At 41.8% G+C, this 288,358-nt stretch overlaps 1 long non-coding RNA gene across 3 annotated transcripts; it reads left to right on the plus strand.

Annotated features, from left to right (window-relative positions):
- Positions 1 to 14,465: 14,465 nt before the first annotated feature.
- On the plus strand, positions 14,466 to 170,931 carry LOC138852957 (uncharacterized). 3 transcript variants are annotated; one of them, XR_011392210.1, is made up of 4 exons: positions 14,466 to 14,726; positions 18,549 to 18,712; positions 137,051 to 137,144; positions 170,254 to 170,931. It is a non-coding gene; the product is annotated as an uncharacterized lncRNA (long non-coding RNA). The 3 variants fall into 3 exon arrangements; XR_011392211.1 differs by lacking the exon at positions 137,051 to 137,144 and adding an exon at positions 164,047 to 164,100; XR_011392212.1 differs by lacking the exon at positions 137,051 to 137,144.
- Positions 170,932 to 288,358: the final 117,427 nt, after the last annotated feature.

Genomic DNA, 288,358 nt, shown 5'->3' on the forward strand with positions numbered 1-288,358 from the left:
ATGAACCTTCCCACGCCACTTGATATCAGGCATGGCACTGGCAAACTACCACTTACAGAAGATCTTCATGGAACTTTATTTTTCAAACTGATGTAGGACTGTCCGTCGTTAACACCTCAGGGTATCCAACCTCAACGTGCTATTGTTATACTTCCTTCCTGTTAGGCATTCTTTGATCCATTGTAATGCCTTTTACATTATTCCTGCCTACTCTTCTAGCTTTTGTTCTAATCTCTTGCATGTTACCCTGTCAATAACCCATCCCTCTCCTGCCACACTCCTATTACCTGCTCGTAGAGCTTTACAAGCACGTTTGAGAGACAGGATTTACCATCTTTACAACTCTGTCTGTTGTTGTTTATGAACCCCACTCCTTTCTAGACGCTCCTTCACTCTTCTGATAATCTTCTCCATAATTTTGCGTACTGTACGATACACGCCAGTAACATATAAATTAATGCTACCTGTCTGTCCCCTTTCTTAAATATTCAGGCTACGTTTGCTGTCTCCCAGACCTCTGGCAGTTTTCCTGTGTGACTGACTGTTGAAGTTTGTGGCTAGTGAAAACTGTGGCTAGTGGCTTACAGAATGATTCTGCTTCGAGGTACCTAGTTCGCACAATAATTTCCTCACCTCTTTTCCTGTCGTTGTTTTATATGTGTATTTGTAATAGATTGGAGAAAAGAGGGAAGCGATTAAGAGAAACAGATAGTAGTGATTAAGACAGAGAGAGGAAGAGAATAATGAGAGAAGGGTGGCTTGGCAACAAAAGATAACGGATAAGAGCTACCTAGACAAAATGGGTAACAAGACACAGGTGAGGAATGAAGAAAGGGTGAAGAAAACGAGCAATAAACATCAGAGAATGAAGAGAAGACGAGATTTATAAACGTAGAAAGGGGTGAAAGAGAGGGGAAGAAGATTAGCGCAAGAATATATAAAGGGAAATTGTGTTAACATGGAGCTAAGAGGTAAGGGACATCACAGCTTCACCTGAGTCACTCCCTCGAGGATTTGCAGAATCCTTTACAGTTATGTGAATTATCCAATATTATTGAAGCTCGACCCTTCCAAAGCTAATCAGCCGGCCAAGGCGGCGTCTACAATAGCCAACATACCAATTTGTGTTATCGCTTGACCGATTTCGGATTTAATTGAAACCGTACCTATCTACTGACACGCACAGGAATATGCACACGCTCGCGCGCGAGCGCACACACACACACACACACACACACACACACACACACACACACACACGCAGTCTAGGGGGCCAGAGACTACAAAGCTCACTCAAGTAAAAAGATCTTGGGGTGAGTATAACACCAGGCACATCTGAAGCACACATCAACCAAATAACTGCTGCAGCATATGGGCGCCTAGCAAACCTCAGAACAGCATTCCAACATCTTAATAAGGAATCGTTCAGGACCCTGTACACCGTGTACGTTAGGCCCATATTGGAGTATGCCGCACCAGTTTGGAACCCACACCTAGCCAAGCACGTAAAGAAACTAGAGAAAGTGCAAGGTTTGCAACAAGACTAGTCCCAGAGCTAAGGGGTATGTCCTACGAGGAGAGGTTAAGGGAAATCAACCTGACGACACTTGAGGACAGGAGAGATAGGCGGGACATGATAACGACATACAAAATACTGAGAGGAATTGACAAAGAGGACAAAGACAGGATGTTCCAGAGATGGGAGACAGCAACAAGGGGACACAGTTGGAAGTTGAAGACACAGATGAATCACAGGGATGTTAGGAAGTATTTCTTCAGCCACAGAGTAGTCAGAAAGTGGAATAGTTTGGGAAGCGATGTAGTGGAGGCAGGATCCATACATAGCTTTAAGCAGAGGTATGATAAAGCTCACGGTTCAGGGAGAGTGACCTAGTAGCGATCAGTGAAGAAGCGGGGCCAGGAGCTAGGACTCGACCCCTGCAACCTCAACTACGTAAGTACAACTAGATGAGTATGCACCACACACACATACATTTACACACCGGGGCCAGGAGCTATGAATTGACCCCTGGAACCACAATTAGGTGAGTATACACACACATACAGAAACGGTCCATTCAGAAAGTGTTTGCCTGAACATCATATAAGGCTATAATCAAGTGTACCTGAATCGGGACAGCACAGTGATGTAGAGGGAACAAACGAAGGAGTTATGTGATAACCCATCATGCATGGGAAGAGGAGCAGGTGAGAGGCCAGGAGAAGGAGGGAGCAACCAAATTCAAGGAAATCTTCCAATCAATCCATTTCCCCGTGGGCCAAACTCCCACCTCCCCAGCTCCAAAACTAACGCTAATCCTCTACCCTTCACTATTTTCACCACACCTTCCTCTTCCCTGCCTTTAACCTCATCCACTTCCCCTCCTCCAGTAGTGGCACACAGTCTAACCCAAGTCCTTCCTCCCCTTCTCCAGTCGGAAAAGCAACATGTAGAAACAGGAGACAACACAGTTCACTTGAGTAGGAGAAACTAAGCTCATTGTGCGGTACACAGATGCAGATGCGTTATCGAAGAGTGATGAGTTGGAAGAACGAATAATTGAGTTATGTCCAAACATTATAGCTATCACAGAGACAAAGCTGAATGAAATATCGGATGTCATATTCCCAACAGGATAATAAGTAATGATAAAGAAAGATGGAATAAAAAAGGGCGGAGAAGAGGCTCTGTTAGTCAGGAATCCATTGGTTTTTGAAGAGATGAAAGAGAAAAAAACAGAGGGGCATGACTTCATTAAGGGCTCAAGGCTGCATATTGAGGGGGTGAGGCCAGCAGCTAGGACTCGACCCTGAAGCTATCTATCTGTATATATGTAGTGCTGAATAGGTAAAATTTGCGATTTTGTCTTAAATAACAACGCTCTTCTTACCGGATAAGGCAAGCGAAAATGTGTATGCAATAATTTCTCAAAAATCATTCTGAACTTAACGGAAAAATAAAAGAACATAAGAACATAAGAAAGAAGGAACACTGCAACAGGCCTACTGACCCATGCGGAGCAGGTTCATGTCAACCCCCGGCTTAGACTAATGACCCACCTAGTCAGATCTTCCATATAAGGAAGGTGCGCGGCATTAGACCTAGCAGCACAAGCTAGTCAGGTCTAACTCACGCCCACCCACACCCACTCATGTATTTATCTAACCTGTTTATAACTACACAACGTTTTCGCTTCTATAACGGTACTCGGGAATTAGTTCCACTCATCTACAACTCTATTACCTGAATCTAAATTTTTCCGACTTAAAAGAACATAAGAAAGAAGGAACACTGCAGCAGGCCTACTGGCCCATGCAAGGCAGGTCCAAGTCTCCTACCGGCTTAAGCCAGTGCCCTAACCTAGTTAGGTCAGGTCGCATTCACTTAAGGAAGGATCACGGCATCTGACCTAGCAGCACAAGCTAGCCAGGTCCAATTCACACTCACCCGCACCCACTCGTGTATTTATTCAACCTATTTTTAAAAACTACTCAACCTTTTAGCTTCTATAACTGTACTGGGGAGTTTGCTTCACTCATCCACAACTCTATGATCAATCTAATGCTTTCCTATATCCTTCCTGAATCTGAATTTTTCCAATTTAAAACCATTACTGCGAGTCCTGTCCTGGCTAGATATTTTCAGTACGCTATTTTCATATATATATATATATATATATATATATTATATATATATATATATATGTGTGAGTACACACTATCCCTCCCCGTACACACACAAAAGCATACCCCCTGAGGCGAACATGAATTAAATAACTCCACAGCAAATGCTAGACTGTCAAATCTTAAGTTAGCCTTCAGGAACCTCAACAAGGAGTTATTCACGACACTAAATATGGAGTATGCTGCTGCAGTATGGAACACACATCTGATAATACTGGCCAAGAAGATGGAAAAATTGCAAAGGTTTGTAACTAGACAAGGGATATGATGTACAAGAGGCTAAATGAGCTAAAACCTGATAATATAAGAGGATAGAAAGACAAGGGATGACATGATAATGATGTATATTATGCTGAGAGGAAATGACAGGATGGGATTTTCGACGTTTCAGAGTAGTTGCAGGCATTTTCTGACATACTTCAATTTTTAGCTAAAATGTGTTATTACACTTTTAATCGAAACCGATGATAAATTACTATTGTTCTGATTATTTCCTGTTTACCACCAGAGGTAGGAAATAAGTACAGTACACGAGGGCACAGCTGGCAGTTTAAAATACAGACGAGTCAGAAATGTTGAGAAATACTTCCTGATCACTTTAAAGCTTAGAAGGTGGAATGACCTGGATAGCGAAGTGGCAGAAGCAGATCTGAACATCGTTATAAGACCAGGTATAGTAGCGCTCAAACAAACAAACACGCACGCACACACACACACACACACACACACACACACACACACACACACACACACACACACACACACACACACACACACACACACACACCGACATCTTAATAAGGAATCGTTCAGGACCCTGTACACCGTGTACGTTAGGCCCATATTGGAGTATGCGGCACCAGTTTGGAACCCACACCTAGCCAAGCACGTAAAGAAACTAGAGAAAGTGCAAAGGTTTGCAACAAGACTAGTCCCAGAGCTAAGAGGTATGTCCTACGAGGAGAGGTTAAGGGAAATCAACCTGACGACACTGGAGGACAGGAGAGATAGGGGGGACATGATAACGACATACAAAATACTGAGAGGAATTGACAAGGTGGACAAAGACAGGATGTTCCAGAGATTGGACACAGTAACAAGGGGACACAGTTGGAAGCTGAAGACACAGATGAATCACAGGGATGTTAGGAAGTATTTCTTCAGCCACAGAGTAGTCAGTAAGTGGAATAGTTTGGGAAGCGATGTAGTGGAGGCAGGATCCATACATAGCTTTAAGCAGAGGTATGATAAAGCTCACGGCTCAGGGAGAGTGACCTAGTAGCGATCAGTGAAGAGGCGGGGCCAGGAGCTCGGACTCGACCCCCGCAACCTCAACTAGGTGAGTACAACTAGGTGAATACACACACACACACACACACACACACGCACGCACGCGCGACCCTCACGGGATAAAGAGCATCAATTAACCACTACAAGTACAACTAGGCGAGCATAAGTACAACTCAGAAAAGGTGACACATGTCTTCTGCTCCGCTTCACTAACAAACTGTGATCAAAAAAGATGGGAATAAAGTTCAAGGCATAAGGAACGTAAACAGGCTGACAGTTAAGTAAACAAATGAACATGTTTGACAGGTTGCAAGGAAAAACAATAAAACTAAACACAGACAAGCAGGCAGGCACATAGATAAACTGGCCTTGAGGAAAGTACATAGTCACGGATGTGCTTGCTAACATGTAGGTAGCCAACAATTAGGTATACATGCATTTTTGTGGGTTGGTCGGTAGGCAGTCAGATTAGCTGCCAAGCTTATTTATATCGCTAAAAGAGACCTACGGGTGACCCTATGCCCGGCCTAGGGCCTAGTACCGCGCGTGGGGCTCTGGTTGTGAAGCAGAGGCAAGAAAACTGTTAGGAAGAAAGGCACCAAGAGAATGTAGGCTGGCAGCCCTGTGAAAAAAAATCCTTTCTTTCCTCCACCCTCATCCCCAATTCTTCTTTTAATCGGCTTTTCTGGGAGAGGCTAAGGCAAAATTCGTCAGGAATCTTCTTCGTTAAAATCACATTCATTAAAGTTCCCTCTTTAGTTTCTCATTCTAAAAGATCATTTCTTTTAGGTTCCTTGAGTTTTTTTTTCATTTACAGCTTTATTTCTCATTTATTGAAGTTACATTCTTATCGTCAATTAAGTTTGCGTTTAAGCCAGCGTTTATTAAGTTCCTGTTATTGTCCCCGATGGTGTACTTTTTGTGCGGGACATATTTTTTCCCTTCAGGTTTTAACTTGTAACTTGAGAACTTCTCAAAAAATCGGCTTGAAATTTAGAGCTCTGCTTTACTGTAAACTGGGTAAGGTTTATGTATATATTTACATGTGCAGATGGCCTCTGGTCAGTGTTATTTACATCTTTCTTGGTTTTTGGAAATGAAGCGATAACTTAAGAAAGGGTTAGGTAATTTCTTTCTGTCAACACGCTTTTATTTTAGAGGAAAGCTGGAATTGTTATTGGAATAAGTGGAAAATTTGCCAGTTTTACACAAATAACCGGCACATATGAGAGAGAAGCTTATGACGACGTTTCGGTCCGACCTGGACCATCTACAAGTCACATATCAATGGTCCAAGTCGGCCCGAAACGTCGTTATAAGCCCCTCTCTCCTGTGTGTGGGTTATTTTTCCCCTCACAGTGTTGTGCCTTTTTGTTCTTCTCGCCAGTTTTATTTTTAAAAATAGTGTGTGATATTTTCCCGTCGAGTAACTTGTGTTCCTCATGGAAAGGTTGGCTAATGCATCTTCTTGATCGGATGACATTATTAGTTTTGGTCGGCTAGATACAAATGCAGATTTCTTAACATAGTTATTAAACTTCGGATTGTTAGATTATGAGCAACAACTGAGACGGTGGACTCAGCTCAAAGGAATTTTTGCATTGATATTGCGCTGTGTAGGTTATAATTTCCACATGGTATTTAAGAAATTGGTTTCAATGCAAAAGCTAGAGAATGCTTCTTCTGATCGGCTTCAAACCCGAAATGCTGGTATATCTTAATTTTGCGAAACTTTTGGATTAATCTTGGGCTGTGTAGGTGCCAATTTGAAAATTTTATTGAAAAAAAATTGATAATTTATATATTGGTTGTCATGCCATAATTTGTGAATGCCTCATTCACTTAGCTTCAAATATCAGCGGTGATGTAACTTAAAGAAAACCTTCGATTGATAATGGACTGTGTAGGTACCAGTTTTGCATAATTATTTAAACCCACTAGTCCTTATATGGAGGGTATACCAGTTCCAATTTCTTAAAGAAAAAAAAAACTGTTGAGAAATTGTTGAGAAATTAAAGTGGAATATAATTTGATAAAAAAAACTTGGGAAATTTTAAAATTCACGTTTTTATATATATTTTGTCAATTTCATAAGTTTAGTGAGGCTTTAAATATCGTAGTTTTGTACAGAATTGTTAGAGTTGATCGTATATTCAGGTATAGTTTTTCTTTCTTCAAGGCTTTCGTTTATTAACTGAGTAGCCTCATACAGACAGCTTCAGTTTTTAAGCCTGGTGAGCTACAACTAATGGAAGGTTCATGGAACTACGTGTTTGCATAGGCAGGTGACCTGTAACCAGTTTTATAAATCAGTTCCTGATTTTGGTTTCCGTTCTTTAATATAATGAAATGTTTAGTGATCAGCTTCAACGTTTCAGTATTTGTATATCCTACTTAGAAGAAGGATGGAATCGTTATTGGAGTGTAAAACCAATTTGCAACTTATATTTTAGAAAGTGGAGTACAGTTTTCTGTGAAATATCTTGCCTCTTCAGAATGACTTCAATCTTTAATTGCTGATGTGTCTTACGAAAACGATAATGTCGTTTATTTTTATGATAAAAGAGCGCATATTTGAAAATTTACTAATATAGATAAACTTGGAACTGCTGGATTTCGTGTGATGACTGAAGAGAGCTTCATGTGGTCAGTTTCAAACTTATAGAGACAGTGTCTGTTTCAAGGACAGCTCTGGTTGATTTTGGAATGTGTAAGTTTTAATAGGCTAATTTTATTAAGCAAGTTTTCCGTGAAGTAATTGGAGAATGCCTCTTGCGATAGACTTCAAACCTTAAACTCTTGTGTATCATAACTGAATGAAGATTTAGATTAAGTTTATGCTGTGTAGGTACAATTTGGCAATTTTGCTGAAGAAATTAAGATACTGGTCATCATGCTATTAATCTGGAAATGCTTCATTCAATCGGCTTCTAAACTTCAATGCCGATAACTTGCAACTGGAACTTTTGAGCAGCTTCCGACTTGGTGTTGGTTTATTTTGGGATATTGACCTCTGTGCCTAAAGTGACCCCGGAGATGACCTTGGCTCATGTCTTGAAGTATGGTTGTTTTAGTGTTTCAGTGATAAAGGTTTTTACTAAAGTGTCAGAGAGAGAGGGCCAGTGTTGGTTTTACTCTAATTACTGGTGAGAACTCGTGCTGACCAAAGTTTTGAGAAGAGTCCTCTATATTCACTATGAAGGTCCACATAATCCTCACTCCTCTCTCTCCCTGATACCTCTCTTAGTTGGATCTATGGTCAGTATTTACTCAGACTACCAATGTGCTCTATTTGACCTGGCCTTGTGTGCTTCAGTCCACCTTGTGGTCCAAAAGATCCACTAGTAACAAACTTGTCTTCAGGTGCCTGAGCTAAGTTGGTGTCCCGCAAAATGAATAGGTATGTGTAGACCAAGTGAAGCATGTAAGTTAACAATAAACGTAATGAACTTTTCACTCCATTTATTGATTTAGAAAAGGCATAAGTTAGGGTGCATAGCTGAGCAATGCGGCAGATGTTGTAAATGTACTGAATAGGTTGTTGATTACTTAAAGTAGTGAAGAGTTTTTGTGGATAGTGGTGTTCATGTAAGGGTATGATGGAGAGAGGGAGATCATTTTCCAGTAAAAGTAGGCTTTGGACAGAGAAGTGTGATGTAACCATGGTTGCTTAACATATCTGTAGACGAGGCTGTAAAAGAAAAGTACGCTAGGGTGTTGCAGAGGTGTGGGATTAAAAGATGATGAATCGAACACAAAGTGGAATTTATCACAGTTGCTTTTTGCCGATGGTACTGTTCTTTAGGGCAATTCTGAAGAGAAGCTGCAAAGGTTGTTTGACGGAATGGGAAGGTATGGAAAAGTAGGAAATTAAGAGTGAACATAGAAAAGAGCAATGTGATGAGAATATTAAAAAGTCTAAGGAATGAGAGATTGGATATCAGATTGGATGGATGGATTATGGAGGAAGTAAATGCGATCAGATATCTGGGAGCAGACTTGTCGGCGGATAGTTCTATGAAAGACGAGGTGAACCATGGAATTGATCTAGGGAAAAAAGGTGGGTGGTGCATAAAGGCATTTGTGGAAACAAAGAACTCTATTCTTTGAGGCAAAAAAGGGGAATGTATCTGAGAATAGTGTGACAACACTGGTGTGAAGAATTGATTTTAAGCGTTGAAGTGAGGAAGAGGCTGGAGGCAATGAAGATGCTGTGATTTGACCATTATGCAGAGTATTCGGAGTTTTGAGATTATAAGGAGGCATGAGGATACCAAAAGTGTTATTTAGAGGGCTGAAGAAGGGATGTTGAGGTGATTTAGCCATTTATTAAGGATGTAGAAAATATGATGACTTGGAGGCTATATAAATGTGGAGTGGAGGAGTAGACGGATTGGGGTAGGAGGTGATAATGGAGGATTTAAGTGCTAGGGACATGGATATCTAACAGGCTTACATGAGTGTGTTAGACAGAAATGAGTGAAGAAAAGTAGTTTTTGTAATTTTAAGTGCAGTTGGAGTATGAGGAAGGTGACATTTATTAAGGAATTCAGAGAAACTGGGTTAGCTGGACTTGAGTCCTGGAGGTGAAACGTACAGTGCCTGCGGGAGGGTAGGGGTGGAGATGATGTGGTTTTTGAGGATTATCTGAACTGTGATATCAAGGCGCTTCTGGTGAAACAGCAAATAAAGGACTTAGTCTTTCCTCTTCGGGTCCTTTTCGGGTCACTATCCCGGCTGGAGACGGCCAGTGTGTTAAAAAAAGTAATAAACTGTTAGTGTTTGGGCAGTATCTGAAAAATGACCTTTCACTCTAGCTAAAAAAAATGTGCATCATGTTATATAGTGCACAATTTAAACTTTATTGCCCTTCATAGTCGTTGTAAAGAGCAATACATTTTTATTGAGGGGTGTTTGGGGTTAAGGACCACGTACGGCTCCTTCATTGTCTTGATGAGATCTATCAAGATCAAATTACAACTGCGCTTGTCTTTCTGGGCTGTATAACTGTCAGTGTCATTCAGTGTTATTACGCTTAGTGCTATGAATATTTTTGTCCATTTCGTTATTGTTGAAATTTGACCTTGAATGACTTACCTAACTTCCTAGCCTTATTTCCCTCTCCTCTTTACCGCTGTTAATTAGGTATCCTGAAGGAGGACCTTCAAAAGGTTACCTGATTTTTTCTTTTCTTTTTTCTTCCCCCCAAGTTTCCAGTTTTTTGTTCATAAATGAAGACTCAATCGGCTTCAAAATTTAAATATCTGTGCACTGTCACTGGAGCTAGATTACTGTACAATTGAGATTCTTAAACAATTGACCAAAGTCGTTGGACCCCATTCCCAGCATCCTGGAATGACTCGGATTACTTCCAAAACCCTCAGTGGCGGAGCTTCAAACACTCTAAAAAGTGCCTCCTAATCTGACGATGGCGGAGAGTGAAAGTGGTGCATAGGTCCAGATCTGATCATTTTATGAGTGAGATAAACTAGAAAAAAATCACTTTTAATAACTTTATATAAATTTCAGTTTCTCTCTTAGAACGGCTTCAACGTTTAATGGTTGATCATCTACTGGTCAGGATAGTAACCCGTTACGTTTTGTCTGTGTGCAGGAATGTTTGTTCATGTACTAAAATAATTTAAAAACTTGGAATCGTTGGATTCCGCGCCATGGCTGGTGAATGACACATCTGATCGGTTTCAAATTTTTACCACTGGTGTGGTGTTGAACTCAAGATTCACGCTGTTATTGGGTCCCATAAGTCCCAATCTGCCGATATAATCGAATAGTCTCATTCACTGAATAATGCTGCTTCCGATCATTTTCAAAATATTATTCTCTAAGAAAGAGGATGCCCCATAGTTCTCTGACCAGATGCAAATTTGAAATTTTATTTAAATTGTTCATAAACTTGGAATTGATGGAATCAGATCAATTACTGAAGAATGCCTCCTCAATTTTATTAAATAAATTTCTACACGCATGTATGTCTTAGAGGAGGACTGATATTTCTATTTTAGTGTGCACATGTCATTTTATCATTTTTAATCCTAAAATTGTATATTATTTTTCTTTCTTGAGACTGGTAAGGGGCTTTTGATCCAAGAAACCAGAATTATCTTGCTTTAATTGTACCTCAATACATCAGATTCGACAGGCGCTGTTTGACCCCTACTGGTTTAACTCTTTTTTTTTTCTGACAAAAATAAAACAATTGTGAAAAGCCTCAGTTTTTAATGACTGATTTATCTTATGAAATGGATGAAAAAATTCTTGGCTTCAGGCTGTGTAGGCTCATAGTTTGTTGGATTCTGTACAGCCACTCGAGAATGTTTCTTCTGCTCGGCCTTAAACTGTTAATGCTGATGTGTTTTCCTCAACTATAACTTTGCCTTGACATTATGTTGTGTAAGTTTTAATATGCCAGTTTTATTAATCAAATTGGTTTCTGTGAAGTAAGTGGAGAATATCTGATCTGATAAGTAATAAATCACAGTTTATAACTTGTGAATACTAAATCTGATTTCCTTACAAACTTACGTCACATTCTTCACTAATCTTTTGGTGTGCACCGATGTACCATGGCCTGGAGTATTGCAGGACCGGGATGCCTGTCGCAGATCGCGCAACGACCGAAGTGCATCTATTTCTCCATACGTCGTCTCTCGGCCATGCTTCATCCCCTTGATAACCCCACAGCTACTGCTGCTGCAGCATCTCTACTGAAGGACCCCAATTCCAGCACTCCCAAACCCACTATCCTATCAGCTTCGTCTTGTCAGTTAAGATGTATATACTGGGTATAGTGTGTATATACCAAGACTGCTCTTAATTGCTGACCTGTTTTTCCTGCCCACCACCGGATCACCACCACCTGGTTACCACCTGGTCACCACCACGTGGTTATCACCAACTGGTCGTCACCACTTGGTTGCCATCACCTGGTCACTACCATCACCTGCTTACCACCTGGTCACCACCACGTGGTTATTACCTGGTCACCATCACCTGGTTACCATTACCTGGTCACCATCATCTGGTCACCACCACGTGGTTATCATTACCTGGTCACTATCACCTGGTCACCACTACCTGGTCACTATCACCTGGTCACCATCACCTAATCACCATCACCTGGCCACTACTTGGTCACCATCACCTGGTCACCATCTACCGGGTCAATACCATATAGCCACCATTACCACCTGCTTACACACAGCTACCATCTGGTCACCACCACAACCAGCTACACGTAACTACCACCTTGCCAGCTACACACAGCTACCAACCGGCCACCCCTACCATCTACATATAGTTACGAACCACCCGTAATGACACCAGATGCACATAAGTACCACCTGGATACCATGAGCAGCAGTACCAGCAGCACAGAAGCAGCAGCAGCAGCACAGCAGCATCAGCGGCAGCAGCTACACCAGCAGCAGCAGCAGCTACACCAGCAGCAGCAGCAGCAGCAGCAGCAGCAGCAGCAGCAGCAGCAGCAGCAGCAGCTACACCAGCAGCAGAAGCAACAACAACAGCAACAGCAGGAGTGATGGGCCTCAGGCAGACACGCCGTCATGCAGTAACATGGTGCACGTGTTGATTGTCATAAAGATATGTAGTGTGGTTTACGAGGCCACCTTAACCACCCTAATTGACGTCCCTTGCTCGTTCACCGCTGAGATAAGAAAGGTTGTCAGACTCTCTCTCTCTCTCTCTCTCAGCAGCGCTGTATAGCCCTTGTGGCTTAGCGCTTTTTTTGATTATAATAATAATAATCTCTCTCTCTCTCTCTCTCTCTCTCTCTCTCTCTCTCTCTCTCTCTCTCTCTCTCTCTCTCTCTCTCTTTTACACAGGGTTTGACAAGGTTAAGGATCCCTAGCTTTATTGACAAGCTATTTACAGGTTAAGGATTCCTAACTTTATTGGCAAGCTAAGAGCTGTTACCTACATCAACTCATTTTAAAGCATTTTTATTGTTATGAGACATACAAGTAGGGAACAGGGTGAAGTTGGAGCCATCTGTGGGCCAGCATTTTCATTTGATCAACTGACTTTATCTCGTTGACATCATTATGCTGTACGAATGTGTTCCATACTCGAGTCATCCTGGGTATATAGGATCTCAGATGGAGTGATGTTCTGGAGAAGGGTACAGCCAGTGTGAAGTTGCTGCTTTCTGCCCGTCTTGTGGCATAAAAGCTTGTTTCACGCTGTCCTCGAAGTGGATCCAAGTGTGGTACTTTGACAATATTGGCCTTGTACATAACAGTAAGGCCACCCACATCCCTCCTATGTTGAAGGCTCTGAAATGACAGATCTCTCTCTCTCTCTCTCTCTCTCTCTCTCTCTCTCTCTCTCTCTCTCTCTCTCTCTCTCTCTCTCTCTCTCTCTCTCTCTCTCTCTCTCTCTCTGCGCGCACACACAGGCCTAGTGTCTAATCGACATGTGCCTAGGACAAAATAGTAACTAAGTAACTAACACACAATTTTATCATAGACATTCTATCACCCTTTTACTCTCAAAGTGGGCGAGCACACAGCATCAGTGGAAGCAAATTTATATGAAAGGATTTTCCTTCAAATAAAGCCATTTTTCTATTAAAAAAAAACTTTTCTCTGCATGCTCTAATACCCTTTTCCTTGCTATTTTCCCCAGAACTTTTTTTTGAGAATCTGCGTGTTTAAGTGCTTCCTGTCTGTCCTGAAGTATTCAGGACCTTGGGTAGGTTCCCACTGTGGTCGGAGACTTGGAGAATGGACTTCAGTGCTAATATACGTAAATAAAAATATTTTAGGTATCTTTTGATGAGAGGAATAACACCAACAAGTTGATGAATGAAACCCGTGTGCAACAGCTAGGTATCTTTTTAGAAATAAAAACACATGAAGATAAAGTTTCGTAACTTTATGGTCTTAGAACAGGGTTCCCCAATGTGGTCAGTATCGACCCCAAGGGTCGATGGGGCTATCGAAGGGGTCGATAAACGGCTGGGGGTTAAAACGGGGTCAGTACATGGTTAAAGCTGGTTTTAGCCATGCAAATGTATTTCTAACTAAGCAGAGGAACTGACCGAGCATGGAAGAGCGTGTTGACTAACCACTAAAACTCACCAGTTACCAACCAAATATCAGTGTCCTTGTTGACGCTCATCAGATGCATCCTTCACATTAATGATATCAACTGTTTCAGTAAAATAGGGTATGTTAAATCCTATAATTTTCATAATTTAAATATTTCTGTTATTATTATTACTATTATTATTATTATTATTATTATTATTATTATTATTGTTCGTAATGCTGTTAAAGTAATATTTATTAAATTATTTTCATATAATAAATGTTTGGGGGTCAATGAACAATCTGAAACTTCATGTAGGGATCGATAAGTTGAAGGGTTTGGGGACCTCTGTCTTAGAATACAGATCTGAAGCAAAACCTCGTCACAAATAACAAATAAACAGCCGTTGTGAGCAGGTGACATGCAGCCCTGATGACCCTTGTATAGTCGACAGGCTATGAACCCCGTCAAACAGAGGGCAGCAGCACCCTTCAGTTTAGGAAGGTCACACCTACAGTTGCTAGCACGGGAGCAGCAGCAGCATACGCGAAGTTCACTTGTTAGTTCAAGACGGACATAAGATTAGGAATTAGCATACACGAGTTAATGAAGAACAACAGCATACGAGTGGATTATACACGAGTTAATGAAGAACAACACACGAGTGGATTAACACACGCCAGGTAAGTGGTACCCGGCGCTGGGTAACAGCTGTATAAAGGCAGTTAAAACAATTTTGTTAGGCTTGAGTCTTGTTTTGTTTGTGTCAGGCACAAAACTGAAGCGCAATTTTCACTCCGTGGAAATGTAACATAGCGTGAAGCGTTTACTGGTGCGAACTGGTGGTTGTTGACGCTAATCTTGGTGACATAACTGGTTGTAGCAGTGTTGGGTGCAGTTGCAGTGAGTTGCCGACACGAATGAAAACCCAGACACTAGTTGCAAAATATAGTTGCTACAACCTTACTACACAGACCGAAACGTTGTCCCAATAAAAAAGTTTTTTTTAGAACTTTTCTATCTTCACGAGGCCTGGTCGCAGGCCGGGCCGAGGGGGGCGTTGACCCCCCGAAACCCACCCTCTTGGTATACTCCAGGTATGTGGCAGTGTTGTCACTCTGGCTGTGACATCAGTTATAATTATGTGCTGGTGCACTCTATGTGCATACAAGATTATCAGTTTCATTAGATATGAAAGTATGTAAATGTTAGCCTAGCTGAAATATTTAACGTTGCTTAATTTCCAAAGTGATCAAATATTTTTTTGTATGCTAAGAGAAAATTTAACAATAATGAAAAAGTCTCTGGAAAGTCTATTTAGTGACTTTAAATGTGGGTTACGAAGAGAGATTTACTATGTATGACTGCGTGATGTATGTATTTATGACTCGTATGCTATTGTGTGATCAACAACGTGACTGGTCAGAAAACTGACGAGGATGGAGCCTACACAACTTCATATGCTCAATGATCCACACGGGTTTGGTGCTTCACGAAGTACAATAAACAGCTACTAGTAATACGTTATAGTGTTCAGCAATTAATATTTCAGAAACTATATAAAATACATAAAGTAGGTGTACTGAAGACCACACTAGGTTCCAATCCTTTCAGCTAAGAACAGGAAACTGAGGCTACGGTGGGCACAAGCTCACTAAAACTGGACAGTCGATTGGAAAAGCGTCGCCTGGTCTGACTAAGTCACGATTTGTACTACGACATGCAGATGGTAGTGACTGAATTTGGAGCAAATCTTTGGGATGTGGTGGAACGGTAGACTCGCAGCGTAATGTGCAGCAGAAAAATATGCAGCAACTGCGTGATGCTATAATGTCAACATGGACCAGGACCTCTGAGGTGTGTTTCCAGAACTTTGTTGATTCCCTGCCATGAAGAATTCATTCTGCTCTTGGGGCAAAGGGGAGCTAACCCTACTCATACTAGGAGGGTGTACCTAATAAATTTTCATCTGTGTAAATAACTGTCGACCAAGGTATATCGCTTAAATTACAGCTATTTCAAATGATGCAGCTCAAGCACTTCAACATTTATTCTTACAGGATACTTGAGTGTATTCTGTATAATGCGAGTGTTTCACTTATATAATATACAGTTTTGGGGTATTGTATCATACTGTATTACGATTGCGCGTGGAATATGCGGTTTGAGGATGTATTTTTTGAACTGATAACCATATATCATTGCATATATTGTTCATGCATTCGTATTATCTACAGTTTGGAGGTTCTCATTATGCTAATAACGAGAACGAGCTATAAATTCTGACAGTATGTGCAGAGCAATAATTTATTGAAGGAGGGGTGTTAATGTCGCAGTTTTACAACTGTAGTGTAAGCGAGCCTTAGGCAAGACAGTGCGGAGTGAATGATGGCGTAGTTTTTCTTTTTCGGGCCACCCTACCTTGGTGGGAAACGGCCAGTGTTGATAAAAAAAAGACCATTGTGGGTTTAGCACTTAGTATAGACTGTAATAATATTGCTTCTTGTAGATTATTATTATTATTATTATTATTATTATTATTATTATTATTATTATAATCATGGGAGAACGCTAAACCCAGAGGATTATACTGCGCATGTGGGTGGGATGGAAGGCATTCAGGCTTTATCAATTCAGGGAATTAGAGTACAGATCCAATTCCTTAGATCAAGAGCCCCTCACCAGCATCAAGGAACATCTCTTGAGGAGTGCTCCTTATAGAGCTTCGTCAGTTTGTGGCATGACAACACTACACAGAGGGAAACATTGTCAAAATAATAGGTTGTTCTGTGTATTTCTTGACACCCAGACCGATCGGCACAATGCCTCTCAGCCCGACTATAACTGCCGTCATATTGTTACGTTGTAGGGCATTGATAGAGAGGTGATGCTGCACTATTGCTTTGAAACTGTTTATATTCACATATGTCACCTTCCACGTAAACTTGAAATGAACTTTGAATGTATGTTTTAATTTTCCGTACAAAACTTGCCTCCAACTTGGTATTTATGAAATGATTTTTTCGGAATATATGTTCGAATTGTTTATTTTTTTCCGAGGCGAAATCTTGAGTAATTTTCATGAGTTATGGGATAACTTGCTGGAAGAAGTGTTAACTAACTGGCTGCCTTGGGTTGCTGTCTCCATTTAGGGGTCTAATGTTTATAAACACTACTATAATTTTTAAAAGGGTAGACGTGGTGAAGGTGACGTATTTTCTTTTAAGAAAGTTAGTATGTAATCAGTGATACTAGCCCATTACAATAATTTCGTAGCGAAAACAAAAGATAACTACGTATCTGCCTGGAGTCTACCTGGTGGGTATTCGGGAGATTAACGCCCCCGCGGCCCGGTCCACGACCAGGCCTCCCGGTGGATCAGGGCCTGATCAACCACGCTGTTACTGCTGGCCGCACGTAGTCCAACGTACGAACCACAGCCCGGTTGATCCGGCACTAAGTATATGTGCAGCTCCTTTTTGAAGGCAGCCAGGGGCCTATTGGTAATTTCCCTTATAGCTGGTTGGAGACTGTTGAGCAGTCTTGGGTCCCGGACACTTATTGTGTTTTCTCTTAGTGTACAATGGTGCCCCTAATTTTCATTTAGGGTATTTTGCACCGCCTGCCCAGTCTTTTCGTAGTGGGTGATCTGTGTGTGCAGATTTGGGACCAGTCCTTCTAGGATTATCCAAGTGTAGATTATGATGCATATCTCTCGCCTGCGCTCCAGCGAGTACAAGTGCTTCCAAGCGTTCTCAGTAGTTGATGTGTTTGATGGAACTTATATGGGCAGTAAAGGTTCTCTGTACATTCTCTAGATCTGCAATTTCACCTGATTTGAATGGAGATGTTAATGTACAGCAATATTCCAGCCTAGAGAGAACAAGTGATTTATGAAGGATCATCATTAGCTTGACATCTCTTGTTTTGAACATTCTCATTATCCATCCTATCATTTTCTTCGCAGTTGGGATCGTGGCACTGTTGTGAGAGCCTCAGACATTACCACTCCTAGGTCCCTCACATTATTTTTTTCACTCTGTTGTATAACTAGAGTTTGTAGTATACTCAGTTCTAGTTATTATTTCCTCCAGTTGGAATTTGTCTTTATTAAACAACATAGTTTTCCTTTGCACACTGGTAAACTTGGTTTGTTTTCTTGGAGGTTAACCGTGTCCTGAATAGATGATAGTCCCATGCGGTTCTTAGGATCGTCAGCAAAGGATGACACGATGCTGTGGATTACATCTTTGATATGATGAGGAACAGGATGGGGGCGAGTACTGTGCCTGGTGGAACAGAGCTTTTACTATGGCAGCTTCCGATTTAACTGTGTTTACCACTACTAATTGTGTTCGATTGGTTAGACAATTGAAGATTCATCTGCCCACTTTGCCGATTATCCCTTTAGCACGCATTTTGTGTGCTGTTACACCATGATAGCATTTGTCAAACGCTTTTGCAAAGTCTGTGTATATTACATCTGCATTTTGTTTTTCTTCCAGAGCATCCAAGACCATATCACAGTGATCCAGTAGTTGAGAGGCACGAGCGACCCGTTCTGAACCCATGTTGCCCTGGATTGTACAGTTTTTGCTAATGCTTTGCTGCCACCTCTATCACCTTCATCACCTGTGTATCACGGTCATGCTCCGTTAAGCAAAATGAGGTTAGTACACAGTGAAATGTCAGTCAGAGCTGAGGGCATTCGACAAGGCTATAAGGATATCGTCAAGCATTAAACCTTAATTATTTATTTTAGAACAAGCTTTTATACAACAGCAGTGTGCGGCTGCCCTATTCTATATGGCTGTTACAGTGATGTAAAAAAAAAATGCTGGATATACTTCCCGGTTATATCCCAGCACACAGGATGGGTTACATAGATTTCTGCTGCACGGACACCTGGTTAGTTTTCTTACTATGTGACTCAGCCGAACAACTGAAAACTGTTGTATTAAAATCTGTGTTTGCCAGAGGTTCAGCAGACTTTTGTTTACATTTTTACCCACCAAACGAACCCCCGAGTTTTATTTACATCTGTGCGTGGTAGACAGCTGATTACTCTTGCGTGTCTTCTAGATGAGCAACAGCTGATCGTTGTTACTACATTATTCCCGCTGACTGCTTGATATTTATGGGTGGGTCCGGCCGGCCGTAACTTTGCCAGCGCTGACGGTGCCCCAGTATAAAGAACTCTGCGATAACCTGGTGATATAACTTGATGGTGCGATGCTGTACCCGCGAGGGACATTCTCTCCACACTCGGAAAATTAGTTGGACGTGTTGTGCGCACAGACGCAACCTTCATCCCCATGTGTGTCCTCACCTATTTGTAGTTGCTGGGGGGTCGATCACGATTGCCAATCTCTGCCATAGGACCGTTACACTTCTTACCTCACAGGCTCTGTTACACCGAGCCTTAAACATGCGTTTGGTGTAGATAGCAACAGTGCATATATATGTAGCTTTGGTACAAGTAGCAGTAGCAACAGTTGTGATTTAATATACGATTTTTAGCACTTCTTTTATAATGTCATTATTTCATTTAAAACTGTGATTTCAAACAAAAGTTACTTGAACTGTTTATATCTAAATAGTGTTAAGTACTGTAGTGTGGTCAGGTCAGAGCTGCAAAGACAACATGCGAACCATTGGATGAGGCGCCATGTGAGCATCATTTGGCCTGGGGACGTGTCTAGTCGCTGCTCTCTGGTAGGTTTAGGCGTAAGGGACCTAGAACCTGGGTGATTATAAAAGACAGTGCAGATACACATTCAGAAAACAGACAAAATTCAGAACCCTCAGCTCATGCGGCGGCTATCTCATTAGCCGGACTGACTCGCTTCGCGTCATTATCAGAGTATGGACGAAAAGTAGCCCCCTTGTGCTGTGTGTTCTCTAGTGTCTGGCCCTAAATAATGTCCCTCTTTCTGTGTGTTTTAGCCAAGTGTGTGTGTGTGTCTCTCTCTCTATTTGGTGATTTATTCTTAAAATAATATGACACCAAAGTCTGTTCATTTCCTTCCTCCTCGTGTATATCATCATAGGTAAATAATGAGGACGTAACTCTATTGTATCAGATAACTTTAACATGTGTATACATAAGGTATGATTTACCTCATATTTCATAGATCCATATGCCGACATATCCATTCTCAGATATATATACACATTTAATTCCTCCATGCTCCCTCCCTCCGATCTGATGTCCAATATTTCATTGCCTCTGTGAGATGTGTGTCTTCCAGGATACAAACAATGTGAGTGTTGGCAACCTTAGCTGGTAAGGGAAGAGACATAATGGTTATTTACATACTATGTTGGTGCATGGTAAAAAATAACTAAGGAAACCCTAGTTAGTTACGGAAGTGACGGAAGTACATAAAATTACTCTGTAAAATAATAATTTAGTCATTACGGGTATCGGTTGCAACAGAATATTTACTGGTAATAATAGGCACGTAAAAATAGCAACCGTACAGATATAGGTAGCAACAAAACAGGTATTGGTAGCAGCAGTTCAGGTATAGGTACCACAGAACAGGTATAGGTACCAACAGAACAGGTATAGGTACCAACAGAACAGGTATAGGCACCAACAGAACAGGTATAGGTACCAACAGAACATGTATAGGTATCAACAGAACAGGTATAGGTATCAACAGAGCAGGTACAGGTATCAGAGCAGGTATAGCTATCAACAGTACAGGTAAAGATAGCAACAGTGCAGGTAGCAACAATACACGTACGGGTAGTAACAGTACGGATTGTAGCAGTATGGGTAGCAACAGTACAGGAAGCAACAGTTCAGATAACAGTTCGGATAGCAACATTACAGATAGCAACGTTACAGATAGCAACGTTACAGATAGCAACGTTACAGATAGCAACGTTACAGATAGCAACGTTACAGATAGCAACGTTACAGATAGCAACGTTACAGATAGCAACATTACAGATAGCAACATTACAGATAGCAACATTACAGATAGCAACATTACAGATAGCAACGTTACAGATAGCAACGTTACAGATAGCAACGTTACAGATAGCAACGTTACAGATAGCAACATTACAGATAGCAGCAACATTACAGATAGCAACATTACAGATAGCAGCAACATTACAGATAGCAGCAACATTACAGATAGCAGCAACATTACAGATAGCAGCAACATTACAGATAGCAGCAACATTACAGATAGCAGCAACATTACAGATAGCAGCAACATTACAGATAGCAACATTACAGATAGCAACATTACAGATAGCAGCAACATTACAGGTAGCAGCAACATTACAGATAGCAGCAACATTACAGATAGCAGCAACATTACAGATAGCAACATTACAGATAGCAACATTACAGATAGCAACATTACAGATAGCAACATTACAGATAGCAACATTACAGATAGCAGCAACATTACAGATAGCAGCAACATTACAGATAGCAGCAACATTACAGATAGCAACATTACAGATAGCAGCAACATTACAGGTAGCAGCAACATTACAGATAGCAGCAACATTACAGATAGCAACATTACAGATAGCAACAACATTACAGATAGCAGCAACATTACAGATAGCAACATTACAGATAGCAACATTACAGATAGCAGCAACATTACAGGTAGCAACAACATTACAGGTAGCAACAACATTACAGATAGCAGCAACATTACAGATAGCAACATTACAGATAGCAACATTACAGATAGCAACATTACAGATAGCAGCAACATTACAGATAGCAACAACATTACAGATAGCAGCAACATTACAGGTAGCAACAACATTACAGATAGCAACATTACAGATAGCAACATTACAGATAGCAGCAACATTACAGATAGCAGCAACATTACAGATAGCAGCAACATTACAGATAGCAGCAACATTACAGATAGCAGCAACATTACAGATAGCAGCAACATTACAGATAGCAGCAACATTACAGATAGCAGCAACATTACAGATAGCAGCAACATTACAGATAGCAGCAACATTACAGATAGCAGCAACATTACAGATAGCAACATTACAGATAGCAACATTACAGATAGCAACATTACAGATAGCAACAACATTACAGATAGCAACAACATTACAGATAGCAACAACATTACAGATAGCAACAACATTACAGATAGCAACAACATTACAGATAGCAACAACATTACAGATAGCAACAACATTACAGATAGCAGCAACATTACAGATAGCAGCAACATTACAGATAGCAGCAACATTACAGATAGCAGCAACATTACAGATAGCAACATTACAGATAGCAACATTACAGATACGAGTCTTTATAAACATCAGGAAACACTTGTGCAAGTAAGAAAACAAGTGCAGCTAGAGACTGCAACAAGGAAACCACAACTACATATAAGTTGGTAGCAGAAATACATTCAGTTACGGAGTACAAATAAGGTAACATTAAACCTAAACAAATGGAACTGAAAATATTGCTTAAGTTTAATGGAGCGAAATGAGAAAGAGGAGGATGAGAAAGAGGAGAGGAAAAGATGAAGAGGAGGAGGAGAAAAGAGCAGGTGGTGGTAGCCAGAAAGTGGAAATAGGTAAATGATTCTCTAATTACGATGCCAGATGGTCCTTTTTGGTGATTTATTGCAGTCCTCAAATATTTTGCCAAGAAAGAGCTCGGCTTAATTGTGTGTGTTTGTGTGTGTTTGTGTGTGTTTGTGTGTGTTTGTGTGTGTTTGTGTGTGTTTGTGTGTGTTTGTGTGTGTTTGTGTGTGTTTGTGTGTGTTTGTGTGTGTGTGTTTGTGTGTGTATGTTTGTGTGTGTATGTTTGTGTGTGTTTTGTGTGTGTTTTGTGTGTGTTTGTGTGCGTACTCACCCAGTTGTACTCTCACAGTTGAGGTTGCAGGGGTCGAGTCCAAGCTCCTGGCCCCGCCTCTTCACTGATCGCTACTAGGTCACTCTCCCTGAACCATGAGCTTTATCATACCTCTGCTTAAAGCTATGTATGGATCCTGCCTCCACTACATCGCTTCCCAAACTATTCCACTTCCTGACTACTCTGTGGCTGAAGAAATACTTCCTAACATCCCTGTGATTCATCTGTGTCTTCAACTTCCAGCTGTGTCCCCTTGTTGCTGTGTCCCATCTCTGGAACATCCTGTCTTTGTTCACCTTGTCAATTCTTCTCAGTATTTTGTATGTCGTTATCATGTCCCCCCTATCTCTCCTGTCCTCCCTTGTCAGGTTGATTTCCCTTAATCTCTCCTCGTAGGACATACCTCTTAGCTCTGGAACTAGTCTTGTTGCAAACCTTTACGTGCTTGGTTAGGTGTGGGTTCCAAACTGGTGCTGCATACTCCAATATGGGCCTAACGTACACGGTGTACAGGGTCCTGAACGATTCCTTATTAAGATGTCGGAATGCTGTTCTGAGGTTTGCTAGGGGCCCATATGCTGCAGCAGTTATTTGGTTGATGTGCGCTTCAGGAGATGTGCCTGGTGTTATACTCACCCCAAGATCTTTTTCCTTGAGCGAGGTTTGTAGTCTCTGGCCCCCTAGACTGTACTCCATCTGCGGTCTTCTTTGCCCTTCCCCAATCTTCATGACGTTGCACTTGGTGGGGTTGAATTCCAGAAGCCAATTGCTGGACCAGGTCTGCAGCCTGTCCAGATCCCTTTGTAGTTCTGCCTGGTCTTCGATCGAATGAATTCTTCTCATCAGCTTCACGTCATCTGCAAACAGGGACACCTCAGAGTCTATTCCTTCCGTCATGTCGTTCACAAATACCAGAAACTGCACTGGTCCTAGGACTGACCGCTGTGGGACCCCGCTGGTCAAAGGTGCCCACTCTGACACCTCGCCACGTACCATGACTCGCTGCTGTCTTCCTGACAAGTATTCCCTGATCCATTGCAGTGCCTTCCCTGTTATCCCTGCTTGGTCCTCCAGTTTTTGCACTAATCTCTTGTGTGGAACTGTGTCAAACGCCTTCTTGCAGTCCAAGAAAATGCAATCCACCCACCCCTCTCTCTCTTGTCTTACTGCTGTCACCATGTCATAGAACTCCAGTAGGTTTGTGACACAGGATTTCCCGTCCCTGAAACCATGTTGGCTGCTGTTGATGAGATCGTTCCTTTCTAGGTGTTCCACCACTCTTCTCCTGATAATCTTCTCCATGACTTTGCATACTATACATGTCAGTGACACTGGTCTGTAGTTTAGTGTTTCATATCTGTCTCCTTTTTTAAAGATTGGGACTACATTTGCTGTCTTCCATGCCTCAGGCAATCTCCTTGTTTCGATAGATGTATTGAATATTGTTGTTAGGGGTACACATAGCGCCTCTGCTCCCTCTCTCAGAACCCATGGAGAGATGTTATCCGGCCCCATCGCCTTTGAGGTATCTAGCTCACTCAGAAGCCTCTTCACTTCTTCCTTGGTTGTATGTACTGTGTCCAGCACTTGGTGTGCCCCACCTCTCCGTCTTTCTGGAGCCCCTTCTGTCTCCTCTATGAACACTAATTTAAATCTCTTGTTGAGTGTGTGTGTGTGTGTGTGTGTGTGTGTGTGTGTGTGTGTGATTACCTTTTAGTAAATACTTTTAATTAATCATTTATAATTATTTGATTTTCTCTGTCATTTGCCACTGTATTTGTTTACAAAAAATGCTCGAACATTTCGTTTACATTGCATGTCATGTAGCTTGACGTTAGAGTTTGTTGTATCTCTGTTACCGACCTCAAGTTTCTATATCTAATTCTTCAGATTCTCCCATTTCCAGTGCCTTTACTCTTTCTTGTTAGTCATAAGTCTCGGCTCCTGGACCAATTTTGTCCCATGACATATACAACCTTTTCCCACTTGTAACTTCTGGGTTTAAGTTGCTGGACATCACGCTACAGTATATTCAGATTTTTATTTAATGCTTATATTAAAAAAATAATTTTTTGCTATATATAATTGAAAAATGTTTTAAATTAGCTATTATGATGGCTGAATTATTTACTTCTATATTATAAGCTATATTGTAACTTGTGTATATAATCAATTAGTGTTTATTCATTGTTTTTAATTTTAAATGGCAAACTGTAATCATTATGGTGGTTTATTAGTACATAAACCTGTTTTCTCAACATTGGATCTCTTAACCCGTGTTGGTTAATGTGAATGATATCACTTGTCTTCAGGTGCTCTATTTTCTTCCTCTGATCATCATCTTTACTTGTCTAGTATTCATATCAGTGATTCTGGTCTATAATTCAAAGCTTCTTGTCTTTATTTGTTGTGATTGTAGTCGTTGTCTTCCATATGTCAGGCAAGTGTCCGCTTCCATTCATTGTACATTTGAGATAATGATTCAGATAGTGCTTTTGCTCGCTCTCACAGAATTTATGGTAACATTTAATTAGATCCCATTGTTTGATGTATCTAACCCAACTCAAAAATGTTTGATCTCCTTCCCTGTTGTGTGGATGTTGTCCAATACCTGGTGGTGTGCCGCCTTCATCCTTTAACAGGTGTTCTCCACCAGAAACACATCTTAAAATCGTTTGTTCTATTCCTCAGACTTGCGTGTCGTTTCTCCTGAGCTGCTCTTCAGTCATGATTCAGACTAATCTTTTGCTTTTATGTCATTCTTACATTGTCGTTCAGCTTCTCTTCTGGCTTTGTTTGCCTTTTCTTCTGCCCTTGGCTTTCTAAGGCTTTAGAACCCCTTTGGACTTTGTTTCCTCCTTATCTGTATCTTTGGTTAAACCACAAACTTTTCTGGATATAAAGGTTTCCTCAGCCTCCCGGCACTTTCCCACTAAGTACTCTATCGTGTGTGTGTGTGTGTGTGTGTGTGTGTGTGTGTGTGTGTGTGTATGTATGTATGTATGTATGTATGTATGTATGTTTTGAAGAATGTGTATATATTGCTTTTAGATTGGTTGTGCTGCAATAAAAGAAGTCGTTTGGGAGTTCATTGTGATTACTTCCTCTGCGCTGGGAAAGTGTGCGGTTTAAGGATACGGTTTGTAGAAGAGCAGACTGTGAGGTTCGCCACGGAAAAGCAGACTGTGAGGTTCGCCACGGAAGAGCAGACTGTCAGGTTCGCCAGGTTTGACTGGTTTGTTAGGTCTGAGACCCATTGCCCGCACACCTTCAGTCAAGATCACTCTAATCTGAATAAATACTCGGCAAATTCTTGCTATATATATATATCCTAAGAGATAAACAACTCTGCCAGTATACCCTGTGCATGCCAAGTGTTCTCGACACCTGCATGCTTACTAAGAGAATCATGATCATTTGAGGCCAGGGTTGGTAATGCGTTTTAAATCTTATCGACTGCACGAGGGTCATTAAAGGCTGCTTGTAACCTGTTCACCACCAATCAAGTCTACGGTAATCTCTGAAGTGGGGAGTAATTCACTAGGAATATATACATTGACAAACATACACCTCAGGGTGCACAAGTCCTGTGTTGGTGCAAGCATGAGGCATGGTTGGAAAGGTGCGCTGCCCACAGTGATGAAGAAAACACACAGGTGCAAAGGGTTTCCTTGTTACAGAATCCTGCTATGCATCTGTCTCTGCTCTTCGTGCAAGCCCAAGATTTGATCTTGGAAGACAATCCAATCGTAAAATCGATTTTTTTTTTGTGAGCCATACCAGTTTCAGGCTTTAATATAGTGCCCAGTATCAGGCTGCATGGGTAGTACCCGGTGTTAGGCTGCAGGGTAGTGCCCGGTGTCAGGCTACATTGCAGTGTCCGGTGTCAGGATACCTTGCCAGGCTGCAAATAATTGTTAGGTGTCTGCAGATAAGTGCCTTGTGTCAAGCTGCCGCCCATTGTCAGGCTGCAGGAAAGTGCCAGGTGTCAGGCTGCAGGGAAGTGCTCGGGGTCAGGTTGCAGAGCAGCAAAAACTGCGAACGAAAACCATGTCATTGTGATTGTATATTAGCCTCTAAATATAACTTTCCAACGGTTCAAGGAACAGCTATTGAAAACTGAACACACTCTGAAAAACATCTTCTAACCACAGCCCAAACATCTTTTTGCTTGGTGATGATAACTTAAGATATTTAAAATGGAAGAATTTAGCAAATAATAGCAGAGATAATACCACATTCTCACATAAATGAGCTGGTGAGCCTATGTAATAAATTCTCCTTAAGCCAGCAAATAGTGGAACCAACGTGACTGAAAATGTACTTGACCTTATTTTCACAAATAATGATCTAATACTAGACAGAGCAGTATGGAAGACCGTTAATTCAGATCACAACCTAAACGAAGCTCTGAGCAGCATGCACATGGAACCCGGCCAGCAAAATGGAAATAACTGCGAGGGTCTTTTCAGCAAGTTAAACTTTAACAAGTACCTCAACTGGCATCAAATTATGCCCTTAACGAAACATGCTGCGAAGATATCTGAAATAACATGGATCCGAATCAGTGTCTAGAAAGGCGCAACTCTGTGGCAGTTGAAGTATACTTAAGGCTCATTACACCAAGAAAGAAGAGAAAATATAAACTAGAGAGAGCGAGACGTTCCCTCTACAGGTGAAGGAAAAGAATCACAGAGCTCCTCTAGGGTACTAAACTGTCTGAAATTTTGAATGAAGCACTGGCCACGAAATATACAACAATGAAGGCAAGTCGAATGAATCATAGCGTCCAGCAGAGACAAAGGGATCTAAAAGCAATGAATGAAATTGAAAGAAATTCAAAACATTTCTTCTCATACGCCAAATCCAGGGCAAAAACCACATGCAGTATCAGGCCCTTGCTCAAACAGGATGGAAGTTTCACTGATGACAGCAAAGAAATGAGTGAAATATCGAAGTGTCTGTATAACTCTGTGCTCAGTAAACCATTAATCAGACTACAGGTGGCCAATCTGCACGACTTCTTTATAAAAGACTCAAAACCCTTGCCAGTATCTCCAAAAGTTCAGACATAACCCTTAGACCCCTGGACTTAGAAAAAGCCATTAACACCATGTTCGATCATTCTGCCTCAGGCTCTAACTCTTGAAACTCCATAATAACGAACTGATAGGGGTTATCATGTGCTCAAGTATTCTATGAAGAGGAAGCCTAAACATGATGGTCCTTCCACAGTGGTTAAAACAACAGATATGACCCCCAGTCCACATAGATGACAGCACCAATGTTCCACATTATACAATTTTTTGATAAGGTTCTCCGAAGAAAGATGCCAATCACATGGATTCTCAATAATTGCATAACCTAGGGCAGCATAGGTTTAAAGCAGGTTGTTCCTACCTCACACAACTGGACCACTGTGACATAATCGTGAATGCACTGGAGGTCAAACGGATTGCAGATATGATATACCCATACTTTACGAAAGCCTTCAACAGCTGCGATTTTAATGTAACACTGAACAAAATTTATGCAAAAGAAATAACTGCAAAAGTGAGGACATGGATTTTTAACTTTATAACCAATAGACCTGAAAGAGAAATAGTTAACAAAGTTAAGTCAGAGGCTGTCACAGTGAAAAGCTCCTGTTCCCCAAGGCACAGTACTCTCCCCCCATTCTTTTATATTCTCATATCTGACATAGAGGAGTAAATCATAGCACTCTTTCATCATTAGCACCCTGTCATCCATTGAGGATACTGTAAGTTTACAAGAGTATATAAATCAAGTCTTTCAGTGGGCCACAAAAAACAATATGATGATCAGTGAAGAAAAATTCAGTTACTCCTTTATAGAAAACTTAAGGAATTAAGAGCAAGAACGGAGGTTAAGACAAATTCTAACCACACAGTAGAGCAAAAAAAAAAAAAAAGTCATAGGCTTCACCTTCAAGAACCACAAGTGTCATTATCACAACTGTGAGGAAAATGATAAGACGTCACAACAAATTCTAACCACACAATAGACCGTAAAAACTAATGTTAAGGACTTCAGGGAGATAATGACAGGCTCGCACCTTCAAGGATCACAACAATGTCATTATCACATTCACAAGGAAAATGATAGGATGAATCATAAGAACCTTCAAAACAAGGGATGCCATGCCAGTGATGATCCTCTTTAAGTTACTTGTTATATTTGGGCTAGAATACTACTGCATATTAACAGCCCTTTCAATGCAGGTGAAAGTGCAGATCTGGAGAATGTACAGAGGAACTATGCTGCACGTATAAGTTCAATAAAGCACCAGCCGGACTGTGGCTCATATGTTCGACTGATTACGGCCAGCAGTAACAGCCTGGTTGATAAGACCATAAGTTACCCAGAGGCCTGGTCTTGGATTGGGCCGCGAGGATGTTGACCCTCGGAACACTCCAAGTAGAATCAAGTGTAGAGTCCCAGTGTCAGGCTGTAGGGGAGTGCCGGGTGTCAGCCTGCAGGAGAGTTCACAGCACCGTCCTTAGGAAAGCGCACAGTAGCGTTCCCAGGAGAACGCGCACTTTCATTATCAGTGCACAATGCAATGCTCAGGAGAATGCGCAGTAAAGTAGGAGAGATCTCATTGTACCGTTCCCATGAGAGTACAGTACCGTTCTCAGTAGTACGCACTCTGCCATTCTCAGAAAACTGCACAACATCATTCTCGGGAGAGTGCACAGTACCAGGCACAGTTGTGCACCCTGGCGGACGCTTCCCCAGGGCAGGAACTGAAAAGACCGGAAATGCTTAAGAGAAAAGTTGGTGGTCCATGCAACTTGCTGGGTCATCCTTGCCTTCCCTTTGTCGGGTAGTTCCTTAACTCAGGAAGATCAGCAGTGCAGACGAGGCTGTGTGTGTACTCGCTTAGTTGTGGTTGCAGGGGTCGATCCACAGCTCCTGGCCCCGCCTCTTCACTGGTCGCTGCTAGGTCATTCTTCCTGCTCCATGAGCTTTACCATACCTCTTCTTAAAGCTATGTATGGATCCTGCCTCCACTGCATCACTTCCCAGACTATTCCACTTCCTGACAACTCTGTGACTGAAGAAATAATTCCTAACATCCCTGTGATACAGCTGAGTCTTCAACTTCCAACAGTGACTCCTTGTTGCTGTGTCACATCTCTGGAACATCCCGTCTCTGTCCACCTTGTCAGTTCCTCTCATTATTTTATATGTTATATTCCCCCTATCTCTCCTGTCCTCCAGTGTCGTCAGGTCGATTTTCCTTAACCTCTTCGTAGGACATGCCCCTTAATTCAGGGACTAGTCTTGTTGCAAAATTTTGCACTTTCTCCAATATCCTTACATGCTTGGTTAGGTGCGAGTTCGAAACTGGTGTTGCATACTTCAATATAGGCCAGACATACATGGTGTACAGGGTCCTGAACGATTCCTTGTTGAGGTGTCGGAATGATATTCTTAGGTTTGCTAGGCGATTCAGATGTGACCGGTGTTATACTCACCCCAAGATCCTTTTCCGTGAGTGAGGTTTGTAGTCTCTGGCCTCCTAGACTGTACTCCGTCTGCGGTCTTCTTTGCCCTTCCCTAATCCTCATGACTTTGCACTTGGTGGGGTTGAACTCCAGGAGCCAGTTTCTGGACTAGGTCTGCAGCCTGTCCAGATCTCATTATAGTTCTGCCTGGTCCTCGTCCGATTGACTTCTCATCAACTTCACATCTGCAAACAGAGACGAATCTATTTCTTCAGTCATGTCACTCACATATACCAGAAACAGCACTGGTCCTAGGACTGACCCGTGTGGAACCCGACTCGTCACAGGCGCCCACTCTGATACCACGTCACGAACCATGTCTCGCTGATGTTTTCCCGACAAGTATTCCCTGATCCATTGCAGTGCCTTCCTGTTATACCTGCCTGAGTCTAGCTTATGCACTAATCTCCCCACCACTCTCATTCTCTCTTGTCTTACAGTAGGTTTGTGACACAGGATTTCTCATCCCTGAAACCGTGCTGGTTGTCGTTGATTATCTAATTCCTTTCTAGGTGCTCCAACACTCTTCTGATAATCTTCTCCATGACTTTGCATACATGTCAGTGACACTGGTCTGTAGTTTAACACTGTGTCTCTGCTTTTTTTAAAAATTGGGACTACATTTGCTATCTTCCATACCTCAGGTAGATGCCCTGTTTCGATAGATGTGTTGAAGATTGTTGTTAGGGGTACACATAGTGCTTCTGCTCCCTCTATCAGGACCTATGGAGAGATGTTATTCGGCCCCCATCGCCTTTGAGGTATCTAGCTCGCTTAGCAGCCTCTTCACTTCTTCCTTGGTTGTATGTATTATGTCCAGCACTTGGTGTACCCCACCTCTCAATTTTTCCGGAGTTCCTTCTGTCTAATCACGTAGTTCGCAGTCGTTTCTTGTGTTCTTCCCTCCATCCTTCCTCAGCCTAATTACCTTGTCCTTGACTGTTATTTTCCTCCTGGTGTGGCTGTACAACAGTTTCGGATCAAATTTGGCTTTCGCTACGTAATTTTCGTATTGTCACTGGGCCTCCCTTCTTACCTGTGCATATTCATTTCTGGCTTTACAACTTCTTTCTTAATTCTTCTGGGGTCCTTTGCCTTATATTCTTCTTCCATTCCCTAACACATTTGGTTTTGGCCTCCACCTTCGAGTGAACCATAGGCTCATCCTGGCCTCATTATTTCTGTTACCCTTTGGGTACAAACCTTTCCTCGGCTTTTTTGCATATTGTTATCACATTCCATCATCTCATTTACTGACTTCCCTGCCAGTGCTTCGTCCCACTGAGCCTCGTGCAGGAAATTCTTCATGCCTCTGTAGTCCCCTCTCTTGTAGTTTGGCTTCGTTCGTTCTGCCTTTCCTGCTTCCCTCTCCACTTGTAACTCTATGTATTTGAAGCTCAGAACCACGTGGTCACTGGCCCCGAGGGTGTCTTTCAGTCTTGCTGGTTCATCCTCTCCTCTCTTTCTGGTATTGTCCCTTACGTTTTGGTACACGAGATTTCCAGTACCACCTCCATCATCCTAGCCCTCCACGTTTCTGGGCCTCCATGTGGCTCCAAGTTCTCCCAGTCAATTTCTTTGTGATTGAAGTCAATCTGTAGCTTTGCCCTGCTCGCTTGAGACCTTCTGGCTACGTCAGCCAGTGTGTCAACCATTGCTCTGTTACTCTCATCATACGTTTGCCTTGGCCTCCTGCTGTTCTGTGGGGGGTTATACATCACTGCAATTACCACTTGTGTGTGTGTGTGTACTCACCTAGTTGAGGTGTGTGTGTGTGTGTGTTGCCTTCGTTCTGTATACTATCTGTGCTGCTTCTACCAGGATCCATATAGCTATTATTTTTTCTCATTCTTGTCTTGGTCGTCTTGTGTTCTGTGGAGGTCAATTTCTACTGTTATTACCTTGCCGCCTCTAAACTTTTCCATTGTTCCTTCTGCAAAAGTCTCTTCAATCCTTACTGTCAGAGATCATTTGTCCTCCAAAAACTCCACATATCCTTGATCAGTAATGCCACTCCTATTCCCATCTTCACTCTAGCCTGGCTATGCTTTAGCTGCTAATTAGGTTTTGCTTCTATTATTAACATCATTTCACAGCCTTTATCTGCAGTGCCATCAGATGTCCGTGTCATACTTTTAATCTGTTCTCTTGTAGGGGGAAGAGGGATGCTGAATTCGTTCGTCTAGGACTCTAGGTGTTGGGATCTCATGGGTATGGTTGGGGATGTCATGACTTCTTCCCTAGCGCCTTCTCATTACACTTCGCTAGCCTTCCTAGCCTCATGAAATTCATTAATTCATCTTAGGTGTTTCAGAAGACTGATTTTCACCAAAGCATTTAGCGTATTATCTATATTTTTTGACTGGTAGAATTCATTCAGAACACTAATAAAATTTATTTTCAATGACATATGTCAATTTTTAAAGCAAACACGATGAAAATACTCTACAATATAGTTAAAGGTGTCTAGTCAGCTCTTCTCTGAAACATTCCCACAGATGGTCCTTGAAACCACTTTAGTGATTGTGGGGAAAAAAACGGGTGTTGTCAAGAAGTAACTGTTAGTGAAAGTGTGTGTGTGTGTGTGTGTGTGTGTGTGTGTGTGTGTGTGTGTGTGTGTGTGTGTGTGTGTGTGTGTGTGTGTGTGTGTGTGTGTGTAAGTTTTTACGAGCGATGCAAAAATATACTCCATATGCAAGGAATGTGCCATTCTGACCTAGGTGACCTGAGCCACATGGGATGGAATCCCATCCTGGCGCGCCGCACACACTCCCCAGACACGCGTGAACCTCGTAATCTTGTTTACACAGCCTGGTAACCTATGACCCAGCCCTGCAGCACTTTTTCTCCCAGACCGCTACGAGCAAACCAATTAGTCAGCTGGTGTTGATGTGGGGTTCCTCAATGTAAGAGGGTCCGGTGTTGATTACGAAATTGCAGTTGGCTCGTGGCCTTTGACCTTATTCTGAGGATGAAAAGCGCTGTCAGCTAGAATGGTAGGTAACTAATTAACACTTTTAATTACTGGTATCATTTTACTCTTTCATACAGTGGTAGATTAGGTTAGGTAAGGTTTGTCAGGAAACAGACAAGAGTTTCCTGACAAACGCTGGTCTTAGTCATTTCATGGCCCGCAGCTGGAGCTTTTGGTTATATATCTTTATTTTTTCAACAAACCGGCCGTATCCTACCGAGGCAGGGTGGCCCAAAAAGAAAAACGAAAGTTTCTCTTTTCAAATTTAGTAATTTATACAGAAGGGGTTACTAGCCCCCTTGCTCTCGGCATTTTAGTCGCCTCTTACAACACGCATGGCTTACGAAGGAAGAATTCTATTCCACTTTCCCATGGAGATAAGAGGAAATAAGCAAGAACTAGAAGAAAATCCAGAGGGGTGTGTATATATATGCTTGTACATGCATGTGTAGTGTGACCTAAGTAGAAGTAGCAAGACGTACCTGAAATCTTGCATGTTTGAGACAGAAAAATGGACACCAGCAATCCTACCATTATGTAAAACAATTACAGGCTTTCGTTTTACAGTCACTTGGCAGGACGGTAGTACCTCCCTGGACGGTGCTGTCTACCAACTTACTACCTACACACACACACACACACACGCTATACATATATATATATACACACACACATACATAATGTGTGTAACAACACTGCAACTAGCTGAGGGCTCAAACCTGTGTTGTTTTGGCCCGCCTCATGGTGAGCGAAAAATCACACGACGCTCTAACCTACAAGACCACCCAATCCTACAAAGATTACGCACCCAGCAGAGCTAGGTGTTGTACCGTGATCCGAGGACACACGATGGTATGGGTGCCTCTGAGCTAATTTCATTCTACTCGTTTGGTGTACTAGTCGCAGTGTTATTGATTAAACACCACTCGTTCGTGGTTACAATACGATATATACTGCTTGTAAAGGCTAGTACACCAAACGAGGAGTAGAATGAAATTAGCTTTGAGGCACCCACACCATCGTATGTCCTCGGATCACGGTACAACACCTTGCTCTGCTGGGTGCGTGATCTTTGCAGGATTGGGTGATCCTGTGGGTTAGAGCGTTGTGTGATTTTAGCTCACCGTGAGGCGAGCCAAAACGTGGGTTCGAGCCCTATGCTAGTCGATCCTAGACTTCACCTTACGAAAGCAGACAAAGCAAATGCGATACTAATTATGGACAAGGTAGATTATAGGGAAAAAATAAACATGATATTAAGAAACAGGGAAACTCGCGCGCTTCTTATTTGTGAATCAATAATTTAGTAAATATTGGCAGTTTTCACCTCCCTTGTTACCAAAGCTCATCCGCCACCCATTTCATCAGTCATAACCATAACATCACCTTCCACTGACCGCATTAACACTATTACCTATCGCAGCTTCTACTGCCTGCCCATTGTCAGTCATTACCCACCGCTTTACCGCTCACTACCCACTTAAAAACAAATTGCTGTGTTGGCCTAGAATAAAATGTATTATTTTTATTATATTCCCTTACGGGTGGCAACGTTATAACAAATGATATATTGGTTAAATTCATCAAGTCGTGGTGATCGTCGTCCCAGCGGTCCCGTGTCAGACTAGTGTTAGGACTTGACACTGCGTAACTTGAATAAAAAGTCCCGACTCCTAAAGGCTACTCCACCTGCTGTCTAGGGGTATGTCTAATATTTAACATTAAAAAAAAAAACCTCTAGGTCCAGCATGTACCTTCACATTAAATGTGGAATGTTAATTAGTCAATATAAATTATTATTATAAGGAAGGACACAAAAACTCACCTATACCAAAATATAATATAAATTAATCGTAAAGTATATACATCCTACAATCTACTCGACTACAACCATCACCACCACACACCAGTTAACCTTTAGCTCACTAGCACACTGCTACTAGTGAGTAAAAGAAAATATATAAACATGAACAGAGAGGCTCCATGACACCCCCCTTTTCTACCGGTCTGTCTACCAGCAGGCAAAAACACCATACGAGTACTCTCCTAAAACTTAAACAGGCCTCTGCACACTAGGGCCTTACAGGCAAACATTAGAGCACTTAAACACACAAAATAACCTATTTTTTAAACTTGCAAAAAAAAAAAAAAAAAAAAAAAACCCTACTTACACCAAACCATGACGACTTCTCCCAGCTGCCGCTATTCTTGTGCTGCCCCACAAGCACCTCACCTGCTGCTCTCTCCTGGCCACTCTTCCTGGCCAGGAATAATATGCGTCCGGTTTCATGACATATCCCGGAAAATGACATATATGGAGCATTTTTTATACAAAAAATTTTAATACACTACACCCTAATACCAGACATCCAAAAATGGAAGGGAAATATTGTAGAATGAGAATTGATGAGACACACACAGGTATGTAAATGTATACATAATATAAATGAAGGTTTATATTTGCATGTCATCTTACATGTTTCAGAAAAAAAGACTAGCATCTCTGTGAAGTGCAAAATTTTTAACAGGCTTTCGTTTCATATTCACATGATAGGATAGTAGGATGTCCCTGGACGGCTGCAGCCTACACACCTACTGTCCAAATTTTAAAGAAATCCAACAAAAATATTTCTTAAATTCAGTTTGCATTGGGTTAGGAAATTAGATAAATTTGTATTGAAATGCCCTGAGACTAGGTGAGGTTAGGTTGAAAATAATTTTTGAAGGAGTCGAGAAAGGTATTAATTATATAAGTATATTTGTAAAAAAAAAAAAAGAAAGAAAAAAAGTTAAATTTTCTTCTTTTTCGGATCACACTGCCACAGTGGGAGACTGCCATTATAAAAAAAATGTGAAACAATTAAGTATATACGTTTATTTGCAAAATAAAATACAATGTAACTAGATGTTTTTAAAGCACTGTATATTAAAAAGCAATTGAAAAGCATAGAGGAAATATTTTCATTGTTTAAAATGTCTGTTTATAAAACAAACCTAAAATGGGATGCGGGAAAAGAAATGAGCGAGGCAGCCCTGCATTTATATAAACAAAATATTGTAATAAAAAAAATATTTTTATTTTTTCAGAAAATATATTGTATAATAGCACAGGAATGGAAAACTTGGGGCAGAGGCTGAGCAGCTACACAAATGATCCAAAATAATCAACGTCTGATGGAAATTTTTACACAGTACAGCCCTGGGTAAACCGGTGTGGATCAAAGTACTTCATATTTTTCCCCCACCCTGTTAACACTAATTACTTGTCTCATCACTCATTGAATAGTATCCCCCCCTCCACCCACCCGGCATCACCACCCACATCACCGCTCCGTTCCTACATCACCACCCCCTGCAACAACATCCACCCGTCACCACCCACCAGCCCACCACAGGAGGCAGGCACGACATCCCCTGCAGCAGTAGAGCTATCACTATTACTGTGTCCTCCCAGCAGGTGATACTGGGTGTAATGAGTGCTTTGTGAGCCATGTTAATGTTGGGGTGAATGTGCATACCTCCTGCAGTCTGCAGCTCTACTTATTGATCACTTTTTTTTTTGTCGCACTAGCGTGTACTCGCCGAATTCTGCTTGCATTCTTCGAGTCATAGCTCCTGGGTCCGTCTCTTAACAGAACAGTCGATTGTTATGGCTGTTTCCTACCCTATTTTCTCCTGAAATATTATAAAGCATTTTTTATATATTAGCTAGGAGGTCTGGTCTGGAACCAGGCCGCGAAGGTGGTGAACCCAGAAATAATTTCTAGGTAACGGTTAGGCAAGTGTCAAAATAATTAATCGTCTTCTTTACGTTCACTAGGAACAGAAGCAGTAGTTCCTCGTATTCTTGTTTCTCAACTTTCATCTATGCCGCCTTATCCCTCTCTTGTTAAACAGTCTATCATTAGCTATGCTTTCACTGCCTCTTAAGTATCTTTTGTCGTTATCATATATACCTGGATTTTCTTCTTTCACAGCCAGTAGTAGTAGTTTCTTTATTCTTTTGTACGTATTTAAGTATAGGCTCTGTATAACTCCAATACATTTAGAGTTTTCTCAGAATTATAATATAATAAAAGTAATCGTGGGTACAAAAACAGTTTTAATCTCAAAAATGATAAAGAATTATTTAAATTTATGGAATTATTTTGCCTTGATGCTGACGAGGTGCTCTTGATTCAAGGAAGTAGACTTACCTTCCCCTTGTTTAGACTAAGTTTGAACGCCTCCCTTTCCGTAGGCGCTATATGACCTCTGTTTAAAATATAACAATGGTAAACAGCATCAATCGTCAGTTGCTGATGCATCTTTTGAAATAAATGGAACGTTTCATGGGTTTAAACTGTGTCGGCAGAAATTTTGTTGTTTTCTTTGCAACAGCTGGAAAATGCATCTTATGGTCAACTTTAAACTTTATGGACTAATGTCAGGTTGTGTGAGTTATCTGTGAAATAATTTAAGAATATCTCTTCTGATCAGAAATAAATCACAGTATTTGACTTTGTGGTTACCTTACATTAACTTAATGTTCTTAAATGTGATTATAACATGTGTGTACCCTCTAGACCATTATTGAAATATCGGATGTTATGTAAAGTAACCTTATATAAAACTTGCTGTACTTTTTAAATACTAGTCGGTCTTAGGAAAGGTTATGGGTTGATCTTGGTCTGTGTCGGTCCAGTTTGCTGTTATGGAAGAAACTGGAAAATTTTAAATATTGATTTCCTTGAGAAAGTTTGTGTTGCATCTGATTAGCGTCAACTCCTCCATGTTGATAACTTGATAATGCAAGTTCTGAGCCGCTTCAGACTTAATGTACTTGTGTATTTTAGGATGTTGGTCTCTTTAGTTTCTTTGAAAGGTTTGAATTAGATATTGCCTTATTAGTTTTCCTGTGATGATTTGTGAATACCTCATTTGACTCGCTTCAGTTGTTCATTGATAATATTGAACTGAATTAACAATTTAAGAAGCATTCTGCATTATTCCAATCGTATACATTGAGACGCAGGAAACTGGAGTCTAGTTTCAATAGCACTGAATAACAATGTTTCTACACACCCGCATACCAACTTGTTTAAACGCTAGTCTCCCACCCATACGTCAGTCCATCCACACGCCCACCCACAATCCCACCTCAGCCTACACACCAAACATACCACGGGTGGGGATAGAACCCGCGATCCGAGTCTCTCAAAACTCCAGCCCGTCGAGTTAGCCACTGGACCAGCTAGCCACAATAAGATTCGTCCAACTAGGTATATTTCTACACCATAGGAAGGTTAGCATAGGCACCACTGTGACCACAAATGCAAGTTTTTACAGACGAATCTCCAGCTAGCGTGGCCGTGACGAACTCTAGCTCAAGTCCCCTAAAAGCCGTTAACATGGTCACAGTGGTGCCTATGCTAACCTTCCTATGGTGTAGAAATATACCTTATTGGACGAATTTTATTGTGGCTAGCTGGTCCAGTGGCTAACGCGACGGTCTGAAGTTTTGAGACGCTCGGATAGCGGGTTCTACCCACGTCCGTGGTATGGTTTGTTTGCAATCGTGTCATTAAGATTTCGTGAGTCATGTTAACAGCCTACACACGTTACCCACCCACTAACACTCCAGCTCTAACACCCAGGCGCCCACCCACACATCAGCAAGCCCACCCACCCACACCCACGCGTGCATAGGTAGTGGGCGACAGAGCGAGAGGAAACAAGCGTCACCCCTCCACGATTGTGTTTCATCAACAAAAAACACGAAGATGATTTTTTGCTTGTGTGGTCCCCTTGAACACGAGTATTTTTGTTTGTTTTTATCTGTTGTGTTTGTGTTGGGGGTAGTGATGGAAGGATGAAGGTGATGGGCATTTGAAATAGATAATTATTTTCAGTTAAGGAGTTAACTCTAGACTTTTATTTGTGTTTGTTTCTTTGCTCTCCTTTCATACATTCATTTATTCATGAATGTACCAAATTACTTTTTCTATTTTTAATTCCTATCACTCACTACGCCACCATTACCCTCACTATACCATTATTTACTACACCATCACTCTCACTACACCCTTACTACATTATTCACTACACTATCACCATCACTGTACTATCGCCCACACTACACCAGCTTTACTCATTATACTATCCTCACAACACCACCACTCACTACAACACTCTCATTATACCACCGTCACTCCTGGAGTCTACCTGGATTTTGTTCCGGGGATCAACGCCCCCGTGGCCCGGTACTCGACAAAGCCTCCAGGTGGATCAGGGCCTTATCAATCAGGCTGTTATTGCTGGCCGCACGCACTCCAACATACGAATCAGTTTGGCAAATCGGGTACTAACTTTAGGTATCTGTCTGGCCACTTCCCTCCTGAAGACAGCCAGGGGTCTATTGGCAATTCCCCTTATGTATGATGGGAGGCTGCTGAACAGTTTTGGGCCCAGGACACTTAGTGTTTTCTCTTAGTGCACTCGCCTGCTTTACATTAAAGTTATGTTGCTTTGTCTGCTTAGTCTTTTGCTTTTGTAGGGAATGATTTATTGGTACAGATTTGCGACCAGTCCCTCTAGGATTTTCCAGGTGTGTATTATGTATCTTTCTTACCTGCGTTCCAGGGAGTACAAATCAAGTGATGTCTAACATTCCCAGTAATTAAGGTTCTTGACTGAACTAATACACGCAGTGAAGATTCTGTATACATGCTTGGTAACAAGTACTTCTGGCAGTTTGGCAGACACAGATGATCAAACCAAATGCAAAGCATGTGGCCAACTCTATTGTCACTATCTTGAACACCACGTGCTTCAGTGTCCGCTTGTTGAGGAATATAGAGATCATAACATATCACATATGTTATTATACTATATCTTATTAATGAAAATAAGATACGAAATATATCCAAGAAAATTTCCTAAATTTGCTTGCAACAAATTAGTGAACTGTAGATTTAAATACACACTCCTGTAAACCCTTTTGGGGTCTAGTTCCTAGGTCCTTTGTGTATCCATATGTTCTTGGCTACCGTCTACAGGATGGATATGGGGTGCAAAATAAACTAGCCACTTCGGCGACAAAATCAAATCAATTAATCTGTACATTATTTAGACCTGCAATTTCACCTGCCTTGAATGAGGCTGTTAGTGTGCAGCAGTATTGCAGCCTAGAGAGAACAAATGACTGGCATGGCATCCTTTGTTTTGAAAGTTCTCATTATCTATCTTATATTTTTCTCGCAGGCGTGATAGTTAATCTGGTGTTATCCTTGAAGGTGAGATCCTCTGACGTTACTACTCCCAAGTCCTTCACATTAATTTTTTTTAGCTCTGTGATTAGAATTTGTTGTATACTCAGTTCTAGCTATTATTTCAAGTTTTCCATAACGGAGTAACTAAAATTTGCCCTCATCGAACGTCATATCGTTTTCTGTGGCCCATTGGAAAACTTGGTTTATATCCGCTTGGAGATGTGTAGTGTCTTAATTGCAGATTCTAGTATTATCTACAAAAGACGAAACAGTGATATAGTTTACATCTCGGTTTATGTTTGCTATGGGGATGAGGAAAAGGATGTGGGTGAGTACCTTGTGTGGCAGCCTCCGACTGCGGCAGCCTCCGACTTGACCCTGTTTACCATTACTCTTTGTGTGCTGTTGGTTAGTAAGTTAAAGATCATCTGCTCACTTTTCAAATTATTCCTTTAGCACGCATTGTGTGCTCTAATACATCATGATCACACTTGCCGAAGGATTTTGTAAGTCTGTGTATAATTCATCTGCATTCTGTCCTTAAGTGCATCCAAGACCATGTCCAAGACCATGTAGTTAAGAGAAGCAGGAACGACCTGCTCTAATTCCTTGCTGCCATGGGTTGTGAAACTGTTGGGAATCCAAGTGGTTGGCGATCATGCTTCTTAGAATTCTTTCAGATGTTTTTATAATATAAGACGTTAGAGCTATAGGTCTATAATTTATTGCTATTGGTTTGCTGCCACCTTTATGGAGTGGGGCTATACCTATTGTTTTTAGCAACTGCGGAATGACACCCATGCCCTTGTTCCTTCTCCATAGCATACTTAAAGCACACAAAAGTGGTTGCTTGCAATTCTTGATGAACACGGAGTTACACTAGTCTCCACCACGGTCAGAGTGCAATGGCATGTTGTTAATGGTTTTATCGAAGTCCATTGAAGAAAGAGTTACGTCAGAAATCTGGTATATATTGACAACATTTTGAGACTCGTTCAAGAAAATTTATTCAATTGTTGATCTTAAATCTGAGTAATGGATCATTATATGTACAGTCATACTGAGACTTAATATCTCACTCATGTCTTTGCTGTCATCTGTATAAGCCCCACTGTCACTCTCACCACCTATCCATCACTCACTACACACCCATCACTCTCATTACACTACAATCACTCACTAACCACCATCACTTTCACTATACCACAGGTAAGGCCAAAATTCTCAACAGAGTTTTTCCTGAGCTCATGTATTTGTGCTTTCATCTGTCCGAAAGCCATGCGATAATTGCTAGGCAGATGTGGTGGATTTAATTTCCATGGTAACCTAACCCAATACTGTCCATCTTTATATTTGACAGTGTCCAAATATTGGTTATAAGTCTGAGACTCTTGTGGGCTTGGTTTATTTACATCAATACCTATCGCATCTAAATCCCACAACTTATCAACTGGTTCATTCATTTCTTCCAGTAATGATAATTTGCTGTGGTACATGATCAGCGGTTATTCCCGTAACTAGTACATTTTCCACTGAATCAATATCAGCTTCTTTCCCACTTTGAGAGGGAATGGGACCACATATCATGTGGCCTCCTGCTGTTTTCAGCAAGTGAACATCATGTTTACTTACTATATTTTGCACAAAACAGTGATAATAATCACTTCCAATGATTAAATCAATTGGACTAATTGTGTCCGTCTGTATGTCAGGACAGGCTAACTTGACCTTAGCTGCTTTCAGTGCTGCAACTGTTTCTTTTAATCCCTGGATCTGCACAGACTTAGGCAAATCATCTACTACCACAGCTTCTACTGTCTTTTTCCTGTTTCCTAGACCAACAGTGATTTTGGCTAGGTCATATGTCTGTTTACCAGAATTGTGGAAAAAACCAGCTATATCTAACTGTATTTTGGCATAGGGTTGTTTATTCAGTTTCTGCAACACTGATCTTCTTATGAAGGACCTTTGTGAGCCTTGATCAAATAGTGTTAGCACATTGGTTTTGTGTGATTTATTAGATAACTCAACTCGAGCTATCGGGAGAGCAGTTGCTTTAAACTTATCTCTCACATTTAATGCTGTTGCTTGTTGACTTCCTGATTCTGTGGAAGTCTGCTGCTGTTCAGCAAAAGTATTTGGGCATAATGCTGTATGATGCATACCCTTGCATTTAAAACACTTCTTCAGTGAGCATTTTCCTCCCTTGTGTTCACCTAAACACTTGATGCACCTTTTCAGCTGATGAACACGTTGTTTACGTGCCTCCATTGATGTGTATTGACTACAATACTGTGCCCAATGTGTTCCATCACAAAGTACACATTTTGGAGTACGTTTATGTATGACAGTCTGTTTACTGTCTATTGTATTCACAGCTTGATAAATGCCTATATGGGATTTCCCATTATGTGGTTTAGTGGGAGTAGGTATACTCTTTTTATACTGAGTTGAAGGTTTATTATCCACTGGATTTGTGGATTTTTCATCTTGTCTCGTTGCTTGCATGCATGAAACTATTGTTTGTAAACCATTGCTAATTTCTTCACAAGTGAAATAGCGTTTATTGAACATAATATTTAATCGTTCAATAGTTTGTGGTGACAGCTTATCCTGTACAATACCACTGATAAACCAATCACATTGTCTTAGGTCATATTTAGCACCTAGAGATATGAGACTATTGTCTAATGTAATTCTAAATGCCTGCAAGTCTGAAAAACAATGTTTGGGTGGCTTCAAGCTTGATATTAAGACTGCATGTCTAACTCTAGCCTTGTCAGCATCAAAGTAATTGTCTGCTAAGACACGTAAGGCTAGTTGATAATTGCCTTTGACCACCGGAAATGACTTAATTAGTTCATAGGGTTCTCCCTTCACAAGACATTTAAGGTAATTGAACTTAGCAATCTCATCTATGTCAGTTCGTGAATTTACTATGGATTGAAAACCACTAATGAATTCTTCATAATTATGACCTTGGAAATTAGGTAATGACAATGTAGGTAAGCTTGGTAATGGGACACTTGTTGTTGTTACAGGTGTAACAGGTGGTTGCCCACTAGTTATAGTAGGTCTCTGTGACAGAGTTTTGCGGCAGATAGCCTGTACTCCTGTCCACCTTAATTGTTGATCACTAAAAGTATCCAAAACATTTTTAATTTCATCCTCAGATGGATCTGATTCAAGAAATTTATTTTCATAATGTGTATAGTCTGAATTAATTATTTCCAGACGTTGTGTAAATAATCCAAACTTGACCTCAAGATCATCAAAATCTATGTTTGTATCTTGAGTTAATCCTAGACAGACTGAAATTAGATTTTCTAATTGTGTAACCTTAGTCTGTAAAGACTGAAACTGAGTTTTCAAACAAGCCATTTTAATGGTATACTGAAAATTCTAGCACCACACTTAGAGTGTTTATAAAACACTGTACTGCTATAGACAGCTGAGTTTTTGTTATGCTTAAGTCAGCAATAATCGAGTCAGACACTACTGACCCACTAAGCTTAACCTCAGGGTCAATGACCATGAAGGGTACAGGGTACATGTGTCTGGTGTTTATGGCTTGTTTGCTGTGTCAGCCTGACCATGATGATTAATCGTAAATAACGATGTTATACACTTCATTCACTATACACTATAAATGTCACTGTATAACTGTAAATTTCACTGTTAATATATATTTGAAAGCTTACACTTTATATATAAGTTCCTTTAATATAACAGGTAGATCTATAAGAAACAAACTTTAACACAATCTTGTCTCTTAATTTCTGTCTATAAACATTATAAACACTATGTGTATATATACACTCAGACAAACATCATCACTTGGGTTGTCTTAATCAGCGATTTCTCCAGATTGGAGCAGTGGGTGCAGCATGTGGGTGAGTCACCCAGCTCCCGTTTTCTTTGGGTGTCCGCTGGGTGAGCGCCCGTTTTCCTTTAGGTGAACGCTGGGTGAGCGCCCGTTTTCTTTTGGCTGCCCATTCTCTGTGATTGAGTCTGGAGGGACTCATTTATACTGATTTATATTGTAAAACACTAGTTTTACAGCTTTTTTCGAAGGACCTTGGCTCATAGGTTATTTGTACACTGTAGTACAACATATTTGGACCACAGTGTGGTCTTTATCCGGTTCGAGCACGATCAAAACTCTGTTGAGAATTTTGGCCTTACCTGCTGTGTTTATTATAACTATATATAATGAACACTTAGCTGATAAATGACAGCAAATCGTCTACACAGCCGCCCCTGCAGACGAGGTCTAGAAGCTGTCGAAACCATCACAACAGTGGGCTGTCAAGAGATACAATTTGTAAGTATAAATTACCCCTAGGGGGTGTTATGTCAGCATATTTCATTCGATGATGGCTGACGAAATACTTACTTGTTTGGACTCAAAAGTCCACACCTTACTGCAGATTATAGGTTGATTACAAACTCCTTGTGACTCAAGAATTGCTCAATCCCCCGATCTACAAGAAATTCGTAACATACCTTGCTCTTTGTAACGTGAGCTATGGTGTTCTCAACACCTTCGACAGATATCAGTGACTTGATAGAAGCTGAAGTGTCCTTGGATGTCCACGTCTTCCATTGTCTAGGAAACGCACACTGGTACACTATGTTCCACAAGATTTGTCTTTATTGTTCACAATGTATCACAAGAAAAGCTGATCACACTTCTCTAAAGTGTTTGTGCTAGAGACACTTTGTTCACGCTAACGCACAGATCTCCTGGCGTCAGTGTCACTCTACCTAGAGTCAAAGATAGTCTGGCTCACGCTACAGCACTCCATGCCGTCACTGCCCCCAGCACAAAAAAAAACGCTGACCTAGTACATTGCATCCTTGTCACCTCCTCGATGAAGCAAAGCAGAATGTTTGTTTCTTGCTGTCTTAAGCGTAGACAACAATGTACACTATTTTTACTATGGTAATAAAGTGGGAGCAGGATTTTCCTTAATTGTCCTGCTAAGTAAGAGATGTACTGTCTCTTATAAAAATACACTTTGCAACACTGCTGCAAGGAGCAGAGGTCACTTGATTACGTGGCATAGCATCTGTGATCAATTACTCACTCTAGCAGTAAACAAGATGCTCGCCCCTTCTGAGTGTCCCCTCAGGGCTGAGAGGGCTTGGCCCCTCAGGGCTGAAAGGGCTGAAGGGGGCTGATACCCCCCTCCTGGAGAAAATTTCTCCACAACAATCACTCACTAACCACCATCACTTTCACTATACCACCATCATTCAGTGCACAACCATCACCCTCGCTACACCACTCTCACTACAGCATGACTCTGCACCACCCTCATACCATCACCCTCACATTAGCACCCTCACACCCCCACCCTCCCTACACCCCCACCCTCCCTACACCCCCACCCTCCCTACACCCCCTCCCCCCCTACACCCCCACCTCCACGAAACCACCACCTCTACAATACCACCACCGCACCGCCACCTCCACAGCACTGCCGCCACCACAGCACCACTACCTCCACAGCACCACCACCTCCATAATACTTCTACTTCATCATCACTCCTCCATAACTACTGCCCCACTAACTCCACCAAGGCACCATCAATACACACACCACCACTAAACCACTGCCACTACAGCAAACACCACCACCAGTACCACTACACCAACACAAGCACAACCACCACCACCGCTTCACCATACAGCAGGTTGAGTGGTAGAGCCTCCACTACACCTGCTGGGTGTTGGTGGTGGAGAAGCCGAGACTCGACCTGCTGGGTGTGGGTAGTGGTGAAGCCGCGGCTCAACCTGCTGGGTGTGGGTAGTGGTGAAGCCGCGGCTCAACCTGCTGGGTGTGGATCACTCTTCTTGATATCGGGAAAAATATTATTTCTGTTACTGCTTCAAACGTGGAACTCCAATTAGTGGAGAGAGAGATGGAGAGGGAGAGATGGAGAGAGAGATGGAGAGAGAGAGAGATGGAGAGAGAGATGGAGAGAGAGAGAGATGGAGAGAGAGAGAGATGGAGAGAGAGAGAGATGGAGAGAGAGATGGAGAGAGAGAGAGATGGAGAGAGAGAGAGATGGAGAGAGAGAGAGATGGAGAGAGAGAGAGATGGAGAGAGAGAGAGATGGAGAGAGAGAGAGATGGAGAGAGAGAGAGATGGAGAGAGATGGAGAGAGAGAGAGATGGAGAGAGAGAGAGATGGAGAGAGAGAGAGATGGAGAGAGAGAGAGATGGAGAGAGAGAGAGATGGAGAGAGAGAGAGATGGAGAGAGAGAGAGATGGAGAGAGAGAGAGATGGAGAGAGAGAGAGAGAGAGAGAGAGATGGAGAAATGGAGAGATGGAGAGATGGAGAGAGGGAGAGAGGGAGAGATGGAGAGAGGGAGAGATGGAGAGATGGAGAGAGGGAGAGATGGAGAGAGAGATGGAGAGAGAGAGAGAGAGATGGAGAGAGAGAGAGAGAGATGGAGAGAGAGAGAGCGAGATGGAGATAGAGAGATAGAGATAGAGAGATGGAGAGAGAGAGAGATGGAGAGAGAGAGAGAGATGGAGAGAGAGAGAGAGAGATGGAGAGAGAGAGAGAGATGGAGAGATGGAGAGAGGGAGAGAGAGAGGGAGAATAAAGATAGAGGGAGGGAGAGAGAAAGGGGAAAAAGAAGAAAGGAAAGGAAGAGGTCAAAAGCTAAAAAGAAGAGGGATTAAGAGAGATTAACAGGTGGAGATAGAGAGGGTGGGAGATGAGATGGATTGGGTGAAAAGAGAGGGGGAGAAGGAAAGTGACCGAGAGAGGAAGACGGAGGGGAAGAAAAGGGAGATAGAATGATGTGCATGTATCCTAGTACACAGTCCTGCACACAGTCTTCTGTGAACATTATGTTAAGAAAGTTTTGAGATTTAATGAGTTTGGTGCCAAATATTTTAAGTTCCACGAGCTTCATCTCTTACCTAAGGAAAACAGTGGAATATATTGATGCCAGTTCTGAGACTGGTTATTCATTTTATTTGCGTAGATTTTAGCGGGGTTAGTTTAGGTTATAATGGAGCGTGTGTTAGGCGTCTTAGGTTTTTGTGCTACGGAGTGTCTTGGAGGGTGGTGGAGTGTGTCTTGGAGGGTGGTGGAGTGTGTCTTGGAGGGTGGTGGAGTGTGTCTTGGAGGGTGGTGGAGTGTGTCTTGGAGGGTGGTGGAGTGTGTCTTGGAGGGTGGTGGAGTGTGTCTTGGAGGGTGGTGGAGTGTGTCTTGGAGGGTGGTGGAGTGTGTCTTGGAGGGTGGTGGAGTGTGTCTTGGAGGGTGGTGGAGTGTGTCTTGGAGGGTGGTGGAGTGTGTCTTGGAGGGTGGTGGAGTGTGTCTTGGAGGGTGGTGGAGTGTGTCTTGGAGGGTGGTGGAGTGTCTTGGAGGATGGTGGAGTGTGTCTTGGAAGGTGTTGAAGTGTGCAATATTGGAAAGTGGTGAAATGTGTATTGGAGATTGGAGTGTTTGTGCAGGCTAGGGAAAGCCATGTTGGAGGCAGGATGGTGGAGTGTGCTTTGAGACTAGTGGAGTGTCTTGGAGGAAGGAAGGGTGGAAGAGTGTGTTTTTAAGGAAGTGTGATGGAATGTGTTGAAAAGTGACGAAGTGCATGATAGAAGAGGACAGTGAAGTGTGTTTATTAAGCAAGGTCCTAGTGTGTGTTGGAGGAAAGGAGGGAGGGTAGCAGAATGTGTTGGACGGAGAGAGGGTGGACAGTGAAGCAGCGCGCGTGCGTGTAATGGCACTTGTGATTATTTAACAGATTCTTCTTATTAGGCACGAATTTATCATTAGATTCATTGAGAGAGACTATATCAAGTAGGGGCCAGGAAATGTGAGGGAATTGTGTTTTGATCCAAGAACGGAATGGGTAGCTCCAATTCTTTGGATCAAGAAGGCTTCACTAGTGTGTAGACTCTCGGCTTTTTAATCACCAATAACTTCTACGAGCGCTGTTTTTGTTAATTTTCAAGATTGAATTTTTATTATAGTTCAAGATAGGGATGCTGGAGCCTATCATTTACATTTACACATCAGTTATCTGGTTGCCATCATACCTACAGCTACCTGTGTTATCTTAAAGAAATTTTTTGCATTAAATTTGCTTATCTGGAGTGCAGATTTTTCAACGTTACCGTCTATATATAACCTATCTGCAACTATCCCTTTCTAACCCGCTTGCACCCATCTCTATCTTGGTTATTCTCTACCTCTACCTTCATGCATTCTCACCTTCAAGGAGTTGCAGTGACTCGCTGAAGTGTTCACATGAGCCAGACTTGGACTCTAGTGTTCTGATGTCGCGAAGTTAAATTGAAAGTCTCGGTTCCTTCCTCCTTGTTTGAACGATTTAAAAAATAAAACATCTTAAGTCGGTCTCTGTCTTATACAAGGTAAAGTTGTGAATAAGCATATTTTCCATTAAATAAGTAAGCTATTTCATAATGCCTTTCTCTCTCCCTCTCTTCTACTTCATCCCCTCTCCCCCCCCCCCTCTCTCTCTCTCTTCCTTTCTCTTCTTCCTCTCTCTCCATGCTCCATCATGAAACATACATTTAGTCAATTACGTCAATTACACGCCTTCCTTCTCCCTAGCTGCCCTGACGGTCGCTCACACAAGTCACTAGTTGATTAAATAAATACACGAGCAGTGTCTAGGACGAGAGAGAGGGGACAGCAGGGAGAAGGTAGGAGGAAAGGTAAGGGAGAGGAGATAAAATAAAAGGGTGGAGAAGGGAGAGGAGTAGGAGACGAGAGGATACTGGAATATGAAGCGTATGACTGGAATTCACACTGTAAACAGAGGCAGCAAAACCTGCATTTCGTTATATTGTTCTAATAACACCAGTGGCTCAGTTGACAACGCACTCGCCTCACATGTTGAGTGTCCTTGGTCTTCTCTAATTGTCTTTGTATTGCTCATAAGCGACAGGTATATATGGGGGATCAGTCTTAATATAATTACATACACCCGCAGTGTGGGGATACCTATTCCCTATATACTTAGGGTAACGTTAAGAACTTAAGGGAGTCATACAACGCCTGAGGACTGAGAGGTAATTAAATTTGTTCCAAGGAGTTTGAGGGGTAGCTCCGATTCTTTTGATTAAGAGCCCTCCATGAACCTGCAATGTAAACAGACTAAAATTATAGTAGCCATGCTTTGACATGATTACAAATATTTTGACAGTTTGGAAAGACATAAATATTGAGTCAAAATGCAGAGTTTGCAGTTAGTCTTATGGTCACTTTCTTGAACACTCCGTCCAGAAATGTTCACTTGTTGAGCAATACTGAGATAACCAGTATAATATGAAAAGGTGTTTTATTAATGATCATAAGATGCCAGACATATTAAGCATCTACAGTAAATCTGCTTGCGACATATGATATATAAATTGTAAATATATCTTCATCAGCGAGGTCTGGGGATAAAATCGATGCGGAATATATATATATATATATATATATATATATATATATATATATATATATATATATATATATATATATATATATATATATATATATATTTTTATTTGTTTGTTTGTTTGTTTGTTTGTTTGTTTTTGTTTGTTGTACCGAATAAGTAAAACTTGCATTTTTGGCTTAAATAGCAACGCTGGATAAGGGAAGCGAAAATTTATGTATGCAATAATTTCGCAAAAATCATTCTGAACTCAACCAAAATTATATATTTCATTGTTTATTATTAAATTATTGTAAACTTCTGTAAAATGTATTTAGCTGGATTAGGCTAAATTAAACTCCGCTTGTTATAATAAGGTTAGGTAAGTTTTCTAAGGTTCTTATGGTACAAAATTATTATTTTTTACATTAACATTAATTGACCAGTTTTATCTATTAGGCACGACGTATATATGCAAAATAACCACAGGGGGGGGGGTTGAATAATAGCTTGCAATGTTGTATAAATAGAGCAGGAAATCCAGGAAGGTCCGTTCATGTGATTGGCTTGATAACCTTTCAAGGCTAAGTTCCTGTGTGTGTGTGTGTGTGTGTGTGTGTGTGTGTGTGTGTGTGTGTGTGAATCCATATCTTACATTACTATGCAAAAAATTGATATCTTGTACACTATCAACTAGCCGCTTCTGTCTAAAGGATGGTTATTGACTACTCAGTAAACTAGCCTCTACCGTTCACAGGATGGATATAAGGTACACAATAAACTAACCACTACTGTCCACCCACACGATGGATACGAGGTGCACAATAAAGTAGTCACTATCAGCGGTTAAGTCTAACAACGTAAAGACATCCCATTGAAAGGACTTCTTAAACAATAGTAATGATTTCAGCTGGTGCTGGAGATTCATACACGTGGGTTTAGAGATTTTTTTTTTACCTGGGAGGGAGAGATGAGGGAGGAGGAGTTGCGGAGGGAAAGATGAGGGTAAGGGGTAAAGAAATAAGGGGGAGGAGGTTCTATGGAGGAGGGGATGAGGGAAGTGAGATGAGGGTGATGAGGGGGAGATGATTGTGAGGAGGGAGGGTTAAACGGAAGTGTCTCAGAATACTTCGTATATTGGAGAAAAGTTGAGAATGAGGAGAAAATAAGTGAGGGGATTGGAAGCGAGAAGGGTGAATGCTAGATAAAGAGAGGGTAAAGAAAAACTGGAGAGATGGAGGGGAAGTGAGGAAGGAGGAGCAGAAGGAGAGATTAAGAAACACCTTTGATCTGCTTTCCGTTGATCTGTCTCCTGTCTCGACTTACTCGAGTTGGAACTTCAGCTCGACTCTCCCAGCCAGTATTATTTTTGAGACACAAGAAAGCTTTAATGGGAATTGAGTGAGAGTTAGAAGTAGGAAATAGTGGAAGGAAGTGAGAGGTGGGAGAATGGTGAATAACTTAACTAGAAAGGGAGAAAAGGGATGGAGATGGAAGTGGTAGATGGAAACAGGTAGTAGAAATGGTGTTAAGTGGTGGATACGGTGGGTCAACGCCCCCTTTGCCCGTCCAGGACCAGGCCCCTATTGTATTTTGAAAATTGCAAAGAAAAAAAGAAAAGGAAAGCCAGTAACTATAAATAACCACACTACTGAAAAAGTCATGTAGCTGGAATGGTCATATATCTGGAATGTGTGAACAAATGTTAGGTTCTAGTCCCAGGAATAGAAAAAACCAGGGAACCTATAAAGTGAATAATGTAAATCTTAAACAACGTAACAATAACACAAAAATGACCTAAATTTCTAGTTTGCATAAATCTGAAGTATAAACCTGAAACTTAAATGTAAAACATACATAAAAAGTTCGCATGAAGTTAATGGACTTCTTGGCTTCATATGAAGAATTATAAATTTGAAATCCTAGTGTAATTCTTTAAACTTTATATATCAATTGTAAGTCCTCATTTACATTTAACAGCTAAATTTTGTCTCCATCTTACAAGAAAATAAACTGGACATTAATGTGCTGGAGTCGCATGGGGAAGTTGAAGAATCCTTCCTTCGTCAGTCATACGTCTAGACTAAAATACTGGGAGCGAGAGGCTAGTAACCCCTTTTCCTGTGTAAGTTGCTAAATGTAAAAAGAAGAAAAACTTTGCTTTTCTTTTTCGGGTCAGCCTGCCTCGGTGGGAGACGGCGGCCCTGTTAAAAAAAAAACGTTGCAAAACATGCAGAGATAGATGGCAAAGTTAATTCCATGTGTAAGGAACCTTTCCTAGGAACATAGGCTGAGGGCATAGAATTTGCACTCTTAGGAAAGGCGTTGAAATTGGGGGAATGAAATGTGGAAAAAAGAAAAAAATGAAAGATGTATAAGTAAATAACTGAAAATATCTGACCATGATAGGGTTTGCAATCATTGATTCACGCTGAATAGATTTAGATGTAGAAAGGATATAAGAAGGCAACGGTTTGCCAGGAGTTTTGGATGTGTGGAGAAGATTGTGCATCTTTAAAACTAGAATGGATAGACTATAAGATGTACGTTGATAGTGACAAGTTATGGAGAAACACTTGTGCACGGTAGACACTTTTCGCCACAAGTGGGTTCTTCATCCCTACACAGAGTAAGGTTTAGGTTAGGTAAGGTTCGTCAGGAAACAGGACAAATGTTTCCTGACGCGGGTCTTAGTCAGATGATGACCCGCCTTTGGAGCTTTTGGTCACGTGATCAGTAACGAGGAAGAGGTGAGGCAGGTTGCAGTGAGTGGGTTTCACTCGACTATTGCAACCCACTTACTACTAAAAACTTACTGCAACCCACTTACAATTTACTGCACCCCATTGGCCACTTATTGCAGCCCATTTATTCCAGCCCATTTACTACAATCCACTTAGAACTTACTGTAACCTGCCGCACCCTCCACTACTTCCTCTTGTATCTTGCTTTGTATTAAGACTTAAAAAAATCACTCTTGGAGAAAAATTCCGTTGAATAAATGTCCCGGACTGAACATGGCTTTAACGACAGCTCGTCAGCGTCACCATGCCATTGACGTCTATATTACTTCATGATTATAACAGTGATATATATAATACAAGGCTATCTACTCTATATTTGATTAAAGAAGCCTACTGTGCAGGCGAAACGTTTCGGAATGAAGATATCTAAATGGTGCATGTGTGTCTACTTACACATCTGGAATGGAAATAATGTATGAACCTGACAAAAATGGGAACAGAAATGGAAAATTGATATGGATCTCGAATAAGAGTATAAACTAAGACCAATGAATAACTTGGTATTATATCAGTAGTGAGAACGGAATCGGAATGGGAACAGTATCGGAGTGGGTTTTGTACAAATACAGAAGGGTACAGTATATGCATGGGCGGGAATGGGCACGGACTCTGAATGGAATTGGAATCCCATGTTCAAAGAGAATAGTAATGGGTCTGTGATGAGGATACGTCTGGAATGGCTATGGCAGGACTGAGGGCATGGGAGATAGGTATGGTGACCATGGCAGGACTGAGGGTATGGAGCCTATGGCAGGGCTGAGGGTATGGGAGATAGGTATGGTGACTATTGCAGAACTGAGGGTATAGGAGTTAGGTACAGTGGCAATGGAACTGTGATGAGTATGATATATAGTATGGTTCATGTGGATAATTGGTGTTATGGTATCGGGTTGAATTCTTTATATTATTGAATTCCTTCTGATGCAATGGTGTTGGATTCCTTTCCTTTCATGATCGTGCTCATATCACCTGTTTTTCTTCAGTTCTAGAGAGAATGGAGGGAGGGGGGAGGAGAGCCATACAGGTGCTACATATTCAAGTAGGAATCTCTCGTATTAAGTAAAGAACGATTTGAACGTGTTTTCGTCTACGTTCTGGTTATGTGCTCTTCCGAGGACAAATTTTGAGCAATTCAGAGCAATGGATCTTAAGCAGATGGTACTTTATCTTATCCTAAGTAAAATCTCCCATTTTCATGTCTCCCAAGTTTTTACCCTTACTTTTGCTAGAATTATTCTCCAGTATCCATTTACTCGACAATTCATGAAGCAGACTCAGTTCTTCACTTCGGATAGCTACATTCTGATTATTTTGGAATCACTTGTAAACAAAGATACTTTGGTTTTTATGTTTTAATATACCTCATCTTCTGCTGTCTTCTGTATATACTTCTGCGATGCTAAGGGACTCATTACCTTCTCTTCTACAGTATCTTTCATTTTTTTTTTGTCCCTATTTTGTAATGATAGTCACTTGTTGGCGAAACGTCTACAAAATAAAGATGCCCAGATGTTGCACGTTTATTTAATGCATCACTCCAGGAATAAAATGGGGCGTAACACTGATCCTCGAGTGACTTCTCTAGTTGTTCTTCCATCCAAAATTCCATAGTATTTTTCTGTAGTGTAAGTATTTCTTTATCCATGCATATTATTCTTCTGTTACCCTGGCTTGCTTCACCAGTCTGAGTTCATCCTTACCTTTACTTGGTCTGACCTGTGGTGTGTGTGTGTGTGTGTGTGTGTGTGTGTGTGTGTGTGTGTGTGTGTGTGTGTGTGTGTGTGTGTGTTTGTGCTTGCTTGTGAGTGTGCATGCTCGTTTGGGAATATTTTCAACACGTCAACCCTGCTACTCCAACCAAACCGGTTCACTTGAAGTGCGTCGAGATTGTCATCGGTGTCGCTTTATAAGACTGTTGTGACTGCTGCAAGAAGTAGTTAGGCTCAGTTTCAAAGCTAGAGAACAAATTGCACTAAAGATGAATTTCGAGAAAGAAAATAACCGAGAATGCGAATCACATGTGAGCTGCCACAGGTAAGAAAATATTTGAATGCTGCTGAAGACAAAGCAGAGCGCTGCAAGACAAACATTTCTGCTTTAGGAATTCGCGAAGGAGGAATTAAAAATTGCATTGCGAAAATAGTGGAAAATTATTTTTATTTTTGTATTAAATTTCAGGATTATTTCTCCCTTTCACTGCCCTCTTTCCCTCTCAAGTCCCCATTCACTTTGTCTCTGCATTTCTCTATTTTCGTCTCTCTCTCCCTCCGTATCCCTTCCTCTCCCACGGTCTTTTCTGTCTGTCTGTGTGTCTCTGTCTGTCTCTGTTTCTCTCTCTCTCTCTCTCTCTCTCTCTCTCTCTCTCTCTCTCTCTCTCTCTCTCTCTCTCTCTCTTTTACACAGGGTTTGACAAGGTTAAGGATCCCTAGCTTTATTGACAAGCTATTTACAGGTTAAGGATTCCTAACTTTATTGGCAAGCTAAGAGCTGTTACCTACATCAGCTCATTTGAAAGCATTTTTATTGTTATGAGACATACAAGTAGGGAACAGGGTGAAGCTGGAGCCATATGTGGGCCAGCATTTTCATTTGATCAACTGACTTTATCTCGTTGACATCATTATGCTGTACGAATGTGTTCCATACACGAGTCATCCTGGGTATATATGATCTCAGATGGAGTGATGTTCTGGAGAAGGGTACAGCCAGAGTGAAGTTGCTGCTTTCTGCCCGTCTTGTGGCATAAAAGCTTGTTTCACGCTGTCCTCGAAGTGGATCCAAGTGTGGTACTTTGACAATATTGGCCTTGTACATAACAGTAAGGCCACCCACATCCCTCCTGTGTTGAAGGCTCTGCTGAAATGCCAGATCTATCCAGGATGGGTCCAGGCGAGAGATGAGACGTCTTGCTCTGTTCTCTGCTCTGTCAAGCAGTCGCAGATGAGAGGGGGGGGGGGCAGGCAAACGAAGAAAGTGGAGCATACTCAAGGTGTGAGCGTACTTGTGCCTCGTACAGAATCTTGCAACCCCTACTGTCAAGCAGATGCGAGATGCGGCGAAATGCTGTAAGCTTCCTGGCTGCCTTGTTTGCAAGATTTACAACATGGTTCTTCATGGTTAGTTTAGAGTCAAATTTCGCCCCAAGGATATCAACTTCTCCAGGTGCCAACACCCTCCCATTCATCCTTACTACTGCACCAGCATTACCATCATGGTGCCTAGAGACGATCATCATTTGCGTTTTCTCAGGTGTAAATGTTACTTGCCATCTATTTCCCCACGCTGATATAGCTCTTAGCTGGTGATTGATGTAGCTTAGAGCAGCTGGCATTTCTTCTCTTGGATAAGTGAATGTCAGTGTACAGTCGTCTGCATATGCATGTGATTCTGGGATGAGATGAAGAAGGTCGTTGAAGTAGACATTCCATAACAATGGTCCCAGCACGCTTCCTTACCTGGAGGTTACCTGGAGGTTATTCCGGGGATCAACGCCCCCGCGGCCCGGTCCATGACCAGGCCTCCCGATGGATCAGGGCCTGATCAACTAGGCTGTTACTGCTGGCCGCACGCAGTCCAACGTACGAGCCACAGCCCGGCTGATCCGGCACTGACTTTAGGTATCTGTCCAGCTCTCTTGAAGGCAGCCAGGGGCTTATTGGCAATTCCCCTAATGCTTGATGGGAGGCTGTTGAACAGTTTTGGGCCCCGGACACTTATGGTGTTTTCCCTTAGTGTACCAATGGCTCCCCTACTTTTTATTGGGGGCATTTTGCATCGCCTGCCCAGTCTTTTACTATCGTAGGGAGTGATTTCTGTGTGCAGATTTGGGACCATTTCTTCCAAGATTTTCCAAGTGTAGATTATGATATATCTCTCCCTCCTGCGTTCCAACGAGTACAAGTCAAGTGCTTCCAAGCGTTCCCAGTAGTTAAGGTGCTTGACAGAACTTATACGTGCAGTAAAGGATCTCTGTACACTCTCTAGATCTGCGATTTCACCTGCTTTGAATGGAGATGTTAATGTACAGCAGTATTCCAGCCTAGAGAGAACAAGTGATTTGAAAAAGATCATCATTGGCTTGGCATCTCTCGTTTTGAAAGTTCTCATTATCCATCCTATCATTTTCTTTGCACGTGCAATCGTGGCACTGTTGTGATCCTTGAAAGTGAGATCCTCAGACATTACTACTCCCAGGTCCCTTACATTTTTTTCTGCTCTATTGTATGGCCGGAGTCAGTAGTATACTCTGTTCTAGTTATTATCTCCTCCAGTTTTCCATAACGGAGTAGTTGGAATTTGTCCTCATTGAACATCATATTGTTTACCGTTGCCCACTGGAAAACTTTGTTTATATCTTCTTGGAGGTTAACCGCGTCCTCAGCAGATGACAGCCTCATGCAGATCCTAGTATCATCCGTAAAGGATGATACGGTGCTGTGGTGTATATCTTTGTCCATGTCTGATATGAGGATAAGGAATAAGATGGGGGCGAGTACTGTGCCTTGTGGAACAGAGCTCTTCACTATGGCAGCCTCCGATTTAACTCTGTTGACCACTACTCTTTATGTTCGATTTGTTAGGAAGTTGAAGATCCATCTCCCTACTTTCCCAGTTATTCCTTTAGCACGTATTTTATGGGCTATTACGCCATGATCGCATTTGTCAAATGCTTTTGCAAAGTCTGCGTATATTACATCTGCATTCTGATTTTCTTCCAGTGCATCCAAGGCCATGTCATAGTGATCCAGTAGTTGTGAGAGGCAGGAGCGACCTGCCCTGAACCCATGTTGCCCTGGATTGTGCAGATTTTGGGAATCCAGGTGATTTGCAATCCTGCTTCTTAGCACTCTTTCAAAGATTTTTATGATGTGGGACGTCAGAGCTATTGGTCTATAGTTCTTAGCTAATGCTTTGCTGCCACCTTTATGGAGTGGGGCTATATCCGTTGTTTTAAGTGACTGTGAAATTTCACCCATGTCCAAGCTCCTCCTCCATAGTGTACTTAGGGCACGCGAGAGGGGTTTCTTGCAGTTCTTAATGAAAACAGAGTTCCACGAGTCTGGGCCCGGGGCTGAGTGCATAGGCATGTTGTCAATGGCTTTTTCGAAATCTATCGGAGTTATGGTAATGTCGGAAATCTGGCATACATTTATGGAGTCTTGAGGCTCATTCATGAAGAAATCATTTGGGTCGTCGATCCTCAGACCGATTAGTGGTTCACTAAACACAGAGTTGTACTGGGATTTCAATATTTCACTCATTTCCTTATTGTCATCTGTGTAAGTCCCATCCTGTCTGAGTAAGGGCCCGATACTAGATGTGGTATTTGCCTTGTTTTTGGCATATGAAAAGAAATATTTTGAATTTCTTTCAATTTCACTAATAGCTTTAAGCTCCTCATGCCTCTCCTGGTTCCTGTAAGAGTCATTTAACTTAAGTTCGATAGTTTCCACTTCCCTGGTCAGCGCCTCCATTCGTGTATCAGATATTCTAGCACTCGTGAGGAGCTCATTGACTCTTCGTCGTCTTCTGTAGAGGGAGTGTCTTTCTCTCTCCAGTTTACTCCTGCTCTTCTTCTTTCTTAGGGGAATATGCCTAGAACATGCTTCGGCTGCCAGGAAGTTGATCCTTTCAAGGCACTGGTTTGGATCCATGTCATTTAAGACATTTTCCCAACAAGTTTCCTTTAGGACATGGTTTATCTGGTCCCAGTTGATGTTCTTGTTGTTGAAGTTGAATTTTGTGAAGACACCTTCACAGGTACATGCATTCTGCTGATCAGGACCCCTATGCATGTACGTCTGGACTTCGATTAGGCTGTGATCGGAATTAGTTGTTTTTGATATTTTTATGTCTCTTATCAGGTCCTCATTATTTGTGAAGATAAGGTCAAGTGTGTTTTCTAGTCTTGTTGGCTCCACTATCTGCTGGCTTAAGGTGTGTTTTTCGCAGAGACTTAGTAGCTCATGTGTGTGTGTGACCTTTCATCTGCGCTACCTCCGAGGATTGTTTCAGCTATAACATTATTTGCTACATTCTTCCATTTTGTATGCCTTAGGTTGAAATCACCAAGCAGTAAGATGTTTGGGGATGGAGCTGGAAGGTTTTCCAAACAGTAATCAATTTTCAGTAGCTGTTCCTTGAACTGTTGTGAGGCTGCATCTGGTGGCTTGTATGCAACCACAATCACTAGGTTTTGGTTCTCGATCTTTATTGATAGAACTTCAACTACCTCATTTGTGGTGTTCAGCAACTCCGTGCAGATAAGGGACTCTTTGACATACAGGCCAACCCCCCCCCCCCCTTGTTTCCTGTTTTTTCTGTCGCATCTAAAAAGGTTGTGTAACCACTTATCCATATTTCACTCTCAAAGTGATCTTTTGTGCGAGTTTCTGTGAAGGCTGCAAACATTGCATTAACTCCTCTAGGAGTCCACTGATAAAAGGTATTTTGTTGTTGGTGGATGGCTTAAGGCCCTGTATATTAGCAAATATGAACACTTGCCCCAATAGGATGTCTTGCTGATTCCGTTCCATTGAGAACTACACTTAGAGATCTACCATGAAGGTAATTACTGAGGAGACGTAGAGCCTGCAATTCCCAGTGCTTGAAGTTTTGCTAAGAGGCCCTGGTGCCACACCCGGTCGAAAGCGCCAGCAATGTCCAGTGCTACCACACAGCTGACTTTGGATTCATCCAGTGACGAGTGCCACTTAGTGGAGAGGTTTAACAACAGATCAGCAGCAGAGTAACCTTTCCTGAAGCCATATTGACGATCACAAAGTAGTGAGTGGTAGTCAAAAAACTCTGTCATTTGTCTTGAGATTATTGTCTCAAGGATCTTACCAGTGATTGACAGGAGTGACACTGGTCTGTAGCTGCTGATTTCTGCTCTGCTCTTCTTTTTGTGAACAGGGACTACATTTGCCTCTTTCCATAGAGAGGGCCATTTACACTGTACTAAGCAGTGAAGTGTAAATGGCCCTCTCTATGGAAAAAGGCAAATGTAGTCTGTCTGTCTCTCTCTCTCTCTCTCTCTCTCTCTCTCTCTCTCTCTCTCTCTCTCTCACACATGGTTCTACAAGGTTAGGTTTAGGGTTCCTAACTTCATTTACAAGCGAAGAGCTGTTACCTACATCAGGTCTATTGAAAGCCTTTTCATTGTTATGAGATAAACAGAAAAGGATCAGGATGAAGTTGGAGCCATCTGGGGGCCAGCGATTTCATAATTTTTCCCAAGTCTCCCTCTCTTTCTTTTTTGTTACACAGGGTTTGACAAGGTTAAGGATCCCTAGCTTTATTGACAAGCTATTTACAGGTTAAGGTCTCTCCCTCTCTCCCTCCCCCTCTCTCTCTCTCTCCCTCCCTCTCTCCCTCCCTCCCTCCCTCCCTCCCTCCCTCGTCCTCTCTCTTTCCCTCTCTCTCGCCCACATATCCATAAATGAGGTGAGAGAGACTGGTTCAATAATAAGTTTAGCTTCACTTCTCACGAGTTGGATAACTAATCAGATGGGTTATTGTCTAATTAATCAAAGGTTCTTTTCAGCATATAATATGTCCCTTCAAATTAGATTTCTTTTTATTTCTTCCCGAAAATAACTGAATTTTTGTTCATAGTCTTCATCATGACTTGCAGGAAAACATCGTTATGTGCCGCAGTCGTTACCGCCGCCGCCGCTCTGCTGCTGCTTATTAATATTCTGCTATTGTTAATGTTTTTATTTTTATTTTTATTACTAAAGATTCTCTCTTTCTCTCTTTCTCTCTCTTTTTCTCTCTCTCTCTGTCACACAGAAAACGAGATGTTGGGATATGTGACAACAGTATGCGAGGAAGCTGAGGAGAGGTTTGTACCCAAGAGTAACAGAAATAACGAGAAAGCCAGGATGAGCCTTTGGTTTACCACCCAAAGGTGTAAAGTGGCCAAAACCAAGTGTGCTAGAGACTGGAAAAAATATAGAAGGCAAAGGACCCAGGAGAACAAGGAGTGAAGTCGTAGAGCCAGAAATGAATATGCACAGGTAAGAAGGGAGGCCCAACGACAATGTTAATGACATAGCAGTGAAAGCCAGATCTGACCCGAAGCTGCTGTACAGCCACACCAGGAGGAAAACAACAGTCAAGGACCAGGTAATCAGGCTAAGGAAGGAAGGAAGGAAGGAGGAAAGATCACAAGAACCGACCGCGAAGTGTGTGAAACAGTCTGGAAAGTGATGTAGAAGATGCAGGAACCATACATAGCTTTAAGAAGAGGTATGATAAGGCTCATGGAGCAAGGAGAGAGTGGACCTCGTAGCGACCAGAAGCTAAGACTCAACCTCTGCAACCACAATTGGGTGAGTACGCGCACACACGCGCATACACACACAAGCACACGCAAAACGAGAAGGAACTCTGGGAATTTCTGAACGAACTATTTAAAGAGGTCGACTCTAGGCAGAAAGCCCAGAGGAAAGGGTATCCAACAGGTACTAGACACCATACACGCAGCAAGGAAAGAAGTAAAAAAAAATTAAAAAAAAAAAAAACGTTCGATGGAGCTGGAAACATCAAAGGCAGTGGTAAGTGACAAGGTGACACCATGGATTCTGTGAAAGGGAGCTGAAGCATTGTCCGGACCACTAGTTGAGATGTGCAACAAGTTGTTGTAGTAAAACAGCAATTGTACTCTTTATTTTTAAGAAGACATAAAAAAAGTGGAAAAACAGGCCAGTTTCACTGACATACACGGTAATGAGGACGTTAGTCAGCCATGGCTTCATTAACAATAACCAGCACGGGTTCAGAAATGGAAAATCTTCTCTTACCAGCCAGTTGGAATTCGGTAAGAAATTTACGAGATGGAGTTTAAGAACACAGGAAGACATTTGTTACTGTACACGAAAAGAAAATAGCGCAAAAACTTGAGATGCAGACAGGAATAACTGGGATTGTATTCAAGAGAATCAGAGCACCTTAGGGGAAGGAAGCAAAGATTGAGTGTCCGGGAACAGTTGTCAGAATAAGGATTAGTAACACTCAGGGTACAGGGTCAGTATTAGAACAAGTACTGTTTCCACTTTGTGAATGACATATGATATGGAACGGAGGCAGATATATATCTGTATGATGATGATGCAGAACTAGGAGAATACAAAAGATGAGGATGGGGAAAGGTTTCAGTGGATCTGGACAGACTGCAGACTGGTCAGATAAGTGGTTGTTGAATTCAACTCCAGAAAATGCAAGGTTGTGAAAATTGGGGAAGGGAGGCCAGAAGTTTAGAAACGGAATATAGATTCAGGGAACAGGCTGCATGTGGGAAAAACAGGACTGGCTGATTTTCCGTATGGTTAGGCTTTCTTATGTAGGGGGAAAGGAGGGAGGGACGGAAGAGCAGTGGACCCACATACACCTATGTCCGGGTGCCACATTTCCCTTTCCACTCATAATTTATATATCCATTCTAGTAAAGAAGACTCCACAGTTAATGTATTATACATTACTATTTATGTGTTTAAGCTAAGTTAGAGTTAGACATAGTAATTCAGCTTAGTACTTACAACCTACACAGTTGTGAATGGTGGGCACTTGTTCCAGCCAGCCATGAGTGCCCACTACTTAGGCAGGGTGACTCACTCCTGCCTACACGGCTTCGCTCACAAAAGAAAAAAAAATAGAGAGTAAAGAGGCGAGTGCAAGGAGCTCTGCCGAATAGCCAGTTTATTAACAGCCTAGTTAACTAGGACGACTTATCCTACGACAGGCCTTTGTGCAGTGAAGTACCCTGACATTCGATAACACATTAAAACGTGAATTGGATAGCATTTCATGACAAACTGCTCCCTCGCTGCTAACAGGAAGGTTGCAGACCAGTGATTCAAATAAAAGTATCTCAGGTTACCCGACGGAGGTACCAAAGGCTCCCACACTCCACGAGTAAGCGCCCTGTAATAGTAACATTAAATGTACATTTCTTGTACTTTATTGGACTGAGTTAAGGGTCTTACCACATCCTCCAGCCCACTAGAGATGCAACATATCAGGTCTCCCCTCATTCTTCGTCTAACAAGTGAATGTAACTTAAGAGTCTTCAATCTTTCTTTATAAGGAAGATTTCTAATGCTATGTATTAATTTAGTCATTCTACGCTGAATGTTTTCTAACGAATTTATGTCCATTCTGTAATATGGAGACCAGAACTGAGCTGCATAATCTAGGTGAAGCCTTACTAATGATGTATAAAGCTGCAGTATAATCTCTGGACTTCTGTTGCTTACACTTCTTGATATAAATTCCAATAATCTATTTGCCCTATTACGTACGCTTAGGCACTGCTGTCTTGGTTTAAGGTTACTGCTCACCATAAGCCCCAAGTCCTTTTCACAATCTGTATGGCTAAGTTCTACATTATTTAACTTGTAAGTGTTAGGGTTATGGACACTCCCGAGCTTCAAAACCTTGCATTTATCTACATTGAACTGCATCTGCCACTTTGCTGACCAGGTATTAAGTTTGTTTAAATCCTCCTGAAGTTCCCTGATATCTACGTTTGAATTCCCCTCAAGGAAGGTTCCTTGATGTTGGTGAGGGGCTCTTGATTTAGGGAATTGGATCTGTGCTCCAGTTCCCCGAATTAAGCCTGAATGCCTTCCACATATCCCCCCCCAGGCGCTGTATAATCCTCCGGGTTTAGCGCTTCCCCTTGATTATAATAATAATAATACGTTTGAATTAATTATCCTACCTATCTTTGTGTCATCGGCGAATTTGCTCATTTCACTAGTAATTCCCTCAAGATCATTGATATATATTATAAACAACAACGGGCCCAAGACAGATCCCTGTGGAACGCCACTTGTTACAGATCCCCACTCGGATTTAACCCCATTCATAGACACTCTCTACTTCCTGTCTGTGAGCCATGACTCGATCCACGAGAGCACTTTTCCCCCAATGCCATGAGCTGCCACTTTCTTTAACAGTCTTTGGTGCGGAACTCTATCAAAAGCCTTACTAAAATCTAAGTAAATAATATCAAATTCTTTATCGTGGTCAACAGCCTCAAAAGCTTTACTGAAGAAAGTTAATAAATTAGACAAGAACGGCCTCTCGTGAATCCATGCTGAGTATCATTAATCAAGCTATGCTTATCGAGATGGCTTCTTATCTCAGGTATAATTGACTCTAGTAATTTGCCTACAATTGAGGTCAGGCTTATTGGGCGGTAATTTGACGGTAACGACTTGTCCCCTGCTTTAAAAATAGGAATTACATTAGCCATCTTCAACATATCAGACACTGCACCTGTTTGAAGAGATAAATTAAAAATATTAGTTAATGGTTCGCAGAGTTCCATTTTGTATTCCTTAAGAACCCTTGAAAAAAGCTCATCAGAACCCGGCGACTTATTTTGCTTCAGTCTATCTGCTTCACAACCATTTCACTAGTGACCGTGATGTTACATAATTTATCTTCTTCTAGCCCACTATAAAAATTAACTACTGAAATATTGTTAGTGTCTTCCTTTGTAAAAACCGAGAGAAAATAATTATTTAAAATCGAGCACATTTCATTCTCTTTGTCAGTAAGATGCCCATAGTTATTTGTAAGGGGACCTATCTTATCTCTAACTTTTGTTCTATAGACCTGGAAAAAACTTTTTGGGTTAGTTTTCGAATCCCTAGCAATTTTAATTTCATAGTCCCTTTTAGCTTTTCTTATCCCCTTTTTAATGTCCCTCTTAATGTCAATATACTGATTCTTAAGATGACCCTCACCTCTTTTGATACGCTTATAAATTCCCTTCTTATGCCCTAGTAGATATTTCAGCCTATTATTCATCCATTTTGGGTCATTTTTATTTGATCTAATTTCTTTATATGAGATAAACGTTCTTAGAGCAGCATGTATAGTGTTCAGAAAACTGTCATATTGATAGCTCTCTTCGTTATCCCAGTCAACAGATGATAAGTGTTCTCTAGGCCCATCGTAATCTGCTAAGCGAAAATCTGGGACTGTTACCGAGTTATCCCTTCTATCATACTTCCATTCAATGCTAAATGTAATTGATTTGTGGTCGCTAGCACCCAGTTCCTCTGAAATTTCTAAATTATTAACGAGGGATTCATTGTTTGCCAGAACTAAGTCAAGCAGGTTATTTCCCCTTGTAGGTTCTGTCACAAACTGCTTCAAAAAAAAAAAAACCTGAACTACTTATAAGAAGTCGTATGATTCTAAATTCCCAGTCAAGAAATTCCAATCAGTATGACTAAAGTTAGTCTCCTAAAATTACTACATTATCGCGCCTTGTGGCTTTAACAATTTCCTCCCATAGTAGTCTCCCTTGGTCCCTATCTAAGTTTGGGGGACGGTATATCACACCTAAAATCAATTTTTCATGCCCCTCTGAAAATTCTGTCCAAACAGACTCTGTATGTGTTACTTCAGACTTAATACCCGTTTTTATGCAACAGTTCAAACGATCTCGGACATACAATGCCACCCCACCCCCCTTCCCGATACTTCTATCTACTTGGAACAATTTAAAACCCTGAATGTGACATTCCGCATGCATGTCCCGACTTTTTGAATTAAACCACGTCTTAGTTATGGCAGATACATCAATGTTACCTGCACTAGCAACTAATCTCAACTCGTCCATCTTATTCCTAGCACTACGGCTATTAGCATAATATACATTGAAAGACTCTCCTTTCTCTTTACCCTTCCTGCTCATTTCTGTTTTTCTACTAAACCTATTACTGTCCTTATCACCTAGTGTCACTGGCTTTTCAATATCTACCTCGTTCTGTTTAATACTAGTTCCCCTAGAACTCATGTTAATACACTGGGACTTCACTGTTTTCCTGCCGAAACCCATACCACTAACTATTCCTAGTTTAAAGTCCTAACAGCTCCCTCCACTGCAGTTGTCAGTGCCCCCACCCTATACCTAGATAAGTGAACCCCATCCCTGGCATACATGTCATTTCTGCCATAGAAGAGGTCCCAGTTGTCAATGAATGTTACCACATTTTCCTTACAGTATTTGTCCACCAGCAATTGACACTAATTGTCCTGGACAGCCATTCATTTCCAACTCCTCTCCTTGGCAAAATACCACATATGACAGGGTTCCTGCCCTTCCTCCAAATTATTTCTATTGCTGACTATACCTGCTAATCAGGTCCTCACTCCTACGTCTGCCAACATCATTGCCTCCAGCACTGAGACAGATAATAGGATTGCTCCCATTACCTCTCATGATGTCGTCCTGACGGCTAACAATATCCTCCATCCCAGCTGCAGGAAAGCAAACCCTATGTCTCCTACTCCTGTCCTTCAAGCAGAACGCCCTATCCATGTACCTAACTTGGCTATCCCCAACAACAACATTCTTACCTGCCTTGGTGTCGTTCGTCGTGACGTTCCCAGTAGTCGACTCACATTCGTCGGGTAGCACAGAGAATGCATTTATGTTTCCACAACAGATTCCACAGCAGTCTCTTTCTTCTTCATCGTTTCAACCTTTCCATTCGTCTTCTTGATCGTCAACTTCGTTCCATGCTGTCCAGCCACTGACCAGTTTCCCTTCTTGACCTGAGGACTCAAAACAGGAGGACTACTACGAATCTTCTTGTTTTCCTCAGTCAGTCGCCGAATCTCCATCTTCGCTACCCTCAATTCTTCCTTAAGCTGTTGGTAAAGTTGCTTGATGGAGGGCATCTTGCTTCAGTCCGTAGAGCCCACTCGACACGTCCTCACTGAGCTAAGTACAAGTTTTGTTGAGCTAAATACACACACACACACACACACACACACACACACACACACACACACACACACACACACATGTACGTGTATATAAATCTATAGCTTTTAATAATATTCATATATAAATTTATAACGTTCAGTAAGTGTGGGTAATTACTTTAAAATCTAGTACAAACAAACCGTTTTCTATAAAACATTGTTAACAATAAAAAATTAATTACATTCAGCGCTAAATCTGTATCATTCAGCGTAAGGAGTGGTGGAGGCTCGATTCTCTGTCCGATAACCGGGAAACAGTACGCTACTCTCGCAGCAGAGCTTCCCTAACAACGCTGAGAAAAGAACTTGCAGTAGCCTGGTTGACCAGGCAAGCACCAGACGAGCCTGGCCCATGGCCGGGCTCAGAGAGTAGATTAACTCTCTAAACTCTTCAAAGATGTATCAAAGGTACTGAGTAAAAGTGGTGACCCAGGGCGCTGTGACTTGCTGAGTGGCGACCTCCAAATTCCTTACACTAAGAGTCTGTTAGGAACACTGTCGTTCATTGCGCCTCTACAGAACATAAGAAAGAAGGAACACTGCAGCAGGCCTACTGGCCCATGCGAGGCAGGTCCAGTTCTCCCACCGGCTTAAGCCAATGCCTTGACCTAGTCAGGTCATTCACATTCACTTAAGGGAGGAGCACGGCATCCGACCTAGTAGCACAAGGTAGTCAGGTCCAACTCAAACCCACCCACACCCACTCCTGTATTTATCCAGCCTATTTTTTAAACTGCACAACGTCTTAGCTTCTAATGTCCTCATTAGAATGAATTGGACGGCCTATTTTGGTGTCATCAGCAAATTTGCTTATGTCGCTATTTATTCCATCATCTGTGTCGTATATGTAAATTGTGAACAAGGGGCCCAACACTGACCCCTGTGGAACACCGCTTGTGACGTGCCCCATTCTGATTTCTCCCCATTTATGCAAACTCTCTGCTGCCTATTTGTCAACCACGCTTCTACCCAGGAAAAAAATTCTCATATTTCGTGTGCCTTAAGTTTCCTTAATAGCCTCTGATGTGGAACTCTGTCGAAAGCCTTACTGAAGTCCATATACACAATTTCATATTCAATACCATGATCTACTTCCTCAAATACCTTAGTGAAGAAAGTAAATTCGTAAGACAGGAACGCCCCTTTGTAAAACCGTACTGAGATTCATTAATCAATTTATGCATTTCGAGATGGCTATGAACTGCTTCGGCAATTATTGATTCCATAAATTTACCAACTATGGAGGTAAGGCTTATTGGTCTATAGTTCGAAGCTAAGGACCTGTCACCTGCCTTGTAAATAGGTATTACATTTGCCATTCTCCACTTGTCTGGCACTATGCCAGTTTGTAGTGATATATTGAAAAGATTAGCCAAGGGTATACTAAGTTCCTCTTTACATTCCTTTAACACCCTTGCAAACAGTTCATTAGGGGCTGGGGATTTGTTAGGTTATAATTTCTCTATTTGTCTGAGGATCATGTCACTAGTTACCCTAATCGTCCTGTTGTACATAATTTATTTCTGAAATATCGCTAGTATTGAAAAGTTAACATATTTCCTTATCACTGTCAGTGATCTGCCCAGAATTACTCTTAAGTGGGCCTATCTTGTCCCTAATCTTTCTTCTGTATATCTGAAAGAACCCTTTTTGGTTAGTCTTCGAATCCCTTGCGACTTTAGCCTCATAATCCCTTTTTGCTTTTCTTATTCCTTTTTTTTCTCTATTTAATTGAATATATTGATTTCTTAACTGCCCATCCCCTCTTTTGATACGCCTATATATATGCCTCTCTTTTGACCAGTGCGATGCAGTGGTGCCTTCCCTTGTTTCGACAAGTTGTTATTGGAATTTTCATCATTCTTGCATCCTACTTAGAAGAAGGTTGATAAACTAACCGGGAAGTGTAGGTGCCATTTTGCCACTTTACTCTCGTAAACAGTAACAGTGTGGGATGGCCTCGGTTGTGGCATGTGAAGGTAGATGGCACTTATCAAAGGTGTTTTGTGATGCTTTAAGTCTATCGATCACTCTTTGAGAAAATATTTGCTGTTAATTGATTTATAAATGTTTTAAAAAATATCTGGCAAATCATATTCGTGTGAAGCTTGATGAATCTTCCCCAGTGAACATTGTGAGCTGAAGTATTGTTTAAGAGACGAAAGTTGTGACAAGACTACACCACCCATTACCATCACCATCACCGTTCATAATCATCTCCCATCATCACCCATCATGACCGCCCATCACCACCACCTATCACCGCCACCCATTACCACTATCCATCACCTCCCATCATCCACCACCACTACTACCACCACCACCATCACCCATCTACCACTATAACCACCCACCACCATCACCAACCTACCACTATAACCACCCACCACCATCACCCACCTACCACTACCACCACTACCATCTCCATCAAAACCCTCCTTTTCATCTTTTGCACCCTCCTTATTCAGTCCCACACCTCCGTTCCTCACGCTCCCATACCCCCCCCCATCTCCTCCTCCCCCCTATCACTCCAGCTTGACGATATCCTCGTCGCCTTACTCAAGTCTCCCAGCTCAAGCTGACAGATTTCATTACCTGATATGCAAAATCCATCCTGTGTGATGGAATATGGAAGTGAAACTGCTGGCTTCTGTTCCCGCTACGTAACTCTTGCGTAGTGTATCTGCACACTTCTTGTCTTCCTACAATGTATCTTTGCTAGTCATCCCACAATGTAACTATTACATAGAGCAGTGTAGCAGCACTTGCTTGTGTACCCAGTCTTAAGAAATGAAAATAAAGAGGATCATAGGCAAGAACCAAAAAGATCAGACTTGTTTACCAGCGGGTTACACAAGACCCCGCGTCAGGGGACATTTGTGCTGGATCCTGAGGAATGAACCACCACAACAACATGAGTGACAGACCACTGCCATCTTGTAGGGAACACGAGAAAGAATATTAGGAGGAATTAGTTTTGGGAGACAGAAGAGGAAGGGGGAATTTAGAAAAAAAGATTAAGTAAAATAGGGAATTAGAGAGAGGACTAGTAGGAGGAGCAGTAACAGCAAGGGGAAACAGAAGTGAAAAAATATAAAGAAAACAGGAAATGGAAGAGAATTTATAAAAAAAAAAAAAAGGTCGGCGGCGGCGGGGTTGCCAAGTCGTCATTTAACATGTAAAGCTCCGTCAGGCCTAGGGTATTTGCATCGAATTGACTCAATCTCTTAAAAGGCCTCAGACTCGCGCCGGGATTACACAACTTGCATGGAAAATTACATTCTTGTTGGATCTTGTTGGTCACAGACCAGGCCGCGGGGGCGTTGACCCCCGAAACTCTCTCCAGGTAAACACTTCGCAGAGGGCAGAGAGGGGGGGGGAAGAGTGGCCTGGAAGGAGAGGTAGGGAGGGAGAAGGGGAAAGTGGCAGGAAAGAGAATCAGGGGAGAGAAAGTGACAGGAAAGAAGTAGGAGAGAGGGAGAGAGGAAGAAACAGGAAGGAAAGATGGGGAGAGAGGAGGCAGCAGAAAGGATAGATAGGCAGGAATAGTAGAAACAGCAGAAAGGTATAGAAAGCGAAAGAGGAAGTGGCAGGGGTGAGGCATACAAAGGGAGTGAAGTAGCAAGGAAGAGGGAGGCTGGAACACGGAGTAGAAATGTAGTAAGAAAGGAAAGAGTGAACAGTGACAGAGGCTTGAAAAAGGAAGTAAAAGAGATGGAGAACAGGGAAGGGAAAGACGAAATAGTAAAATCTTTAGGAATGGGAGAAAAGGAGAATAACATCATAACCAAAGAAGAGAAAACAAAATCAATAACTTTAGAAAAAAAGAAAACAGATGTTCGGGCGAGCTTCGTATCACGTATCTTTGTAAGGAAACAAAGCAACGTGAATGCTGATGATATTCAACAGTTAAAAGTTCTCTACATAACATTTTAAAACGATTGGTCCAGCACACACATGCAGAATCACATACAAGTCGGTATAACAGTATAAAACAGTATAACTCCCAGACAGCTGTAAAACTGAAAATGTGATCTCAGTAAGAAATGTAATAAATACTAAAAGAATAGTAAAATACATAAAATACAGTGGATATACAAATTGATACAACCAGCAAGAGTTCAGATCTAGTAAATCTTATCTTGTCAATTTCCTGGAGTTAGTGATGAAAATATAGCAGGCGAGTGGAAGTTGGGTAGACCGTATCTTCCTGGATTGTAATAAACAATTTGATGCAGTACAACATGGGAGGTTGCTCTGCAAACTAGAATAATAAGAAAGAATAGAACGTTAAGTGCTGAAGTGAATTCAAGAATGCTTAGAAAATAGAAGACAGAAGGTAAGAGCGAGAAAGGGCGAGCCGGAGACAGGAAGAGGAGACTAGTGGAGTCTCCAGAGGATCCCTGAGGTTTCTGATGTTTTGATCAGTTGCCGGAAACCGATTTTACGTATTATCAGATGTGAAAATATTGAGAGAGCCACAAATAAAACATGAAGCTACAGGCTGTAAATGTGGTTAGAATATTCGTTATTTTAAGCGTAATAAGAGTAGGAGGGGGCGAGAAGACACGATACGTAATACAGTCTGGGAGTTGCGAGACTACAGACAACGCACGGAAAACCTGTAGAAAATGTAGAAGGGTAGCTTTTTTTTTTTTTTAAGCTGGTAACAAGTGGTTTGGGATAGTGTAATGCTGAACTCGATTCTACTTGTTAAAAGAAAATATTTTCATTCTTCAATTCCTAATATCATCAATTAATATAATACGTCAAAATCAATTAATACGTTATGTGAAAATCGGTTAAGGGACAAAATTTTGCTTAATATTTCTTATCTGAAAATGGAGAGCTAGACTGAGAGACATTATCTCCACCTCATAAATTCCTAATGTACAGTCTTCAGCCAATCCTTTAGTTCTAACAATGATGAGACAGCATTAATAGGATGCCTGCCAATAACTGAAGCAAACTGGACTCCTTCAACACAGTAGTTCAGTGTTGTATGTGAATATCCTTATGACTTGGTCAATGGTACTCGAGTTACCACCGTAGATAAAGCATTCTGTCACAGACTTGGAGCTTCAATTGGTCAGTCCTTGAATACAAAGTGTTATTCCTCGATTGTTTAGACCTTATATCTCCATAAACTTCTTGATAAGTGCGTGAATGAGACCAGTAGAGTCCGGTATGCTGGGGCCCATTTTTCTAAGAAAACCATAATATGAAAATTCTACAACATAGCCATGCGTGCTCATAAAATAACATTCCAAGTTTTATGGCTATAATAGCTGCCTCAATTTCTCCAGTACACCAGTGAATGTGACCTAGAGCTGCTTGCTCAGATCTCATCAGTGTCAAATGGTGGTGATGAGTAGTATGTGAAGCCTTGTCCAGCTAACTGCTTCCAAGGCGTAATGATATTCTGCATGAAAGGAACCCTATGTAACATTGCTAACTTCCAGTACTGGTGAATTACTTGGGAAAGGTCACTAATGTATGCTGTTTACGCACGCACAATGAGGCACTCGTTCACATGCATAGTGCCATTTTTCATGGGAACCCATTTACATTACTGAGGCGCATCAACCTCCACTTCACATTGTTCGTATTTTCCGGTAAGGGATTTTGTTATAAAGCGATCGTCAAGAAAGTTCAACCACGTTGATCATTACCAAGCCCATGAATAGCTGAACAACACTAGAAAGAGAGGCAGTGGTACAATAGGTTCACACGAGCTCCCTCTGCTTTAGCAAAGTAGAGTTTCTTGTTCAGTTTAAGATCTTGGATTTCTTCTGATTAATGAAAAATTATTGAAATTAGCGAAAACAAGTGTAATTCATTGTGAAGAGATTTCATGCTTTTTTTTTTTTCAGCCGTAGACCTTCCACAGCTTTTGCAAACATAGCTACTCTACCCTGGCCATTGAAGATATTTAGGAATCTCTTCTGCAAACTGAATATTTAGAAACGGCTGAGAATTTTGTTGAACAAAGACTAATCTAAGGGTCAAAGGAAAACGAGAACAGTCATTAAAAATCCGGAAAAATAATGCTCCAATATTTAACAATTTATATCTGTTATAACAATAAAAAGCACAGAGGAAAAGAACATGGAATAGCACCTACTTGCTACATAAGCTGCTGGCAGACAAGTTGATCTGTCTGCTGCGCCTTAACATGAGGCAATGCCAAAGTCGATTTCACTTGTTGAGACAAATGGATTCCTTAGAACCTGTTCCAAAACCGTTCTTGCTGAATATCCAGCAACAGTTATTCTGCAGAGCACAGTGTTTCCTTATAGATGGTCAAGCACTTGCAGTTGAGGTGGGTAAACCATGAAAGAGCAGGTAAGGCGTTTTGGTGACTTAACAGATTACTTTGTTGCTGCAATTACACAAGTATGTGCTAAGTATGAGAGGGGTGACCTAATATTCGATAGGTATAGGAATGATTCCATTAAAGCTACAGCGCGCCATAGGAGGACCAAACAACTAAACCAGTTCGCCACATAACTGAAAATCACAACATTTCCCCATAAGATGGACCAACTTTACAACCTTATCAGAGAATAAGGCAGTTCTGGTTGTGTTTTTATTCTAATAAATGATAAACGAGGTTCCTTCTAATGTAACTGTCATTTTTAGTAGTGAATTTACTGACCAGTTTGAAGTTAAAAGTAAGATTATTTCACTGGACTTTGACACGCTGGAAGTTACATACGAAGCAGATACTCGCCTGATCACCTTGCAATACACAGTAATGCCGACACCGTTGGTGTGAGGGCCAGACACACGCATCCTCCTACAGTTTGCTGCACACGCTCAAGATGTAAGCAGGTACGGTACGTACAAGAAACCAATATTCATTCCAGTAAACGAAGTGCATTCTCCGCTTTAGTCTTCATGAACACAATCTCCTTACATTACACGCATAAACCAACCGTGGCATGACGTCGTATACATCTGGTCACGCAAAGAAAACACTGTGGAAAATGTTAGTGAACCACTATAAACTTCCCTTTGGCTTAAGTGAAGACATTCCCATACAGGAAGACATTGCCTCGGCTAAAAAAAAAGAAAATGCATAAGGCAAATAATGTGTCATGTTCTATCGATATAATCAGGCTCGATGTAAATGCCTTAGGATGTTGCAATTTCTGAAATCCCCATCGGGCTACAACGGAAAAGATCCAGGAGTAAGCACACAACAAGCGTAATTAAAGCGACATACACAAAAATGAAAACATGTATTTGCGAGTATTTGTAGGAACCATAATGGAAAATCCTTTAGGGCTTTAACGAACGTAAATTAAACCCATCTTCGAATATGTGGCGCCAGCATGGAGCCCACAACTGAGGATCTCAAAGTTCCTGATAAGACGAAATGAGAGTGATGGACTACGAGAAAAGACTTATCTACTCTGAAGTAAAGAGAAACCAATAATCTGGGAACAAGGATGCGTTTAAGTTGGGAGGAGAAGAAGCCAGGGATAATAGTGGAATAAAAAAAGGAACTATTGGAAGAATTGGTGGAGATGAACTCATTCACAGTTTCAGTAAGAGGTATGATATGATCTTAGAGGTCAGGAAACTGTAACAACTGGGTGACTGTTTAAATATGGATCCAGGAGCTGCGGCTGTTCCCTGCAAATACATTCATACGTATATACATACATATACAGGCACAGGAAGGAGACAGAAACGAGGCACTAAACTATAGACCAGTGTCGCTGACGTGTATAGTATGCAAACTCATGGAGAAGATTATCAGGGGAGTAGTGGAGCACCTGAAACAGAACAAGATTATAAACGACAACCAGCACGAATTCGTGGAAGGCAAATCCTGCGTCACAAACCTACTGGAGTTTTAAGACAAGGTAACAGAAGTAAGACACGAGAGAGAGGGGTGGTTTGATTGCATTTTCTTGGACTGCAAGAAGGCCTTCGACACAGTTCCTCGCAAGAGATTAGTGCAGAAGCTAGAGGATCAGGTACGTATAACAGGAAGGGCACTGCAATGGATCAGAGAATACCTGACAGGGAGGCAACAACGAGTGATGAGGTATCACAGTGGGCTCCTTTGACGAGCGGGGTCCCATAGGGGTCAGTCCTAAGACCAGTGCTATTTTTGGTATATGTGAATGACATGATGGAAAAGAGAGACTCAGAAGTGTCCCAGTTCGCAGATGATGTGAAGTTAATGAGGAGAATTAAATTCGATTAGGATCAGGCAGGACTACAAAGAGACGTGGATAGGCTGGACACGTGGTCCAAAAACTGGCTCCTCGAATTTAACCCTACCAAATGCAAAGTCATAGAGATCGGGGAAGGGCAAAGAAGACTGCAGACAGAATATAGGCTAGGTGGCCAGAGAGTGCAAACCTCACTCAAGGAGAAAGATCTTAGGGTCAGTATACACCGAGCACGTCTCCGGAAGCACACATCAACCAGATAACTGGTGAAGCATATGGGTGCCTGGCAAACCTGAGAATAGCTTATGGATTCGTTCAAGACTCTGTATACAGTGTACATCATGCTTATACTGGAGTATGCAGTAAAAGTTTGGAACCCACACCTAGTCAAGCACGTCAAGAAACTAGAGAAAGTGCAAAGGTTTGCAACAAGGTTAGTTCCAGAGCTAAGGGGAATGTCCTACGAAGAAAGGTTAAGGGAAATCGGCCTGACGACACTGGAGGACAGGAGGGTTAGGGGAGACATGATGACATACAAAATACTGCGAGGAATAGATAAGGTGGACAGAGACAGGATGTTCCAGAGAGGGGGGACAGAAACAAGGGGTCATATTTGAAAGTGGAAGATCCAGATGAGTCAAAGGGATGTTAGGAAGTATTTCTTCAGTCATAGAGGTGTCAGGAAGTGGAATAGTCTGGCAAGTGATGCAGTGAAAGCAGGAACCATACATAGTTTTAAGACGAGATATGATAAAGCTCATGGAGCAGGGAGAGAGGGGACCTAGTAGCGACCAGTGAAGAGGCGGGGCTAGGAGCCGAGTCTCGACCCCTGCAACCACAATTAGGAGAGTACAATTAGTCGAGTACAAGGGGGGACGCGCGCGCACACACACACACACACACACACACACACACACACACACACACACACACACACACACACACACACACACACACACACACACACACACACACACACACGAATAAGCGAGAAGAGTGTCACGAAAGAATCGGAGGCATCACCAGACATCACAGCTCTCACAGAAACCAAGCTTACAGGAATAATAACAGATGCCATCTTTCCAACTGGATATCAGATCCCCAGGAAAGGCAGAGGGAACGGAGGGGGAGGAGTGGCACTGCTCATCAAAAACCAATGGGATTTTGAGGAGCTGGAGAGAGGAGACAGCAGCAAGAGACTTCCTAATAGGAACACTTCAGTCTGGAGGTCCCAAGGTGGTAATTGCAGTGATGTATAACCCACCACAGAAAAGAATATGATGAGAGTAACAGAGCGATGGTTGACACACTGGCTGAAGTGGCCAGAAGGGCTCATGCGAGCAGGGCAAAGCTACTGATTGTGGGTGACTTCAATCACAAAGAAATTGAATGGGAAAACCTGGAGTCACATGGGGGCCCAGAAACGTGGAGGGCTAAGATGGAGGTGGTACTGGAAAACCTCATGTACCAACATGTAAGGGACACTACCAGAGAGAGAGAGAGAGAGAGAGAGAGAGAGAGAGAGAGAGAGAGGAAAGGATGAACCAGCGAGACTGGACCTACCTAATATTCACCTTGAGCAGTGCAGATATTGAGGACATCACATATGAAAAACCCCTCGGGGCTGGTGATCACATGGTTGTGAGCTTCAAATACATAGTTACAAGTGGAGAGGGAAGTAGGAAGGGCAGGACGAATGAAGTCAAACTGCAGGAGAGGGGACTACACAGTCATGAGGAATTTCCTGCATTAGGCTCAGTAAGACAGAGAACTGGCAGGGAGATAAGTATACGAGATGATGGAATATGTGACAATATGCAAGGAAGCAGAGGAGAGGTTTGTACCCAAGGGCAACAGAAAAAACGAAAATCCCAGGACGAGCCCTTGGTTCACCCAAAGGTGTAGAGAGGCCAAAACTAAGTGTGCTAGAGAAGGGAAGAAGTATAGAAGGCAAAGGATCCAAGTGAATAAGGAGAGCAGTCGAAGAGCCAGAAATGAATATGCTCAGGTATGGAGGGAGACCCAACGACAATGCGAAAATGACATAGCAGTGAAAGCCAAGTCCGACCCGAAGCTGTTGTACAGTCACATCAGGAGGAAAGCAGCAGTCAGGGACCAGGTAATCAGGCTGAGGAAGGAAGGAGGGGAGATCACAAGAAACGACCGAAAAGTATGTGAGGTGCTCAATATGAGATTCAAAGAAGTATTCACAGAGGAGACAGAGGTACACTATCAATTTCTGGACATAATACATACAACTGAGAAAGAGGTGAAGAGGCTGCTAAGAAAGCGAGATACCTCAAAGGCGATGAGGCCGGACATCTCTCCATGGGTCCTGAGAGAGGGAGCAGAGGAGCTCTGTGTACCAATAACAACAGTCTTCAACACATCTATCGAAATGGCGACTACATGAGGTATGGAACAAATGTAGTCCCAATTTTTTAAAAAAAGAAGACAGACCACAGCATTAAACTACAGACCAATGTGACTGACATGTATGGTATGCAAAGTCATGTAGAAGATTATCAGAAGTGTTGTGGAGCACCTAGACAGGAATGAGTTCATCAACTACAACCAGCACAGATTTAGAGAGGCGGGAAATCCTGTGTCACAAACCTCTCGGAGTTCTATGTCAAGGTAATAGCAGTGAGACAAGAGAGACGGGTGGATAGACTGCGTTTTCTTGGACTGTAAGAAGGCTTTTGACAGTCCACACAAGAGATAAGCGATAAGCTGGAGGACCAGGCAGGTTTAACAGGAAAGGCACTGCAGTGGATCATTGAATACCTGACTGGATGACATCAGCGAGTCATAGTACGTGACAAGGTGTCAGAGTGGGCACCTGTGACGAGCGGGGTTCCACAGGGGTTAGTTCTAGGACCAGTGCTGTTTCTGGTATATGTGAATGACATGCCGGAAGGGATACTCAGAAGTGTCCATGTTTGGAGACGATATGAAGTTAATGAGAATTCAATCGGAGGAGGACCAGGCAGGATTAGAAAGGGATCTGGACAGGCTGCAGGCCTGGCCCAGCACCTGGCTCCCGGAGTTTAACCTCACCAAGTGCAAAGTCATGAAGATTGGGGAAGGGCAAAGAAGATTGCAGATAGAGTACGGTCTAGGGGGGCCAAAGACTACAAAGCTCTCTCAAGGAAAAAAATCTTGGGGTGACTATAATACTGAGCACATCCCCTGAGGCGCACATCAGTCAAATAACTGCTGCAGCATATGGACGCCTAGCGAACCTAAGAATAGCATTCTGACATCTCGGTAAGGAATCGTTCAGAACCCTTTATACCGTGTACGTCAGGCCCATATTGAGGTATGCAATACCAGTTTGGAACCCACATCTGGCCAAGCACTTCAGAAAATTAGCGTGCAAATGTTTACAACAACGCTAATCCTCTGAGCTAAGGGGCATGTCATACGAGGAGAGGCTAAGGAAAATCGATCTGACGACACTAGAGGACTGTAGAGATAGGGGGGATATAGTAACGACACACAAAATTCTGAGAGGAATCGACAAGGTGGACAGACAGGATGTTCCAGAGATGGGACACAGCAACAAGGGGTCACAATTAGAAGTTGAAGACTGAGATGAATCACAGTGATGTTATGAAGTATTTCTTCAGCCATAGAATTGTCAGGAAGTGGAGTAGTCAGGAAAGTGAAGTAGTTGAGGCAGGTATCATACATAGCTTTAAGAAAAGGTGTGATCAAGTTCATGGAGCAGGGAGAGAGTTGACCTAGTGGTGACCAGTGAAGAGGCGGGGCCAGAAGCTATGAATCGACCCTTGCAACCACATTTAGGTGATTACAATTAGGTGACACGCGCACACACACAAACACACACACACACACACACACACACACACACACACACACACACACACACACACACACACACACACACACACACACATACAAACACACATACACACACACACACACACACACACACACACACACACACACACACACACACACACACACACACACAGCAAGGGCAAGCACACACAAAACTATTCTCAGAACCATACAACCTATCACACCATCCCAACACACACTACAATCCATACCCACAGCCTCCACCCAACACCGAGCTATAAAATCCCACAGTATGCCACCAGGTCTCCCACCCTCACAGGCCCACCAAACCACAGTGTTGGAAAGGAAACTGAAGGTATGGTACACAAATGCTGATGTAATAACAAATAAGTGGGAGGAGTGGCATGAAAGAGTCAAAGAAGCATCACCGGACATCATAGCTCTCACAGAAACCAAGCTTACAGGTATGATAACAGATGCCATCTTTCCAACGGGATACCAAATCCTGAGGAAAGACAGAGGGAACAGGGGGGGGTGGAGGAGTGGCATTGCTGATCAAAAATCGCTGGAATTTTGATGAGCTGGAGAGAGGAGACAGCGGAGAAGAAAGTGATTACATAGCGGGAACGCTTCACTCTGGAGGTCCCAAGGTGGTAATAGCAGTGATGTATAACCCACCACAGAACAGCAGGAGGCCAAGGCAAGAGTACGACGAGAGCAATAGAGCGATGGTTGACACACTGGCTAGAGTGGCCAGAAGAGCTCATGCATGCAGGGCAAAGCTCCTGATCATGGGTGACTTTAACCACAAGGAGATCGATTGGGAGAACTTGGACCCACATGGGGGCCAAGATACATGGAGGGCTAAGATGATGGAGGTGGTACTGGAAAACTTCATGTGCCAACACGTAAGGGACACTACAAGAGAGAGAGGAGAGGATGAACCAGCAAGGCTGGACTTAGTATTCACCTTGAGTAGTGCAGATATCGAGGACATCACATATGAAAGACCCCTTGGGGCCAGTGACCATGTGGTTTTAAGCTTCGAATACACAGTAGAGCTACAAGTGGAGGGAGAAGCAGGAAGGCCAGGACGAATGAAGCCAAACTACAAGAAAGGGGACTACACAGGAATGAGGAACTTCCTGAACGGGGTTCAGTGGGACAGAGAACTGGCAGGGAAGCCAGTTAATGAGATGATGGAATAAGTAGCAACAAAATGCAAGGAGGCTGAGGAGAGGTTTGTACCCAAGGGTAACAGGAATAATGAAAAAGCCAGGATGAGCCCATGGTTTACCCAAAGGTGCAGGGAGGCAAAAACCAAGTGTGCTAGGGAATGGAAGAAATATAGAAGGCAAAGGACCCAGGAGAATAAGGAGAGCAGTCGTAGAGCCAGAAACGAATATGCACAGATAAGAAGGGAGGCCCAAAGACAATATGAAAATGACATAGCAGCGAAAGCCAAATCTGACCCGAAACTGTTGTAGAGCCACATCAGGAGGAAAACAACAGTCAAGGACCAGGTAATCAGGCTAAGGAAGGAAGGAGGAGAGACAACAAGAAATGACCGTGAAGTATGTGAGGAACTCAACAAGAGATTCAAAGAAGTGTTCACAGAGGAGACAGAAGGGGCTCCAGAAAGACGGAGAGGTGGGGCACACCAACATGTGCTGGACACAGTGCACACAACCGAGGAAGAAGTGAAGAGGCTTCTGAGTGAGCTAGATACCTCAAAGGCAATGGGGCCAGATAACATCTCCCCATGGGTATTGAGAGAGGGAGCAGAGGCGCTATGTGTACCCCTAACAACAATATTCAATATATCTATCGAAACAGGGAGATTGCCTGAGGCATGGAAGACAGCAAATGTAGTCCCAATCTTTAAAAAAGGAGACAGACATGAAGCATTAAACTACAGACCACTGTCACTGACATGTATAGTATGCAAAATCATGGAGAAGATTATCAGGAGAAGAGTGGTGGAACACCTAGAAAGGAACGATCTCATCAACAGCAGCCAACATGGTTTCAGGGACGGGAAATCCTGTGTCACAAACCTACTGGAGTTCTATGACATGGTGACAGCAGTAAGACAAGAGAGAGAGGGGTGGGTGGATTGCATTTTCTTGGACTGCAAGAAGGCGTTTGACACAGTTCCACACAAGAGATTGGTGCAAAAACTGGAGGACCAAGCAGGGATAACAGGGATGGCACTACAATGGATCAGGGAATACTTGTCAGGAAGACAGCAGCGAGTCATGGTACGTGGCGAGGTGTCAGAGTGGGCACCTGTGACCAGCGGGGTCCCACAGGGGTCAGTCCTAGGACCAGTGCTGTTTCTGGTATTTGTGAACGACATGACGGAAGGAATAGACTCTGAGGTGTCCCTGTTTGCAGATGACGTGAAGTTGATGAGAAGAATTCACTCGATCGAAGACCAGGCAGAACTACAAAGGGATCTGGACAGGCTGCAGACCTGGTCCAGCAATTGGCTCCTGGAGTTCAATCCCACCAAGTGCAAAGTCATGAAGATTGGGGAAGGGCAAAGAAGACCGCAGACGGAGTACAGTCTAGGGGGCCAGAGACTACAAACCTCACTCAAGGAAAAAGATCTTGGGGTGAGTATAACACCAGGCACATCTCCTGAAGCGCACATCAACCAAATAACTGCTGCAGCATATGGGCGCCTAGCAAACCTCAGAACAGCATTCCGACATCTTAATAAGGAATCATTCAGGACCCTGTACACCGTGTACGTTAGGCCCACATTGGAGTATGCGGCACCAGTTTGGAACCCACACCTAGCCAAGCACGTAAAGAAACTAGAGAAAGTGCAAAGGTTTGCAACAAGACTAGTCCCAGAGCTAAGAGGTATGTCCTACGAGGAGAGGTTAAGGGAAATCAACCTGACGACACTGGAGGACAGGAGAGATAGGGGGGACATGATAACGACATGCAAAATACTGAGAGGAATTGACAAGGTGGACAAAGACAGGATGTTCCAGAGATTGGACACAGTAACAAGGGGACACAGTTGGAAGCTGAAGACACAGATGAATCACAGGGATGTTAGGAAGTATTTCTTCAGCCACAGAGTAGTCAGTAAGTGGAATAGTTTGGGAAGCGATGTAGTGGAGACAGGATCCATACATAGCTTTAAGCAGAGGTATGATAAAGCTCACGGCTCAGGGAGAGTGACCTAGTAGCGATCAGTGAAGAGGCGGGGCCAGGAGCTCGGACTCGACCCCCGCAACCTCAACTAGGTGAGTACACACACACACACACACACACACACACACACACACACACACACACACACACACACACATCACACACACATCACACACACATCACACACACATACACACATACACACACAAACACATACACATAAACACATACACAGTCCCTGCTCTTGGAGCAGGGAGAGAGTGGATCTAGTAGCGACTAGCGAAGAGGCAGGGCCGGGAACTATTACTCGACTTCTGCAACTACTAAAACGTGAGGAAAATAGGTTAGTATACCTATGGACAAGTTCCTTTGACAATCAGTAACTAACAAGACTGGGGTGACTGCATTACATACACAAATAACCTGCACATGGAAGAGAGGAGCTTACGACGACGTTTCGGTAGAATAACGGAAACTGATCCACAAAGTAAAAAAAGGTTGGCAGGATGATTCACTGAGGAGCCAACAGGTAGAAGAGAGTGACGGTTAGGAAAGAAATATGGGTGAAAGTTACAACTGGAAGCCCTAGAAGTGGGAGTCTTGCTTTTCTTAATATTCGTAAATAGCTTGCCAGAAAGCATCACATTCTACTTATCACTGTTTGCTGATCCGAAACTAATTAGAAGATAAAGAAAAATAGGGGATGAAGATTGGCTTCAAGAAGTCTTGGGCATGCTCCCGGAGTGATCAAGGAATTGGCTGCTGGAATTAAATTGGATGCTAGTGTTGAATCCAGACATATACAAGGACATACAAATCGGAAATGATGTAGAATGGCTAAGTACATAACTTGGCTAGGGACAAGTCAAAGAAAGCAAGTAAAGAGATAAGAGTAATAATTACATCAAAAGCAACGCCATAAGTGCATTTAAAATAAACATCATTGCATATCATAGAACTTCCATCAGAAACCTCAGTGGAAAATTCCAAAACACAGTACACGACACATGTCGGAGATGTTTTATAATATGTAGCACCAGTATAGGCAATACCTAAAAGAAAGCATAACTGAAACTTGGGCTGGTTTCAAAACTGAACTTTCAGTGAATGAAATTCCTCAGCCATAGAACAGAGAAGGATTAGGGGAGACAACGACGTACAAAATGTTTCAGTAGAACAGATAAGGACAGAGTGAAATGAGATGCACAGTGGCGAGTGCGTGTAAGTGGAAGATGACACAAATGAGTCAGTCAGTTAAATCCTTTTCGGTCTTAGTGGTTTATAAACAAAAAATTAGCTGTATGAGAAGGTGAACGTAAACTGGTTACACAGTTTCAAGGATAAATAAGATAGGGTCCAAATGACCAGGAACCAGTAACTGCTGGCCAACATTAAGGTTAAGAGTGGACCCCCAAAGAGCAGTCTCTTGATCCCTGAAATACAACTCGCCGAGTACAGCTCTGAATAAACAGAGAAAACAACTTGGGTGGGTTTATGTTAGTGCATAGAAAGCGACAATGGGGAGCGAGCAATGTGCCCACACCACTGATGGAAGAGTTTGATGTGCCACCTGGGCGTGCGGGAGAGGCAAGGGCACCACTGCAATTTTACTTATGAGGACCGCACACAGGCAGCATACATTATCATGGTGTGCTCGCCTCCCCAGGCATGGGAGGGACAGGCAGAATACATTATCAGGATGTGCTATCCACCCTGGCATGGGAAGGAGGCTGAGAGAATAGAGGGAGGGAAAAAGTATGAGTAAGGGGTCCCTTGTCTGCAGTTTACGACAAAACAGAAGTCCAGAGGTCATACTGCAGCTTTATACATCATTAGTAAGGCCTCACCTAGATTATGCAGCTCAATTCTGGTCTCCATATTACAGAATGGCTTGATAAAGCTCCTGGAGAGCGAAACGTTGCCACAATAAATGTCACATTAGTTGCACTTGTGTCCTTTTACTTTACACAATGTTAGAAAACATTCAGCGTAGGATGACTAAATTAATACATAGCATTAGAAATCTTCTTTATGAAGAAAGATTGAAGACTCTTAAGTTACATTCACTTGTTAGACGAAGAATGAGGGGAGACCTGATCGAAGTGTATAAGTGGAAGATAGGTATTAATAAAGGGGATATTAACAAGGTCTTGAGGATATCTCTCCAAGAGAGAACCCGCAGTAATGGATTTAAATTAGATAAGTTTAGATTTAGAAAGGACATAGGAAAGTATTGGTTTGGAAATAGGGTAGTTGATGAGTGGAACAGTCTACCTAGTTGGGTTATTGAGGCTAGGACTTTGGGTAGTTTCAAATTTAGGTTGGATAAATACATGAGTGGGATGGGTTGGATTTGAGTGGGACTTGCACATCAGAGCTTATTTCTTGGGTAGCATTGAAAATTGGGTTGGTCAAATGTTTGTTAGTGGGATGAATTGTAAAGGACCTGCCTAGTATGGGCCAACAGGCCTGCTGCAGTGTTCCTCATTTCTTATGTTCTTATGTTCTTAAAACAAAACAAAACAAAAAAAAAAAAAAATATATATATTTCTCTAAATTGTTTCCTCGGTGAGATGATGCAAATCTAGGAACTACCACATGTGGTTGCAACATAATAGGCCGCTGGCCTTCCCTTCTTCCTCAGCTCTGGTAGATGAAGAACCACAGATACCTAGAGACCTGAGAACACTAGTAAGGCGCTATGATCAATACATACAAGACACACCATACATACACCACCCACACACGCACCATACATACACCACCCCCACACACACACCATACATACACCACCCACACATACACCATACATACACACACACCATACATACACCATACATACACACACACCATACATACACCACCCACACATACACCATACACACACACCATACATACACCCCCCCACACACACACACCACCCACACACACCATACATACACCACCCACCCACACACACCATACACCACACACACACACACACACACACACACACACCATACATACACCACCCACACACCATACATACACCACCCACCCACACACACACCATACATCACCCCCACACACACCCATACACATACACCACACACATACACCATACATACACACACACCACCCACACATACACCACCCACTCACACCACCCACCACAGACTCACACCATACATACACCACCCACACACACCATACATATACCACACACACACACACCATACATATACCACCCACACACACGCGCGCACATACACACTGGCCTATGAATTTTAGAACTCGCCTGTCATGGCTTCAAACCCCTCTCGGTCCGCCATTTATATAGATTATGTGACAAGGCGACTGCCCGAATCGGGTTAGGATATCATTTAAGGCAGATGAATGCAATTACAACAAGTGAACCTCCCATCTCAGCATATTGCAGAAGTAAGAAAAGAGGAGGCAGAAGACTTTTACCATTACGTAATTGAGTGAACAGTTGTCAGTGACAACTGTTCACTCAACTACGTGGAATGGGGTACATTATTTGGAGCTGTGTGTGTGTGTGTATATATATATATATATATATATATATATATATATATATATATATATATATATATATATATATAATATTGTGTATGTGAAGAAATATCAGTCAAAAGAAATCGATCACCCGGAGCTCGGTGTGGTCTTCTGTTGTTATAGCCTATGCACTGTAAGATTCGACGTGTAGTGCATACAGAGATGCTCTTCTGCTTACCACTGATGTAACACATGGTTATTTGAGTTACTGTGGCCTCCCTGTGAGTTTGAACTAGTCTGGCTGTTTTCCTCTGACCTTTCTCATTACAAGGCGTTTTCGCCTACAGTACTGCTGCTCGCTAGATGTTTTATATTTTTCACACCCTTCTCCGTAAACTCTTGAGACTATTGTGTGTGAAAATCCCAGGATATAAGCAGTTTGAGATACTCAGATTACTACGTTTGGCGCCAATAATTATTCATTGAAGCGCATTGGTAAGCAACATTCTTTTGCATTTGTGAATTTTGAAAAGTTATATGATAGGGTGGATAGCAGATCAGTGTGGCAGACGTTGCAAATATGTGGAATATGTTATTAAAAGTAGTACGGAGTTTTTATGCTCATAGTGAAACTAAAGTTAGGATACGTACGAGAGAGGAGGGATTATTTTCCAGTAAAAGTAGGTCGGAGGCATGGATCCATGATTTCACCACGGTTAGTTGAGATATGTATAGTTGTCAAAAATGATAACGAATTGATGTAGAGTGGGAGTTGTCAATGTCGTTTTTTGCTGATGACACGGTGCTTTTGGAAGATACTGACGAGAAGTTACAAAGATTGGTGGAGGAATTTTGGAGGAATTAAAAAAAAAAAAAAGTGATCATAGGAAAAATGTGAGTCAACAAAAATCTAGTCAATGAAACATTGGATAGCAGAATGCAGAGAGGAAGTATGGAGGAAGTAAATGTATTTATAGTTTTTGGATCAGACTTGTCTGATAGATCTGTGAAAGATGAAGGAAAAAACGGTGGGTGATGCAGTGAGGTATCTATGAAGACAAAGAACTTTGCTCAGGGAAGTAAAAACTGGAATTGTACCATTGCATAGTGGTACCAACACTGTTAAGTGGGTATGAAGCATGGTTTTTAAATGTTACAGTGAGAAAGAAGCTGGAGAAAGTGAAGATGCAGTGTTGGAGGGCAATATTTAGTGTGAATATTATACAGATAATTCGAATCTTAATGATAAGAAGTGTGTGTGGAGTTGCAAGAAATATTTCTCACAGGGATAAGGAGAGATTATTTAGACATTTAGAGAGGATGGAGCAAAATAGGATGAATAGGAGGCTGCATAAATCTGGGGTGAAGGGACGGAGGGGTATAGGTTGAGTGGAAGGTAAAGGTGGTTTTCAGTACCAGGGGCTTGGACATCCGACAGGCTTGTGTAAGCATGATAGATAAGTGGACTTTATCTCTTGACTTGCTGTGGGGATGTGGACAAGGCACCATTTATAAAGGGATTCAAGGAAACCAGTTAGACTGCCTCGAGTTCTGGAACAGGTAAATACAGAGCCTATACTCTGAAGGGTGGGTGGGGATCTTGCAGCTCAGAGGGTTATCTGAGCGATAATGACGGCACAGTTCTGGCAAGATAATTACTGAAGGAGTGATGGTGTGTTCTCTTTTTCAGGTCACCTTACCTTGGTAGGATTTCTCTACCGAAACCGTTTAGAAAAAAAAAACTGATTCTTAACGTGTACTAAATTAAGGTTTGAGAATCGCACTGGAAGTAAATTTGAAGGTAAAAATTTAATAAAATAACCAAAGTAATAAAATAGTAAAAATATGAAAATGTGATTTGAGGTATGGAGGAGGAGGAGGAGGAAAATAAACAATGGTGTCTCTGGAGTCAGCCCCGCGACTCCAATTTCCGAGATGAAACTGTTTGGTGTATTATGCGCCAGATACGATACTGCACGAGACATTATCTGAAGTGGTTGGTGGTGACGGTGGTAGTGAAGGCTTTGTGTGTTTGGGGGTGACGGTGGCAGTGAAGGCTGTGTGTGTTTGGGGGTGACGGTGTAGTTGATGAAGGTGAAGATAGTGTGGTTGGTTGTGATGGTGGTGCGGTTAGTAGTGACGGTGGAGTGGTTGGCAGTGACAGTAGTGTGGTTGATGGTGACGGTCGTGAGGTTGGTGTAATTATGGCTATCGTTACGTAAAAGCGCACGAAATACGTGCAAAAGAATAACTAGAAAAGTGTGCAAATAGATTTTTAACTGTCTTAAAAATATAATGCAGAAAGTAACGGTAAACAGTTAAATTAGAGGCTGCCATATTGTAAAGATCTTGTTCGCAAGACAGCACTCCTCCCTTTTCCTCACCCTGGTATCTTACATATACAGACGTAATATGCTTTGCAGACAAAACTAGCTATGCATGAAAACGTCATCATTGAGCTCACTTTAAATTTCCAGTCCTCCAGTGAGCTGCAGAAAACAATATGAAGCTCATGGAGAACAAATTTCAGTTACTCTGTTATGGAAAACTCTTAAATCTCAATTAAGCACCCAGCCACCTAGCTTGACTGGGTGCATGGTTCATGTAGGATTGGGTGGTCTTGTGGGTTAAGGCGTCATGTGGTTCTCGCTCACAATGGCGGGCCAGTACAACATGGGTTCGAATCCTTGGCTAGCGCAGTGTTGTTATTGATCAATACCATTCGTTCGTGGTTACAGTAATGTATATATGCTGCTCGTAGGCTAGTACACCAAACAGGGATGAGAATGAAATTAGCTTGAAAGCTCCCACACCTCCGTATGTCCTCGGACCAAGAGTAATACACCTAGCTAGACTGGGTGCTTGGTTCTTGTAGGATTGGGTGCTCCTGTGGGTTAAGGCGTCATGTGGTTCTTGCTCACAATGACAGGCCAATACAACATGGGTTCGAATCCTTGGCTAGCACAGTCTTATTGATTTTATATATATATATATATATATATATATATATATATATATATATATATATATATATATATATATATATATATATATATATATATATATATATATCAACGCACCGGCTATATCCGACCGAAGCAGGGTGGCCCAAAAAGAAACCCGAAAATTTCTCTTTATAAATTTAGTAATGTATACAGGAGAAGGGGTTACTAGCCCCTTGCTCCTGGCATTTTAGTCACCTCTTATGACATGCATGGCATATGGAGGAAGAATTCTGTTCCACTTGCCCATGGAGATAAGAGGACAAGCAGTATATATAGTATTGTAACCACGAACAAGTGGTATTTAATCAATTAGAACACTGCGACTATCCGAGGGATCGAACCAGTGTTGTTTTAGCCCGCCTAGCTCTGCTGGGTGCGTGATTCTTGTAGGATTGTATGATACAGTGGGTTAGAGTGTCGTGAATTTTCACTCACCATGAGGCGGGCTAAAATAACAAGGGTTCGATTCCCCGGCTAGCCGCAGTGCTATTACACACACACACACACACACACACACACACACACACACACACACACACACACACACACACACACACACACACACACACAGAGGTATGATAAAGCTCACGGCTCAGGGAGAGTGACCTAGTAGCGATCAGTGAAGAGGCGGGGCCAGGAGCTCGGACTCGACCCCCGCAACCTCAACTAGGTGAGTACAACTAGGTGAGTACACACACACACACACACACACATAAAATGTGTGTGTGTGGTAGTAGTATGTGTAGATGTATATACTGTTAGTATACATACGTACATTAACCAAAGAATAACATCTTATTTTTAAAGAGATAGATGGAACTTTTGAAGACTTTTCAATGCTAATGCCTCAAAATAATGAAGTAACGTGACTGCCTCTGACCTCTCAGCACACATCAAGTTTTCATAATTTTTACGGTAATCTTAAATTTGTCTATTTCGAGACAACCTTCACATAGTCTATTTCAAGATAAGCTTTACGTATGATTTAAAGTTGCCTCACTCCGTCCCGTCATGCACCAGCAGCAGTAGCGGCAGCAGCAGCAGCAGCAGCAGCAGCAGCAGCAGTACTACTGCTACTACTACTACTACTACTACATACTAGTGTGAGTGAGATCATAGGTTCTCTTCTTTTACATTATTTAATGAGTGTATCTAGTGTGTGTTTACATTCTCGTCATGTTCAACATCGTCATTTTCTTTCGTTATCATCGTCGTTGTAGTTAGTAATATCATCTTTCACTACTACTACTTTTGCTGCTGCTAAGCTGCCGCGGCCTATATTCCCGCATAAACCTTACTGTTGCATATTTTCCTCTTCCTCCTCTCGATTTTTTCCAACTTCCTCTTTTTTTCTGAGTTCCTACGGTAAAAATAACATTTTCCTCTAAACAGGGATTATTATCTGGAAGTTTCTAATTTAAAATTTTTCGCTGGTTATTACCACATGATATATTCTCCGTGGGAAGCATCTCGCCTTTTTACTGGACAGGGATGTAGCCTCTTTGTTTTGCCAATGTTTCCGCCGTACATCATATTTGAATGAAAAGTCTCACTAACATACGGAAAAAAAAAGGTGTTGACGTTCTTGCTGAAAGCCAAATTTTTTATGGTGCTGCTTAATAGTGGAAATAAAATTTCTATGAATATCAAGGCCAACTTAGCATCAGATGATTCATCATTCAACATGACAGTGAAAACAGCATAGATGAAAATATTTTAGAAGTTCACCTGTTGGGGTCTTTTTATTGATTTGTATTTTGTCATCATTTATGTCAGTGGATACATACTTGTTCTATTTCAGATGCCACAGTTCACTATGACAGATCTGTGTGCAGGTCGCTGCTACCTCATTCTTAATGTAAATTTTTACCATTTTATATATATATATATATATATATATATATATATATATATATATATATATATATATAATATATATATATATATATATAAATATAATGTCCAGGAAGGTGAAATATCAAATAACAACATACATAAAACTACCGTATTTGTAGAGGGAATACGCGTATATAAATAACAACTGAACTATGGTCTACTTAATGATCAAGAAATAGACTAATAGAGGCATTTACAAACAGTCGTGTTACAATCTCCGGTACAAGTTCTTGTTGGGTAACAAAAACCTTTATAGTAACTACATGCTAATAATGATATTAGAGGTAAAAGGACACAAGTGCAACTAATGTGGCATTAGTTGCACTTGTGTCCTTTTACCTAACATACTGTCGTAATTCTACCAACATTAATACAATAATGATATTCTTTAAGGAATTTTTTCCGAGACTGTAATACTGATATATACAAAGAACTGCACGTATCACTTCTACGAAAGTTTTGGATTTTTGAAACAAATGGAACCAACCTCTGATCCCCCCTTCCCCACACACACAAACTCAATGCACTCCCTGAAGCACAGGCTGCTAACCATGTGTCCTGGTCCAAGACCTGACCGCTGGGGGGTGATTATCCCTTGAAACATCAGGTAAATACCAGACAGTAGCACCTTCCTCAGGGCTAGACTCTTGCTATGGCTATATAATAATGGACGTTGTGATGGTTGATCTGTCCAGTCATCTTAACTGAAGATGCCAGAGATATCCAAAACTTTTTACACTTTCGTTTATCTTTAACATGTCAGGGTATTCTAAACATGTGCATTCTAACGTGTGTATTCTAGCCGTGCGCGTTCTAACAGAGTACATTCTAACCGTGTGCATTCTAATTAGGTGTCTTTTATGCATCCTAATGGTGTATGTCCTGTGTATGTTTCCACTCTGTACATCCTTATCGTATGCGTTCTTGCCTTGCGCGTCCTAATTATATGCATCTTAATAGTGTGTATCTAAACTTTTTTTTGTGTTTAGCCCATGATAATCCGGCCTCAAGCCGGCAGCTCCTCTAGAGGGAGTTAAAGGAAACAGACACGGGGTAGGCACACTGCCTTTTATTGTCTGTTGGTATGAAGGTTTTCATTTATATCTAATTACTCAATTACTAGAGAACGCTTTTGCGGGTTTGGCAACTTTTCATTAATTAAATAAGCTTGCAGGGTTGTCAGCCTGAGTGTGTTCACGCACTCTACAGAGTCAAGAGTGACACAAGCACACCAGTGATGTCTAACGAGCTCTATCTAAATCAAGCTGCATTAACACAGCAATTGTTGCAGCCGATGTCAGCAGATGTGCACCTGAGGTCTTGCACTCAGCTGTGCCAGGAAGGTGATATGTTTTTGAGGGACACTGGCTTTCATACTCAACTTCTGGGATTTTTTTTTATTGATTTGTGTTTCTTAGTGGTGAAGCGACACTGACAATGGAAATAAGACAAGGAAGGATAGTTACTTGTCACTCATGGCAGTAGTGAATACTAGGGATAGGGCGATAACGAAATTTTTGCCGATTCCGATGCCCAGTTTTCTGCCGATACCGATATTTTTCCTATATTTTTAAAATGTAAAATTATAATGATAATGTTCATTATATAAGGCATGCTAATTGCCTGACTTACATATTGAACATTATTACATAACAAGGCAAGGTTATATATTAAATAACTTAATTTGTGTGTGTGTGTGACAGAGAGAGAGAGAGAGAGAGAGCGTGAACGATCAACAGTGTTCCAACATAGAGGGTTCAACACAGTTATTATCGGAGCAACACCAGTGCTCTTTCCTCTTTCTGTTAAGCGTACTAATTACCCTTAACAAGAGCTGGGCACAAACTGCAGCGCACTGTGAGTAACAATGAAGTTTTTCAGCGGCTTCATTGTTATCACCAGTCCGCCATAATGACACCAGTAATTGTTATCACCAGCCCGCCATAATGACACCAGTAATTGCATATCTCGTGACAGTTAACAAGGGAAAAAACTACCAAAATGATGTTGCAATTACTGCTGGGTACTAATAGCAGCTAACTACTCTATTGATTACCGGGAAAGGGATGAGGTAACGGATGGGTTGTTAGTTGGAACTGGCTAATATACAAGGTGGTATTTAATGATGAGATTTCTGAATGTTGTTATAGTTCCATCGAAATATGTAAGTAAAAGTAAATTGATGTTTTACACACACACACACACACACACACACACACACACACACACACACACACACACACACACACACACACACACACACACACACACACAAGGTCCCAGGAAAATAAGGAGATTAGCCGAAGACCCAAAAACGAGTTTGCACAGACGAGGGATGCCCAGCGACAATGCGAAAATGACATAGCATCGAAAGTTAAGTCCGATTTGAAGCTGTTGTACAGCCACATTAGGAGGAAAACAGTCAATGACCAGGTGGAGAAAGGATGGTGGGGAGTTCACAAGAAATGACCAAGAAGTATGAGAGGAGCTCAACATGAGATTTAAAGAAGTATTTACAGTGGAGACAGGAAGGACTCCAGGAAGTCAAAACAGGGGGGTACACCAGCAAGGGATACACCAAGAAGTACTGGATGAAATACACACAACCGAGGAGGAGGTGACGAAGTTGATACGTGAACTTGATACCTCAAAGGCGGTGAGACCGGACATCTCTCCATGGGTCCTTGGAGAGGGAGTGTGCCACTAACAGTCTTCAACACATCCATTGAAATTGGGCAACTACCTGAGGTGTGGAAGATGGCAAATATAGTCCCAATTTTTAAGAAAGACAGACACGAGATATTAAAGTACAAATCAGTGTCGCTGACATGTTTTGTATGCAAAGCCATGGAAAAGATCATCACGAGGAGAGTGGTGGAGCACCTAGAAAGGAACAAGCTTATAAATGACAACCAGCACTGTTTCAGGGAAGGAAAATCCTGTCTTACAAACCTACTGGAGTTTTATGACAAGGTAATGGATGTAAGAGAGTGAGTGAGGTGATTGCATTTTTTTGGACTGCAAGAAGACCTTCGACACAGTTCCTCAAAAGAGATTAGTGATATAGCTAGAGGATCAGGCACACAACAGGAGAGACACTGCAGTGGATCAAAGAACATTTGGCAGGGCGGCAACAACGAGTCATGGTACGCAACGAAGTGTCAGAGTGGGCGCCTGTGAAGAGCGGGATTCCACAGGGGTCAGTCCTAGGACCAGTGCTGTTTTATATATATGTGAATGACATGACGGAAGGGATAGACTCAAAAGTGTTTATGTTTGCAGATGTGAAGCTAATGAGGGGAATTAAATCGGATGAGGATCAGGCAGGATTACAAAAAGAGTTGAACAGGCTGCAAGCCTGGTCTAGCAACTGGCTCCTCGATTTTAACCCCGCCAAATGCAAAGTCATGAAGATCGGGAAGGGCAAAGAAGACTGCAGACAGAGTATAGGCTAGGTGGCCAAAGACTGTAAACCTCACTCAAGGAAAAGGATCTTGGGGTGAGTATAATACCGAGCACATCTGAGGCGTACATCAACCAGATAACTGCTGCAGCATATGGACGTCTGCCAGAAATAAGAATAACGTTCCGATACCTCAGTAAGGAATCGTTCCTGACTCTGTACGTTGTGTACGTCAGGCCCATATTGGAGTATGCAACACCAATTTGGAACCCACACCTAGTCATGCTCGTCAAGAAATTAGATAAAGTACGAAGGTTTGCAACAAAACTAGTCCCAGAGCTAAGGTGAATGTCCTACGAAGAAAGATTACGGGAAATCTGCCTCAGGAAACTGGAGGACAGGAGGGTTAGGGGAGACATGATAACAAGGAATTGACTAGGTGGACAGACAGGATGTTCCAGAGATAAGACACAGAAACAATTGGAAGCTGAAGACTCGGGTGAGCCAAAAGGATGTTAGGAAGTATTTCTTCAGTCATAGAGTTGTCAGGAAGTGTAATAGTCTGGAAAGCGACGTAATGGAGGCAGGAACCACACAGTTTTAAGACTAGTGGCTGAAACATGGCTGAGTAGGGACATGAAACACTCTACCAGTGTGGTAGTAACGTGGTAGACTAGCAACATACAGCACTACCAGTGTGGTAGTAACGTGGTAGACTAGCAACATACAGCACTACCAGTGTGGTAGTAACGTGGTAGACTAGCAACATATAGCACTACCAGTGTGGTAGTAACGTGGTAGACTAGCAGCACAAAACACATTTTAGTGAAAAAATGAGCTGGGTGAATGTCTGAACCCCTTTACAGTGTTAGGGTAATTAGCAACTTGTTAGTATTTAATTAAGGTTAAGCAATTAAGCCAGACCAAAAGTTTTAGGACTTATGACTCTTGCGGTCTGGCATCCATTTCGGCGCTGAAAGGGCTTCAAAACTTAAGAAATAGAATTCCCTCTCCTCCTTTTATATTTTTCCCTAGTAAGCGCTTATGTAAGGTGATTTTATAATCTTAAACCCATTCCTCATTAATTTCTCTCTGTATTCTTCCTCTGCCTTTATCTTATTTCTCTCCTTCCTATTCAGCTCTTCTTCTTTTTCATTGGTTCATCGTTTCCTTTTCAACTGTAAATTTGATCTTTCCACCCTCCCGCTGAAGAGGTCGAGGTTAATGCAGTGTTTGGGGAGTAAGCTGCCGCCTCTTCCTTGTTCTCCCTCCCACTCTGTTATCTAACACGTTGTGTGCCCTCCTCACTCACAACACATTGGTATTTTGTGTCCAAACACACCAGCATGATGCCATGGAACCCTTTGGCACTCCTGACGGTGCCAGACGCGGTGCTTCAGTCCTTCATCAGTGAGCGTACCTCTGCCTTGTGTTTCCTTTTATAGGCTGGAGTGGTGCCTTTTCAGTCAATGGTGCTTTGGTTTCATTGTAGTTTTAGTCACTTTGAGTAAGGACATTTTTATATTTTTAAACCATAATGCTTTTCATTTTCTTGCTCGATTTATTTTTTTCACAGGGTTTCCCAGTACGGTTTACAGATACTAAATAAGCGTATAAGAAAAACTACAGTCTCTCATGGTCAAAAAAAAAAATCTTTTCCTATTTCTATTTTAAATGTTTAAAAATGTTTGTATTCATTTATTCAAAGTCTTGCAAATTTGGATGTGAGGCAGTCATAGCGGACTATGAAGGCCTTAAGTCCAAATTTCTACATCTCGGTTCATTAGTGGAAACCTGATGCTAAAATTTCCTTCTTGAAATCGCATCTTCATATATAATTGCTTTGTCCTAGGTTAGTTATTGGTACTGGGATGGTAGACAGCAACCACCCAGGGAGGTATTACCGTCCCGACACACGAGTGTGAAACACAAACTTGTCATTGTTTTACATAATGGTAGGATTGGTGTGTGTGTGTCTCATAAACACGTAAGATGACAAGGATATGTTGTTACTTCTACTTACACCTAATTCATGCTACACATGAAACCGTGTATGCATAGTTTTCCACACGGAATATCATTATACTTTAAAATAAATATTAGGATGTTCTTAATGTTAAATAACAAAAGAATGGATTAACAATGCAGCAGGCCTGATGGCCCAGATAGGTCTTACTCAGATTCAGCCATTCTCACTCACATTTTTGTCTAACCTATTTTTAAAGCTACCATTGTAATAGCGTAAATAATCCTAACAACCTTTTGAGAGACAGAGATATCCGTGAAAAATAATACAAATATCAGTCATATAGCTAACAAGTTATTTTTATATTCTTCGTAAGAATGAATGATCACAAATAACATCATTTCTCCGAGCATTCTTAATACCAGGTCCTCAGCTAAAACATCCTGGTATAACATTTACAAAAATCGACAACTCGTGCATCAGTCATTGCCTCTGTTACAACACTACTTGTGTGGGTACGAGTATTCATTTATAATCAGATACTCTTCACTACTTTCGAGTAATTACCACACGTCTCAATCGGCCCTAATTCGTCTCATCTTCCTTGTGGCCAATCTGCATGTGTATACACACGCATGGGAATTTTATTCTAATCTCTTAATAGTTCTTGTATTTCCTTTAATCTTCTTGGGTAAATTGGTAAGAATTTTCCCTTCCTAAACCATGCGTGTCGAGCAAGAAGCTAGTAACTCCCTTCTCCTGTATAAATTACTTAAAAGATAAAAGACATTTTAAAGGTAGGTTGTTTGCATGTGGGTGGGTGTAGTACAGATGAGAAGAAATTGTGAATGTTATAAATGACAAGAAACTGGATGGCATAGCTCTTAAGTAAAATAAATCTGAAGGAGTTGTGAAAATTTCGGTGGCGAGGAGTGAATGGGATTAGGTAAGGTGTATCCGGGAGAATCTTTGCTAAGGCAGGGATAGAGGTAATATTTATTGATAAATTACGGAAAGAAATGAGTGAATATAAATATATGGATTAAAATAAGGGTGGGATGTGAGAAGTAATAAAAAATGTTTATAGGGAAGAGAGAAGTGTAGAGGAGAAAAGGGAGATTTTGGGATGTGTTGAGTGAGTGTTTAGGGAGTTTTGAACCAAGTGAGAAAATAATTGTTGTGGGGAACCTCAATATTAAAGTGGGAGAAAGCTGTAGATAGCATTTTAGGTAAATTCAGAGCACCAAGAGTAAATGTTGATGGGGGCGTATAACTGAATATGTATAGAAAGAGGTTTGGTAACAGGTAACATATATTTTAAGACAAAACAAATAAAGGAGATAGGGTTACATATAAGCAACTACTGGAGAAACGTGGGTTAAAGAGAATAAAAGTTATGAGAAGGGGATGTTAGTATGGAGCAGACGTTAATCGTTACAGGAGGATGGGGGTGGTAGGGAAGAGGAGCGATTGGTGGAATGACAAGTTAAAGAGGATGTTAAGGGAGAAAAAATGTAATACGAGAGGTTTTACAATGTACAAGTGATATTTGGAGGGCGAGATATATGAAGAGTAAGACAAGGGTTTAAAAAAAAGTAGTGAGGGAGTGCAAAAGGAGAGCTAAAGAGACAGTTTTTTTCGACAAAATTTGTGGATAATAATGATAAAAAAAACTTGAGTGAAATCAATAAATTAAGAAAGCCTAGAGAACAAGTGGATTTAACAGTTAATAAAAAGGGGGAGTCATTAGATGGAAAGATGGAGGGAGTATTTTGAGTTGTTTAATGTTGAACAAGAGAGGGAGGCAATTATTTCTTGCATTGGGCAGGAAGGTATAACATCTTTTAGGATAGAGGAAGAACCAGATGTGAATGTGGGAGAGATGTGTGAGGCAGTAGTTAGAATGAAAGAGGATAAAGCAGCTGGGATTGACTGGATTAAGAAAAAATGTTAAAAGCAGGTGGGTATATAGTTTTGAAGTGGTTTGTGTATATAATTAATATATGCATGCAAGGGGGAGAAGTACCTAGGGATTGGCAGACAGAATGCATTGTTCCCTTGTGTAAGGAAAAAGGGAATTAAAGATATTTTAAGTATTATAGTGGAATGAGCCTGTTGAGTATACCGGGTAAAGTGTATGCTGGATTGATTAATGAAAGAATCAAGTGGAACAAGGAGGTGAATATGTAGCATGTAAGTGAATGCATGTAGCATGTAAGTGAAGCAATGCAGCAGATGTTGCAAATGTATGGAATAGGTGGTACATTACTTTAAAACTGCAGAGTTTGGATGTGGACAGTGAGGTTAGATTATCAAACGTAGGAGAGAGGGTGATTATTTTTCAGTGAACGTAGGCCTTACACTAGGATGTGCGATGTCACCATGGCTCTTTAACATGTTTACAGACAGAGATGTAAAAGGAGTGAATGCTAGGGTGTTGGGAGAGGTGTTGGATAAAAAGATAAAGAATCTAATACATAGTTGGAGTTTTCACAGTTGAGCAGTTCTTTTTTTGCCGATGTAAAAGGAGGAAATTGAAAGTGTTTATAGAAAAGAGCAAGGTGATGAGTGTCAAAAAATCATCTAAGCAATGAAAGTTTGGATGTCGAATTGAATGGAGTATGGACGAATTATATGCTTTCAGATATTTTGGATTGGATTTGGGGGGCAATATAGGTTTCTGAGAAATGAGGTTAACTATAGAAATAACGAAGGGTAGAGAGTACGTGGTGTACTGATGTATTGGTAGAGGCAACGAACGTCATCCATGTATGGAAAAAGAAGCATGGGTTTCTCAACGTTGCAACTAGGAGGAGACTGGCGGTAGTGATGTTTGAGGGGCAACGTGTAGTGTAAATATTATGAAGGGACATTTAACCCGGCTTCTGGGAACCAAGTTAACCTCCCGACGCCTTAGCCCATGGACCACCATGTTACATGTCCCGGGCTAAATGTACCGGGTTCGTTTCTCGGCTGGCCACATTATTGCTCTTTGCTTAAAATTACTTTGTTCTGTGGATGCCCTAATACGTATATTGCTCGTGAGACTGATTTTTCCATATGGGAGAAGAATGAAATTAGTCATGTAATGTCGAAGGCAGATATACATGTTGTGCCTAATAGGTAAAACTTACTATTTTGGCTTAAATAGCAACGCTCTTCTTCCCTAATAGGCAAGTGAAAATTTGTGCATGCAATAATTTCGCAAAAAATCAATCTGAACTTTAAAAAAAAAAAAAGTTTCATTGCGTTTATTAAATTATTGTAAACTTATCTAAAATATATTTAGTTGGATTAGGCTAAATTAAATTGCACTTGTTATAATAGGGTTAGGAAAGTTTCTAAGGTGCTTTTGGTACAAAATTTTTAATTTTTACATTAACATAAATGAAAAAATATATCTTTAAACGTATAAGATAAAATTTTAGAAAGGACTTAATTTTAAATGAGTTCTTGCTAATTGACCAGTTTTACCTATTCGGCATATGTATATATAATGTGCCGATTAGGTAACATTGGTCAATTAGCAAGGAATTTAAAATTAAGCCCTTTCTAAAATTTTCTCGTATACGTTTAAAAATATATTTTTTTTATTATGTTAATGTATAAATTAATATTTTTTTTACCAAAAGAACCTTAGAAAATTTACCTAACCTTATTAGAACAAGCTCAATTTAATTTAGCCTTATCCAACTATATATATTTTAGATAAGTTTAGAATAATTTAATAATAAACAAATGCAATGATACATATTTTTTTTCGTTAGGTTTAGAATGAATTTTGCGAAAATATTGCATACACAAATTTTCGCTTGCCTTCTTCGGCAAGACGAGCATTGCTATTTAAGCCAAAATCGCAAGTTTTACCTATTCGACATGATATAAATAGTTCTTTTTGTTTGTGTATATATATATATATATATATATATATATATATATATATATATATATATATATATATATATATATATATATATATATATATATAAATGTCGTGCCGAATAGGCAGAATTTGCGATCTTGGCTTAAATAGCAACACTCGTCTTGCCATATGGGACAAGTGAAAATTTGTGTATTCAAGAATTTTGCCAAAATCATTCTTGAGCTAACGAAAAAAATATATTTCACTGTTTGTTTAGTATTAAATTATTGTAAACAAATCTAAAATATATTTAGTTGGGTTAGGCTAAAATAAATTGAGCTTGTTATAATAAGGTTAGGTAAGTTTTCTAAGTTCCTTTTGGTGCAAAATTATAAATTTTTACATCAACATTATTGAAAAAAATATATATTTAAACGCATAAGATAAAATTTTAGAAAGGACTTAATTTTAAATGAGTTCTTGCTAATTGACCAGTTTTACGTATTCGGCACGATATATATATAAAATATATATATATATATATATATATATATATATATATATATATATATATATATATATATATATATATATATCGTGCCGAATAAGCAGAACTTGCCATCTTGGCTTAAATAGCAACGCTCATCTTGCCATATAGGACAAGTGAAAAATTGTATATGCAATAATGTCGCCAAAATCATTCTGAACCTAACGAAAAAAATATATTTCACTGTGTATGTTTATTATTAAATTATTGTAAACAAATCTAAAATATATTTAGTTATTAGGCTAAAATAAATTGCTCTTGTTATAATAAGGTTAGGTAAGTTTTCTAAGATTCTTTTGGTGCAAAATTAAAATTTTTTACATTAATATTAATGAAAAAATATATCTTTAAATGTATAAGAAAATTTTTTAGAAAGGACTTAATTTTAAATGAGTTCTTGCTAATTGACCAGGTTTACATATTCGGCACGACATATATATATATATATATATATATATATATATATATATATATATATATATATATATATATATATATATATATATATATATATATATATATATCCTACAAACATGAGCCTAGCGAACTAGTCTTTCTTCATGTTGTGAGTACATACGATGGTGTGGTTGCCTCAGAGCTAATTTCATTCTACTCCCCGTTTGGTGTACTAGCCTGCACAAGCAATACATATATTACTGTAACCACGAAATTTTTAACCACGTAATTTTCTCGTAATACTATCATTGTTTCCAAATCCACTTCCTTTCCCTTCATCAGATTTCCACTTCCTTTTCTCCCTCTTTCTCTGGGCAAGACTGGCGCCGTGATAGATGAAGTTATATGTGTGTGTGTCATGCTGAACACAATAAATTACCTCGCCTGATACTTCCACAAACCCATGATCACTTCTCTGTCTGTCTGTATCTGTATCTCTCTCTCTCTCTCTCTCTCTCTCTCTCTCTCTCATTTTCTTACACTCACACCCTCACTGAGGGATAGGGGGGATTACAGTAGTAATATTAGAATGAATACAATAAAAAGACCACTTATGGCTTGGGTACTCATCCTTCCCTTGACAGCTCAAGACCCCAGAAGCCGCAGCCTGGGCTCTCCCTCGATGTCGGCTATCTTAGTTCCCACTGGGCTGTAATAGAGCGATTATGACCATGGTTAACACTCACCCTGAAGACCTATATTCGTGGGCCAGTCTTACCTGGGTTTAGGCAATTGCTCTCGTGTCACGGCTTTGATGGTTATCCATACTCCCCTAACACCTAACCCTAGACACTGCAGTTACGTTGTTAGGCTGGTGTTGAGAGATACAGTGACTTACCTGGCTTATTGTAGCGGGAGCCCTTGACGTAATTACATTGTTGAAGCTGGTATCGATGGCTTTACTGAATATATGAAGTTGGACATCTTCACTTCTTTCATCACGCTGGCACATTGAACGTCACTTGATGACCCTCACTTTTCCACAAGTTCAACTAGTGAACTATATCAGTGGATAATATCCACATTACAGGGAATCACTAGCGATACCATGCCTAGAAGAGATAACACTGGTTAGTATTTAAACCTTCAACTCTCCTAAATATTCATCCGAACACAAATAAGCGACATGGAGAATAAATTGTTACACTGCGGTTCTTGCTCACTCACTAATATGTCAGTAATTATTCATGGCAGGGAGAGTAGTTCTTCTTGAAGCTTGTTGGGTATGACTCTAGTTTCTAGTTTCATTGTCCTCTTCGCTTTCGGGCTGAGTGGACGCACTGCGCAAACAGCTCCTGCTTTCTCTGGTGCGCAACTTCCTGTTTTCACCAAGATGGCTGCCAGCTACCGCAGGAGGAGCAACACCGTGTGTGTTGACCTTGTTAAAGGGGCAATTTACCCCACGAATGCCTCTGTTTTATTACCAACGATTATACGGGACACGTTTGGCATTGAAGTTGAAGAATTACACGGAATAGCACTTAATGGATCATCACGAATCTTCATAAAGTTCTGCACAGTGGAGGCATATGAAAGGACGGTGACTCAGTACCAGAAGAACATCACCGTATCATCTGGTCTGGAGGTACGCCTGCGGGATGCCTCAAAATACTACACCTGGGTGAGGATCCGCAACTTTCCTTTCGAGGCAGACGATGTAGATATCAGAGAGACATTTCAAAGATATGGTGAGGTGCATGCTATAACTTTAGTTCGATGGACGGAGGGAATCTATGAAGGGTTGCCGGCTGGATCTTACACCATCAAGATGTCTTTAAGAACACCTATTCCATCGTATGTTGTCCTGGAGGATTTTAGGACACAGCTGTACGTGACCTATGCGGGACAACGAAAGACTTGTCGCCTGTGCGGCGCTTTTGACCACATGGCGGCCGGATGTGGTAAAGCAGCAGCGCCGCGGCCTTGGGAACGGCAAGTAGTCACAGAGTCTCAGGCGGAACCTCTGCCGAAGACTTTGAGTGCAGCAGGCAAAGGTAATTGGGCGGACGAAGTGGAGGGCGTGTTAGAGAATTGTGTGACACTACCAGTGGCTTCGGATGCTCCCCCGCAAACGGGCCCGGGAGTTGAGCAGCAGCCTGTGGGGGTGGGAGAGACCGGTGATCCACAGGAGTTATCTACGCCCCTACAGGAGATGATTAAGTCTTTCCTGGACGTGCCTGCGGAGGAGAACCCAGCTACAGACAGGAGAATTCTGATGGTTGAGAAGGACTTGATTGAGCAGATTCCAGAGCCTCTGGGGTCAGAGCCTGGCATGTTGCAGTTGCTACAAGTGGAAGCTGAGGTGCACAAGGGCACTGGAAATACTGATATGGAAATTGAGGGCACATCTAGGAAGAGGGCTGGAGGCTCGTCGGATGAGGAGGTTATAACACCAGCTCAGCGTACAGGGAAGAAGACATGGGCAGGAGTGATTAAGAAGGGGCAGGGTAGTGCACAGGGGGGGGAGGGGGTACAGGCGGGAAAGAGTGCACGGGAAAAGACAGAAGCAGCAAAAAGTGGAACAGACAGGACACAGAGACATAGAGGAAAGCCACCCTTTCTGAATCTTTAAGTGTCTAACGATAAACGTGAATGGCCTTAGAGCTGACGGTAAACGAGTATGGTTGGAGGATGTTTTGAGGCGTTTTAACATAGATGTGTGTTTTATTCAAGAACACAATTTCAAGTATGGCAGAGAGTTGAGGCTGAACGGTTTTAGGATGTATGTTGGTAGTTCAGGGAAATTAAAGGGTGGGGTGGGAGTGGCAGTGGCAGTGAGGGAGTCCAGCCCATTCCACGTGCTCAAGTGGGAAGAGGGAGGGGAGGGGAGGGGAGGGTGGTGAGGGTGGAAGGGATATGGGGTGAGATTAGAGTATGTTTTCTGGGGATATATATGCCGGCAGATAGTAACATACGGGTAAAGGTGAATTTTGTAAGGGAGGTTTTGCTTTTCTACATGCGGGGTTTACCAATGGTTTCTATAATAGATGGGGATTGGAATTGTGTAATCAGAAATAAGGATGTGGAGCCGAGAGGGGCAGGGTGTGTGCTTGGAGTATTGAGGGATTTGTTGAGGGATGCAGGGGTTTATGACATAGGGGCGATGGGTGGAAAGTAGAGCACACGTTTATGCGGAGGGGTTATGCTGCCAGGTTGGATCGTATATATATAACTCGAGATATAACAGTAGAACGTGTAATGACGATAGATTTAGGTTTTTCGGACCATCGTGCCGTTTTGGCAGAGATGGCATGGGAAGGGATGGTTCGTAGGTATGTGGGTTATTGGAAAATGAATGTGAGGCTACTTCAGGGAGAGGGGGAGGGGTTGTTTTTTAGGGAATGGTGGAAGCAACTATGGGAGGCTCGCAACGAAGAGGAGGATGTCTTGGAATGGTGGGAGAAGCACGCTAAATTGCAGATTAGGGAGTATTACCAGCATAGAGGAAGGGATGAGGCGAGGTGGAGGTATGGTTTACAGAAATATTTAGAGGGGCAGCTAAATGATTGTTATGAAGGGGGAGGGGGGGCTAGACATGGAGAAATAGAGGTTTTAAGGGGAAGATTGAGGGATATACAAAATTCTCGTTTTGATGCGATACGTGTGAGGGAAGGTTTAGAGGAGGTTCTATGGGGTAACAAACCGTCAGGATGTGTTTTGAGGAGATTTAGGAATAGGCAACAGATGACCACGATTATGGGATTAGAGGTGTGTAAGGGGTGTGGGGATATAGGGTGGGGCAGGTACTTAGTACCACCGATGGAATGAGCAATTATGCTGATTATTGGTTTAGGGAGAATTTTAAGCAGAGGGAGGGAGGAGAGAGGGAGGGAGAGATTCTGGGAGAAGGAATTCGAGGTATTTTAGGGGAGGAGGAGAGTGTGGTAATAGAGGGTAGGATCAGTGAGGAGGAGGAGGTGGAGGAGGCGATAATGGGCTTGAGTAGGGGAAAAGCGCCGGGCATTGATGGAATTCCTAATGATTTCTATATTACACATTGGGATTGTATGAAGGAATGTCTGGTCCGGTTGTTTAACTGTATGAAGGAAAGGGGAGTGTTGGGGGAATTGCAGGGCACGGGGGTAGTAGTTTTGGTCTATAAGGGAGGGGAGGGGGGAAGACCTTGGGTGCTTTTAGGGCGATCTCCCTCATGTGTGCAGATTATAAAGTTTTTGCGAAGGTTTTAGGTAACCGTATGAAAAAGGTGCTTGACCGAGTCCTACACAGAGGACAGTGTGGGATTCCAGGTCGAAGTATGCGTGAGGGGCATGGAAGAATTAAGGATTTTGTGGAGGGTAGACAACGGGGGGGAGAATCTTGGGGATTGATTGGAAGCAGGCTTATGACAGTGTAGACAGACATATGTTGTGGTGTATTTTAAAAAAACAGGGTTTTGGTGATGAGACTGTGTGCTGGGCGACTACTTTGTATACGCCTGCAACGGTCAGGGTACAGGTTAATGGGAAGTTAGGGTTGCCGGTGCAGATGGGGATGGGTTTGCGACAGGGTTGCCCCTTGTCTCAAATCCTCTTTGCATGCATGCAGGACCCTTTTTATAGGCTTATAGAGGAAGGAGTGTGGGAACAGGGAGAGGTGGGTCCTGGGAGATGTGGTATTGTGGGGTATGTGGATGACACCACAGTTTTGGTAGGAAGGGAAATAAGATTGGGGAATGTGGGACATATAATAGAGATTTTTGGTGGGGCGACAGGGATGAGGGTTAATGGAGCAAAGTCAAAGTTATTAGAAGTAGGCACGTGGGTGGGGGGGGGGTTTGGGGGAACAGTATGGGTGGAACGTAGTGGATAGAATTAAGATATGTGGGGTTGTGTATATGGCGGACGCTGGGGAGGCACAGAGAATAACTTCCAAGGAAGTAGTGAGTAGAGCGATGGGTAGGATGCGTGGGTGGAGGGCTGGGGATGTAACATTGCAGCAGAGGGTGGTGGTAGTAAATACACTTGTGTACAGTAAAGTGTGGGGCGTGGCAGAAATATATCCCCTGAGGTCGTGTGATATTCAGGAACTGGAGAGGGTGGTTTTGAGGTATGTGTGGGGTTATGGGAAGCCATGGCTACGGAAGGAGGTGGTGATGATGGGCGTGCGGCAGGGTGGGCTGGGTCTTATACCTTTGGACACACGAGTGAAGGCAGTGTATGTGAAGCAGCGATACTTGAGGGTGGGAGGGGAGAGGGGTAGAAGGGTGGGAGAGGTCATGAAGAATGTGCGAAAATGGTGGAAGGGAAAGGCACTACTGGAGTGTGAAGATATGGTGCAAAATTTGTTGGCAGTAAGGGAAGCAAAAAAAAGTAAGGGTAAGTAGGCTTGGGAGGACAGGTTGGCAGGGTACAATGATACAGGGAGTAGCTACATACCCAATGTATGATTGGAGGGGCATTTGGGAAGACTTTCGGAAGATCAGATTAAAGCCAAGGGTTCGTGAAGTGGTTTATAGATTCTTTATGGGAATTCTAGCTACAAGGTCAGTGCTATATAGAATGGGTTATGTAGGTGCTGGCACTTGTTTGCATTGTGAGGAAGAGGAGACGGCTTTTCATGCCATATATTTTTGTGAAAACTTGGGTTTTGTAAGGGTATGGTTAGCGAGAGTTCTGGGTATAGAGGGGGGGAGAAACATTTCGACTTTGAGGGCTTTGCATTTTGATGTGGGAGGGGTTTCCGAGGACATTCGGAGGGCAGTGATGTATGTAGTGGCAGATTTTTTGTATGTGTCTTGGTGCATGCGGGAGGTGGGGGGTGAATATAGGGTGCGGGCGCTTGCTGCGAGTGGGTATCGTACAGTATGCAGAAATAGGATACTATATGGGAGGTTGTGGGTAAATAGTTTTCCCTTGGGTTATCGTAATCTGTCGGTAGGTGTAATGTTAGGGTTGGGTGTAGTTTAGAGCTGGATTGGGCTGGTTCTCCCTAAACTGGCATTCTTGTTCTTTTTTTGAGATTAGTGGAGGATGGAAGGTGGAATAAAAGTGTGTGGTAGTGGAGCATATGGGTGTAAAGTAGTTAGGAATGAGGGGGGGGCGTAGGGGGGGGTGAACTGGTGACATTTGGTTAAGAGACAGGGGGTTTTATGACTTTCGACGTCAGGTACGAACTTGAGCATGGAAGGGAACGTGAGTTTGTGTTTTTTTTAATACAGATAGCACGGGGTCAGGGAATGGCAGGGGGTGGCTTTCTGAAGTGTCTTTTGCCAGGTTGGTTTTGTTAATGATTGAGGTAGTACTGCCCGGTACATGTTTTATTAGGAGCCATAAGTTATATTGTGTAACTTAGTGCATGACAGAGTAAGTCTGATATTGCTCTGGAACATTGTTAATAAATATATATATCTTGTTGAACATAATACATAAAAAAATGGGAATATGTATTAGTGAGCGAGTTACAATTTCTAGTGTACTGTTACCATATTAGTTGGTATTCTTCACTTTGTCAAATAATTACTATCTATATATTGTTATAAGTTATTTATGTTAGTTCTTATTTTATACGTTTTAAGTGAACAAATGTAAGGTGTTGTGACGTCTAGTGCAAGTGGCATTTATCTTGCACTGGGGAAAAGGGGAAGTGTAAAGTAAATATGATTGGATCATAACGAAATGTCAATGGATATATGTACACTATATTTAGAAGACGGGAAGGATTGTGAGGATTGTCAATATATGTATTAATTCTTATGTAATTTTCATGGAACTCAGGGTGATAATAATGTACACCTATTAGTCGGATGATAAGTATTGATATTATGCTTATTGTAATATAATTTGATTGATGAAATGTATAATCTGGTTTTTAGCTTTGGAGTAAAGAGATAAAAAGCATAGGTGATGGGGGATATTTTGTAAGCACAAAGATGAATCAGCAGTGTGTATTTAGAAAATGTAACAATTTTATCTTTCTGTGGCGGAGACGATAAGGGGTTCGCATTTTCCTTTGTTATTGTACTTTAATGTATTTTTAAATTCAATGACTGATGGAGGTTATGAGTGGTGACGGCAGACACAGTTACTAGGCATGTGGGGGGGGGGGTGAAGAGTCAGCGGTAGTGTATTAAATCCACCACCGTGCACGATGTTGATTGTTATCATGGGGTATATGAGGGTTAGGGTGTGGATTGGTTTCTTTGGTGGATGTGTGCCATCATGTTCAGACTTTTCTTGTATTATAGTCAGCCTTTTAGAGGGCTGGATTGTGTTTATACATGTTGTCAATGATGTCCTTAATGCTCTAATAAATGTATAAGAGATGTCAATGAGTATACTCAGGTGAAAGCGGTATGTTTTTCAAGGGGGGGGGGGAGAGTGTAAGCATTACTAGGTAATACCACCAGTCCGATAACATTCTTCTTTGCAAATATACAGGGTCTAAAGCCAGCAACAAACAACAAAATACCTTTCATCCGTGGACTGCTTGCAGAGGCAAAGGCAATGTTCGCGGCTTTCACTGAGACCTACATAAAGGATCACTTGGACAACGAAATATGGATCCCAGGTTACAACCTATACAGATGTGACAGTGAACAGGCAAAAGGGGGGGGGGTTGGCCTGTACATTGCAGAGTCACTTGTTTGCACAGAACTGCTAAATGCCTCAAATGATGTAGTGGAAGTTTTAGCAGTAAAGGTCGAGAACCAAAACCTAGTCATTGTGGTAGTCTACAAGCCTCCGGATGCAACATCCCAGCAATTCCAGGAACAGCTGTTAAAAATTGACCACTGTCTGGAAAATCTTCCAGCTCCTGTACCCAACATCTTGCTCCTGGGGGATTTCAACTTAAGGCACCTAAAATGGAGGAATATAGCAAATAATATTGTTGCAGTAATAACACCAGGAGGCAGCTCTGATGAAAACTCACACTCACGCGAGCTTTTAAATCTCTGCACAAAATTCAATTTAAACCAGCAAATAATAGAGCCTACTAGACTGGAGAATACACTAGACCTCATCTTCACTAACAATGATGATCTGATAAGAAATGTCACCATATCAAAAACAATATACTCAGATCACAACATAATTGAGGTTCAGACATGTATGCGGGGAGCCCCAGACCGACAAAATGAGATTAGTCACGAGGGAGCATTCACCAAATTCAACTTCAATAACAAAAACATAAAGTGGGACCAAGTAAACCAAGTCCTAACCGATATAAGCTGGGAAGATATACTAAGCAACACAGACCCCAACTTATGCCTAGAACAGATTAACTCGGTGGCACTCGATGTATGCACAAGGCTTATTCCTCTAAGAAAAAGGAGGAGTAGATGTAAAATAGAGACAGGCGCTCCCTTTACAGGCGACGGAAAAGAATAACAGAGCGGCTAAAAGAGGTCAATATATCTGAAATGCGTAGGGAGACACTGGTCAGAGAAATAGCAAGCATCGAACTCAAGCTAATAGAATCCTTTAGGAGTCAGGAATCGCGGGAAGAACTAAAAGCCATAAATGAAATCGAAAGAAACCCAAAGTATTTCTTCTCCTATGCCAAATCAAAATCGAGAACGTCCAGTATTGGGCCCCTACTTAAACAAGATGGGTCCTACACAGATGACAGCAAGGAAATGAGTGAGCTACTCAAGTCCCAATATGACTCAATTTTTAGCAAGGCGCTAACCAGACTGAGAGTCGAAGATCAAAATGAATTTTTTATGAGAGCCACAAAATTTGATTAACACAAGCCTATCCGATGTTATCCTGACGCCTAATGACTTCGAACAGGTGATAAATGACATGCCCATGCACTCTGCCCCAGGGCCAGACTCATGGAACTCTGTGTTCATCAAGAAGTGCAAGAAGCCCCTATCACGAGCCTTTTCCATCCTATGGAGAGAGAGCATGGACACGGGGGTCGTCCCACAGTTACTAAAAACAACAGACATAGCCCCACTCCACAAAGGGGGCAGTAAAGCAACAGCAAAGAACTACAGACCAATAGCACTAACATCCCATATCATAAAAATCTTTGAAAGGGTCCTAAGAAGCAAGATCACCACCCATCTAGAAACCCATCAGTTACACAACCCAGGGCAACATGGGTTTAGAACAGGTCGCTCCTGTCTGTCTCAACTATTGGATCACTACGACAAGGTCCTAAATGCACTAGAAGACAAAAAGAATGCAGATGTAATATAAACAGACTTTGCAAAAGCCTTCGACAAGTGTGACCATGGTGTAATAGCGCACAAAATGCGTGCTAAAGGAATAACAGGAAAAGTCGGTCGATGGATCTATAATTTCCTCACTAACAGAACACAGAGAGTAGTCGTCAACAGAGTAAAGTCCGAGGCAGCTACGGTGAAAAGCTCTGTTCCACAAGGCACAGTACTCGCTCCCATCTTGTTCCTCATCCTCATATCCGACATAGACAAGGATGTCAGCCACAGCACCGTGTCTTCCTTTGCAGATGACACCCGAATCTGCATGACAGTGTCTTCCATTGCAGACACTGCAAAGCTCCAGGCGGACATCAACCAAATCTTTCAGTGGGCTGCAGAAAACAATTTGAAGTTCAACGATGAGAAATTTCAATTACTCAGATATGGTAAACATGAGGAAATTAAATCTTCATCAGAGTACAAAACAAATTCTGGCCACAAAATAGAGCGAAACACCAACGTCAAAGATCTGGGAGTGATCATGTCGGAGGATCTCACCTTCAAGGACCATAACATTGTATCAATCGCATCTGCTAGAAAAATGACAGGATGGATAATGAGAACCTTCAAAACTAGGGAGGCCAAGCCCATGATGACACTCTTCAGGTCACTTGTTCTATCTAGGCTGGAATATTGCTGCACACTAACAGCACCTTTCAAGGCAGGTGAAATTGCCGACCTAGAAAATGTACAGAGAACTTTCACGGCGCGCATACCGGAGATAAAACACCTCAATTACTGGGAGCGCTTGAGGTTCCTAAACCTGTATTCCCTGGAACGCAGGAGGGAGAGATACATGATTATATACACCTGGAAAATCCTAGAGGGACTAGTACCGAACTTGCACACGAAAATCACTCACTACGAAAGCAAAAGACTTGGCAGACGATGCACCATCCCCCCAATGAAAAGCAGGGGTGTCACTAGCACGTTAAGAGACCGTACAATAAGTGTCAGGGGCCCGAGACTGTTCAACTGCCTCCCAGCACACACAAGGGGGATTACCAACAGACCCCTGGCAGTCTTCAAGCTGGCACTGGACAAGCACCTAAAGTCAGTTCCTGATCAGCCGGGCTGTGGCTCGTACGTTGGTTTGCGTGCAGCCAGCAGCAACAGCCTGGTTGATCAGGCTCTGATCCACCAGGAGGCCTGGTCACAGACCGGGCCGCGGGGGCGTTGACCCCCGGAACTCTCTCCAGGTAAACTCCAGGTAGGACTATCGTTTTTTATTATAAGACCATCTTTTCACGTGAAGCACAGTACATAAAAGTAGTGTTTGATTGGAGTGCAGCAGCCAATTCTGATGTCATTATATAAGTGCTTCTTTGGTATTTGTGTAGTCACTGCAGATTATCGTTTTAATGCCTGTATCTTGTTACATATTGATTATGTACCCATATATTTTTTGTACCTGAGTTTTAAATAAAATATAAAAAAAAAAGTTTCTAGTTTCACGAAGCACACATGGAGTTTTAAGAAGTTTGCATAGATATGGCCACAAATGTTCTCCGTTTAGATGTAGCGTGGCCTCGCTGGAAACACTCATTCACTTGTTACATCCTAACTGGTCGCAACCTGGCTCAAGGAGCCACCAGCACATGTATTTACAGTAGAATTTCTGCTAACATAATGTCTACAGGCATAGGTGCCAGCTTTGATGACTTAACTGAATCAGAGTGTGGATTCCTTGACTCCAGGGTGCAGGTTATTGGATGTAATGGCATTGGCTATATTATCAGGTTAGAGGCATATTAGAATTTTTAATGGTCTTAGGACATACAAGGAACACATGCTACGATGTATGGATGTTCTGATATGGCTTTAATGATGCTTCGTTGTAAGACATAAAATCTTGCTTCATCTCTGCTAATGGAAAGAATAAGAGGTCGTGACCCCCTTAGCCCACACCTGCACTGCCAGTGTGGGAACAAAGAGAAAGGGGGCTTAGCCCTCCTGTGAGGGGTTGCCGCCTAGTGTTCGAGAAAATTTCTCCACACCCACATACCCTACTACACAATTGGTCAAGTGTTTACCAGCAAGTGCGTTTGACAACCAGTAACTAACACACTCATTCACGCAAAGGTCTTTCATCTGCCCCTGATGGATGATCTATTGAGGATCGCTGTCCTCTGCTCCATTTCTTTCCCTTCCGAAGTTATATTAACTCCAGCTCTACAGGAACAAATTCTTCGAGGCTGGAGTAGCTGCTGATAATTTACTTAAATAATTATGATCATTTCCATACTGAAATCTCTGTTCAGGCCGACATATTTTGAATCTTTGACCCATCCTGAGTGACGGAATATGACAGGGAAACACAGCTAGCTTTTTCCTCTAACAGTCATATAGAGTAGGTTGGAAGCTTACTGCGGATGTAAACAGTTTTGCTATATATTTCCCCACCCATGATTCCGTTTTTCTCGATTTATCAAGGATTTGGATTTTGTCCTTCCCATATCCATCCTGTGGATATTCAAAAAGCCTAGGAACTAGGACACCAAAGGTTTAACAGGGGTACATCTGAATTTATATTTACAACTGACTTATCTATTGCAAGCAAATTTAGGATATTTTCTTAATATGTCTGGTGTCTTAATTTCAATTTTAAGATGCCTTAGCATTTCTAATATTGTTTTACTGCTTATTTTTATATCCCTCATATACTTCAATAAGTGGACAGTTAAGCACATAGTGTTCAAGAGTGATTATAAGAATGGCTGCATACTTTGCATTTAGTTTAATCATTATCTGTGTCTGTCAAACTACCAGAAGTACTTGTAGCCAAATCTAAGAATTGCTCCTACAACATCAGTCTGTTCATATTGCAAGTTGCTCCATAAGAGTATTAGAGTATTCATCTACGTTCATGTTATCATGGTGGGTGATAGATCTACCCAGGCATACTTGCATTCCCATGACATTTCGTTATTTACATCTAATATTATTCCTAATGCTAGACAGACACACCAAAGTCATATTCTGTATTTTCCTTCATGGTACTTCAGCTTACCTATCAGCTTTATCACGAAGAAGTAATTCAATGTGTGATGGAATCCATAAAATTTTTACAATAATTCGCTTTTCCTGGATTTTTGAGAAACTGTATCTGGTTTCTCCAATGAGCATGTTAGTCATTATGCAGCATGATTGCAAACAACTCACAGAACGGGTGGGGTTTGAACTAATGGCAATAGAGTCCTAGAAACTCGCAGGCCAGTGCGGTAACCACTCGGCCAGCTGTCTCTAATGAGATTCATCCAGCTAGATATTTCTATACAAATATGCCTAGCTGGATGAACCTTATTAGAAACAGCTGGACGAGTGGTCAACGCACTGGCCTGTGAGTTCTTATTACTCACTTGCCTTGAGTACAAACCCTCACCCGTTCCATGATTACTCAAGCTCAATATCATAAGTCAACTTTAGTTATATTAGGGTGGCAAACAATTGGGTGTGCAGTGTCGACACTCAGTTGTTAATTCTTATGACTGATTAAGAGTAGTTTCTCCCTCTTTCCCTCTCCTTCCTACTATTACGTCGTGTCTCGCGCCATCTGGTTTAATTTGTGTTCATTTTTTACTCCATCTTTCTTGCATACCTCTCCCCTATCTCTCTTCCGCTCACGATACAACCTTCACTTCGGTGTGTTGGCTCAGACATCAACGTCCCTCCTTATTCTCATCTTCATTTCTTCATCAGCTTTACCCTCTAACCACAAACAAGGGGAAACATAGCTTCTCTGTATCCATTAGTTCCAATGGGGTTTCCCCCTTGACTCTTTTTCTTACCTAAGACCTGTCATGGGTAATTGTCATCTGTTGGAGCTCGGAGGGCGTTTGTCACTCTGTGGAGGCTTGTAGTTGGTGGGGCTGATGTTGATGGGCACTGACGGCAGGTGGTGCTGACAGCAAAGGTGTTGGTGGGGAAGGTGGTCAAGGTTGGTGTGAAAGGAGAGAGAGCGAGAGAGCGAGAGAGCGAGAGAGCGAGAGAGCGAGCGAGCGGGAGTGATAGTAGTAGTAGTAGTTACTAGCTGTCAAAGGCACTTGTCGAGAGACCCTTGCTTGTTTTGCGCGCGCGTGTGCAGTTTTGTGTATACTTCCCTGTTTGTAATCACCTATTTGTGGTTGCAGAGGTCGAGTCATAGCTCAAGACCCCCGCCTCTTCGCTGGTCACTACTAGTCCCACTCTCTTCTTGCTCGAAGAACCTTGTCATACATCTTCTTAAACCTATGTAGGGATCCTGCCTCCACTACATCACTTTCCAGACTTTTCCACTTTCTGACAACTCTGTGACTGAAGGAATACTTTCTAACGTCCCTGTGATTCATCTAATTCTTCGACTTAAAATTGTGACCCCTTGTTGCTGTGTCCCATCTCTGGAACATTCTGTCTCTGTCCACCTTACCAATTCCTCTCAATATTTTAAATATAGTTATCATATCCCCCCCCTATCTCTCCTGTCCTCCAGAGTCGTCAGATCGATTTCCCTTAATCTTTCCTCGTAGGACATGCCCCGTAGCTCCAGGACTAGATTTGTTGCAAACCTTTGCACTTTCTCTAATTTCCGTACGTGCTTGGCTAGGTGTGGGCTCCAAACTGGTGCTGCATAATCCAATACAGTCCTGACGTACTCGGTGTACAGGGTCCTGAACGATTCCTTTTTGAGATGTTGGAATGCTATTCTTAGGTTTGCTAGGCGCCCATATGCTGCAGCAGTAATTTGGTTAATGTGTGCCCCAAGTGATGTGCCTGGTGTTATACTCACCCCAAGATCCTTTTCCTTGAGTGAGGTTTGTAGTCTCTGGCCCCCTAGACTATACTCCGTCTGCGGTCTTCTTTCCCTTCCCCGGTCTTCATGACTTTGCACTTTGTGGGGTTGATCTCCAGGAGCCAGTTGCTGGACCAGGCTTGCAGCCTGTCCAAATCCCTTTGTAGTTCTGCCTGGTCCTCGTCTGATTGAATTTTTCTCATCAGATTCACATCATCTGCAAACAGGGACACTTCTAAGTCTATTCCTTCCGTCATGTTGTTCACATATACCAGAAACAGCACCTGTCCTCCAACTGACCCTTGTGGAACCCCGCTTGTTACGTACGCCCACTCTGACACTGCGTCTCATACCATGACTTTGATGTCTTCCCGACAGGTATTCTCTGATCCATTGCAGCGCCTTCCCTGTTGTACCTGCCTGGTCCTCCAGCTTATGCAGTAATCTCTTGTGTGGAACTGTGTCAAAAGCCTTCTTACAGTCCAAGAAAATGCAATCTACCCACCCCTCTCTATCTTGTCTTACTGCTGTCACCATGTCATGGAACTCCAGCAGATTTGTGACACAGGATTTCCCATCCCTGAAACCGTGCTGGTTGTCTTTGATAAGCTCATTCCTTCCTAGGCACTCCACCACTCTTCTAGTAATCTTCTCCGTGACCTTGCATACTATACATGTCAGTGACACTGGTCTGTAGTTTAACGTTTCGTGTCTCTTCTTTTTTAAAAATTGGGACTACATTTGCTGTCTTCCATACCTCAGGCAGTCGCCCTGTTTCGATAGATGTGTTGAATGTTGTGTGTTTGTATGTGTACTTATTTGTGGTTGCAGGAATCGATTCACAGCTCGTAGCCCTTGTGTGTGTGTTAGTTACCAGTTGTCAAAGGCACTTTTCACTAAATACTTGGCCTGTGTGTGTGCGCGCGCGGGCGCGTGTTGGGGAAATGCAGTTGTTTGCTAAGCGTAATTGGGACATTATTCGCAGACTCGAAGTTGGTGTTGTTGTTGGTGTGTGTTGCTTGTGTTCGCTTTGGTGATGGTGTCTGTGTTGCTCTTAGTGTTCCGGTAGCCTGAGTGGCGTTGTGGTAGCCTGAGTGGCGTTGTGGTAGCCTGAGTGGCGTTGTGGTAGCCTGAGTGGCGTTGTGGTAGCCTGAGTGGCGTTGTGGTAGCCTGAGTGGCGTTGTGGTAGCCTGAGTGGCGTTGTGGTAGCCTGAGTGGCGTTGTGGTAGCCTGAGTGGCGTTGTGGTAGCCTGAGTGGCGTTGTGGTAGCCTGAGTGGCGTTGTGGTAGCCTGAGTGGCGTTGTGGTAGCCTGAGTGGCGTTGTGGTAGCCTGAGTGGCGTTGTGGTAGCCTGAGTGGTTTTCTCAACACCCTCCGTCCATGCATAAAGGAGATTACCAGCAAATTCCTAGCTGCCTTCAAGAAAGAGTTCAACAGATTCCTGATTATCCAGGTTGTGGAGCATACGTTGGACTGCGGGCGGCGGCACTAACAGTTTGATCGATCAGGCCAGCGACCAGGAGGCCTGGTCTGGGACCGGGTCGCAGAGGAAACTGTGGGACCTCCGGAAGCGACTCCATGTAAACTACAAGTCAACCATCTGTCTACTCCTCTTTCTACTCAAACACTGCTATTAATTCCATCCTCCTCCTCTGTCTCCTCTTCCTCTTCCTCCTCCTCCTCCTTTTCCTCTTCCTCCTCCTCCTCCTTTTCCTCTTCCTGCACTTCTCCATCTTACATCTGAGAGTAATATTTCGTCGGTGTTGGGGCCAGCAGCTGTCGGGAATTATCCCCAGGCTTGCTGCAGGACGATTCCTGCCTTGGGGAAAATTCCCTGAGAGTTAAATGACGTGTTGGAGGATATATAAGTGTGTGTGTGTGTGTGTGTGTGTGTGTGTGTGTGTGTGTGTGTGTGTGTGTGTAAATATATACTCACCTGTTTGTGGTTGCGGTTGTGGTTGCTCCTCTGTACTCGCGTAGTAGTGATTGCAGAGGTCGAGTCATAGCTCATGGTCCCGCCTCTTCACTTGTCACTACTAGGTCACTCTTCCTGCTCAGTGAGCTTTATCATACCTCCTCTTAAAGCTATGCATGAATCCTGCCTCCACTACATCACTTCCCAGACTATTGCACTTTCTGACAACCCCTTTCTGACATACCCCTTAGCTCCGGAACTAGTCTTGTTGCAAACTTTTGCACTGTCTCTAATTTCCTTACGTGCTTGGCTAGGTGTTGGTTCCAAACTGGTGCTGCATACTCCAACATAGGTCTGACGTACACAGTGCACAGGGTCCTGAACGATTCCTTATTGAGATGTCGGAATGCTGTTCTTAGGTTTGCTAGGCGCCCGTATACTGCAGCAGTTATTTGGTTGATGTGCGCCTCAGGAAATGTGCCTGGTGTTATACTCATCCCAAGATCCTTTTCCTTGAGTGAGATTTGTAGTCTCTGGCCTCTAAACTGTACTCCATCTGCGGTCTTCTTTGCCTTCCCCAATCTTCATGATTTTGCACTTAGTGGGGTTGAACTCCAGGAGCCAGTTTCTGGACCAGGCCTGCAGTCTGCCCAGTGTGTGTGCACTCACCTATTTGTACTCGCCTATTCGTGGTTGCAGGGGTCGGGTTATAACTCCTGGCCCCGCCTCTTCACTGGTCGCTACTAGGTTCTTTCTATCCCTGATCCATGAGCTTTATCATACCTCGTCTTAAAACTGTGTAAGGTTCCTGCCTCCACCACGTCGCTTGCCAGACTATTTTACTTCCTGATAACTCTTATGACTAAAGAAATACTTCCTAACATCCCTTTGACTCGTCCGAGTCTTCAACTTACAATTGTGACCCCTTGTTTTTGTGTCCCATCTCTGGAACATCCTGTCTCTGTCCACCTTGTCAATTCCTCGCAGTATTTTATATGTTGTCTACCCTGACCCTCCTGTCCTCCAATGTCGTCAGGCCGATTTTCCTCCCTGAGCTCCGGGACTAACCTTGTTGCAAACCTTTGTACTTTCTCTAATTTCTTGACGTGCTTGACCAGGTGTGGGTTCCAAACTAGTTCTGCATGCTCCAGTATGGGCCTGACGTACAGTGTATAGTGTCTTGAACGATTCCTTACTAAGGTATCGGAACGCTGTTCTCAGGTTTGCCAGGCGCCCATATGCTGCAGCAGTTATCTGGTTGATGTTTGCTTCCGGAGACGTGCTCGGTGTTATGTTCACCCCAAGATCTTTCTCCTTGATGAGGTTTGCAGTCTTTGTCCACCTAGCCTATACTCTGCGGTCTTCTTTGCCCTTCCCCAGTCAGTTGCTCTACCACGTGTCCAGCCTGTCCAGGTCTCTTTGAAGTCCTCCCTGATCCTCATCTCACTTAATTCTCCTCATTAACTTCACATAATCTGCGAACAAGGACATTTCTTAGTCTATCCCTTCCATCATATCATTCACATATCCTAAAAGTAGCACTGATCCTAGGACTGACCCCTGTGGGACCCCGCTCGTCACAGGCGCCCACTGTGATACCTCATCACGTACCATGACTCGTTGTTGCCTCCCTGTCAGGTATTCTCTGAGCCATTGCAGTGCCCTTCCTTTTATGTGTGCGCGTGTGCGCGAACGTTTGAGTGTATGTATGCGAGTCAAGTCTGAGTGTAAGTTTTCGGCGGGGAATGCAAATGAGGGAAAGGTGTTGGGTTGGAGGACGGGAGGGTCATGACAGTGATGGATGGGCTTACAGGGACAGTGTGTAGGGTCGGTGGAGGAGGGGCGGTATAAGATGTGGCACTGGTGCTAGCACTGGCACCGCGACTGGCACTGGCACCAGGACTGGCACTAGCACTGGGAGGTTTCTACTATCTCACTGGGTCTTCTTTTTTCTTCTTCAACTTGTACGTTACTTAGAGGCTTCCCAATCTTCCCGATGACTGCACAAAGTGTGTAGTATGTTGTCACACTGGCTGTATTATTTCTGTGATGTATGTTGTCACTGTTGTTACTTTTGTTATTATGGTTCCCTGATGTGTGTTGTCACTGTTGGTATCTTGCTGGTAGTATTGTCTCACTGTTTCTCTTGCTTCTGCCCAGATTTTGGTTAGACCTGTTTTTTATAATATTGTCCTTTTTTTTAATTACTTTTAAGAACCAGGTTAATACTTTCATTACATTTTGCTTTATATGGAATTTTATTTTTATTTTTGGCGTTTATAAGAGTAATGACAGGCAGGGAGGGAAGGGGTGTGGGAGGGGGAGAATGGGTAACGATGATATAATAGAAATAGGTTGTGGGTAATTAGTAAGGCTAGGACTAAACAAATGAGTGGTGTGTCCACTCTTGGCAGGATGTAAGAGAAACTTTGTGTCGTTGGTTCAATTGAACAGTTCAGGTCGTGGGATGGATTGTTTACATGAGAACATAAGTGAAAGTATCAGTGAAAATAGGAAACTGAACCCGAGCGCTGTCAATGCACAAAAAAGCGCTTGGGTTTTGTTCCTGTTTTCACTTAGGTATTCTTACATATTTGCAGTCACACGTTTTATTGTGATTTCTTCAATAAGAACATAGAGAAACACTGCAGCAGGCCTACTGGCCCATACTAAGCAAGTCCTTCTCAACCCCAAACCCACTAGCAAAAAATATTTAAGGTCCCTCCTCTCTAGGACAGTAATAGAGCTGTTCAATAGTGGTCCCGTTCTGCAACTCCTGGAAGTTCTCGCGCTCACTGAGCGAAGTTCCTTGGAAAACAATTTTGGGAATCACTGCCCCAGCGGTCTGTTACCAGACCAGGCCTCCCAGTTGCTGGAAGGATCGACCAGGCTGTGTGTTCTAGCCGCATGAAGATCAGCACATGCACCACAGACAGGATGTTAGCAATTAGTCAAGTTCTTTCTTAATAACAGCCAGGAGGTTGTTGGTAATTTCCCTTATTAAGAGGAGATTAAAGGTGATAAGTTTGTGTGTGAAGATGGTTCTCCCACTGGGATGTGTAACACATTGAAAAAGAAAATGCAATATAGTTTCCGGAGTAATGAATGCGGTTTTAGTTTTATCTTTTCTACATCTGAAGATGTGATCTATTAACAAGTATAGACAAGTCGGTAATGTTTTAGTACTGCTGTGTCTTTGTGGTTGGTGCATCTCCACTAGCGGCACAAGGATGTGGAGTTGTGTCAGTGCCTGAGCTACGTTAGTCTCCTGGGAAATGAACAGGTGAAAGGTGAAGCAAAGACTAAGGCAGCGAGCCCACTTAACAGTATTTTTGCTTTACAGTGATTTCGCGAGCCATATCCACAGATACTGTATGTCGTCGAAAAGAGGGTCTGGTGGGCCCTGCAGACTGGAACAAGTTATACAGAGTTCGGCAGGGCGTGGGTGTTCGTCCCTCCTTCAACAGGAATCGTCACTTTGAGACTAATTTCTGTTGAATGAGAATCGGGGGGGCACACAATCTCACCCAAAGTCACTTGCTCGTAGGTGCTTGTGTCACTGTGATGTGCTGCTGACTGTGGCCCATATTTTAACAGCTTGTCCTCGGTTAAGGCCTTTCCACCTCAGTCATTCCTTGCATAATTACCGGTGTGCCTGTAGGAACCCATGATAACTTTTAGGAAAGTCTTTTGATATTGCTAATATAAGGGGAAAGGGGCTTAACGTATGCTGGCTATTTTAACTTGGCGTGATAGAATTTGTGTTCAATGTTTATGTTCGTTGATTTCACTGTTTGTTGTTTTTATCGTTTTTATTGTTGTGCATACTTTTTTGATGCCTGTGAGCGTTGAGTGACCTAGTCAGTCAAAGTGCTTCGTAAACGTTTAGACTGCTACTACCGCTGCTGTAAAAAAAAAAAAATGGCCAGAGCTTGCTACCACCTGCAGCTCACAAGACTGCCATTACCATGAGCCCCTCTGGGCGGGGAAGACGGCAGACCAGAGGCCTAGCTTCTCCATATGAGCCCCATGAGGGGCTTGTACTTCCTATGACCCACACAGGTCTCAGACACTCCCAAGACAGGGAGCCAAGGCCGGGTCACCATCTGGAAAAGACTCAAGACAGGAAAGTACCGGCCAATTTAAAAAAAAAAACTGCTGTGTCTGATGACGATTGTAATATATTCCTCAGGAATATATTACAATCTTTAACAGATAATGACCCGTTTCTGTCTCTTGAAGGAGATTTGGCGATGTTACAGGTAGAGGTAAAGTTAATAAAGCTATGATTTGAGCCTGGTGATAACAGGCCGAGAATGGATGATGGTAATTGTAATGTCATATGCCTTATGGCGGAGACGCAGCAGAGCCTCTTGTGTAGTGTTGCAGTTAGTGGTGTGTAGCTGGTGTTTTCGTGTTTTCATTCTGTGCTTTGTATGGCGCTGGTCTTCTCACAGCACAACAAACTTCTGTCAAGCGCCTGGGTGACTTAGGTCTGATCACTAGCGACACTGGTCCTCTGTGGGATGACACAGGACCAGCGCAGCTTTTTTGAAAATCCATTGTGATGATAAGCATAGTATTTACCATTTTCCAGTGAAATTGTCTGCAGAGTGCCTTTACGTGCTAAATATGAGACAAAGTATTGTTTTTAGTGGTTTATATTACACTGCCTTGGCTAGCTCATCAACAATTTCATTTTGTAGTATTTCACAGTGTGCGAGTACCCATTGTGCGCATATATCAAATCCTATTGAAATGATGTTCGTGTAGAAGATATTCATAGTTTTGGAGTAATGTAATATTATTTTATTACTGGTGAGCATTAAACTCTATGGAATGAGAGTCAATCAAATTTGATCCTATATGAGTAAAAAAGGGCATATAACTGTGACTGGAACAATACATAATCCATAGTTTCATTTTCCCATGTGCGGATTGTGTATTATTCCATATAGGTACGTACTGTGAGCAGCTCTCAGCTATTGTTTACAACTAATTTTTCGACTAACAGTCATCCAAAATATCCAGAACTCACCACATGGAGGTGGTTGCTCTTCCAAGTTCCATAACCTGTATTGCACTTTCGGAGTCCTTGCAAACTGGATAGTCTCCAGCTGGTAATATATTAAAAAAATGTTAGGGCCAGATAAATACCATACAATTCTGTTATAAATACAAAAAGTTCTTTAGGTAGTTTCCGTCCTGACTTAAGTAGACGAGGCATGTAAGTTCCCCCGTCTTCTAACATGATGTTCATTATTCCACTATAATCTACCTTATCCATAATTACTATCGCTTTAGCTTTCTGTTTCGTAAGGTGAAGTCCAGGATCTTTCTTTAATACCATGAATTAAAGATCCTAGACTTTCCCTTACGAAAGAGACAAAGCAAGTGCGAGAGTAATTATGGACAATTGAACATACGGAAAACTGAACATGTTATCAGCAGATGGGGGAACTTACGTGCCCCTTAAGATCGACATATCGGACAATACATTTTTTTTTTATTTTTTAGTAAGGAGACTTTGTGCCTAGTGGCACTGTAATGCCTCATTTGGATGCCCCACTGGAATGCCTCATGGTATTGCTATACATTACTTACAAGCGTCGGCACTATCAGCCCTTCCCAGTACTCTCAGTACTCCACAAGAACAACACCGGCACCATCAGTCATACCCAACACTTACAGTGCCACATGATGGCAGTGAGCAGTATAAGCTTCTCGCAGCACCAACAGTGAAGCAGGAAGAGACATCTGACACTCTTCCTCACCAAGATGCCACATGAAGGGATGTGTTGCATCCTTCACTACCCGGGTGCCATATAAGGGAACCTGGGACACCCTTCTTTACCCAGGTGCCATAAACAGAAACCTATGATAATTTCCCATGAGCAGATTTTACATAAAGGAAGCATTAGCACCCTACCTTACCCCAGAGTGCTGTCCACGGCACTTTCCCTCCAGAGTGCCATATGAAAATCTCCCATGACACCCGCAGAATGCCACACAAAAGCGCTCCATGGAACCTTCACTGTGCTACATGAAAGCCTTCCATGGCACTCTCTCACACTGGTGCCACATGGAAGTGGCCTCTAACCTGGCACCAGAGTGAGGGGCTACCCTCCTAAGAGCTGCCTTAGCCCTCTGTACAACACACAACTCAGTGCTGTGATTCCCAAGTCATGGATTCGGTGAGCGGCAGTGATTGGGTGATTGTTGTGCTTTTGTAGCGGTCTCTCTTTCTCGAAGCATGCACCTTAATTGTATATTTGTGATGGTTTTATATGTATTTGTGATGTACAATACACCGTCGATCCTGAAAATAAAAAGGCTGCGCAGCGACCGAAGTACACTTCGGTAGTTGCGCAGTCCGAGGAAAGTATTCCAATATTGCATAACCCCGGTCCCTTTCATTTCTGTGTATAAGGTTCTAATGCAGCTAAATAATATCATAGAAGATCTGAAGCAAATTAAGTCATTCACAAGGCATCATATGCAAAAACCAGCTTTAAAGCTGAACTGAAGAGGCATTCCCTTGTTATCTCGGAGAGAACAATATCCTAAAATGGAACCAGAATGTTAACTTGAAGTTACATTAAGTAGTTATCAGCGCTGAATAGCGTAAGCTAATTGGATGCTGCACTCGGGAATAATGGCATGGTAACCGCTATATCGAGTTTGACATTTTCTACCATGAAAAGTCAAATTGGGACCTACACAGGCGAAAATCAGTCTTAACTTTACTCAAGTTTAGGTACAAACACACTCTTTGTACATTGATCTTGAGGGCATACTAAAAATACCTTGTTGTAGGAAAACATACGAGTCAACCACTGTGGCTTGCTCCTCAGACGAGACATTCTCTAGTTATGTTATAGAAAACAGTTCTGTTAACAAAATCAGTATAATAAAACCTAACACAAATAAAGACGACGTTTCCTTTAGGGGAAAAACATTAACACATAAGCTTAAGCTGACCATAAGTCGTTCTCCAGTTAATGATCTTAATTCAATATAATTTGTAGGTACTCACGTGAACCCAAAGCCATTTCATATATTTCATTCGATGAATAAGCCAGCGAGAATTACATTCATCAGGGGAAATCGCTAAACCATTAGGGATCATATATATCAGATTCGATCCAAGGAAGTGGAGTATAATTTTAATTCCTAGGATGAAGAGCAACTCATAAACATAAAGGCAAAATATTAGCCACTTCGTGCTTATTTTGTATTATTTTCAAGATCGACTCCACGCTGGGGGACTGATTATCTCACTCTCTCTGCTCTTCATGATCTTTCTTTCAATAGGACTGATGAAGCCACTGTGTGGTGAAACGTTTCCTCACTAAAGATACCCAAGTGTTGCACATGTATCTAATTTATCAACTTGTCGGTTCTCTGAAGCATTTATCTACAAGATGGGCTTTGTACGTGCTAATTTGCTTAAAAAATATATAATTTTGGACTTTTTTTTTCAAAAAAAAAAACATGTTTTTTTCCTTAGAGGATTGTAGAGAACTTCAAAAAGGCTACAAATGAAAAAAGAAAACTGACGTTTTACGGTGTTTCAATTTACGAGTTTAGTGAACCCTTACTAGCTAGTTTTGTTTTTCACTAACGTGCTTCAAGGCATTTGTTTATAAGTTTAGAATTTCTAATCCAATTATTATTACTAGTTATTATTTTAAGTGCTAAACCCAAAAGGGTTTAGCAGGATGTGTATAAGTAGGAATTTGGGAAGGATAGTGTATGAAGGACCGAGGTGTGCGAGGGTTAAAGGAGGGTATGGGCGAGCGCAAGTATAAAACTTGAATCAGGGTGGGTGTAGTACGTTAATTTCCATTAAAAAGTCAATCAGTGAGTTTGCAATGATGATGGGTCTTTCAGCGAGGACGTTGGTTAGTGTGTTGGAGCAGTGAAGACAATAGAAGGGAATCCTGTAAGCCTGCTGATTTACAGAACTATCTGTTAAGATATGGTGGACTCTCGGTATGACCTTACAGTCCATGCCAAGTGGCACCAGGCATTTCTCCACGTGGTATCTGTGAGTTGCGTGTGTCCAATATGTAAGCAGGGAGAGAGATAGTAGTCCCCCAAACACGGCGACACAACCATAGTAGTGATAAATGGTTTGAAAAACCGACAGGTTGAAGATTGAGACACTTATGCAACATATGGGAATATTTATTTTGGAAACGTTTCGCCACATAGTGGCTTCATCAGTCCAATACAAAGTAGAAGGTATAAGGAGAGGAGGAGTTTGAGGTAATCAGTCCCTCAGCCTGGAGTCGATGTGTTCAGTCCATCAATCTTGTAGAATGTACAGCATAGGGCCGTAGACGTGGCTTATATACTGTAGTCAGGTGAGGTGAAGCAGGAGGCGGGGTCATAGTGGTATCATCCACTAGTCGAAGTAGGTCTTCGTCCAAAGGTTGGACAAGTGTTGAAGAATTCTTTGTAACAAGATCCCATGATGCTGCATTGTCTGACAGTTGTGATAAATGGTTTGAAAAACCGGCAAGTTGAAGATTGAGACACATCGACTCCAGGCTGAGGGACTGATTACCTCAAACTCCTCCTCTCCTTACACCTTCTGCTTTGTATTGGACTGATGAAGCCACTGTGTGGCGAAACGTTTCCAGAATAAAGATTCCCATATGTTGTATAAGTGCCTCAATCTTCAACAACCATAGTAGTATGCGAAGGACGATGAGATGAGGCGAGTCTAATTTCTGGAAAGCCTTTGGGAGTTCGAATAACGAGGTGTACATGGATAATACGTGTATGAGAGCAGCGAGAATTTCACTTTCGCTTTGAAAACATTGGCTGATTTAAGTAAATTGCCTTGGATTATTCTTTCATGCCCAATACCAACGAGGGATTTAGAACCATTAGTTCTCGTAACTAGTGGTCAGGTTCCATTATGTTGCTTCAGTTTCACATTGTTCCACACTATGGAGCAGAATTTTTCGTCAGGCTCAGGGAATGACCACCTTAAAATTACGTCTTCGAGGTTGATGGGCAGATTACATTTTTTTACATCTCTATTGCTTTTGCTGCTTCCTCTGTATCCGACTGAAGAAGTCTACTGCGTAGGCTAAACGTTTCGGATTATAGTTATCTAGCTGTTGCACATGTCTTACTTGTCAACCCTCTTAAAAAAAATTCTCTGGGTGTTACTGTGTGAACACTTCTAAGAGTGAAACCTTATACAAATATTTAACTTCTTGATTTTTGCCCTATCTCTCTGTGAAGAGAAGCATGTCCAATTTTGTTGCATTCTCTGCATGCCATTAATTGTAACTGTTTACAAGTTGAGTGATTTCATTCACCTACTAAAATCTCCGCAAAACGTGTATAAAAACTTCATTCGTGTAACTTCAATATTTTCACCTAGGAAGTTCAGCATGATAATGAACAGGTAACCGCCAGTGGCACAGAAGTGTTGCTCTCCTTCGCTGTTCCTGGTTGTGCACGTATCTGCACTAAGGCTGAGCTTATAATTTCGGATAAAGGATCTAATTTCACCCAGCATCTGGCTGCTACCTCTCTAAAATCTTTACTCAGCCATTATTATACGCTGCAAAGACTGCAAAATACGATAACTGCAGCCAGTAATTCCGCGCTTCACTGCATGTATCCAGGAGTGATACCAGGAAGATGTTTCACCTTCCTGATGCTGCTGCTGTCTCTGTTAAAGAGAGAACTGCATCAGTACCAGGTGTGAGGCCTCGATATAACCCAGTATCTTTAATGGTCACTCTCAATGACCCACATAGTCGTAATCGTTAGTGTCTCCTGCTCTTTGATGACCTTAGAAGCGACGGACGTGGCAATTGTAAGGCCCACACCAGATAGTGCAGAAGGAAGTACGGTAATGAGTACCGCACTGGTGACCACGGCAAAGGGAAGTACTGTAATGGTATACCTGGAGAGGGTTTCGGGGGTCAACGCCCTCGCGGCCCGGTCTGTGACCAGACCTCATGGTGTATCAGGGCCTGATCAACCAGGCTGTTACTGTTGGCCACACGCAACCCGACGTCCTGTCCAGTGCCTTCTTGAGGACAGCCAAGGGTCTATTGGTACTCTCTCTCATGTATGCTGAGAGGCAGTTGAAAAGTCTTGGGCCCCTGACACTTAATGTGTTGTCTCTTATCGTGCTAATGGCATCCCTGCTTTTCACTGGGGGATGTTTCATCGTCTGAAGAGTCTTTTGCTCTCATACGGAGTGATTTTCGTGTGTAAATTTGGTACTAATCCTCCTAGGATTTTCCAAGTGTATATAATCATGCATCTCTCCCTCCTGCGTTCTAGGGAGTACAGGTTGAGGAACTTGAAGTGATCCCAGTAATTGAGGTGTGCCGTGAAAGTTCTCTGTACATTTTCCAGATCAGCAATTTCACCTGCCTTGAAATGTGCTGTTAGCGTGCAGCAATATTCCAGCCTAGACAGAACAAGCGACCTGAAGAGTGTCATCATGGGCTTGTCATCCTAGTTTTGAAGGTTTTCATTATCCATAATGTCATTTTTGTAGCAGATGCGATTGATGCAATGTTGTGGTCTTTGAAAGTGAGTTCTTCTGACATTATTACTCACAGGTCTTTTACATTAGTTTTTCTCTCTATTGTGTGGTTGTAATTTTTTATACTCAAATATAGTTTTAATTTCCTTAAGTTTTTCATATCGAAGTAATTGAAATTTCGCATCATTGAACTTCGTATTGTTATCTGCGGCCCATTTAAAGATTTGGTTGATGTCCGCCTGGAGTCTTGCAGTGTCTTCAATGGAGGACACTGTCATGCAAATTCAGGTGTCATCTGCAAAGGAAGATATGTTGCTGTGGCTTACATCCCTGAGATGAGAAACAGGATGGGAGCGAGTACTGTGCCTTGTGGAACACAGCTTTTCACAGTAGCCGCCTTAGAATTTACTCTGTTTACTATTACTGTGTTCTATTTGTTAGGAAATTATAGATCCATCTGTGGTGACCACAGCAGAGGAAAGTACTCTAGAGGTGACCACAACAGAGGGAAATACGACAATTGCTTAACTTTTTGTTATTATTTTTTAGACTTTTGTGTGTACTCAATTTACTGTACTCGCCTTGATGTACCTGCTGTACTTTCGATATGATGTTCTAAATAGACCGGATCGTTGTCCCAATATTTTTTTTTCCGCTAAACGTATATTTTCCTCACCATTGTCGGCAGCACGACATTTAGATTCGCTTCAGCTAGCTGTGGTTGCTAGGATCAAGTTCCAGTTCCTGGTTGCTCTTTTCCCCCCTAACAGTCAACCAATTTTATTAATTCCTATCATCTTTGACTATATCTTACCTATAGTTGAAGCTACTTACTCCTTCAAGGCTTCTCCATTTTCAAGCCACCGTCTTCCAGGACCGTGTAGGTATACCCTGAAAAGAAAGATGAATATCCTGACGTCTCTGTCTCATTCGAGTCATCAGTCTTGACCTACGTTTACTTGTCCCACTTCTTTAAAATTACCTTCCCTTAATCCGCCTTTTCACTTGTATATGTCATGGGGAAACGCTAAACTCTTAGGGATTATTCAGCGCAAGTGGAATGGGTTGCAATTAGAATTTATCCCAGGAAGGGTTAGAATGTATTGTCCATAGACTATGTGCACTGTGATTAGCTCTCAGTTAAGTTTTTAATGATTATCTGTCAACACATCTACCTAAAATGCTACATGGAAGTGGTTGCTCTTCGAGTTACCATGAAAATTATATTGGGGGTAAGGAATGCAGTTCCCAATTTCTCAAAGCAGATACAATTATACTCCACTAAGTAGCTTAAATATTTGTACCTCTGAAACTCGCTTAAGCTACAACCGAGTGTGAAGGAACCTTCATATCCCTTAATAACCGCATAAATTCATATTTTGGGAGCCACACATCTTAGTTTACCCCTTTGAGCAAAACACTTCTTAAGGGATAACTCCAAAAATCAAGACGAAGAGGGACATTTAATTTATTAATGCTAGACTCTTGAATAATTTTGACTAATTGGGCGTTTAGAAACTTGCTTAAATAATAGTATTTTATCACTAAGAAGCGGATATGATGTTATGGGGAAGTAAAACACTAGACAAATAGTAACACAACTTAAAGTTGACAGTGTTCGTCGCCCAGTCTCATGACTCTACCCACTCTCTTTCACCACATCTCTTTAAAATATAACGTGGGTGGGACTTGAACCCGCGGTCAGAGAGTCGTGAAACTCCAGACCAAGGCGTTATACAGTGGATAACGCGTCGGCCCGGAGTTTTACGAGACTGACCGCGGGTTCAAGCCCCACCCGTGGTATGGTTTGTTTGCAATCGCGTCACCACGATTTTGTGAATCACATCTCTCAAGATCCCCACAGAAAAGGGACCTATTTTGTCTTCTATCATGGCCCTCACTAATATCTGATAGGCAGCCCGCTCCAAAAGATAGGAATACCTAAGAAAAAAAAAATAACTTACACGTGAGATTCATGGTATTAGCGTTCAGATTGTTTCTAAATACAGATATTTACTCCTCTCTACTTTATATACCCTCCATTTTCCTATCCTTTCATGTTAAGGTAAAACATCACAAGACCTCACCCTTGACTCACTGATTCCTTCAAATGTCTGAAAGGAGTCATAACCCCCAGATATTTAGCTAAAGAAAATACAAGCCATTTCTCAGTCTCTTCTACGGGTCTCCAGGTGGTGTACCATCTTCTCACAGGTTGCTTTCATAACAACTTAGTACATCTTTCGTACTAAACGGTGGGGATATTTTCCACTTCATCAAAATTTGCTGTGGTAAATAAATGGCTTTGTGATGGTTTTCGTAACATTACATTAAACCTGTGCTGGAAGACTTAAGGACACTATGAAATTAATAATGATAGAAATTTTATATGTTCCAGCGCTGAATAATTTGTTATAGTGCTTTGTTATATATAGAACTGGAAGTAATTACATTGCAATACTAGTTATTAAACAATTATTAAATTTTCAAGTGATCTATGTATATATATATATATTCATTGACACACATTGTTACTACATCCAGAGTGTTTCACCGACTCGCTTCTCGCCGCTCCCCTCGCCTATAAATCGCTCCCAGGCGCTGTATTTAAAAATAAAAAACAAATTTGTTTGGTGTGTGCCCCATATTGATTTGCATTGCAGATTTTACCCTGATGCTGTACTGTTGAAAAACGTCAGGCACGAGGGAAAGGAGGAGGAGGAAGAGAGGGTGGGAATGAAAGGGAAAAGCACAAGTTAGGAAATGGTTGAGGGAGTTAGAGAGGAAAAATTGGAAACCTCTGAGGAATGATGAAAACTTAATGGAAGGTAAATAGTTTAGGACCTGCACCATCAAGCTCTTGAGCTCTCTAATCTCAAGGATATGACACGCCCAAATTATAGTTTCTTCACAATACGAAGTTATTATATAAATGGTTTAGAAAACCTGTCTGACAAGACAAAATCATGAAATCTTAGTCTAGAGCATTACAACTCCGACGCTTGCCTAACCTACTGGCATGACCTACTTTCAACAGCGGTCTCTGCCTACCTGTGACGCCGCCTCCTTCAGCTTCGCCTCGCCTGTTTGCAGTATATAAACTCCTTCCTCGTGCATATTCTATGCTTTTATTGAGGCTGGTCGACTGAACACGTCTCTAGATTGAGGAACTGTTTACATCATATTCCCTCAGCACGCCTGCCTGAGGGTTTTCTATGTGATGGATTGATCCACTGATTTGAGAAAGATTTCCACACTAAAGATACCCAGATGTTACACAAGTAACTCGCTCGTCCACGATACAAAAGTACTTACTGGTTAGCTCATGTCTTCCATGGTACCTGGCAGTCTGAGAAGCACCTCATGGAATCTGCGCCATATCATCCGACTGCCGGAAAATATTCTTTGCGGCAGAGGTTTCCATGTCACGTGGAAAGTCAAGTTCCCAGGGGTAGCATTCTTGCATAAGGCTTCATCTCAGCATGGAGGGGTGGACAAGAGCAGTAAATATTCTTACAGGGAGAGGGGGGGAAAGATAGGGAGGATGGGGAGAATGAAGGTAGGGAAGAAAGGTGTAGAAGGAAAAGAAAGGACAGGGAAATGAAGGAAGGTAAGGTATAGGGGGGAAAGGAAGGAAGAATAAAGGAAGGGAATAAAGGTGTAGGGGGGAAAAGGGAGGGAGGATAGGAAGAATGAAGGAAGAAAAAGGTGTAGGGGGACAAGGAAGGGAGAATAGGAAGAATAAAGGAAGAAAGGTGTAGGAAAGATAGGAAGGGAGGATAGGAACAAGAATGAAGAAAGGGAAGAAAGGTGTAGGGAGGATAGAGAGGGAAGAAAGGTGTAGGAAAAAAAGGGTAGGTGGGAAGAATGAAGGGAAGAAGGGTGCAGGATGGGAAAGGGAGCGAGTAAGAGATATAGGGTGCCAGATTGCAACACAAAATACGTATTTACGATCACTTTCGCAATAGAAATGTTATGTCTCGGTTTGCAATACAATTTCTTTGCAACACTTTCGGTGTTGCTACCTGGCTGGCAGTGTTGTTGGTGAGACAGACATTGGTCTGTGGGAAGTGGTTGGCGTGTGCTGTGCCTATTTGGTTGGCGTTGCACCTGGTTTGTGTGGTGGGTGTGTGATGTGTATGTTGGGCGTGTGATGTGCATGTTAGGCGTGTGATTGTTGTGTATGTTGGGAGTGTGATTGTTGTATATGTTGGGCGTGTGATTGTTATGCATTTGCTGCGCGTAGTTGCTGTTTATTTGTGGCATGCACTTGCTCTGTATCTGGGATGCGTGGTTGGTCTGGAGCACGTGGTTGGTGTGTGTGGGGGTGCGTTGCTGTGGTTAGTGTTAGTTATCATTTTGTCATAGGCACTTGTGGATTTGTGCGTGTACTCACATACATGTACTCTGCTATTTGTGGTTGCAGGGGTCGAGTCATAGCTCCTGGCCCTGCCTCTTCGCTGGTCTCTTCTAGGTCCACTTTCTTTCTCCATGAGGTTTATCGTAACTCTTCTAAAAGCTATGTATGGATTCTGCCTCCATTATATCACTCTCCGGATCGTTCCACTTCCTGACAACTCTATGAATGGAGAAATATTTCCTGATATCCCTGAGACTCATCTGAGTTTTCAACTTTCAGCTGTGTCCCATCTCTGAAACATTGTTCCTATCCACCTTGTCAAGTCCTTTCGCTATTTTATATGTCGTTATCATGTGTCCCTTATCCCTCCTGTCCTCCAGTGTCGTCAGGTTGATTTTCATTAACTTTTCCTCTTAGAGCATATTCCTTAGTTCCGGGACTGGTCTTGTTGTGTAAGAATGGTATACAATACCGACAAGATGAAATTAAGACACATGTGCAACATCTGGGTATCTTTATTGTAGACATTTCGCCATCCAGTGGCTTTATCAATACAAATTCCAGGACATAACTTGAAGACAGTAGAACTATGTACAGAAGATAAGGTAATTAGTCCCTCAACCTAGGAGTAGGTGCGAAGAGCACCGTAGTCGTGGAGATTCTGAAGCAGAAGCAAGGCGCCTGACGCTTATATACTAACGTCAGGGACTGATTACCTTATCTTTTGTACATAGTTCTACTGTCTTCAAGTTATGTCCTGGAATTTGTAATGATAAAGCCACTGGATGGCGAAACGTCTACAATAAAGATACCCAGATGTTGCACATGTGTCTTAATTTCGACTAGTCTTGTTGCAAACCTTTGCACTTTCTCAAATTTCTTGGTGTGTTTGACCTGGTGTGGGTTCCATACTAGTGCTGCATACTCCAATATGAGCCTGACGTACACGGTGTACAGTGTCTTGAATGACTCCTTACATAGATATCGAAACGCTATTCTTGTGCTTGCCAGGCGCCTATATGATGTGCGCCTCAGGAGATGTGCTCGTATGATGCTCAACCCAAGATCCTTTTCCTGGAGTGAGTTTGCAACCTTTGGCATCCTAGGCTGTACTCTATCTGCTGTCTTCTTTGTTCTTCCCAAAACTCCATCACTTTGCACTTGCTAGAGTTTAACTCCAGCCATTTGTCGAACCAGGCTTACAGCGTATCCAGATCTCTTTGGAGACTTATCTGATCCTCGTTCACTTGTATTCTCATTAGCTTCACATCGTCTGGAAACAGGGACACCTCGAATCTATCCCTTCTGTCATGTCATTCACATGTACTAGAAACAGCACCGGACCTAGGACTCACCCTTGAGGAACCCTACTCGACGCATGCACTCTGACATCTCGTCACGCACAACGCTCGTTGTTTCCTTTCTGTTAGGTATTCCCTGATCCATTGCAGTACTTTCCCTGTTATTCCTGCCTGCTCCTCTAGCTTTTCAACCAAAATTTTGTGTGGTACTGTATCAAAAGCCTTATTACAGTCCAAGAAGATGCAGTCTACCCATCCCTCTCTCCTGTCTTACTTGTGTTACATTATCGTAAAACTACAGTACTACTGGTTGTGTGTGTGTGTGTGTGTGTGTGTGTGTGTGTGTGTGCCTGCCTGCGTGTGTGTACTCACCTAATTGTGGTTGCAGGAATCGAGTCACAGCTCCTAGCCCCGCCTTTTCACTGATCGCTACTAGGTCACTCTCTCCCTGCTCCATGAGCTTTATTATACCTCATGAAGCTATGTATGATACCTGCCTCCACTACACTTTCCAGACTATTCCACTTCTTGACAACTATGCCTGAAGAAATACTTCCTAACATCCCTGTGACTCATCTGAGTCTTCAGCTTCCAATTGTTACCCCTTGTTGCTTATTATTATTATTATTATTATTATTATTATTAAAGATTCGCCGGTATTCTCCCGGCCCGGGCCTTTTCCAAGTGGTGGCCCGGCCTTGGCTCCCTCTTTAGGGAGTGTCTGAGACCTAAGTCTCCCATGGGAGGAGGCACAAGTACCTCCTCATCTTTGGGACCAACTGTCCCCAGGCCTAGCCACAAGCTAGGCCTCCCCCTTGTTGCTGTGTCCCTTCTCTGGAACATCTTGTCTCTATCCACCTTGTCGATTCCTCTCAGTACTTTACATGTCGTTATCGTGTCCCCCGTATCCCTCCTGTCCTCCAGTGCGGTCAGGTTGAGTTCTCTTAACTTCTCCTCGTAGGACATGCCCCTTAGCTCCAGGATTATTGTCTTGTTGCAAACCTTTGCACTTTCTATAGTTTCCTGATGTGCTTGGCCAGGTGAGGGTTCCAAACCGGAGTTGCGTACTTCAATATGGGCCTGACGTACACGGTGTACAGGGTCCGGAACGACTCCTTACTGAGATGTCGCCCATATCCTGCAGCAGTTATTTGGCTGATGTGGGCCTCAGGAGACGTGCTTGGTATTATACAAACTCCAAGACCCTTTTCCTTGAGTGAGATTTATAGTCTTTGGCCTCCTAGACTGTACTCTGTCTGCGGTCTACTTTACCCTTTCCCGATCTTCATGACTGTGCACTTGGTTGGGTTGAATTTCAGGAGCCAGTTGCTGGACCAGGTCTGCAACCTGTTCAGATCCCTCATAGTCCTACTTAGTCCTCCTCCTACTGAATTCTCCTCATTAATTTCACATCGTCTGCAAACATGGACACTATTGATTCTATTCCTTCCGTCATATCGTTCACATATACCTTCATATGACTCCTGTGGAATTCCGCGCATCACAGGCACCCATTCTGACACCTCATCACGTACCATGGCTCACTGCTTCCTTCCCATCAGGTATTCTCTGATAGATTGCAGCGCCTTCCCTGTTATACCTTCCCAGTCCTCCATCTTTTGCACAAGTCTCTTCTGTGGAACTGTCAAAAGCCTTCTTACAGTCCAAGAAAACGCAATCTACCCACCCCTCTCTCATGTCTTATTGCTGTCGCCTTGTCATAGAACTCTAGTAGGTTTGAGACACCGGATTTCCCGTCTCTAAGTCCGTGCTGGTTGTCGTTTATAAGCTCATTCCTTTCTAGGTGCTCCACCACTCTTCAGACAATCTTCTCCACGACTTAGCATAATGGTCTGTAGTTCAATGCTACGTTTCTGTCCCATTTTTTAAAAAACTGGGACTACATTTGCTGTCTTCCATTCCTCAGGTAGTCGCCCTGTCTTAATATATGTCCTGAAGACTGTTGTTATTGGTCCATAGAGAGCCTCTGCTCCCTCTCGGGACCCATGGAGAGATGTCAGGCCCCATCGCCTTTGAGATATCTGGTTCGCATAGCATCCTCTTCACCTCCTCCTCGGTTGTATGTATTGTGTCCAGCACTTGTTAGTGTATCTCATCTCTCCGTCTTTCTAGTCCTTTCTGTCTCCTCTGTGAATACTTCTTTCAATCTCATGTTGAGCTCCTCACAAACTTCAAGGCTGTTTCTTGTAAACTCCCCTCCTTCCTTCCTTAGCCGATTGTCTTTGTTTTTTTTCCCTGATGTCACTGTACAACAGCTTCGGGTCAGACTTGGCTTTTTCGTATTGTAGTTGGACCTCCCTCCTTACCTGTGTATATTCATTTCTTGCTCTTCGACTACTCTCCTTGTTCTCCTGGGTTCCTTGCTTTCTATACTACTTCCATTCTCCAGGTAAGTGTCTCATTTATCAATAGTGGCAGCGGTTAGCTACTGTAGAGTTGCGTAACAGGCACCATATTTTCCGGTATATAAGGCCCGCTTCGTCCTCTACCCCCCTCCCCCCACAAAAAGTCTTGGAAAATCACCCTACGCAGGGTCAAGGGTAGGCTTTGAGTTACTCTTTAGCAGTTGTTTACTAACGTTACGTCACAGCTGCTAGAAAACATAGTCTTGCATGCCTCATTTGATTATGCGTCTTATATACCAGAAAGTACGGCATCTAAATTTCTGTGTTCTCAGTGGTATGACTCTCTCCAGGCTCAAAAACTCTTCACTAGATACAGCCTCGACTTGGGGCAGCAGCCTGAGGTGACTGACCACCACCCCTGGCCTGCATACAGTGGTCAAAGGGTAAAGTTTAGTCGAAACTGCTTGTAGACAAGTCGACTTACACCTGCTGCTCAGTCACCTAGTAGTATATAAGTACCTGGGCTATCCTGGTTCTCATACTAAGGAAGGACTCGTTATGTACATAAATCGTGCTATTTTAATTTGTTGAGTTACACTAGGTTAAATATACCGTTTTTTTTTTTCTCTCCAGAAGGCGCTGGTAACGTTCAGCAACACGCATGATCTCTCCCCCCCCCTCCTCGTGCTGCCTGTATACGGGATATTAAACGATCTACTTCGCCTATAACGTGTTGAGAGACTGTCTACATTGTCTCCTCCAGCTTTCTCAAGAATTAATACTTAAAGTCGTACTACTAATACGATGCTCTGAAATTAGAGGCAGACACAATTGTCTTGCCCATAGGTGGAGGCCGTTGGATTTAGGTTAGGTTGAATCTAGGTAATGTTAGTTGTATAAGGATTTGATTGTTAGGTTAGTTAACTCGTAGTTAGGTTAGGTTAGGTTAGGCTGCGTTAAACATAAGGGTTGTATTTAGTTTCTTTATTTGATTACACAGTTTCCTCGCTACCGTGACAATATCGCTGGTGGCGGTACCTCAACACTCGGCTTAGAAAGACACGTGAGGAAATACTAGGACATATTTCTCAGAAAAAGTTTCTGCCCTGTGGCGTTGATCACGTCTAACATACAAAGGTTAAAAAGGCGCACACCCGATTCTCCGCCTATATGTACTGTCTTTTTAACCTCTGTATGTTAGAAGTGCTCAAGATCCCAGGACCGAAAATTTTCTGGTATATCCTAATTTTAGCCCACGAGTCTTTCTAAATGAGTTTGTCGGTTATTACTACTTTGATTTCGTAACTTAAATAAAATGTTCCTGGCTCCTAAAGGCTGCTCACACTGCTGTCCAGGGGTTATAAAATTACTTTGAAAACACAGCGAACCTTGGGCCAGCATGTATTAATACAAATTAAGCACGTGCAAATAATTAACGTTGTATAAGGACAAAAACTCACCTATACAAAAATATATATATAATAACAACTTACAACTTACAATCTACTCCAAAAATCCACCACACTCCAGTTCACATTAACTCACTAGCACACTGCTACCAATTAGTTAAAATAAATGAACATTTATGAACAGGGAGGCTCCATGACACCCCCCTCCCCCCATTTCTGCAACTAAATCTAAAGTGGAAACGTTAATAAAGTCTCCAAAACACAGGCCCCTGCATACCTATAGGGCTTTATAAATAAACATGAGAACACTTAAACACAAACACCTATAAAGTACACTAAGAAACTTAACAAAATTATCTACTCAAACTACCGCCCAAACATGATTACTTCACCCCGTGACCACCCGTCTGGTACTGAACTAAACACACCTCTCATCTGCTCCTGTCCTGGCCACTGCCTGACTGACAGGAATAAATCGCGTTCGCTTACAGGGAATAATACGCGTCCACTTTCCTTATACTACACGGAAAATAGCATTATATATGGATCGTTATTTTATATAAATATTTTTATACAGTACTCTGTAACATCGGTATCTGGTACCAAGGTTTATACCACCTCTTGTAATAGTATTTTAAATCAACATTAGAATTCCTCCTCATCCTTAAAAATTCAAATGTCTCTATATAGCAACATTAAACACACTTTTCATCTCATTTTTATTTTTCAGGAGTGTTTCTACGGTGGCTGTGAGGAAAGTGAAGGGGAAGGGGATTGTAAAATCTAATTATGCCAACTCCAATACAGCTATTAGGGACGAATGCGTAAGTGAGGTGAGGTTATGTTACGCAGTGTATTTCCTCCTTGCCTTGACCGTAGCGTGGGGTGATACTCTTATAGGTACCATGATATAACCCACGACCTCTGTTTTACATACTGCATCTATCCCGTAAAGATAGATATAGTAACTCACGAAATCGTAATGACACGATTGCAAACAAACCATACCACGGGCGGGATTGAACCCGCGGTCAGAGAGTCTCAAAACTCAAGACCGTCGCGTTAGCCACTGGATCAGCTAGCCACAATAAGATTCGTCCAACTAGGTATATTTCTACACCATAGGAAGGTTAGCATAGGCACCACTGTGACTACAAATGCAAGTTTTTACAGACGAATCTCCAGCTAGCGTGGCCGTGACGAACTCTAGCTCAAGTCTCCTCAATGCCGTCAACATGACTCACGAAATCGTAATGACACGATTGCAAACAAACCATACCACGGGCAGGATTGAACCCACGATCAGAGAGTCTCAAAACTCCAGACCGTCCCCTCAATCCCGTTGACGGCATTGAGGGGACTTGAGCTAGAGTTCGTCACGGCCACGCTAGCTGGAGATTCGTCTGTAAAAAACTTGCATTTGTGGTCACAGTGGTGCCTATGCTAATCTCCCTATGGTGTAGAAATATACCTAGTTGGACGAATCTTATTGTGGCTAGCTGGTCCAGTGGCTAACGCGACGGTCTGGAGTTTTGAGACTCTCTGACCGCGGGTTCTATCCCCGCCCGTGGTATGGTTTGCTATAGTAATCAAGTAATCTTGCTGTATGGATAAGACTTGGCTATTTTAATAACGTAATCCTAATTATGGCTTACAGGTCCTGCCATGGACGCCCATGTACCTCATTAAACACCCGAATACTCCCATGCGCTCATGTGTACTCCCTTGTACGGTCAAGTACTTCCCTATACCTCACTGCCAACTCGTGTACTCTCATGTGCGCTTATGTACTCTATACGGCCATGTACATCAATGGTAAAATATACCGACAAGTATGTGAACACACGCTATGCAATTTATAACATTTACTGAGAAGACATTTCATCAACCAGGGAATTGATCAATCTAGGGATTGATAGTTACTGCAGGACGAAACATCTTCATAAATTCCATAAGCATCATAACGTGTCTTATTCACATACTTTCATGTAATCTCGTGTATCTTAGCGCACATCCAAGTATTACGACAAATCCTCTTGTACTCTGAATTAAGCGTGCGCACACGTGGCTCCCTGCAGGAAAACCCTCGTCATTTGATTAAAAATAATGGCTACGACACTTCTCCCACTGAAGCAGTTTATCCAGTTTTACGGCGCCTATCTCAAGTTATCGCACGTTTGTGTAATTACTAATTAGCAAGAAGAGCAGATAACGAGCGTTGAATAGCGAACAGGTAATGAGCTGTTAGTTCCATCATGTGCCACTAGCAGCTTGCATTATGACTCTGGTGTAATCTGTTCGAAGGACAATTGCCACTAATATCAGAGAGGAGAATCACGTTTCCAATCTTATTTCTTTTATTCCTTTTTAATAATCGGAAGATTGCTTCGAGCAGGTGCGCTTGAGAAGGGAACAGGATTGTACTGTATTTCCTGAAATGCTAAAAGCTTGTGGCATAATCACTGTGACATGTTAAGATATATTATTAATAAAAATAAGATATCAAATATATTAAAGAAATTTCCTAAATTTACTTGTAACAGATAAGTGAACTGTATATATAAATCTAGATGTACTCCTGTAAACCCTTTTGGGGCCTAGTTCCTAGGCATTTTGTGTATCCATATGCTCTTGCGCTGCCCTCCACAGGATGGATATGGGGCGCACAATAAACTAGCTACTTCAGTGGCAAAATCTAATCTAAACCCGTGTGGGTCATTCGGTGCAAGGAGTGGCGGAGGTGTCACCTTCCCTCTTCCGATCACTGGCTGGTTTCTTTCCATTCAGGATACTGGTGATCGTCACATGGAATTTTGTCACTGCCGGTAGTTATATGCTTAATCATTGTTTTCAGCTTTTTTCCCCTCTGATATATATAAAGAACTTGTTTGGATTTGAAGATAAGAACATAAAGGAGGAACACTGCAGCAGGTCCACTGGCCCATACTTGACAGGTCTTTGTCAAACCCAAACCTACTAAGAAAAATGTTCGCCCAACCCATTATGATTGTTACCCGAGGTATAAGCTTTGATAACTCTATTAACTGAAGTGCAAATCCAACCCCTCTCACTCGTGTATTTATCTAACCTATATCTGAAGATATGTGAAATTTCTCTTTTAATTCCCGTTTACTGGGGTTTACATTTATCTTTCATTCTTGAACCTCGTGTAGAGGGAAAGCTATACAAAGTATCCAGCTTCGTGGCAAGTAACTGATCAACCAAACTGTTCCGTCACTTCCGTTCTTAGGGACTACCAGTCATGTTTTTGTATTCGTTGCGTTTTCTTATCTTTTGTGATATATTATACCTATTGATATTCAGAATAATTTTTTTCAATTATTTACACCTTTCCTCTACGTCGTTTATATTTAGTAGCTGGATCTGCTTTACGTTGGATCAGAACGACGCACTATCAGTGAAGATACGTTATTTAACAGACTTTAATGAGGTTAAGACGTCTTTCTGTTTAGAACGATATCTTGTGTTTTCACGCCTATTATTATTATTATTCCTATTATTATTCCTATTATTCATATTATTCATATTCCTATTATCATTATTCCTATTATTATTCCTATTATTAATTATATCCATAGATAAGCTTAACTCGATTTCATCTTCAGAGTTTGCTGCTCGGTACTAAGACAGTCGTTATGTTGTTTTAGATCTGGAAGTTTGTGTTTGTACAGAATCGGATAATACTGTGGCAACAGAGTCTCAGTATTTTTTCACACTACTTATGATTGGATAAAGTGGTCAGAGTAAAATGCGGTGCACTGTTACTACGAACTGAGGTCGTGATAATCTCTTAAGTGCTGCGAGTGAATTATACTAACAAATCTGGATACGTTTTTGGCTGACTGAGAGATTATTCATATTAGGGTTATTAAAGCCCAAATACTTCTGTATTTGGATTTATGCCCATTACGAAGGTAACTACGACTTACTTGACTTATTCCCAGAATCTTAACTTCATCTTTCTGCTGCCATGAAGCTACATACATGGCTTCCCTCAAGCAGAGCTCTTGCATTAACTCCAGTACCTAACATGGCTCAGGTTAGGTGTCTTGTTTTGTATGAGAAAGAGAATGAGAGTGGAGCTTTACGACTCTCTCTAGGCTCAAATACCACTTGTTCTGTAGTTTGTTTGCAATCATGTTATTACGATTTCGTGAGTCAGAGAGAAAGAGAGGCTGGAAAGGAAGAAATGCAGAAGAGTTGAAAAAAATAGTGGTGAGAAAATGCAGAAGAGGAAGAAGGGGCTAGCGTCACGATCTCCCTCTCATTATTATCAGTTGTCTTGCGATTTACCGCCGTTTATCGGTAATTTTCCCAATTATCTCTGTTTCGCTTGATTATGCATTTTTATTGACTTTCTTTTATACTTTTTCGTATTAATTTTTCCTTTTTAGAGATATTTTTGTGTTGAGCTGGATGTTGATCACGTACTGTCTTCCCTGGCGCTGGGACACTGAGAGAGGGGAGAAGGAAAGATAAGTAAAGGGCAATAAATGGAGAAGGGAGAGGACTGGAAAAGGGAACCACAAGAAAAGATGGGCGAGGGGAAGAAAGGGAGTGGGAGACATGTGTGTGCGTGTCAGTTTCATGTTTGTCAGAGGTAAGGGGAAAAAAACGCCGTCGAATCCACGATAGGGACTGGGTCGAGACTGGGGGAAATATGTGCAAAAAGACACTTAGGTACAGTAGAGTCCTAATGAAGAAGTCACTCGTGGCGAAACGTTTCCTCTAATAAATGTCCTGAACTGTACATAAGTATCTTTTTCCACATCTTGTGGATATGACCATACCGTACTGTGAAGAATATTTACACGTGTCATGAAACATTATGTGGATGCATTTGATTTATAAGAGTATTTATATGTTGGAATAAATAGGGTATTCTTGATTTTGAATATGTCTCGATTTTTTATACACTAGGATGACCACTTATTTATGTGATAAAAGATTTCAGAAAGATCAGGGAAGATTTTGTGTCATTTTGGTACTTGTGGAATATCTGTAGACAGTAAAATAAATGAAGATAAACATGTTTGACATATTGAGAAGGATAAGATGTTAGTGTATTTTGGTGAGTTATATACGTGTACGTGATGCTAAGTAAGAGAGCTATATTATGTAATTGCTTTGAACTCTCTTAAATGTAGAAGACTTTGTAATTATTGTTGTGTGATACTGGGAAGAGAGAGAGAGAGAGAGAGAGAGAGAGAGAGAGAGAGAGAGAGAGAGCGGGCGATGCGTAAGAGGAAGAGGTTGTGTTTCTGGATGTCTCCTCCATATGTCATTATTTTGTTACCAGAACCTTGAATGTGTTGATTTGAAGGACTTGCGAGTCATGTACAGTATGATGTTTGGAAGTGGATATATGTATAGTATAATATAACTATTTCTAAATTATTCCATTTATTACATATAGCGTTTGTTATACTAGTATTGCTTTGTTAATGTTGGGGAATTCTTGTAGCCTCATATTTGGTATTGAGACATAGGCGGACATTATAGTCCAGTTAGGTTTATTAATGTCTGGCCTTTATCCGCCAGTGATGTGGTGTTGGAGGTGAGAAACATATATTTACGTTGAAACATAAGGGATGTAAAAGGACGATCACCTGTTCCTTTTGTTGTTGAGTTCCGACATTAGGCCCATTAATATAAGGAAGGGAAGAGGAAGAGGGATGGAGGAGAAAGCTAAGTAAAACAGATACTACAATGACATATGACGACGCAAGTTCAGGTATCACTAGTTTACCATCAGCTGTCCTAGAGGACTCTGCCCAGCACCTGGACGGGTGGCCGTCTGCACACAACTTCGACTTGCCGAAGGAGAACGTCAATAATGCAAGAGTTTCCTGTCCTAAGCAAAAATTGCCTTTATCGTATCCAGACGCATCCTTCTTGAGAAAATCTATTTTATCCAGATAAAAGCTCTTAACCCAGGAGAAACTATCCACTTCAGGGAGAACCTAAACTATTCTCAGAAGAAAAGATCCAGTTACAATATCAAAAGAAATTATACACTCCTAAGATAATATAAATTCTAGGATAGACTATCTTATCCAAAGGTAAACGATCCAGTACAAAGGTAAATTTTTCAATCCTAGGTCAACCTATTTAGTCCAAAGAAAACTAATTCAATCCTAACTATCCATACAAAGATAATGTATGCAAAGACAAACTCTCTCTTTCAAAAACTATCAAATCCAAATATTAACTTCCAAATATAAACTATCCATTGCTAAGTGAAGCTAATGAATCCAGAGAGAACGATTAGTCCAAAGAAAACTATCCCATTGAAAAACTATGCAGTCCAATGAGAAAGTATCGAGTCCAAAAACAAACTATCCACTGTACGACATGCTTGGCTCTGCTTTCAAAGCAAGTCCTTTCATAGCCTAACACCTCGGCTATAAATCGAAAATCTCACTTCTCTTTACCGTATGTGATCATACAGCGCCTGTGGAATAGGAGGCATTTGGACTAGATCCAAGAAAGGGAAGGATAAATCCGGTTTCTTGAATCAAATTTCTCTCACTAGCATCAAGACAAGCAATGGCACCTTCACATTCCATTAGCAGTTCCCATCTTCTAAGTAGAATAAAAAAAAAGGGCTGAAATTTTGAAGCCGATCAGCAGCGACTTTCTAAAGTTATCACATTGAAACCAATTTTGGGAATGACAGAAAATTAAGCAGAAAGAACCTACACCTACCAATGCTCCACGAACCTTGCCCTAATTATAGCTGATTAGGATTGAAAATTTGAAGCTAATTGGAAGAGGCGTTATTAAGTCATAAACGAAAGTCTTGGAGCAAGTTAGTGGAAGACGAGAACCCTGAACCAAACATCATGATTGACTAGCACAAACTCGTAGGAAAACATAGTATGAAAGCGTTCACTAGTTCTTGAAGTTTCATTCGATTTTAAATTGTCTACAATCCAGAAAGAAAAAAATGTGACCATATAATTTATTTTGATATATATGATGTTTTAATTACATACTTTATTCTTATTTAAAAACTGGCAAATTGAGCCTTGTGCAGTCCACTCGCAATACAAAGGAAAACACATCGGGGCTGAAAATTTGAAGTTGATTAAAGTAGCATTCTTCAATATACTAAATATAATTTAGTATATTAATAAATTTGCCCACACACAAACTATACTTAACTGGTGCTATTTTGTCCGTAAGATGCATCAATCATTAAATGTTGAGGGTATTCGTAAGAGGTAGACTCGTATTTACTGAAGATTAAACAGGAATACAAATTCTGCACCATTTTATGCATAATCTGACAAATGTGCTCCTACACTTTAATTTCACTCTCTACCACTGGCGTCTTACTGAACGTTGGAATCCAAGCAGCAGATGATTTTGTGAATTATTGGAGCCGTTCCAGTACTTATAGAATGGGTTCTAAAACTTTGGACACTAGGGCTCATGCACCTGCCTATCATACCAAGAATGCTTCCCTGGTTACCGTGCAATGGCGTCAAAAAGTTTAAGTCGTTCTGATGAAGCTTTCTCGTGTTACACTTGTCATACAACATTATATTAATGATAAAGCGTAAATAATATGGGTTAATACAACAGAGACTTTGTCATTATATCCATCTGACCATGTAATGATTTCCTATAACAATATAAACCATTTGTTAATCATTAATGAATAATTGAACACTAAACAGGCAAAAATCAAATAATGTACAAATTGACGATACACTCAGTCCAAAGAAAAACTAATCACCTCAGAGTGAAACTACACAATCCACAGAAAGGCAATCCAATCTAATGATGAACTATACAATGCAAAGAGAACCGAAACAAATCAAGAAAACCTCTCCCGTCCCGAAGAGAAACTATTTGATCCTAAAAAGAACCTAAATAAATATAATGGGAAGCCATTCAGATCCAAGAAATACTGTCCGATCAAAACATATTCAGTTCAAAGTATTTAAGCCAAACAGAACTTCCCTTAGCCAAAGAGAACCTATCCTAGCTCAAACATCTATCTTCTGGTATATATTTTATTTATTTATAAAGCACTACAAAGATTTGACGAGTTCATATTACACGATTCAAAATCACGAGGCAAAACAATTTCAAGTAATAAATTTAATATTCCGAAATTCATATCCATAATTTATTCATTGTTAATGGTCAAATTTACACGAAAGGGAAATATCCCCAGCATTTATATTGAAAACGATGATAGGTTTGTTGTCAGGTAATCACTGCGGGGAAGAGGTATTCTTCCCAGAGACGAGGATTCTTTCCTAAGCATATATCACTCCAACCATCCATCGTGTTAAGGTAACTCAGTGTCAAGGAAGGTTACCAAAGGAAACCTTCACTAACATACACCGTACGTAGTTATTTTTATATCGCAACGGTTATCTTCCGATTGCATAATTTCCCTTTGGAACGGATACTTTATCCTTGAATTGTGTATAAGTTTGTGTGAGTTAGGATATATGGATAAGCCCCCCTTCCCTTTTTTTTCCTCCTGGAGACAGGAAACCCATGAATTATCATCTCTCACCAAGGTCGAAGATGTGATCAGACATTTACCCATCCAGTTGTTGACCTAAAGCATTTTAGGCCAGTACTTTGACTTGTATCATTATTAGCTATAGTAGCTTCTTTCATTTATTTTTTTTCTACGTCCCTCTGCCTCTTCCTTTCCTTCCATTAAGGGACCTCGCATTTTTATTCAGTCGCGACTCTCGTTATATCTAGGTCATCTTACTGTTACCACAGAGTGACAGAAACATGAAGGGAACACGCACACCTCACCTTTAATTATCACATACTTCTCTCCTTCCCTATCTCCCTCTTTTCTCGTAGTTCCCTTCTCCCATCCTTCTCCCCCCGTTTTTTCCCTTAGTTTTCTTCCCGTTTCATACGCATCCTTCCTTCTGTCACTCTTAACCCCTGTTCTTCCCTGTTTTTCAGCCTTACCTTCCTCTTACTGTGACACGTGTCGCTTTCTCAGCTTCTCTTTCATCTCCTTTGCCATCTGCTGCTGCATCTCCTGCTGTGCCAGCTGCTTTGGCTCTGTTTATGCTGCTGCTGCTGTTGCTGCGTTGTTCCTGCTTATGCTGCTGCTGCTGGTACTGCTTCTGCTGTTCCTCGTTTTCGTCCCCTCACCCTCCTACTCCCTCTCTTGCCTTTCATTTACTAGAGAAAGCCCCAGTGGCTTTATCTTCTTAAAAATTTGCATATCATGATTGATATAAGTGAGTGAGGGTGTAACTTTTATTTTCGTGCACGTATCATTAACTTTGCTAAAGGAAAAACGGTTTCCATTATCATAAACACTTTTAGTTTGACTTCATATTACTTCAACTTAAAATTATCTTTTCGATCATATTGCATATTTTGGAGCCGTGGTTATAAACTTATATTAAGAACACATTTATTAATGTAAAATATTTCTGATTTTATTTTGAAAAAACATGATTTTATATATTTTTAATTCGATGAAAAAACTGTTCAGCGTTCAAGAAAATGAAAATAAAATATTCCCTCTAAACACTTATTCGTTTAAAACGCGAGTGTCAAAAAGAATATTTGTCATACTGATGAAAATTATCGTCCTAAAGAGAAATATTGGTAGGTATGTGAGAGGTCAGTAACAAGAAGCTTCACGCTTTTGCATTATGATAAAATATTACAACAAACTGGGACAGTTAGTATTGTAATATACGGTCAGTGGTCACTTTATTATAGACACCGGTACGCCTGGTCATTAATGTAATCACGTGGCAGCACCTCAGTGTCTAAAAGCATGAAGTAATGGTCAAGAGGTTCAGTTGTTGCTGAGACCTTAATATCAGAATGGGAAGAAATGGTTTCTAAGTGACACTGACCTTGAAATGATTGCTGGTGTCATGTGGACTTGTCTGAGCACATCAGAATCTGCTGATCTCCTGTTCCTGTTCTGGGGAGTTCTGTAGGTGAAAATATCTTGTTAACGAGGGGTCGGAGGAGAATGGCCAGACTGTTTCATGCTGGCAGGGAGGCGACAGTAACTTCAGTAACTACGTCTTACAACAGTGATATGCAGAAGAGCACCTCTGAATGTACATGTCGAACCTTTGAGTGGATGGACTACAGCAGCAGAAGACCACACTGGGTTCCACTCCTGTCAGCTAAAACGAGGAACTGAGGCTATAGTGGGCAATTACCAAACTGGACAGTTGAAGATAGGAGCAGTGGTAAGATTGAAAGGCAGAGAGATGGTATCCGGAGAAGTTGATATCCTTGCCGTAAAATTTGACTTTAATGTTACTATGAAGAACCATAAAAATCTTGAAAGTGGCCAAGAAGATTACATCACTTCGACGTATCTCTCATCCGTTCGACAGTAGAGGTTGCAAGATTCTGTACGAGGCACAAGTACGCTCTCACCTTGAGTATGCTCCACTTTTTTGGATTGCCTGTCACCCAACCCCCCACCCATCCGTCTCATATGCGACTTCTTGACAGAACATCTGTTCAGGCCTGGACCCGGCCTGGACAGAGTTGTCATTTCAACAGAGCCTTCAGCACCAAAGGGATTTGGATGGCCTTACTGTTATGTACAAGGCCAGTATTGTCAAAGTACCACACTTGGCTCCACTCCGCAGACAGGGAGATGTGAGCTTCTTCACAAGACGGGCAGCAAGTTAACTACACTCTGGCTGTACCCTTCTCAGGGATACTTCATTTGACATCATTTATTCCTAGGATTATTCGAGTCAGAAGCATATATAACATAATGACATTAACGAAATAAAGTCAGTTGACCAAATGAAATCGCTGGCCCACAGATGGCTCCAACTTCATCCTGTTCCCTATATGCATATCTTATAACAGTAAGTAGCTTTATAATGAGCTGATGTAGGTCACAGTTCTTAGCATGTAAATAAAGTTAGGAAACCCTTAACCTAACCTTGTTAAACCTTGTGAAAATAAGAGAGAGAGGGATACAGACTGAAGCTTGTGCTTGTATACTCTTTGCCTCAGTAATCCTCTCCCTCACCTTCCCCTCTCCTAGAATAGGGAAAGGAAAAAGTGAGGGAGGAGCCCCTCACTTTTTCCTTTCCCTATTCTACCCTTCCCTCACCTTTTTCTTTCCTTATACTGCTATTCCCTCACCTTTCTCCTTTATTACACTATCCTTCCTTGTTCCCCCCTCTTTCCCTCGACACCTCCATTATCCTTACATCCTCTTCCTCTCTCCTCTGCTTTCCCCTCCCTCCCTCTTTTCCTTCGCTCATTTTTCTCTCTTCTTCCCCACACCCCTCCCACCATTCTACTCCCTCAAACCTTCTTTCCCTTCTTCCTGCCTCTGGCCGCGCCTGTGATCTACAGGAAGGACGCAGGACCACGCTGCTGTTACCTGGTCGCCCCCAGGCACCTGATTGCCCAAAATTCTTACTTACCGTCCTTATTTCAATAATTTAGATATGCAATTATGTGTAGATTCATAGGTATTATATGTCTATGTATATATTTACACACGCCTGCTGGAGAGGTATATATTTTTGGTATAAGTTGATTTTTTTTATATAAAAAAATGATTCGTACTTTTTATATATTTCTTCAGGGATCTGGTATGAGTTATTTTTATGAATGAGTTGTTTTAGTATTTGACTTTAAATTGCATTAAAAGATCCAAGGTTTTACATAACAGAGAGTGAGATTGAGTGAAATAGCAAATAAATTGGTAACGATATCAAAGCTCGTAACCTTCCCACCTTTCCGGGGTAAGAAAACTCATAATACTCACAAAGGTCTGAGCCCAGCACGCTTAGTGTGGTAATTCCCTTAATCCGACATTCAGAGCGGAAACGTAAATAATTCGACACATATTGTTGAAACTTCCCTAATATGACACTAAGCCGAAACTCGTTTCAAAATAATGCTCACTGGAGAAGCCAGGTATAGATGATCAAGTCAGAGAAAAGGGAATTAATATACATTTCATATGGATTCCATTACATATTGAGTTACTCCTACCTAATAAAATTGATTGATTAGATAATGAAAATTATCTGAAGGAAAATGTAGACTATAATTTTGGTCAGTGTTAATCATTATAAATAGTATTTGGAGAAAGGCGAGTAATGAATGTGAATGTCAGTGAAATGCAAATAGATCTCTGGGTAGATCCATAACAAATTACAACATGAATTCATGGAAGCAAATTTACCGAGCAACTTGCAACATACAAAGATTTGACCGATGTTGTCATAGCCAGGCATAGCCTTGACTGCAAGTATTTCTGATAATTTGATATATGCATAGATGATATTCAAGCTAATTGCAAAGAATGAGGTTAGCCTTTTTATCCCTTTCTTAAAATACTTGATTACCCTCTTATGGAAACGTTCAATAATCTGTGCGATATGTCTAGGTATACCATTAGTGATAATAAGATAAAAGGAATTTTTTTTGGAAGTATCCGAAATTTATCAGATTAAACGTAAAATGTAAACATAATCCCAAAAGGTATTCCTGCTCAACCTTCTGGGGTTTCGTTCCTAGACATTTTGTGTATCCATATGTTGTTATATTACCGTCCATAGGATGTATAAGCATCCTATGGACGGTAGTAAGCCAGATGCTTCAAGGGCAAAAAAAAAAAACTTAAGAAAAGCTAAGTGCATCAAGTTCATTAATCGGACACTGGGCGGTGTAACTTCCTGCATGATGGTGCGAGAATAACATATGTTGTAACTTGGACGGTGTGGTAATAACATGTGTGTTGTAACTCTGGCCGTCACGTCCGCAGAGCCGCACGTGCAGGTAATTAGAGTTGAGCACCAAGAGGCGACTCCATGTCTCCTGTGTCACTCAGGGCCAAGGTGAAGATCAAGAGAAGGGAAGGGAAGGGAGGGGTAATGGAGAGGGAGGGAAAACTAGAGTGGAACGAATGTGAAAGGCACTGGAGAAACAGAAGAATAAGGAATACATAAAAATATACTGAATGTATATTAGAGTGAATAAGTAAGTGAAGGAAGAAGGTATACAATGTGAAGGGGGTAATACGTGGGTTTTTTTTTAATGTCATTAGGTACAGGAATACCTTTCCCCCAAGACTTGAATACTTCCAGCAGGTACCAGACTTTTTCTACACCAGGTATGACATTCTAGTAGGACTGGACTTCAAAATATTTCCTCCCTGGATGTTACACAACAGTCACCCAACACATTACACATGCCTTCCACAACTTTACACACATACACACACACACACGCACACACACACACACAACACACACACAACACACACACAACACACACACACACAACACACACACACACAACACACACACAACACACACACACAACACACAACACACACACAACACACACACAACACACACACAACACACACACACACATACACACACACACACGAGTGAGTACACGAGTGAGTACACACATGGTGGGTGCAGACGTGGGTACACAAGGCTCCGAGAACCTTCGTGTTTTTGAGGGGTGCAACAACCCCTAGCAGTAATCAGTGGTAGTGACAAAGTCAGTGAACAAACCTACGAGTGATAACTATAGTTATTAGTTGAAAAAATTCGAGGGGAAACCTAAATTCAGTATTTTCTTTTAAAAGTGCCAAACCGTTGTGGATCTACTAGGCACTGTTGCCACACAGATACAAACATAAAAATATCAAAGTGAGTGTGGAAACGGGTGATCAATAATTACCAGCGTTTGGTTAACAAGCGAAATGTGGGGCACCGTAATGTGAGAGTGAAAAAGTTAATAGGCAAAAGGAGAAAGAAAAAATAAAATATACAACAGGGGAAGGTGGCAGTAGGCCTACTGAAGCAGTGACGTCACACCAGTTTGTATGCCATTATACATATAAAGTGTAACACCGAATGTGAAGTGTATTCTGTAATAAGTGAAAAGTGAAATCACTTGAGGAACGCGGGATGCATGAGCATATATGATTATAAACATCACGGGTGAAGGAGTTACAAAATAGTGAGAGAAGGCCTATGTACGACCACTACGTCATCAGCTTCTGGCAACTTGTCATCACACCGCTGTCAGCGCAAGTATTCCACCTGTTGAGGTTGCATATTGCAAGATTGAGTCTGGTCCTGCATCACTGTTAGATACTGGTCACTCACTCCTGCAAGCCATTACCAGAATAAGAGTAGAAATAGCATAGAGGAGAGTGCAAGGTGTAAAGCGGTAGTGAGGGATAACGTCAGACACTTAAGCTGAGACAAGCTAAATTTTACAACCTAGCTACTTTCTGAATTTTAGAAGTAGAATCGATAAGTGTTACAAGTATTGGTAAGCTTAGAATTACTGGTATCTACCGGTATTCATTAGCAGTATGAATACTTAGAAGTGGGGGCACACACACACACACACACACACACACACACACACACACACACACACACACACACACACACACACACACACACACACACACACACACACACGCGCAAAAACCAAGTGTGCTAGGGAATGGAAGAAATATAGAAGGCAAAGGACCCAGGAGAATAAGGAGAACAGTCGTAGAGCCAGAAACGAATATGGACAGATAAGAAGGGAGGCCCAAAGACAATATGAAAATGACATAGCAGCGAAAGCCAAATCTGACCCGAAACTGTTGTACAGCCACATCAGGAGGAAAACAACAGTCAAGGACCAGGTAATCAGGCTAAGGAAGGAAGGAGGAGAGACAACAAGAAATGACCGTGAAGTATGTGAAGAACTCAACAAGAGATTCAAAGAAGTGTTCACAGAGGAGACAGAAGGGACTCCAGAAAGACGGAGAGGTGGGGCACACCAAGTGCTGGACACAGTGCACACAACCGAGGAAGAAGTGAAGAGGCTTCTGAGTGAGCTAGATACCTCAAAGGCAATGGGGCCAGATAACATCTCCCCATGGGTATTGAGAGAGGGAGCAGAGGCGCTATGTGTACCCCTAACAACAATATTCAATACATCTATCGAAACAGGGAGATTGCCTGAGGCATGGAAGACAACAAATGTAGTCCCAATCTTTAAAAAAGGAGACAGACATGAAGCATTAAACTACAGACCAGTGTCACTGACATGTATAGTATGCAAAATCATGGAGAAGATTATCAGGAGAAGAGTGGTGGAACACCTAGAAAGGAATGATCTCATCAACAGCAGCCAACATGGTTTCAGGAACGGGAAATCCTGTGTCATAAACCTACTGGAGTTCTATGACATGGTGACAGCAGTAAGACAAGAGAGAGAGGGGTGGGTGGATTGCATTTTCTTGGACTGCAAGAAGGCGTTTGACACAGTTCCACACAAGAGATTGGTGCAAAAACTGGAGGACCAAGCAGGGATAACAGGGAAGGCACTAAAATGGATCAGGGAATACTTGTCAGGAAGACAGCAGCGAGTCATGGTACGTGGCGAGGTGTCAGAGTGGGCACCTGTGACCAGCGGGGTCCCGCAGGGGTCAGTCCTAGGACCAGTGCTGTTTCTGGTATTTGTGAACGACATGACGGAAGGAATAGACTCTGAGGTGTCCCTGTTTGCAGATGACGTGAAGTTGATGAGAAGAATTCACTCAATCGAAGACCAGGCAGAACTACAAAGGGATCTGGACAGGCTGCAGACCTGGTCCAGCAATTGGCTCCTGGAGTTCAATCCCACCAAGTGCAAAGTCATGAAGATTGGGGAAGGGCAAAGAAGGCCGCAGACGGAGTACAGTCTAGGGGGTCAGAGACTACAAACCTCACTCAAGGAAAAAGATCTTGGGGTGAGTATAACACCAGGCACATCTCCTGAAGCGCACATCAACCAAATAACTGCTGCAGCATATGGGCGCCTAGCAAACCTCAGAACAGCATTCCGACATCTTAATAAGGAATCATTCAGGACCCTGTACACCGTGTATGTTAGGCCCATATTGGAGTATGCGGCACCAGTTTGGAACCCACACCTAGCCAAGCACGAGAAGAAACTAGAGAAAGTGCAATGGTTTGCAACAAGACTAATCCCAGAGCTAAGAGGTATGTCCTACGAGGAGAGGTTAAGGGAAATCAACCTGACGACACTGGAGGACACGAGAGATAGGGGGGACATGATAACGACATACAAAATACTGAGAGGAATTGACAAGGTGGACAAAGACAGGATGTTCCAGAGATTGGACACAGTAACAAGGGGACACAGTTGGAAGCTGAAGACACAGATGAATCACAGGGATGTTAGGAAGTATTTCTTCAGCCACAGAGTAGTCAGTAAGTGGAATAGTTTGGGAAGCGATGTAGTGGAGGCAGGATCCATACATAGCTTTAAGCAGAGGTATGATAAAGCTCACGGCTCAGGGAGAGTGACCTAGTAGCGATCAGTGAAGAGGCGGGGCCAGGAGCTCGGACTCGACCCCCGCAACCTCAACTAGGTGAGAACCTCAACTATGTGAGTACACACACCACACACACACACACCACACACACACACACACACACACACACACACACACACACACACACACACACACACACACACACACACACACACACCACACACACACAAAACACACACACAACACACACACACACAAAACACACACACACAAAACACACACACACACACACACACACACACACACACACACACACACACACACACACACACACACACCACACACACACAAAACACACACACAAAACACACACACAACACACACACACAAAACACACACACAACACACACACACACACACACACACACACACACACACACACACACACACACACACACACACACACACAGTCGTCAGGAAGTGGAATAGCCTAGCAAGTGAAGTAGTGGAGACAGGAACCATACATAGGTTTAAGAAAATGTATGACAAAGCTCAGGAAGCAGAGAGGGAAAGGACCTACTAGCGACCCCTGCAACCACAATTAGGTGAGTACACACACAAACACAGAGTAGCATGGGTGATGGTGGTGGATGAAGGGAGGTGGTTGTGATGCTGGAGCTGGACAGATACCTAAAGTCAGTACCCGATCAGCCGGTCTGTGGTTCGTACGTTGGACTGAGTGCAACCAGCAGTAACAGCCTGATCCACCGGGAGGCCTGGTCAAGGGCTGGGCCGCGAGGGCGTTGACCCCCGGAACACCCTCCAGGTAGGTAAGTGTGGTTGACGGTGGTGGTGGGGGGAGGGGGGGGGTGTTAGGTGGTAATGGGTCGGAGAATTACAGGTTTACAAGCAGCGTTTCAGGGAAACAATAATTGCACTTGAAGAGTAATAATATACTGCTGGAGTGACCTTGTGGGTGGACAGGGGTGTGGGCGAGGGTGTGCGTTGGTTGTGGGCGGGACGGGTGTGTGGGAGTGGTTATAGGCATAGGGTGGACGTGAGCTAAATATGGGGTGGGTGTGGGGTTGAGTGTATGCTCGGTGAGAGTTGAGAATAAGCAGGGGTGTGGGTTGTGCGTGGGCCGAGTGTAATATGGGTGTGGTACGGGGTGTGGGTGTGGTGTAAACTGAGGCGTGGGTCTACGTGTTAGTGCGGTGGACCTAAGGTCACACTGCACAGCGCGGAGTGGCCCTTGGGGTTTAGCGCTTGAATTTATTCTAACTTGCACCTCTCGGGGGAACTAACTCTTACTTCCAGTGACGCTTTACCTTCGCGAGATGTTGCTGACAAAACTTAAGCAATTAAACTACTTAATAACTGTGAAGTCAAATTATCGTAACTGGAACAAATCTGTGACGTTCCTGCTTTTTGATGTTTGTAGTCTCTGTCTGTCTGTCTCTCTCTCTCTCTCTCTCTCTCTCTCTCTCTCTCTCTCTCTCCCTCCCTCCTCACTCTCCCTGCTCCATGAGCTTTATCATACCTCATCTTAAAGCTATGTATGGTTCCTGCCTCCACTACTTCACTTGCTAGGCTATTCCACTTCCTGACTACTCTGTGACTGAAGAAATACTTCTAACATCCCTTTGACTCATCATGGTCTTCAACTTCCAAGTGTGACCCCTTGTTTCCGTGTCCCCTCTCTGGAACATCCTGTCTCTGTCCACCTTGTCTATTCCACGCAGTATTTTGTATGTCGTTATCATGTCTCCCCTAACCCTCCTGTCCTCCAGCGTCGTCAGGCCGATTTCCCTTAACCTTCATAGGACACTCCTTTTAGCTCTGGAGCTAACCTTGTCGCAAACCTTTGCACTTTCTGTAATTTCTTGACGTGCTTGATCAAATGTGGGTTCCAAACAGGTGCTGCATACTCCAGTATGGGCCTGACGCACACCGTGTACATTGTTTTGAACGGCTCTTATTTAGGTATCGGAACGCTGTTCTCAGGTTTGCCAGGCGCCCATATGCTGCAGCAGTTATCTGGTTGATGGTGCTTCCGGAAACGTGCTCGGTGTTATACTCGCCCCAAGATCTTTCTCCTTGAGTGACCTAGCCTATACTCCGTCTGCTCTTCTGTGCCCTTATCTGATCTTCATGAGTTTGCATTTGGCGGGGTTAAATTAGAGAAGCCAGTTGCTGGACCAGGTGTCCAGCCTGTCCAGGTCTGTGTGTGTAGTAGTAGTAGTAGTAGTAGTAGTAGTAATGTGTGTATTCATCTATTTGTACTCGCCTATTTGCTGTTGTAGGGGTAGATTCATAGCTCCTGGCTCCGCCTCTTCGCTGATCGCTACTAGGTCCACTCTCTCCTTGCTCCAACAGCTTTATCGTGTGTGTGCGTATGCGCGCACGTGTGCGTGCGTGTTTTGCGCGCCTTTCGTTTTCCTCAGATTATTTCCTTCCCTCTCCTTTCTCCTCTTACCAACTCCCTCCTTCTCTCTCTGTCCCTCTCTCTCCTTCCTCTCTTCCTTCCAACTACCTCTTTCTATTTCCCCTCCCTTCTCTTCCTTACCTCTCAACTTCTGCTCTCTCCCCTCACAACAACTCAATAAAAGAGGGCTGAATTGTTTATCATTGTTTTCGCGAATGCTGCGTGTTTTGACCGTACTTGATAACGTCACGATGTTTTTGTCCGTAATGACGTCACGAGATTTTTGTAAGGAATGACGTCACAATGGTGATTCCTGTACGTGATGTCACTGTTTAGTTTGCACGTGACAACGTGATAAAATGTTTTATCTGTAGGTATTAACGTCACACTGATGATGGCTGTACATGATGACGTCACAACTTCGATTCCTTTACGTGATATTACAAATGTGATGGCGTCAGAAATGGTGATGCCTGCACGTGAGGATGTCAGATATGGTGATGCCTGAGAGTAAGGACGTCACCAAATAGTTGCTGGGAGTACATAAAGGTGATGCAGGTCACAAACTTATTGCTTGGATAAGCAACGTTTAACTATGTTTCGGTCCGTCCTAGGACCATTATCAAGTCAGTAAAAAGCTAAATAATGGTCCCATATGGAGCGAAACATTTAACACTCCAGCCACAGACAACTTTAGAAGTTTACAGTAGCTGGAGTGGTGCTGGAGTTTTGGTTAGTTTTCTTGGCCCAGATTACACTAGCTGTAGTGTTAAGATAAGATTTGTCCGGATTTTTCACCCTGAGGGATGGCCAACCAGGTTAACCCGTGAAAATCAGTGCGTTATCGACAGCTGCCTTGTCTTATTTCCATTAGGGTTCTTTAATCTTGGCCCCCCCCCCATCCCAGGATGCGACCCACACCAGTCGATTAACATCCACGTACCTACTTAATGCTAAATGTACAGGGACAGCAGGTGTCTTTTCTAAGCTGGGGTTGACATGGATTTGCCTTTCATGGGCCAGTAGGCCTGCTGCAGTGTTCCTTCTTTCTGATGTTAAGAAAACATGCCCAACATTTCCACCCATGGCAGGAATTGGACCACGGACAGTGTATGAAGAGAGTACGTTACCAACGGGACACGACCATACGAGCCACCAGCTATTTGGCTCGGAGTTCACAGTTATTAGTTGGTTTACTTGGTTCAGTGAGTGCAGTGTTGTTGATTGGTTTGCCACTTCCTGATCATCGACAACATGTGTGTACTCGGCCCCAGTGGTGAGAAAAATAACCATGGTGAGATTCTTTTGAGAATTCTGACTCAGGTTTGTTGCTCCTTCCCTTCCTCAGCCACCACCACCTCACTGTTGATTAGTTTACTCAGTTGTAGCGATATTTACGTTTTGGGGGATAATTCTGTGTTAGTTACTATTTTGTCCTAGGCACATGCCGATTAGACACTAGGCCTGGTGTGTGTGTGTGTGTGTGTGTGTGTGTGTGTGTGTGTGTGTGTGTGTGTGTGTGCGTGTGCGTGTGCGCGTGCGTGTGTGCGCGCCGCGTATGCGCACGTTCGCTCTTGCATGTGCGTTCGTACGCGCGGTCGTTTCGCAAAAGTATGTATGTCAGTGCCATACTAACATGGTCATCGTTCATGAGTGCCATCCCAGGGTTAGCTAGTCTCTCCAGGTAGTCTCCACATTTTCTGGCATATCGTTGAATATTTATTTTAGCTCTTTTTTTTTCTTGTCTATGTAATTTTCAATCTCATGTTTTAAGTATTTTCTCTTGGTATACCTTATAGTTTGACATTTTTTCCCCTAGCAGAATACACATTTACATTGACTTGAAACGTTCAAAGATCACGTGTGTTCTTAAAACAAAGCTTACGTTTTGTGACCAAGTTTCCCGTTAACTGAAAAGATAATTTGTGGATGACACAAATGCAGTATAATACGACCCTTTGTTGACAACGTTTCGCCCACACATTGAGCTCTATCAAGTCACAGAGATCTTGAACATTAAAATGGTATAAAATACCGACAGATTGTTAGGTAAGACACATATGCAACAGTAAGGTATCTTTATTTCGAAACGTTTCGCCTACACAGTAGGCTTCTTCAGTCGAGTACAGAAAAGTTGATAGAAGCAGAAGATACTTGAAGACGATGTAATCAGTCCATCACCCTTAAAGTTTTGAGGTGGTCAGTCCCTCAGTCTGGAGAAGAGCATTGTTCCGTTGTCTGAAACAATATGAAGTTGAAGTGACAGAATGGGGCTTTATATAGTGCCATATAAAGGCACTATATAAAGCCCCATTCTGTCACTTCAACTTCATATTGTTTCAGACAACGGAACAATGCTCTTCTCCAGACTGAGGGACTGACCACCTCAAAACTTTTAGGGTGATGGACTGATTACATCGTCTTCAAGTATCTTCTGCTTCTATCAACTTTTCTGTATGAACATTAAAATTAAAATGTTCATGTGTCTTACCTAACAACTTTTCTGTACTCGACTGAAGAAGCCTACTGTGTAGGCGAAACGTTTCGAAATAAAGATACCTAACTGTTGCATATGTGTCTTACCTAACACAGAGATCTTATCCTTATTTTATACCATTTCTCTCCAAAGCTCGTTTGCTATGGTTTGCGAGTCGTTAATAGTGACATCACTAAGCTCACGACACAGCTGTTTAATGTTTGTTTACGTCAGAGCACAAACCGACAGGTTGTTAGGTAAGACACATATGTAACAGATTGAACATTAAAATGGTATAAAATACCGACAGGTTGTTAGGTAAGACACATATGCAACAGTTAGGTATCTTTATTGTGAAACGTTTCGCCTACACAGTAGGCTTCTTCAGTCAAGTACAGGAAAGGTTGATAGAAGCAGAAGATACTTGAAGACGATGTAATCAGTCCATCACCCTTAAAGTTTTGAGGTGGTCAGTCCCTCAGTCTGGAGAAGAGCATTGTTCCATAGTATGAAACAATATGGAGAAGAACTGACAGGATGGAGCTTTTATAGCGCTATAAAAGCTCCATCCTGTCAGTTCTTCTCCATATTGTTTCATACTATGGAACAATGCTCTTCTCCAGACTGAGGGACTGACCACCTCAAAACTTTAAGGGTGATGGACTGATTACATCGTCTTCAAGTATCTTCTGCTTCTATCAACCTTTCCTGTACTTGACTGAAGAAGCCTACTGTGTAGGCGAAACGTTTCACAATAAAGATACCTAACTGTTGCATATGTGTCTTACCTAACAACATATGTAACAGTTAGGTATCTTTATTTCGAAACGTTTCGCCTACACAGTAGGCTTGTTCAGTCGAGTACGGGTAGATGTTTTGATAAGGACCTGCCTCGTATGGGCCAGTAGGCCTTCTGCAGTGTTCCTACATTCTTATGTTCTTATGTCACTATCACCGGACTTGATCTATTATTTCCGTTAAAAGTACATTTTTTATCTTTTTGGCTATAAATCAGTTTTTCAGAGCAAGTACTTTCTCATGAACATACAACTGCGTTGCTGCTGTTAAAAATAATAATTATTAATAATAATAAATATAATTCGCGTGCAGTTCACTGCATTCAACATCGTTCGTTTTTCTTCCTCATTTTCCAGCATCACTTCCTGAGAGTTCAGTGCATATTTTATTTCATTTATCGGTAGGTTACATAAAACAATGTATATTTAACCACAAGGAAAAAAAACGACGCGAAACATCTAGCAGCGGGATGCCTAAGCAAAAATGCACACAACACAAATATCTGCACTTTTTTTTCTTCCACGCGTGTTTAGGTTAGGTAAAGTTTGTCTGGAAACATGACGCGGGTCTTAGTCACATGATGACCCGCAGCAAGAGTTTTGGTCATCTGACCGACGCCATCAGTTGGCTTGGTAGGTAAGACACATAGGCAACAGTTAGGCAACTTTATTACGAAACGTTTCGCCTACACAGTAGGCTTCTTCTGTCGAGTACAGAAAGTAGGCAGGAACAGGAGAGATGTGAAGACGATGTAATCAGTCCATCACCTTTGAAGTCGTAGATTTGAGGTTGTCAGTCCCTCAGCCTGGAGAAGTTCAGTTCCATAGTCTGGAACTATCTGAAGATCAAGCGACAGTGCGGAGACTTAAATACTGTCGGAAGGAGAGGTGCAGAGTAGTAGTAGTGAGAATGCAGCCACTAAGAGATCACGTCCCTCTCAGATCAAGCAATTCTCACTTGAAAAAGTTGTCCAAGGTGTTTTCTGTACCAAGATGCCATTGTGTTGCAGTGTCTGACAAGGTGAATATGAAAATGGTATACAATACCGACAGGTTGGTAGGTAAGGCACATTAATGGCAACAGTTAGGCAACTTTATTCCGAAACGTTTCGCCTACACAGTAGGCTTCTTCAGTCGAGTGTGTGTGGGAAACAGTCAGGTTGCAACACTAGGGTTGTAAAGACAATAGATCATGTCAGCAAATGGAGACAGCAGAGGGTAGCAAGGGACTAGCTCCCTCAAGGTCTATTATACTAATAGCAGGAGTGTAAGAAATAAGATAGATGAGCTAAGATTAATTGCAAGTGCAGGAAACAGATATCATTGCTATAACAGAGACCTGGCTCAATCTGAAAGATAGAGAGATGCCTTCTGAATGTCACATACAAGGCTATAAATTCCACACTGACAGGGTCAACAGGAAGGGTGGTGGAGTAGCGATGTACGTCAGAGACAATTTAAAGTGTTGTGTTAGACAAGATATAAAATTAGAAGCGTCAGCCACTGAATCTATTTGGTTACAGCTTCTCGAGGGCCGTGAAAAACTAATTTTGGGTGTGATTTACAGGACCCCAAATCTTGATAGGGAGTGCGGTAAACTTCTATGGGATGAAATTCGTAAGGCCTCTACATTCGAAAATGTTGTGATAATGGGAGATTTCAACTATAGACAGATTGACTGGAGCAATTTGACAGGAAATTTAGAATCAAGTGACTTTCTTGATACGATTCAGGATTGTTTTTTAAAGCAGTTTGTGACGGAGCCAACTAGAGGAAATAACCTGCTTGACTTGGTTCTTGCCAGCAGGGAAACGCTAATTAATAATCTTGAAGTTAATGATGAGCTCGGGGAAAGTGATCACAAATCACTCAGTTTTAATATATCATGGAATTCCCCTAATAATGGCAAGTATCTGTCCCTGACTTCCGCTTGGCTGATTTCATAGGACTGAAAAATTACTTGGGTGGGCTGAACTGGAATGACCTGACTATGGGTCAGGTAGGTGATGATGGCTCCCGATATGACATTTTCCAGAGCATAGTTCTAGCTGCTCAGACAACTTACGTTCCAAATAAGGAAATCAGATCAAGCAAAAATGATCCTAAATGGATGAACAATAGATTAAAACATATCGTTGGTCAAAAGAGAGGCATATATAGGCAAATCAAAAGAGGAGAGGTGCAATTAAGAAATCAATATATTCAGTTAAAGAGAGAAATAAAAAAGGGAATAAGAAAAGCAAAAAGAGATTATGAGGTTAAAGTTGTAAGAGAATCGAAGACTAACCCAAAAGGATTCTTTCAGGTATACAGAAGTAAGATCAGGGACAAGATAGGCCCACTCAAGTTACTCGGGTCAGCTCACAGACAGTGATAAGGAAATGTGTAGAATTTTTAACACATTCTTCCTCTCAGTTTTTACTCAGGAAGATACTAGCGATATTCCAGAAATAATAAATTATGTAGAACAGGATGATGATAAACTATGCACGATTAGGGTCACAAGTGACATGGTCCTTAGGCAAATTGATAAATTAAAACCTAACAAATCCCCAGGCCCTGATGAACTGTATGCAAGGATTCTAAAGGAATGTAAAGAGGAGCTTTGCAAACCTCTTGCTAATCTTTTCAATATATCACTACAGACTGGCATGGTGCCAGATAAGTGGAAAATGGCAAATGTGATACCTATTTTCAAACCAGGTGACAGGTCCTTAGCTTCGAACTATAGACCAATAAGCCTAACCTCCATTGTGGGAAAATTTATGGAATCAATAATTGCCGAGGCATTTCGTAGCCACCTTGAAAAGCACAAATTAATTAACGAATCTCAGCATGGTTTTACAAAAGGGCGTTCCTGCCTTACGAATTTATTAACTTTTATCACTAAGGTATTTGAGGAGGTAGATCATGGTAATGAATGTGATATTGTGTATATGGACTTCAGTAAGGCGTTTGACAGGGTCCCACATCAGAGACTATTGAGGAAAATTAAGGCACATGGAATAGGAGGAGAAATTTTTTCCTGGATAGAGGCATGGTTGACAAATAGGCAGCAGAGAGTTTGCATAAATGGGGAGAAATCAGAGTGGGGAAGCGTCACGAGCGGTGTTCCACAGGGGTCAGTGTTGGGCCCCCTGTTGTTCACAATCTACATAAACGACATTGATGAGGGCATAAAAAGCGACATAAGCAAATTTGCCGATGACACCAAAATAGGCCGTCGAATTCATTCTGACGAGGACATTAGAACACTACGGGAAGATTTGAATAGACTGATGTAGTGGTCGGAGAAGTGACAGATGCAGTTTAATATAGACAAATGCAAAGTTCTAAATGTTGGACAGGAAAATAACCATACCACATATGAACTAAATAATGTCGATCTTAATATTACGGATTGCGAAAAAGATTTAGGAGTCCTGGTTAGCAGTAATCTGAAACCAAGACAACAGTGCATAAGTGTTCGCAATAAAGCTAACAGAATCCTTGGCTTCATATCAAGAAGCGTAAATAATAGGAGTCCTCAGGTTGTTCTTCAACTCTATACATCCTTGGTTAGGCCTCATTTAGATTATGCTGCACAGTTTTGGTCACCGTATTATAGAATGGATATAAATGCTCTGGAAAACATACAAAGGAGGATGACAAAGTTGATCCCATGTATCAGAAATCTTCCCTATGAGGATAGACTAAGGTCCCTGAATCTGCACTCTCTCGAAAGGCGTAGAATTAGGGGGGATATGATTGAGGTGTATAAATGGAAGACGGGAATAAATAAAGGGGATGTAAATAACGTGCTGAAAATATCTAGCCTAGACAGGAGTCGCAGCAATGGTTTTAAGTTGGAAAAATTCAGATTCAGGAAGGATATAGGAAAGCACTGGTTTGGTAATAAAGTTGTGGATGAGTGGAACAAACTCCCAAGTACAGTTATTGAGGCTAAAACGTTGTGTAATTTTAAAAATAGGTTAGATAAATACATGAGTGGGTGTGGGTGGGTGTGAGTTGGACCTGACTAGCTTGTGCTTAGGTCAGTTGTCGTGTTCCTTCCTTAAGTGAATGTGACCTGCCCTGACTAGGTTGGGGCATTGGCTTAAGCCGGTAGGAGACTTGGACCTGCCTCGCATGGGCCAGTAGGCCTGCTGCAGTGTTCCTTCTTTATGTTCTTATGAGTACAGTATTTAAGTCTCCGCACTGTCGCTTGATCTTCAGATAGTTCCAGACTATGGAACTGAACTTCTCCAGGCTGAGGGACTGACAACCTCAAATCTACGACTTCAAGGGTGATGGACTGATTACATCGTCTTCACATCTCTACTGTTCCTGCCTACTTTCTGTACTCGACTGAAGAAGCCTACTGTGTAGGCGAAACGTTTCGGAATAAAGTTGCTTAACTGTTGCCTATATGTCTAACCAACCTGTCGGTATTGTATACCATTTTGATATTCATCAGTTAGCTTATCGGTCCAACCCTTTATAACGCGTGGTGATAAAATATATACTATGGTTATAACAGACAGAAGCTTAAGACCAACTCAGCTTGTTACTACAATAGCCTTTAGTTCTCTAAGGATCGTTTAGATAAATCGCTGGCATAAGTTTATTGGTTATTCTGGTCTGTTCTAATAGCTGAAACCTTTGTTGCTGCAGTAGGTACTGAGGTCCTAGTGGAATATTTGATGATATCCTCATTGTCTTGCTGAGATCTCCCAGCTCAGACTGACAGATTTCATAACTTGATGTATGAAATACATCCAGCTAGCTTTTGTTCCTATGTAACTATCATGTAGAATGGGGTAGCACCACACCAGTTATGAATAACTGAAGTGCAATGAATACTCGGAGACAGCAACTCAGGAGATTAATTAATTTGTATATTTAGACTCCTTTCTGGGTTCCTCTTCATTTGAAGAGGATACCACTTGGGTTATTATTGCGTATTCAGTAATGTTTAATAAAATAATTCGCCATGTGTTGTTGGTGTTTATGGGCATTACTTTATGGGTTGTCCTGGTCTGTTCTAGCAGCTCCACCTTCAGTTTTTGGTTCCTCTGAGCATATAGCTACAAAGAAACACAGGACATAGCATTATGGGTTGCCATGGTTTACATTATAATTTGTTACGTGGTGTATGTATATGAGGTACATCAAAGTATGCCTTTGTGCGTGTGTGTGTGTGTGTGTGTGTGTGTGTGTGTGTAAATAGGTTTTTCATATCTCCCAAAATAGTGTAAACTTCCAAAAGCTCCAACCCAGACCCCAAGATAATCTCCAGTTACACACAAGGCTTAAAACTCACATCAGATGTATAATTGATGCAATCCCTGGAATATCGCCAACCTCCATCAGGCAAGTACGTAAGATATACGACAAGTATATTATGTGTAAATGGGCTGTCAAGCCTCGTTATCCGCGCACCGGTAATCTGCAATCGTAAACAACCGCAGTTACTGCTAAACTGAGCTTTCAGTTGCGGGGATAATTTTGTGTATTTTGTATGAGAGACAATGAGGCAGCAGAGGTGAATGATTCCATTTGTATTCCATGTCAGTTTATCTTCTCCACCTTTATTAACCTCTATCATTCCCTAGCTTCAGCTGTTAGATCAACGTCTTAGGGGTTATCGATTCTTATTAAACACATCGACTTCTTAGCCTGTAACATTTTACAAATATTTTTTTTTCAGATTACACGTTTAGTTGTGGGACAAAACTCTCAGGTTTTGGCATGGCTGTTAAAGGTAATGTTTACCTGCTTGATTGTATCAATTGTTTTGAAATACCGACAAGTTGAAGTTGATAAAGACAAGCAAGCAGCAACCGTAAACTCTATTAAGACAGAATTTCGCCTGCAGAACGTTGTCTAAATAAAGATTACAATTACTGCTTGTGTCTATCAACCGCAACTTATGAGACTTGTATTATGCAGTACACTTCTGGTCTCCCTAATATACAACGCGCGTAAATTCTCTGTAAAGTATACAGAGAAGGATGACTTAAGCTAATCCCCAGCATTAGGAAGTTTCCTTATTAAGAGAGACTGTGATAACGAAATTTGCATTCTCCTGAAAGGCGTTGAGGAGAGACATACGTGTACAAGCGGATAAAAGGTTTTAATGAAAGAGTTATTAGCCGGGGTTTTAAATATTTAAATACGAAATATAGCTCTTCACAGTTTAGAAATGAAATAAGAAAAACACTGGTTATACTTTTTTTTTATGTATATGCCTGTGAAGAGCTAAGTCCTTGTGCATTATTCAACGCATGGAGCTTTAGAGGCTTGATCCGCATGCAACATACCTATACTTTCCTAATGGGTAAACAGTATCTACAAATGTGTTGAGCAAAGTACCACGTAGCATCATTATTACAAATACTGGAAAGTGGGAAGCTTAAGATGGACAGATACCTACATTAGAAAGTTTTAAGTATTTAATCAGACAAATACAATAAAAAATTTCAAGCATTTGTTGCACAAATTTAAAGCAGTGCTGGGACAAATACAATATAAAGTTCCCAATGAAATCCATAAGCCTAAGAGTTTACAATCGCCTTATAATGATTTCGCGATAACGATAACGGAATTGAAGGAACCTGAGCTAGAGCTTGCCTCAGCCATGTTAATGTGAGAATCGCTCGTACAAACCAGTGGGACCCATGCTAACCTTCCTAATGCATAACAACATTTGTTAGACACATCTTGTTAGGCCGGTTAGTTTTAGGACTGGTTTACCCTGAGGTTCGAACCCTGCTCATTCAATAAGTTGCTTTGAATAGTGTTATTATGAATTCTTTCTACGCTCTGGTTGGTCAAATACACCGGAAAGTGACGTGCTAGTTGGACACAGGCACAAGAAAGTGACGTGCTAGTTGGACACAGGCACAAGAAAGTGACGTGCTAGTTGGACACAGGCACAAGAAAGTGACGTGCTAGTTGGACACAGGCACAAGAAAGTGACGTGCTAGTTGGACACAGGCACAAGAAAGTGACGTGCTAGTTGGACACAGGCACAAGAAAGTGACGTGCTAGTTGGACACAGGCACAAGAAAGTGACGTGCTAGTTGGACACAGGCACAAGAAAGTGACGTGCTAGTTGGACACAGGCACAAGAAAGTGACGTGCTAGTTGGACACAGGCACAAGAAAGTTTCAAGCACGAAAGAAAAAAAGTTTGTCATGCGATGAAGATACAATAGAAAGTTCCAGTCTTAGGAAGGAGAGACTCGGTTGAAAGTTTCAATCATAAGACGAACTTACAATAAAAAGTTTCAAGCGTAGAATGAAAATACAATAGAAAGTTTCAAACATTAAATGGAGAAACTAAAAAAGTTTTCAACATAAAAAAGAGAAACAAAACAAAGTTTTAAACACTGAAAATACAAAATGTTTCAAACATACCACGGAAATATAATTGAAAGTTTCAGATACAGAATGGAGGGATACAATTGGAAGTTACCAAAATAGGAAGAAAATACAATAGAAAGTTTCAAACATAGGATGGAGAAAAAAATGTGAGTGGTAATGGATGGGTACAAACAAAACTCTAGTCGCATCGACCGTCAGGACTTCTCGAGTTTTTTTTTTTCTTTCCTTTTATCAAATCCCGGCATCACTTGCTTCATTTTCCCCAAAAGTTGTCCCGTAATTTCAGAAAAAGTAGGATTTATTAAGCTTAGCTAACTGACTTCTTACGTATGTTTCATGTATTTCTACGACATGGCATATTTTCTTTGATTTATTTCTTTATTATGTGTCTGAAGTCCCTAATAGAGGCGAAAATCGAAAGATTTCAGATGGACATACTGAGTCCAGGAACTATGCACCAACATTCTTAAACAAATTACTGTAATAAGCATATATCTACAGCTGGGATGAGCGAAGTTTTTTTCAGCATATGTAGTTATATATGAAATATTTAACCATTTCTGTAAACAAAACTGTAAACAAAACGTTACTTGTTCTTCAGCGGCGGCTGCTGAACAAGTAACGATATCACTGCCTTACTAAAGTCTCCCAGCTCATTGCTCTTGTTCACACTAGATAACTAACATATACACAGAGCAGCAGCACATTGCTGATGAACTTGATATATCCAATTTTGCTAAATAAAAAAGTAACTGAAATGCCTGTTGCCCTCGAGTATTAATTAATTTGTCATTGCTTATTCATTTTCTGTAGCTCATATAATTTCGTAGTGCGTTGGAGATCTAATTATTTTCTTTGCAATGGTCCTGGAACACACTAATATCTTTTTGTAATGCAAGGTAACATAAGAATATATTAAGAAAAAATAATGCAGAAGCCGTTTTGTGTATATTGTTATGTAGTAACGTGACCAGTAGAAAATCGTTAACGTGTAATAAGGCATAAATAAAAAATAATTAGCTATAAAGCCGTTTTTATAGTGCATCCGTTTTTTATAGTGCAGTAAACAATTATAATGATTTTACCTGGAAGGTAGAGTATAGACTGGGGAGGCAGGTAAGTACACCGCTGATCAAGGACAAGGACGTGATGGAAAGACTCAAATAGCAGAAACAGGCCTTTACTATAACAGTGTTGTTCTCTGTATGTAGAACTTTAATCATGACTTTAGAAAGTTCTCCACGAAGTGAAGAATGTTGCCAATATAGGTTTATTTCTTAACTCTGTGATACGCGGTTGAACCTGCTAGGTTCAGGTCCGCGTTTATTCCTCTGTTCAATTATTGGTAGTCATTCGTTATGACCTGTTTTGACTTTATGGACATTAGGGCTTTCAGGGGTATGAGAAAACATGTACCATGAAAGCTTCTGGGGTTGTGGGACAATACAGTTGGGTTGCAGATGGTGCAACTGAAACAGACAAGTCACGGAAGCCATGTTTGTAAAATCATCTTACTGAAAACTTCGTTGATCACTGGTAGAGGGTTGAAACTGGCACATGCAAACACCACGGTTGGAGTCCCCTTGCATTCTTCTGTTCATTAACAGTCGTTCATTACAACTTATCTTGAGTTTAGTGATGGGCCAGATTCACAGGTTCGAAACTCGACTTTTTGCAGTTTATTTCTTGCTTTAAATACCACTTGTTTCCGTGGTTGCGTTATATATATATACGTATATATATATATATATATATATATATATATATATATATATATATATATATATATATATATATATATATATATATATAATTATATGCTTCAATACTCGCCTTTAACTTAAGAGAAGAATGTGATGTAGAACTCTGTTTCAGCTAGATAGTTCACGGTCTAGTTGTAATAAACTGGTGTTTCACTGAGACAGATGACCATCTTTGCGGTAATGTTGGAAGTTGGGAAGCCGGCTAGCAAGCCAGCCTCTCAGCTTGTTAGTCTGTCAGCCAAGAAACATCAGCTTTCCAGCTGGATGGTCGGCCAGATAGCAAACCAGATAGTCCGCCAACTACTTTTTGTCGGGAAGTTGCCTCCGTACTTTGTATGTCAGTCAGTAAACTAGCGTGACAATTTAGTTAATATATTATCCACTTTGCCAGGCTGTAATATGCTCCGTGAGCTCAGCCAGAAAATCAATTTGCCATCTGTTTGTCAGCGAACAAGTCAGTCTATGTACTAACCTAACTAGCATTCCAGTTAGTAACTTCATCGACCAAGAGTAGGGTTAAGAACACTAAAATTAGAAATAAATATGAAATTAGAAATACATATGAAATTAGAAATAAATATGAAGTGTACAAATGGAAGTAAGACATAAAAAAAGACATACATATACCTAACTTAAAGTTCACTACACATTAAGAAAAGATTTAGGTAAAAGCTGATTTAGTCATAGATTAGTGGGAATGTTTTAAGTTGTGTTCAAGACAATTTGGATAGCTTTTCGTAGAATAGAGATACACGAGTGGGAAAGGTTGTATGAGGACCTCCCCCTCATGGATCAGTCGGCTTCTCAACTGTTATATTTTATCAAGTACTATTTGTGTGTGTGTGTGTGTGTGTGTGTGTGTGTGTGTGTGTGTGTGTGTGTGTGCGCGCGTGCGTTCGCATATGCGTGTAGGTGCCTGGTATCAGGTGAACACGGCTGGACTGCAGTGTGTCACCGCCATGATTGCATGTGTCGTCTCGTGTACGACAGGTGTCTCCACAAATACATGTGTTGCCTTGGGCCGCTTGTCTCGCGGGAGATCTCGTGTTGTTTGAGACTTGGCGTCGAGGTTTGCGATCATGCCTCTCGGGGAGATGTGTAGTTCTTTTGTTAGTGTCCCGCCTAGGAAACGTGCTTGCCTTGCAATATGTCTTAAGACAATGTCTCGCAATACGTCTTCAGGCAGTGTCTTGCACTATGTATTCATACAATGTCTTGCAATTCGTCTTGAGACGGTTTTGCAATATATCTTGAGACAATGTATTGGGTGCTGTTCTTTACCGTCAGTTGTCCGTGGAAGTTCATTAACGTTTCACTGGCTTACCAAACGCTGGATTATTTTACACCGAGCTCTCCCGCGTAATATATTGTCATGATGCATACGAAGCTGATCACTGGAAAACGAAATGAATCTCAGTCTTGGTTACGTGTCTCAGATAATGCGTTGCTGTTAGGCCGCATGTCTCTTTTGCTTTTTGTTTTCATTATGATCTCCGGAAAAAAAAGTGCTTTCTCTCTTTGCTGGTAATTACGTCAGCAACTGTATAGTTACTTTGGTTTAGACAGGTTGTCTGACGCGTTTACTTTGCGACTTCGCAGAAAACTACATGGGTTGGTGTTTTCTTCATCGGCGACCTTCGAAGCGTTAGTATTGGACTTACAACTCTCAAAAATTTAGTTATTTTCCCAAAAACTGTCCTGTGAAAAAAGTAATGCAGTGCTCACTTCAAAAATTTTGTTATTTTCCCAAAAACTGTCCTGTGAAAAAAGTAATGCAGTGCTCACTGACTCGGGAAAGCCGCTGGTAACTTGTTCCGGGGGTTGAGTCTCGGTTTCAACCTCTTAGGCCCCCTCGTTCTTGCCCTTAAAACACCATAAGCTTTCCATTTCTACCACGACGTCATCTAACTCGTTGTCATTCCTGACTCTGAAGAAATGAATTTCAGTGTTCGCTAATATTCTTCTTACTATTTACATTTTTTTAAACTTGCATTTACTTCCCTTGCACTGCATCTCATCCGTTTAATCTATCCCTTTCTTTCCTACCAAGTTCTCTGAGTATTTTGTACATAATTTTGTCTCCGCTAATTATGCTTTCCTGTTATTAATATTATCATGGGGAGCGCTAAACCCGTAGGGATTATACAGTATCTGGTGGTGGTGGGGAAGAATGGAAGGTATTCTGACTTAAGGGAACTGCAGTACAGATTCATTTCCCTAAGATCAAGAGTCCCTCACTAGTTATGCTTTCATGTAAGATTGTCCGGTTTTTTTTTTTTTTTTTTTTTTTTTTTTGTCTATCGTTGTAAACCAGTTTTCTCAATTCCAGGACCAGTTTTGTTACGAACCTCTGAAATTTGTCTCTTAACATGATCAGATGCGAGTTCCAGGAACGTGCTGCATACTCCGTAATGGTAATGACAAAGGTCGTATAATAATGAATCGCTGCTATGGTACCTGAAAGCCCTTCTCTGATTTATGAGGCATGCATTCACTCAGTGGTCGCTTTATAAAGTACTCTGTACATCTGCTCGATAATGCAATTTATCTAGTCAATCACGTGGCAGTACCTCAGTGCCTAAAAGCATGCAGACATGATCAAGAGGTCCAGATGTTGCTGAGACCAAACATCGGAATGGGGAAGAAATGTGATCTAAATGACTTTGACCATTGAATGATTGTTGGTGCCTGACGGGGTGGTTTGAGTATCTCATATACTGCTGATCTACTGGGAATTTCACTCACAAGAGTCTCTAAAATTTGCAGAGAATGGTGTGATAAAACACAAAAATCCAGTGAGCGGCAGGTCTCTGACAGTAAACGCTTTGTTAATGAGAGGGACCAAAGAAGAACGGCCAGACTGGTTCAAACTGACAGGAAGGTGACAAATCAACCATGCATTACAACAGTTTTATGCAGAAGAGCATATCTGAATGTACAACACTTCGAACCTTGAAGTGGATGGGTAGAGCAGCAGAAGACCATACCGACGAGACCTGGTGGAAAAATGGTGACTAAGAATGAAGCCCCTTTTCATCTGGACGCAAAGAAATTCTCATTTAATGAATTTAAGAAGATGCCAATTGTCCAGTGAACACCAGTAATTATTGTCGCACCTCCAGCATACATCGCTCCCAATATAAACAAGTATATTCAAATACTGTGTTAATTTGAGAATCAGTCTTGTTTCATTCATCAGGAGACGGGACAATTGCCTCTTGACACGGATCTTAATCATATAAATGACCCGTTCATTATTGAGCAAATATCAGTCTCTCCATATATAGAGTTAATTACTTTTTTGTGACATTGATTTATCCTTTACAATTTTACTATGTGACTCGCTCTCCTATCAGATTGTTACTTAGTATGTCATAGAAAAAATAAACATTTTTCATTAATAACTTTTGTAATCTGCAGTATAAATAAAGTACACTGAGTGTTGTTAATGACGTATGACTCTATCATTCTAATAATTTACTAGGATGCCATTAGTGATATCTTGATGTATCTTTGGTATCAATATTAACTGAAAACGTATAATAGACTCTGAGTGAGCATGAAATAGAAGGGAGTTAGACGTTCGTGACCTCGTCTCACTTGAAGGACCACTTACTAGAGTGTTCGCGAACTCCCACATGTGACCAACGGATGACTTTACATAGTAAGTCATAGTTGTCATTCGCCAAAAATTATCCAAAAGTATGATGTTTGCTCCTAGATCCTTCTCCATCGTCTATAATTATAACCTATCCCAAATCTTCGATCTCTGATCTCCTTTTCCGAATTTCTTGACCTTGCACTTACTCGAACTTAAGTTCAGGGGCCATTTACTTCACTGTTGCCGTAACCTAAGTCTTCCCAGAAGCCATTTTAGTCCCTTCCTAATAGCATTCTTATAAATAGTTTCACATCGTCTGCATACCCTGTGTGTGTGTGTGTGTGTGTGTGTGTGTGTGTGTGTGTGTGTGTGGTGTGTGTGTGTGTGTGGTGTGTGTGTGTGTGGTGTGTGTGTTTAACATTATTTACATCTACACAATGCGTTAAACAATGGTAAAGCAACAAATTATTGGACACAGACAAAGCTGGTGAAGGAAGGCTTGTAGTAGCTTGAGTAAAATTGATCGTACCATTGCAAAAATATTTTGAAAAGTTTACTATAATGCAGTTTTCTGATTCACAGTATTCATATCCATAACCCTAGTATTAAGCTGCAGCTTAATCTTCACCTTGCAAGGCTAAAATAAAAAAAATCCACTCATCTGAACAGCTATTTGCAAGATTTATTTCTTGTCAAGCTATCATCATCTTCCCTCGGTGTTGAACACACTGCAATTTGTCATATCCTTCATATATGGTGACCAGAACCGTGCGTAGTAATCTAAAATATGAACAACCATCGAATCGTACTCTCAGGGGATGACTTTATCAGATTGAAACTTGAATGATATATCAATAATACCTGAAAGATTGTTGGCTTGTTTTTTGAGTGTACTGCCTCGGGGAGCTGCCATCTTGACTTTGTTTACCAAGGGTTTTCCTTTATGACTTCTCGCTATTATTATTTTGCTTCCGTTATGTATTACTCTGTTTTCGTTAACATAGAAATTCCGTTGCAATATATTTCCAAACTTATGAAGCTTAACCCCGATGCAGTGTGACTATAACCTGCTGTAATATTTATTATGTCAAGAACGCCATCAACCCAATAAAACCCAATAAAACAATGATCTCAGTATAGCGCAGTGAAAAGTGTATTTTGAAAGAATACAGTGTATATCCTTGAGATAAACAGTGTACAGCACTACATAAAAGGAATTTATATAATAATAATAATAATAGTAATAAAAATAATAGTGAAGTGTGGCAGTGTCCTGCCCGGCTCACACCCACCCTACACCCACCACCCACCCTACACCACCACCCACCCAACACCCACCATCCACCCTACACCACCACCCACATACTGCAAACTTGGTTCGTATAAATACATCTTGCATATTACTGGCACAAGCAAGAGAAAGGTAAAGTGGAAATCAGTTTTCTTCCGTGGCATACAGAGTGTAGTAGGATACAGACAGGATGTCAGCACAGCATATCTGTGGGACATGTAAAAAAATCCTTGGAAGGAAATCCAGAATCAAATGCAATCTATACTCTTCCAAACACCATATCTCTTGTACTAGACTAAATACAGCCTCAAAAAATGACCTCGAACTAGCAAGGCGTTTCTGGTTGTGCAATAAAGATGTAGAACTTTGGGCAGGTATCAGAAAGATACTAAGGAGAGTAATAAATGATAAAAATAATCAAGAAAACAAGGATGACCTCTTGGATAGTCTACCAAAAATATATAAAACATGGGAGCAAGAGATAGTGTATCAAAAAATGCAGAATGTCCATAACACAACAGATGACTCGAAACTATCTAGCCACCCACATAGTGCTAAGCCAGACCCATCCCCTAGTCATAGCACTAATACCCACAGTGCTGGTGCTGGCCCAGAATCCCCCAGTCATAGCACTAATACCCACAGTGCTGGTGCTGGCCCAGGCCCAGCCGCTGGCCCAGGCTCCGCCCCCAGCCCCAGTGCTGACCCAGACCCAGCCCCCAGCCTTACTGCCAGCCCAGACTCTCCTAGGGACACTACCAAAACCACCACAAAAACAGTAAATATACAACCATCTAAAACCGTAAATATACAACCATCATTGCACAAGACCGTGGCCCACAGTACAGATGTTGGAGAGGAGTCTCCTCCTTCTTCCTCTACTGGGGAAAGTAGATGGAATCCAGGACGGGGTGGCCCTGGCTTGGATACTGAGGATTATAGTGCAGTCCCAGAACCTGCAGAAATTGACAACACACCTCCCAACAATTCTCAACCAAAGGTGAATTTGTGCAAATATTATGCTTGGGGCATCTGTAAGCATGGAATAACAGGGGAAAAAAATGGGACATGCAACTTTGACCATCCCAAAAAATGTAGCGACCTCCTGTCTAAAGGAGTATGTCGTTCTTCTTCCTGTACTTTCTTTCACCCAAAAATGTGCCACTCCTCGGTCCTCCAGAAGCAGTGCTACAACATCGACTGCCCTGCATACCATCTAAAATGGACCAGGAGGCACAGACCCCACAAGACAAACAATAGTAGCTACGACAACCCAACTCCAGGTGATTTTTTAGTGGCAGGAAACGGAAAAAGAAAATGTAAGGAAATAAAAATAGTCCACCATCTTGGAGCCTTGTTGGACTGGAGGCGCAGCCAGTGGCCACCCATGGCCCTCCAGAATTACAACTACTGATGCCAATAACAAAATCCCCACAACAAACACAGAATACAACCTCGTTCATATTTGCTAATATACAGGGCCTTAAGCCATCCACCAACAAAATACCTTTTATCAGCGGACTTCTAGAGGAGTCTAATGCAATGTTTGCAGCCTTCACAGAGACTCACACAAAAGATCACTTTGACAGTGAAATATGGATAAGTGGTTACAACCTTTTTAGATGCGACAGAAAAAACAGGCAACAAGGGGGGGAGGGGTTGGCCTGTATGTCAAAGAGTCCCTTATCTGCACGGAGTTGCTGAACACCACAAATGAGGTAGTTGAAGTTCTGTCAATAAAGATCGAGAACCAAAACCTAGTCATTGTGGTTGTATACAAGCCACCAGATGCAACCACACAACAGTTCAAGGAACAGCTACTGAAAATTGATTACTGTTTGGAAAACCTTCCAGCTCCATCCCCAAACATCTTATTGCTTGGTGATTTCAACCTAAGGCATACAAAATGGAAGAATGTAGCAAATAATGTTATAGCTGAAACAATCCCCGGAGGTAGCGCAGATGAAAGGTCACACACACATGAGCTACTAAGTGTCTGCAAAAAACACACCTTAAGCCAGCAGATAGTGGAGCCAACAAGACTAGAAAACACACTTGACCTTATCTTCACAAATAATGAGGACCTGATAAGAGACATAAGAATATCAAAAACAACTAATTCCGATCACAACCTAATCGAAGTCCAGACGTACATGCATAGAGGTCCTGATCAGCAGAATGCATGTACCTGTGAAGGTGTCTTCACAAAATACAACTTCAACAAAAAGAACATCAACTGGGACCAGGTAAACCATGTCCTAAACGAAACATGTTGGGAAGATGTCTTAAATGGCATGGATCCAAACCAGTGCCTTGAAAGGATCAACTTCCTGGCAGCCGAAGCATGTTCTAGGCATATTCCCCTAAGAAAGAAGAAGAGCAGGAGTAAACTGGAGAGAGAAAGACGCTCCCTCTACAGAAGACGACGAAGAGTCACTTAGCTCCTCAGAAGTGCTAGAATATCTGATACACAAAAGGAGGCGCTGACCAGGGAAGTGGAAACTATCGAACTTAAGTTAAATGACTCTTACAGGAACCAGGAGAGGCAGGAGGAGCTTAAAGCTATTAGGGAAATTGAAAGAAATTCAAAATATTTCTTTTCATATGCCAAAAACAAGACAAATACCACATCTAGTATCGGGCTTACACAGTTGACAACAAGGAAATGAGTGAAATATTGAAATCCCAGTACGACTCTGTGTTTAGTGAACCACTAATCGGTCTAAGGATCGACGACCCAAATGATTTCATGAAAAAGCCTCAAAACTCCATAAATGTATGCCAGATTTCCGACATTACCCTAACTCCGATAGATTTCGAAAAAGCCATTGACAACATGCCTATGCACTCAGCCCCGGGCCCAGACTCGTGGAACTCTGTTTTCATTACGAACTGCAAGAAACTCCTCTCGCATGCCCTAAGTACACTATGGAGGAGGAGCTTGGACATGGGTGAAATTCCACAGTCATTTAAAACAACGGATATAGCCCCACTCCATAAAGGTGGCAGCAAAGCATTAGCTAAGAACTATAGACCAATAGCTCTGACGTCCCACATCATAAAAATCTTTGAAAGAGTGCTAAGAAGCAGGATTGCAAATCACCTGCATTCCCAAAATCTGCACAATCCAGGGCAACATGGGTTCAGGGCAGGTCGCTCCTGCCTCTCACAACTACTGGATCACTGACATGGCCTTGGATGCACTAGAAGAAAATCAGAATGCAGATGTAATATACACAGACTTTGCAAAAGCATTTGACAAATGCGATCATGGCGTAATAGCCCATAAAATACGTGCTAAAGGAATAACTGGGAAAGTGGGAAGATGGATCTTCAACTTCCTAACAAATCGAACACAAAGAGTAGTGGTCAACAGAGTTAAATCGGAGGCTGCCATAGTGAAGAGCTCTGTTCCACAAGGCACAGTACTCGCCCCCATCTTATTCCTTATCCTCATATCAGACATAGAGGTATACACCACAGCACCGTATCATCCTTTGCGGATGATACTAGGATCTGCATGAGGCTGTCATCTGCTGAGGACGCGGTTAACCTCCAAGAAGATATAAACAAAGTTTTCCAGTGGGCAACGGTAAACAATATGATGATCAATGAGGACAAATTCCAACTACTCCGTTATGGAAAACTGGAGGAGATAACTAAAACAGAGTATACTACTGACTCCGGCCATACAATAGAGCGGAAAAATAATGTAAGGGACCTGGGAGTAGTAATGTCTAAGGATCTCACTTTCAAGGATCACAACAGTGCCACGATCGCACGTGCAAAGAAAATGATAGGATGGATAATGAGAACTTTCAAAACGAGAGATGCCAAGCCAATGATGATCCTTTTCAAATCACTTGTTCTCTCTAGGCTGGAATACTGCTGTACATTAACATCTCCATTCAAAGCAGGTGAAATCGCAGATCTAGAGAGTGTACAGAGATCCTTTACTGCACGTATAAGTTCTGTCAAGCACCTTAACTACTGGGAACGCTTGGAAGCACTTGACTTGTACTCGTTGGAACCCAGGAGGGAGAGATATATCATAATCTACACTTGGAAAATCTTGGAAGGAATGGTCCCAAATCTGCACACAGAAATCACTCCCTACGAAAGTAAAAGACAGGGCAGGCGATGCAAAATGCCCCCAACAAAAAGTAGGGGCGCCATTGGTACACTAAGCGAAAACACCATAAGTGTCCGGGGCCCAAGACTGTTCAACAGTCTCCCATCAAGCATTAGGGAAATTGCCAATAAACCCCTGGCTGCCTTCAAGAGAGAGCTGGACAGATACCTAAAGTCAGTGCCGGATCAGCCGGGGTGTGGCTCGTACGTTGGACTGCGTGCGGCCAGCAGTAACAGCCTAGTTGATCAGGCCTTGATTCATCGGGAGGCCTGGTCATGGACCGGGCCGCGGGGGCGTTGATCCCCGTAATAACCTCCAGGTAACCTCCAGGTAACCACAAAAAATATATCAAAACAAATTAGGATTTGATTTATTTTGGAATTTTATGACAAGTTTAAATATCTCCTTCGACACAACAATGGGTTGGATGCTCGATCCTACGTATACTAAGCGCCAAACAGATCTCTACCTGACTGAACTCGTCTAGTCGTAAAAGTGAGATTAGTGATGCGAATATGTTTTTGCTTTCCAAATTGTATTTCGAAATTCCCAGAGTAATTTTTTTCACGAAGCACATAATAAATAGCCTTTCAGCATTTAGAGTGAATGAACTCTGTCAGTGCATTTCTTTCCACTATTATTTATCTAATATGGTAGCTTATTAAATTTCCGAATCGTCAATGGACTTTCAGGACCGAAACTTGCATGAACCTTATTCCACCCATAGCATGAAGCTTCAGTTGTGTAGTGGCTGATACACTGCACAGCAGCTGGTGGCTGCTGTGATACACCCGACGGCCAGCAGGAACCAGTGGTTCATGCACACAGGAACCAGTAGTTCATGCACACAGGAACCAGTAGTTCGTGCACACAGCAGGAACCAGTGATTCATACACACAGCAGGAACCAGTGGTTCATACACACAGCAGGAACCAGTGGTTCATACGCATAGCAGGAACCAGTGGTTCATACAAACAGCAGGAACCAGTGGTTCATACACACAGCAGGAACCAGTGGTTCATACACACAGCAGGAACCAGTGGTTCATACACACAGCAGGAACCAGTGGTTCATACACACAGCAGGAACCAGTGGTTCATACACACAGCAGGAACCAGTGGTTCATACACACAGCAGGAACCAGTGGTTCATACACACAGCAGGAACCAGTGGTTCATACACACAGCAGGAACCACTGGTTCATACACACAGCAGGAACCACTGGTTCATACAGCAGGAACCACTGGTTCATACACACAGCAGGAACCACTGGTTCATACAGCAGGAACCACCTGGGGGAAGTAAGGACCTTGATTCATAGCTATACATTAATCTGCAGCTCCTGAAGCAGGGTTTGTGCAGACTTAATTCAGCCAGACATCAATCACTGCAAGAACCAATTTTGGCTACGAATGAATTTGGAAGCTTTGTAAACTCTTTCCAGACGAGGGAAAGTTGTTTACCTTTTGGCCGTGTCTGTCTGTTAGACTCTGTGGTTTCTCAGACATCGTTTCAACTTTTACAGGGTCGGAGTTTTTTTTTATTTCTTTTGCTTCCTAGTTTCTTTTCTTATTTATTTTTGTTCTTTGTTTGATCGTTGTCGTCGTTCTTGTTGGTGCTCTTGTTCGTTTTTATTCTAGTTTCTGTTTTATTAATTGTTATTATGATTTTTCTTGTTCACCCAATCTACCCCACACCGCTATGTACACCAAACACACACACACACACACACACACACACACACACACACACACACACACACACACACACACGCACAGGACTACAGGCAAGACTACAAAGAGACCTGGACAGGCTACAAACCTGGTCCAGCAACTGGCTCCTTGAGTTTAACCCTGCCAGATGCAAAGTCATGAAGATTGGGGAAGGGCAAAGAAGACCGCAGACACAGTATAGTCTAGGTGGCCAAAGACTGAAAACCTTACTCAAGGACAAACCTAAGAATAGTGTTCTGATACCTCAGTAAGGAATCGTTCAAGACTCTGTACTCCATTTACGTCAGGCCCATACTGGAGTATGCAGCACCAGTTTGGAATCCACACCTGGTCAAGCGCGTCAAGAAATTAGAGAAAGTGCAAAGGTTTGCAACAAGACTAGTCCCAGCGCTAAGGGGATTGTCCTACGAAGAAAGGTTAAGGGAAATCGGCCTGACGACACTGGAGGACAGGAGGGTCAGGGGAGGCATGATAACGATATATAAAATACTGCGCGGAATACACAAAGTGGACAAAGACAGGATGTTCCAGAGATGGGTCACAGAAACAAGAGGTCTCAATTGAAAGTTGAAGATTCAGATGAATCAAATGGATGTTAGGAAGTATTTCTTCAGTCATAGAGTAGTCTGGCAGTGGAATAGCCTAGAAAGTGACGTAGTGGAGGCGGGAACCATACATAGTTTTAAGACGAGGTTTGATAAAGCTCATGGAGCAGGGAGAGAGAGGACCTAGTAGCAATCAGTGAAGAGGCGGGGCCAGGAGCTACGACTCGACCCCTGCAACCACAAATAGGTGAGTAGAAATAGGTGAGTACACACACACACACACACACACACACACAGAGGGAAGGCACTACAATGGATCAGGGAATACTTGTCAGGAAGACAGCAGCGAGTCATGGTACGTGGCGAGGTGTCAGAGTGGGCACCTGTGACCAGCGGGGTCCCGCAGGGGTCAGTCCTAGGACCAGTGCTGTTTCTGGTATTTGTGAACGACATGACGGAAGGAATAGACTCTGAGGTGTCCCTGTTTGCAGATGACGTGAAGTTGATGACAAGAATACACTCGATCGAAGACCAGGCAGAACTACAAAGGGATCTGGACAGGCTGCAGACCTGGTCCAGCAATTGGCTCCTGGAGTTCAATCCCACCAAGTGCAAAGTCATGAAGATTGGGGAAGGGCAAAGAAGGCCGCAGACGGAGTACAGTCTAGGGGGTCAGAGACTACAAACCTCACTCAAGGAAAAAGATCTTGGGGTGAGTATAACACCAGGCACATCTCCTGAAGCGCACATCAACCAAATAACTGCTGCAGCATATGGGCGCCTAGCAAACCTCAGAACAGCATTCCGACATCTTAATAAGGAATCGTTCAGGACCCTGTACACCGTATACGTTAGGCCCATATTGGAGTATGCGGCACCAGTTTGGAACCCACACCTAGCCAAGCACGTAAAGAAACTAGAGAAAGTGCAAAGGTTTGCAACAAGACTAGTCCCAGAGCTAAGAGGTATGTCCTACGAGGAGAGGTTAAGGGAAATCAACCTGACGACACTGGAGGACAGGAGAGATAGGGGGGACATGATAACGACATACAAAATACTGAGAGGAATTGACAAGGTGGACAAAGACAGGATGTTCCAGAGATTGGACACAGTAACAAGGGGACACAGTTGGAAGCTAAAGACACAGATGAATCACAGGGATGTTAGGAAGTATTTCTTCAGCCACAGAGTAGTCAGTAAGTGGAATAGTTTGGGAAGCGATGTAGTGGAGGCAGGATCCATACATAGCTTTAAGCAGAGGTATGATAAAGCTCACGGCTCAGGGAGAGTGACCTAGTAGCGATCAGTGAAGAGGCGGGGCCAGGAGCTCGGACTCGACCCCCGCAACCTCAACTAGGTGAGAACTAGGTGAGTACACACACACCACCACCACCACCACCACCACCACCCACACCACCACCACCACCACCACCACCCACACCACCACCACCACCCACACCACCCACACCCACACCACCACCACCCACACCACCACCACCCACACCACCACCACCCACACCACCACCCACACCATCACTCTTCCACCAACCAAACTATTACCAATACCAACATCCAAACCACCACCCACACCACACCACCACCATCATCATAACTCATGCCCCTCACCCACACACCATCCTTGCACCACTCCAGTATCCATACCACTATCTACTACACCACTCATAGAATAAGATACGGTATATATAATACCGAGAAATTGGAATAAGACATACACAATGCTATGATACTTTAAGAGGCAACGTCCTGCGACGAATGACTTCTTCAGTCCTACAGAGATAACGACAGGAAGAGTTTATAAGTGATAGGTGAGGTGAAAGAGGCAAAACCCTCCACACTTTTCTTCATGTGGATACTCCTTCTCTCCAGCAGTCAGTGCCTATACCTCAAGGCTGATAAGTGCACCCAGACGACTCCACATCACTGCCCTAATATCAAAATTCATCTCCGTGGAGCCTTCTGTTAAATTTACTGTGGAGGAGAAACAAGACAAACCTCTTCCTTTCTTGGATATACTGCTTCCCAGGGACGAGAATAAACTTTCCTTCGTTTTTATAGAAAACCAACTAATAAGGACGACTTGCATTATTTTTCGCAGTACGAAGCCAGGACCAAGAGAAGAGTGCTCATTGTTAGTTTACCTTAGAGAATGTTCTTACATTTATCAAACGTTCACCCAACTCCGGTTGCGATCTCACTCTTTGAATGATTTTAGGAGAGCGTTACGAATTATTCACATGCTAGGCAGGAACGCATGCAGGTAGATTCCTTTTTGTATTAGTTGAATCAGCTACCAATGTCACCAACAAACTTGCGAGGGGCAATTAAGGTGGTAGCCACCATGACGTTCACAACGATAAAAGATATATCCAAGAGAATACTATTAGAACAACCATTGGTAAAGCAGGTGTGTATGTGATCCTATGCGGAGGGTGTGAAAAATTTTGTCACAGAAGCCTGGAGGTAAACATGAGACAGCACCAGGACGCATGTACTTGGGATAACCAATACTGTATGCTCGTCATCCGTCGTAATATTAACATGTTAGGTTAGGTAAGGTTTTGTCAGGAAACAGGATAAGTGTTTCCTGACGTGGGACTAACATGTTATGAAATTTAAAGAAGCAGAATTTTTATCAGGGAAGAAAAAATAACCTCTACCACTGTATCAACTCTACCTGCAGTTATTTCTGTAGGACTGAAAGCTATTCGTGACGAAATCCTTCCTAATTAAAATATCCCAATACTGGACATGTCTCTTACTTAACACCATCCCCACCACCACCAACATTCCTACCAAAAGACAAATAAATCGCACATAAGGAGAAAGAGGTTTATGACGTTTCGGTCCGGCTTGGATCATTTACAAAGTCACACCAACACAAGAGATAGGTGTAAGGTTTGTCAGGAAAAGGGACAAGTGAGTGGTGCACTGAGGATTCTGTGGAGACAAAGAACTTTATCCACGGAAGCAAGGAGGGGAATGTCTGAGAGTATTGTTATACAAACGATCTTATATGGGTGTGAAGCATGGGTGGTGAAAGTTGCACAAGGAGAAAGCTGGAGGCAGTGGAGATGTCATGTCTGAGGGCAATGTGTGGTGTGAATATAATGCAGAGAATCCGTGGTTAGAAGATTAGGAGGAGGTGCGGGATTACCAAAACTATTATCCAGAAGGCTGAGGAGGGGTTATTGAGACGGTTTGAACATGTAGAAGGGGTGGAACAAAATAGAATGACTTCGAGAGTGTATAAATCTGTGGTGGAGGGAAGGTAGGGTAAGGGTCGGTCTAGGAAATGCTGGAGGGAGGGAATGGAGGAGGTTTTGTGTGCAAGGAACTCTGACTTCCAGCAAACATGCGTGAGTGTGTTAGATAGGAGCGGATGGAGACAGATGGTTTTTAGGACTTGATGTGCTGTTGGACTGTGAGCAAGGTAACATTTATGAAGGGATTTAGGGAAACCGGTAGGTTAGACTTGAGTCCTGGAGGAGGGGGTATTGATGTTGCAGTTTTATAACTAGTGTAAGCGCGCCTCTGGCAAGACAGTGATGGAGTGAATGATGAAAGTTTTTCTTTTTCGGGTCAATCTGCCTTGGTGGGAAACGGCCGATGTGTTAATAAAAAAATAAAAAAATAACGAGAGTGAGGAGGAGGGGGGGGGCATTATTATACAGACGAGAGAGGACAAGACCAAGAAAGGTAGAAAAAGTAGTGGTAGTGGTAAGACCCTCCTGCTAAAACTGTCTGCCCTACTTTCAGCCTTTTTGAAGCTTCCCTTGTACACAACTTTGCTTGTATGAATCTTAGTCTTGGCTTTGTCTCTGTCTCTTTACATTGTGAAATACTCGAAACTTCAGAATACTAGTGACTTGACATGATACTTTCTTCTCTCCCTACCTCTTCTCCTTTCATCTTTTCCATATTTCTTTGTTTTCCATTTTTCTGCCTAGTGTGTTCTGTCCTTCACTTCTCCCTCTCCTGTGTTTTTGGTCCTACCCCTTGTGGGTCCTTAGCTGTCCCCACTACCACTACTATGTCTACCACTTCATTTCTACTATTACTATTGACTCCCTTCACCCTTCACTCCCCTTCTTTTGTGCCACTAAACTACTCTCCCTACTTTCTACTACCTTTATTTCTACTACTACTACTACCACTACCTACCTAACCACTACCACTACTTATTGTATTACCTGTTTGGGTCTAGTCCCTGTCCCTCCTCGCCTATGAAAATTATCATCATAACCGGTAAGCCAGCGGAAGGCCTCGGTCAAATGACCAAAAGCTCCAGCTGTGGGTCATATGACAGACCCGCGTCGGGATACACTTGTCCTGTTTCCTGACCAAACCTTAGTGTGACTTTGTAACTACAGTGGACTCTCGAATTTCATCCCTTTTCTGTATGTAAAACTATAGTTATTCTCTATGAAATGTATTTTTTTTGGTTAATATTTCCCATAAGAAAAATTGTAAATCCAATTAATCCATTCCAGACACCCAAAAATATTAACAAAAAATACATTTTGTAGTCCAAGTCGGACCGAAACGTCGTCGTAAGTTTCTCTTCTATGTGCGAGTTATTTGTGTATTGTGCCTTTGTGGTCTCTATTCCCACCAAAACTCGCACCACCACCACCACCACCCCAGCGCCATTACCCTCACCACCACCCTCACCACCACCCTCACCACCACCCTCACCACCACCCTCACCACCACCTTTAACACCACCCTCACCACCACCCTCACCACCACCTTTAACACCACCCTCACCACCACCCTCACCACCACCCTCACCACCACCCTCACCACCACCACGCAGCCCACTGCAGGGAGTCGATCAGTGAACAATGCGGGTGAGGGCGGATCATATTACTGTCAACAGCAAAGAGACGTCATTGCTTCCTCCATCAGCAACAGAGCAAGGAGGGGGGGGAAGGGATCTACAAAGAAAAGGAGGGGAAAAAGGGAAGGAATGTATGCAGAAAGAGACAGAGGGAGGTAGGGAAAGGAAGATATAAATTAAAATTAAAATGAGAAACAGAGAACACTGCAATTAAAATTATGGAAGGGGTGACGAGAGAGAACGACAAGCTTTAAGAAAGAGTAATAAGGGAAGAGAGGAAAGAGAAATCACAGCCAAGTAACAAAGGATATAAAGACGTGACGGTATAAAAAACAGAGGGAAGGAGAGGGAGGGAGGGAGAAGGAGGGAGGGAGAAGGAGGGAGGGAGAAGGAGGGAGGGAGAAGGAGGGAGGGAGAAGGAGGGAGGGAGAAGGAGGGAGGGAGAGGGAGGGAGGGAGAGGGGGAGGGTCGGAGGTATTGGTTGTGGGGAAGACAGAAAGGGAGAGGCTGAGGGTATGGAAATAGAGAAGCTAGAGAGGAAAGATGATAATTTATTTACTAACATCATTAGATACGCCGCAATGTATGGATACTTCTCCAGCAGTACTGAAGTCTCCTGACACAGGATGTGACTTCCAGCAGTACTGAAGTCTCCTGACACAGGATATGACTTCCAGCAGTACTGAAGTCTCCTGACACAGGATATGACTTCCAGCAGTACTGAAGTCTCCTGACACAGGATATGACTTCCAGCAGTACTGAAGTCTCCTGACACAGGATATGACTTCCAGCAGTACTGAAGTCTCCTGACACAGGATATGACTTCCAGCAGTACTGAAGTCTCCTGACACAGGATGTGACTTCCAGCAGTACTGAAGTCTCCTGACACAGGATGTGACTTCCAGCAGTACTGAAGTCTCCTGACACAGGATATGACTTCCAGCAGTACTGAAGTCTCCTGACACAGGATATGACTTCCAGCAGTACTGAAGTCTCCTGACACAGGATATGACTTCCAGCAGTACTGAAGTCTCCTGACACAGGATATGACTTCCAGCAGTACTGAAGTCTCCTGACACAGGATATGACTTCCAGCAGTACTGAAGTCTCCTGACACAGGATGTGACTTCCAGCAGTACTGAAGTCTCCTGACACAGGATGTGACTTCCAGCAGTACTGAAGTCTCCTGACACAGGATATGACTTCCAGCAGTACTGAAGTCTCCTGACACAGGATATGACTTCCAGCAGTACTGAAGTCTCCTGACACAGGATATGACTTCCAGCAGTACTGAAGTCTCCTGACACAGGATATGACTTCCAGCAGTACTGAAGTCTCCTGACACAGGATGTGACTTCCAGCAGTACTGAAGTCTCCTGACACAGGATATGACTTCCAGCAGTACTGAAGTCTCCTGACACAGGATGTGACTTCCAGCAGTACTGAAGTCTCCTGACACAGGATGTGACTTCCAGCAGTACTGAAGTCTCCTGACACAGGATGTGACTTCCAGCAGTACTGAAGTCTCCTGACACAGGATGTGACTTCCAGCAGTACTGAAGTCTCCTGACACAGGATGTGACTTCCGGCAGTACTGAAGTCTCCTGACACAGGATATGACTTCCAGCAGTACTGAAGTCTCCTGACACAGGATATGACTTCCAGCAGTACTGAAGTCTCCTGACACAGGATATGACTTCCAGCAGTACTGAAGTCTCCTGACACAGGATATGACTTCCAGCAGTACTGAAGTCTCCTGACACAGGATGTGACTTCCAGCAGTACTGAAGTCTCCTGACACAGGATATGACTTCCAGCAGTACTGAAGTCTCCTGACACAGGATGTGACTTCCAGCAGTACTGAAGTCTCCTGACACAGGATGTGACTTCCAGCAGTACTGAAGTCTCCTGACACAGGATGTGACTTCCAGCAGTACTGAAGTCTCCTGACACAGGATGTGACTTCCAGCAGTACTGAAGTCTCCTGACACAGGATGTGACTTCCGGCAGTACTGAAGTCTCCTGACACAGGATATGACTTCCAGCAGTACTGAAGTCTCCTGACACAGGATATGACTTCCAGCAGTACTGAAGTCTCCTGACACAGGATGTGACTTCCGGCAGTACTGAAGTCTCCTGACACAGGATATGACTTCCAGCAGTACTGAAGTCTCCTGACACAGGATGTGACTTCCGGCAGTACTGAAGTCTCCTGACACAGGATATGACTTCCGGCAGTACTGAAGTCTCCTGACACAGGATATGACTTCCAGCAGTACTGAAGTCTCCTGACACAGGATATGACTTCCGGCACCTCTACAAATACACTTTCGAAAGAAGGCGGATTTGTAGTGGAAAATTACTACTATATTAATACTACAATTGTTACTATATTACTACTACAACTGCTACTATATATTACTACTACAACTGCTACTATATATTACTACTACAACTGCTACTATATATTACTACTACAACTGCTACTATATATTACTACTACAACTGCTACTATATATTACTACTACAACTGCTACTATATATTACTACTACAACTGCTACTATATATTACTACTACAACTGCTACTATATATTACTACTACAACTGCTACTATATATTACTACTACAACTGCTACTATATATTACTACTACAACTGCTACTATATATTACTACTACAACTGCTACTATATATTACTACTACAACTGCTACTATATATTACTACTACAACTGCTACTATATATTACTGCTACAACTACTATATTACTGCTACAACTACTATGTTACTGCTATAACTACTACTATATATTACTGCTACAACTACTATATTACTGCTACAACTACTACTCTATATTACTGCTACAACTACTACTCTATATTGCTGCTACAACTACTATATTACTGCTACAACTACTACTATATATTACTGCTACAACTACTATATTACTGCTACAACTACTACTCTATATTACTGCTACAACTACTATATATTACTGCTACAACTACTATATATTACTGCTACAACTACTATATATTACTGCTACAACTACTATATATTACTGCTACAACTACTATATATTACTGCTACAACTACTATATATTACTGCTACAACTACTATATTACTGCTACAACTACTACTATATATTACTGCTACAACTATTATATTACTGCTACAACTGCTACTATATATTACTGCTACAACTACTATATTACTGCTACAACTACTAATATATATTACTGCTACAACTACTGTATTACTGCTACAACTACTAATATATATTACTGCTACAACTACTATATTACTGCTACAACTACTACTCTATATTACTGCTACAACTACTATATTACTGCTACAACTACAACTACTATATTACTGCTACAACTACAACTACTATATTACTGCTACAACTACTATATTACTGCTACAACTACTACTCTATATTACTGCTACAACTACTACTATATATTACTGCTACAACTACTATATTACTGCTACAACTACTACTCTATATTACTGCTACAACTACTACTATATATTACTGCTACAACTACTACTATATATTATTGCTACAACTACTATATTACTGCTACAACTACTACTATATATTACTGCTACAACTACTACTATATATTACTGCTACAACTACTATATTTCTGCTACAACTACTACTGTATATTATTGCTACAACTACTATATTACTGCTACAACTACTACATATTATTGCTACAACTACTACTGTATATTACTGCTACAACTACTATATATTTCTGCTACAACTACTATATATTACTGCTACAACTACTATATATTAGTGCTACAACTACTATATTTCTGCTACAACTACTATATTACTGCTACAACTACTATATTACTGCTAAAACTACTATATTACTGCTACAACTACTATATTACTGCTACAACTACTATATATTACTGCTACAACTACTATATTACTGCTACAACTACTATATTACTGCTACAACTACTATATTACTGCTACAACTACTATATTACTGCTACAACTACTATATTACTGCTACAACTACTATATTACTGCTAAAACTACTATATTACTGCTACAACTACTATATTACTGCTACAACTACTATATTACTGCTACAACTACTATATATTACTACTACAACTACTACTATATATTACTGCTACAACTACTATATTTCTGCTACAACTACTCCTATATATTACTGCTACAACTACCATATTACTGCTACAACTACTATATTACTTCTACTACTATGTATTACTTCTACAACTACTACTATATATTACTGCTACAACTACTATATTACTTCTACAACTACTACTATATATTACTGCTACATATTACTGCTACAACTTCTATATTACTGCTACAACTACTATATATTACTGCTACAACTACTATATATTACTGCTACAACTACTATATATTACTGCTACAACTACTATATATTACTGCTACAACTACTATATATTACTGCTACAACTACTATATATTACTGCTACAACTACTATATATTACTGCTACAACTACTATATTACTGCTACAACTACTATATTGCTACTCCCCTCAAGAGAGGTTCCTTGACGTTGGTGAGGGGCTCTTAATCTAGGGAATTGGATCTATGCTTCAGTTCCCTGAATTAAGCCTGTAAACCTTCCACATCCCCCGCACAGGCGCTGCATAAACCTACGGGTTTAGCGCTCCCCCTTGATTATAATATATTATTACTACTACTACTGCCACCATCACCACTACTACCACCATCACCACTACTACCACCATCACCACTACTACCACCATCACCACTACTACCACCATCACCACTACTACCACCATCACCACTATTACCACCATCACCACCACTACTACCATCACCACCACTACTACCATCATCACCACTACTATTATCATCACTGGTACCACCATCACCCCTACCACCATCACCCCTACCACCACCACTACCACCCCCACTACCACCCCCATCACTGCCACCACCATTACCACCACCATCACCACCATCAACACCACCACCATCACCACCATCACCACGATCACCATCATGACTGCTACGACTTCATGATCATGCACCGCCTCCTCCCCACCAGTTGTCTTGACTCTGTTTCTGAAGACTGAAACAGCCGCAATAAATATTTCATTAACCTAGCAATAGTACTGGAGGTGTAACTAGCATAAGATATGAAGGGGAACATGGACACGAGACAAGATAAATGGAAAGTGAAATAAGGGAGAACGAAAAGATTTTTGAAAGGTCAAAGGGGAGATGGGAGAGATGGAAGAAGAGGGTAGAGGGTAGAAAGAGAGAGAAAAGGCGAAAATCTTAATGCTATGCATAAAGAAAGGGAAGCGAACGAAGGGAGGGAAGAAAGCTAGTGAATGGAGGAAGCGGACGTAAGCTAGAAAACAAAGGGAGGGGATAGAAGCTAGTGGACAAAGGAATGGGAAGGAAGCTAGTGGACAAAGGATAGGGGAGAAGGTAGTGGAAAGGATAGGAAGGAAGCCAGTGGACAAAGGATAGGAGGGAAGCAAGTGAACAAAGGGATTGGAAAGATGTGTGAAAATGGGAAGGGTAGATGGGAGAGAAAATGAGAAGAGGAAGAAGGAAGCGTGAGAACGATAGGAATGAAAGATTAGGCTGAAGGAAGTAGTCTTTCTTCTTTTAGAAAATAATGAAAGGAGGAGGTAGGAAAGACAGAACAATAAGTGTAGTTAGGCACAAAACGTGTAATTAAGCCTCGCACACCCTCATTACTGCTTTCTGAATATTCGTTCACTATCATACCCAATCTTGAAACCATGTGCGGAGTTTGCCTGGTTGGGAGCAGGCCGGGGGGCGTTGACCCCCCTCGGAAACATTCTCCTGATTTCCTTCGGATAACCACAGCTCATTCCACTTCCTATTAGTGCTAGGTTCAAGCTATTTAAGTGAACACAAATGTATACATCTAACTTACCTTCAGAAACAATGTTAGGAATTTGTACCATCTGTAAAATTTCTGGTAGATACACTAAATAAATGTTTGATAGATATATTAAATAAATCTTTGGTAGATATACTGAATAAATCTTATCTCCTTACTTGGAACAAAGATAAAGGGTTGTACTGGTTATGGGATTGTAATGTGTGTGTACTCACCTATTTGTGGGTGCAGGGATCGAGACTCAGCTCCTGGCCCCGCCTCTTCACTGATCGCTACTAGGTCCACACTCTCCCTGCTCCATGAGCTTTATCATGCCTCGTCTTAAAACTATGTATGGTTCCTGGCTCCACTACATCACTTGCCAGACTATTCCATTTCCTGACAACTCTGACTAAAGAAATACTCCTTAACATCTCTTTGATTCATCTGAATCTTCAACTTCCAATTGTGACCCCTTGTTTGTGTCTCCTCTCCGGAACATCCTGTCTCTGTCCACCTTGTCAATTCCACGCAGTCTTTTGTATGTTGTTACCATGTCTCCCCTGACCCTCCTGTCTTCCACTGTCGTCAGGCCGATTTCCCTTAGCCTTTCTTCGTATGACATTCCCCTTAGCTCTGGAAGTGTGTGTGTGTGTGTGTGTGTGTGTGTGTGTGTGTGTGTGTGTGTGTGTGTGTGTGTGTGTGTGTGTGTGTGTGTGCGTGTGTGTGTGTGTGTGCGTGTGCGTGCGCTTTTATGTGTTTGTGTTTGAGAGTGTGTGTGGGGGAGGGGGCTCGTGATGAAGGAACACGAAGAATTTGAGATAATGGAGGAGGAGGAGGAGGAGGATGAAACGCTGTAAGAGGATGAAATGAGCAACTGTTAATAGAAAGTGTGAAAGGAGAATATTAAGAAAGCTAGTAAAAAATAAAAATAGAAAGAAAAAGAAGAAAAAGTGTGAAAAGGAATGTGAGAGACAAGTGCAGGACCGAAGCCATAGAGAACAGTAATTGAGAGACAGTGACATAAGTGCCGGTGGGAGGAAGATGGATGGAGTAAGAGGAGAGAGAAGAAGAGATGAGGAGGAGGAGGAAGCAGAGGCAGAACGATAGAAACAAAAGAAAAGAGAAGATAAATAAAGGAGGAAGAAAAGTATTGGATAAAGAGAAGGATAGAGAGTGAGGAGGAGCTAATCAAAGGAAAAGAATGTAGGAAATGGGATGAGAGACGCTGTGAGAGAGTATTGGAAGTAGGAGGTATAAAAGGGGAGGTAAGGTAGGGAAGAGTGTGAGGGGAAAGACGAAGGGAGAAGGGGAGACAAATAGGGGGAACAGAGGGGATAAGGTAAGTGGGGAGGTGAACAAGAGGGAGGAAAGTGGAGAGGGGTGGTAATGAGAAGGGAAGGAGGGAGAGAGGGGAGAGGATAAAGGAGGTGTGGAAGTAAGCACAGGGGAGGGAGGGAGAGAGGGGAGAGGATAAAGGAGGTGTGGAAGTAAGCACAGGGGAGGGAGGGAGAGAGGAGGAGAGAGGTGGGGAAGTAAGCTGCAAGAAGGGAGGTAGAAGGTTAGAGAATGATGGAGGTGGGGAGATAAGCAGGAGGGAGAGTGGAAAGTGGGAGGTTGAGGGAGGGAGGTAAGCAGGAGGGAGAGTGGAAAGTGGGAGGTTGAGGGAGGGAGGTAAGCAGGAGGGAGAGTGGAAAGTGGGAGGTTGAGGGAGGGAGGTAAGCAGGAGGGAGAGTGGAAAGTGGGAGGTTGAGGGAGGGAGGTAAGCAGGAGTGAGAGTGGAATGTGGGAGGTTGAGGGAGGTTTGTATGCAGGAGGGTGTGTGTAATGTGGGAGGTTGAGGGAGGGAGGTAAGCAGGAGGGAGAGTGGAAAGTGGGAGGTTGAGGGAGGGAGGTAAGCAGGAGGGAGAGTGGAAAGTGGGAGGTTGAGGGAGGGAGGTAAGCAGGACTGAGAGGCTACGTTTGGTAATGTAAAAAAGAGATCAAGGAGGGAAGATCTGCGTTAAGAAATTCATTGACCATATTTTTACAGCTGTGCTTGTGACTAGTGAGAGAGAGAGAGAGAGAGAGAGAGAGAGAGAGAGAGAGAGAGAGAGAGAGAGAGAGAGGGAGAGAGGGAGAGAGAGAGAGGGAGAGAGAGATAGATTGAGAGATTCGGACACCTGCTTGAATGACTGTATGTATGAGTCAGTTTTGTATATACCAGCCTGAAGAGCATAATGTGTGTGTGTGTGTGTGTGTGTGTGTGTGTGTGTGTGTGCGTGTGCGTGTGCGTGCGCGTGCGCGCGCGCGCGTCGCGTATGCCTGACTGTGTCAATGTACATCTCCTTGAATGACTGGATGCACGTCTATATTTGTGTGGTTTGTGTGGTTCTGTGTATATCTTCTTTAATGAACATGCATATGTTTCTGTAAGAATATACGCAGGTTTACGCGTGTCAGGTTTACATCTGCCTGAACGTCTGCATGCATGTTGGTGTACGTATACCTCTACAAGAACGGTGTATGCATGTTTGCGTTAGTCCGAATGACTATACTGTACATAATCGTGCATATGTCACATGTTCATCTGTCTGAATGACTGTATACGTACATGTGTATATGTACACGTTTTCATAGTCGTAAATACGTACCAGTGTGAACCTTCTAGGTTTACAAAGAAACTAAACACACAACCACATAAACACATGAACCACCACCTTCACCCTTTGCAATTGAATAACCCATATGAATTTAGCCCCTAATGAAAAGCAATCAACTATACATGTATCATTGTTCAGTCCTGTCTTTTACAGTTTGCATATATTATCAGTGTCGTAGCTACGAGGAGGAAGCAAGGAAGCAGTCGTTCCTCTTGAACACATTCTGCGTCTTTTCCTGTTTTTTTTTTCCCCTTGCATATTTCGGCTGCTGTAATTTGCCCCATTTCGTATGCATTTTGAATCACTTAAAAATCGACTCGTCTTTACCATCTCCTGAATATAGGCCATTTTTTCTAATAGAATTGTTAACTAATAATTCTGATAATGAATAAAATGGATTAGAAAAATAACATATAAGCCACAAAAGTATTATTACCTGGAGTATACCTGGGAAGGGTTTCGGGGGTCAACGCCCCCGCGGTCTGGTCTGTGACTAGGCCTCGTGGTGGATCTGGGTCTGATCAACCAAGCCGTTACTGCTGGCCACACGTAAACAGACGTACGAACACAGTCCGGCTAGTCAGGTACTGACTTCAGGTGCCTGTCAAGCGCCTTCTTGAAGACAGCCAGGGGTCTATTGGTAATCCTCCTTTTGTATGCTGGGAGGCAGTTGAGCAGTCTTGGGCCCCTGACACTCAGTGTGTTGCATCTTAGTGCACTCGTGGCGCCCCTGCTTTTCATTGATGGAAAGTTGCATCTCCTGCCTAGTCTTTAGATTTCGTAGGGAGTGATTTTCGTGTGCAAATTTGGCACTAATCCCTCTAAGATTTTCCAAGTGTATATTATCATGCATCTTTCTCGCCTGCGTTCCAGGGAATATAAATCAAGGGACTTCAACCGTTCCCAGTGATTTAGGTGTTTTATCGTACTTAAGTTCCCCCATGATATCGACCACTTGCATTTCCCGAACTGTGTTTAGGATAGAAGTGGCACCTTTTAAAGTAATAAATGGGGATTTTAAAGTACTAGGGGGCCTTTTAAGGTAATTAGTGCGGCCTGTGGATTTATATTATATTCAGAATCATTATTTGCGTTTCCGACGCTTGACGCAGATACACGAAAATTACATTCAACTTTTTCTTTCAAGGCATTTTCAAGGGGTAATTTATTAGCTTTATCTTTGAGCAATTCAATGTGAGATAGAATCTACAAGAAATGTATGCTAATTCACGTCCCTCTAAATTTAAATATCTATAAATGGCATCTCCGATGAACAAGTTGCGAGTCGAATGCATTCAGAGATGAGTCATTACGCTCATTGTCATTAGTTAACATTAGTGCCATTAGGATTGCAGCCAATTCAGTCAGCAACATATTTGTCCAACCAGTCATTATTCTACTCGAAAAGTCAGCTTCAGCATACTTTCCTGACTTCATGTCACTACGCTTAAAATATATATATATATATATATATATATATATATATATATATATATATATATATATATATATATATAATAGATAAAAAGGCTTCAAGGAAGAATATTTGGATTTCTTCCTGAAGCCGTTTGAATATTCCACTTCCCCTACCACCCCATCTTTTGATATATATTTTTTTTACCAATAGGAATATTTTATTACATAATACATTGTTGATATAAAGGTGGCATATACGGTACATGTTGTTACGTGTGTATCACCGATTATAAGGCGAAAATCTCATCCAGCTCCTCAGAGCTGGGGCGTGTGCCCAAAATACAGCAGGCATTACCCCTTTGAACAGCCGCACTGAGCCGCTGGAACAGAAAACTAGCTGCCCTGGGATCCCTAGTTACCCTGATGAGTCTTTTTCCCAGCTCCTTAAGGAATTTAGATGCACTCATTCCTCATGAGCCAAGGGTCTCTGAGCCTATGGGAACAAACATATAATGATGGGCAAGTTCTCCATATTTTCTAGACTTTTGGGACTCCCTGAAGCTGGCAGCTGCCCCTCCTTCCCCCCTGGTGTATTGGAGATAGGTATCAGCCAAGGTAGATGCACATGTATAGTCCCACACCACCTGCTTCCCATCTGTCCAGGCTTGAAGGGTGATACCATCTGGACGCTTCTGGCTGCCATCAGATCTGCATAGTTGGGGTGGCTCCCTTACTGCTGCGCATCCAGCTGTTGTGAGGCTCCTCTTGATAATGTTATTAACCTCATGTCTTGCAATCTTTCCCTCGGATTTACGGCACACAAGACCATGGTACCCGAATCGGTCTGCTGCTTCACTGCCACAAATACACCTGTGTTCGGCGAGAATAGGGGCGGCAAGTCGAAGGGCAACACCGATGCGATGCGGATGGTCTGTGGGTCGAGGCGTGTGCCAAGGCTGGAGTTGGGAACAGCCAACAGAAAGTCCCCAGCATGAGGGGCTCTCACTGCCAGGAGGCGGGCTCTATCCTTCCCTGACACACTCTGAAGCATTGTTGAGGCTATATTTTCCACTATTGGACCATCCCAGTGCGATTGTTTGTAGTTGTTGGGGGGAGCAGGTCTGGTTTCAGAGCCCGTTAGATTATCCCAGATCATTGCTCCGTCAATTAATTTTTGGACCTGGACTCCAATCTTGTCCCTAAGATGTTCAGGGAGAATCGCTGCTACAAGCTCTCTGAATGCAATACACGAGGACAGAAAAGCAGGTAACGCAATCTGTGATGACTTGCGGACACCAATGCCTCCTAGTCTGACTGGAAGTGTAGCTTGGTTCCACTGCCCGTCTTCTAGAGTAAGGTTAAGTACTTTCGTAAAAATCTGCCTCAGAATACTGTCATATTCGTGCAGTATAGGGTTATCATATGAAGGTGCACATCTTAGGAAATATGTCAACCTGGGCAGACTCAAGCACTTTGTGAGAAGGTACAAGGCATCGTGGGTGTCCAGATTGCCTATTCGTTGTTCCATTCTCCTTAACTCTTCCAATTTCTTCCTGAGAATTGTGTCAATGGCATTGCTTCCCAGAGGTGCTCCTAGCAAGACACTATTTGTGGGGGCAATGACTGCTGCTCCTGGTAGTTTTGATCTCACTGCATTTATCACTTGTTGACTGACTGAGATGATTTCATATTTGGATGGATTCAGGACGAGACCCATTTCCTGTCCCCGTGTCATTACCTGTGTAAGGTCATGTAGGAGGGACTCCTTTGTACCTGCTAGTGTGCCATCATCTAGGAACCAGATGTTTAGCTCGCTGGTCAGTCTGACTGTGATTTCCGTAACTGCTATACAGAAGAGAAATGGTGCAAGAGGATCTCCTTGTTGGACACCCTCCGATGATGTGATTTCATGCTCTCCAAAGAGAAGCATTGATTCCTTGCTATACCCAGCTGAAACAAAAGGGGAGAGACCAGGGAAATGTTCTTGTACTGCTGCTAATACAACGTCTCTTTTCAGGAGATTGAACGCATTCTTGAAGTCTAATTTTACCACTGCATTGTCCTCAGGCAGGTTGTTGATATACGCCCTTGTTGCATGAACTGCTGCTTCACTTCCTTGAGAGACCCCAAAGCCAAGCTGGTTTGGTTGAAGCATCATGGCTGCCTGTGCACGAATACTTCGGACAGCAGCTTTGGATACGAGGCGGCGTAACGTGTTGCCTACTGCAATTGGCCGAATTCCTCCATCCTTCTTTTTAAGTGCACAAAGTGTTGCACCAAAAAAGAAAGGTCTAATTTCATCAGGAATCAGACCAGCCAAGGAATTGTTGATGAACCTTGTGATCTCTGAAAGCAGTGTCTCTGCAATTTCCCCAATAACTGGATTAACCATTTCCTTTAAATGCTGTGGCCTTATTCCAGTGTAACCCCCAGCAGAGCCAGATGGGAACGACATTATTGCTTTGTAAATGTCTGAGTCTTCCACAATCAATGGTTCCATAGTGGGGACAGAGGTGTTGGAACTGTTGGTGCCACTGGTTTCCCTGGCAGGGTGTTTCCTCTAAGTGCTTCAGCCGTGTCAGCATCCCTGGGAGCAACTGTATCTTCACTGGTAATAATTCTGATTGCCCCCACTGTGTTGCCCTCTTCAATTTTCTTGCTCACCTGGACTCTGACTTTTTCACTGTCTGTAGAGTGAGTGGGGGTTCTGCCTCTCCCTTTTTTGTGTTGACGGGGAAGGCGAATGAGGTTATCAACTCTAGGAAAATCTCTTAAGGATTTAATTATCATTGAGGCTAGCCTCTTTCCCCTTCTTTCCTGCACAGCTAAGCAGACATTGCCAAAAAGTAGCAAGTTGTGCCATGCCTTGATGGTTGGTGGAGCATTTAAGATAGTGGAACCATCGTTTACTTTTTTCAGGAGGTCTGTAAGTTTCCCAGCTTCGTGTGGACGGGCTGCTTTTGGGAATATGTGTGAGTGTCCTCGTACCTGTTGCTTTAATTGCTTCCAAGAGATTGTCTGATGAGATGAAATCTGTTGGAGTGGGTTCAGGTGCCTGAGGTGGCTCTGGATCATCACTATCCACAGGAAGACATCCTGAACCAGGGCAACTACAGTGTTTGCGGAGGAAACCATTAGAGTTGAGACAACGAACCTGTAAGCATGACCGACACTTGCCTCTCCTGGTATTGCCAGCTGTGCCATTTCCCTGGCTGCTTGCTTCCTCCTGGTTGGCATCCATCTGCTAGACGACATTGCAGAGGGTAAAATCTAAGAGTACATGAGTGTAACTCGAGGAAAAAAACTGCTTGATGACGCCAGGTCATTATATATAATATATATATATATATATATATATATATATATATATATATATATATATATATATATATATATATATATATATATATATAAAGTATATATGTGTGTGTGTGTGTGTGCAATAAGATCACAGTAAACAAGTGATTTCAGAATATGCAAAACAAGCACTGTGAAAGAATAATGAAGTTCCAAGCACTTTCGTGAGAGAAGTGAAAGTGTTGAATAATGAAAGTATTTTCTTTTCGGGGATTTTATTTCTTTTTGGGTCACCCTGTCTCGGTGGGAGACGGCCGACTTGTTAAAATATATATATATATATATATATATATATATTTATTTTTTTTTTATTATCACACCGGCCGATTCCCACCAAGGCAGGGTGGCCCGAAAAAGAAAAACTTTCACCATCATTCACTCCATCACTGTCTTGCCAGAAGGGTGCTTTACACTACAGTTTTTAAACTGCAACATTAACACCCCTCCTTCAGAGTGCAGGCACTGTACTTCCCATCTCCAGGACTCAAGTCCGGCCTGCCGGTTTCCCTGAATCCCTTCATAAATGTTACTTTGCTCACACTCCAACAGCACGTCAAGTATTAAAAACCATTTGTCTCCATTCACTCCTATCAAACACGCTCAAGCATGCCTGCTGGAAGTCCAAGCCCCTCGCACACAAAACCTCCTTTACCCCCTCCCTCCAACCCTTCCTAGGCCGACCCCTACCCCGCCTTCCTTCCACTACAGACTGATACACTCTTGAAGTCATTCTGTTTCGCTCCATTCTCTCTACATGTCCGAACCACCTCAACAACCCTTCCTCAGCCCTCTGGACAACAGTTTTGGTAATCCCGCACCTCCTCCTAACTTCCAAACTACGAATTCTCTGCATTATATTCACACCACACATTGCCCTCAGACATGACATCTCCACTGCCTCCAGCCTTCTCCTCGCTGCAACATTCATCACCCACGCTTCACACCCATATAAGAGCGTTGGTAAAACTATACTCTCATACATTCCCCTCTTTGCCTCCAAGGACAAAGTTCTTTGTCTCCACAGACTCCTAAGTGCACCACTCACTCTTTTTCCCTCATCAATTCTATGATTCACCTCATCTTTCATAGACCCATCCGCTGACACGTCCACTCCCAAATATCTGAATACGTTCACCTCCTCCATACTCTCTCCCTCCAATCTGATATTCAATCTTTCATCACCTAATCTTTTTGTTATCCTCATAACCTTACTCTTTCCTGTATTCACCTTTAATTTTCTTCTTTTGCACACCCTACCAAATTCATCCACCAATCTCTGCAACTTCTCTTCAGAATCTCCCAAGAGCACAGTGTCATCAGCAAAGAGCAGCTGTGACAACTCCCACTTTGTGTGTGATTCTTTATCTTTTAACTCCACGCCTCTTGCCAAGACCCTCGCATTTACTTCTCTTACAACCCCATCTATAAATATATTAAACAACCACGGTGACATCACACATCCTTGTCTAAGGCCTACTTTTACTGGGAAAAAATTTCCCTCTTTCCTACATACTCTAACTTGAGCCTCACTATCCTCGTAAAAACTCTTCACTGCTTTCAGTAACCTACCTCCTACACCATACACTTGCAACATCTGCCACATTGCCCCCCTATCCACCCTGTCATACGCCTTTTCCAAATCCATAAATGCCACAAAGACCTCTTTAGCCTTATCTAAATACTGTTCACTTATATGTTTCACTGTAAACACCTGGTCCACACACCCCCTACCTTTCCTAAAGCCTCCTTGTTCATCTGCTATCCTATTCTCCGTCTTACTCTTAATTCTTTCAATTATAACTCTACCATACACTTTACCAGGTACACTCAACAGACTTATCCCCCTATAATTTTTGCACTCTCTTTTATCCCCTTTGCCTTTATACAAAGGAACTATGCATGCTCTCTGCCAATATATATATATATATATATATATAAAGGATCGCATTATAGCGATCACATTATGTCAATTTGCAGTTATTAATTATTACGTCTTACTCAACAAAGTTGCTGCTAAAAGCAGGTGCATCCCTGACAGGAAAAATGTCACAGAACGGATTAGGGTTCAAAGCTATTGCAAGCCACTTCACTGACTAGTAGGCCAGTGTACTAAGGAAGGTTTTGCTTGGATTTATTCTGGCCACAAATGCAAAAGTTTTACAGATGATCTCACGGCACAGCTGTGGCGTGCTCTATCTCAAGTCCCTTCAAAGCCGAAAGCATACGGCTTTGAATGTACGTGAGCTAGATCTTGCTACAATCATGCCGGTATAAAATTAATTTGTAAAAAAAAATAAAACTCCATTTATGAACACAGTGGGCAGGTGCCAACCATTCGATGGTGTACAGAAAAAACACGCAGTTGGACGAGTCGTATTAAGCCGACATGATACAGTCGCTAACGCACTGAGCAGCTATTTCTAGAACTGGCTTGCCATCGGTTCGAACCTCGCTCCGTATTGAGATGCATTCACCCCTGTCCTTACGATTTTGAGTCAGTAGACGCTGGTTCATACCCATCAGTGCTATACTAGCAGTAAAGCAAGAACTTTCTCCTTGAATAGTTGTTTTATAACTGAGAACGAAAGAGAGAGAGAGAGAGAGAGAATAAGAGCATGGCGTAAATGGAGTAACGAAGAGGAAAGGCAAAGAAGGTAGCAAAGAGAAAGATGGAGAAATGCTGAGAGAGAGAGAGAGAGAGAGAGAGAGAGAGAGAGAGAGAGAGAGAGAGAGAGAGAGAGGGAGAGACGGAAAGGGGGAGGTAGGAGTGAGAGTGGATAAGGCAGAGATGGCCAGGAGATCAGACGATGAAAGGGGCGCCGCAGGGGACTAATGGTCTTATCTTAATTGGGAAAGAATTGCCAGAGATGAGGCGGAGACTCTCTAGGGAGATGTTTGTGGCTCTCCCGAGCCTCCTCTGAGCTTCCTTGCTTCACTCTCATCTCCCTCCCCCCACCTTAGAATCACTCTATGCTACACAAATAACCCGCACATAGAAGAGAGGAGCTTACGACGACGTTTCGGACCGACTTGGACCATTTACAAAGTCACACTGACTTTGTAAATGGTTCAAGTCGGACCGAAACGTCGTCGTAAGCCCCTCTCTTCTATGTGGGGGTTATTTGTGTATCGTTCCAGTATTGTGCCTTTTTTTGTTATTCACTCTATGCTACCCTGAATCATTCTCAGCTCTCAATTCCTGAATCACTCTCAGCTCCCTGGATCAGTCAACTCCAAAGCATCACTCAGCTCCTTGAATCACTCTCGGCTCCCTGGATCACTCTCAACTCCCCAGCATCACTCTCACCTCCCTGAACCACTCTAGGCTCTCTAGATCACTCTCAGCCCCCCAGCATCACTCTCAGCTCCCAGCATCACTTAACTGAATCACTCTCATCTCTGACTAACACTGACATTCCTTTGTTGTTGTGTCGAGAGAAATTCTCTTATCTTTTTCTCTCAGCTCTCGGTTCATCTTCCTTGTCACGATCTCTCAGATAAAAAAAGTGTTCCCTCAGGTTTTGTTTATCTTGTTTTCTCAGGGGAAATGTTCCCTCAGCTCCCACTTCATCTTCCTTATCATGTTCTGTCTCTTGTTCTCTCTCTTTGCATAACGCAGTTCTTCCTGACTTTGTACTCTTATAATTTATGTTCTCTGTTTATATCCAGCATTATGTTTCTCCTCATTTTTCATTGATATCTTCTTCTCTGCTTCCCTCTTTATTCTCTTCTTCTCTGCTTCTTTCTTTCTTCTCTGTACCCTTTAGTTTACTCCCTATTTCTTGTGAATATTCAGTGTTTCTCTTTCTTTAACTTTATCCTGTTTCTCTAAGTATTCTCTGACTCTCACTTTATTCTCTACTTCTCTGTTATTTCTGTACTTTCTCAGTTTGTCTACCTATCTCACTGTTCTCTTCTTTTCACCTTCTTTTCTTTCGTTTTTATCTACCTGCTTTCGGTTTTCTTTCTCCTCTTGCACTATCCTCTGCCACTCTTTATTTTCTATTCTGCTTATTCTTTTTTTTCGGTTGCTCTTCATTGATTGTTTTGCAAATATTTTTCTCGTGTAATGTTGCCTCAACTTGGGTTCAGCTCTTTTAAAGTATTACCTTTATCGCCTCAGCTATTAAGGAATACTAACATGAATGAATGTTGTCCTTATCTGCTCCAGTATTAAGGAGTGCTGATCTGGGTTATTAACAGACCCGCCCCTTAATGCAATTTATACTGATCTTCAACTATTTATGCACTAGTGCTTGTCTGATTAGTTGGTTTGAGTTGGGAGCAGAGAAACAAAGCTTTTAAAGAAACCATGATTGGCAAGAGGAAGGAGGATGGTCCTCATGGTCTCCTGAGGGAATCTGACGTGTCATGAAGCCCGGTCGGTTCTACCATGGTGCCCTGTTCTATCATGATGCCCCATTGTTTTTCTTCGATGTCTCACTCGGTCCACCTATGATACCCTGCTCCACTACGATGCCTCATTCTTCCTAGCTATAGGTCCCTGATTTACAAAGATGCCCAACTCTATTCTACTCCACCATAATACCCCACTGAGTCCTGCCATCGTGGTCAGCTCTTCCATTATGCCCCACATAGTTCAGACATTACGCTCTTTCCTACCATGGTGCCAAACACTGTGCAGTCATGGTGCTGTGCCCTACCATGATGCCAACCTCTATCTTTACCATGAAGCCAGGGTGATTATCCATGGTGCCATTGTCACTGAATATCCGTACTTAATTAAGTGCGGGTTTCTTGTGAAGTGCTCAGTCGCGGTATTATGAATTTTTGTTCTTCATGGTGTTCCAGTTACCATGATATTCCACTCTGCCTTACCATGGTGTCCTTCCCTACCATGATCGAGCTCCTTACCATAGTTGCCTAAACTCTAAAATTTCTTCGTGTATCTTAGCTAATGCGTCATTTTTATCCGATTATCTTTTGCTCCCTTTTGTTGAGGTGTTGAATCAAGGAGTGATGAAAGGACTCTCTCTCTCTCTCTCTCTCTCTCTCTCTCTCTCTCTCTCTCTCTCTCTCTCTCTCTCTCTCTCTCTCTCTCTCTTAAGTAATAACCATACATCCATACACACAACAATACCATATTACCCTCGCGAAACGACAGTCTTAGAAAGGGGACGACAAAAGGAGAGGGGAGAAGAGAGGGGAAAAATGGAAAGAGAAAAAGGCAGCTACAAGATGAGGGGGAAAGATAGTGGGATAAGATGTGGTGAGGGTGGGGAAGGAAGACAATAAAGAGGGAGATGGAGAACGGTGGAAATATAAGATGGAGATGTGGGCTACGGGCACACTGTCAAGCTGGACCGCCTCCCTCCCTTCCATTCTTCCTTACCATCCTATTCTCGCACCAAGGTGATCGTCAATCATACTACGTTGCCGATGTTTTCCTCAGCCACGTCATAGCCAGATGTATTTCAACCGTTTTTTAAATTACTTGTTTATGGTTAAAAATACATTTTCATAGGCTAAAAATATACGTTTTCATAGGCTAGGTTAAGCTAGGCTAGCCTAGCCTAGCACAGGATTTCCTTTTTCTGAAACCGTGTTGGTTATCGTGTATGAGCTTTCTAGGTGCTCCTCCATTGTTCTAATAAACTTCTCCGTGACTTTGGATATTATACATGTCAGTGACACCGGTCTGTAGTTAAATGCTACCTTCCTGTCTCCTTTCTTAAAAATTGTGACTACATTTGTTGTCTTTCACACCTTAAACAGTTGCCCTGTTTCGACAGATGTGTTGAAGATTGTTTTTAATGGCACACACAGTGCCTTTGCTCCCTGACTCATGATCCAAGGAGACATGTTTGGTCCCTCCGTCTTGGAGGTATCTAGTTTGCTTAGCAGCCTTTTCACCTCCTCGTGTGTAGTGTGTCCAGCACTTGTTGGTGTACCTTACCATCCTGGTTTGCTGGAGTCTTCCTGTCTCCACTGAAAATACTTCTTTTAATCTCGTGTTGAACTTTACACACACTTTTTGGTCGTTTCTTGTGGTCTTTCCCCAATCCTTCCTTCTTCTGATTACCTGGTCTTTGACCGTTGTTTTCCTCCTAATGTGGCTGTACAACGGCTTTGGGTCAGATTTGGTTTTCGATGTTTTGTAATTCTCGTATTGCCGCTGAACTTCTCTCCTTATCCATGTATATTTGAAGCTCCAAGGGGCCTTTCATTTGTGAAGTCCCCAATATCTGAACTACTCAAGGTGAATATGAGGTCCAGCCTTGCTGGTTCATCCTCTCCTCTTTCTCTGGTAGTGTCCCTAAAATGTTGATGCAGGAGATTTCCATTACAGCCTCCATCTTAGCCCTCCAAGCTTCTGATCCCCCATGTGGCTCCAAGTTTTCCCAGTCACTTTCCTTTTGATTGAAATCACCCACATTTAGCAACTTTGTCCTGCCCATGTGGATCCTTCTGGCAACCTCAGCTAGTGTGTTCACCATTGCTCTGTTGCTCTCATCATACTTGGTCTTGCTATTCTTTGGCGGGTTTTACATCACTGCAATCACCACCTTGGGACCTCCAGTCACGAGTCCCTTGCTTCCCTTCTGTCCATTCCTTCCTCAAAACTCCACTGGTTTTTGATGAACAGTGCAGCTCCTCCTCCTCCCTCTGTTTTTTCTGTTTTTCCTCAGAATCTGATATCTGGTTTACATGGGTGCAGTGATGTCTGGGGTTGCCTCCATGATTCTTTTGTGTCCCTCCTCACACGTATTCATTGGTGTGCTGTAGCTTCAGCTTTTCCAAAACTGTATTCTGGGGTTTCTGGGGGCTGGGGCAGTGGCAGACCTGTGTGTATGTACTCACCTAATTGTACTCGCCTAATTGTGGTTGCAGGGGTCGATTCACAGCTTCTGGCACCGCCTCTTTACTGATCGCCACTAGGTCCACTCTCTCCCTGTTAAATGAGCTTTATCATACCTCTTCTTAAATTATGTATGGTACTTGCTTCCACTACCTCACTTTCCAGACTATTCCACTTCCTGCCAACACTATGACTGAAGAAATACTTCCTGAAGAAATACACTCGAAGATCCTTTTCCTTGAGTGAGGTTTGTATTCTTTGACCTCCTAGACTGTAAGTACTCAGTTTGCGGTCTTCTTTACCCTTCCCCAATCTTCATGACTTTGCACTTGGTGGGGTTGAACTCCAGGAGCCACTTGCTGGACCAGGCCTGCAGCGTGTCCAGATCTCTCATAGTCCTGCCTTGCCCTCCTCCGACTGAATTCTCCTCATTAACTTCACGTCATCTGCAAACAGGGACACTTCTGTGTCTGTTCCTTCCGTCCATCCTAGGACTGGCCCCTGTGGAACCCCGCTCTTCACAGGGGCCCACTCTGACACCTCATCACCTACCATGACTCGCTGATGCCTCCCCGTCAAGCATTCTCTGATCCATTGCAGTGCCTTCCTTGTTATACCTACCTTGTCTTCTAGCTTCTGCACTAACATCGTAATCTACCCACCTCTGCCTTACTGTTGTCGTTTATAATCTCATTCCTTTCTAGGTGGTCCACCACTCTTCTCCCGATAATCTCCTTGAATTTGCGTACAGTATATATCAGTGACACTGGTCTGTAATTTAATGTTGCGTGTCTCTCCTTTTTTAAAAAATTGGGACTACATTTGCTGTCTTCCATACCTCAGGTAGTCGTCGCCGTGGTGTGTGTGTGTGTGTGTATACTCACCTAGTTGTACTCACCTAGTTGAGGTTGCGGGGGTCGAGTCCGAGCTCCTGGCCCCGCCTCTTCACTGATCGCTACTAGGTCACTCTCCCTGAGCCGTGAGCTTTATCATACCTCTGCTTAAAGCTATGTATGGATCCTGCCTCCACTACATCACTTCCCAAACTATTCCACTTACTGACTACTCTGTGGCTGAAGAAATACTTCCTAACATCCCTGTGATTCATCTGTGTCTTCAGCTTCCAACTGTGTCCCCTTGTTACTGTGTCCAATCTCTGGAACATCCTGTCTTTGTCCACCTTGTCAATTCCTCTCAGTATTTTGTATGTCCTTATCATGTCCCCCCTATCTCTCCTGTCCTCCAGTGTCGTCATGTTGATTTCCCTTAACCTCTCCTCGTAGGACATACCTCTTAGCTCTGGGACTAGTCTTGTTGCAAACCTTTGCACTTTCTCTAGTTTCTTTACGTGCTTGGCTAGGTGTGGGTTCCAAACTGGTGCCGCATACTCCAATATGGGCCTAACGTACACGGTGTACAGGGTCCTGAATGATTCCTTATTAAGATGTCGGAATGCTGTTCTGAGGTTTGCTAGGCGCCCATATGCTGCAGCAGTTATTTGGTTGATGTGCGCTTCAGGAGATGTGCCTGGTGTTATACTCACCCCAAGATCTTTTTCCTTGAGTGAGGTTTGTAGTCTCTGGCCCCCTAGACTGTACTCCGTCTGCGGTCTTCTTTGCCCTTCCCCAATCTTCATGACTTTGCACTTGGTGGGATTGAACTCCAGGAGCCAATTGCTGGACCAGGTCTGCAGCCTGTCCAGATCCCTTTGTAGTTCTGCCTGGTCTTCGATCGAGTGAATTCTTCTCATCAACTTCACGTCATCTGCAAACAGGGACACCTCAGAGTCTATTCCTTCCGTCATGTCGTTCACAAATACCAGAAACAGCACTGGTCCTAGGACTGACCCCTGTGGGACCCCGCTGGTCACAGGTGCCCACTCTGACACCTCGCCACGTACCATGACTCGATGCTGTCTTCCTGACAAGTATTCCCTGATCCATTGCAGTGCCTTCCCTGTTATCCCTGCTTGGTCCTCCAGTTTTTGCACCAATCTCTTGTGTGGAACTGTGTCAAACGCCTTCTTGCAGTCCAAGAAAATGCAATCCACCCACCCCTCCCTCTCTTGTCTTACTGCTGTCACCATGTCATAGAACTCCAGTAGGTTTGTGACACAGGATTTCCCGTCCCTGAAACCATGTTGGTTTCAGGGACGGGAAATCCTGTGTGTGTGTGTGTGTGTGTGTGAGTGTGTGTGTGAGTGAGTGTGTGTGTGTGAGTGAGAGAGTCTATAGGAGAGGAATGTATGTGCATATGTTACTAATTGTTGTGTGTATATAGTATATTTGTATTATATTTACATGCATATGCATATTATGTATACTTGTATATGTGCTCGTTTGTGCATCTATGTTTATCACTGGTGGTGTTAATGAGCGGGGTATTGATAGTTATGATAGTCTTAGAAATGACTGTTAGATTGTATTGTAGGAGAAGGAAGTATTGATGGTGGGGATGGAGGAAAGGCAGAGGAAGACGAACGCACGCAGTTGATATCATTATACAAAATACAAATAAAGAATGGTACATTAGTAACCTCTATACACTCCTGTAAAAAAGGCAATAATTGTCGTTAATAAAGATACCAAAATGAACATGTCTTAATAACCATGGTTCGGTTGGGGTTTGAACGCGAGTGAGTCGTAAAACTCCAGTCCAGTGCGTAAGCTGTATCGTGGTTTGTTTACCGTCGTGTTGTTACGATTTCCTGAGTCGTGTGTCTTATTCTTCTGCAGAGTACGGAGTACCAGCACTCTGTGTTAATGTTGTTAGCAAAAGGCGTGTTGGAAGGAAAGGCTTGGTGGCGATGGATAAGGAAATGTTATACGTTATAGAATGCATCAACAGTAAGTGAATCCAACACTGCGGATCAGGTGAAGACGTTTCGTCCACCAGGGACGTAATGAATACATGCTGAGGACAACAATTTGGATATATATACAGCTTGGTGAGAGACCTGAGGTGAGAGAATGAGGCCATAAAGTCACATTAATCAAAACTCAGGATCATCCACAATCTCTGAAGTTTTAGCGAGGCTTACTTTTCCAATACCTGATACCGCGATCACCTAACCTCCCTCGGTTTGTTGCTCACATGTGACTTCATGACCTTATTCTTTCACCTCAGAGCCTCTCTCCAACCCCTTCAAGTACTCACGCCTTGTTCTGTGTGAATTGATAAAATCTATGGTAAATGGGATGTCACAGTAAAATGTCATAACCAACAGTCTGTCTTATCTATACACGAGTAAGTGTGTTGCAGTAGAGCTGATGTGAGTTGACAGAATACACGAAGAAAGGTAGTGTGCAGAGAGGAGACCGAGGTTTGGAAAGTCCTCTTCCATTAGTATGTGTATGTGGGGGGGAGGGGGGTTGAGACAGTGATGGAGAAGCAGGAAAGTGTGTAGGTAAATTGTAACAAAAACGAGAGAGCTGTCCTATAAACTCTTATTTTCTACCGTTCCCACATGGCTTATCTTTCTATAGTTACGAGTCTTTGTTACTTTTATGTAAATTCGCTTCTTTTTCAGTAACCGAGATACAGATATTTGAAATGGTGTTGAAATTACTCTGCGAGCGTTCTTGCTTAGGAATATTAGAACCCAAACCTCAGTGCAGCAGGCATACTGGCAAGTGTGACAGCAATCCTACTGCCATGTAAGATATATTAAGTCAGGTCCGAGGCAGCTGGTCAGATAGGTTTACCGCAGCAGGCCTACTTACCCATTTGAGGCAGGTAAGGTCTATTGCTGCAGGCCTATTGGTCCACGTGAACTTTTCAACATCCTGAGGTAGATGTTAAGGGACCATCCTAAGAAGGTTAATCAATCTTTTCAACTCCGTGTGTAGGTCAGGTTAAATAATACTAACATTTTATGTCTAGAATAGAGCCAGTGGAAGTTTTTCACTTAAAGCACAGCCTGTGGGAGAAAGTGAAGGTTGAAGAATGTTGCTGTGAATAAATGATGAACCATCATTGTTACTCTAAGTTCAACGTAAACACGATGATCCCTCCTGGAGATACCTGGAGGGTGTTCCGCGGGTCAACGCCCCCTGCGGCCCAGTCCTTGACCAAGTCTCCTGGTGGATCAGGGCATTCATTATGTTCCTGTAAGCTTACTTAATCGTGTTCCTGCCAGCTCACAAAATCTTAATTCAGTGGCGTATCTCAATCATGTTCTCTTGGTGTTGCTTAATCATGTTCCTGCCAGCTCACAGTGATCAAAGGAATGAGCCTTAATTATGGAATTTCTTAATAATTACCTGAAACAGAAATTTACGTTCCGGTTCTAACACCAGCGCTAAATATTTAAACCCTTCAAAATAACCTTTAGGTTTGCATTTAACAGCTGCACTACCTAATTACAACTGTCTGTAGCGTTAACCTTTGGAAACGTGCGAGCAGCTGCAGAACGTAATTACAGTTGTTTGTCGAGGTAACCTTTGGTGTGACTGACTGGTTAATAGAACGACTGATTGACCCCAGTAACTCACAAATAATATATATATATATATATATATATATATATATATATATATATATATATATATATATATATATAACAACACTGCACTAGCCAAGGACTCGAACCCATGCTGCTTTGGCCTGCCTCATGGTGGGCGAAAACACATGACGCCCTTATCCACTGGACCATAGAATCCTAAGAGTAGGGCATCCAGCGGAACTGGATGTTGTACTCCCTACCCAAGGTGTGGATGACTCTAGACTAATTTCATTCTAGTCCCTGTTTGGTGTCCTAGTTCAACGAGCAGTATTTTATGAGGCAGGCCAAAGCAGCATGGGTTCGAGTCCTTGGCTAGTGTAGTGTTGTTATTGATCAATACCACTCGTTCGTGGTCACAATGAATATATATATATATATATATATATATATATATATATATATATATATATATATTGCATATATATATATATATATATATATATATATATATATATATATATATATATATATATTGCATATATATATATATAATATATATATATATTGCATATATATATATATATAATATATATAATATATATATATATATATATTGCATATATATATATAATATATATATATATATTGCATATATATATATAATATATATATATATTGCATATATATATATAATATATATATATATTGCATATATATATATAATATATATATATATATATATATATATATATTATATATATATATATATATATATATATATATATATATATATATATATGTATTACTGATACATAATTAACCCGCACATAGAGATTACGACGACGTTTCGGTCCGACTTGGACCGAAATGTAATCCTGCTTTGCTCATTTTCTAAATGTCCAAGCCATCCTCAACAGTGTGAGTGAGTGAGAGAGAATGAGAATCTGCCAGTCAGTTCCACGTCTTTAAATCAACCTGTCAGAAATACCTCTCTGATTCCACCAGTTAATTCATCGTTTGGAAACCAACGACCACGATTACCGTTGGGCTTGTATCAGTCTTAGTGTGAATACTTACCACTATTATTGTTATTATTATTATTATTATTGGATATCAAAATGGTATACAATACCGACAGGTTGTTAGGTAAGACACATAGGCAACAGTTTGGCAACTTTTTACCTAACTGTTACCTAAGTGTCTTACCTACTATTATTGTTATTATAAAAATCGCTAAATCAATACGGGTCATACAGCGTTGCAATCGCAACCTGCAAACCTATGCATTTTTTATTAGGAGCTGCATCTCTCTCTCTCTTTCTCTCTCTTTAACATGACTATATCATCATACTATTCATTACCATCATCATCACATTTCTGCCCTCATCGTCAAATTAATCATTATCACCAATACTTTATTAAACTCCGCATATAATAGCTAAATCACTTTCTGTGTCATCTACAGTATATCATTATTATCGTCACCATCATTACTATGACGAGTCACCATCCTCATTTGACGTTATAGTTCTGCAGTGACCCTTGCATCCTCTCCCCAAGCTTGTGAAGGATGTTCAGCATCGGCCCGTGCATAGTCTTCCCCTGCTTATAAAGTGGATGTTTAGTAGCGACACTTGTATACTCATTCTCTAGCTTGTAAACTTCAGGTTTAATGGCGACCCGTGCATATTCTCTCCAAGTTTTTAATCTCGATGTTTATGGAACATCCTTGCATATTGTCCCTCACGCCGGAAACAGTTCCCATTAATTGCTGCGGAATCAATTCCGATACTGAATCACGTGGGCTTCCGTCCAGTGCCTGCCATATTCAGGTATGTAATAATGTTGGTAGAATTACCGACAATATGTAAAGTAAAAGGACACAAGTGCAACAAATGTGACATTTTATTGTGGCAACGTTTCGCTCTCCAGGAACTTTGTTCTAACAGTGGTTGGCATGGTGGGAAATAAGCTGTGGCGAGATTAGAAAAAATTTGGTGTAGTTAGAGAGGTGAAGGAAGTATTGTTGGGTGATTTGTGAGGTGTCACATTCTTGTGATCAGTTTGAAATGCTCTGCCTTGGCAGCCCAGCGTAAGGCCAGGCTACCTTGTTTATTGCCGGGTCAACAAGGTTGTTGCTGCTAGCTTTCCGCAGGACGAAATAACTTGGTAATGAGGTTCTGACCAGAGATTTGGTAAGATGGGGGAGGAAGAAGGATGGGTAAGGATGGAATGTGGTTTGGGAGGGTGGAGGGGGGAGGTGGGGTTTTAAAGGTAAGTGGCCTATCCACTTTAGTGCAATTTAAATACGTATGTGTGTATGTTGTGTAATTCGTAGAAAAGTTGACTTCATGAGAGGTGTACCTCCTGCCCATCAATTGCACACTGCTATATCGCCTGTATACCGGTGTGCCACTGAATTGGAAGGATGCATACTGTTTGCAATTGTCCTTTTTTTCGCAAGAGGACTGTCGTAAGGCTGCGACTGCAGGTGGTAGTTGCAGGTCGATTGATGGAGGTTGGTTGCTCGCCTGGAGTTGGCTGGCTAAGCAGTTTCTGAGGTGGTGTCCTGCTAGAGGATAATTGTAGGTGTTACGAGGTTAGTTGTGAGGTGTTGATTAATAGAAGTGGGTCACCCAGAATTGGGGAGCATTAGTCCATGTTACTGGACATAGAATGGTTCTGGTGGTATCCATTCTTCTTCGGGGACCTCCCCGAAGAAGAATGGATTTTTGGTCGAGGGAAGTTCGAAATATGTGTACCCTCTCCCTGTGCTCGCATTTCAAACACACACTCCTTATCTTCTGTCAAACCCTCACCCTCTAGATATTTTGCACATCGTAATCATGTCTTCCCTGATCTTTCTATTTTCTAATATTGTCAAAGTTTATTTCTTAAGTTCTGGGACTAGTTTTATTGCAAACCTGTGGAATTACTCAAATTTTCGAACATGCTTGACCAGGTGTGAGTTGCATGCTAGTGTTTTATACTCTAATTCCCTGGTTCAAGACACCTTCACCAGTTTCGAAGTAAACATTCTCGAAGAGAATCAAGGCTAATACATCTTCATTCATACAATAAAGACGAAAATCAGAATGAACATTAAAAAAATCTTATTAATGTTACTTAGAAGTAAGTAAACATCGGCTGACTTAAACACAGGTTGCGAAGGTATAAGGTTATAATTAGCAAGATTAGATGAGGTTGCTAGATTAATTTGAGTGATAAAATTATTGCTTAACATATAAATACAAACAAATATATTTATGAATTAATAAGATTTTCCATAACTACAACATCTTTTTTTTACGGGAAATTTGTCTTGTGTGTCTGTTCGTTAGGCTATCTAAAATACTGTTGTTGCCAAGGCTGCAGGCAGCTTGCTCACAGCCTATGTCTGTTCGTTAGGCTATCTAAAATACTGTGGTCGCCAAGGCTGCAGGCAGCTTGCTCACAGCCTGTGTGTGTTCGTTAGGCTATCTAAAATACTGTGGTCACCAAGGCTGCAGGCAGCTTGCTCACAGCCGGATAAGGACACTTCGTCCTTAAAGTAGGGATTATGTATTCTGAGAAACATACACTTCTCTGTGTATATATTCGGAGTTTGGCTGATGAAGTCCAAAATGTATTCAACAAAATTGTTTATCTAAACAGCGAGCATGAGGGGCTGGGTTATGATTGGTTAATGCAAGGTGGGTTTCAAGGTGTGTAAATGTGTGTAAATATTGAGTAAGTACGTTTATTCAGGTATACACAAATACAGTTGCATAGATTATCATACATAGTACCATACGTGTAGAGAACCTAGGATAACCCAAAAAATTCAGATTTATTTCCACTGGGGTGATATGCTTGTGATTATTTGTTCACTGGTATATACATCTACTGATTTGTGTATTATCTGTTTATCAACACTGAGAGGTGCATGTCTATCAATATATTTATAATGAGTGTATGAACACAAATCAGTGAACTTCCTGTGTACTATAAATTCAAATCTGCTGACAGTCTGGGTGAACTATTATATCGGAAAATGATTATCCTTTTCTAGTTTGACTGTGAACTTAATCGAGGGAACGAAAAATTGTCTTGGTAAGAATTCATCCTCATTCTGATATATCATCAACATATCTAAAGCATTTATATATCCAGTGAGAACACTAGCCATGCTTTCCCTAACGCCGGGCACATTCGGGGGAGTAGTAATCTCAGGAATTAATTCATTTTCTTTCCGTTTGGATACCAGTCTCAGGAGCAGTACATGAATCAACGCATCCAGGGAAACAAGTGACATGAAGCATCCTCGCGCATTCAACCAACTTTTACGAAATTTTCACCTTACTGTTTTTTCCCTGCCTTTGACTGCCTTGTCAAGGTCACTGTGGCTCACTAATTACCACTTGACTCTCAAAATACAAACCTAATTATACTTTTTCGATGAAGCTGGTCGTGTGTGTGTGTGTGTGTGTGTGTGTGTGTGTGTGTGTGTGTGTGTGTGTGTGTGACTATTTTTTACGTGTGTGTGTGCCCTCTGACCAATCCATTACTGGACACTCGTTGGCCTATCCATTATCGGGCACTCACTGGCCTATCCATTACAAGGAGAGATCCACACACACACCTTCAATTAATGCATGGGTGACACCTGTCTACTTCCCTCATGATTGATGCTTTCATCCTCGCATCTTTCAACATTTCCCATATATAGTCTCTCTCTCTCTCTCTCTCTCTCTCTCTCTCTCTCTCTCTCTCTCTCTCTCTCTCTCTCTCTCTCTCTCTCTCTCTCTCTCTCTCTCTCTCTCTCCCTCTTTCTCCCTCTCTCTTTCTCCCTCTCTCTTTCTCCCTCTCTCTTTCTCCCTCTCTCTTTCTCCCTCTCTCTTTCTCCCTCTCTCTTTTTCTCCCTCTCTCTTTTTCTCCCTCTCTCTTTTTCTCCCTCTCTCTTTTTCTCCCTCTCTCTTTTTCTCCCTCTCTCTTTTTCTCCCTCTCTCTTTCTCTGTCTTCCTCTTTTTTTCCACAGGGTTTGACAAGGTTAAGGATCCCCAGCTCTATTGACAAGCTATTTACAAGTTAAGGATTCTTAACTTTATTGACAAACTAAGAGCTGTTACCTACATCAGCTCATTTGAAAGCATTTTTATTCTTATGAAACATGCAAGTAGGGGACAGGACGAAGTTGGAGCCATCTGTGTGCCAGCATTTTCATTTGATCTACTGACTTTATCTCGTTGACATCATTATGCTGTACGAATGTGTTCCATACTCGAGTCATCCTGGGTATATATGATCTCAGATGAAGTGATGTTCTGGAGAAGGGTACAGCCAGAGTGAAGTTGCTGCTTTCTACCCGTCTTATGGTATAGAAGCTCTCTCTCTTTCTCTCTCTCTCTCTCTCTCTCTCTCTCTCTCTCTCTCTCTCTCTCTCTCTCTCTCTCTCTCGCGCGCGCGCGCGCGCGCGCCCGCCCCCAGCCCACACTACACACTATGCATAAAACAATGGTCACCCTCACACTGTTGTGTTCTGGTTTTCACCCTTACACTGTTGTGCTCTGTGTTCACCTTCACAGTCAGGGTGTTCCGGTGTTCACCTTCATACTGTTGTGTTCTAGTGTTCACCCTCATAAGAACATAAGAAAGAAGGAACACTGCAACATGCCTACTGACCCATGCGGAGCAGGTCAATATCACCCCCCCCCCGGATTAGCCCAATGCCCCCCCCCCGGATAAGCCCAATGACCCACCCAGTCTGGTCACCTCCAGTCAAGGAGCACGGCACCAGACCCAGCAGCACAAGCTAGTCAGGCCCAACTCGCACCCACCCACACTCACTCGTGTATTTATCTAACCTATTTTTGAAACTACACAACGTTTTAGCCTGAATAACTGTACTTGGGAGTTTGTTCCACTCATCCACAACTCTATTACCAAACCAGTGCTTTCCTATATCCTTCCTGAATCTGAATTTTTCCAACTTGAAACCATTGCTGCGAGTCCTGTCTTGGCTGGAAATTTTCAGCATGCTATTTACATCCCCTTTATTTATTCCTGTTTTCCATTTATACACCTCGATCATATCCCCCCTAATTCTACGCCTTTCGAGAGAGTGCAGATTCAGGCCCTCAGTCTATCCTCATAGGGAAGATTTCTGATACATGTGATCATCTTTGTCATCCTCCTCTGTACGTTTTCCAGAGCATTTATATCCATTCTGTAATATGGTGACCAGAACTGAGCAGCATAGTCTAAATAAGGCCTAACCAAGAATATATAGAGTTGAAGAACAACCTGAGGACTTCTATTTTTATACTTCTAGATATGAAGCCAAGAATTCTGTTAGCTTTATTGCAAACACTAATGCACTGTTGTCTTGGTTTTAGATTACTGCTAACCAGAACTCCTAAATCCTTTTCGCAATCAGTAGTATAAAGATCTACATTATTTAGTTTATATGTGGCATGGTTATTTAACTGTCCAACATTTAGAACTTTGCATTTGTCAATATTAAACTGCATCTGCCACTTCTCCGACCATTGCATCAGTCTATTCAAATCATCCTGGAGTGCTCTAGTGTCCTCATTAGAAGGCATTGGATGGCCTATTTTGTTGTCATCAGCAAATTTGCTTATGTCGCTATTTATTCCCTCATCTATGTCGTTTATGTAAATTGTGAACAACAACGGGCCCAACACTGACCCCTGAGGAACACCGCTTGTGACGTAGCCCCATTCTGATTTCTCCCCATTTATGCAAACTCTCTGCTGTCTATTTGTCATCCATGCCTCTACCCAGGAAAAAATTTCTCCTCCTATTCCGTGTGCCTTAAGTTTCCTCAATAGCCTCTGGTGTGGAACTCTATCGAAAGCCTTACTGAAGTCCATATACACAATATCATATTCATTACCATGATCTACCTCCTCAAACACCTTAGTGAAAAAAGTTAGTAAATTCGTAAGACAGGAACGCCCCTTTGTAAAACCGTGTTGAGATTCATTAATCAATCTGTGCCTGCCAAGATGGCTACGAATTGCTTTGGCAATTATTGATTCCATAAATTTTCCCACTATGGAGGTAAGGCTTATTGGTCTATAGTTCGAAGCCAAGGACCTGTCACCTGCCTTGTAAATAGGTATTACATTTGCCATTTTCCACTTACCAGGCACTATGCCAGTTTGTAGTGATATGTTAAAAAGATTAGCCGAAGGTATGCTAAGTTCCTCATTACATTCCTTTAACACCCTTGCAAACAGTTCATCAGGACCTGGGGATTTGTTAGGTTTTAGTTTCTCTATTTGTCTGAGGACCATGTCACTAGTTACCGCAATCGTACATAGTTTATTATCCTGATCTACATAATCTATTATTTCAGGGATATCGCTAGTATTTTCCTGGGTGAAAACTGAGAGGAAGTAGGCATTGAGAATTTCACACATGTCCTTATCACTGTCCGTGATCTGACCAGAGTTACTCTTAAGTGGGCCAATCTTGTCCCTAATCTTACTTCTGTATACCTGAAAGAACTCTTTTGGGTTAGTCTTTGAATCCCTTGCGACCTTAGCCTCATAATCCCTTTTTGCTTTTCTTATTCCTTTCTTTCTCTCTTTAATTGAATATATTGATTTCTTAACTGCCTATCCCCTCTTTTGATACACCTATATATGCCTCTCTTTTGACCAATGAGATGTTTTAATCTATTGTTCATCCATTTGGGATCATTTTTGTTAGATCTAATTTCCCTACTCGGAAGAAAAGTTGTCTGGGCAGCTAGAACTATGCTCTGAAAAACGTCATATTGACAACCAAGATCACCTACCTGACCCATAGTCAGGACATCCCAATTTAGCCCACCCAGGTAATTTTCAGTCCCATGAAGTTGGCCAAGCGAAAATCTGGGACAGAGATTTGATTGCAGTTATCTGGGTAATTCCATGATATATTGAAACTAAGTGATTTGTGATCACTTTCCCCAAGCTCATCATTAACCTCAAGATTATTAATTAGTGAATCTTTGTTGGCAAGAACCAAGTTAAGCAGATAATTTCCTCTAAAAAACCATTGTTTGCAATCATGTCATTACGATTTCGTGAGTCTTGTTTCCTCTAGTTGGTTCTGTCACAACCTGTTCTAAAAAGCAATCCTGAACCGTATCAAGAAAGTCACTTGACTCAAGATTTCCTGTCATACTGCTCTAATCAATTTGTCTAAAGTTAAAATCTTCCATTATCACAACATTTTCATATCTAGATACCTTATGAATTTCGTCCTATAACAGCTTACTGCACTCCCTATCAAGGTTTGGGGGCCTATAAATCACACCCAAAATTAATTTGTCACGTCCCTCGAGAAACTGTAGCCAAGCAGATTCTGTGTTCGATGTTTCTAATCTTATATCATGTCTAAGACAACAATTTAAATTTTCTCTGACGTACATCGCCACTCCACCACCTTTCCTGTTGACCCTATCAGTGTGGAATAGTTTATAACCCTGTATGTTGCATTCAGAAGGCATTTCTCTATCTTTCAGGTTGAACCAGGTCTCTGTTATACCAATAATATCTATATTACCTGCACTTGCAAGTAATCTTAGCTCATCTATCTTATTTCTTAGACTCCTACTATTTGTATAGTAAACCTTAAGGGAGCTAGTCACTCGTTGCCATCTACTATCTCTCTTTGTTTGTTGATCAGTTGATTTGCCATTACTAGCAACTTTATTTTGAATATTGTCTTTTAAACATATCCCTGAGGTATCCTGGTAATAACTGCTGTTTTTAACCCTAATGCTGCAGCCTGATTGTTTCCCACAAACACCCATACCTCTATAATCTATCAGTTTAAATTCCTAGACAAGTCATCAATTACCCTCTCAATTGAATTGGCTAATGCAACCACTCCATCCCCAGAGAGATGAACCCCATCCCTTGCATACATATCATGTTTGCCAAAGAATAGATCCCAGTTATCAATGAATGGGATTGCAAGTTCCTTGCAGTACCTGTCTAGCCAGCAATTTATATCACTTGCCCTAGACATCCATTCATTGCCCACTCCCTTTCTAGGCAAGATGCTACATATGACTGGGATCCCTCCCTTAGATCTAACTACTTCTAACCTGTACTTATCCAGCAGCTCCTCTCTCCTGCCCTTCCCAATGTCATTACCCCCAGCACTAAGACAGATAATGGTCTTGTTCCCATTACCTGTCATAATATTATCCAAACTTCTGACGATGTCACCAACACCAGCTCTAGGAAGACACTCTCTCTGTCTGACCTTTCTGACTGTTACAAAATGCACAGTCCATATATCTTACCTGAGAATCGCCTACTATTAAAATATTCTTGCCTTGATTAGCAGGGGAATCAGTGGTACCTTCAACCTCACTAACCACTGAAGTACACTCGTCTTGGAGAACAGAGAATCGATTTCCTACCTTCACATCTTCTCTATTAACTCTCCTCATCTTCCTTCTTCCTGAACTGTGAACCACTTGCCACTTAAAGCGGCTGCCACTATCACTGCTGGTGACCATTTCCTCCTTACCAGCTAAATCCTTCTCACACTCGCTCCCAAACTCATCTATGCGAAGCTTCAGCTTTCTATTTTCCTCCTGAAGAAGTAGAATCTCCTTCTTCAACACTTGAACCTGAGATTCTAAAACACTACAACAAGCCATGGTGCTTGGTAACAGCCCACGCTAACTCCCAAGAGCTTAGGCAGGTATGACCGCAGGTGACCACTGACCTCAGCGTAATGTCATGTTCTGGTGTTTTTTCTCTCATTTATGTTCTGATATTCACCATTACAGTCTTATGGTCTAGTGTTCACCGTCACACTCTTGTGTTCTGATGTTCACCCTTCAGTTGCCTTCCATGTTCACACATGAAATATGTTCATCAACAATTCTTATATAGGTCACACATTCCCATACAATTTACATAATCAGGCAAAATTCACACGAAAATCACATATAATTTGCTTATAGTTAATGTAAGACACAATAAACATAATTTACATAATAGTTTATATATATATATGTCGTGCCGAATAGGAAGAACTTGCGATCTTGGCTTAAATAGCAACGCTCATCTTGCCATATAGGACAAGTGAAAATTTGTGTATGCAATAATTTCGCCAAAATCATTCTGAAACTAACGAAAAAAATATATTTGATTGTGTTTGTTTAGTACTAAATTATTGTAAACGTATTTAAAATATTTTTAGTTGGGCTAGGCTAAAATAAATTGTTCTTGTTGTAATAAGGTTAGGTAAGTTTTCTAAGATTCTTTTATTGCAAAATTATAAATTTTTAAATTAACATTAATGAAAAAAATATATCTTTAAACGTATAAGAGAAAATTTCAGAAAGGACTTAATTTTAAATGAGTTCTTGCTAATTGACCAGTTTTACATATTCGGCACGACATATATATATATATATATATATATATATATATATATATATATATATATATATATATATATATAATTTTAATTCGCATTTAATTACCAAAAACTTGTGTAAAATTCTGATGTATTTCCTATTTAATTGAGATGTATCATTTTCCTATAATTCCCCACATAAATCTTATAGTAAACAAGGTCAATTCCATTTGAAAAGCGAATTAAACTACTGCATCACGTATCAAGCGAGTTTAAAGTTTTGTTGAACGCGTATTCTCTTTAACGAGAAGTACCTTCATATTGGTGAAGGGCATACATACGCAGCCACTGGTTGCAGAGTGCCCACACTCTGGTTGCAGAGTGCCCACACTCTGGTTGCAGAGTGCCCACACTCTGGTTGCAGAGTGCCCACACTCTGGTTGTAGAGTGCCCACACTCTGGTTGTAGAGTGCCCACACTCTGGTTGCAGAGTGCCCACACTCTGGTTGCAGAGTGCCCGCACTCTGGTTGCAGAGTGCCCACACTCTGGTTGCAGAGTGCCCACACTCTGGTTGCAGAGTGCCCACACTCTGGTTGCAGAGTGCCCACACTCTGGTTGCAGAGTGCCCACACTCTGGTTACAGAGTGCCCACACTCTGGTTACAGAGTGCCCACACTCTGGTTACAGAGTGCCCACACTCTGGTTGCTGGGTAGACGGGTTGTTGCTACTTGGTGTATTAGAGGTGAAAGAGATTGTTGTGTCTTCAGATATGTACATGTTTTATTAAATATAATTTTTTATTTAGTAAGTAAAACGAAAATATTATGCTTCAGAGTATTATTTCTGCATAATTAGTTACTAGATGCTTTACGCTCGACACGTCTTGTGCTAACAGATTCACGGCTCTCACTGGCTGTTCCACTCAGCTTCACACTTGTTCGCTCGTTTGCTACTTGTTGTGCATTCTGGGAAATATCAAGCTCTGAGTTAATCTTCGGATCTGCACTTGTAGTGACCGCGCTTTCTCTCTGCCCAACCTTCGGAAAAGAAATACGTCTCACTCTCTCTACTAATTCTCGTTTCCTCTGCTTTTCTTGTGATGCAGACTCGATTTATGGAAGAGTATGAACTCGTTGGTGTTTCGCGACATTTTTTTTTTTTGTGTGTGTGTAGCTGTTCCCAGAAACTTATTTAGAGTTAGTGATATTTAACATTGTGGTTGTGTCATGACAGACGCAATATGTTACTGCTCCAGGGTCTTACTTATCATGTAACTTTTTCAGACTGGCATCTGTACACTGTCGTGACTGGGATTTGGAAGTTGCTGAACTCGGATTCAATAATTTGGGAGTTTTGCGACTTTTGTGGAGGACATACTGATTGTTTCCAGGTAAATCTGTTTTTGTCTTTCTGTTAATTGCCTGCTGTTGTGCTGCTTATAGCTTTGTGCATATTGCTGTTTAACGGACTGGTAGCATCACTGTTCTGTCAAGCTGCACTTATTGCCTCTCTGATGTCAGTAATTTGTTTAGGGACACCGGTTTGGTAAGTCACACTTTTTTTTTTTGTCTGCCCCCACACACTATTCACACACATTACTTATTGCATTACTGTAAAGCACTCTCATTTATTTAGTAACACACCAGATGGTACAATTAATCTCTGCTAATACTTCACGTACCTGTTAAAACATAATGTGTCTAAGGCTAGTAGTTGTATAACCATGAGATAAATTTACGCACCTGAGTTGTGTGCGTGAAGCTACTATCCAGATAATCTTAATTTCAACGTACATATATAATATTTATTTACCCTCTACATCATTTAGATTCAGAAAGTTCTCACAATTTAGTAGCTAGTGTTTATTCACCCAGTTATAATCTTATTATGAAACCCTTGCTTAGAAGCGCTTTTCTATGTTCCTAAGAGCGGATGATTATTACTGGCAAAGTTGTTATAAGCCACCCATTGCCCTTGATGCTGGTGAGGGAATGTATTAACGTTTGTAGAATTACCGCTCTCCAGGAGCTTCACAAAGCTCCTGGAGAGCGAAACATTGCCACAATAAAATGTCACATTAGTTGCACTTGTCCGTTTACCTAGCACGGTGAGGGGCTCTTGATCTGAGGAAGTGGACCTGTGTTACAATTCCTTGAATCGAGTCTGCCTTCCATTTCCCTAGGCGCTGTATAACCCCTGAGGGATTAGCTCTCCTCCTATGAATGTGATAATTATAGTGTTAAAAGTTAGAAACATGCTATCTGGTAGATAATCTTGTTTAGGTTATCGTGTTTGAAACTGAGATGTTCAGTTTGACTGCGTTTGTTAGGATTGTAATCAGTTCCTAGATTATGGTCTGGGACGTGTGATAGGTGGGGGTATTGTGAATGAGGGGGGTGATAGGCTGGGAATTACTGGGTGGGTGATATTCATATGTGCACTGAGTGCGGGGGGGGGGTGGATAGGGGTTGGATGTGTGATAGGTGGGCATGTAGTGGATTGAGGTGTCATGGAAAGGGCTGTGAGTAATGGGCAGAGCTGTAGTGGGTGAGGGTGTGATGGGTATGGGTGTGATGGGTGAGTGTGTGATGGATGAAGGTGTGACAGGTGGATGTGTAGTGGGTGATGAGCGGGGAGGTATCTACACAATAGAGGTTGCAAGGTCGAGTCTCAGCTATTGGCCCCACCTTTCGCTGGCCGCTACTCGGTTTACTCTTTTCTAGCTATGTATGGATCCTGCCTCTACCACTTCACCCTCTAGTTTGTTCCACTTTTAGACCACTCTATGGCTAAAGTATTTCTTAACATGCCTGTGGCTCAACTGTTCTTTTTTTTTTCTATCTGTGCCCACTTGTACCAGAGACTCGCCTCTCAAAAAGACTCATGTCCACCCTGTCATTTAATCTCAGCGTTTGGTACATCGTAATCATGTAACCCCTGGTCCTTCTGTTCTCTAAGGTCATCAGGCTTAGCTCCTCTAACCTCTCCTCATAGTTCATACCACTCATCTCTGGGGCTAGTCTCGCTGCAAAGTTTTGCAATTTTTCCTGCTTTTTTAGATGCGGGTTCCATACTGGCGCTCCATACTCCAAGATGAGATGAGCCTGACACATGCTATATACTGTACATAGGGTCGTGAATGCCTTCTTGTTGAGGTTCCTGAAAGCTTCACTCAAATTTGCAGTCTCGCGTTTGCTGCGTCGCTTATTTGGTGTTTAGTAGACGGGGGCAAAATGGGCTGGCGTGTGCTGGTTGGAGAGTATGATGGTTGGTGGGTGGGGTGTGCGTCTGTTTATGGTAGGAGCAGAAAAGCATGGTGGGTGGAGTGGGGTCTGGTGGGCTGAAAGATAGAAAAGGGAGATTTTCTTGTCTTTGAGTTCATGACGATGAATGTCAGTATTACCGACATTCATGATGGGCTGTGTAATAATAATTATATATAATTTATGATCTTCCTTCCCACAGGTAAGACTCAATCTGCCAATGGAAGCAGCAGTAACACCCAGGTAAGAGTTCACCTTTTACTCTCGTTCCACTTGCATCACAAGAATGTGGAGTCTTGTTGGTGCCCTTAACTGATATTATGAGCCACGTGATGGACGGTTTGATGCTGAGGCAAATGTTGTTGTATGTTTTATTATTATTATTATTCTGCCTCGCACTGATAATTGAGACAACATAGAATGGCCTGGTGGCTATGGTTCTCTTTCACACAGCGAGAATCCGGGTTCGATTACCTGCCAGGGTAGAAACATTGGGCGTGTTTCTTTACACCAGTTGTCTATCTTCCCCATCAGTAAAATGGGCACCTGGGTGTTAGTCGACTGGTGTGGGTCGCATCCTGGGACAAAACTGACCTAATTTGCCCGAAATGCTCTGCATAACAAGCGGCTTTCTATGCAGTAGTATGTCACTGATGTCACCTAGACCTGTATACCTTGTACATGTACTTGCAGAAATGAAGATATACTATATTACATATTTTGTTTTAGATGGCAGGCCTTGTGGGTGGGACAGTAAATTGTACAGGGCTTGAGTGAGCCACATAGTCACCAAATTGTGCAGATTTCGGCAGGATATAGGTTTCTCTTGAGGCGATTACCTACCGATGATTAAGCAAACTTCTCTCCCTGTGGTTCATACTTTAACAAAGTGTCCTCAGCTCTTGCTTTACGGGTTAGTGGCAGTTTTTATAATCAGAAGGCCAGGTCCTGTACTAGGCTGCGGGGGCGTTGATCCCAGAAAAACCCTACCTTTAGTCTGCCTGGAGGGTATTCTTGGGATCAGCGCCCCCGCTGCCCGGTCCAAGACCAGGCTTCCCTTTGGATCAGGGCCTGATCAACCTTGCTGTTACTGCTGGCTTCATGTACTCCAACGTAGGAACAACAGCCCGGCTGATGCGGCACCGACTTTAAGTATCTGTCCAGCTCCCTCTTGAAGGTAGCCAAGGGCCTATTGATAATTCCCCTTATACATGGTGGGAGGCTGTTGAACAGTCTTGGGCCTCGGACACTTACTTTGTTTTCTCTTCGTGTACCAATGGCGCCCCTACTTTTCATTGGGGTACTTTGCACCGCCTGCCCAGTTTTTTACTTTCGTAGGGAATGATTTGTGGGTGCAAATTCGGGAACATTCCTTCTAAATTTTCCAAGTGTAGATTATGATATATTATGATATAGCTTATGATATATCTATCTTGGAGGTATTCTCCAAGTAAGTATACCAGGGTGTCTGCAGAGGCCTTGGTGAACTCGTATTGTTCCCATTTTCACAGATGCTTTTATATATATATATATATATATATATATATATATATATATATATATATATATATATATATATAAATATATATATATATATATATAATGTGCGTGGCTGCATGTTTGCTGATTGTGGTAACGTTTGAGTAGTCATTAAATGGTTGGATTCTTTTAAAATTATTTTGCCTCATTACATGTGTGTGTACTCGCCTATTTGTGGTTGCAGGGGTCGATTCATAGCTCCTGGCCCCGCCTCTTCACTGATTGCTACTAGGTCCTCTCTCCTTGCTCCATGAGCTTTATCAAACCTCGTCTTAAAACTATGTATGGTTCCTGCATCCACTACGTCACTTTCTAGGCTATTCCATTTTCTGACAACTCTTTGACTGAAGAAATACTTCCTAACATCTCTCTGACTCATAGAGGTCTTCGACTTCCAATTGTGACCCCTTTGTTTTTATGTCCCATCTCTGGAACATCCTATCTTTGTCCACCTTGTCAGTTCCTCGCAGTATTTTATATGTTATTTCACCCCTGACCTTCCTGTCCTCCAGTGTCGTCAGGCCAATTTCCCTTAACCTTTCTAGTCTTGTTGCAAACCTTTGCACTTTCTCTAATTTCTTGACGTGCTTGACCAGGTGTGGACTCCAAACTGGTGCTGCATACTCCAGTATGGGCCAGACGTAGATGGTGTACACAGTCTTGAACGATTCCTTACTGAGGTATCGGAACGCTGTTCTTAGGTTTGCCAGACGCCCGTATGCCGCAGAAGTTATCAGGGGATGTGCTCGGTATTATACTTTCCCCAAGATCTTTTTCCCTGAGTGAGGTTTGCAGTCTTTGACCACCTAGACTATACTCTATGCGGTCTTCTTTGCCCTTTCCCGATCTTCATGACTTTGCATTTGTCGTTGTTAAATTCAAGAAGCCAGTTGCTGGACCAGGCTTGTAGTCCTGCCTGATCCTCGACCGAATTAATTCTCCTCATTAACTTATTTGCAAACAGAGACACTTCTGAGTCTATCCCTTCTGTTATGTCATTCACATATACCAAAAACAACATAGGTCCTAGTGTCGTGTGGGAGTTCGTAACATGGGTTGGGTAATATACTCACGTCGGATGTTCTCGTATGTATATTAAATGGAATATATGGGAACGCCAGGCCTGACCTGTCTCCTCTTAAGTCTCTACTTGAACTGGCTTGCTGTGTGCCTCCGAGGCCGAGCGGCATTCAAATCATACTAAGTCAGCAGTAACGGTCAGTGATATAAATAAGTGATTAACGCAGGAGGCATTGAATCAGTAACGGCTGGATGAGTCATTACTATTGATACTACTGGTAACTGATACTACTGAGACTAGGACTGATCACTGTGGAAGCTCGGTCGTCACAGGCGCCCACTCTGACACCTCGTCGCGTACCATAACTCGTTGTTGCCTCCCTGTCAGGTATTCTCTGATCCATTGCAGTGCCTTTCCTTTTATGCGTGACTGATCCTGTAGCTTTTGCATTAACCTCATGTGAGGAACTGTGTCGAAGGCCTTTTTGCAATCCAAGAAAATGCAATCTATCCACCACTCTCGTGTCTTCTGTCACCTTGTCATAAAACTCCAGTAGGTTTGTGACAGGATTTTCCTTCTCTGAAACCGTGCTGGTTGTCGTTTATAAGCTTGTGTCTTTCTAGGTGCTCCACCACTCTCCTCCTGATGATCTTCTCCATGACTTTGCATACTAAACACGTCAATGACACAGATCTGTAGTTTAATGCCTCGTGTCTGTCTCCTTTCTTAAAAATTGGGACTACATTTGCCATCTTCCATACCTCAGGTAGTTGCCCAGTTGCAATGGAAGTGTTGAAAATTTTTGTTAGTGGCACACACACAGCATCTCTGCTTCCTTTCTAAGGATCCATGGAGAGATGTCTGGTCCCACCACCTTTGAGGTATCAAGTTCGTTTAGCTTCACCTCCTCCTCGGTTGTGTGTATCTCGTGCAGCACATGTTGGTATATCCCTTGCTGGTGTACCCTCCTGTTTTGACTTCCTGGAGTCCTATCTCCACTGTAATTCCTTAAATCTCATGTTGAGCTCCTCACATACTTTTTTGTTGTTTCTTCCTCAGCCTGATTACCTGGTCTTTGACTCTTGTTTTCCTCCTGATGTGGCTATACAACAGCTTCGGGTCAGACTTGACTTTTGACGCCATGTCATTTTCGTATTGCCGCTGAGCCTCCCTTCTTATCTGTGCATATTTGTTGCTGGCTCTTCGGCTGATCTCTCTATTTTCCTGGGTCCTTTGTCTTCTATACTTTTTCTAGCCTCTAGTGCACTTAGTTTTTGCCTCCCTACACCTTTGGGGGAATCAAGGACTCGTTCTGGTTTTCACAATATTTTTGTTAACTTGAGAACAAGCCTCTCCTCTGTCTCCTTGCATTTTGTCACATAGTCCATCATTTCTTTTTCTGGGTTTCTGCCAGTTCTCTCTCCCACTGAACGTCTTGCAGGAAATTCCTTATGCCTGTGTAGTCTCAGTCCTGTAGTCCTATTCCTGTTACCCTCTCCACTTGTAGCTCAGCTATGTAATCAAATCACAGTACCACATGATTACTAGCTCCAAGGGGCCTTTCGTACATGATATCCTCTATGTCCGAACTATTCAAGGTGAATACTAGGTCCAGTCTTGCTGGGTCATCCTCACCTCTCTTTCTGGTAGTGTGTCTAACATGTTGATGCATGAAATTTTCCAGTACCACATCCATCATCTTGGCAATCCATGTTTCGGGACCCCCATGGGGCTTCAAGTTTTCCAAGTCAATCTCCTTGTGATTGAAATCACCCATAACTAGTAACTTTGCTCTCCCCGTGTGGGCTGTTTTGGCCATCTCGGCTAGTGTGTGTACCATTGCTCTGTTGCTCTCGTCGTATTCTTTTGGCCTGCAGTTCTGTGGCAGGTTATACATGACTGCAATTACCACCTTATGGCCCTCAGATTAGGTTGTTCCTACTATGTAGTCCCTTTCGCCCATTCCTTCCATTTCCTCAAATCCCCACCGGTTTTTAATGAGCAGTGCAACTCCCCCCCCCTCTGCTCCCTCTGTCTTTCCTTAAGATTTGATAACCGGGTGGAGAGATTGCATCTGTTATCCAGGTGGGTTTCGTTTCTGTAAGTGCTATTATGCCTGGTTCTACTTACCTAGTTTTGGTTATCTATGAACTCGGCTTCTGGTCTCTCCTGACCTTGTGAACCCTGTCATACATATTCTTAACGCTGTGGAAACTTTGTGCCTCTATAACTTATTGCACATGTTATGGTTCCTGACTACAGTGAGGCTGAAGAAACATTTCCTAGCATCCATGTGACTCTAGTTTTTTTTTTTTTTAACTTTCTATCTCTCCTCCCTATCAAGGTCTTGCTATTTTATAGGTTGTTATCATGTCTCCTCTGGTCCCTATGTCCCCTACTCTCATCAGGTTTAGCTACTTCAATTTCTCCACATAATCCATACTCCCTCACTCAGTTTTGGAACTAGTCTAATCCCAAACCTCTGGTTTTTTTTCTCTAGTTTCTTGATATGCTTGGTCAGGTCTGGATTCCATACCAATGTTACATCTCCAAGCTGGGCCTAAAGTATGTAATATACAGAGTTGTGAATGACTCTTTGTTGAAATGCCTGAAAGCTAATCTTACATTAACCTGAAGTGCAACTCCTGGAGTGGTGTACTCGGTGCTATGCTCACCCCGAGGTTTTCCTTGAATCAACTTTGCGACCTTTATCCCTGAAGCCTGCACACCGTTTTTGACCTTCTTGCCCTTCCCCAATATTCATAACCTTGCATTTGCTAGAGTTAAAATCCAATAGTCATTTGTCAGACTGATCCTGCAGCTTATCCAGGTCTGCAGACATTTTATACACTCTTTTGTATATAGTATTCTCAAAAGTTTGTCATTGACAAACAGATACTCATCTAGCTTAATTTCTTCCGTCATATCGTTCACGTATATAAAGTACAAGTCCTAGTAGTGAGACTTGAGAAACCCCATTTGTCACTGTTGTCTATGCTGTCACCTAATCCTAGACAATTACACTGTTGCTTTCCTCTTCAATATTCCTCAATTCACAGTAGTACCTTATCATTCATGCTGCTCTAGCTTTTACTCAATCTCATGTACAATACTGTATTAAAAGCTTTCTTACCGACCAAAAATATGCAATGCATCCATTCTTCTGTTGCCTCACTAACGATACATTGTCATAGAACTCATACAGGTTTGTAAGACAGGATTTACCATCCCTAAAACCATGCTGGTGATTGTTTATAAACTTGCTTTTTTCCACTTCTTCCACCACACCTCGCATGATGATCCTCTCCATAATTATACATAATATGCATGTCACGGACACTAGCCTGAAGTTTAATGCTATGTCTACCCATTCTTAAATACTGGGACTATGCTTGGTACCTTCCACATCCTGTATTAAATAACTTGATTGTGGCTAGTGGTTTAGTGTTGCTGCTCTCTCAAAACCCACGATGAGGTATTATGCAGTTCAGTTGTCTTCGTCGTATCTAGCTCTCTCAGTAGTTTTTTCAGTTACTTTAGTCACGTGAATGAACACACTATGGCGGGTGTTGTGTGTTTTACTGCACCGTATTTCTGAGATGTACAAGTGTAAGGTAATCGGCGAATGATCATTAAACTGTCAGGCACTAATGGTGACGTGCATAGCTAGTGACTGTTCAGACTAAACATGTGAAGTAAAAAAGAGGTGACAGCAGCAAGTGATCTCGTTGCGTCTTGATGACAACATTCCCGGGTAACAGCCGGTTATTCCATTTCTGACCAAGACAGTAATGGTGGCGACTTTTACTAAGGTTCTTTAGTTTACTGAGGATTTGAAACCTGTAACGTATTTATATTTGAAACCTCCGTTATTTCGCCTACCTTCTAAAGATAGGAACACACAACAGTATTCTATACGAGCAGAAATACTTTGTTGTGCATCTTAAACGCTAGGTGGTAGCGACGGTGGCAGCGACGGTGGCAGCGACGGTGGCAGCGACGGTGGCAGCGACGGTGGCAGCGACGGTGGCAGCGACAGGGGCAGCGATGGTGGCAGCTACGGCGGCACGAGTGAAAGAACAGTGTATGTTTGTGTGTGTATGCTCGACAACAATGGGCGGGTCACAGTTAACGAGAAGTGTTGGCTGATGCAACCAGTGATGGCTGTGGTACAGGTATTCCTTAATGGCACGACCAACGTAACTAGTAATGGCTGGGGTGCAGGTATTTCCTAATGGCATGACAACAGCGTAATTGACGAGGGCGTGTGTGTTTGCGCTATATAAAACAACCTTCCTCAGCTAGAAATTCCCTCTAACGCATTCCTAGGCTAGAAGTGCACTCAAATCTTCCCTTTACGAGGGCGGGAAGACTTGTCTTGATGCTGGTGAAAAGCTCTTGATCCAAATGAAACTACCCTTGACTTGAATCAAATTTTGCTCTCGCTCCTTTTCGTCGTGTACTGTATGATCTCTATGGGTGTAGCTTTCTCCTATGAAGATAATAAACTGGCATACCTCTCTCAAACATATAACCAAAATAAACGTCACAATCTTATTGTGACTTGTATTATTTTGATTATATGTTTGAAGACTTGCATTGCCAGCATTGTAGTTGGTGCAGAAGTGTGGGGTCTTTCCAGCACTATACGAAACCTGCCCACAGAAACTTGGGTATCAAGGAAAGCGATAGGACATGCTCTTTCCAGCATTGATGTGCAATTCTTTTTTAATACACCATCATTCACTCTATCACTGTCTTGGCAGAGGAGCGCCGATACTACAGTTCAGATGCCCCTCCAAACTGCAGATATCACCACCCATTCTTCAGAGTGCAGGTACTGTACATCCCACTCTCAGGGCTCGAGTTTGGCTAACCTGTTTCCCTGAATCCCTTCACAATTGTTACCTTGCTTACACTGCAACAGCCACGCCTCATGCAAACAAAACCTCTTTTACCCCCTCCCTTCAACCTTTGCAAGGGTGACCCCTACCCTACCTTTCCACCACTACATATTTATACAGCCTCCAAGTCATCCTGTTTTTCTCCATCTCTAAATGTCCAAACCACCTCAACAACCCCTCTTCAGCCCCGCACCTCCTTCTAATCTCCAAGCTACGAATTATCTGCATAATATTTACATCACACATTGCACTCGGACACATCTCCGCTGTCTCCAACCTTCTCGCTGCAACATTCACAACTCGTGCTTCACATGCATGTAAGTGTTGGTACCACTATTCTCTCGTACATTTCCCATTTTCCCTGCATGCATAACATTCGTTGTCTCCACAGATGCCTCAGTTTACCACCCACTTCTTAACCCCTAATCATTTCTGTGGTGCACCTCGTCTTTCATAGACTCGTCCTCCAGTTAGCCCACTCCCAAATATCTTAACACATTCACTTTCTCCATATTCTCTCCTTCCAATCTGATATCCAATCTTTCATTACCTAAATCCAAAACATCAGTCAAATCCTTTCTGTCCCACTATTTCCCTTAGTTTATTTTCCAACATTGTCTTTTATGTACGTTTCACCATGATGCACCATTATCCTCATGGTACCCCCACCATGATAAGCCATTATCCTCATGGTACCCCTACCATGATAAGCCATTATCCTAATGGTACCCCCCACCATGATAAGCCATTATTCTCACGGCAATTCTCCACGGTGAATCATTGCAGTAATAGTACCTTCACAACATGATAAACCATCACGCTCAAGTTACTTCTCCACTGTAGTACCTCTCTATCATGGTAAACTATCGCCCTCATGGTACGTCTCCGCTAGGGTAAAACCATCATCCTCATGGTGCCTCTCCGCCATGAATGGAAAGGTATCTGGGAATACCAGGTTCAGTAGTTCATCAGATACATCAACGTGGAGAACCAGATGAAGCTGTTGCCTGGCTAGTGTTTACTGCTGAGGCTGATAACGGCCATGGGCCTGGCGTGATAGCCAGTCTACTGCACCAAAAATACGAAGACGTCCTGTGTTCTTCTCCCCAACTCGTCTCGACCCATTTTTTCCATATGACGTCTCTCTCTCTCTCTCTCTCTCTCTCTCTCTCTCTCTCTCTCTCTCTCTCTCTCTCTCTCTCTCTCTCTCTCTCTCTCTCTCTCTCTCTCTCTTTCCATCGCCCCTTCTCTTATGTTTACATAGAACCTTATCCCTCCTTTTGCGCCCTTTCCTTAGGTAATTCTCATCCATCTCCCTCCCCCCTTCTTCTCATCTTTCCCCTCGACACTGGGTCATCTTAACACAGTGGTGGGGTATTAATGGTTTGTGCTTATGGGTAGGGGCCTTTTCTCTGGAAGGGATGACTCAGTCTACACAGGGCGCTTGTCTGACGAAGGGCCCAGCAACTCTTTACCTGGAGTCAACCTGGAGGGAGTTCTGGGGGTCAACGCCCCCGACGCCCGGTCCATGACCAGGCTGTTACTGATGAATATCAAAATGGTATACAATACCGACAGGTTGTTAGGTAAGACACATATGCAACAGTTAGACAACTTTATTCCGAAACGTTTCGCCTACACAGTAGGCTTCTTCAGTCGAATACAGAAAGTAGGCAGGAACAGTAGAGATGTGAAGACGATGTAATCAGTCCATCACCCTTGAAGTCGTAGAATTTGAGGTTGTCAGTCCCTCGGCCTGGAGAAGTTCAGTTCAATAGTCAGGAACTATCTGAAGATCAAGCGACAGTGCGGAGACTTGTCTTGTCTTTCCCACTTTTCTCCCTTCATCCTCTCACCCCTCCCCACTTCTTACCCTCCCCTCATCTTAGTCTCCTCACATGTCCCTCTCTTTCATCCCTTCATATTACCTTTTTCCATTAATCTTCCTCTCTCCTTTCCCTTATCTTACCTCTCCTCTCACCACTCTCTCCTCTCACCCCCCTCTCCCATTATCTCCTACTCAGTTCTCATCTCTCTCACCTTTCATTTCCCCTTCTCCTCTTATCTTCCCTCCCTTTTATCCTTTTAATCTTCATTCTTCCCACATCATCCCCTCTCCTCATCTTCGTCTCTCCTTATCATACCCTCTTATTATATTCCTTTTTACCTATATTCCCTTCTCGCCCATTTTTCCCTCTCCTCCTCTCATCTCTCCCTCTTCATCTCCCCTCTTTTCATCCCTCTCTTCATCTGCCCCTCCGCCAATTAGCATGGCGCCGGGTGCCGTGACGCATGAATTCTCCAAAACTAACATAATTAGCGAATGTTTACGGAGTGGGACCCAGGGTGCGGAGCCGTCCTGGGAGGCTCATCCAGCTTCCGGTGTGTTGTGGGAAGGATGGAGGGAGGGAGGAAAGGACGGAGGAGGGTGGGAAGATGGGCCATGGAGGCGAGGAGGGAAGGAGACAGGGAAGGAGGTAGGTTGAAAGGAATGTTGGACGGGTGACAGTCCAGTCAATCTGTAGTTGAATCCTAATAACATGATTGCAAACAAACCACGGAACGGGTGGGGTTTGAACTCCAATGGGTTACGTACTGGTCTACAGTTTTACGACTTGCTCGTCATGGGTTCAAACCCCAACCAGTCCGTGGATTGTAGTTGAATCTCAAAATAAATGGCAGAATAATTTTTCTCCAGAATGCAGTTCGAACATTATCCAGAAGTAAGTTATGAAAATTGTAAATAGATGTAGGTGGGGCAATTTGCTTTAAAATGATGCGAAATTAAAAGGTGGTTCCCTTCCCCCCCCCCACCCCCCGTATTCTTGCTGAATGTGTGTGTGGGGAGAGGGGGGGGGGTTAAGAGCAGCCCTGCCAGTTGACTCCTGGTTCGACTCATCAATGTTTGGAATTTGTGATATATAATTAGGAGCAACAATGGGCGAAATTTCTGGAGTAGTTACCTTTTCAAGCGAGTTAAAGGATTTCAGATGTGTGATATTTAATTACAACTTCCATGGAGGGGTGAAATGCTCTTGTTGTCTACTGTTCGTGTAGGTTACAAAACTTAATATAATTGAATGTTTTCACGACCCATGTAGATCTTATTTATTTCTACACATTATTGTAAGATTTGTAGTGTCAATGTCTGGTTCATTGCTTAACATTCTAATACCAAGTACAGTGTTAATCACAATCTTATCACTGATACTAGGAATACCATGCTCTTCACGTTAAGGACCTTGGTAGTTGTATTGGCTAAAAGGGCAGGAGAGAATTTTCCTTATGTAGTATTAACACGAGTGCAGCACAATCAATTAGGGTTCTAATATAGGCTATGAGGATATGTAAATTATTCTCACGATTAAACCATAACACGGGTGGGGTTAGGACCCGCGATCAGAATCACAAAACTCCAGACCGGGGGTGGAGACAGCAATTGCTCTGAAAGCATATAGCCTATCATTGCAATTCCTGTTTGGCTAAAGTATGGTGGATTTATTAAAAGGTACTTCTACACCAAGGTATCTGTAAGATCTAAAGTAGCTACCCGATGTTTTCACCCTATAAATACAAGCGTGGGCATGTCGTTTGCTTGTCAGTATCTTAGTCTGACGAAAATATGGCAAGGCCTAGTCGTTTACAGATTGCTGATTGCTTGATCTTCGTTAAGAATTGTACTCATTTTCTTATTCCCTGATATACTATTAATCGTGTCATCATCATACCTTATAGCTGTATGTTTTGGTTAAGTAAGAGAACATTAATCAGGACAAAGACAAAGAGCTTCTCTGGCAGCTCTTAAGAGGAATGATATTTATACATAAGGAAGAAGATACGAAGTAGTCAGTGTAGAAGGCGTGTTTACCCTGAAGCAGCACATAAAAGAAGCTGATGAGAGACGAGCAATTAACAGCAGCAGCTGGTTAGCAAGAACGAGGCGGGGGTGATGGAGCTAGGAGGGGGTATAAAGGATTCACAATGAGGAGGCCCTAGGAAGAAGGGCCGAGGGGTCCTGATAGCATCCTGGTGGTTGACCAAGAGTCTCTAGGAAAGAGCAGTAATAAGTGACTGTAGGTCTTGGAAAACACACATGCGGTAACTAGGATAGTCAGAGACGTTACTCCAACCAGTGGCTTTCAGTCCAATATAGAGAAAAAAAAATACTTTAGACTGTGGAATATATGAAGCAGTTTGAGGTGATTAGTCCATCAGCCTTTGAAAGGATTCTTTTTTTTCAAGGCTGAGGTATTGAGCATCTCAAACTATTGCATCACGTCTTCCACTGTCTCCACTATTATTCTTAGTAGTGCATTTATAAAGAAGTTGGCGAAACGTCTCATTACTAAAATGTTACAGTACATGTCTTTCTTTCATACAAAATTAATATGTAAGACATATTTGCAGCAGTCAGTCCTCGAGGGACTGACCACCTCAAAACTGCACATTCAAGGGTGATGTGAAAAATACTGTATATATTTTCCGGAAATACGGTAATTTATAGGTAAATAGATGGCCTATACTGTATTTAATAATATTTGTCATAGAAAACGGAAAGCCTGCGTCTGGGCAGGAGACTCGCCATCTTGGTTTTGAATTTTGTACAAACGTTGGTGTAATGGGAAGAATTTTTCGTGCTCTAGAGGTTAAAATTGTGTTGACACCTCTCAAATAGGAGGCGAAATTGGTGGATGTGCATTCCTGCATAACTTGAGATATCAGACGACTGGACAAGACAGCTCCAGGAACCTCAGATAAGCTCTCTAGATTTGTGTGTAATTCTGGCCAGCATTATTTTCATAGATTTAGTTAGAGTGAGGTTTTCTGAGTATGATACACATTAATCTCCAGTCAAATTGGTGAGTGATATTAAGATATATTTTCCTTCTGTTATGTAATTGTGTATATATATAACCATTTATTATTTTTAATATACAGTCCACAAAATTTATATATTTGTCAGAATTCCTGGTTATACATATTTCATTGGTAATTAATAGGTCCAGAGCAACTTGTGGATATGACAGTGGTAGGTATCGAAGGGGGACATTTTTGCGACCTAGGTGTCCCAAATTCCTACTTGTCTATGTAACATTGATAAATAATAATTATCTTTGCTATTTACTGTTATGTACATAATGAGTTACATACAGATAAATGTAATTTTCCACAGGTGATGAACTGATTACAGTTTTCACATCTATACTTCTTCTGCCAACTGTTCTGTACTTGACTGAATAAGCCTATTGTGTAGGCGAAACGTTTCGGAATAAAGATACGTAACTGTGGCACATGTCTTACCAGCCTGTCGGTACTGTATACCATTTTAATATTTATAGAAAATTGGAACTGGCATGCATTTGTTTGTTGTGATTGGCTAGGCGAGTTTACGGACTTTAATGATAACTAATTAATACCGCGTCAGGGGCAATCAGAGTCAAAATGCAAGAATTAATGTCTGCCCTGAATAACAGTTTGCTCAACAAATCATTATTTATTCCATGATGTAGACAGGTTGTAAGTATCGTAAAATAAACGATAATGCCCGAGGTTCCTAAACACCAACATTCTGGGCAAGAGGCTGAGGAAATGGGATGATCCCTTATTTTATTTAGCAAAACTGATATATGAGCAATGGGCTAAAATGCTATTCTGTATGATAGTAACTCAGTAGGAACAAATAATTAGTGATGTTTCCCTGTCATATTCCATTACATAGGATGGATTTCATACACAGAGATTTAGCAGGGAGCGTCCAGGGTTTCATTCCAGCAGAACTGGGGTTACTATCACTTAGGAACTGCAATCTTTGAGGATGGTCTGTTCCATACACAGGAGAAATGGAAATTTTATGAAAATATCTCTATTATCATAGAACGAAGCAAAAAAAAATATATTTAGGAGAAAAGAGAAAGGAAAGGGGAACGACCACGAATTTAAATTACAATATATAATATATATATATATATATATATATATATATATATATATATATATATATATATATATATATATATATATATATATATATATACACTTATGTATGCATTTACATGTATATATATATATAAGTATAGAAACAATACAGATTCATGACTCACGAAATCGTATTGACAAGATTGCAAACAAACCATACCACGGGTCGGTCTGGAGTTTTATGACTGGTCGCGGGTTCTATCCCCACTCCTGGTAGTGTGGTTTTTTTTTTCTAATACAGATTCATTGTTGAAAAATCCTCACGACATTTTAAAGGAACATTATATGCCTAATATAATGTTTATACTTGCGGTAGCCTGGCCACAGCCAGCCTGAATATCACCACACAGACTCAGCTTCACTTTTACTTAGAGAAAATGAACATTATGCTAAATCACAGTTGCATAAAAGGCAATACAGTCGACGCACGTACACACACACACACACACACACACACACACACACACACACACACACACACACACACACACACACACACACACACACACACATTGGTTAAAGACCTGCAGTGTGATTTAATCGTCCTTGTCGATTAATTGAAAACCCAAGAGATAATGTATGTCGAAATATATTTAGGAAAAAAAATAAAAATATTAAAATCTCCAGTAAACTATTAAATTTGGCATTAGCGCAACATAGTTTATGAACCGCTGTAACGACCTTCATATCATCGCATGTAAACTTGTAAAGTGATTCAGTATATAATCAAACCTTGCAAATTCTGCCAACAATAGCATGATCGTTGTTCCCAAAATGCCCAAACACACTGCAGCCAATCAAGAAGTTGATTGCAATTTCTGTTCATTATCGGACGTATGAGTGATCGCGACGCTGATTTATGCCATTTATTGGAGGGAGGACTTATTGACATCAACGATTGTTTTTGTCATTATTATTATTATTATTATTATTATTATTATTATTATTATTATTATTATATCCAATAGGAGGACCTTAAGTGGTAGCCTGATTTTTTTTTTTTTCATTCTCCAACTTCTCGTTTTTATTTCACTTAAAATAAGACGAGGCTTGGTCTTATTGGCTTCAAATTTTCAACTCTCGTAACTAGAGCAAGATTTTTGTTTTTATCTATGGCATGTGCAGATACCATATGAGCAAAGTTGCCGGACCCATTCCCATCATCCTGGAATGGCTCTAATAGCTTCCAAAACTCTCTGCTGTTTAGCTTCGTTCAAAAAAGTTTCCTCCTAATTCAGTGAGAGTGAAAATGAAGTATGTATGTGCACAACTTCCAGTTTTATGAATAAAATGGTGAGAATTTTTTAACCCGTTTAAATCACATTAAATATTTTTGAGTATTCCTTTCCTGAGTGGCTTCGATATTTAATAGTTGATGCATCTCATCGTTTGTGTGCGAGCAAATTTGTCAGTGTACTGAATTAGTAAGGAAAACTTAACTCTTCTGACCAGTTTTAAATTTTGATCTCTGGTGTGTTTTATCTTGTTACCGCCGACCTAAGTAACAGCAGTAGCAACTGTGTTGAGTTAGGTATAAGAATTTAACTGCGCTTCTACACTGCAAGCTGGATAGTCTGCCATCCTAATGACGCTATAGTTAACTTATGATATTGTGCTTGACTGATTATTACTGATTCTATGCCACCACTGGCGGCTCTTGACTCACATGACTAACAACATGCTCACTTGAAAAGCCAGATATACTAAAAAATCCGGGAAAAAGATGTTTACTATTGTTATGGATTCTGTCACACATTAAATTACTCCATCATGATAAAGTTGTTAAGTTGGCAAAAAAAAAAACAGACAAATAAAGAAAATAACTTTGTTGTGTTGTATCTAGCATTAAGAATAATATTAGGAGAGAAGTAAATAAAACTGAATGTGATAGGAATGCCGTTAGAAGCCGACGTAGATTAATCACCCACTCTGATAGCCTGAATGGTTTCAAAATATTAATGCTAAGGCATTACATAATGCATTCCATAAGTAGAATAATAGCTTTTAAGTGTAAACTGTACAGGTGCAAATTTGAAATCTTAATAAAAATTTTTAGCCTGGAATGGTTGTATCAGAGCAATTACTGAATACCTTTTTGGTAGCCTTCAAACTTTCGGTGGTAAGGGGCTTTATTAATAGAAGGGATGAATTTTACATTCAACTATGTAAATTTTAAATTGCCAGTTTTATTAGCTAACTTAGTTTCTTAGTAGTAACTAGAAAATGCCTCTTCTGGTTGGCTTCAAACACCTGAGCTCTGGTGTATCTTAACTGGAACTGTTTTTGTATTGAATTTGTACCTGCTAATTAACACCGAAATCAAATAACACGAAATCAAATGTTTTACTTAGAAGATTACAGAGAATTTTATATGGAATAGAAAACTGAGTAATAGTAAAAACTCAGGTTTTTGGTCAACTATTATTAAGTGAAGGTTGATGGAACACTTGACAAGGACAAGCGTCCTCTGCTCGGTTATATATAGTACATTCCCGAATTTTTTTTACATGAAATAACGTTAGAAATCCTCTTCTGAATGACTTCCAAATTTTAACATTCATGGTTCCTGTATGAGATGATTGGTATTAATGATGCGTATAGATACAATTTTGCAAATTTGCTCTCACAGTGGTATAGAATTATTTTACATTATACTGATGCTGGTGAGGGACTCTTAATCCAAGGCACTGGTGTTATACTCCTATTCCTTGGACTGAATCTGAATGACTTCCATTCCACAGGCGCTGCATAATCCCTACTTGTTATGAGCTTTCATCTAATTTAAACAATTTTGAATGGCATCAGTCTTCAAAGGCTGATTCGCATTATTAGAAGTGAAACATTTTTCCATTTAAGCTGTGTACAGTAGGTATAAATTTTGATGGATATTGTGCAGTTACTAGATAATGCTCTTTCTGGTCGGTTTTAAACTTTTAGCCTTGAGGTATTTTCCACACATTAAGATTTTAGGTAAGTTTTGTCAGGAAACAGGACAATTGTTTCCTGATGCTGGTCTTGTCATATGATGACCCGCAGCTAGCCGTCTGACCAAGATTGATTTTGTTGTGTATATGCTAATTTGCCCTTTTTTATGAAAACTGGAAATATGAGACACTGATTTTCATAGAGGGCCTTATGTAAATGCCTCATGCAAGTGCCTTCAACCTTCAACGATGAAAACCTGATAATGAGAATTCTGAGCGGCTTTAAACTTGCAGTAACGTTCTGGTGTATTTCAGTTTATCTTCATAGCAAGCGTTTCTTAGTAAAAAGTTTGATTTATTTTTCCGTCGTGTGTCCTAATCTGCCATTTTTATTAAAGATTAGCGTCCGTGTGATAACTTGTAGCAATATCTTCTGATTCATTTCAGTTCTTAAACGCTAATATGTATCTGCAACAGAAACTTAATGCTACACTCTGCACTATTTTTTTTGCGTGCAGTGACGGACAGGGGCCTATTGGGGCTGTGTAGTATGGGGACACCTTTCTCGGATTATACAATTACCGAAATACATTTAGCTTTTGCTATATTAGTTTGGTAGTACTAAAACCAGCAGACGCAACACAGCCCCTGGGGAAAGAGAGAAATAAATCGGGTTTTGATCTAAGGAATGGAACCGCTCAAGGGAGGTTCCTTGACGCTGGTGAGGGGCTCTTGATCTAGGGAATTGGATCTGTGCTCCAGTTCCCTGAATTGAGACTGAGTGCCCTCCATCCCCCCACCCCACATGCGCTGTATAATCCTATGGGTTTAGCGCTCCCCCATGATTATAATAATTATAATATTCTAAGGAATGGGATACCTAAAATCACAATTAGAGCTACTTCTAAATACTTTCTGCTACTTTGGTTTTTCTATGGCGTTCCCAGCTCTTAAGTGTTCATGTGAGCCACACAAGTGTTTTCGTTGTCGATGTGGCAGGCTGGTGTGTTCATTAACGCGAGCCTTGAGGGATCCCCAGGTTTTGTTCACTTTCTCGTAGACATTACAAAATATGGTATGTACGTCCATGGAATGTTGCTCACGGTTGTTTAGCTTAGGTCGTGTGAAGTCCCTGAGGTTTTATGTTTATGGCTGATTATACCCGTAGGAAAATGTCATTAGCTGAAGTGGTGAAGTGTTAACTGGTTTCTGAGGGAGTAGAGAGGGAAGGCAGGTGGTTGGAATGCTGTAAAAGTTAAGCTCCGCCAGTGCTCTTTGTAACAGATTATGTCAAATATATCATCTGATATTATAAAATTGGTAAATAATACCACAGTGTGTTACAGCCGAGGCCAAATAATGTACAAATGTTCGTTATTGTGGGTGGGTGAGTGTGTGTGTGTGTGCGCGCGTGCGCGCGCGCGCACGCGGAGAGGGGGTAGAGGGGTTCACAACATTTCAGTATCTTGATTTCTTTCATATTCCACTAACATAAGACATCCAAAACATGTGTAGCTCGCAACACATATTTCAGTGAGCATCATTTCTTTCAGACGCTTGTGTTCAGCGAGACCTAGAATACCTTCGATTCTATCTCGCTAAGCGGATTACTTGGTCTGGAACTCCCCACCATCGTCACTGGTGAGTAGTGCTGGAAGGGAGTGAGAGCAGCCACAACTAATGAGCTCAGAAGAGAGCAACCATTAGGTCTGGAACTTACTGTGAAACTAGACTTGGCTTCCCTTAACTGGGAGTGCTTTAGTACTGGTGACGGGCGGGCTCTTGATCCAAGCAAATGTAGTTAACCTCCTCTCCCTTAGATCATCATACCTTATTATCTATCATCTATAAAGCGCTTTATGACCCAGAGGATCATACAGCGTCGAAGTGCAAGACAAAAATAAAACAAATCGACGAAGGTAAGATTATTCAGATTAAAAAAAAAAATTCATCCTGAAATAAATCAGCAATACAGTGAATTCTGGCAATGAACGGTGCTCAGTAAGGAGAGAATGGAGCGTCGCTGGAGCTCAAACCTCATTCAGCCTGGCATGAGAAAGGCAGATGCAATATCGAAATGAATGAGACATTACGAGACATTGGCGTATTGAGGCGTGGGAACCAGCCAGTCTGCTGCCAGCGATATTTTACACCAGCCTCCAACGTTTGAATCATTTTTATCTCGCGATACACACGATGCCTCCTAGAAGCCCTTTCAGAGTGTGTTTAACTCGGTTTATGTGTGTATGTGTGTGTGTCTGCATATGTATATATTGTAGATGTGTGAGTCTCCTCTATTATGACATAAATGTTTGTAAATATTTCGCTTGTCCTGTAAATTTATATATATATATATATATATATATATATATATATATATATATATATAGAGAGAGAGAGAGAGAGAGAGAGAGAGAGATGTGCCCAACAGGTAAAATTCGTCACTTAGTAAGAACTCATTGAAAATTAAGTCCTTTCTAAAATTTTATCTGATACGTTTAAAGATAGATTTTTTTCAGTTATGTTAATGTAAAAATTAACAATATTGTACCAAAAGAACTTTAGAAAGCTTACCTAACCTTATTATAACAAGCGCAATTTAACTTAACCTAATCCAACAGAATATATTTTCTACAAGTTTACAGTAATTTAAAAATAAGCACAATAAAATATATTTTTTTTTGTTAGGTTCAGAATGAGTTTTGCGAAATTATTGCATACACAAATTTTTACTTGCCTTATTCGGCAAGAAGAGCGTTGCTATTTAAGCCAAAATAGCAAGTTTTACCTGTTCGGCACCACACACACACACACACACACACACACACACACACACACACACACACACACACACGCGCGCGCGCGCACACAGGCGAAATATTCACAAACGCTAATCTCAGGTCGAAGGAGATTCGAACCTACGAACAAGGTACGCAGTGATCTACTAACCATACCACACTGGTCCAATACCTTGGCGCCTAGCTAACGCTAGACGTTTTGGTCCAAGGCAGCCAGCCTTCAGGCAGGTGGTCTACCTACCTGGAGTCTACCTGGAGGGAATTCTGGGGATCAACGTCCCAGCGGCCCGGTCCACGACCAGGCCTCCCGGTGGATCAGGGCCTGATCAACGAGGCTGTTACTGCTGGCCGCACGTAATACAACGTACGAACCACAGCCCGGCTAATCCGGCACCGTCTTTAGGTATCTGTCCAGCTCCCTCTTGAAGACAACCAGGGGTCTTCCCGTAATGCCCTTTATTGCTGGTGGGAGGCTGTTGAACAGTCTTGGGCCCCGGACACTTATTGTGTTTTCTCTTAGTGTACCAGTGACGCCCCTACTTTTCACTGGGGGTATGTTGCATCGCCTGCCAAGTCTTTTGCTTTCGTATGGAGCGATTGCTGTGTGCATATTAGGGACCAGTCCCTCCAGAATCTTCCAGGTGTAGATTATGATATATCTTTCTCGCCTGCGCTCTAGTGAGTACAAGACAAGTGCTTCCAGGCGCTCCCAGCAGTTAAGGTGTTTGATGGAACTTATACGTGCAGTAAAGATTCTCTGTACATTCTCTAGCTCTGCAATTTCACCTGCCTTGAATGGTGATGTTAATGTACAGCAATATTCCAGCCTAGAAAGAGTAAGTGATTTAAAAAGGATCATCATTGGCTTAGCATCTCTTGTCTTGAATGTTCTCATTATCCATCCTATCAGTTTCCTAGCAGATGTGATAGTGGCATTGTTGTGATCCTTGAAGGTGAGATCCTCTGACATTACCACTCCCAGGTCTCTCACATTACTTTTCCTCTCTATTGTGTGATTGGAGTTTGTAGTATACTCAGTTCTAGTTATTATTTCCTCCAGTTTTCCATAACGTGGTAGTTGGAATTTGCCTTCATTGAACATCATATTGTTCTCTGTTGCCCATTGGAAAACTTGGTTTATATCTTCTTGGAGCTTTGCCGTGTCCTCAATGGATGACACTCTCATGCAGATCCTAGTATCGTCTGCAAAAGATGATACAGCACTGTGGTTTACATCTCTGTCTATGTCTGATATGAGAATAAGGAACAGGCTAGGTGCGAGTACTGTGCCTTGTGGGACAGAGCTCTTCACTATGTCAGCATCTGATTTAATTCTGTTTACCACTACTCTTTGTGTGCGATTGGTTAGAAAGTTGAAGATCCATCTGCCTACTTTGCCGGTTATCCCTTTAGCACGCATTTTGTGTGCTATTACACCATGGTCGCACTTGTCAAAGGCTTTTGCAAAGTCTGTGTATACTACATCCGCATTCTGTTTGTTTTCCAGTGCATCTAGGACCATATCATAGTGGTCAAGCAGTTGCGAAAAGCAGGAGCGACCTGCTCTGAAACCATGTTGCCCTGGGTTGTGCAATTTTTGAGAGTCCAGGTGGTTTGCTATCCTGCTTCTTAGAACTCTTTCAAAGATTTTTATGATGTGGAACGTTAAAGCTATTGGTCTATAGTTCTTAGCTACTGCTTTGCTGCCACCTTTATGGAGTGGGGCTATATCTGTTGTTTTTAGTGACTGTGGAATCTCGCCGGTGTCTAAGCTCCTTCTCCATAGCATACTTAGGGCCCGTGAGAGGGGTTTCTTGCAGTTTTTAATGAACACCGAGTTCCACAAGTCTGGGCCTGGGGCTGAGTGCATGGGCATGTCGTCGATGGCTTTCTCAGTCTAGTGGAGTTAGTAATGTCATAAATCTGGCCTACATTGGCAGGGTTTTGTGGCTCATTCATGAAAAAATTGTTTGGATCATCTATCTTTAAACTGGTTAGTGGCTCACTGAACACTGAGTCATACTGCAATTTCAGTATCTCGCTCATTTCTTTGTTGTCAGTGTAGGATCCATCTTGTCTGTGCAGGGGCCCTATACTAGAAGTGGTTTTTGACTTGTTTTTGGCGTATGAAAAGAAATATTTCGAATTTCTTTCAATTTCATTAATCACTTTTAGCTCCTCTTGTCTCTCCTGGATCCTATATGAGTCCTTTAACTTCAGCTCAATATTTTCCACTTCCCTGGTTAGCACTACCTTCCGTGTATCAGATAATCTGGCATTCTTGAGGTGCTCAATGATTCTTCGTCTTCTCCTGTAGAGGGAGCGTCTCTCTCTCTCCAGTTTACTTCTTCTATTCTTTTGTCTTATAGAAATATACCTTGGACATACTTCAGCTACCAGGAGGGTGATCTTTTCGAGGCATTGGTTCGGGTCCATGTAATTTAAGATATCTTTCCAGCATGTTTCATTTAGGGCATAGTTTACCTGATCCCAGATGATGTTCTTGTTGTTGAATTTGGTAAAGGTACCCTCATAACTGAATGCATTATGCCGATCAGGACTCCTGTGCATAGTATTAAGCTTTTCATCTCATCCCCTGCATGCATCGACCGACGAGAGATTTTTACAATAGTTAGAATTCACAGAACAGTGATGAATAAACTGAATGCAAAGTATGTGGGCAATCTTACGGTCACTTGAACACTGTGTATATAAGTGTCCACGTACTGAAGAAAGTAAAAATAGTATAATAACCTGTGTGATATGTCAAGGTACCTAATTAATGAAAATAAGTTACCAGACATATTAAGCAAATTTCCTAAATTTGCTTCCAACAGATACGTAAACTTTAGATATAAATCCAGATGTACTACTGTTACTTATGTAGGGGCCTAGTTCCTAGGTCTTTTGTATATCCATATGCTCTTGTGCTAACATCCACATGATAGATACGGGATGGACATTTGACTAGCAGCTTCGGAGGCAAAATCTAGTCTAAATCTAATTCTCTCTCTTTCGCTCTCTCCTTACCTCCCTCTTTTTTAGCTCGTATTTTCCTCTCTCTCATGTCCAACCATTCCTCTCCTTCTCCCTCCCTGTTTGTTATACACACCGTGATTTATCACTTAGCCTGGTGGCTGCCCCAGCATGTCATCACCTTGTAATCCTTGGCTCTATCCATGTATCCTGCCTGCCTTCCAGCCTGGGTCACGTGTGTCACTGAGGTCATTATCCTGGCGACGACCCCCAGCCTGACCTACTCTTGGAGTCTAAGTGTGACCCGACCCGTCCGTGACCTATATTTATGACCAATCTTAAGGATAGTCCACCTAGCCTCAAAGATCTCGAAAGACTCCGATAACCAAGTTACTCTACAGTCAATTTCTGTGGTCCATCCCTTCTGTGGTTGTTCCCTTCTGTAGTTCATCCCTTCTGTGGCTCATCCCTTCTGTGGCTCATCCCTTCTGTGGCTCATCCCTTCTGTGGCTCATCCCTTCTGTGGCTCATCCCTTCTGTGGCTCATCCCGTCTTTGGCTTATCCCTTCTGTGGCTCATCCCTTCTGTGGCTCATCCCTTCTGTGGTTCATCCCTTCTGTGGTTCATCCCTTCTGTGGTTCATTTCTCTAGTGGCTTTTTCCTCCAGAGGTCCATTCCTCCATTGCGTCCATCACTCCAGTGGTCCACCATTTGTATTCCATACCTTGAATGGTCCACCCACCAGTGGTCCTCACTGGCGCCGCCCCTCAAGACTGGCTGATTTTTGGCTGGTCCACACCCCACAAAAGCATTTCTTTTATTTGAAGAAAGAAAATACCTTCGTCTTAATTAAACGAGTTGGGTGAGAGTAGGAAATAGGAGGGAGGGGAAGGGAAGGAGGGAGGGTGGAAAGGGAGGGAAGGAGAGCTGGAAGGAAAATTGGAGAGAAAGAGGGAGTTGATAGGAAAGATGAATTGCCAGATAGTGAGGGGAAGAAAAGAAGGAAATGGAGGAAAGACAGAGGAGAGGGTGGTACAGTGAAGAGAGTGGGAAACTGAGGACGTGAAGAGTTAGGGAGATTGAGTAGGAAGATTTAGGGGTGAGAGAGAGAGAGACAGAGAGAGATTTAGGAGGCTGTGGAAGATGGAGGCAGGCAGTGTAAGGAGAAGGAACAATGGAGCAGAGCACTGCAGTAGGCCTATCGACCCGTGGGAGGACTGTTCATCTCGCACCCACCCATTCTTACCCATGTACCAACTTTTTAAAAGCTAACAAACTATTTATGTCCACAAGAATACTGTCAGTTCTACTCGTCCGGATATATTTTCTTAGATTAACTTTAGATACTTTAAGGACATATTTTATAAAAGAGATTGTATTAAGTACCAGCAGGTAAATATGACAAGTGAAAATTAGACACTTGTCAGTATTGTATACCATTCGTGTACAAATATGACAAGTGTAGTACCAGACGTTAAAACGTTTTGTTCACAGGGGCGACAACGGTTATCAACCAACTCTGTCAGCTGTGCATGGTACCATGGCAGGTGAACAAAATTTTGTAGTACCTACAGTAGGTGGCCAGACCTCAGGTACCTAGGTTAGGTAAGATTTGTCAGGAAACAGGACAAGTGTTTCCTGAAGCGGGTCTGTCATATGATGATCCGCCACTGAAACTTCTGATCATTTGATCGATGTCTTCAGCTGGCTTACCTGTCCACCCCTTTAAAAATTATGCTTATGATTATAATTGGTTATAATCATTTCCTATCAGACACCTACAATAATGGACTGGGGCGGACTGCCTGACTACGTCATAGCCAGTCTCTGCACAAACCACTTTAAGAAAAGAACTAAAACATACTTAGTGAAGGCAAGGAAAAGGAAGGATGTGAATGCTTGAAAAGTTAAATACACAAATAACCCGCACATATATATGGGCGTTTAGGATAGAAGATAGATGAAGGTGTTTCTAGAGTGTGTATATAGTGTTATGTTGAATAAATAGATATATTTTCCTAGCTAGGATCAATAGAGCGTGAAAATAATGTAAGGGACCTGGGAGTAGTAATGTCTGAGGATCTCACTTTTAAGGATCACAACAGTGCCTCGATCACAAGTGCAAAGAAAATGATAGGATGGATAATGAGAACTTTCAAAACGAGAGATGCCAAGCCCATGATGATCCTTTTTAAATCACTTGTTCTCTCTAGGCTGGAATACTGCTGTACATTAACATCTCCATTCAAAGCAGGTGAAATTGCAGATCTAGAGAGTGTACAGAGATCCTTTACTGCACGTATAAGTTCTGTCAAGAACCTTAACTACTGGGAACGCTTGGAAGCACTTGACTTGTACTCGTTGGAACGCAGGAGGGAGAGATATATCATAATCTACACTTGGAAAATCCTGGAAGGAATGGTCCCGAATCTGCACACACAAATCACTCCCTATGAAAGTAAAAGACTGGGCAGGCGATGCAAAATACCCCTAATTAAAAGTAGGGGCGCCATTGGTACACTAAGAAAAACACCATAAGTGTTCGGGGCCCAAGACTGTTCAACAGCTTCCCATCAAGCATTAGGGGAATTGCCAATAAACCCCTGGCTGCCTTCAAGAGAGAGCTGGACAGATACCTCAAGTCAGTGTCGGATCAGCCGGGCTGTGGCTCGTACGTTGGACTGCGTGCGGCCAGCAGTAACAGCCTGGTTGATCAGGCCCTGATCCACCGAGAGGCCTGGTCATGGACCGGGCCGCGGGGGCGTTGATCCCCGGAATAACCTCCAGGTAAACTCCAGGTAATAGGAGAGAGAAGCTTGTGATAACGACGGTTAGGTCCGACTTGCCTCCCCCCCCCCTCGCCTATATATACTGGCTCCCTCACTCCCCTGTGTTAGTGTGACTTTGTAAATGGTCCAAGACTGACGTAAACGTCGTTGTAAGGTTCTCTCTCTCTCCTATGTGCGGGTTATTTGTGTATTGTTCCAGTCACTGTATTGTGCCTTTTTCTTTTTCTTCAATAATTAATGTTCATGTAACTGTTACATTCTGATGATTTCTTCTTGTGAATTCTAGTGTAATTCATTCTCGTGTATTTGATTTATTCCTTTTATTTAATTACTGTTGTTTCTGCTCTTATTACAATTCATATCCACTCATATAATTTACTTTTTCATTCTTTTTGTTAACATATTTAATTTTTAGACTGCCAAAAGCGAGTAAGTTTATTTAGATACAATTTAAGCAGTTTTGGATTATTTTTAATTATCTTCCATAGTTACATATGTGTAAATTACTTAGATCTTAAGATACCCCAAAATAGGCAAAGTGACGTGTTTCCAGTAAGATTCCTTGCTATTGGTGTAAAAATTCTTAATAATTTTTAATAAAAACATTAAAAGTAATGAAAAGTAAATAAGCTGAGTAAATCATGAGACTGGCCTTGACATGGTCACCCAGCCTTCACTAGGTACTTATACTGAGACTGACCTTGACATGGTCACCCAGCCTTCACTAGGTACTTATACTGAGACTGACCTTGACATGGTCACCCAGCCTTCACTAGGTACTTATACTGAGACTGACCTTGACATGGTCACCCAGCCTTCACTAGGTACTTATACTGAGACTGACCTTGACATGCTCACCCAGCCTTCACTAGGTACTTATACTGAGACTGACCTTGACATGGTCACCCAGCCTTCACTAGGTACTTATACTGTGACTGACCTTGACATGGTCACCCAGCCTTCACTAGGTACTTATACTGAGACTGACCTTGACATGGTCACCCAGCCTTCACTAGGTACTTATACTGAGACTGGCCTTGACATGGTCACCCAGCCTTCACTAGGTACTTATACTGAGACTGACCTTGACATGGTCACCCAGCCTTCACTAGGTACTTATACTGAGACTGACCTTGACATGGTCACCCAGCCTTCACTAGGTACTTATACTGAGACTGGCCTTGACATGGTCACCCAGCCTTCACTAGGTACTTATACTGAGACTGACCTTGACATGGTCACCCAGCCTTCACTAGGTACTTATACTGAGACTGACCTTGACATGGTCACCCAGCCTTCACTAGGTACTTATACTGAGACTGGCCTTGACATGGTCACCAAGCCTTCACTAGGTACTTATACTGAGACTGACCTTGACATGGTCACCCAGCCTTCACTAGGTACTTATACTGAGACTGACCTTGACATGGTCACCCAGCCTTCACTAGGTACTGAGACTGAGACTGACCTTGACATGGTCACCCAGTGGAACTGAGACTGGCCTTGACATGGTCACCCAGCCTTCACTAGGTACTTATACTGAGACTGACCTTGACATGGTCACCCAGCCTTCACTAGGTACTGAGACTGAGACTGACCTTGACATGGCCACCCAGCCTTCACTAGGTACTTATACTGAGACTGACCTTGACATGGTCACCCAGCCTTCACTAGGTACTGAGACTGAGACTGACCTTGACATGGTCACCCAGCCTTCACTAGGTACTTATACTGAGACTGACCTTGACATGGTCACCCAGCCTTCACTAGGTACTGAGACTGAGACTGACCTTGACATGGTCACCCAGCCTTCACTAGGTACTGAGACTGAGACTGACCTTGACATGGTCACCCAGCCTTCACTAGGTACTTATACTGAGACTGGCCTTGACATGGTCACCCAGCCTTCACTAGGTACTTATACTGAGACTGACCTTGACATGGTCACCCAGCCTTCACTAGGTACTTATACTGAGACTGGCCTTGACATGGTCACCCAGCCTTCACTAGGTACTTATACTGAGACTGGCCTTGACATGCTCACCCAGCCTTCACTAGGTACTTATACTGAGACTGACCTTGACATGGTCACCCAGCCTTCACTAGGTACTGAGACTGAGACTGACCTTGACATGGTCACCCAGTCTTCACTAGGAACTGAGACTGAGACTGACCTTGACATGGTCACCCAGCCTTCACTAGGTACTTATACTGAGACTGACCTTGACATGGTCACCCAGCCTTCACTAGGTACTGAGACTGAGACTGACCTTGACATGGCCACCCAGCCTTCACTAGGTACTTATACTGAGACTGACCTTGACATGGTCACCCAGCCTTCACTAGGTACTGAGACTGAGACTGACCTTGACATGGTCACCCAGCCTTCACTAGGTACTTATACTGAGACTGACCTTGACATGGTCACCCAGCCTTCACTAGGTACTTATACTGAGACTGGCCTTGACATGGTCACCCAGCCTTCACTAGGTACTTATACTGAGACTGGCCTTGACATGCTCACCCAGCCTTCACTAGGTACTTATACTGAGACTGACCTTGACATGGTCACCCAGCCTTCACTAGGTACTGAGACTGAGACTGACCTTGACATGGTCACCCAGTCTTCACTAGGAACTGAGACTGAGACTGACCTTGACATGGTCACCCAGCCTTCACTAGGTACTTATACTGAGACTGACCTTGACATGGTCACCCAGCCTTCACTAGGTACTGAGACTGAGACTGACCTTGACATGGCCACCCAGCCTTCACTAGGTACTTATACTGAGACTGACCTTGACATGGTCACCCAGCCTTCACTAGGTACTGAGACTGAGACTGACCTTGACATGGTCACCCAGCCTTCACTAGGTACTTATACTGAGACTGACCTTGACATGGTCACCCAGCCTTCACTAGGTACTGAGACTGAGACTGACCTTGACATGATCACCCAGCCTTCACTAGGTACTGAGACTGAGACTGACCTTGACATGGTCACCCAGCCTTCACTAGGTACTTATACTGAGACTGGCCTTGACATGGTCACCCAGCCTTCACTAGGTACTTATACTGAGACTGACCTTGACATGGTCACCCAGCCTTCACTAGGTACTTATACTGAGACTGGCCTTGACATGGTCACCCAGCCTTCACTAGGTACTTATACTGAGACTGGCCTTGACATGCTCACCCAGCCTTCACTAGGTACTTATACTGAGACTGACCTTGACATGGTCACCCAACCTTCACTAGGTACTTATACTGAGACTGGCCTTGACATGGTCACCCAGCCTTCACTAGGTACTTATACTGAGACTGACCTTGACATGGTCACCCAGCCTTCACTAGGTACTTATACTGAGACTGACCTTGACATGGTCACCCAGCCTTCACTAGGTACTTATACTGAGACTGACCTTGACATGGTCACCCAGCCTTCACTAGGTACTTATACTGAGACTGGCCTTGACATGGTCACCCAGCCTTCACTAGGTACTTATACTGAGACTGGCCTTGACATGCTCACCCAGCCTTCACTAGGTACTTATACTGAGACTGACCTTGACATGGTCACCCAGCCTTCACTAGGTACTGAGACTGAGACTGACCTTGACATGGTCACCCAGTCTTCACTAGGAACTGAGACTGAGACTGACCTTGACATGGTCACCCAGCCTTCACTAGGTACTTATACTGAGACTGACCTTGACATGGTCACCCAGCCTTCACTAGGTACTGAGACTGAGACTGACCTTGACATGGCCACCCAGCCTTCACTAGGTACTTATACTGAGACTGACCTTGACATGGTCACCCAGCCTTCACTAGGTACTGAGACTGAGACTGACCTTGACATGGTCACCCAGCCTTCACTAGGTACTTATACTGAGACTGACCTTGACATGGTCACCCAGCCTTCACTAGGTACTGAGACTGAGACTGACCTTGACATGGTCACCCAGCCTTCACTAGGTACTGAGACTGAGACTGACCTTGACATGGTCACCCAGCCTTCACTAGGTACTTATACTGAGACTGGCCTTGACATGGTCACCCAGCCTTCACTAGGTACTTATACTGAGACTGACCTTGACATGGTCACCCAGCCTTCACTAGGTACTTATACTGAGACTGGCCTTGACATGGTCACCCAGCCTTCACTAGGTACTTATACTGAGACTGGCCTTGACATGCTCACCCAGCCTTCACTAGGTACTTATACTGAGACTGACCTTGACATGGTCACCCAACCTTCACTAGGTACTTATACTGAGACTGGCCTTGACATGGTCACCCAGCCTTCACTAGGTACTTATACTGAGACTGACCTTGACATGGTCACCCAGCCTTCACTAGGTACTTATACTGAGACTGACCTTGACATGGTCACCCAGCCTTCACTAGGTACTTATACTGAGACTGACCTTGACATGGTCACCCAGCCTTCACTAGGTACTTATACTGAGACTGGCCTTGACATGCTCACCCAGCCTTCACTAGGTACTTATACTGAGACTGACCTTGACATGGTCACCCAGCCTTCACTAGGTACTTATACTGAGACTGACCTTGACATGGTCACCCAGCCTTCACTAGGTACTTATACTGAGACTGACCTTGACATGGTCACCCAGCCTTCACTAGGTACTTATACTGAGACTGACCTTGACATGGTCACCCAGCCTTCACTAGGTACTTATACTGAGACTGACCTTGACATGGTCACCCAGCCTTCACTAGGAACTTATACTGAGACTGACCTTGACATGGTCACCCAGCCTTCACTAGGTACTTATACTGAGACTGGCCTTGACATGGTCACCCAGCCTTCACTAGGTACTTATACTGAGACTGGCCTTGACATGGTCACCCAGCCTTCACTAGGTACTTATACTGAGACTGGCCTTGACATGGTCACCCAGCCTATTCCTTTCTTTTATTGCTGAGAAGCAGGTGTTTGAGACCTGGCCTCATACTGTGGGTACTACAAAACTGAGTTCACTTTAGCATCATACTGGCTCTGGTTCCTAACCTTACCAAAATTCTCAGGAATGTATTCTGGACACTGTGAACAATTTTATAAACACGATTTAGATTCAGCTGCCTTAACCTATCTTCATTATTAAACATGTCCAATCGTTGTAATTCATCCTAGCCTACATGCTGTCTTGCACCCAGCTCCAGGATGAATCTCACAAATTTATTCTTGGTAGTTTGCAGTCTTTCATTTAATGTTGTTGGAGAAGAATACCATGAATAACAAGAATAATCTACTTGACCTTGTAAAAGAGCTAGACGTAGTGTTGTGCGAACCTCGTCAGGTAGAAACTGTTCCTGTCTAAAGAGAAATTTTGACCTGCCATTTTTTAGTAAAGGTTCACTATCAATTTTTTTGCCCTGCAGATATTTCACTAATGGTATCGCTGTGATTAATTCCCCTTTATACAGAACATTAAATGCATTTACTCCATTCAGTTTACTTTTTGTGACAAAAGTCATAAAGTAATAGTTTGAAGAATTGAGACACTTATGCAACACATGGGAATGTTTATTGAAGAAACGTTTCGCCACACAGTGGCTTCATCAGTCCAATACAAAGTAGAAATGGGTAAGGAGAGGAGAAGTTTGAGGTAATCAGTCCCTCAACCTGGAATCGATGTGTTCAGTCCATCACTCATCCATCCATTATTTCCTACAAGAGTGATGGACTGAACACATCGATTCCAGGTTGAAGGACTGATTACCTCAAACTTCTCCTCTCCTTACCCATTTCTACTTTGTATTGGACTGATGAAGCCACTGTGTGGCGAAACATTTCTTCAATAAACATTCCCATGTGTTGCATAAGTGTCTCAATTCTTCAACTTGTCGGTTTTCTAAACCATTCATCACAAGTAATAGTTTATCTACAAACCATATGCTTTCTAGAGTCTTGTTTCAGTGATACTACATTAGCAAACTCTTCTGGGTCTTTACCTGGGACTAATAGAGCACTGTCGTGTGTATACATTACACTTGACTCTGATGTGCATGTCAAGCAAATAATATAAAAATAGTAAGGTAATAAAATATTTCAAGAACCCCAGTGGAAAGAAATCACTTTGTCTGAGTTTTGGGGGTTTATCCTAGATAATTTACAAATACATTCCTATGTAACGATTGTAATCATCTGTATACTATGTAAACTTGTAGTTAAATAAGCTCGCAGAAATGGCAGTACAGAGACGAGAATAAAGAAAGAGTGTACAGTGGCTTCTGTAAGTCGCTGTCACATAACTTTTCACATCCTCCACACTGGATAATGTATACTGCTTTAAATTCGGTGAATCTAGTGGTTTTCATTCTGTCTACGTCCTTAATTTGTTATCTCCGAATGGGGATATCCTTTTTTTTTCGTTTTCTTCCTCCAACTTTTCGATTTCATTTCGCTCATAACTCGAGAACACCTCGTCCAATCTGCTTCAGTATACCTGGAGAGAGTTTCGGGGGGTCAACGCCCCCTCGGCCCGGTCTGTGACCAGGCCTCAGAACAAAAATTATTGGAATAATTGGCATGTTTATGTTCCCTATGACGAAAGTTGTTGGAAACCATCTTAGAATGGCTCGGATAACTTGCAAAATCACCGGTGTCGTAGCTTCAGACTTTCAAAAAAGTTTCAAAATAAGTTTGTCTACAGTGGAGAGTGAAATTAAAACGAACAGGTTCATATCTGGCCATCTTGTGTGTGTACTTAGTCTGAACGACTTCAGTAGTTAATGGCTGATGCATCATAAGGACAGATAGTTCTTATTCAGTTTCGTTTGCATGCAGACAGATTTGCTGATATAGTAAAATATTAAAATAAAATAGAATTCTTAATTATCATAACCAAATGCTAAACCCGTAAGTCATACAGTGCTGCAGGGTAGGGTGTCCTAAAAGGTGTAATATGCCTGATCAGAGATCAGCGAGGGTGAAGAGTAAAATAGAGGTAGTTAGGAAGGGCGGTGAGGGGTGCTAAAGGAAGTGCATGTATCAAAGTCGGTGTAATAAAGCTGTTGCTGACAAAAATTTAAAGAGGGAGTCTGTGTCAAAGGTGGGGCCGTCAGCGAGGAGGGAAGATGAAGTTAGGGTGTTAAAGCGGTGATTGGATTCTTAAGAATCTGTGCCATAACTGGAGAATAACTCGTCTGATCAGCTTAATGATTTCCTGAACACAAGGATCACTCTGCCATTGGGCGGCATAAGTCTTATTTTGCCTATTTTACTGAATAAACAATGATAGTTTTCATTCAATAACTAAGCAATGCTCCTTATAATTAGTTTTAAAAAATTACTGACAATGTATTCTATAATAAGGATGATACTCCATGAGTTTAATGTGAGAAGGTAAAAATTTGAAATTTTAATGAAATAAAAAAAATGGAATAGGTGGGATCAGATCAGTTACTGGAGAATGACTTTCCTGATCCACTTCAAACTTTTACCATTGGTAAGCTTCATAAAAACACACTTTGCTACTCACTTTGAGCTGAGTATACTTCAGTTTGCCAGTTTTATTAAGCGTATTGTTTCCCCGTGGGAAAAAAAACCTATAGAATGCCTCTTCTAATCAGCCTCAAACCTTAAATACTGGTGTATTTTAATAGTATTTTTTTTTTTGTGCGGGGACCGTTTTTTTTTTTCTTGGTAATTTTATCATTGTTTTTTTAGATTTAAATTTAATATTTTGTCTTAAAGATATGTAGGGAATTTTAATTGAATGTTAATGAAAAACGTAATTTGGAAAAAAATAAAAATCCGCTGTTTAAGGTATTTTAAAATTTATTTGAATTAGATTTTGCCACCGAAATATTTATTGTGCACCTTATATCCATCTTGTGGATGGTATCACAGGAACATATGGCTACATAAAAGGCCTAGGAACTAGGTTCCGAAAGAGTTAACAGGAGTGCATCTGGATTTAGATCTACACTTGACTTGTCTTATGCAAGCAAATTTAGGAACTTTGCTTAATATGTCTGGTATCTTATTTTTATTAATTAGATATCTTGCCATATCATATAGGATATTCTACTATATCTGTATTCCTCAATAAGTGAACAATTATGCACATAGTATTCAATAAAGTGACCACAGGGCAGACCACATACCTTGCATTTGGTTTGATCATTATCTGTTTGTCTCCCAAACTGCCAGAAGTACTTATAACCAAGAATAAGTTTGGCTACTACATCAGTCATCTTCCTGGTTATCGTGACATTTGTCTTGTGGTCTTTGAAAGGTCAGCCGACATAACTCCCAGATCTTTCAAGTGTTCCTCTCGTTCTGTTTGATGATCCTCTCGAGTTTTGTATACAGATTATCTTTGGAGTTCTTTATTCTTTCCAACACTAAGCAGCCGGAACTTATCACTAGCAAACGTCATGTTGTTCCCCACCGCTGCTCTTCACTGCAATGTAAACAGAATGACGGATGTAAACAGCCTAAGGCGTGGTTGCAATTATTCCTGGCAGTCTGGCACTTACGTAAACGATGGCTAAACGTAACGCAAGGAATATGGTCAACCTTGAATGTGGCCATTCAGCAGTATGTGGCTGAATTATCCACTCCCTAAGGAATATATAGACATCATAACCTCCGCGTCTCTATATATTTATGGTATAAAATACCAACAAGTGAAGATAAGTAAAACACTTGTACAAAAGTTTGGTATCTTTACTCTCGAGAGACGTTTAGCTTAATCATTATATTCCTTCAGTCGAAAACAGAGACTACAACATAGGTAGTGGAAATGTGGAAATGATCACAGGTGTGGAACTGAACGCACACCAAGCCTGAAATTCTGACCGCCTAAGATATACTTTTTGAAGGCAGAGGGACTTATCACCTCGTATCAATATTTCCACTACTTCTGTGGTCTCCTTTTTATTCGACTGAAGAAGCCTGCTGAGCAGACGAAAATTCCCTGCAATAAAGGTATCAAACTACCGCATATATGTCTTGCTTGATGACCAATATGTCAGATTATTTATTAATTAAAGCAGATTTCCTTGAGCTATCGTCCAAAAGATGGATGTAAAGTAAGGTATACAAACTAGCCGTAACAACGGTAAAAATCTTTCTTTCCCTTTCTCTCTCTCTCTCTTTCTCTTTCCCTTTCTCTCTCTCCCTTTCTCTCTCTCTTTCCCTTTCTGTCTTTCCCTTTCTCTTTCCCTTTCTCTTTCCCTTTCTCTTTCTCTTTCTGTCTTTCCCTTTCTCTGTCTTTCTCTCTCTGTCCCTTTCTCTCTCTCACTTTCTTTCCCTTTCCCTTTCTCTCTCTCCCTTTTTCTCTCTTGTCTTTTTTTTTACCCAGTGTTTGACAAGGTTAAGGATCCCTAGCTTTATTGATAAGCTATTTACAGGTTAAGGATTCTTATCTTTATTGACAGGTTTAGAGCTGTTACCTACATCAGCTCATTTGAAAGCATTTTTATTGTTATGAAACATACAAGTAGGAAACAGGATGAAGTTGGAGCTATTTGTGGGCCAGCATTTTCATCTGATCAACTGACTTTATCTCGTTGACAACATAATGCTGTACAAATGTGTTCCATACTCGAGTCATCCTGGGGATAAATGATCTCAGATGAAGTGATGTTCTGGAGAAGGGTACAGCCAGAGTGAAGTTGCTGCTTTCTGCCCGTCTTGCGGTATAGAAGCTTGCTTCACGCTGTCCTCGAAGTGGACAGTATTGGCCTTGTACATAACAGTAAGGCCACCCACATCCCTAATGTGTTGAAGGCTCTGCTGAAATGACAGATCTATCCAGGATGGGTCCAGGCGAGAGATGAGACCGCTTGCTCTGTTCTCTTTTGTCAAGCAGTCGCAGATGAGAAGGGGGGCAGGCAAACCAAGAAAGTGGAACATACTCAAGGTGTGAGCGTACTTGTGCCTCGTACAAAATCTTGCAACCCCTGCTGTCAAGCAGATGCGAGATACGGCGAAGTGCTGTAAGCTTCCTGGCTGCCTTGTTTGCAAGATTTACAACATGGTTTTTCATGGTCAGTTTGGAGTCGAATTTCACCCCAAGGATATCAACTTCCTTCTCTCTCTCTCTCTCTCTCTCTCTCTCTCTCTCTCTCTCTCTCTCTCTCTCTCTCTCTCTCTCTCTCTCTCTCTCTCTCTCTCTCTCTCTCCCTCCCTCCCCTTTTTCCGTGTTTTCCATTCCTCATTACCTTTATCCCAATCTTTGTTACCTCAATCTTCTGTCTCACCTTCTCCCTCTTATTCTCCTTTAATAACAAAGAGAAATCAACTTCCTTTCTTCAAAGACCTGAGACATTCAGATAACTAAGGCACGATATGAGATTTATAGTATTTATTGTGATGCTTCGACCACCAGGAACTTTAAAGGTCCTGGTGGACGAAAATTCTCGGTAAATGCCATAGAGGTGATGAATGTTTTTGAAAACAAACAAGTTGAAGAATTGAGTCACTTACGCAACATATGGGAATCTTTATTGATGAAATGTTTGGCCACACAGTGGCTTCATCAGTCCAATACAAAGTAGAAATGGGTAAGGAGAGGAGGTGTTTGAGGTAATCAGTCCCTCAGCCTGGAATCGATGTGTTCAGTCCACCACTCTTGTAGGAAGTACATCAATGGGCCAGAGAGGTGGCTTATATACTGCAATCAGGTGAGTCGAAGCAGGACTGAACACATCGATTCCAGACTGAGGGACTGATTTCCTCAAACACCTCCTCTCCTTACCCATTTCTACTTTGTATTGGACTGATGAAGCCACTGTGTGGCGAAAAGTTTCTTCAATAAAGATTCCCATATGTTGCATAAGTGTCTCAATTCTTCAAATGCCATAGATGTTATACTGTGTCTTACTGACATATTGTCGGTATACTTTACCTTTGATATTCAAGAGCCATTTAATTCCACCGAGTTCATAAACCGACAGAAAATGGCCGTGATATATAAATTTTTCACTATCGCTTCTTTTGTGTCATTGTCCATGTATTTATTCTTTTTTTTACCCCGTACATGTCGTGGAATTGTTTTCTTTCACTCATTTGTTTGTGAGAGATTATCAGCAATGTTCTCTCGTTGTTGCTAAAACTTTGACACAGAGCCTGAGTATTTTGAATGTCATAATCATATCTCCTCATCTCCTTTTGCTCTTCGTTCCTTTAATGGCATACTGTCTAGTTCTTAATTTCCTTTCGTAATTTATTGCCCTCAAATCACGTACCTGTCTTGATGCTCTGTTTTGTACTTTGAATTTAACTTTGTTTGACTAAGTGAGGGCTCCACGGAGGCGCTGCACACTCAAGAGAGTGTGCAGCGTCATGGAATAACGTGAGACTCATTCTTATGAGTCTCACGTATGATAAGTAGTGTGTTTTGAACGAGTCTGTTCAGGTGACGGAATGCCACTGTGCGAGCTTAGCACATACTGCTGCTCCTATTTTTTTTTTTTTTTTTTTTTTTGCGGTTCAGGGGACAGGTTTAGGATTTTTGTTATTCCATGACGTTTTATTAATAGTTTCTGTAAGATTTTATTTTTCACCTTTCCGGTCTCCTTTCTTGTCTGCCAGATTCATATCTTTGCTATTGCTGAAGCTGTATTCCTGTATTCATATATTCGACCATTTCTGAAGTCTAAACAAGTGTTTCTTCCTCCATATTTCGTCTTCAACTTGCATTCTCATTATTTTGGTATCATCCGCAAACAAGGCTACAGAGGAGTCAAATTCTGTAATTAGTTTACGAATACACACTGGCAATGGTAAAGGTTCTAGCACTGGTCCTCATGGGACTCCAATAGTAACACTTTCCCATCTCTGCTTTTATTTTTACTATTACCACAGATTGCTTCTTGGATTTCCTACGTAGCTTCCAGTGTGACAGTCCTCAAGGTCCAGATACAATTCTTTCAGGTTTTTATTGACAAAAGACTCTACATAAATTACTCACATAGATTACTCCAATCATGGAATTTTGGCATTTCTAATGCGGGTTATGATTTGCGTCAAATTTATTTTTCTTGGGGAGTGGGGGTGAGGTGCGGCAGGGGCTTGAGTAGTGGGGGTGAGGTGCGGCATGGGCTTGGGGAGTGGGGGTGAGGTGCGGCAGGGGCTTGGGGAGTGGGGGTGAGGTGCGGCAGGGTCTTGGGGAGTGGGGGTGAGGTGCGGCAGGGGCTTTGCGGAGTTGTGTAGCGTGTGGGGAGGCAGTTTTAGATCTCAGAGCCATGGTACATCTCGAACATGACGTGAGTGGTGGTAGTGTGTGTACTCATCTATTTGTGGTTGCAGGGGTCGATTCACAGCTCTTGGTCCTGCCTCTTCGCTGGTCGATGCAAGGTTCACTCTCTCCCTGCTCCATGAGCTGTATCGTATCTCTTCTTAAAGCTGTGTATGGATCCTGTCTACACTGTGTGAGTGTTTTAGTTATTGGTTTTCAAAGACACTGTGTGTATGTACACTTCACTACATGTGGTTGCAGACGTCGAGTCTCAGCTCCTGGTCCTGCCTCTTCGTTGGTCGCTTTTAGGTTTACCTCTGATTATGGGGGAGCGCTAAACCCGTAGGATTATACAGCGCCTGTGGGGGGATGGGGGGATGGAAGGCATTCAGGCTCAGTTCAGGGAACTGGAGTACAGATCCAGCGTCAAGGAACCTCCCATGAGGGGCTCTGATTTCGAGTCTTATCGTACCTCTTTTTAAGGTATATATTGATCCTGCCTTTCTTACTTCACTGTCCAAGCCGTTCAACTTCCTGATTACTCTAAGGCTGAAGAAACACTTCTTAACATCCTTGTGACTCATTAGTGCTTCCCTTCTCAAGAATAGTCTATCACTGTTCACCCTATAAATTCCTCTCAGTTTTTCAAACATTTTAAGTTATAATTGTTTTTTATTTTATTTTCCCTCTAATGTCATCAGGGTTATCTCCCTTAATATCTCCTCATTATTATAATAAAAACAAACGCTAAACCTACATGGGTCATACAGCGCTATAACATAATATATACATAACATATACCCCTTAGCATCGGGACTAGTGTCCTTACAAGCCTTTCTCTTGTTTAACGGGATGCTGTATCAGGCGCTGGTTCCATACTGGTGCTGCACTTTCTAATATGGGCCAGACATATGCCGTATAAAGTGTAGTGAATGAATCCTTGCTTAGGCTCCTGTAAGATAATCTTAGAAATGACAGATATGTGATTCCTGTAGCAATTTTCGCCACAAGCGATATGCTCAGCACAGTGTTCACACCAGGTCCTCCTTGAGTAAAGTTTACAGCCTTTCCCCTCCAACTCCTCCCTACCCCCAACCCCGCCGCCCCAAGTCTATACTCCGTCTGTGGACTTCTTTACCCTCCCCAGCCTTCATAACTTTGCACTTGCTAGGGTTACATTCTCGTAGCCACTTGTCAGACCAGACCCGCAGCCTGTCCAGGTCCATTTCTTGCTCCTAACCTGTCTGTAATCTCATTCTTTTCATTAGTGTGTGTATTCACCAACTTATGCCTACTGAAGTTCAATCTTGGTTCCCGGCCTTGCCTATTAAATTACTGGTTCTCGGCCGCAATAATCCCATTATATCCACTTTGGAAGCTGTGTATTGAGTTTTCTTCTACCACCCTGAGACTGAAAAAAAAAGTATTTCATACCATCCCTGTGGCTTATCTGTCTTTAGCAGAAATCTATGACCCCCCCCCTCGCCTTTATGGCTCACATTTCAAAAAGTTTATCCCCCTCTGGTGTGCCAAATCCTCTAAATATTATGTATGTCGTTGTCACATCTATCCTACCAGCAGTCTACCTGGAGTGTTCCGAGGATCAGCGCTCCCCCGGCCTCTTACAAAATGTGTGTCTGTTAGCATAAATATCTACCAGAGAATACAAGGTCAACTTATTGATCTCCCTCTAGCACCTAGCCTGCTACTGGTTTTATAACATCTTGTTTGTTGTAATTCTAGTCCAGTTATCCTGTATCATACAGGGCTTCTCAGTAGCGCTTTGGGACTGCAGCTGGATGAACACAAACCTCTCAAATGAAAGTTAATAACTTTAATAATAACGTGTCTAAGCGGAAATAAATTTACAATAATTGTAAACTTAGAAATAATGGAGATTCTCTTACACAACTCTTGGTGTATAACTTCAGTAGCTTATATATTATACTTATATATATTTATCAGGTTTAGTCTGTATATATAAATTGTGCTAACTCCAATTTACTTAGGATATTGTACACAAAATGCATTCTAATAAACTGTACTATCTGGTACATTACTGTAGTGAAATGTACTCAACAGTAAATGAGTAACATGTGTAAGTATGTGCGCTCTGTTAGATTCGATTTACAAAGTAACTGACAAAACAATTCACTAAATAATTCAGCTTTTGGCCGATAAGGCAATACAACAGCTTGCTTGAACAGTAGGACGATTAATTTCCCAAACTGTGAAAATGCACGAAGCAGCTGTGAACAGCACGACGTCAAAAAAAGGACGAAGACCAAAAAGACGAACCTAACTGGGGAGAGTTGGTAAGTCCTCCACATAAGGCAAAAAAAAAAAATCCCTTACTACTGAAACTGAGTTCAGCAGCTTTAAACCCCGACTACGGCAGTGTTCCGATACCAGAATAGCCCTTGTGGTTTAGCGCTTCTTTTTTATTATAATCTGATACCAGAATAGGTAAGTCTAACAGACTAGGACCTAAAACACTGATTCTTGCGACACACAACCTCAGAAATCACTAACATTAAATTATTATTATTATTATTTTATTATTATTATTATTATTATTATTATTATTATTATTATTATTATAAAAAAGAAGTGCTATAACTAATATTAAATGATGGTCAGTGAACAAAGTTGCTCAGAGTTATGTTCCAGCTCACCAAGGATAATATACACTACCAAAAACAGAGCCTAAATGACACGAGGTGAGGAGTGTGTTCTCCCACACACAGCAGAGCAGAGAGATGTTGCTTCGACGAGGAGCTGTGTGAGAGCGAGGGGCCAAGGCCGAGTAAGCAGTGCCAATGCAACGACAAGTGCCTTCAACCGGCTTATCACACGCACCAGCAATCAAACAAGCAGGCGGACAGTTTGTAACGTGGCCAGCCAATCAAAACTCTCCTTTAAGGAGCACAGAGTGTGATGTAATTTTTACATCCTGCCTACATACATAGCTCAAATTATAAGACATGAAGCATGAAAATTTCGTTGTAGCTATTAAAAAAAATCAGTAATATAATATTAGAAAAAATAAAAGAAAAACATATAATTGTCAGGCTGTTGGTGCTAGCAGTACAAAGCCCAGCTTATGAACCATAGTCCAGTTGATCAGGAACTACAATGTCTCTCCTAATGTATAAAGGAAACGTCATAGAGTCCTGCCCATGGCCGGGCTCCTGGAGTAGAAACACCTCGGAACTCATTAAAGGTAATTCACACTTAATAAATTTTCACATAATATATTTACTGTACCGTTTTCATTAAGAGTATTTTGCACCGTCTACAGAGCAGAGACCATTAATTCTATGTAGGCAGTCAATCTCTGTACTTTTTCCACTGCTGATCTCTCTAATAACATGAAGAGTGGATATGAGCACAGAAAAATATTCTTGAGGTGAGATCACAAGTGATTAGCATCGTCGTCCGCATTATTTCTCTTGTTTTGAAAATTCTTATTATCCATCTTATAATTTTTCAGGCTTTTGATGAATTTGTTAATAAGTCAAATGGTATTATTATTCTTGAGTCTTTTACGTACTCCTTTTGTCGTGTGTGTGGATAGTAGTAGTAGTTAACAGTTGTCAGAGGCACTTGTCGATAGACGCTTCGCCTGTTTCGTGGAGTGTGTGTACTCGCCTAGTTGTACTCACCTAGTTGTGGTTGCGGGGGTCGATTCACAACTCCTGGCCCCGCCTCTTCAACTGGCCGCTATCTGGTCACTCTTCCCGCTTCGTGAGCTTTATCATACCTCTTCTTAAAGCTAAAAGTATGGTTAGGCTAGGTGTGTGTGTGTGTGTGTGTGTGTGTGTGAGCGCGTGTGTGCGCGCGCGCGCTTTAGTGTTTGTGTGCGTGTGTATCTCGTGTCACTGTGACCAGAATTATTAATTTCGTCCATTAGTCACTTCCTGCGTGTACATTTGCAGTTCCATGTTTATAATCCTGGATTTGCAGATGGCAACACCAGCGGCTGTAAAACACACGAACGTATTAATCCTTAAGGAATGCGCTTACTGACGCTAGACACGATCAACGAACTCTTTTACGAACACTCACCAACTGTGTCCCCATTCCCTTCGAAATGGTCATTATAGTCGATTTGCAAATACAGTAAATATAATGATGCATACACCTTTCTGAGATTAGGAGATGGGTCCAGGAGCTTAGACTGGGTTACCATACAAATAAAGTGGTGTGTGTGCGTGTATGCGCGCGCATGCACACACACACACACACACACAGGACTCGACCCCTGCAACCACAAATAGGTGAGTACAAATAGGTGAGTACACACACACACACACACACACACACACACACACACACACACACACACACACACACACACACACACACACACACACACACACACACACACACAGGTTGAGGGAAATCGGCCTGACGACACTGAAGGACAGGAGGGTCAGGGGAGACATGATAACGGCATACAAAATACTGCGTGGAATAAATAAGGTTGACAGAGACAGGATGTTCCAGAGAGAGGACACAGAAACAAAGGGTCACAATTGGAAGCTGAAAACTCAGACGAGTCACAGGGATGTTAGGAAGTATTTCTTCAGAGTCGTCAGGAAATGGAATAGCCTAGCAAGTGATGTAGTGGAGGCAGGAACCATACATAGCTTTAAGACGAGGTATGACAAAGCTCAGGGAGCAGAGAGAGAGAGAGGGCCTAGTAGCGATCAGTGAAGAGGCGGGGCCAGGAGGCGAGTCTCGACCCCTGCAACCACAATTAGGTGAGTACACACACACACACACACACATACACACTGCAGCAGGGACTAAGGTAGTCTCCCCTGGGTCACCTGTGTTGTGCACAGAGTCAATAAATCTAAGTGTGTTATTTGATACCGTTGGTGAGCGGCGCCATGCTAGACGTCGCCGCCGCTTCACCTTAAATATTCACTTACACACACTGCTATTTCTCTTGCTCCCAAGGCTATTGTGGCATATCCAGCATACTGTGTTCGCTGAATCAAGTATGCTTTGCCATGTGATTGTCAGTATACTGTTCAGTATACTGCCTAGTATACTGTTCCTACTCAGGTTAATATACAGTGTGGTAGGCATTCTACAGTATGATCAGTATACCGCCTAGTATACTGTTCCTACTCAGGTTAATATACAGTGTGGTAGGCATTCTACAGTATGATCAGTATACTGTTTTTTTTTGTATACTGTGCCGGACGTGGTTAGTAGACTAGTATGGCCAATACTACAGTGTGATCAATATCCTATATCTTTAGTACTCAGTATGCTACTCCTCAAGTTATGTGACAGTGTTACCAATACCAGTTCTTAGTCCAATGTTATTTAAAGTCTTGATTAACGGTCATCTAAATGCTTTACCTATCTCACCTAAACATACAACTGTTGTATAAGCTATGCTCGTGACGTTATGATGACAGCGGATATTATGAGCTTCATGTTGTATGTAATCGACTTGACCCAAGATACTGACAGACGAAAGATATGTTCCAACCATGGAAATAAATGGTATAAAATACCGACACAATGGGAATACAAACACTTAAGCAGTATAATGTGATCCTTTATTGACAACGTTTCGCCCACGCAGTGGGTTTTATCAAGTCACAAACATATGTTTTATCAAGTCACAAACAGATATCTGTTTGTGACTTGATAAAGCCCTCTGCGTGGGCGAAACGTTGTCAATAAAGGATCACATTATACTGCTTAAGTGTTTATATTTCCATGTTCCACCCATGTTTGCAGGGTAAAAACATCGGTAATGTTTAAACTTAGATATATTGGTGTAGACATACTCTTCATTAAATCCGCCGAACCACAACTAAGACATGACAAGATAGGCTAAATGTTACTATAATTCTCTCTAAATGTCTAGAAGTAGATAAGTACAGTTCTAAATGGTTTGTGAACACGTACAATTACATTAAATGAACAAGACCATTTCACCTGTCCATTCAATTTGTATTCACTTAATATCGCATGTCTAAAATGCCCTGGCCAAGAAGTTCGTCGCTAGTAATCCCTTACTTAAATTGCTTACAAAGGCACCTGCTCAAGAATAAATTACTCGTTTAACTGTTAACAATAATATATCAAGTTATACTGTATACACTGACGAATCTAAGCAGGAGTCTACTGGCAGAGCTGCATCTACTCTTGTTGCCACCTCCCTTGATAAGATCTATAGCAGAGGTTCTCAATATTGTCTATGCCCCGCACTCCTAGGAAATGTTTGAGTAAGGTTGTATCCTCTACAAAAGTAATATCGCATCACAAATAAGCTTTTAACTCAGTGCATAAAATGCAAATATAAACTGAGCAATTAGAAAAGTTTTTGGTAAAGTAAACTGAATTGTGCTTTTCATTAGGACTGTCGCACCCCCTGAAATGCCATCTCGCATCCCCTAAAATGCCATCCCGCACCTCTGGGGATGCGTGCCCCCCACGTTGGGATCTATAGCAACCTGTTGTGTTAGGCTTAATAATTAGCAACCGGGCGACTACAATTCAAATTGAATTGTTTGTCATGCTAGTGACACTAAAGTTAACTTATGACACTGACTATGTTACTGATTATATGTCAACAGTAAAGGCATTTGACTCACATAATGACTAACGACATGCTTACAGGAGAAGCGAGGTACAGATAGTAAAAAAAAAGAGAGAGAGCAAAGGAAATTAATGAAAAAATTAATGGATTCGACCGCATACTGTATTACTTCCTTATCATAAAGCTAATAAATTAGCCATTGAAAGTACCCTAAAGAAAAATGTAGAAAAATCTGAGTATATCTATGTATAACATTAGAAGTAATATTAAAAGAGAAGTAAATTATGAAAGCGAGTGTTGTAGGAGTGCAGTCAGAAATCAGATCTATAACACACTGTTATAACAAGAGCGTAGATAAGCATATTTTCGGAGAAACTTTTAATGTGGACAGACTGACTGATGTTGAAGTAGTTAGGCTTACGCATGGCAGTTTGGAAGACACACAGATGATGATTAAAATAAATACAAAAGAATCGGGTGAGCCGTGTGGTCACGCCTGAAAATTATGTACTTGACTATCCTCCGTTTGAGGAATATAAATATAAATATCATGGTATCTTATTAATGAAAGTAAGTTGTCAGACATATTAAGCATATATCCTCGTAACAGACAAGATAACTGTAGATATAAATCTGGATGTACTCCTGTGAGTTCTTTTGGGTTTAGTTCTTTGGCTTTTATATACCCATAGTATCCGGAGTAACTATCCACAGGTGAGATAGAGTATACAATAAACTAGCCGTTTCGGCTAGTTTTTGTTTCTCATGAAACAGAATAACAGCAGTCTTGCCAGAGTACCAAACATTTATAGGCTTCTGTTTCACAAATCTGAGAGGGCTGTAGTACCTTCCAGGATGGTTGCTGTCTGCCAACCTACTATAGATTTTTGACTATATTCTTTTTTTCAAGCTCTCGTACGGAACAGTGTCAAATACTTTCTTCAAGTTGAGGTACTATATTTAGTATCATAATATTTACCATTGTCCTCAGTGTGTTTGAGAAAAACCAGAATAAATTTATTGCCATGATCATTCTTTTTGTAAGACTGAATATTTTCCTCGTAATATTGGTATGTTACACTGGCGACCATCTTTAATTGTGGTGCTACAGCCAAGGATCTACATTCCTGATGACTAGGGGATGGTTCTAGAGATGATTGCCACCACAGCCTGGCACAGTGCAGGTCTCCTGGTATAAAGTTGCTCGTTGTAAGCAACACAGCCCAGTTGAACAAGAACATTTAATAAGAACTTATTTTTTTCTGGAAGACTTTTTGGGGATCTGTTTGTCACCCCTTAAATTTGAATAATTATGAAAAACTTTGGACCTTTAAATTCCAAGTTGCTTTTAATGTGATCACTGCAGCCCTACATTGTATACCTAGCTAAATTTATGTAACAATTTGCAAGAACAACAAAAAGGCACAATACCGTGACTAGAACAACACACAAATAACCCGCACATAGGCCTGGTCACAGACCGGGCCGCGGGGGCGTTGACCCCCGAAACCCTCTCCAGGTATACTTCAGGTATAGGAAAGAGGAGCTTACGAGGACTTTGTAAATTGTCCAAATTGGACCGAAGCGTAAGCTCGGCTCTCCTATGTGCGGGTTACTTGTGTAGTGTAGAGTTTGCAAGGCTTGCACGCCAGCTCTTGTATCCGTCGCTTTCTCTCGTATTCGCGTCTAAATTCGTGAATGGCTCTAAACTCTAGTGTGTCTTTCTCTAGTTCATTCCACTTCTCTGCTTCCGTAACTCTAATGCGATTCTTCCTAACGTCTGATTATTTTACGTTTAGCTTTCTGGTTCTCATTTATGTACAGTAGTCTGTCAAGGTCATGGAATGTACTGTAATGTTTCCCCTCTCGAATTTTCTAATTTTTGCACCATATGCAGTTGACAAATATGCTTTTATCCTCTCCGACTGTAGTATTTTTTTTACAAAATTTGATACATCAACATTGTGCTGATACCTTATTATAAATTAGAATTAAACAACGGGAACAAAAGAAATGTTTACCTGTCATAGTGTATATTTTACATTAATGATGACGCTTGTTCTTTATCTTATTTCGTCTCACACTAAAATACTGGGCACTTAAATAGTCGAGGCTCCTGGGGTTCGAGTCTCAGCTGCTGGCTATGTGTGTGTGTATGTGTGTGTGTGTGTGTGTGTGTGTGTGTGTGTGTGTGTGTGTGTGTGTGTGTGTGTGTGTGTGTGTGTGTGTGTGTGTGTTCGTCTTTAATTTTTTCGTTATATATTTTTCAAAAGCTGCAGTACTTACTATTTCGTCTTTTAATTCATTTCTTTGATTTACCAAAAAATTTTCTTGTATTCCCTAGGCTCTACTTTTTATTCTTAATATAAGATTGTAACAGGCACTATAAAGTCTTCTGTATTTATTATTTGATGTCATTTTATAAGTTTGTGAGTTCTTGTTATGCCTCTTTTTCCTCGTGTCAGCCAACGATTTCATCTTTAGAATTAACCATTCATACTCACATTATTTTTTTTTTAGGTCTAGAGTTTTTTGAACTTTTCTAACTTATCCACTTTTTTTTAGGCGTAGGCACTACAAAGCTGCCGCATATTCCAATTCTGCCTTAATATATGTTGCAAATTAATTTTTAACATTTCTCCTTCCAACATGAAAGCTGTTTTAAGTTTGTGACAATTTTTTTTTTTGTAAATGAATAACTAATTAATAATCTTGAGGTTAATGAGATTGGGGAAAGCGATCACAGATCACTGAGTGTCAATATATCATGGAATTACTCTAATAACTACAATCAAGTCTTTGTCCCTGACTTCCGCCTGGCCGATTTCACAGGTTTGCGAAATTACCTGGGTGGGTTGCACTGGAATGACCTGACTGTGGGTAAGGTAGGTGGTGATGGTTGCCAATATGACGATTTTCAGAGCATAGTTCTAGCTGCACAGACAACTTATGTTCCAAATAGAGAAATCAGATCAAGCAAAAATTATCCAAATTGATTAAACATTGGATTAAAACACCTCATTAGTCAAAAGAGAGGCATATATAGGCGAATCAAAAGAAGAGAGAGGCGCTTAAGAAATCAATATATTCAGTTAAAGCATGAAATAAGAAAGGGAATAAGAAAAGCAAAATGAAATTGAGGTCACAATTGCAAGGGATTCGAAGAGTAATCCAAAGAGTTTCTTTCAGGTATAAAGAAGTAAAATTAGGGAAAAGATAGGCCCACTCAAGTCACTCAGGTCAGCTCACCGACAGTGATGAGGAAATGTGTAGAATTTTTAACACTTCCTCTCAGTTTTTACGCAGGAAGATACTAGTGAAATCCCAGAAATAAACTATGTTGAACTGAATGATGGTAAGTTATGCACGATCCAAGTTACTAGTGACATAGTTCTCAGACAAATATATAAATTAAAACCTAATAAATCCCCGGGCACTGATGAGCTGTTCACAAGAGTTTTAAAGGAATGTAAGGCAGAACTTACTGAACCCTTGGCTAGTCTCTTGAACTTATCTCTACGAACTGGCATAATACCAGATAAGTGGAAAATGACTAATGTAATACCTATCTACAGGTGACAGGTCCTTAGCGTCGAACTACAGACCAAAAAAACAAAACTCCACAGTGGGAAAATTGATGAAATCTATAATTGCCGAGGCTATTCGTAACCATCTTGATAGACATAAATTGATTAATGAATCTCAAAAGGGCGTTCCTGCCTTATGAACTTACTAACTTTTTTCGCTAAGGTATTTGAGGAGGTGGATCATGGTATTGAATATCAGATTGTGTATATGGGCTTCAATAAGGCTTTTGACAGAGTGCCGCATCGGAGACTATTGAGGAAAGTTGAGGCACACGGACTAGGAGAAATTCTTTCCTGTATAGAGGCGTGGTTGACAGGCAACAAAGAGTTTGCTTAAAGGGGGAGAAATCTGAATGCAGAAGCGTCACAAGCGGTGTTCCACAGGGGTCAGTGTTGGGCCCCTTCTTGTTCACAATTTACATAAACGATATAGATGAGGGTATAAATAGCGACACAAGTAAGTTTGCCGATGACACCTAAATAGGCCATCGAATTCATTCTGACGAGGACGCTAGAGTGCTCCAGGAAGATCTGAATAGACTTGTGCAGTGGTCGGTGAAGTGGCAGATGCAGTTTAACATAGACAAATGCAAAGTTCTAAGCGTTGGAAAGGTAAATAATCATGATACTTATAAGCTAAATAATGTCGATGTTAATATCTCTGACTGCGACAAAGATTTGGTTAGCGGTAATCTAAAGCCCAGACAACAGTGCGTAAGTATTTGCGTTAAAGCGAATAGAATTCTTGGCATATCAAGAAGTATAACAGAAGTCCGCAGGTTTTTCTTCAACTCTATATATCGTTGGTTAGGCCAGAGATGATCCCATGTATCAGAAATCTTCCCTATGAGGATATACTGAGGGCCCTGAATCTTCACTCTCTAAAAAGGCGTAGAATTAGGGATATGATTGAGGTGTATAAATGGAAAACAGGAATAAATAAAGGGAATGTAAATAGCGTGTTAAAATTATCTAGTCAAGACAAAACTCGCAGTAATGGCTTCAAGTTGGAAAAAATTAGATTCAGAAAAAATATAGGAAGGCATTTGTTTTGTAACAGAGTTGTGGATAAGTGGAACAAATTCCCGAGTAGCGTCATTGAAGCTAAAACATTGTGTAATTTTAGAAATAGGTTAGATAAATACATAAGTGAGCGGGTGAGAGTTGGACCTGCCTTGCATGGACCAGTAGGCGTGCTGCATTCCTCCCCCTTTCTTATGTTCTTGTATGATGATCTCGCTATTTAATTACAGTCTATATATTCTTCGTGTGGCCTGATTTTGCTTTCACCCACTTTCATTACATGGTATTTATCTATATTTAATTCCACCATCCATCACTCCATTTGCTCAGTTTATCCAAGTTATTCTGTACTGATTTCCAGTCATTTTTGTAGTTTGTTTTCCCCTGCTTTTTGCATCATCCGCAAATATAGTCCAATAGTTTTTTTTTTTCTTTTTGTAAGTCATTTGTATAAATTAAGAAACATTATCGGAGCAATTACAGATCCTTGTGTGGAAGAATAACCCACACATTAGAGATGAAAACAAAACAAAGTATCGGTCTGTCTTTAACGATTATCACGTCAGGGGTGAAAAGGAATAGAATTTGAATGGTTCCTGCTATGACACGGTCACTCATTTTGTGTTTTTTGTGCGGAAGGTAGTTGTGGAGTTGTTACTACACTTTTGATGCTAATATTACTACTATCGCCGCCTTCATCAAGTATTAAGTGGCTCTGTAGTAATTATATATGGTTCACAACAAGAAATCCTAGGCTTGAGCCCCGGTTTGGCAAAATGTATAGAGGTAAGTACTGACTGCTGCGGGTAAGGATGGGTAGGTATTCTTCATGAAATGACGTTCTGACACGGATCTTAGTCATACGATGATCCATAGAGGCTTTCAAAAAGGAGATGGTGTAAAAGTGGAGACACCGTCTGCCATACAACTGAGACCCAGTGATTCCAGCCCTGTGGCCGAGGCACAAATTATTGCCGCCAGACAATAGGGAAGCCATTGGCCCTAGGGTTGGGGCACGGCAGGTCGCACACAAACGGTGGTGTCTAGTGTCTTGATATACAAAAGTTATATAGCTGTTGGCTACCGGCAGCCAATATCAATCATGTGGACGGTAGAGCGCAAGCGAATATGGATACCCAAAAAGGCCTAGGAACTATGCCCTAAAAGGATTAACAGGAGTTCGTCTACATTTATATCAATAATTGTCTTAAGCAAACATCTTAAATTTTGCAGCCTGAGGAGCTAGTTTATTGTGCAAACCATATCCACCCTGTGGATGGTAGCGCAAGATCAGATGGACATACAAAAGGCCTAGGATCTTGGTCCCCAAAGAAGTAGCATATACAAAAAAAAAGGCCTAGAAACTTGGCCCGCAAAATAGTTAACAGGAGTTCTTCTGGATTTATAACTACAACTGTCTTATCTGTTGCAAGCAAATTTAGGATATTTGCTTCATAGGCCTAGTTAGGATCTCATTTTCATTAATATCTTGTCAAACACTCGACAAATAGATGGGTGGGGCATTTTCTTTGCTTGTTAATATGACGAGGCCTAGTTGATTACAAATTGCTTGAAGTTCGTTAAAAATGGCATTCGTGTTTTATTCCTTGTTGTAAAGATCAAGATGTCATCAGTATATCTTATAGCTATGTGAAGTAGGTAGAAGGTTTAGGAGACCGTTGATCAGGACATTAGAGCGCTTAAGAGTGAGAACTGACTGTGCAGTTTCACTTCTTAAAACTTGATAGAAAACAGAGAATACTCAGAGATCCTATTATCCAACTGAGTATGTTACTAACAATATTCATTTCGCCTAGTTCATATAGGAGGCCAGTTCTCTTTGCGATACCAAATGTAGAAAATATAGTAAGTAAAAGTGTGTAAAGGGATAATGGTGTTAACACAATTCACGACGATAATGAAACTTCTCAAATTTTCACCAAAAACCTGTGTTTAACGCTGTCTTAGGGCGTGAGCTCGAGTACCAGGGAAACACTATAGCTCTGACCACTACCTTGGGTTTGTAGGCGGCAGTTGAAGACGAAGGTAACCCAAAGATATTGAGGCATCCATGACGAATTCGCTATGCATAAGGCATAATCTGAGTAAAAATAGAAATGTGAAAAGAAACTCCAAGTTCTAGAGCTATGCAAGTGCTGGGTAAAGCGTATCAGTGCTCTGTGATGAGTCTGAAGACAATAGCACCTAAATTGCAGAGAAGGTGATAGGAAAGCAAAAAAACTCGTGACTGGTGGAGAATTGAGTGAAGGGGGTGAACATGAGGGAGGGGTGGAATAGAGGCAGAGTGGAGGTAGGAGTAAGCTTAGGGAGGGGGGAGAGGGAGGGAAGTGAACACATTAACAGGCGTGAAACCAGCAGTACCAGCAGTGACAAGTGGGCAGACATCAATAATGGGGTGGTGGTCACCGTCGCCACCACTGCCACCATGCACGCTTGCATGTACACCGCAAATTGAGGTCCCCCGCTGACGTATCGAATTTCACGCTCCTCTTTGAACGTGACTGTCCCCTTTGTGTGTGTGTGTGTGTGTGTGTGTACACTCACCTAATTGTACTCACCTAATTGTGGTTGCAGAAGTCGAGACTCGGCTCCTAGCCCCGCCTCTTCACTGGTCGCTACTGGGTTCTCTCCCTGCTCCATGAGCTGTATCATACCTCGTCTTAAAACAATGTATGGTTCCTGCCTCCACTACATCACTTGCCAGACTGTTCCACTTCCTGACAAATCGATAACTGAAGAAATACTTCCTAACATCCCTTTGACTCATCTGTGTCTTCATCTTCTAATTGTGACCCCTTGTTTCTGTGTCCCATCTCATTCATAGCTCCTGGACCCGCTTCTTCTCTTGTATGTGTGTGTATATGTGCCCGCGCTCGAGTTCATCTATCTGTACTTCCGTATATGTGGTTGCAGGGTTCGAGTTATAGCTCCTGGACGCGCCTCTGGTGTGTGTGTGTGTGTGTGTGTGTGTGTACTCGCCTATATATACTTTTCTATATGTGATTGCAGGGGTCGATTCATGGCTCCTGGTCTCGCCTCTTTGGTGTATATGTACTCACCTAGTTGTACTCGCCAGTTGTGGTTGCAGGGGTCGAGTCTCAGCAATTGGCCCCGCCTCTTCACTGTGTGTGTGTGTACCGTTTATCTCAACATCAATTTCGAAACCTTTCTTATTTTCCGCCAAATCGTATTTTTATTAAATTCAAGTTAATTTTAGTCACATAAACCAATAAAACGCAAGTTGAATCGCAAATAAGCAAATTAGAGAAATGCGGCGCGATATGTCAGGCAACGAGCTGTATAAACCCAGTGAGGTAAACGTGTGTTCGCCTCCACGACAAACCTTGGTAATCCAACACCACCATCATCCTAAGACTGTTTACGTCAGTTGTGACGCACCGAGAATAAATACATAAGAACATAAGAACATAAGAAAGGAGGAACACTGCAGGAGGCCTGTTGGCCCATACTAGGCAGGTCCTTTACAATTCATCCCACTAACAAAACATTTGCCCAACCCAATTTTCAATGCCACCCAAGAAATAAGCTCTGATGTGAAAGTCCCACTCAAATCCAACCCCTCCCACTCATGTACTTATCCAACCTAGATTTGAAACTACCCAAAGTCCCAGCCTCAATAACCCAACTAGGTAGACTGTTCCACTCATCAACTACCCTATTTCCAAACCAATACTTTCCTATGTCCTTTCTAAATCTAAACTTATCTAATTTAAATCCATTACTCCGGGTTCTCTCTTGGAGAGACATCCTCAAGACCTTATTAATATCCCCTTTATTAATACCTATCTTCCACTTATACACTTCGATCAGGTCTCCCCTCATTCTTCGTCTAACAAGTGAATGTAACTTAAGAGTCTTCAATCTTTCTTCATAAGGAAGATTTCTAATGCTATGTATTAATTTAGTCATCCTACGCTGAATGTTTTCTAACGAATTTATGTCCATTTTGTAATACGGAGACCAGAACTGAGCTGCATAATCTAGGTGAGGCCTTACTAATGATGTATAAAGCTGCAGTATGACCTCTGGACTTCTCCCTCCAACCTCTTTGAGGACGACCCCTACCCCGCCTTCCTTTCCCTACAGATTTATACGCTCTCCATGTCTTTCTACTTTGATCCGTTCTCTCTAAATGACCAAACCACCTCAACAACCCCTCTTCAGCCCTCTTGTCTAATACTTTTATTAACTCCACACCTTCTCCTAATTTCCACACTTCGAATTCTCTGCATAATATTTACACCACACATTGCCCTTAGACAGGACATCTCCAACTGCCTCCTAGCTGCAGCATTTACAACCCAAGTTTCATATATAATGAAGCTCTAGTAACAAGCTTAAAAAATTAGCTAGTAAAGAATAACAAGAGCCTCGTACATACACCACATGATACTACACTAGCCTATACTACACCACACTGCACCATACAACATTGCACCAAACTACGATACAACAAACTACACTATACCCAACTACATTGCACCAAACTACATTGCACCAAACTACATTGCACCAAACTATATTGCACCAGACTACATTATTACTAAAGCTACAAGATAAAACCATCAAGAACATGTTTATATTCATAATTACATATTTATTTATTCCATTTTTACCGTAGATTGTAAAAATGGTGATTGCGTAATGCTCTATTAAGAGAAGATTGATGTACAGTCATACTCCTTTTTCACACCAAGAAAAGAGTAAAAAACCGTTTTACTTTCTTATTTCCTTCACTGACGATGACGTCAAGGAGCAACACATTCTGCACCAAGCATCCATGGGCAGGGAGGCTCGTTGTGTTGGATAAAAAAATAGACATTTTACCCACCTTGAAGCCATTTTCCTGTGGAACACCGTACTTGATATTTTTATTGATCTGGTGGCTCTGGTGGCCTGGTGGTTAACGCTCTCGCTTCACACGGTGAGGGCCTGGGTTCGATTCCCAGCCAGAGTAGAAACATTGGACGTGTTTCTTTCCACCTGTTGTCTATGTTCCCCATCAGTAAAATGGGTACCTGGGTGTTAGTCGACTGGTGTGGGTCGCATCCTGGGACACTGACCTAAGGAGGCCTGGTCACAGACCGGGCCGCGGGGGCGTCGACCCCCGGAACTCTCTCCAGATAAACTCCAGATAAAACACCCACTTGGAATCTAGTGTTTTGGGGAGTAATACAGTGCATGTTGCATACATCACGATGTCATCAACATATCAGAATATTTATGCACATAAGTACCTGTTCTCTTTCTAGTAAGAACATAAGAAAACAGGAACACTGCAGCAGGCCTAATGGCCCATATTAGGCAAGTCCCTCTCAAACCCAAACCAACTAAGAAAAATATTTGCCCAACCCATTTTCAATGTTACTCGAGGAACAAGCTTTGATACCTCTATTAACTCGTGTACAAGACCCTCTCAGATCCGACCCCTCACTTAAATTTGAAGTTACCCAAGGTTTTAGCTTCAATGACCCAACTAAGTAAACTGTTCTACTCATCGACTACATTATTTCCAAACCAGTACTTTCCTATATGCTTTCTAAATCTAAACGTATCCAACTTGAATCCATTATTTCGAGTTCTTTCTTGGAGGGATATCATTAGGACGCTTATTGGTGCATGTGCTATTACTTCTGAATGAAGGGGGAGGGAAATAAATTTAAAAATGATCCTGAAACACTGTTGGAAATGTGTTTTAAGAAGTTGATAAACTGAAGTAGAGAGAGTCCGTGTACCTGTCTACACCACATCACATCTTCTCATTTCTGTTACTGATTAAATCAGTATAAAATACACTGAACATCAAAATGGTATACAATACCGACAGGTTGTTAGGTAAGACACATATGCAACAGTTAGACAACTTTATTCGGAATAAAGTTGTCTAACTGTTGCATATGTGTCTTACCTAACAACATAAAATACACTGTTGAGCTTATTGGCAGACATTTGGCGGAAGACAAATAAATAATTCCGTTAGTACAGAAAATTAATAAGAAAAAGTGGGAAATGAGAAGTGGGTACACGACATGAACCTGCGTTCCGCCCTCATTTCCATCCCTGTCACGGCGGCTGCCTAGAATATTTACCGCATCATCTATATTAATAATTTTCTTTGGAAAGACGTGACCAGAGCCAGCAAGGTCTAAAAGTAGGAAGTCTAAAAAGGCCAGTATGATTGAACATGGCACCTCTGATTCTGGCCGTCCAATGTATAACACTCGGGACGGAACTAAACTCGGCACGTTCTGGAGTCTCTAAAACTGGAGTCGTGAAAAATGATGCGAGCACACACACACTCTCGCGCGCGCGCGCGCGCACACACACACACACACACACACACACACACACACACACACACACACACACACACACACACACACACACACACACACACACACACACACACTCTGCCTAGGACAAAATGGTAAAACACACACACACACACACACACACACACACAAGCAAGTCAACAAATTAGAAAAAGTGCAAAGGTTTGCAACAAGGCTGGCTCCAGAGCTAAGGGTAATGTCCTACGAAGAAATGTTAAGGGAAATCGGTCTGACGACACTGGAGGACAGGAGGGTCAGGGGTGACATGATAATGACATACAAAATACTGCGTGGAATAGATAAGGTGGACAGAGACAGGATGTTCCAGAGATTGGACACGCAAACATCGGGTCACATTTGGAAGTTGAAGACTCAGATGGAAGTATTTCTTCAGCCACAAAGTTGTTAGGAAGTGGAATAGTCTGACATTTGATGTAGTGGAGGCAGGAACCATCCATAGTTTTAAGACTAGGTATGATAAATCTCATGGAGCAGGGAGAGAGAGAGAGAGGACCCAGTTACGGTCAGTGAAGAGGTGAGGCCAGGAGCCGAGTCTTGACCCCTGCAACCACAGTTAGGCGAGTACAATTAGGTGAGTGCACACACAAACCACTCACCCACACACAAACCACATAACACACAAACCGCACACCCACTCTTACTGTCCCACTCTCTCTCATTTTCTCACTCTCTCTTACTGTCTCTCTCCCTCTCGCCCTCCTCCTCCTCCTCCTTCCCCTCCTTTCCCTCCTTTCCCTCCCCCTCCTCCTCTCTCCCTCCTTTGCCTTATATTCTCTTCCTTTCCCCCCTCTCTCCTCTCCCTCCCTCTCCTTCCTTTCTCCCCTTTCTTTTCCTCTGTCTCCCTCCCCCCATTCTTCCTCTCTTTTCCCTCCTCCCTCCCCCCCTTCTCTCCCTCTTCCTCTATCCTTCCTTCCCACTCTCCACCTCCCTATCACTCTCCATGTCCCCCTCCCTCCATCTCACCATCTCTCTCCCACTTAAAACTCCTCCAACCCCCTCACACACACACACACACACACACACACACACACACACACACACACACACACACTACAACACCTAACCCATTAAAAAAATAATGGGGGCTCGGAGGGGAAGTCGAAGGCCCAGGGGATCAGAAGATGGTCCTGGTAAGGAAAATGGATGGAAAAGCAATGTAAAAGGATGGACTGAAAGTGGGAGAGCAAACTAGGTGAGCTTTCTGTGAAAACAGAGAAGAGGATGGAGATAGTGAAGGAGAAATGGGATTCGCAAGCCAAATCCGCAGAAGCCAGGATACATGCCCTGGAATATGAAATAAAAGTACTGAAGCGAGTTACAAGGCTATTGCCCAAAGGAAACATGGCATCTAAAGTACGTATACCCCTACTGAATGAGGAGCCCAATGGCAAGAAAGGAGACGAGACTTATGCTAAGGCCCTATCAGTCCAAGCAGGCCAGAGGAATGAAGGGAAAGAGCTGTTGGGAGCAGGGATAGCAGTAAGTGAAGGGAGAGAAGGTAGAGAAGGTGACAAGTCCCATGCAGAGACACGACCATGCCAACAAGAGTTACAGGTCGCTCTCTGCTTAAGGAGCAGGGAGTGAGTGAAGAGGCAGGGCCAGGAGCTATGACTATCCCTTCAACCACAATTAGGTGAGTACATGCATGAACGATCTAACAGAGGGACTCAAGCCCTATGTATCACTGTTTGCTGATGTCAAAGCAAGAAAAGAGGATGGTGATGAAATCCAGGGGGCCTCATTAAACTGCGGATGTGATCAAATAGATGACAGATGTAAGGCCATGGGTGTTGGAGAGTTGAGGTGATGGTGGTGATTCTGCTGCTATGGTGATGATGGTAGTGATGTTGAAGATAGTGGTGAGGTGAAGCTGGTGGTGGTGACACCGACACTGTCACCATTTATAATACTGACACTCTTGTGATCCTCGTAGGTGAGATCCTCTGGCATTATCACTCATAGGCCCTTCGCATTAGTTTTTTGTTCTATTGTATGGTTAGAAAGTGTTTTATACTCCTTCATACCTTTTATATTTTTACGTTTTCCACATGGGAGTAAATGAAATTTGTCATCATTGAACATTATATTGTTTTCTGCCACTCACAGGAACATAAATTGCCACTCAAGTGCCTCCTGGTACTGGACAGTGCTCCTGCTCATCCTCCAAACTTAGTAGACCTATTGTCTGTGGAATTCCATTTCATCACAGTGAAGTTCTTGCCTCCTAACACCACTCCTCTCATCTGTCCCATGGACCAGCAATGTTTCAAAGGTGCTTTGAAGTGACCTCGGGCACAGATTTGACCCTAAGAGAGTTCTGGAGGAATCTCTTCAGTATCCTCCATTGCATAAGCCTTGTAGGTAAGACTTGGATGAGAGTGACTTCCATGACTCTGAACTCTGCTTGGAGAAAATTGTGGCCAAAATGCATCCAAGAGAGGGATTCTGAAGGGTTTGGGGCTGACCCTGAGGACCCTATGCTTGTTGTGGAATCCATTGTATCTCTGGGCAAGTCCATGGGGTTGGGGGTTAGTGATGAGGATGTGGAAGAGTTGGTGGAGGACCACAGGGAAGAGCTAACCACTGAAGAGCTGCAAGAGCTTCATCTGGAACAGCAACAGACCACAGCTCAGGAACTTGCTTCAGAGGAGGAGGAAGAGGGAATGAAGGAGGTGCCTTTAGAGATTAAGGAGATTTGTGCAGTGTGGACTAAGGTGCAAGATTTTGCTGAGAAATATCACCCTGACCAAGCTGAAACAAGCTACATTTGCAACAGGTTCAGTGACAGAACCTTGTCCCACTTCAAGAAAATCTTAGAGACACCAGAAACAGAGCTCTCTGGACAGATATTTTGTGTGACAAAGGTCAAGTGATTCTCAAGCTGGTCCTAGTGGCATTAAAAGACAAAGAAGGGAAGTAACCCAAGATAGGGCTTTGATACCTGAAATCCTTATGGACGGGGATTTCCCTTCCAACAATAAACTCTCCTACCTATCTTCCATAAGCCAACAACAATCTTCAATAAAGGTATTTAATACTGATTTAATTGTTCATGTATTTATTTAGTTCTCATTGTTTTGTTTATGTAAAACTATAATTAATCTCTAAAAAATGTATTTTTTGTGAATACTTTTGGGTGGCTGGAACAGATTAATTGTATTTACATTAATTCTTATGGGAATAATAATTTCAGTTATCAGCCATATCTGTTTTTAGGCCGGCCTTCTGGATGGCCGATAACCGAGGGTCCACTGTATATTCCTTGGGGGGTTTACAGTGTCCCCAATGGATGACTCTCATGAAAATTGTAGCATTGTCTGTAATGGATGATATTGCATTAAGAGTTACTGTACATCTCTATCCATGTCCGATATGAGGATTAGGAAAAGGATGAGGGTAAGTACTGTGACCTGGGGAACTGAGTTTTTCTCTATGGTAGCTGTGGAAAATTGCATTTACTTGGATGTATCATTATTTACATAACAGTAAATGAACAAAGATAATTATTATTTATCAGACAAGTAGGAATTTGGGACACCTAGGTCGCAAAAAATGTCCCCCTTCCATACCTACCACTGTCATATCCACAAGTTGCTCTGGACCTATTAATTACAAATGAAAAATACATCACCAGGAATGCTGGTAAATATATAAATTTGTGGACTGTGTATTAAATTAAAAAATGATTATATATAAACACATATACATAACAGAAGGAGAATATCTTAAAATCATAACACTCACCAATTTGACTTTAGATTAATGTGTCGTGTACAGGACCCCCCCCCCCCTTTTGCCTACATTTATGAAGAATTTACTGGCCAGAAATTAAACATAATTTAGACAGCTTATCTGAGGTTCCTGGAGTTGTCCTCTCCTGTCGCCTGATATCTCAAGTTATACAGGAATGCACATCCAACAATTTCGCCTCCTATTTGAGAGGTGTCAGCCCAATTTTAACCTCTAGAGCACGAAAATTCCTTCCCATTACACTAACGTTGTATCCAATTAAAATTAACAATGGCGACTGTCCCTTCTCCCCAGGCTCAGTTTCCAATTTTCTATGACATAAATGTTATTAAATACAGTATGGCCATCTATATACATATAAATACTGAATTTCTGGAAAATATATACAGTATTTTCCATACTGCGGTCGGGCAGAGTTCATTGCTAAACGACTCGAATTGCTCATTTGGCAATGGTGGAGGACCAGGGTACATATAGGATCTGGCATCCACATGGCGACATATTACACAAGATTTAATCACCCTTTCTACACTCTGCAGTCCCTGTGGAATCCAGAAAGTTTCCCTAATACAATTTAAGGTATCTTGTACCCCACCATTCTTTACATTTTTATGGGCATTTAGAACAATTAAATTTGTTAGATGATGAGTTTTGGGTAGTGAGATAGGGTGTTTAGCATAATCATCCAATTCAGCATTTTGTAACCTACCTCTGCACCTAATTACATTGTTCTCTAAATACAGCCCCAATTTCTCTATTATGGAACCTTTCACAATTTTTCTTTCCATCATCAATTTAATCTCATTTCCATACATTTCTTCTTGTACCCTCTTTATCCAATATTCAAGAGGATGTGAAAACTTAAATGATATATTCATCTTGTTTAGAAATTTAAACACCAACTTAGTTACATTGATTAGTTTGGGTAAAGAAGAATACCTATTTATATCAATGGCTAAGGAAGGACAAACTATTGGAGCGGTGGTCACAGTAATTTCAACAGGAGCAATATACGCCTTTTGTACAGGCCAATTAGCTTTATTTACCAATCAGCTCGGTCCTTTAAACCATGATACAGCATTTACAAATTTACCATAAGGTAAACCTCGAGACAAGAAATCAGCTGGATTCTCCTCACCAGGTATATGATTAAATGTAAACATATGCTGACCCAAACTATTATACTTCTCTTGCATCTGATTAATTTTAGTAACTCTGTTTTGTACGTACACAATTTTACTGTTTCCATTACGAATCCATTGTAAGGATACCTCATTATCAGACCAAATTACAGTGTCGCTAATATTTATCTCCTGCAACTTATTTCTTATATAATTAGCTAATTTGACACCTACATAAATGGCTGTTAATTCCAACTGAGGTAAGGTACGTTATTTAATTGGAGACACTTTAGCCTTAGACATAACAAGAGAAATAACACTATTGCATTGAAGATAAGCAACTGCTCCATATGTCAATTTTGAAGCATCACAAAAAAATGTGGAGTACATTTTTCCCATTTGGATTGGCCACCTGGCGTGGGAACTCAAACATTTGAATTTTCTCATAATCACCAATTAATTCATCCCACCTGTTAATGAATTCCTCAGGTAGAATTTCATCCCAAGCACATTTAAGTTTCTATGTTTCCTAAATTAATAATTTCCCTCTTATAGTAAGGGGTGACACTAAACCTAGTGGATCAAAACATTTGGAAACTTCAGCAAGCAAAACTCTCTTAGTTAATTTATTGGGCATACTGTAATTATTAGGTTTTAACATTAACAAATCTCTCTCGGTATCCCAAGTTAATCCCAATACATTACTACATTTTGGGACTTTATCTCCAGGGAAATATTTACTTATTTTGTCCTTTAATTTGGACGAATTACTATTCCATTCCCTCAGAGGCATATTTGCACTTTGCATTATTTCATTAGCCTCTCCATAAGTCATTAACAGTTCCTCTTCAGTTGACGTCACACCCAGGAAATTGTCCACATAAAATTGTTTGCTCATTACTTTACCCAATGGACTTCCCGTACGTTTAAGGTGTGCATTTTTCGTCGCTTGAAGTAGGAACGGACTGGATGTAGTACCAAATAATACACTCCTAAAGCGAAAGGTTTTCAGAGGGCTAAGTGGGCCAATAGGATTCTCAGGCCATAAGAAGCGGGTACAATCCCGGTCAGCCTCTTGTAAACCCACTCTTAGGAAAGCTTTACTAAGATATCTCCTAATTTTTCCGTCAACGACGGACCTGTCATCAAACAGTCATTTAAACTAGGTACAGTTTTGTTACTCCTGGCACTACAATTAAACACAATTCTCAGAGGAGTGGTCTTAGAATCCTTCTTCACTCCGTGATGTGGCAAATAGTGACCATAAATTTTGGCTTGCTCAGGAGGTACCTCTTCTATAAATTTATTAATTAATTGTTCAGCAATTATATCATTATAGGCAGTTAACAATTCTGGTGTCTTACTCAGTTCGCGGAGCTGAGCCTTTAATTGTCCATATGCCATTCTGTAATTAGTGGGCAATTCTGGATCGTTCAGTCTCCACGGAAGTCGTACCCAGTATTGTCCAGATTCAAATTTTACATCTCTCGGGTATTACTCCTGAGTAAAAGAATCGTCTGGACTTTCTTCATTTACATTTATTCCAATGCTGTCTAATTCCCACAATTTACGCACTGGCTCAACACCATACTCTATGGAAGAATTATACTGGGGTACGATTTCATGAGTAAGACACACAGTTATGGTATTTGTAGTTTCCTCTAGTCATGAATTATTATTACGAGGAATCCTACCATACATTACATGGCCTCCTGCAGTCTTCAGAAGGGTGACACCACATTTCTTTACCATACCCTTTACAAAGGAGGCATAATAGTCACTACCTATCAAAATATTTATTGGACCTACAGAATCATCACTTACACCAGAAGGTGCTAAATTTACATTATGTAAAAGTCTTTCTGTAGCTTCACTAAGCCCTACTGTAGATATTTTATCTGGAAGTCTATCTACAATTACTGCATTAACACGTTTTTTCTCATTGCCCAACCTGACAGTTACATAAACAGTGTCATACAATTGAGCTCTCTTATCTGAGAGAAAGCCAGATAATTTTAAAGTTGTGGGATCTCCCATCTGTACTTTCATACCATCAAGACATTTACGTTTTATGAAAGTACGCTGGGATCCCTGGTCCAATAATGCAGTTACATTTTTTGATTTATGCCTTTTATCATCAATTTTTACCTGTAACACAGGTAAGGCTACTTCAGCAAAACCATCATTATTAACATTACCAGCAATTTTTACATTAGCTACTGTTGTGTCAGGATTGTCAACATTGTCATTATTATCAACATTATCATATAGACCCTTACACATGACTACATGGTGTCTTCCTTTGTGACATTGATAACAGAAGTTTAATTTGGCATAACAATCCTTTACATTGTGATTACCTAAACACCTGATACATCTGTCAAGTTCCTCCAATCTTTCAACTTCATCATTCCATGAATTGTATGCAATGCAATTCTTTGAAAAATGAGTACCCTTGCAGAAGAGACAATCTCTCTTTTCTCTGACTGGTTTCTTATTAACTGGGCTACTCTTAGGAGGGTACTTATTCTTCTTACCTTGTGGAGAATCATTATTTCTGATTCTTGCTACTTGATATGCACCTATGCAACTCTTTTTAGGAAATGAAATTTGATTATTACCATTGGGATAATTTTTCCCTTTTTGAAACTTGACAGATACCTCAGAGTTATTATGTGTTGAATCTTTAAAATGAGTTAGTTGGCTGGTCTGCAACTGCACAATTAATTCTTGTAGACCTAATCTTATTTCCTCCAGTCCAAAATAACCTTTGTGATATTTATTCGAGAGTCATTCAAGTGTTTTACAACTTAATTTATTCTGTACCATGGCACTCAATAATCAGTCTGATTCCTTCAGATTATATTTATTACTTAAAGTTTTGAGAGTGCTCTCCAGTTTAACTCTAAAATGCTGTAAACCTTTGTAAGTGTGATCTGGAGATTTTAAATTAACAATGATATTCACTAGATCCAACCTACTTTGTTCTATATTACCATAAGTGACTTTCAACAAGTCAACTGCTTCCTTGTAAGAGTCATCTATATTGGGAAAGGCTTGTATGAGTATGTAAGCATCTCCTCTTACCTGTCCTTTGAGGTAAAATAATTTAGTTACACAGGCTAGGTCACTCCTGTCATGCACAGCTGCTTTAAAAATTTACCAAAATTCCTCCCAATTTTCACCAGGATTAAATACAGATAAACATAGTTCTGGGAGTTTTGGCAAAGACATATTTGTTGGAGCAGACTGATTAACTGCCTGGTTTACACATTTTAATTTATTCAAGGCCTGACTTTTACAAGAAAGAATCTTTTCCTCTAATTCATAATACTGATTAATCATGAGATCTACTTCAGTCTCATCTGCACAGTTTACTAACAAATCTCCTTCATATTTGTTGTAATATAATTTGTATAAATCATATCTATTGCCTAAAGCATCTAAATACAATTTTAAATCATCAGTATTCACAGTTTCTTGATTCATTAATTCCAAACATTTATTATATGCCTTGGTTACATGACCCTTTCTAGCTTGCAATGACGCTTTCTTTGCTCTATATTCCATATGTTTGTCTTCTATATTAATTTCCTCATTTTCAGCCATGATGTAATGTATTAAATTCAACTTAATAACACTGATTATGTACTAAATTATGCACTTTATAAAGGTAAATAGTACAACTTACCTTTGAATAAATCCTAGCTACCTGAGCTTAGCAATTACATGTAAGAAAATTATATAAATTTTAAATGTACATTAATACAAACCTTTAGCCAGACTTGGCTTATCAAAATTAATATTATACAAATATAAATCCTTGCCAGAATTTGGCATAGCAAAATTAATATTATGCACAATATATTAGTTACACTTGGCTTATCAATTACACATTGATATAAATCTTGGCCAGAATTTTCTTATCAAATTAATATTATACAAATTAATATAAACTTAGCCAGACTTGACTTTTCAAAATTAATATTGTAATAATTATAATCCACTACACATTAAGTAAATTTGTGAACTTAACATCCACCTCCTTCTGTTATTTCACATATAATTATTAAGTAATTAACTAATTAATGACTTCACTAATTACCTCTGGTTCAAGAAGGACCAACGGGCAAATTAAATATGGAAAATTGCATTTATCTGAATGTATCATTATGTACATAACAGTAAATGAACAAAGATAATTATTATTTATCAGTTAGACAAGTAGGAATTTGGGACACCTAGGTCGCAAAAAATGTCCCCCTTCGATACCTACCACTGTCATATCCATAAGTTGCTCTGGACCTATTAATTACAAATAAAAAATACATCACCAGGAATGCTGGTAAATATATAAATTTGTGGACTGTATATTAAATTAAAAAATGATTATATATAAACACATATACATAACAGAAGGAGAATATCTTAAAATCATAACACTCACCAATTTGACTTTAGATTAATGTGTCGTGTACAGGACCCCCCCCCCCCTTTTGCCTACATTTATGAAGAATTTACTGGCCAGAAATTAAACATAATTTAGACAACTTATTTGAGGTTCCTGGAGTTGTCCTGTCCTGTCGCCTGATATCTCAAGTTATGCTGGAATGCACATCCAACAATTTCGCCTCCTATTTGAGAGGTGTCAGCCCAATTTTAACCTCTAGAGCACGAAAATTCCTTCCCATTACACTAACGTTGTATCCAATTCAAATTAACAATGGCGATTGTCCCTTCTCCCCAGGCTCAGTTTCCCATTTTCTATGACATAAATGTTATTAAATACAGTATGGCCATCTATATACATATAAATACTGAATTTCTGGAAAATATATACAGTATTTTCCACAGTAGCCTTTGAATTGACTCTTTACTATTACTCTTTGCCTTCTAGTAGTTAGAAAGTTAATTAAAAATTCATCTGCCCACTTTTCTAGTTATTCCTTTTGCACTCATTTTGTGCACTATTACACCTAATCAAACCTCACTTGTCAAAGACTTTGCAAAATCTGCACATATTACATCTGCATTCTGTTCGTCTTCCAGTGCATCCAAGCTCATGTCATAGTAGTCCAGTGGTTTTTAGATGCAGGAGTGACCTGCTCTAAACCCATGTTGCCTTTGGGTTGTGCAATTGTTTGGTAATCCAAAAATTTGTAATTGGGATGTTATTGCTATCGGATTGTAGTTTTTGGCCTTTGCTTTTCTGTCACCTTTGTGGAGTTGGGCTATTTCTTTTGTTTTTAACGACTGTCAGATGACTCCCATGTTTCTGTAGAATATTTAAGGCAGGTGACAGGAGTTTCTTGCAGTGCTTGATGTGACATGTAGGTTCCTCCGAGTCTGGGGCAGAGTGCATGGGCATGTTGTAAATGACTTTTTCGAAGTCCAGTGATGTTAGGGCTCTGTAAGAAATTTTGGAGATATTTGACAGGGTTTTAATCTGATTAATGGCTCACTAAGCACAGTCAAATTGATACTTAAGTATTTCACTCATATCTTTGCTGTCACCAGTAAAGGTTCCATCTTGTTTGAGCAAGGGCCCGATACTGCATGTGGCTTTTGCCCTGGATTTGGTATATGAGAAGAAATAATTTGTATTTCTTTAAATTTCATTATGTTTTTGCTTCCTCTGTTTTACTGGATTCTGTATAATTCATTCTACTTGAGTTCATTATTTTCTATTTCCCTGGTCAATGCTTCGTTCCACATTTCAGATATTTTAGAGCAATGGAGAAGCTCTGTGATTCTTCGCCTAATCCTGCTGAGAGACTGTGATGGAGAGATGGAAGATTACACTTCTGGGAGACTCGTAAAGCTGGCAGTTTACACTGTCGAGAGATTGTGATAGATGGCAGATTACACTGCCAAGAAACTGAGGGAGAGATGACAGATAACACTGCTGAGAGACTGAGGGAGAGAGGGCAGATTACATTGATGAGATACTGTGATGGAGAGATGGCAGATTACACCGTTGAGAGACTGTTGCACTCGCCACACCTCTCACTTAGGTATAGTAGCTAGACATCTCGTCCTCTTAACAACAGACAGTATGGCACTGTTGTAAAAACAATCAAATGGGCGGCTGTTGAAGGAGACTTAAACAGTTGAAATATGACATAATTACATGAGCTGCGCACAGTGGATGACCGTTTTCTGTTTCCACGTCAAACAGAAAACGGGCATTCCATATTAAGTTTTTTTTTTTTTGTAACCTAACTTTACGTAACCTAATCCAATCTAACCTAACCTAGATTACACAAATAACCCGCACATGAAAGAAGCTCACGACGACGTTTCGGTCCGACTTAGACCATTTACAAAGTCACACTAACCACTTCTGGTTAGTGTGACTTTGTAAATGGTCCAAGTCGGACCGAAACGTCGTCGTGAGCTTCTCTCTTTCATGTGCGGGTTATTTGTGTATCGTTCCAGTCACGGTATTGTGCCTTTTTTGTTATCTAACCTAGTTTAATCTAACTTAGAAATGGGTTGCAAACCCTATGTGAAAGTGACATTGTTATTATGAGGATACCTGGATGGAATATACCTGTAGGTGTTCCGGGGGTCAACGCCCCCACGGTCCAGTCCATGACTAAGTTGAGCCGGGAAGGCAATAATAGAACATTGTGCTTACAGAACACTTCTATTGATGGAGAGGATGGTAACAGGTTGCTTTAGTCTTGGTTACATGTACTTCACTGTTGATGAATCAGACACGTGTGCAACACTTGAGTATCTTTATTGTGGAAACGTTTCGGTAACTAGCGACTTTTCATCTGTCACATGCAGAGGAAAATTGGTGGAGGAGGAGTTTGAGAATATCAGTCCAACGAGATTGTGTTCAGTCTATTAATGTTGATAA

Source organism: Cherax quadricarinatus, chromosome 19 (assembly GCF_038502225.1).
Source record: "Cherax quadricarinatus isolate ZL_2023a chromosome 19, ASM3850222v1, whole genome shotgun sequence".
Classification (NCBI taxonomy): Eukaryota; Metazoa; Arthropoda; class Malacostraca; order Decapoda; family Parastacidae; genus Cherax; species Cherax quadricarinatus.